Raw genomic sequence first — 288,358 nt, 5'->3', positions numbered from 1 at the left:
GTCATCAAGGGATCACCAATTTAGTATTGGAGGGTAGCGTGGAGGGTAAAAATCGTAGAGGGAGACCAAGAGATGAATACACTAAGCAGATTCAGAAGGATGTAGGTTGCAGTAGGTACTGGGAGATGAAGAGGCTTGCACAGGATAGAGTAGCATGGAGAGCTGCATCAAACCAGTCTCGGGACCGAAGACCACAACAACAAAATGTTTCAATGATGATTTTACACAAATGCTTATAGATCACTGTATCGTTGTCTTCGGCCAGTTAGTAGTACGAGTTTAAGTTACGGGGATGGAATACAAGTTGTACGTGTTGTGTTAGGATAGTGATTGATGTTGATTTATATTGTGGAGTGAAATGACTGAAAATGTGTGTGTTCAACACCAGGAAGTTCAGTAGTATTCATATTATTGTTTCACAAAATAAGCCAAACATCCTTTAGACCAGTATAATATGTTAATTTTAGAACCTACAACTTACAACAAAGAAGAGGAATAGAAGGCGAGTGTTATGAAAATTGTTTGTTCCAATTCTGCCGTTGCTTCCACTCTCTGCAGTGTGTCACTATCTCAGCGTGCCAAGTGCTGTGAAAATGTGACCAGCCGCCAAAATTATTGACTTACTTCAAAATTAATACATCAACTTTGGGCTATAAGACGGTGGTGACGGTCAGAAGGTAGACCACCAAAACGTTTGATATTAGCGTAAATTATCTGTTTTCAGGGTTAACAGAGTGTTGGCATACAACATGACAAGTACTCCCTACTGGTGGGACAGTGTATGTGAGAAGGAGATGGGACATGCATATAAAAATAATCATAGTCTTTTGGGTACAGACCACACTCTGCTGGCCACAGACCGTACTAAAACCTTCATGTATCAGGACTATCCTCGTCAGATGCAGATCTCTAGTTCACAGATGTGGTATTCGTAGCAGTACATAGAATCCACTACCGATCTTGTACCGTGAAACAACTTCGCTGTTGGCACTAATGCCTAGCCAGAGATTTTGCAACCCAGAAGCAAATGGTAGTGTGTCGCGCGACAAATATTTACGAACGGGATTACATAAGCGAATCAGCGGAGTGTACTGCACTGGTACACCTCAACATGTATTTTGTTCCACGAGCTTCCGTGCTCTGTTAGTGCATGAAACTTATTATTAATTTTTTTTGTTTTTGCAATCCTTACACACCTGCCGCAATTTACCCAGTTTATTGTGCTTAGTAACTGCCGTACACTCTAAATAATGGAAAGCTCAGACGTAAAGTAATTTTCACACGTAATGAAGAGCCACAAATGGGGAAAGCATAGCAGGCGCGGCGTTTCGTGGTGGCACAGCCAGCGCTGCGTAACTCGCTGTTAGCGGCCTTTCTGCTCTGTAGTACTGTACACTGTGGCGGTGGCACGCTTTCCGTGTGTAACCAGGAGTTAACGCGGGCGCCTGCCCCTGTCGCAGCGACTCGCCCGCACAGCAATACCTGCAGCCCGCCACCGCGAATGATGAGCGGATGCTGAGACAACCAAGTGTGGTAGCGCAGCGGCCGACCAGTTGTATGCACTACACATTTTCACGAGACTTTTTATTATGTATTAATGTAGATGTAGGTTTCTTTCGCAACTGCAAATAACTGTGTTCTTTTTGAAGTAGCTTGTCAGAATACGTGAAGCCTATGAACATACACCTGAGTATCTGGTCACCAGCTGCAAATGCGACTGAGAGCATCCCATCGCTTCTCGGAAAAGAGTTCGCGCTTATTGCCCTCGGGAGCTCCCAACAGTATAAAAAGCTTTTCTACTGGCGACGATATATATACATTTGATTGTTCTTGGCTGTAGGATGCATATGCAATGATTACTGTGATCGTGTTGAGTTACCATCAGAGTTATTTCGACGAGCACAGGAGACGCTAGCGGCCAGAACTTGAGAGGGGAGATCTGCAGGAGTCTGGACCACACCAGAACGGGCGTAGCAACAGTGAAGGCGAACTCGATGAAGCTGGCCTTAACACGTAAATACGACAACACATGTAGCTGCGACGACCACGATATGTTACTTCTCCTCGCGTGTCCGAACTACTCCAGTAAACGAGGCCTCGGCGAACAGTGGGAGGCTAGAAAGGAAACACTGGATGTAGCTGTAAGGGAACACAATTATACTTGACAACAACGTTTAATAATATTAAATTTTTTCGCTGGCCTCTCTGGCCGAGCGGTTCTAGGCCCTTCAGTCCGGAACCACGCTGCTGCTGCTGTGTCGCAGGTTCGAATCCTGCCTCGGGCATGGATGTGCACGATGTCCTCAGGTTAGTTACGTTTAAGTGGTTCTAACAAGGGAACCTCCCCATCGCACCCCCCTCAGATTTAGTTATAATTTGGCACAGTGGATAGGCCTTGAAAAGCTGAACACAGATCAATCGAGAAAACAGGAAGAAGGTGTGTGGAACTATGAAAAAATAAGCAAAATATACAAACTGGGTCGTCCATGAGTAAGATAGGCAATATGATGGGAAGTGTGAGACGAGGAGCGCCGTGGTCCCGTGGTTAGCGTGAACAGCTGCGGAACGAGAGGTCTTTAGTTCAAATCTTCCCTCGACCGAAAATTTTAACTTTTTATTTACAGTTTATGTGACAAACTCTTTTTTTTTCATAACTTTTTTGGAGTGATTATTACATCCACAAGAAAACCTAAATCGGGCAAGGTAGAAGAATCTTTTTACCCATTCGCCAAGTGTACTAGTTAGGTGGGTCGACAACATATTCCTGTCATGTGACGCACATGCTGTCACCAGTGTCGTATAGAATATACGAGACGTGTTTTCCTGTGGAGGAATCGGTTGACCTATGACCTTGCGACCAAACGTTTCGGTTCCCATTGGAGAGGCACGTCCGTTCGTCAACTAATCGCACGGTTTTGCGGTGCGGTCGCAAAACACAGGCACTAAACTTATTACAGTGAACAGAGACGTCAATGAACGAACGGACAGATCATAACTTTGCAAAAATAAAGAAAGTAAAATTTTCAGTCGAGGGCAGATTTGAACTAAAGACTTCTCGGTCCGCAGCTGTTCACGATAACCACGGGACCACGGCGCTCCTCGCCTCACATTCCCCTTATATTGCATATCTTACACATGAACGACCCAGTTTGTATATTTTGCTTATTTTTTCATAGTTCCACACAACTTCTTCCTGTTTTCTCGATTGATCTGTGTTCAGTTTTTCAAGGCTTATCCACTGTGCCAACTTACAACTAAATCTGAGGGGGGTGCGATGGGGATGTTCCCTTGTAAGTCTGGAGGACTGATGACCTCACATGTTAAGTCTCACAGTGCTTAGAGCCATTTGAACCATTTTTTAACATTAAATTTTTTCCATAAATGTTTTCAGTATGTTGTGATCGATCGGTAAATTTCGATACATATATGTGAATGGAAAGCAGATATCTCTGTATCTTAGGGAAGTAAAGAGTTTATGAAAATACATTACCTAATATGGAAAGAGGTTGAAAAATCAACCAATCAGTTGCAAACCGAAGGTTTACTTAGCCCTTGACCTAGGTTTCGATATTTATAAAAATATCTTCCTGAGAAGGAGTGGCCGCTCAACTTCAGCTAATGTGATTTACCACCATGTGATGTAACAAGGCCCACTCCTTCAGAAGAAGACATTTCCACAAATACCGAAACCAAGGTCAAGGTCTAACTAAACCTTTGGTTTGCAACTGGGTGGCTGATTTCTTCAATCTCTTCAAATTTATATAGTTGCTGATTTGCAGCCATGTTTAAGATTTTGTAATATAGAGAAATTTGTAATAATTACCTTTGTACAATGTGCTTTCTAGCACTACTCCATGGGTTTACAAAGTAACTACTTCAATTATAAGTCATAACAGCGAGTGTCGTGAGTCGTGTTTGGACGAGCAGTGTGGTGAGGAGGAGAGGGGGGGGGGGGCAGCGAGACTTGGAGCTGAGCAGCTGTGATGTCTGTGGCTGCTGACGTAGGAACGTATTTTGTGGTAAAAAGTGCGTTTTAACAACTACAAAGTGGTGTGTCGTTAATGTGCACGCTGTTAAGTCGTCTCTCAAATTTGTACAGCACCGATGCAAGAATTCCCACGCTAGTAACACTGCGAAGTTTTGGAGCTAAGGCCGCTGAAGGAACAATGGTTGTAAATGGCGTTATGTTGGTCGAGGATTAATTAATTTACCAGAGACGTGAAGAAGCAGTGCAACCGTGGTTTGTCCACTCATTAGCCGAACGACGCACGCAACAACGAATGTCCCAACACGATAAGGCAGGAGGCTATAATTAATTTTCTTAAAGACTAGAACTGTAAGGCAGCTTAGTGCAACTCTCTATTACATGAGGATTGGTGCGTTATTTGTAAATACTTGTTAAAGACAGTGTTAATCCAAACCAGTGCATGCTGCCAATTCCAAGACAGCTTCAGAACTATTGAAACTGCTTTTTCTAAATCATTGTGTTTCATCATCTAAAAGGCTGGAAAAAAGTGAATAAACACTGCTGAAATAATTTTGATTATGCTCAGAGAAAGAATGTAAGTTTTAATTGAATGAATTGGTCGTTTCACACACACACACACACACACACACACACACAGGCGCCCGAGGGAGGACTCGAACCTCCGTCGGGAGGGGCCACGCAATCTGTGATGTCGCTTTGTGAGTCAATTCTTTTTTATTTAAATATTTTGCTGTATTACCTTCAAAGTTTTACTGAATGCTAGATTCTCGTGAAAGAAAATTCGTTCCCAAAACATAAAACGTAAAATTACAGATGGCTGCTTCACAGCATGCGAATCAATCAGTATGCTGGCTCCCATACTTATAAAAGGAATTAACATCAACTGGAATTACAATCGTGCAACCTTTCAGAATTCTGTTCAAAATTTAAGCAAAGTGAGTTTGCTCCATCAGAGCTTAGCCACCGTAAGGGAAACAAGAGGATACTTAGTAACAGTTTTTGTTACAGGAGCATAACACAAGGTGTTATCCTGAGCTGGAATCTTCGACTACGGATTGCCGGATACAATAACGATATCAAAACGGTATCTAAGGCAGGCAGTGAAGATAGTGCTAGTTGGTGTAGTTGAGGATCGAACCCCTTATCCTTCAGTCGCTTTGGAATAAGCATTCGACCTCTCTTATTATACTCTAATTGCAGTAGGGCACACAGGGGTCACTCCAAACGCAGCAAAGTTGATATCGTATTTGCTAGCTGGAACTAACGGTAAGGGACAAAAAAATAGGGTGCAGCGACAGGGGGCGCAGAATGTGGCTTGTCACAAAAAACAGTAGCTCTAAATTGACCTGCTTGAGTAAACGATATTAACAGAACATACATAAAATGTAAGACCTCTGAGTCGACAAACAACAGTCATTGTAAAAGTGTTCAGATAAGGATTTGGTGTGATTTTTACGCAACTTGTCGGTGGTTGAAAGGCGCTGATTGAACTGGTAGTAAAAGACTGTAAGGGTTCGGTTGCGTATCTTAATTTTGGGCTGGGAAACTCTCATCTTCAGACACGAGAAAGTAAAGAGAGTATTGGCTATTTTTCTAGTTGCCTTAACGCAGAATGTTTTCATTCTTTAGTTGAAGACACCATCTGATCCTCAAACAGCGTCCTCTGAGACCATTCACCAACTTCTAACAAACTGTAAACATAATATCCATCGTTTTATTCCTGTCCTCCCCATTCTTCATTTTTCGCACCCATGTAGAATTTTTTTCTGGTCTCAAGGGATGCGATTGTGAATTGTAGTAGTTTTTTGTAGAGAATTCATTTTATCTTGTGTAACTGTTGATACAGCAAAAGAAGTCTATATCTTCAACATTTTCTTGTTCAACATTTTCCAATTCAAAATATCCAACTACCTGCTTACAACCTATTTTTACTTTTCATTTTAGTTTAAGTGGAAGCAACTTTATAGTAGTGAGGTGTAGTCGGCGAAAGCTAGTTGGCATATCTTCCTCTTCCAACTGAACTGACTCGCTTCCACTGCCCGCTCACTTACGGCGACCACTGCTACGTTGATCCCCTTGCATCGAAGTAATGCTCCTCTTCCATCTTCTTCTACATACAAACTAAATACCATCTTTCGCTAAAGATTGGCCTCTTGTCCGCCAGTACCAAGTACCCACATATGTTTCGTAAGAAGCGACTGGATTACATTTTTATCCGTGTAGTTGATACCACGTTATTTAAGAGCATAAAACGTGGACGGCGATTAGCTATCGAATGTATCTGACGTACTCAGGATTGTAGTAAGGGACCGTATGCAGATAATCAAATATAGATTCATAAAAATTTTAAAAACTTTCTATAAAACTTTTTAAAATTTTCCAAAATTTTACAAAGTGATGACCTGTTTCGCTATCTCAACTACCGTCTTCAGATCTTATAACAGTCAAACAAAAAGAAAATTGACTTAAGTAACAAAGTTATTCAAAAATTGCTAGTGTTCTATTTTTAAAAAGTTACGGGGAATTAACATGACAGATATATTACTGTAAATATACTAGCAATGTAAGACACCGTTGCATTGTCAGTAACAGTAAAAAAATGAAGTTTTACGGGCTCTTTGTTGTTTGAAATGCTGCGACAGATACTGTGGCGCGTTAATGGAACTAATCTGTCTTCTTAAATAATTATTTTCCGCTCTTATTTGTTTGCCAGTACATAATGCATTTTCCCCTACGTTCGTTTTAGGCCGCACCATACAGATTTTACCTGCAGATTTAAAATAAGGAACTTATGGAAGATGCAATGGTGTTGTACACTGCTTGCGCATTTACAATACAGTGATAGCTGATTCCGCGTAAGTATTTTAAAGTAAGCCAAAAGAAATTTTTACATAATTTTGTTACTTACGGAAATATTGTTCTGGTTTGTCTGCTCTCATATCAGAGCTAAGCTGCCGGAACTCATCACCACTTTGTCAAACGTTTTTAAGTTTAAACGAGACTGAGACAATAATCAGACAGGGACAAGTCCGCAGGTTCCCACGGCCAGTGTCGCTGTTACGATGGCGCGGCCCACTACCCAAAATTATTTTATCCAAAATATACAAGAAATCTCTGAAAATCTTAAGAAGTTTTATAGAAAGTTTTTAAAATTTTTGTAATTTTACATTTGATTGTTTATCCAGTTTACTATTCGCCAATGATCAAATAATATTAGCTGCAGATAATTATGATATACAGTACATGATAAAGAAAATCGTGCGCACATAGAATGAAGCCGACATGAATAATTTTTTCTCTAACAAAATATCGCTTCACATGAAATTATCGTAGATGTACATACTACGGACGCGCGTCAAACATGAAAATGTGATGATAATAATAATCTCGCATCAGGGTTCCACTAAACAAGAAGTAAGACAATACAAGCTAAACAATCTGTCTATAAGCTGAATTCCATCCTTTGATCAGATAAAATTAATAAAAAGACAAAAAGTTATGTGAATAAATAGGGACTATTTTTATATGGAGTGGAATCCTGGCAAATCACAAAAGATGGTAGAAGAACACTTGAAGCCGTGCAAATGGATTCTTTGGGAAGTCGTAGAGTTTTGGGGCGAGAATAGAGTCCACATAAAGGAACCAGGAGACTAATTAAAAACCCTGTGTCATCACTGAAGAGGTGGAAAAACGGCTGAGAACATCCATATATGAGAGAGAGAGAGAGAGAGAGAGAGAGAGAGAGAGAGAGAGAGAGAGAGAGAGAGAGAGAGAGAGAGACGCTGTATGTAATGTAACCAAGAGACTTGGAAGATTTTTACAAAGATCAAGACGCTTGGATAGAAGCTATCGGGACGCCTTCTCCAAATCTACGAATGCTACGTATGTGTCCTTATTTTAATAACCCATCCCGCAATCAAAAATTATTTATGGAGTGCCTCTGCCTACCCTTCGACCAAACTAATCCTTTCCTAATCTACTTTCAACTTTCACATCCGTTCTTCAAAACAGTGCGCTTATGTGTGTTATCGATTCGATGATTTTGATGTAGCAGCATGTTAGAACTGTAACGTACGTAGAGGTATCTAATAAACAACACGGCGGTTTCTGCTGCTTAATGCATCAGTTAGTAGTACTGATTGGTAGTTTCGCCTGTTGTGCGGCCAGATGCGAAATGTCGCTCTACCAGCGGACAGTGAGGTTATCTTCTTTTCACCGCCGACAGAAACTTTGTGAGGGGGGCATGTGTAGCAGTTTCATTATAGTTATGCCTATGAAAGAACTCAGTAAGTTTTTTCCTTCTATTGCAAATTTATCAAAGGTCATGGTTCCGGTATTAATATTGTAATTTATGCTTAAGGTTAGAAGATGATACGTTTTTGTACACAAACATGACGGTGTTGCTATTATAAGACCGAATATGAAACCGCAAGGCAAAAAGGGTCCAAATTATAATCACTACAGAATTTCAGTTCAATTTTGTGCTCTATACGTCCGGTAAGCAGATACTGCGTGGCAGAAAACGAAAAAGAAAAACTTAGATTAAACAAGACTTGGCAAGATCTTTAAAGGCATTAACAGAAAAACGAATGCAAAATCGTTTCTGTGCTTAGAGCTCTTCTACAAGGCTCATTCGTCTTGACTTGCCTTTCGCAGAGGGAGTTTATCGAAAAACAGGAAGAAGTCAATTCTGTCTGCTGATATAGAAGACGAACTTGTTGAATATTTAATTGTAATGGAATCTAAATTCAATGGTACGATGTACGACGTTTAGCTTTCCAGTTATGCGAGAAAAATGGAATCTCACACCCATTCTCTGGTGAAGTTGCATGACGGGCCTGGTTCGACCATTTCATGAACCACCACAAAGGTCCTCTGTCAGTCCTAAAACCACCTGCTACTTCACTTCCTCGTGCTAACGGTTTCTCATTCTGGTGGCTGAGATTGATAAACGTGTTACACCCGATCGTATATTCATTGTGGATGATAGAGCCACCGTGCAAAACGAGGTTCTTCGAGTGATTGATCTTAGAAGCAAACGACATGTTGGTGCTTAAAGTGCTGCTTAGAGAGTGTGTCCAATTTCTGTTTTGTGTCGCATTAGTGTCGGAGGGACATTTATGCCAGCACTGACGATCTTCCCGAGGAAGAACACGGCAAAGATTTTCATGAAAGGGGCTCCACCTTGTGGCACTGGAAGATGCTATCCGTCTGGCTGGATTCAAGGAAATATACTTACAGATTAGTTCACACATTATTAAGAGTACCAAGAAGATCCTATCCTCCTAATTCTTGATGGACGCTGGCCAGGCATTTGAAAACGATCGGCTGATAATTCGATCGTTTCCAAATGTGTTTCGGAGAAGCACGTGAATTTCATGAGCGATCTGGCGATGGGGCCCCATCGTGCACGAGAACTGTTGAGTTGATGTCTCTCTTCCCTACTTTAGCGAGGGTACGACATGCTTGCGAAGTATTTTGGAATAACGCTGCCACGTCACACTGCAGATCCTTGAGCGCCATCCTGTTCAAAAAAGAATGGGCCAATGATGAACGTAGCCGTGAAGAGACACCATACTGTGACACGTTCACCATACAGGGGAATTTCATGCACGGTGACTGGAGGTGAAGATACCCGCATTTGGCAGTTGTGTGTGTTCACCTCTCCCGTCTGACCACAGGATGGTTCAGGGGCAGTCCTCGTCAACTTCAATCCTTTGCAAGAAACTGAAGAGCGAAGAACAGGTTGTGCGTCCTGTGGTGCAAGCTGCTGCACGATATGAATCTTGTACAGACACCATTTGAGAATGATTCGATGCACCTTCCGTACGGCGTAGCACGGGATGTCCAACTGTAATGACACAGCACGCGCACTGCCTGACAATCGGGAATCGCGCGCAGCGTTGTCTGCCATAGCAACAGCGATTTCATCAACCAGCTGTGGTGCAACCGGTCGTCGGCCTCTTCCCGGAGCGACGCCCAGTTCTCCAGTTGATTCGAACTACTACTTCACGCTACACACAGCAGGTGGAGAAAGAGGACCCTTCCGTAATCCTTTTAGCTGGCTATATTCTAGAAGCTGCGGCATTACTGTTGTTAACAGAGCTTCACCAATAATGCCCTGCCCTTTTTGTCCAAGCTCATGTCGACACGTCAACAAGTGCACTGCGACTTGTCAGGTGTGTGGGACTATGAATCACGATGGCTGGTGACGGCGCCTGGTGGTCACAGTTGGAACTGGACGGTGGCGCTGTGACGCATGGAAATCATGCATCCCGTACTCTAAACATTAATGCTACCAAGTTTGGTACTCTTATGGTAATTAGTTCAAGAGTTATAGCGTGTTAAATAGGGAAAGTTTAATTATAAAAAAACTGGTACTAACAATCAGTGGGAAACCCACCATTTTCAGCGAAAATATAGCGAGCTCGTAGCAGATATCAGCTGTCTTTTGGACCCAAGTGAGCCGGGGCTCCAAAGCCGATAATTACCTTCTCGCCTGCTCGCGTGTTTTGTGCCCGTAATCAATAGCCGCAGGGGGTAGCCTGTGTCAGTGGACCTACGTTAGATCTGACGCGGCCGGCCGCAGTTCGCATCATCAGCTGCGCTTCGTCTGCCGCAGTGGCGGAGCGACGTTCGCCGCCACGCGGCGCTGTCGATCGCCGGTGATGGAAACCTCTGGCTGGCTGCGTGGCCGGCCGACAAACGTGACAGCAATACGAGTGGCCGCGCTTTACAACAGGATGCGCCTCCGCTGGAAGGCCCGCCGCCGTAACTCTGCAGCGCCGGTGAGTGGCGCCGCGAGATTAGCCCCGTATCTGTTCTCCACAACCGCACACCGCGCGCAGTTCGTCCTGCTGTTTACCAGTGCCAATATGTAGATGTCGCCGACTTCCCCTATCGCCGAGAGAAGAGAATACGTCGGGATTTATTATGGGCTTCAACAGCACCCGACAGGATTTAGTGGATAGCGAGAAATCGCGACTGGAGTCCCACAGGGTTCAATCTTGTGTCCATTCTTACTCAATCTATGGGGGTCGTTCAATAAGCAATGCCCTACATTTTTTTTTTTAAATCCATTAATCCACATTGACAAACGTCCTTGTTGGTGCTTCACATTTGATGTTTGTCCTGTTCCCCAAGGAGAAGAAATAAAAACTTTGAGGTTCACCGATGAGATTGTAATTCTGTCAGAGACAGCAAAGGATCTGGAAGAGCAGCTGAACGGAATGGACAGTGTCTTGAAAGGAGGATTTAAGATGAACATCAACAAAAGCGAAACGAGGATAATGGAACGTAGTCGAATTAAATCAGGTGATGCTGCGGGAATTAGATTAGCAAATGAGACGCTTGAAGCAGTAAATGAGTTTTGCTATTTGGGGAGCAAAATAACTGATGATGGTCGAAGTAGAGAGGATATAAAATGTAGACTGGCAATGGCAAGGGAGGCGTTTCTGAAGAAGAGAAATTTGTTAACATCGAGTATAGATTTGAGTGTCAGGAAGTCGTTTCTCAAAGCATTTGTATGGAGTGTAGCCATGTATGGAAGTGAAACAAGGACGATAAATAGTTTGGACAAGAGGAGAATAGAAGCTTTCGAAATGTGGTGCTACAGAGGAATGCTGAAGGTTAGATGGGTAGATCACATAACTAATGAAGAGGTATTGAATAGAATTGGGGAGAAGAGGAGCTTGTGGCACAACTTGACTAGAAGAAGGGATCGGTTGGAAGAGCATATTCTGAGGCATCAAGTAATCACCAATTTAGTATTGGAGGGCAGCGAGGAGGGTAAAAATCGTAGGAGGAGACCAAGAGATGAATACACTAAACAGATTCAGAAGTATGCAGGTTGCAGTAGGTACTGGGAGATGATGAAGCTTGCACAGGGTAGAGTAGCATGGAGAGCTGCATCAAACTCGTCTGTGAAGATAACAACAGCTGATCGCCAGTGGAGTTCTGAACCGTTCTGGCAGGTGGCAGAGCCGTAGTACAGCGTCAAAAAGGCGGCGACATACGACTCACGTTACAAGCAGCGTCGCTGGTACTGAATTGTTTTGTGCAGTAAAAGAAATCATGGTGAACACTCATAAACGTTTGTGTGCAGCGTGTGGGGATGCTGCAGTTGATAGTACAGTTGGGCGATGGGTAAAGAAAGTCACAGCCTCAGGAAATGCAGGAACAGAGGTCCAAGATCAGCCACACGACCCGTCACAGCCACTGCTCCAGACATGCTGAATCGTGCTGATGCCATTATTCGCGACCACCGGGTATCATAACTTGACAATTGGCTCTATAGCTGTCGGTCAGCATTGGAAGTGCGTCTGCAATGATCGAGACTCTCTCATGTTCAAAGAGGCGCTCACGATGGGTTCCACGAACGCTCCCAGCGGAGCACAACATTCAAAAAAGGCCATTTCATCTGAATCGTTGGAGCGTTTTGAGATCGACGGAGAGGTCTTTCTGTCACGGATCCTTACGGGGGACGAAATCTGGGTGCACCACTTTGCGCCGGAAACGAAAAGGCAGTCCATGGAGTGGCATCCTCATTCGCTACAAAAGAAGAAATTCGAGACAACCCGTCCGCCGGAAAAGTCATGGTGACAGTCTTCTGGAATTGTGATGGCGTCACTCTCGTGGATGTGATGCCAAGAGGGTCAACCATCAATTCAGAGGCATACGGGAAGACTCTGAATAACTTCAAGAACCGTTTCCGACGTATTCGATCTGAGAATAATCCAGCAGAAATCGTGCTCCAAGACGATAATGCACGTGCAAACGCAAGTCTGAAAACTCAGCAACACGTCTCGAAGTTGGACTTCGCTGCCTCATGTACCCTACATTCCAGACCTGGCACCCATCTCTTTGGATCGCTTAAAGATCCTCTACGGGGAACACACTTCGAAGATGACGGGAGTGTCAGTCGTGCAATGAAATCGTGGCTACGCCTACAGGACAAGAGCTTTTACCAGCAGGGAACACACGCTCTTCCGCAACGTTGGCGTACAGCCACAGAACATGGAGGAGACTATGCAGAAAAGTAGGACATGGAGGAGACGTATTGATGTATATTGTGAAGAAATTCTGACTCGTAACAATAAATATGCCCTGAGGAAAAAAAGTGGGGCATTACTTATAGAGCGACCCTCGTACATCTACACTTCACGAACTATCTTACAGCCTGTGGCACAGCGCTAGCGTTGTTCTCCATTTGCGGATGATGCTCGTGAGAAAGAACTGTCGCTACATGACCGTATGAACTCTAAAATGACAGATTTCATGGTCTGGGACATTTTGCGAAACATGTTGGAGGAAGTAATATGCTCCACTCACCTCTTTGCGATGAACAATCTCTGCCTTGTAGCAGCTGGCGTCTGTCTGTCATCACTGTAATGACCTGCTGCTCGCTGATCAGTCCCTCAACGAAGTACGCCGTTCTTCTTTGGATCTTGTCGCCAGAATAGCGATCAGCAGCCAAGAATCGGTCGAATGAGTGTTTTGTGGGCTACATCTTTCGTGGAAGACTCACATTTCTTTGCAGCTAATTTCAGCCTGGTTTTGTTAGAACTATCTTTAGTCGTCATTGCACTACATATCCCTAAGGGTGGTTCCTCCGATCTGGCTGTTGTCACTATCTTCACTGGTATGTGAAATGAAGCACTGGTCGTCTTAGCACGTTTGCGTCCAATACACGCTCCTTAGGATTTCGCAGCACAGTCGGTGGAAACGGATCCCTACGCATCAACTTGAAATTCATGTCACATACTAAGGTCTACAGTCCCTTGATGGTGTTAATCATCGATCCCGGGATCTCCTGCTTACATGGCAGACGCTCTACCCATCTGAGCCGCCGAGGACACAGATGAATAGCGCGATTGCAGGAACTTACCCTTGCACGCTTCCCGTGAGACCCACATTTCCAACTGTCCACAGTCTACATACGTAATGTTCCTAATAGATATTTGCCCATCCACTCATTGCTAAGGTGACGATTCCCGTAAGAGTTGGGCAACGTGTGCGCATTTGCACAGACGACGGCCAATGGCCGGGTAGCCTTTAACTATATATGAAGATAGTAACTGTTCCCAAAGAACAGTCTTTAATCAGTGCTACCAAAACATGGAAATAGCATGGGGTGCGATAGGGACTGTGTGGTGGATGTGCGAGAGCTTGCCGGCGAAACGTCAGCAGCACAGTCGAAACAACCTTGCCAACAAATGTGTGGGCAAGGCAATGATGCCGTCCGCCAACATACTGGGCGTTTGGAGTTGATGGCGCTTCAATTTCTGTAAAGTGTCGCTGTGTCGTGTTCTAGAAAGTCGGAGAACAGCGGGTCCTTGCAGTCATAACGAAATTGTCAAGATGACTTTCGCGGAGCTGGTGTGCGTGTTTTTTCGACTATGCTGCACAAGTTTCGATGGTAACAGTCCCACATCTTCCCATGCGATTTCCACATTTTGGAAGTTTGAAGAAAGACATTCGTCGTCGTCTATTTGCTTCTTTGTGCCATGAGGTGCACGCCTGGATACAATCACATTTTTCCATGCAAGCACTGACCGACTTGTCTCCCAGGCGGATAACTGTATTAACGATTATGGAGATTACTTTTGAAATAATGAACAGTTTATTTACTTTCTCTCATTTGCATAGTTTTTATTTGACTGCCCATTATATTTGGGCTAATTCGATCTGGAGGTTACAAATTAGTCTTGTGTGGTATTCCGTTTGCAGGTATCTATTGTAACAGGAACAAGGAAACAGGGAGCATAAGTCACGGGCCTACTGCAGCAGACAGCGGCTGACTGTATCTGCTGTTATGTCCATGTACTGTGTAGCAGGTGTGAGGGTACAAAAATCGACAGAATTCGACGGTTTTCTCATAAGTTTAGAGATGCAGAAATTTCTGAACCGTTGTTTACAAATGAGCAAGCAGTTCTAATATAGCTTTAATAATAATCAAACGGGCCAAAGGTAGTCCAAAAAGCTGTTATTTATACGTTAATGGTATCCTATGGCTCAAATGGCTCTGAGCACTATGATACTTAACTTCTAAGGTTGTCAGTCCCCTAGAACTTAGAACTACTTCAACCTAACTAACCTAAGAACATCAAACACATCCATGCCCGAGGCAGGATTCTAACCTGCGACCGTAGCGGTGGTATTCTATATATGTGTGTCCACAGTGTCCGTAGTTGCTTTATGATTCCTGAGGGTATTTTTGTTCTGTCGTTACAATTACAAAAATGCGTGATTTTTTCACCAGACGCGTTTCGTTTTGTTGAGGTAAAGCACCATCAGTGGTCTGTAATTAAGTTATTTAAATTTTTATATGCTTTTAGATCGATTCTTACGAACTGTTTTCCGATCTAAAAGCAAATAAAAACGTAAATAATTTAATTACAGACCACTGATGATACTTTACCTCAATAAAGCGAAACGCGTAAGATAAAAAAAAAAAAAAAAAAAAAAAAAAAAAATCAGACATTTTTGTAGTTGCGACGACAGAACAAAAATACCCTCAAGGTATCCTGTATATTTTGTGTTATTTACTTTTTATTTCTGTTATTTGTTTGAGCCTTGAGGCACTCGCTAAGCAGCGTGCCGCGATTGGAATTGAACAGCAGACGCGTCACGTGATAGCTGGTGGTGCTTGCAGCTACCAACGCCGTACGCGACCCAATAGGGGCCACAGAACACTACGTTCCTATGTAAATGATAGGTCAAGGAGGATAACAATACTAATGAAGAACGAAGAATAGATGTCATGTAAAACTTTTAGTAAGTAGAGACTTAGTTACCACTGAAAAAACCAGATTTTTATACTCATGTGCAAGCAATACAACATCGTCGATATTCGGAAACAGAAGAACCATTTTAATCAGCAAGTGTCGGAAGATGAGAAAGCGCTACATCACCGTTAATGTGTACTTTACTTTACTTTACTTTACTTTACTTTACTATTGCGTGTGTTGAAAAGCGAAGCTACGGAAAAAGGAAGAACGCAGTAGTTCAGTATTGCAGCACTGAGATATGTTACACAGTTGTTGGTTTTGAAAATTTGCAAAAGGAGAAGAGAGAAATTGAAAAGCATTACTCACGATTTACTTTAGTCTTTTTTGTCCATAATCGCTTTTCTCAGATAAAGAGAGAGAGAGAGAGAGAGAGAGAGAGAGAGAGAGAGAGAGAGAGAGAGAGAGAGAGAGAGAATCACTCTGCTTTACTTTTTTCCATCTGCTACTGCATCAAGAATTTCATGGAGCCTATGACCAAGAACGGCGACTGTTTTGTGAATGGGCACGTCAACAAATGCAAACGACGCAGAGGTTCTTTGCCGATGAGTTCACATTCATAAACCCTGGTAGCGTTAACGGCCATTGGATGCGTTACTGGAGTGTAGACAATCCCCACTGGTTACAGCAAGTTGACCGTTAACGTTGTTGGACGGATAACTTATGGAGCGGCATCATGAGGAACAAAGTTATCAGTCCTTATTTTATCGACATGTTGAATGGACGCAAATATCGAACCTTTTTGGAACAGGATCTAACGGTACTGATGCAGAATATCTCCCCAGACGTTCGACAACATACGTGGTTTCAGCATGACGGTTGCCCAGCGCATTACCCAACGCACGCGATGTGTTAGACCTTGTTTACACTGGGCGATGGAAGGGCAGAGGTGGCCCTATTGATTGGGGCATTAAATCATCGGATTTCCTCCTGTGGAGATATTTAGAAGACAAGTTGTACCAGGAAGTGCCAAAAGGCCGTGAAGACATGCGCGACCGCATCAGAAACACCTGTGCGGACATCCCCGCACATATGATTTCTTTCTGCGTACGGCCATTTAAAAAGCGGATCAGTAAGTGTATTGAAACTGACGGTACTACGTTTGAGCACTTACTCTCTTTGGAAAAGCAGAGTAACATTCGCTCGACGCAGGCTTCAGTGGTGCGTGGAGTAGCACCCTGTTCGATATGTCGAAGGAATACAACGTTGCAAATCGTGTTTACAGTTGGAAGTTACGAAATGCTGACCTATCCTACCCTCGAAGCATGGAGGTGGGGTCCCACGTGCCACTGTGTATTCAATGGCCATTGAGCAGCACGTCGTAAATTACGACTGTGTACGTATTTCTATTCCTCCGAATACAGCGCAATGTGTGGGGAAAAGAAGAAAATACTTAGGACAAAACTTATGCAAATTTTGTCATAGAAATATAATCTGCAGCAAAAAACTGGGGTTTCCATTGAAGATTTCGAAGCTGCCCCTCGCCGCCCACGCACAAGGTGGTGTTAGGGTTCGAGTGTTGTACCACTGGATGAGTACCTCCGAGACAGAGAAACTGGAATTATAACTTTTTTTGGTCCGATGTGTAGTTTGCGAGATATTTTAATGTCTTCAGTTAAAATGAACGGGGGGGGGGGGGGGGGAGGAGGGAGGGAGGGAGGGAGGGAGGGAGGGAGGGAGGGAGGGAGAGAGAGAGAGAAATAAAGGGCCGAGTCGGGGTAAGGCGGCGTGCACAGCAGGTGTTACACGAGTGACATATCGTCAGACCGAATATCACACTAGACTAATATGCGGTCGCTCGATAGAAGTAGCACACAAAACTACACCCTAAAAAACATTTTTTGGTCTGTTTCTAAGCCCCTGGTCGCAGAAACGTCTGTAACGCAATGCTGTAATACACAATACAGGCATTTCGTTACGAAACACTCACTGCGTTTATGCCTGGTCGGTATATGAAAACAATTTGTTTGTAACAAGTAAGAAAGCGGCGTTTCCTGTTGATACAGAGCAGCTGTAAACGCGTGGTGAGGACTGTTTGTCTCAGTTGACTCAGTCTAGAAGAGTGCAAAAAATCCAAGTGACATCTGCCGGTGGACGTAGAGCCGGTAAAAGTGAATCATCTTCCAGTTATCATCATCTGTATCACTAAACTCGTAGCAAGGTGCACAGGAAACCTGGCTCAGTTGCGGGTTGTCTGTCTAACGGCGTCCAGAGGCAACAAAAATTTGATTTTCAGTGTTTCATACAGTAAACCACCGAATTAAAAACAACTTATGGTATGTGTTCACTACTCATCAACAGGCGTAATTTTAAGTTAAAGGTTTAACACAATGAGTGAACAGAGCTCAAATTACCCAGACTGTATTTGAGAAAGAGAACACTTAGAGGCTTCCAACCACGATTAGAGCCCAACTGCAAACATTTTCCAAACTTTTTCTTGGTTGCTTGCCAAACGTCGAGTATTTAACACACAAACTCATTCGTAAATTTGAACCTGTTTTACACATAGCCGTGTGTGTGTGTGTGTGTGTGTGTGGGGGGGGGGGGGGGGGGGCACTGGCCAACCCGAACCGACGCTCATTCCAGGGGACTGAAGTGTGACGGTCATGTTAGAGACTCAACTTCACTCTTAGTAAAATAATTAAGAACTTATACCGAACTTCTCAACACATCAACCTCTGACAAAATGGCTGCATAATGATCAATGCTACGCAGAGCCCACAAATTACCACTTCAACATACAGGACTACAACAACAAATAGTAACCATAAACTCTACTTCAATAAACAAAAGATATGATCATTCATTAATAAAATGTCGTAACAGATGAAAAAATAATCGGAAAAACAACATCAAACTGTATCATAAATGACAGCACCCTCGCAGTCAAACATGTATAATGTCTGACAGATTAGCAAGACTATTAAAGAACACAGACGTAAAAATCACCTTCGGCACTAACAACAACATAAGTAGGAAGCTTATTCAGAAGGTGAAACTACCAGATACAAATTATGGCGAATCTGGTATTTATAAATTTACCTGCAACGAATACAAAAAGTGTCATACACCAAACAGGCAGAAACTTCATAACTGTGTAAAGAACATAGACTGCTACAGACTGGAGAAATGTAACAAACCAGCAGTAGCAACACACAATCATACCGACCACCCATTGAAAATCTAATGCAGTTGGAAATTTTGCACAAAATCGAAGAAGTGAAAGAATGGACATCATGTAAGAAATGGGAATTTTCAGCCATAATACAAAAAGTGGTGGTAATATCGTTAACGAGATAACGGAATTAAAAAACTCAAAATTTTTCAATGACCTTAAGCAAGTACTAACGTAATAGATTTAAGATGTGCCACTGTCAAGCAGACGACTACCAGACTTACAGCATCTCGAATATCGCTAAAGAGACGACTGTCAGGCCACCATACTGCATCTAAGTCTAGCTTAGAGCCCTGGACTTCGATCGGTAGAGTCTTCATATTTTCTGTTTTTCTGTAATCGAATTTTTATGTTTTTCACAAATTGCAAAATTTTCTAAATTTTCACGGTAACTAAGGCCATTGAGGCATGGTCTGCTCCGAATGTACTTCTGAACAAAAACGATTCTGGTAGCCGAAGTCGGAGGGATTCGTTAATTCTGCCTTTTTGTTCTTGTGGTTATATTTTCATAGAAACTTACATCCCCTAAGATATATTTCTTTACAATCCACAAACCAATTTTTATAGACTTAAAATGTTTTCATAATGATTTTCATAAAACATTTCATCCAGTATTTCAGCTCCTTAAGGGCTGAATTTCCAGAAACACTGAAACACATATATTTTTAATTTCTAGCCAAGAAGTCAAATACGAATCTTCGGAGATGTAGTTTTAAAGAAGTTGTAGTAATACTTTAATAATCTTTTATTTTAAAAAACCTTCACCCTCTATTTTCCCCCACAGGGGTTAGACTCCCAAAAATGCATAAACATTTTTTTTTTAAATTTAGGACCGAAAAAACAAATACCAATTTTCATAGTTCTAGCTTCAAACAATGCCTTAATACCGACATACTTGAAAAAAAATTCATGCCTTATTCTACCCCCTTACGAATGGCATTCCGAAAAGTTGGTTCTTAAACAATGTGTACAATGTAAGGTCATTCCCCCCTCCCTCCCTCTCTCTCTCTCTCTCTCTCTCTCTCTCTCTCTCTCTCTCTCTCTCTCTCTCTCTCTCCAAATGTCACGTTTCTACGCTTAGCAGTTTGGGCTGGGCAATGGTGATTCAGTCAGGACATTTCCTTTGTTGTGTAGAGATACACTATCTAGAACTATGGAGAACGGTTCATGCGATGAAAATGCATCAAATAACAGTGTAACAGTACAACGCTGAACAACAGCTCTGCCAGTGCACCAACGATGCAGACGAAGTTTTGGAAGGTCAAAATCGTGGCTGGACAACCGATATGTAAGATTAGATTAGATTTACTTTCATTCCAATTGATCCGTAGTGAGGAAGTCCTCCAGGATGTGGAACATGTCAGAAAAACAACAATACATGACAAATATTTACAACTAAAACGAATAAGCTAATGTAACATTCCACAGGTCCCAAGTGGAATGATCGTCATTTTTTAATGAGGTGTACCACACGCTTATCAGAATGTAACAACTGATGCGAAATTATCTCCATCCTGCCCAGGCTGTGGTATCACTCTAAACAACGATGAACAGCTCCACACCAGTAGAAGACAACACTGGACTTAATTTCTGACCACCCACTGCACTCCGTCTCTAACACCCCGGCACACATTGGATTGGTGCGCAATCAAAACTAAATCTGTCTTCACCGCCAAGGTTGTTTGGAACACCATAGTGATTCGTTTCTACGCACTGGAGGTGGCCTTCCTCTGGACATCTGGAGTGAGTTCTCCAGCCAGTCACAGGACGTCCTGGAGTTCAGCGAGGGCGCCGATGCAAGGCGCAGCTGCGTATTTTTCGCTCTGCAACTGCCAGACGCAAAAAATCCTGCATCTAAATAGGGACTCAAAGTGGTTACATGACGCCACTGCTGTGAGCAGTGCGTTCTTTTCCTTCGGAGCAGACGTATCACTGTAGTATTTAACAGTCAGTTACTTTCGCCACTTTGGAATCTTCGAGTTATATCACAGTAGACATTTGATACTGAAGCTCTGCCACAATGTACTTCATTTGCGACTACAGGGTGGATCGGAACCTGTAGTCGTTAATAAAGGAAACTGTGATCCAGATGGTGTTTGTTCATTTATTACAGTGAAAACTATTATCCTCACATCATGTCATGATTCACACATCAGCATGGGAAGAAAGCAACATTTGACTGCACCGCTGAAGAGTGTTTTACACAACCGTAGTAAACACTGGCACAAACATGACGATAGAATGTTTTTTTTAAGCCTGTGACTCTTTTCTGTGACAGTACTAGCATCCGTAACACCTTAAAAAACGTTGTCGTAACTACTCAAGTGGGAACGCAGTTGGTGTCACGAGAGTCTTAAAAAGCAATCTTCAAACCAAAAGAGTATCGCGGACTGCACCGTGGATCTTCGACACACTGTTATCGTATGATATCGGCTATTACTCTCTTCTGTAACAGACCTGATGCAGGAGACACTGTCATTCTGTCTCTTGTGGTACTATGGCGTTCTTCGCACCACCTTTACCTCACCTCTCGCTGTTCTTTAGTTTCCGCATTACCGAATTAGTTACTTCGAAAACGATATCTTTAGACGTGCGTGATGTCATCGACTACCGATATGATTATAATGGGCCACAGACAACGCTACGGAAGTAACTGAGTGATCTACAATAGCCCCGTAACGCAACATGCGTAGCGTGGTTTACTAACTAGGACAGCACAGAATATGTAATGCGTAGAGTTGTAGCCGTTCGTTGTAACACGGGGCGCGGCGCGTCTCTGTAACGGGAAAATCGCATCGCCACCAGCTTGCAAACTCCAGAGTGGGAAACATGCAACCCACAGCTGTGACATTAAAAAAAATATTCTACTACAGCGTCCAGCTCACACAACCTTGTTAAAGTATGACCATTGCAATGTAGGGTTCCAAATTAACCCCTTCTCCTTTCAATTACCGTCGTGCGCTTGATTAAGGTTCAGGCAGTAGGACGCCTGCCTACACACTCTCTCTCTCTCTCTCTCTCTCTCTCTCTCTCTCTCTCTCTCTCTCTCTACTTGACACCCAAGACTCTCGCACACCTTTCCTCTCTCGCTGCGGACCGCATTCCACGCATGTAACGCACAACTAAATTAAATGTTCTAGGAATACACCTCTTCAGGGCATGATAACGTGTGTTCTCCATATTGTATCTTTATACAGTGTTAGACAACCTGCAGTTTGCACGAAATTTAGAAAGCAAATTAAATTTCACAGAGAACATATTGGAATTTTGACAATAATATTGTAATTCCGCCGAAGCCTTGGAAGACTTACTGAACAGACTGGATCGCGGTTGCAACACATTTTACCAGATAAATACAAATACAATACCGTAGAATTAAGGCAGGTAGGGAAGTAGATTGGAAGACAATACACTAAAACTTTCGCTATTTGCTCTGAAAAATACCTGACAACAGAAGCAAAGCCAACGTCAAATCAGGACCGTCAACAGCAATAAAGGCTTTTCCTTTCAGATTTAATACAAAATTTGAGTTCCAGTCGGGCTTTTCAGAAAGCATTTACAGCGCAACCTTGTATGGAAGTGAAACGTGTGCGGTAAATACTTCAGACAAGAAGAGACTGGAGAAATCTTTAGAAATTTTACGCTAGAGAAGAATACCGAATATTAGGTGGGTAATTCGCGAAACTAACGACGAGGTACTACATTGAATCGGGGGGAAAAATAAAACTGAGGTACAACCTGAATAAAAGAAGTGACAGTTCGTCGTCTTAAACTTTCCATCTCATCATCACAAAGACACGCTTTCACCTCTCAGTTTAAAGCGAAATATGTATTTTATGTATTTAGTATTTTAAGTGCTGCATTGGCAGTATCACACAAACAACGGGTTTTCAGGCTTAGTGGTTTTTTTCCGCACCAGTTTAAACTGTACTGTTAGAACTGCAGAAAATAATCGGTTTCTGAAATAAACGATTTTCGGTCTTTTACTTCTCTTATTTCCTGTAATAAAACTAGAAATCGAACGCAGACTGAAAAATTCTGACTATCTCAGTTTCAAGACACACACAACCGAAACTGAAGAGGCAAATAAAAGAAAACTTGGTACGTCCACCGGTCGCTGCTTTTCTCGGGAAGTGATACGTGTTTGAAGAACGTATTGTCCTACTGATTATAATTTTTTGAAACTATGCTGAAAAATCATGTTGTGATCTGGGAACATACCACTGTTTTGGAATTAGGAATAATCAGTGCTAAAGGGTGAGAACTCAGGTTGAAGAACTCTTTTTTTTTTCTTGTTAATTTCTTCATTTTCAAGGGCTACAAGCAGGGCACACGCAGCGATCAGCTACTTTCTTCTTCTATTGTGCACTATGAGCGAATTTCTGTTAAGCTTTCAATTCATTCCTCTTTTATTATTTCGTACAAATAGCAAATGAATTTCTAATCTTTTAAAGCAAATGAAACACTGTATCTCTTTGCTACGTCACTTCTGAGAAATATGTCCAGACTAGGCTTGGTTCCATTCTGCAATAAGCGGATGTCCGGCGATGACTGCGAGAAGCTGCCGCCTAGACCAGGTGCGGGGGGGGGGGGAGGGGGGGGGGAGGGGGGGGCGGGCGGCAGTCCTGAACACTGCACCCGCACGCGCGCGCGCGAGAAGCTGCCGCCAAACATGCGAATTGTGCATGTTGAAGACTCCATCACGCCCGAACGTTGCATCATCGGTAAACAACACAAAGGATGGAAATGTAGGATGCATTTCACACTGTGCTCTGGGTGGATAACGAACTGGTTCCAGGTTGTGGACACGCTGTAGGTGAAATGGACGTTCTTACATTCGTCTGATTCGTCCCCATGTGACGTGCAATTGCACGAGTGCTGATTGATGGATCCCTCTCCACATGCTGCAAGGCAGCTTCCTCAAATTGCAGCGTTCTTACCGTGCGACGGCGTCCCTGTCCAGGTAATCTGCTAAACGACCCGGTCTCACACAGATGTTGGTACACAGCAGCAAAGGTCGTATGATGTGGGATGCGACGATTAGGATATTGTTGAAAAACCCACTGTGCAGCTTGTCCGTTGTGGTGCGCTATGCAGTACGCACCAGCCATATCAGTGTACTCACTCCAGGTGTATCGCTCCATTAGTAAACAGAGACAATGCACTACTACACTGGTGGACAGCAGTTGCCTACAACTGAAGAGCGTAATACGCCCTCCAACAACTGAAGATTGTAATACGGCCTCTATCAACTGAAGAGCGTAATACAGCCTCCAACTGTTTAAATAATCCTCGTAGGAAAAAATGACAGTAGGAAAAAATATTTGTTTTGAGGTCCCCTACAACCTCCCAGAGTTTGTCGGTTTAAATACTTTTCACCCTGTAGAATGTACAGTGTAGCTTCTTACAACGGCAGTTACAACCTTGGTGACTTACGTTGTGCAGACGTTAGGCCGTGCGTTAAGATATGTATTTCCCTTCCTTACGTTCCGTCTCCTAGTGCTGGAGGCATCATCAAAAGCTATAAACACTTTATTACTTACTTTTGGGACTCAAGCGAGCTGAGCATTCCGGACAAGGATTACGTGTGAACAGTTCGGCTCTGTTGATAGGTGAAGCGGAAACGCCAACACACGTCGCAGAGCACGGCCTAATAATCATCCAAAGTATCCAGCCTGTTTTGTTAATATGGTAAAATTTTAGGGAAGTTCATGATTCTAGAATGAAATTTTCAGTCTACAGCGGAGTGTGCGCTGATATGAAACTTCCTGGCAGATTAAAACAGTGTGCCGCACCGAGACTCGAACTCGGGACCTTTGCCTTTCGCAGGCAAGTGCTCTAACATCTGAGCTACCCGTGCACGACTCACGCCCCGTCCTCACAGCTTTACTTCTGCCAGTACCTCTTCTCCTACCTTCCAAACTTCACAGAAGCTCTCCTGCTTCACTCTTCCAGGAGTGCTAGTTCTGCAAGGTTCGCAGGAGAGCTTCTGTGAAGTTTGGAAGGTAGGAGACGAGGTACTGGCGGAATTAAAGCTGTGAGTACCGGGCGTGAGTCGTGCACGGGTAGTTCAGTTGGTAGAGCACTTGCCTGCGAAAGGCAAAGGTCTCGAGTTCGAGTCTCGGTCCGGCACACAGTTTTAATCTGCCAGGAAGTTTCATGTTGTCCGACAGCTCACAGTCCATGTAAAACCCACGCGTACGTGCCATATGGCGGCACGGCACAAATGCAGGACAGTGCCAAATTTGAAAAAGAGCAAAGTTGGCGGCTGAAGTTCAGTTTTTGGAAACCAATACTGCTTGAGAGTAACACTGCCAAAGGGTTGAGAGAGATTCGGGTGCAGGAGCCGTCGAGATAACGGTAGCTAATTAAAAAGAAATAAACCGCTGGGACTCTGTCAGGCAGTGGGCGCCGTTTCTCCGGGACCTGTGGATTCAGCGCCCTCGGCAGACGGCTGCTCCAGGGAGGGGCGTACAGTCGAGACACAGGGCAGTGGCGGCAGGCAGGCTGGCCCGGGAAGTGGCGTCGATCCTCGCACTCACCTGGAACACACACAACACACCACCTGTCAGTCGCGATCAGATGGCAGCGAGGAATGATGACGTGGAGGACACAGAGGGAAACCCAAGACAGCATGACATAGATGTCGCTAAAACGAGAGAAAATGCACAAAACTAAAAATCACAATCTCTTACTGTTCTCCGGCAATATAAAGTTGTCAACTTTTTCAATATAAGGATGTGCTGTTTAAATGCTAATTGCACAGTGAAATGTTAACTCCGAGAGAGTGCCTGATTCATCGCTTAGGAGAAGTTTGGTTGGCTGATTGATTGATTTGGGGGATGGACCAAACAGTGAGGTCATCGATCCCATCCGACTAGGGAAGGAAGGCGGCCGTGCCCTTTCAAAGGAACCATTTCGGAATTTTCCTACAGCGATTTTGGGACATCACGGAAAACCTAATCAGGATGGTGGGACCCAGGTTCGAACCGTCGTCCTCCCGAATCCGAGCCCAGTGTGCCAACTACTGCACCACCTTTATCGGTTTACGAGAAGTGAAAAATACAGGATGAAGAGCGCTCTCTGCTAACATATTAAAACCTTCGTCTTAACAACTGTCACATCATAGATTTCACAAAAGTTTGAATGTCTTACGCCTTAGTCTCACCGTCTGCTGAATTATCCTCTTCTCCCATGTGCGAAGGTTAAATACATTCCATTAAAACGTGCAAAACTGAAATGTGTACACGTTCGTAGCCCCCCGCCCCCCTCCCATCAAAGCAATAGTTGGATTTGCCAGTCTCGGCTTTCTGTCTGTCATTCTCTCCGACAAGTGATGATATATCTCAACAGCGACGATGCAGCGTGTAGGGAGACGGTGCACTTAGCCACACGAACTACACTTCATGTTTCATTGTAAGCCGCATCGATTGCTGTTACCTCAGCTCCCTGAATTCCCGTGCGTTCCCCTCGCCCACGGTAGTGGGGTTGGGTTGTTTGGGGAAGGAGACCAGACAGGGAGGTCATCGGTCTCTTCGGATTAGGGAAGGACGGGGAAGGAAGTTGGCTGTGCCCTTTGAAAGGAACCATCCCGGCATTTGCCTGGAGCGATTTAGGGAAATCACGGAAAACCTAAATCAGGATGGCAGGGCGCGGGATTGAACCGTCGTCCTCCCGAATGCGAGTCCAGTGTCTAACCACTGGGCCATGGCAGTGACTCGTGTAAGCTCTGCCCGTGGAGAAAGAAATCATGAATGTTCTGAACAGCTTTGTTCAAAGAGTTCACGTGTAGGTTTAGGTGTATACAGGTAGGTATTTGACTGATTCGGAGAAGGGGACCAAACAGCGAGGTAATAGGTCCCGTTTGGTTAGGGAAGGATGGGGAAGTAAGTCCGCAGTGCCCCTTCAAAGGAACCATCCCGGCATTCGCCTGGCGTGATTTAGGGAAGTCATACGAGTACGTCCCATGAAGTGCAATAAACACACGATTTCACGTAATTCCGTATCAAATAGAGTAAATTCGTTCGTTAAATGAATCTTGATGCAGACAGAAGCCACATGGCCGTTTGAGTATCAGCACACTTATTATTGGATTTTGACAGGGTATGTCCACGATTTTATTGATGCATCTGAATGTCTGTGGAGCAATGACAGGCTATTCTTGCTCAAGAAGAAACGGTAATGATGTTGCACACTGGGTCACGGAGCGGAAGCGACGCTCTGACTCATCCCAGAAAAATGCTCCATTGGGCTGAAGTCGGGACTCCAGGCAGGTCAGTCCATTTCAGGAACGTTTCTGTCCACAAACCTTTGCCGCAGAGATTCTGCTTTATGATAGGGTGTGCCGCCATGCCGTTATAAATAATCATTGTCTCCCAAGTGTTTCTCCAATGTACGCAGTATACAATGGCCTGATGTCCTCATATCCTTCGCGGTTTACGATTTCTCTTAAGAGCAATAAGGAGACCATACCCTAACCACGAGTTCTACCCGCATATTGTAACCCTACCTCCCCTGTACTTAGCCGCCCGTACCGCACATGACGGTAAGTAATGTCCTACAGGCATTCGGCAAACCCAAACCCATCTATTGGATTGGCTCAGGGTATAGCGTAACCCATGTCTCCACATCACTCGTTTCCAGTCGTCCACTGACCAACGGCTTCGCTACTCACACCACCTCATGTGTCGCTTAGCACTGGGTACGGAAAAGTTTGGTTTATGAGGAGCCTCTTACCCACTGTACCTCATTCTTTCTACCTCCCTACGGACAGTCGTTTTGTTAGCTGCATTACTGGCAGCACTTTGGAGCTCACGAATAACTCATTCCGCTGATTTGCTCCTATTTTTGCAATCACCCTGCACAACGCTTCACGGTCCATACCCGTCAGTACGTGATGTACGCCTGGTCTCGGCTCACCTGTGACTGTTGCTTCGCGCTTCCACTGACAGCGGTCCTGGTCAAGCTTCAGAAGGATTTCAAGTCCCTCATGGATCTGTTACTCAAGTGACGTCCAATGATCAGACCACTTGGAAGTCGATGAGCCCTCATGACCGCCCAAGTCTGCTCTTCCTGCTCCTCTACTGACAACACAGCACTCCCTGCCCTCTTTTACACTGGCGCGTCCGCCTCTCGTGGCGTGTAGTAGCGGTCACTTCCGCATTACGTTCGTGTGTCCCGATACTTTTGATCGGATAATGCATTTACTGGTCGTCACGAAACTCTCACACTTGATGTTTCCTCGCTGGTCACACAGAGAGTGGACTCGGCTTCGGGAGGTCAGCAAAATTTACAGTTTTTAGCTTGGCTGTCTCTCACAAGGGAACCTCCCCATCGCACCCCCCTCAGATTTAGTTATAAATTGACACAGTGGATAGGCCTTGAAAAACTGAACACAGATCAATCTAGAAAACAGGAACAAGTTGTGTGGAACTATGAAAAAATAAGCAAAGTATACAATCTGAGTAGTCCATGTGCAAGATAAGCAACATAAAGGACAATGTTAGCCGATGAGCGCCGTGCTCTCGTGGTTAGAGTGAGCAACTGCGGAACGAAAGGTCCTTGGTTCGAGTCCTCCCTAGAGTGAAAATTTTACTTTCTTTATTTTCGCAAAGTTACGATCTGTCCGTTCATTCATTGACCTCTCTGTTCACTGTAATAAGTTTAGTGTCTGTGTTTTGCGACCGCACCGCAAAACCGTGCGATTAGTAGACGAAAGGACGTGCCTCTCCAATAGGAACCGAAAACATTTGATCGCAAGGTCATAGGTCAACCGATTCCTCCACAGGAAAACGCGTCTGATATATTCTTTACGACACTGGTGACGGCATGTGCGTCACATGACAGGAATATGTTGTCGACCCACCTAACTTGCACACTTGGCGAATGGGTAAAAAGATTATTCTACCTTGCCCGATTTAGGTTTTCTTGTGGATGTGATAATCACTCCAAAAAAAGTGATGAAAACATTTGTCACATAAACTGCATCAAATGAATGCAACAGTTTCAGAGTCGCACAGTTTTCCCTGTGCTCTGTCAAAACATATGTTTTTTACGTTTTCAAATGTTTCCGTGCGTAGACCGTCAAATTCTGTATATGTCCAAGCAAATCTGAACATGTCCTGGAATTTTGGAGAGCGAAGTTGATTATGTGTGAGTGCCTGAACTTTGATAATTATCTGAAAATAAAAAATTAAAATTTTCACCCAAGAGAAGATTTGAATCAAGGACCTGTCGTTCCACAGCTGCTCACGCTAACCACGGGACCACGGCGCTCGTAAGCTAACGTTCTCCTTGATGTTGCCTACCTTGCGCATGGACTACTCAGTTTGTATATTTTGCTTATTTTTTTCATAGTTCCACACAACTTCTTCCTGTTTTCTCGATAGATCTGTGTTCAGTTTTTCAAGTCCTATCCCTGTGCCAACCTATAACTAAACCTGAGGGGGGTGCGATGGGGAGGTTCCCTTGTCAGTAACCATATATTAGTTTCAGCATAGGAAGTACACAGAATGAGTGAAATTCCCTTAAATTTAATTCTCATAAAGACATCCTTAGAGGCGTCGAAGTCTACATGAATGTACCAAATAGTTACTTGCAACCAGTTGGCTTTCTAATTTCTATGCTCATCCAGATGTAGCTATTCCGTGATATCTTTAAATTATTGCGAACGAATTCCGTGACGACTCCTTTCAAAAGGAGGGGTTGGTTTCCCTCCCCCCCCCCCCCCCCCCCCCCTGCAGTCGTGCGTGAGTCTTGCCTATGATAACCTCATCGTCGATGGGACCTGAAAGACATAGCCTGTCTGTCTTTTCCCTCCTTCCCTGTTGCTGCTATCACTATTTGTGTTAATCTGTTCTGGCCCACTTACTTGACTATTTCGCAGCACATCCACAGCAGGAGAAGAAGCGTTGCGTTAGGCACTTGACGTGAGCTACCTACTTACCGGTGTAATACAATTTTTGAGTCACGCGGACGAACTAGGGCTGAATTACTGCAGTGAAACTTATCATACAGCCAGTAGCGGCCAGTGGAAGCATAGTAAATGTGTGGAAGGCGCACTAGTGCTTAAGAAGGACCCATTTATTACACGCCCAAGGCAGACAAAGCCGGTTTATAGGTTATGGGACAACGAGACAACAAAAAATTGCCGATGTGTGAACAGAACTCGCGCACTGAGGGCTGCATATAAGCTTTACTCCGCCTACAGACAGTTCACGCACTCCGGGAATCGAAGATGGAGACGATTTTTGTTTGTTATCGACACTGACCTGTCCCAGGAATTCCAAGATTTTGTCGTGCGGTCTGGGCGTCTTATCACGGTCCGCGCTGCTGTCCCGTCGGAGGTTCGAGTCCTCTTCGGGCATGGGTGTGTGCGCTGTCCTCAGCGTAAGTTGGTTTAAGTTAGATTAAGTAGTGTGTAAGTCTCATGACATGACCTCAGCAGTTTAGTCCCATAAAAGCTTACCACATAATTGCTCCCTCCCGTTAATCAAAAACGACACGTACATTCCTCGTCATAAGTGGTCATGCATTATCGTGTTGAAATATGGCATGTGGAGGTGCCTTCCTGAGGAGCAGTGCCTTGGACCCTTACACTTCCCTCATGTAGCTTTTCCAATTGCCCTGAATCAGTATGAAGCCAGATCGCAGTTTATACCCAATCGTGCCACAAACCATCACACTTTGCATTTGCCTGTGATGCTCCCGAACGGCGCACTTTGCTCGACTGCGTTGATGACTACAGCGTCTAACAAGTGCGCGGCCACCCTGTAGGACAAGTTGAAGCGGACCTCATATCAAAACACTACAAGTTGTGACCCAGCACGCCGAGGACTGCGTTAACGTCCCCGTTGCAGTTCGAGGCGCCGTCGGTTTCAGTTCAGTGGAAGCCGACACAATAGCGTGCATGCCACCACGCCAGCTCTGGGAAGAGGGCGTCGAATCATTGACGCAGACAGGTCCAGGCCCGTAGCACTGATCCGATGTCGAGCCAACGCTGTGGACGGGACTGTTCTGTCGATCGTGACCTTGTAGACATAATGGCGGTCATTCTGCACGGTAGTCGCTCAGTGTGGTCCATTACACACTGGTCGCCGTGTGCAACCTTCGTCTGTCCACTTGTTCCACACGTGTAGCCACTGCCGTTGCAGTGTATCCTATAGGAGGGTGGCAGTGTGACTGTACGAAGAACCCGTTCCCTGGAGTCCAGTCATTTAGCCCCGTTCGAACTCTTACACATACTGACGTCGACGAGGCACGCCGGCGCTCGCTTGCACGTTTCCACTTTGTCTGAGTAGGCGTGACGTCACCACCACCCGACCGGTCACGCAATGAACGCTTATGCGCACGCTATCTCTGTACAATAATAATCACTTATTACGATTCTGGTGCTCTACACAGCCTCCGGTGCTGGAGTGATTGAAACTCTTACTTCTGCATGTTAGGATTTTCACAGACGTTTCTGTATTTATGCTGATATAACTCGTAACGAACGTGACACAGAAAATAGCCGACTCGAAGCAGATTACGCAACTGTCAGCCATACCCAAGCTGCGGATCTTCAATAATCCCAAGACTACACCAGTAATGTGGCTCTGGCTCAAAATGGTTCAAATGGCTCTGAGCACTATGGGACTTAACATCTGAGGTTATCAGTCCCCTAGAACTTACAACTACTTAAACCTATCTAACGTAAGGACATCACACATCCATGCCCGAGGCAGGATTCGAAACTGCGACCGTAGCAGTCGCCCGGTTCCAGGCTGAAGCGCCTACAACCGCTCGGCCACACCGGCCGGCTACTGTGGCTCTTGCGAATGTGCAACCGAGAGTGGACACGCAGGTAAGTCGTTTCACAGATAGTGAATAAACGTACGTAGACACTCAGAGATGGTTTTGAAAAAGAGACTGTCAATGTTACGAAGAGGCTGAAACTCTAACTCATGAATCAGATGAGTCGCTACCGACAGGGCACCTGTACAATGACGCCAAAGACGTGAGGGAAAAAAATAGTCGTCCAAACGCTAGGATTTTTTAATATATCTAATTTATAGGTAGCTACTTTATTACTAAATACTGACTTTTGAAAAAAATATTGGCTGTTTTAGTGCTTAATGCGACTGTAACAAAGCTTGATACAGACATTGGTCATGTGAGAAGAGATTTCCGTGGTAACGGAAAAATTCGTAACGAGGTATTGTAATGCACCGCATTGTACACGAATTGGATAAAAGTTATAAACAAAGGTCTGAAAATGATTTTCCCTTATTTAATGTAATTTCAGTTAGTAAATTTCAACGTACAGAAAGAAATATTAGACACAATGGAAATTTATACCAGCAGTTGGAATTTTATTTTGCGTGAATAGTTATTCTGACAAACTGCCTGTTGTCTTCTGTCTTAGGTTCTTCGGCCGACATTTGTTTGATGATTTTGCTGAAGTCTCATCACGACGAGTGGCTGGCACTGTCAAAGCTTCACCCTCCACTGCTGGTGGTGGACTGGACTGGAGCTCGCGGCCGCAGGTTGTATACTCCTGGCGCGTCAACGTCCGAGGGCTTTTCCGTGCCTATTACCGCTCAAGTTCTCCCCTTTGTACCTGCGAACGGTCGTTCGCTGCAGCACGCCAATCCAGAACCCTTCCGCTTTGCGGCTTTCTTCTTTATTGTCGAAGCTGTTCTCTTGTTTTTGCATTTATGTAGCTGCTCTGAACAAGCGGACGCGGTGGCTCTTCTCTATAGCAAGAACTTCGATGTCGGCGAATTTCACAGTGTGGTCCGACTGCAGTGACTCTCATGTTCGGTAATCGTAAGACTCCTGCACAGTCTCCATGCCAACATAAAATTTACCGTGGGGGTAGAAAATGACCGACATCTCTCCTTTGCAGATGTGCTGGTCGCGACCCAGGGCGTATGGAGAACTGACACACACACGGAGAGATACGTACATGAACTGTCAAATCACCACGTGGCCGCAAGAGAGGCATGGTTAACACGCTCGTAACGCGACCAAGTCGAATATGTGAGCTGCAGCACCTCAGACGCGAAATGCAACACCGGGAAAGCGTTCTGAGGAGCAATGGGTACTTCACCATTTAGATAAGAAGTGTGACAGTATCAAACACTCGGGGAAGTGACACATCGGGATAAGAAATGTCGGATGCGGCGTTTCTGCCATACATTCCCAGAGTGACGGACAGACTCGGCCATATATTGCACAAACACAGCGTAAGGACTATTTACAAAGTGACAAAAAAGGTAAAAAAAAAAGTGTCAGATTGACAATGGAGAAAAGGGACTCACTTGCAATGTCGGGAATATGCCGCTTACCATGTACATGAGGAAATGTCTATGTTGGAATGACTCCAGGACCACTGCACGGCCGGCCGCTGTGACCGAGCGGTTCTAGGCGCTTCAGTCTGGAACCGCGCGACCGCTACGGTCGCAGGTTCGAATCCTGCCTCGGGCATGGATGTGTGTGATGTCCTTAGGTTAGTTAGGTTTAAGTTGTTCTAAGTTCTAGGGGACTGATGACCTCAGATGGTAAGTCCCATAATGCTTAGAGCCATTTGAACCATTTGAACCACTCCACGTTGGGGGAGGTACAGAAATCGGCTTTGGCAGAGCACGCGCTGTGTGAGGCCGACCACACAGTGAAATTTGCTGATACCGAACTTCTTGCTGTAGAGAATAATCACAGCGTCCGCTTGCTCAGGGAAGCCAAACAAAAACACAAACATTTGAATAACTTCAATAAGGAAGAAGAAAGCCATAACGTGAACGGAGCCTGGATTCCCGTGCTGCAGCGAACGATCGTTGCCGGTAGCAAGTGATGAACCGCACCACAGATGACCACGGAAAAGCCCTTGGACGATTGAAGGCCAGGTTCACACAGTCTGAGGCCGCGAGCTCGGCTCCAGTCAATCACCAGGAACGGAGGGTGAATCTTTGACAGTGCAAGCCATTCGTGCTGGGGAAAAATCATCTAATGAAGGTCAACCAGAGACGAAAGCCCACATGCAATGTGTCAACAAGTGGCTACGAAAGCCACAACAACTGTGTTATGTTATCTTCTTCTTATATTGTTGCCGTTTGAAGTATTGGTATCATTTGAAAGAGGTGAAAGCAATATGAGTCCACCTCCGAAGCTGACAAGGAGCGGTCCCCAGCGGTGTGATCGACTTCTTGACGCTATCTTTACGGCGATGTAGGTTGACGTCCCAGCTATCACACACTTCAGTCATTCACCCTGGTCGGTCCTCGTTTGCGAGCGATAGACGAAACAAAATTCGGGCATGAAAATAACGTTAAAAAGTAGCGTTATACAGTCTGGTTGCGTGGTGTAAAGAATAAGATTATAGCAGCACGTGCAGGAGGCTGTTGGTTCGAATCCCGTGAAGCGCACGAAATTTTATCGAAATGACGTCGACCATTACTTTCATTCAATTAATTGGTTTAAATGTAATCTTTTGCTTATATTCTCTTGTCATATTCTTCTAACCACCGTATGAAATTCTTCACTTGTGTCATTTTTTCTTTATATCATTCTTTTTCCAATCGGAAATATGAATTTAATTACATTTATCTGTCATAATACTCAATTATTTGAAAATCAGTTAGAAAGCAAAAGACGAAATAATCTATATTTTTTTATACAATGGTGTGAAAAATGTTTTTTGCACAGTAATCGTTATACAAACATTTAAAACATAACTCAAATACCCATGCACTACGGACAAAATATCGCAGATGAAAATTTAATGAAAGACGTGTTTATAAGTAAAACGAGATTCAAGTAAAATGAAAAATGGACAGAATGAATGCAATAATGTGGACAAAAAAAAAAAAACAGGGAGAAAATAGAAAGGAAATGACATCGTAATTAATACATAGAATTAATCAGAAACACATGAACAAATATTTCAAATGGAGAAGTAGTGATAGGAAGAAAAATGAGAGGAAATGAAGAAGTTGATATTAGGATTAAAGTTATGTGATAAAAGAATAGATTAAAAATTACATTTAAATCAGTTAATTGAATAAAAATCATGATGAAAGTAATTTCGATAAAGATTTGAAAATAAAAAAATCACTGCAACTGACTAGATTCGAAACCACACCTGGATGTGAATCTATTACCCTATTAATTACACCAAGCAACCAGACTACAAAACGCATCATTTTTAACCTACTGAGTATCACACAAAATTCCAAACTTTTTTTCCATCAATTGCTCGCAAGCGAGGGCCCACGACGTATTTCTGCAGCATGTGGTACCTGCGATCTTAACCTACATCATCGTAAACATAGTTTCAAAAAGTCAATCGCACCACTGGATACCCCTCCTTGCGAGTGTTCAGCTTAGATGGCTCCCGTGCTGAGGACCGAGGTACGATTCCCGGTAGTACCAAGGACTTTCCCTTGTTAGGAAGAAGGACGAGGTGCGCCCAGCCTCGTGGTGATAACAGAGGAGCTGCTTGACCTGGCGGTAGCGAGTGCACAGTCTGGGAAGTCTACAGAACGGCCGAGAGAGCTGTGTGCTGATCACACGCCCTCCATACAGCATCGGCACGACGGCGCAAGGCAGGGGACGACACGGTGGCTGATCGACATCCCTTGGTGCCTTCACGACCTGGACGAAGAGCTCGTTAAGAGGAAAATGAGGATTAAATGGAGTCGCGAGGAATCGCCGACTGTACCCAGTTTCATTCGCATTACAATGTGTATGCATTGCGGCTACTGAAGAAAATAGTGAACTACCTCCAACTTGCAAAAAACATTAGTAAATAAATAATTTTTCATTTTATCATTCTTGTGCAAGGTGCCTTTTCGACTGCTATGCAATCATTTCGGCAGTTGGAAGTTGTAATGTTGATTCACACTGTATTGTCTGAAAAAAAGTCCATATGTATTCTGTTTTGTATGTCATATGCTTTAAATGGACCTCATTAAACAGATTTAAGTGACTGTAGGATTTCCGCTGGCAGAGGCCGACCTCGGGGAAGATCAGTTTGGATTCCGCAGAAATGTTGGAACACGTGAGGCGATACTGACCCTACGACTTATCTTAGAAAATTGATTAAGGAAAGGCAAACCTACGTTTCTAGCATTTTTAGACTTAGAGAAAGCTTTTGACAATGTTGACTGGAATACTCTCTTTCAAATTCTGAAGGTAGAAGGGGTAAAGCCGAGCGCTTCTAGGCGCTGCAGTCTGGAACCGCGCGACCGCTACGGTCGCAGGTTCGGGCATGGATGTGTGTGATGTCCTTAGGTTAGTTAGGTTTAAGTAGTTCTAAGTTCTAGGGGACTGATGACCTCCGCAGTTAAGTCCCATAGTGCTCAGAGCCATTTGAACCATTTTGAAGGGGTAAAATACAGAGAGCGAAAGGCTATTTACAATTTGTACAGAAACCAGATGGCAGTTATAAGAGTCGAGGGGCATGAAAGGGAAGCAGTGGTTGAGGAGGGAGTGAGACAGGGTTGTAGCCTCTCCCCGATGCTATTCAATCTGTATATTGAGCAAGCAGTAAAGAAAACAAAAGAAAAGTTCGGAGTAGGTATTAAAATCCACGAAGAAGAAATAAAAACTATGAGGTTCGCCGATGACATTGTAATTCTGTCAGAGACAGCAAAGGACTTGGAAGAGCAGTTAAACGGAATGGACAGTGTCTTGAATGGAGGATACAAGATGAACATCAACAAAAGGAAAACGAGGATCATGGAATGTAGTCGAATTAAGTCGGGTGATGCTGAGGGAATTAGATTAGGAAATGAGGCACTTAAAGTAGGAAAGGAGATTAGCTATTTGTGAAGCAAAATAACTGATGATGGTCGAAGTAGAGAGGATATAAAATGCAGACTGGCAATGGCAAGGAAAGCGTTTCTGAAGAAGAAAAATTTGTTAATATCGAGTATAGATTTAAGTGTCAGGAAGTCGTTTCTGAAAGTATTTGGATGGAGTGTAGCCATGTATGGAAGTTAAACATGGACGATAACCAGTTTGGACAAGAAGAGAATAGAAGCTTTAGAAATGTGGTGCTACAGAAGAATGCTGAAGATTAGATAGGTAGATCACATAACTAATGAGGAGGTATTGAATAGAATTGGGGAGAAGAGAAATTTATGGCTCAACTTGACTAGAAGAAGGGATCGGTTTGTAGGGCATATTCTGAGGCATCAAGGGATCACCAATTTAGTACTGGAGGGCAGCGTGGAGGGTAAAAATCGTAGAGGGAGACCAAGGGATGAGTGAACTAAACAGATTCAGGAGGATGTAGGTTGCAGTAGGTATTGGGAGATGAAGCAGCTTGCACAGGCTCGAGTAGCATGGACAGCTGCATCAAACCAGTCTCTGGACCGAAGACCACAACAACAACAACAACAACAACAACAACAACAACAGGATTTCCGCTGGAAATGCCAGTTTCACGACCAAAATAGATGCTATTTTTTCATGGGATGATACATCATCAAAAGAACAGAAGAAGCAATTTGGCAGTTAGTAGTTCACATAGGATCTAAACGGGTTCTGTTCTGTAACTGCAAGCGATACAAGGAAAATGACAAGAAAACGTAGTATGGACTGACAAGCCACGCTATATCTCTACATGCTTTTGATGCTTTGACAGGCGGTCGCAAACCTTGAGAAGTCACGGCAGGCATTGGTGAAGTCTCGACAAGCCTTCACAGGCATACTGGCAAGCCTCGAAACCCTTGACAGGCATACTGGCAAGACTCGAAAGCCTTGACAGGCATATTGGCAAGACTCGAAAGCCTTGACAGGCATATTGGCAAGTCTCAAAAACCCTTGACCGTCATATTGGCAAGTCTCAAAAACCTTTCACAGTCGCTTCCAAGCCTCGATAGTTACCGTCAAGGCTTGACAGGCATTAACAAGCCTTGAGAGGCACTGGAAAGTCTTTAAAGGCATTGGCAAGCCACGACAGGACAGGACAAAACTTGACAGGCCTTGACAGAACAAGCCTTACCAAGCTTTGAAAGGATAAGCCTTGACGGGCACTGGCAGTGCTTGAAAGGCATCGGCAAGCCATGATAAGCCTTGGCAGGCATTGGCAAGCCTCAATAAGCACTGAAAAGCCTTAGCAAGCCTCGACAAACTTTGAGTAGCCTGCATAAGTTTTTCTATACATCCATATGATTTTGCCTGCTACTGGATGGCTTACCTCATGCTAATCAAGGAACCCCCTGTAGCTGTACGGACTGATGGTGTTGAATGACATCAGACTCACATACGGCACGCCTCACACACGTCTCCTCCACGGAGAGGCGGAGGAGGCCGACATGAGGAGAAGCGCCGGGCTAATATTAAAGTGTCCAGCGCGTCGCTCACCGCTGTATTAATATCGGCCGCTGCGGCCACACTGACGGAGGCGATGGCCTTTTAATTCGACCCGCTCGCGAGAAGCGCCTAACGCATGGCCGCCATAAATCCGGGTCCCGCGACTTCGCCAACTTTCTGCAGCGCCACAAGACGGTTCTTTGATTTCTCCTCCTTTTTCCTCCCTTTTCTCCTCTCTTTTAATCCCTCTGTTCCGTTCCGGCCCGGCAATAAAAACTGTTCCAACGCGTTTGAATAATGTGCCGCTATATTTTCGCTTATTACGAGCGGAAGGAGGTGCGGCAAAAAGAGTAATACCCAACTACGACTCTCTCTCTCTCTCTCTCTCTCTCTCTCTCTCTCTCTCTCTCTCTTTTTATTTTGGTTAGGTTGGTGGTCCTGCAAATACAACCAGGACTCGCCACGTTGCAACGCACAATCTGGCCTGGAAGGGGATAAATTTCCCGCGCCATTCGGAATTAACGCTAAAAGGTGTACCAACAGTTTGTGATTCCGAAATCGGATTAAGTCGGCATTCACGTAACTGTCGACCTTAAATTGATTATGGTAATTGATTCACGCTGTTACACTCTCATTTACGCTCGTAATTAACAGATTTCCACAACAGAGGACACAGAAAGTGCGTTTAAAACCGGTTCCCGTCTCTGATAATTAGTCGTCAGCTTTGTTTTGTTAAAATTTTCTTTTAATTTTGTTGCGAGTGGAAGCAGCATTACATGATTGCAATTATTCTTTCGCGCCCACATTTATTCATAACTTCTATCGCAGATTCAACCTCTCAGTACTTAAGCAGAAAGCATCATTTTCCGTTTTTACCAGACAGCAATTCTCTTTCAATAACTTGGAAATGAAGCCCCAATGCTTCTTGACAGAGCGTAGGGGAACGATGGAGGAGACCGCACCGCCATACTAGACTGGGTCCTAATGGAGGTGGCTTTCTGTTGCCTTCCTCCGACCGTAATGGGATGAATAATTGAAATCCCTGTGCTAGCAGGACAGAGCGGATGCGATTATGTTTATCGAAAGGGGCCAGAATAAGTTACTGTCAGTTGCACTCAACATATCAACTTTATTTCTCAAAACACATAATCACACAAGCAAGAATCAAAACTCTCAAGGTTTTAAATGAAGACCTCCTTTGATTTAATTTAGATCGGCTGAAGGCCACATCGAAAATACAAGGCACAAGGCCTAAGTAAGGAATTGAGGTACAGGAGTTCTTCTGGAGGTTTCACTTCTTAACAAATTTTTTTTAATGATCAATATAAATAAGCTGAAAGCTTTAGCTTAAATTTTTCCAATATAACTCGGCTGGAGGCCACATATTAATCAAAAACAGTGTTACGGCTTAAGTCCGAGACAAACATTTTCGATGTTAAATATAAATACATTGAAAACTCGGCTGAAGGCCGCATATCAACAAAACAATTTAATGGCTTAAGACCTAGGAAGAAGAGCTTTCAATCCGAAAAGCTGAAGGCCTTATCTTAAAATATTTCGTGTAAAACTCGGCTGAAGGTCTCATACCAAAGAATAACAATCTTATGACTTAAGGGCAAGACAAGGATTTTGAATTTTTAATTTAAGAGAGATTAAAACTCGGCTGAAAGCCACACACCATGCAGAAAACAATTTTACGGATTAAGGCCTCAAGGGAAGAGCTTATAAATTTCAACTAAAATAGGCTAAAGGCTTTATCCTAAAATGCTTCACATAAAACTCGGCTGAAGACCACATACGAAACCCAAACAATCTCTCGGCTTAAAGCCCAGACAAAGAAGTTTCCAATTTTTAATTTAAGCTGGAAAACTCGGCAGAAGTAACACACAAACTAGAAAATATATCTTATGGCTTAAGGCCTAGACAAAATTTTTCAACTTTTGATTTGAAAAGGGTGAAAACTCGTCCGAAGGCCACATACCAACTTGAAACAAATTTACTGCTCAAGGCCTAGGCACACGGAATTTTCAATTTTAATTTTGAAAGGCTGATACTCGGATGAAGGCCACGAACCAAACAAGAAACAATTTTTTTTTACGGCTTAAGGCCTAAGAAGAAAAGCGTAGGAATTTTAATAAGCTAAAACTCGGCTGAAGGCCACACAGAGTACTTAAGACTAAAAAGGAAATCACTGTGTAAAACAAAAGGAGCGGCGCTCAGAAGGTTCCAAGGATCGGCCTGGGAAGGTAACACTAACGCACGTTTAGGTGAGACAGGCAGCCAGACCGACAACCTCTTAATCGGACAAGCGCTGCTGCTGCTGCCACTCACGGGCAGTTAAGGCAGGGAGTTAGTGACGCCAGTAAATGGAATAAGAAAAGAGGCAGCAGTACCGTAAAAGAAGATGACACATAATACACGGGATGAACACGAGCCGCGCACGGCTCAATAATGGCGACGAATACGTCACAACAACACCCAGTCATCTCGGGGAAGGCGAAAATCCCTGACCCCGCCGGGAATCGAACCCGGGACCCCGTATTCGGGAAGCGAGAACGCTACCGCGAGAGCACGAGCTGCAGACTTCAATAACAGCAAAACATTGTTAATGAGGCAAAGTAATTCCGTTACAAGAAGCCTCCCAGGAACCTTGGTGATGTGGCTACTATAAACTGTTTCATGTGTACTCTGTTAGTCTGAAAAATTGGGACTGGATTAACAAAATCTGATGAAAATTAAAAATGGTGGTTTCAGTGTTGCAGGTTTTCGACATAATCTCCTGCCCCCATCCTTACGTCCCTTCGAACTTGAGTACAACGCACAGGACGGGTATATAACCATGTGAAACAGTCGGGCGAGAAGTTCTTACTTCGGATGTTGTTCAACTGGCTTGGATGTCGGTTATGTCGTCAAAGCGTCGACCCTTTGTGTGACTTTCTCATAGCGCCGTTTTGTTGTAGCTTCGTGCTGGTAACAGCAAGTGCCGTCGAGCATGATTTTTTCCTATAAGAGAACTGTCCGCGTTTGAATCCAGTAGATGTAGGCGACCAAGCGTCGCAGTTTTTGCTCGATAGTCACGCTGTGCCGAACAAACTTCCTTCACTGTTTTCTCTTCTTCACAACATTCTGGGTAATGTCTTCAACACTTGACTTAGAGGCATTGCTCCACTGCGATTTGCGAGAAAATAACGTTGCCACACTACATGCGTGTGCCCACTACTTAGCACACCTTGTTCTCAACTGACTGGTCGAATACACATCTGTTGTTTACAGTCGTTAGTTCCAGCTGCCACTGTAGCGTAGCGCTGACATCGCTTATGTGCGAGGAATAATACCAGTGTCGGAACTTTTTGGAAGGACGGTGTACAGAACAAACTCTGCTCACATGAACACAATGCAGTTAACAGTAATGTATATCGAAAGATAAGATACATACGAGAATGTCGTTTCATGACTCCCCTGTTACAGCTTCAGCAGATGAAAATGTCTGTGGAACCGGGTAACCTCACAGTATCGATAAACCTAAAGCACGTTAGTCTGCTGGTCCGAGCCATGCGTGCGTTACTTTTTTCCTTCCGTGAGACTGGTCATAGAATGTGACGTTAAGTTCCGTTGGCGGAAACGTAGGTAAGAAGTATTTATGTGAATAAGCACCACTTGTACTTGTTAGGCCACGCTACAGTGGAGAGATCAGAGAGAGAGAGAGAGAGAGAGAGAGAGAGAAGGTAAATTGTGAGCATTGAGCACACTGGACAGACGACGCTCCGAGCTGTGGAGATAGTAACAAAAATCTTCTCTATCGGTGCCGTATGTCGCGAATGGTCTTCGTCCGGCTTCTCGTTTAATAGCAGGATGTAAACAGTGCATTTTCTCGCTAGCCGAACGCGCGGTCGTTAAAGTCTCGTTCCAGTCGCTTCATGGTAGACATGAGAGGGCGTATTGCGGAACTAGTAAAGGTTCCGTGAGTTATGCATCTTTTATATACAGGGTGGACCATTTGATAGTGACCGGGCCAAATAACTCACGAAATAAGCCGACTTAGTCCGAAAAAACTACAAAGAACGAAACCCGTCTAGCTTCAAGGGGGAAACAAGATGGCGCTATGGTTGGCCCGCTAGATGGCGCTCTCATATGTCAAACGGATATCAACTGCGTTTTTTTAAATAGGAACCACCATTTTTTTATTACATATTCGTGTAGTACGTAAAGAAATACGAATGTTTTAGTTGGACCACTTTTTTCGCTTTGTGATAGACGGCGCTGTAATAGTCACAAACGTATAAGTACGTGGTATCACGTAACATTCCGCCAGTGAGGACGGTATTTGCTTCGTGATAGATTACCCGTGTTAAAATGGACCGTTTACCAATTGCGGAAAAGGTAGATATCGTGTTCATGTATGGCTATTGTGATCAAAATGCCCAACGGGCGTGTGCTATGTATGTTGCTCGGTATCCTGGACGACATCATCCAAGTGTCCGGACCGTTCGCCGGATAGTTACGTTATTTAAGGAAACAGGAAGTGTTCAGCCACATGTGAAACGTCAACCACGACTGCAACAAATGATGATGCCCAAGTAGGTGTTTTAGCTGCCGTCGCGGCTAATCCGCACATCAGTAGCAGACAAATTGCGTGAGAATCGGGAATCTCAAAAACGTCGATGTTGGGAAGGCTACATCAACATCGATTGCACCCGTACCATATTTCTATGCACCAGGAATTACATAGCGACGACTTTGAACGTTGTGTACAGTTCTGCCACTGGGCACAAGAGAAATTACAGGACGATGATAGATTTTTTGCACGCATTCTATTTAGCGACGAAGCGTCATTCACCAACAGCGATAGCGTAAACCGGCATAATATGCACTATTGGGCAACGGAAAATCCACTATGGCTGCGACAAGTGGAACATATGCGACCTTGACGGGTTAACGTATGGTGCGGCATCATGGGAGGAAGGATAATTGGCCCCCAATCTAAATGGTGCAATGTATGCTGATTTCCTACGTAATGTTCTACCGATGTTACTAAAAGATGTTTCACTACATGAGAGGATGGCGATGTACTTCCAACATGATGGATGTCCGGCACATAGCTCGCGTGCGGTTGAAGCGGTATTGAATAGCATATTTCATGACAGGTGGATTGGTCGTCGAAGCACCATACCATGGCCCGCACGTTCACCAGATCTGACGTCCCCGGATTTCTTTCTGTGGGGAAAGTTGAAGGATATTAGCTATCGTGATCCACCGACAACGCCTGACAACATACATCAGCTCATTGTCAATCCATGTGCGAACATTACGGAAGGCGAACTACTCGCTGTTGACAGGAATGTTGTTACACGTATTGCCAAATGCATTGAAGTTGACGGACATCATTTTGAGCATTTATTGCATTAATGTGGTACTTACGGGTAATCACGCTGAAACAAACAAAATGGTTCAAATGGCTCTGAGCACTATGGGACTCAACTATTGAGGTCATTAGTCCCCTAGAACTTAGAACTAGTTAAACCTAACTAACCTAAAGACATCACAAACATCCATGCCCGAGGCAGGATTCGAACCTGCGACCGTAGCGGTCTTGCGGTTCCAGACTGCAGCGCCTTTAACCGCACGGCCACTTCGGCCGGCGCACGCTGAAACAGCATGCGTTCTCAGAAATGATAAGTTCAAAAAATGGTTCAAATGGCTCTGAGCACTATGGGACTTAACATCTATGGTCATCAGTCCCCTAGAACTTAGAACTACTTAAACCTAACTAACCTAAGGACAGCACACAACACCCAGCCATCACGAGGCAGAGAAAATCCCTGACCCCGCCGGGAATCGAACCCGGGAACCCGGGCGTGGGAAGCGAGAACGCTACCGCCCGACCACGAGATGCGGGCTGATAAGTTCACAAAGGTACGTGTATCATATTGGAACAACCGAAATAAGATGTTCAAACATACCTACGTTCTGTATTTTTATTTAAAAAACCTACCTGTTACCAACTGTTCGTCTAAAATTGTGAACCATATGTTTGTGACTATTGCAGTGCCATCTATCACAAAGCGAAAAAAAAGATGGTTCAACTAAAACATTCATATTTCTTTACGTACTACACGAATATGTAATAAAAAATGGGGGTTCCTATTTTTAAAAAACGCAGTTGATATCCGTTTGACATATGGCAGCGCCATCTATCGGGCCAACCATAGTGCCATCTGGTTTCCCCCTTCAAGGTAGACGAGTTTCGTTCTTTGTAGTTTTTTCGTTTGACGCTTATTTCGTGAGATATTTGGCCCGGTCACGATCAATGGACCACCCTGTATATACAGGGTACACACTATTAAAATTCCAGTTTCAAAACGCTGCAGAAAGAGCACCACTGCTCAGAATGATGTCGAATTTGAACAGTATGTTATTGACGCAGGGCGACACGTCGTTCAACAAAAAAAAAATTTAACGAAAATTTGACCAATAGATGACGCTGTAAGTGTTAGAATACGCACACCAATAGACGCGCAGCACACTGCTGTCCCACAGTTTGAGTCCGAGACGCCCAACGTAAGTGTCACCCTGAACCATCGCTTTCTGCTGGAGAGCTCTTTTACAAGAACGATAACTGTGCACAAGTAGCCCTGCAGAAGTTTTGGACACTCAAGGGAGATATGAAAATGGGCATTGGTCCTATGTCTGCTAAGGGTCTGGAGAAAATTATTACGAAATTCGAAAAGACAGGTTCTTTTGAAGTTCGATGTGGCAGAGGGAGGAAAGCAGTCGATCCGACGTCTGCCCAAGATGTGGCCACGGCGTTGCAGGAAGGATCGAGTGGTGGTGTGCAAACATGCAGTGCATAGCAATTGCCCGAACGTTGGACGTGACGGTGCGTAAAATGCAACGAAACATGCTGCATTACTATCCATACAAAATCACCCACGTTGAGGACTTGCTTCCGGCTGACCTGCTAGCAAGACAAAAGTTCGCTCTGGAATTTCTTCTTCTTGTGGAACTGGACAATGAATGGCCACGGAACGTTCTGTGGACAGACGAAGCTCATTTCCAAGGACATGGCAATACGCAGAACTGCAGAATATGGGGAACAGAAAATCCGCACGCAGATACCAATTCATTCTGCAAAAGTGACTGTGTGGTGTCGGTTGGAGGCACGTTTTATCGTAGGCCTGCAATTTTTCGAGGAGATGAGTGAAGGGGGTCGTGTTACCTGTACCGTTACTGGCAAGCGCTTTGAGGGTCTTTCGAGCACCAACGTCATTCCAACTCTTCAACATCGTGAATGTGTGGGTAAAGTTTACACAAAAAGGCGATCGTACGCACATAACACAACCAGTGAAGTGGCTGTTGCAGAGGCATTTCGGCAATGATGGAATTAATTGCCAGCCGTCATTTCCTTACAGCCTGGCAGTCCATCTCACTTAATCTTCATCCGCGTGACTTCTGGCTGTGGGGTTATCTGGAAGGTACGTTCAGTACTCCAATTACGAACGTATCTGAATTGATGACACGAACTGCCCAACGCATTCCGAACGTGACCCCCGAGGCACTCCGGTCTGTCGTGAATCATGGACGTTTCTCGGTGAAAGATCCGTACCCAAAGACTGGAAAGCTGCACAGGTCACACCAATATTCAAGAAAGGTAGTAGGAGTAATCCACTATATTACAGGCCCATATCGTTAACGTCGACATGCAGCAGGATTTTAGAACATATATTGTGCTCGAACATTATGAATTACCTCGAAGGAAACGTCTATTGACACACAGTCAACATGGATGGGTTTAGAAAACATCGTTCCTGTGAAACACAACTAGCTCTTTATTCACATGAAGTGTTGAGTGCTATTCACAAGGGATTTCAGATCGATTCCGTATTCCTGGATTTCCGGAAGGCTTTTGACACTGTGCACACAAGCGACTCGTAGTGAAATTGCGTGCATATGGAATATCGTCTCAGCTATGTGACTGGATTTGTCATTTCCTGTCAGAGAGGTCACACTTCGTATAAATTGACGGTAAGTCATCGAGTAAAACAGAAGTGATTTCTGGCGTTCCCCAAGGTATTACCGAGCGAGGTGGCGCAGTGGTTAGCACACTGGACTCGCATTCGGGAGGACGACGGTTCAATCCCGTCTCCAGCCATCCTGATTTAGGTTTTCCGTGATTTCCCTAAATCGTTTCAGGCAAATGCCGGGATGGTTCCTTTGAAAGGGCACTGCCGATTTCCTTCCCAATCCTTCCCTAACCCGAGCTTGCGCTCCGTCTCTAATGACCTCGTTGTCGACGGGACGTTAAACACTAACCACCACCACCACCACCACCACCACCACCACCACCACCACGGTATTGTTATAGGCCCTTTTCTGTTCCTTATCTATATAAACGATTTGGGAGACAATCTGAGCAGCCGACTTCGGTTGTTTGCAGATGACGCTGTAGTTTATCGACTAATAAAGTTATAAGAAGATCAAAACAAACTGCAAAACAAAAGATATCTGAATGGTACGAAAATTGGCATATGACCCTAATAACAAAAGTATGAGGTCACATGAGTGCTAAAAGGAACTCGTTAAACTTCGGTTACACGATAAATCAGTCTAATCTAAAAGCTGTAAATTCAACTAAATACCTAGGTATTACAATTACGAACTACTTAAATTGGAAGGAACACACAGAAAATGTTGTGGGTAAGGCTAATCAACGACTGCGTTATATTGGCAGGACACTTGGAAAATGTGACAGACCTACTAAGGAGACTGCCTACACTACGCTTGTCCGTCCTCTCTTACAATACTGCAGCGCGGTGTGGGATCCTTACCAGGTAGGGTTGACGGAGTACATCGAAAAACTTCAAAGAAGGGCAGCATGTTTTGTATTATCGCGAAATATGGGAGAGAGTGTAGAAATGATACAGGATTTCGGCTGGCGTTTTTCGTTGCGACGGAATCTTCTCACGAAATTCCAATCATCAACTTTCTCCTCCGAATGCGAAAATATTTTGTTGCCACCGACCTACATAGGGGGAAACGATCACCACGATAAAATAAGAGGAATCAGAGCTCGTACGGACAGATATAGGTGTTCATTCTTTCTCAGCGCTATAAGATATTGGAATAATAGAGAATTGTCAGGGTTGTTAGATGAACCCTCTGCCAGGCACTTAAATGTGATTTTTATTAAGTTCTTGGACTCAGGACAACTATAAACGAATTTTCCGCCCCAGATGTAATATGACCATGCCATGATGGATGGGCGTATGTAACTAACAGTGCTCTGCCGGACTTGTGCAGTCACGCCCACTGAACAGTATGGGCGGTGTAATGTGGAATTCAAACCATAGCTTTCGTATTGTGATTCATCTGCCACTTTTAGCCGACCCCATTTACGTTAAAACGCTTGCAGTGGCATCCAGTTTTCTTTACATTTTTTCCATGCTCTCCCCCCTGCGTCAATAATATGCTTTTCAAATATAAATTCACTCTGAACAGTGGTTCTCTTACACAGCGTTTTGAAATGGAACTACAGTTCTGGACACCCCATAAATCGCAATTCTTGGTATTAACTATTGACTGCAACTACAGCCACAGTTTTGTTTGGTTTATGGATATGGAAATGCGGAAATGCAATTAGATTGCGCTCGCGAGCTTTGTACTTGAACCACGACTGGTTTAACGGCTGACTGGTAATGCAAAGCTTGTTCAGTCGTAAAGGGACATTCTAGCTACTCATGAACTGTCTAACATCTCTCTCCCTCTCTCTCTCCTCTCTCTCTCTCTGCCTCCATGTGTTTTCCCAGTTGAAATGTTTTTATTTTTTTTTATTTTCCGACACGATGACAATTACCGGTTTCGACAGACTCGAATGGCCATCCTAAGATGTAAGAATAAAAATAAGCACAAAATTAAAACTCTGTATTTTAGCATGTTAACTGATTCTTCCGTCGCTACTAGCTAGAATGATAGAACAATAAATGAAAAGCGGTGACTGATTATGTTATGCAGTATTAATGCATTCAGGTTAACTGGTTTTCGGCTTACAGGACCATCATCAGCCTTTAACTTGCTAACATTGCAAAAGAAGTTACGATGTTGGTAAACAACACTGGAGAAGATGTTACTCTTCTAGACTGAGTCACAAACACACAGTAAATGTCATCTCTGGCAGTGCGGTGATATTAACAGTGTGTCTCTGCCTCAGTCTAGAAGAGTAACATCTTCTCCAATGTTGTTTGCCAACATCGTAACTTCTTTGGAATTGATAGCGAGGTAAATTTTTGTATGTCCATTCTTCTGATTGGAGGTTTGAAGGACTTCGGCCGTTCACTTATGTAATAAAATGGAACACCTACAGCCGTCCTTCCGATGTCATTAATTATATGGCTATCAATTTTGGTGCTTCAGTGCACCCATCTTCAGGACTTAACTGACACTGAGGGCGTTAACTCCAGGCGTATACAAGACTCATCAGTGGTCAACATCTATGACCTGGTTTTCGCAGACCACCTGTAACAGCAATGTTATGTCTCCAACCAACTACCTATTCACTCCGTCAGTTGGTAGTTGAGTCAGTTGATAGGTGTTGGCCACTGTTGACCATCCTCAGCGTCAGCTAAGACCTGAAGATGGTGCAGTGAAGCACCGGAACATGTAGCCATACAATAAATGACATCGTAAGGACGGCTGTAGGTGTTCCATTTTGTCACTTAATTAATGTCTGGCGATGGCCTCGTAAGCCGGTGACAGATTAACTTGAATATATCCAGCAGAACATAGCGGACACACTGCTACTCATTATTATTTCTGCATGTTACATGTAAAACAGATTTAATATTGTAAAAGAGAGAGATAATTATATTATCATCACCAATTTCGGCACAGGAAGGCCATGCGTTATAACTAACGTAAAAGTGTTGTGATATGCTTTATACAGCAGAATCTAAAAGTAAAATTAAATCGATAGTGACTATACACAGAAACCAGATGGCAGTTATAGGAGTCGAGGGACATTAAAGGGAAGCAGTGGTTGGGAATGGAGTGAGACAGAGTTTTAGCCTCTCCCCGTTGTTATTCAGTCTGTATATTGAGCAAGTAGTAAAGGAAACAAAAGAAAAATTTAGAGTAGGAATTAAAATCCATAGAGAAGAAATAAAAACTTTGAGGTTCGCCGATGACATTGTAATTCTGTCAGAGACAGAAAAGGACTTGGAAGAGCAGTTGAACGGAATGGACAGTGTCTTGAAAGGAGGATATAAAATGAACACCAACAAAAGCAAAACGAGAATAATGGAATGTAGTCGAATTAAATCGGGTGATGCTGCCGGAATTAGGTTAGGAAATGAGACACTTAAAGTAGTAAATGAGTATTGCTATTTGGGGAGCAAAATAACTGATGATGGTCGAAGTAGAGAGGATATAAAATGTCGACTGGCAATGGCAAGGAAAGTATTTCTGAAGAAGAGAAATTTGTTAACATCGAGTATAGATTTAAGTGTCAGGAAGTCGTTTCTGAAAGTATTTGTATGGAGTGTAGCCATGTATGGAAGTGAAACATGGACGATAAATAGTTTGGACAAGAAGAGAATAGAAGCTTTCGAAATGTGGTGCTACAGAAGAATGCTGAGGACTAGATGGGTAGATCACATAACTAATGAAGAGGTATTGAACAGAATCGGAGAGAAGAGAAATTTGTGGCAACAACTTGACTAGAAGAAGGGATCGGTTTGTAGGGCATATTCTGAGGCGTCAAGGGATCACCAATTTAGTGGTGGTGGTGGTTAGAGTTTAACGTCCCGTCGACAACGAGGTCATTAGAGACGGAGCTCATGCTCGGGATAGGGAAGGATTGGGAAGGAAATCGGCCGTGCCCTTTCAAAGGAACCATCCCGGCATTTGCCTGAAGCGATTTAGGGAAATCACGGAAAACCTAAATCAGGATGGCTGGAGACGGGATTGAACCGTCGTCCTCCCGAATGCGAGTCCAGTGTGGTAACCACTGCGCCACCTCGCTCGGTACCAATTTAGTATTGGAGGGCAGCGTGGAGGGTAAAAATCGCAGAGGGAGACCAAGAGATGAATACACTAAGCAGATTAAGAAGGATGTAGGTTGCAGTAGGTACTGGGAGATGAAGAGGCTTGCACAGGATAGAGTAGCATGGAGAGTTGCATCAAACCAGTCTCTGGACTGAAGACCACATCAACAACAACAATGACTATACACGTACTTCAAAGTATACGGGGATGGCTACGATTTTTGTGACAAAAGGCCTAAATGGCACACAGATTCTGCGTGAAATTCTGACGATACACGGACAAAGTGGTGTGTCGCGTCGAGAGACGTGGGTCATACCGACCGCGAAACACGGCCAACGACATCGATCAAAGACGACAACTGCAGTTGACGTTTGTGCAGTTACAACACCCGCTCCATTCATCGCAGCCTGCTGCCTTCACGGTTACCATCCAAACAAATGTTTTTGCTGTCCAGACTTTTAAGATATTCGGTCGGACCTTGAAAAAATTTCAGTGGTTCTAAGATTGGCAGCTTCCTGCAAAAGTTCAGAAATGTGAAATTGTGCACTTTACAAAACGAACAGGTAGTATCCTACGACTAAAATTATCAACGAGTGAGAACTGAATTGATCAACTGATGCAAATAACTGTGTGTGGCGTTTTGTAGCGATATGAAATGGAAAGATCACAAATAACGCAGGTGGGACAATTTGATTCATTGGTAGAATACTAGGGAATAGCAACCATTCTGCAAAAGACTGCTTACAAATCACTCATGCGACGCGTGCTGGAATTATATGAATGTGTGGCGTCTGTTCTTTCGGTTGTGTCCGAAAGAAGAGTCGCCGCTCATTCAAATAACTGATTCGCCTGGCTGGGCAATGGATCCATCTTATTTACTGTGGATGCACTGACCTCCTGCGGGAATCTCAGAGTAGGGACCACGGAGGAAACGGACAGGGACTCGGGACAGGTGGGAGTGTCAATAGGCAGTGAGGCGTGCCGAGGTAGTCCGTGCAGTTGCGATAACGCTGTGTCTCGAATGGCGCAGTCTTTACCGCACCTGCCTAGTAAGGAGGAGGTCCAGGGTTCGAATCCCGGTCTAGTACACATTTTCGCTCGTCCCCGCTAATTCTGCGTCACGTCCCGATGCAGCTGACAGCAATGATCCCCTCCATTTCCTCTCCCTTCTTCCCCTCTCTGCGTTCAGTTTGTATATAACATGCTGGAATGTTGCTCATGTGTATAGAAACCATATCTAATAGGACCAACAGGAGATACTGAAAGTATCCAGTGAAAGGCAGCACAAATGGTCACAAGCTTTTTTGACCAAGGAGAATGGCCGGCCGGTGTGGCCGTGCGGTTCTAGGCGCTTCAGTCTGGAACCGCGTGACCGCTACGGTCGCAGGTTCGAATCCTGCCTCGGGCATGGATGTGTGTGATGTCCTTAGGTTAGGTAGGTTTAAGTACTTCCGAGTTCTAGGGGACTGATGACCTCAGATGTTGAGTCCCATAGTGCTCAGAGCCATTTGAACCATTTTGAACCAAGGAGAATGCTGAAAAAACTGAACTGGCGGACTCTTTGACGGTAGACGAAAACTGTCCAAAGAGAGCCTAGGATTAGTGAGGAGGAGATTCAGTTAACTAAAGTGCACTTAAACAGTCACTGTGGATACGTGAGTGGAGCGGGAAAGTGCTCTCTCTGCGAGGAAGCACTCTCTGCCATGCACTTCACAGTAGTTCGCAGAGAGGACGTGGCTACCGCCTTCTGCATCTCGTGAAGCAGGTGCCCCTTCTCACACGATAAACACGTCCTCTTATTAACAGAGAGCAGTGGCAGTAATATATACGACCCGTGTCGGCCAAGCGCACGTGGCGACGTAATGGTTTTGCGCTCCGTTTGCTAATCCTGCCCGCGCGAGACTGAAATACGCGTCATGGAGAAGGAGGGGGGAGTGAGGAGAGGAACAGGTAGGTAGGGGGGTGGGAGCAGGGGAGGGGAGCGGGTGGGGGAGGAAGGATGCACGGCGGGAGGCGAGCCACGGGATTTGCGGCCACGGGCGAGTAAAATTTAATAACTCCATTCCGCAGGAGGTACGGCCTGGCCTCGCGGCCTGTGGTAACGGCTGGCTACAGGCTAGTGACTAGTGGGCACTGGCTAGTGCGGCCAATTTGCAACTCAACCAGCAGCGGCCTAGACTTGGCCCATCATTCGTGGTCAGGAGCAGATGCTCTAAGCATCTCCCCTGTACCTCTGCGAGGCCCACAAATAGCGATGGGGAAACGGTGGGGAATTCTGGGGAGGATCTGTGCAATCACGTCCACCTCCTAGGACATTAGCTATGAGGCCATTTTACAGCGCCGAGATCGTACCTCCGAAGTATGTCAGATGCAAAAGTAATTTCCTTGGATGACCATATTCCGCGTAAGCTGCCTACGTTAGATGGTTTACAGCCAGGACAAAGAAATGGCGTCCATATTGGAACGAACAAAGAATGGCCACCTTGAGGCACTGCGCCGTTTTCTGCCGTCGATTTACAGTCTAAGAACGCCGTAAAGAAAGTGAAAGGCAGTTTCGGAACAGGCCTGAAAGCTCGAGCAGAAGAATGATAATGAGAAGTTCGCAGCCATAACCTTCTGGCAAGGGGTGAGAGAGACTCACAGTACCTGTTGACAGAAACGGACGACACACTGTTTCAGCATGGAATATCCCGTAAGTATAAAGGCAGCAAAGATGAAGCTGATGTCTAGTAGTAGAAAGGAAAATAGCGGCTTGATCAGTATGGAGAGAGGTAACGACGCAGCACTGTGTGCGGCAGCGATGTTTGTTGATGGTTATGAATTACTAACAAGGGAACCTCCCCACCTAACTTGTACACTTGGCGAATGGGTAAAAAGATTCTTCTACCTTGCCCGATTTAGGTTTTCTTGTGGACGTGATAATCAATTCCAAAAAAAGTGATCGCATCGGACAGACAGATAATAATTGTCTGAAAATAAAAAAATTATACTTTTCACTCGAGGGAAGACTTGAACCAAGGACCTCTCGTTCGGCAGCTGCTCACGCTAACCATGGGACCACGGCACTCCTGAGATCACATTAGCCTTGATGTTGCCTATCTTGTGCATGGACTATTCAGTTTGTATATTTTGCTTATTTTTTTCATAGTTCCACACAACTTCTTCCTGTTTTCTCGATTGATCTGTGTTTAGTTTTTCAAGGCCTGTCCACTGTGCCAACTTATAACCAAATCTGACGGGGGTGCGATGGGGAGATTCCCTTGTAAGATAATATTTTCTGCTGTCAGTGACTTCGCACACTAAAGTAGTCGTTCGTACGCTGGAAAGCTGCGAGCTGTCGCCTCTATACTCTTACCTGAGTGCACACCATGACTCTTTACCTACCAACCTGTGAACTGTTTTTCTGTACACTTATAGCTGTAACATTTTTTCAGTGATCTTCCACAACTACAACAACTATCTGCCATATGAATTTTTGAAATTTTATGAATTACCTAGGACATAGATTTCGAAATTTCCCATACAGGCAACTTGCTGCCACGTTAACACGTTTCTGTGACTACACCAGAGGAGATATTAATCCGAGTGCTTTGTTGCTACACAATTTAATTCTCTATTTAAGAAAGGTGAAAGAAACGGCTGCGAAAATTACGGAACGATAAGCCTACTGAACTCTACCTTTAAAGAATGTAAAAAAGCGACTTAAGATGATTTTCGTTTCTTGGTTATCAGTCTTCTGAATGGTTTGACGCGGCCCGCCACCAATTCCTCTCATGTGTCATCCTCTTCATCTCAGAGTTGCAATCTGAGTACCTCTAGTAATATTGGAGGAAGAACAAACAGGATTTAGAAAATATCGTTCGTGCACGGATGACATGTTAACTTTAAAACAACTGCTAAAAACGAGAATTCAACTTGGAAACTCTCACTCCATTTGTCTACTTCCAAAAAGTCTGCGATGAAGCAAACGGACATGAACTGTGGACAATTACGATCTCCGAGGCTATCCACGCGATTTATTTCAAATACAAAAAAAGAGGATGTAGCGAACAGCGGATATTTTAATCAAAACCAGAAGGACTAAGAATATTAAATTAACAACTACTCAAGGACTGAGACAAGGATGCTGCATTTCAGCCACATTACTGAACATTATTCAGTACACGAGGTGTGTGAGAAAAGTAATGAGACCGACAAGACAGCCAGCGATGTGGCAATGTTGTGTGTCCATCCCTTCCAGATGTTCAGTCCACGTTTCAGCTCCGTACAGCCGTTGCGTCATTTTTGAGAGCGCCATCAGTGAAGCTGCGTTTCTGCAGTGTGTTACGAAAATGGAACGGCGGAATTTCGAACAACGTTATGCCGTCAAGTTTTGTGTTAAGCTTGGGGAATCCGTGCGTGTGACCCCTGAAAAGTTGAAAAAAGGCCTATGGGCAACATCCCTTATCAACAGCACAAAGGCGACTGATGACCTCAGAAGTTAAGTCGCATAGTGCTCAGAACCATTTGAACCAACAGCACAAGTTTGTCGCAGGCACAAATCAGTTTTCGAAAACCGCGAACACGTTGTAGATGAACCTGCCTCAGGGAGATTTTCAGCTTCAAAAACCGACGAGAACGTCGCACGTGTGCGCGCTTGTGCGAGATCACACTGACGTTTAAGAATAAGGATGAAAGGGGACTTGTTAAACTCAAACACCTTCCTCGCACATCAAATTTTAGCCGAAGTTTTGTACATGCGGATGCTTTCTGCCAAAATGGTGCCGAAAAAGTCACAATTCAGCATACAGACAATCGAAGAAACGTGTGCGTTGATAATCTTGAGAGGACTGCCAATAAACACGAGCGGTTTAGTTGTGTGATCACGGGTGTGCATCCTGGATTATTGAGTAAGAGCCCGAGAACAAGTGAGGAGTGGCACACCAAGACATCTCCTTGGCCGAATTGAGCCAATCAGAGGTCAAAACAATGCTGATTTGTTTTTTCGACAGTAGAGGTATTTGTTCCTCAATTTGGCTCAAATGGCTCTGAGCACTATGGGACTTAACATCTGTGGTCATCAGTCCCCTAGAACTTAGAACTACTTAAACCCAACTAACCTAAGGACATCACACACATCCATGCCCGAGGCAGGATTCGAACCTTCGACCGTGGCAGTCGCGCGGTTCCGGACTGCGCGCCTAGATATATGTTCCTCCAGGACAAACTGTCAACAAAGTGTTTGACAAAGATGTCTTTGGAACATGCTGCACCATGACTACGCCCCATGTTACACGGCCACTTCCATCAAGAAATTTTTGATCTCAAAAGGCATTCCTGTTCTTCCAGATCCCCCTGTTGGTCTTTTCCCGAAATTGACATCATTTTGGGACTCTGGAGAACATTCAAAAGAATTTGACTGACACTTTAAGTGCCCTACCGGCTGGATCCTTTCAGCGATGCCATCGAGACTGGGAACAACGACACCGCCAGTGCGTAGCTGCCGGAGGGAACCATATCACTCTTTGAAAAAAAATAAAAACTTTGGTAGATAAAATTAGGCTCATTACTTTTCTCAAACACATCGTATACTTCGACCATATCATTAATGAAAGGAAAGCAGAGATAAACCGGAGCTAAAAGAAATTCATGAAACACCAAGAAATGTTTTACTGCTTACAGATGATCCTACAGTTACAGACGAAAGGGAATATTGCCAAGGAATACTGAGCAAATTGCCAAGGAGCAAGAAATTTCGATACCTGAAACAAGAGTAATGACATTTCAGGGAAAATACCCAGTCGCTTCGAAGATAAATATGAACAGAAAAACCATAGAACAAATCTCTCATTCTGCTATCCAGGAGCAAATATCAAATTTAAGACATCAGAATCAAAGCATGTCAAGTAATGGCAACACCAGTTTTTATGCATCGGAGTGTGATTTGGGTGCCTACGGAGAAGAAGATGAGTGAGATTCGAATAGCCCGACCGGCTAGCCGCGCGGTCTAACGCACTGCTTCCCGGGCGGGAAGGCTTGCCGGGTCCCCGGCACGAATCCGCCCGGCGGATCAGTTTCGAGGTCCGATGTGCCGGCCAGCATGTGGGTGGTTTTTAAGGCGGTTTTCCATCTGCCTCCGCGAATGCGGGCTGGTTCCCCCTTATTCCGCCCCAGTTACACTATGTCGGCGATTGTAAGACAAACACTATCTCCACGTACGCATACACCAAAACTGCTCTACCACGCAAACAATTGGGGTTACACTCGTGTGGTATGAGACGTTCCCGGAGGGAGAGTGAAGGGGGGGGGGGGGAGGAGGAGGGAGGGGGCGGAGGGGTCCACTGGGGTCGAACCACTCAATAACCCTGGGTTCTGTGTGGGGCGACGGTGGGGTGAGTGGACGGCTGTAGCCTGTTGTGGGGTTGTGAACCACTGAGGGCAACGGCGGGGACGAAGCCTCTCCGTCGTTTCTAGGTCCCTGGTTCAATACGCAACACAATACACAAGATTCAAGTAGGGTAAATGATATTTTTAAGAAAGGTTCAAAGATGTTCGAGATTAGATAGAATACGAAACGAAGACATAAGAACATAAACGTAATGTTTATAATATTGGGAAAAAAGTGAGCGATTACAGAAGATAATCGAAAGTACACATTAACAGAGTAAATGACGATAGATTACGGAAACAGATAAGGCTTCATAATCCATAAGGGAGAAGATATCCTGGAAGACCTAGGAAAAAATGGGAACAACTCGGAACGTGTAGTCGGAATAGGCATTTTGCGTGAACCATGTAGTGCAGAAGAAGTGCAAAAAATATGTGCTATGCAATGTTTTCAGTTTCAAGCGGAAATTATTATTTGCAGCTGTTTGATATTATTGTTTTAATTTCTTCAAAACGGTTCAAATGGCTCTGAGCACTACGGGACTTAACATCTGAGGTTATCAGTCCTCTAGAACTTAGAACTACTTAAACCTAACTAACCTAAGGACATCGCACACATCCATGCCCGAGGCAGGATTCGCACTTGCGACCATAGCGGTCGCGCGGTTCCGGACTGTAGCGCCTAGAACCGCTCTGCCATTCCGGCCGGCTTAATTTCTTCTGATGTCATATTGAATGAGGGGATAAATGTAGCAAGAGGGTGACGTATGAATCTGGGAACTTGTTGATACGAAAAAATAGTCAATGAGGGAGTGACTCCCGTCACATAATCCGTGGAGCGTCTCGCGCACATGGCATGAAATGTGGATTTCAAAGCACCCAGTTTAGCTTTTCTAGAAGCAAAATCTTTTCTTCTAGCCTTAACACAAGTAAAAATGGAGTTATTCTCAGTTTATCTGTTTTTAGGAAAGAACTAATGTTGGCATATTATTAAATTAAATTCGGAGTTGAGCACTGTTCAAGGAAAGGATTACTGTGTTCTGTGCGAGAAGCTGTGAAACTGAATGGGTGCAATACGCTTCAACAAGTCAGAGGGAAACGATCGCGTGTCCTAGAAGCGAGGGAGATTTGCTCTGCGTCAGTATCGATGAATTTTAATTAAGCTTCAGAACCGAGAGGACCTACGTTTCATTGTTCTAGCAATTTTATAAAAATGTTCTATTCTGCTGTTGAAGACAACATGAGTTTAAAAAGTTCAAATGCGTGTGAAATCTTATGGGATTTAACTGCTAAGGTCATCAGTCCCCAAGCTTACACACTACTTAACCTAAATTATCCTAACGACAAACACACACACCCATGCGCGAGGGAATACTCGAACCTCCGCCGGGACCAGACGCACAGTCCATGACTGCAGCGCCCTAGACCGCTCGGCTAATCCCGCGCGGCACAACATGAGTGCTGAGACGTTTTGTTGAAGTCGCAGAATTTTGGGGAACATTGTGGCTGTCTTGTGGAGGGCTACAAACATTCACATAGCATGCTACGTCATTGTTGTTCAGAAACTTCATATTACTGAGTAATGGTCAGCTCGTGGTGACACATACAGTGGAGCTTTCCAGGTTAAGGGCAGCCCTTGTTTCTGAGGTGCTTACTGGGATAAGGTGGTAGATTCCAGGAAAAAATATAAAACCCCCACCGCTGCAGGTGAAAGATGTCAAGTAATTCTCATAGCTAAGAAAGCAAGATTACCCAGGACGGTCGAAACAAGGAAGATAGGAGGAGTAGATCGACACCTAGGAAGAAAGCTCTCTGGAGTAAAAGATCTCTGCTGGTACCTGCTACTGGAGTGGAAATAACGGAAAGTTACCTGAAAAGGCACCGCAATTGAAACTTCGACCATTGGAAATATGCAGAAAAAAAACCTGGAAATATTTGTAATGGCGTGCTATGAAATAGCTGCAGGGATCAAGTATGAAATCAGAAAGTACTAAAAATAGGCGAAAAGGACATTTTACGGAAGATTATGAGAAATGAACAAATTAGTGGGTATATTATACAGCTTAAAACGGTAGTTCATTTGCCGCTGGAAGGTGCAGTTGAGGGGAAAAATAGCACAGGAAGAATGACACTAGAAAATGAGAAACAGGTAGTCGAAGAGATGGAAAGATTAGCACAGAATACGTAAAGGGAAGCATAAGACCAGTTGAAGGACTGATGAGCTGCAAAAATTAGACATTTCATTTATTTTTTTGCGTTCACATCCAACGAAAAAAATCTATCTGATCGTTGTAATTTTTTTTATGTTGATTACCGTGTAACACTACGCTACTGCGCACGATACTTATTAAAGCCTGTACTATGGTAAGTTAACGGGCTTCACCTTATAAGAAAGGATTTTGGTATATATGTTGACCGCGTGTACCTGAATGGAGGCAAAATCAGACTTTCACCCACTCAGTAACAACACTGATACGTCAAGCAAGTCTGAAGTGCAACTACACGTGAGGACGGACAAGAAACGACACATCAGATGCTACCAAATTGTTAATAATACGGTCGCCAGCCTAATTAGGCATTAACTGAGTTTCTTCCCAGTACAAGTTGAAGTACGTTCATACAAAACAACACGTAATAGCACTGCATACTATGGTAAATTTTAGAACCAGAAAATTTACTGAACTAATGATTTCACTTTCTGTACTAATATGGACAAGCCATAAATACACAACAATACACTATAATGTTTACTACAAAGTTCGTACTGTCTATTGATCTGATTAAAATCGGGCATAGGTTACCCTAGAAATAGCGCTTTCGAAACACACATACAATATCAATTTTGAAAAAGGTAAAACACTAATAAATTTTGGTTTTATATTGACTTTAACTTTGCTGGTCAAATCAGTTCAGTACACTTCAGAATTTAAATGAATAGAAAAGAAAAAGGGGGGAAGGGGGGGGGGGACCCTGAAACTGTTATGATCACTGGCCGGCCAAAGTGGCTGTGCGGTGAAAGGCGCTGCAGTCTGGAACCGCAAGACCGCTACGGTCGCAGGTTCGAATCCTGCCTCGGGCATGGATGTTTGTGATGTCCTTAGGTTAGTTAGGTTTAACTAGTTCTAAGTTCTAGGGGACTAATGACCTCAGCAGTTGAGTCCCATAGTGCTTAGAGCCATTTGAACCATTTTTTTGTTATGATCACTGTATTGAAACTATTAACTATTGAAAGTATTAAGCACTCAAGATTTCCAATATATGAATTACTACTCTTTTTATCATATTTCCTGCTCATTTAACTACCATTATTTTTGTCTCAAATTAATTAAACTTCATTACAAAACCAATTTCAACATTATCTTCCAACTTTGTCAGACCTATATTATTTGTCTATTATTTCATTAACAACAAAGTTCTTTAAACATCATTCTAACATAGCTAGATCTGCAGGTAATTATTATTAACATAAATTTTAATTCTTCATCTCGGGACACTCAGATTGCACAACATGTGGAAAGGACCCTGTCTAGGTTAGTGATGAGGATAATTAAATGATAGGACAGTTCTGGTAAAAGTTAAGTTGTTACTGAACAGTCAGGAACAAAAATAACACTGGTCCACACGAATACAGTACTAAAAGTTTCAACCTGTTCGTGTCGATGCGGCGGTTGGCGGGCGGCGAGATGGCGAGGCGCAAAGCACACTTACAATCACAGCTATGGCTCTTGATGTATCGGCACTTTGCTTCTTCATAGCGTCGCAATACTTTTCCATTTAGTGCCTATGTAATATAGCCATGCTGTATAGTCGTGGGAAACGGCACATCCGAGGCTCAATGAAATCAAGTTTTCCAGGAGAGCCTCCTCGATCCAGAGCGTGTTTCTCAGACCGATGCCCAACTCCGACTACGACTGCTGAGCCCGTTATGCCGTGCCGCGCCCGTGTGCATTTTCCCGCGCTCGCCTGCCATCCACCTTTTACCGCTCCCCTACAGACAGCGTATTCACCAAAGGTTTTGCATTCTACATATCTTAATACATTGCCTACGTATGGACCAGGCGCACAATTACAACTTTAACATCTTACTACAGTTTCAACATTTCTTACATTTCCATTTTGTTATAATATTGCTTGCAATTTGACATAAACATTAATATTCACATCGAAAATTGTTTACAGTTTCTTTAACATAATGACATGAAAAGAAAAAAGAAATGAAATCAGAACATCGCTTACACTAATTTATCGAAAATCAGAAGAAAAAATTATTATATGTACAGTTGTTGTTACAACCGTTTCTGACATGATGTACACATCATCATCTGAGTTATGGTATTATACCGTTACGTTTCTTTCTTTAGATGAAGTAAGATCAAGTATGCTATGGCATCTAAATTTCAATAACATAGTTGTCGTTATGGCTATCAGCTGCCTTGCTTCTCGCAAGGAGTATCTCTTGCCAAGATTTTACGTCTTGTTAATATTACCGAAATGTCGAAATTGGTTGTTATCTTCATGATATTAAGAGCATCAGCAGCAATTTAATTAAAAGAGTGATCCGGTCGATTCAATAAATGCTGAGAGGGAGTAGCTCTTTTGAAGAGATTTTAAAATTACAGGTTCCTTAAGGCGAAATACTGTTTTCATTTAATTACCCAACTTGTAATAGAGAAGAAGAAAAAGAACTTGCAAGAACGCTGTCATAATTACGCTGTGGCTGTGATCAGTAAAAAAGTAATTACGACGGAGTGTAAAGTGGCGAGCATTCGATTAGCCTAAGTAAATTTCTTACAGCTGCGATTGGAATCTTTTTAATTTCGCGTTCACGTCGAAATGAATTTCTATTCTTATTCCAGTAGCTGTAGACAAATGTTGCAGTATGAACGATATTTCGCGATACATCTGATCTCGGTAAATGGCAGCGCTGATTCTCCCCCTCGTACAACGTTGTGCCACAGATTCCGGAGCCCCCAGAGAGAGCTACTTTAGTGGGTGGAAAGTTTCAGTAAAGCCATTCGGGGGTTGCAAACCAGGGCGTACTAATGAAACGTACTTGTAGCGTGCCGCGGGCACAAAAACTAGTTAAGAAAGTTTCGCGCTGCAGGCAGCGCGAGAGATTACGAAGGAATTTTGTCAATCTTAATACCGTTGTTGCGGCAATGTCAGAACGGATGATCAGAGAGACCAGAGTATCGCGCAACAGAGGAAGAAGAGGAGGAAGAATTTTGAAGTTTTAATTTATCCCCAGGGGGCTCCTCTTGAGGAGGAAACAGGGTGGAGAAAGGGGATAGGGGTGGTGCGGTGTGGGTGGAGGAAATATCGAGTTGGAATGGGGGATTGGGGGGGAGGTAGGAGTCGGTCGGCTGGGGAAATGAGCCGGATCTAGTGATCTGCAAGGCAAGAGCTGCGGGTGGAGGGGGGGGGGGGGAAGAGGGAGGGGGGAGGGAGTAAGTGGCGGAAGTCAATGAGAGGTCCCGGCGTAGGGCGCGCGGAGTAGCGGCGAAGCGAAGCGAGCAGCGGGGGCTGCGTGCCGGGTTGCCGACGCGGCAGGCGCTCGCTTCCTCAAGCTCTGACAAGTACGTGCTTTATTTTACTATAGTGTCCAAATACTTAAACTAATGGACAATGCTGTTAGTCATCTTTAGACGACAAAGGTTGCTTTGTCTCAATTAGACCAGTGATCGTCAAACGTTTTAGATTCAGAGCCAATACAGATATTGTAGGAAGACACGACACATGGGACGGAATAGGTAAAGGCGGAAGTGAGTGGGGTGGACGGAGTAAAGTGGTCCCTCAACGAGAAATTAAATTTTCACCAAAGCGTGGTTACTGATAGAAGCTTACCAATAACGATACTTTTAATATACAAATTATAAATTGTAGCGCAAAATATTTTTAAATGAAAAAGAAAATAATGCATAGGAACTGCAGCAGTTTTCTGAAGGCTTACAAAGTACCAACTTCCCGTACGTAAGCGGGTAAAGGGGCTAGTGCCATAGCAACAGCATCCAATGTTGTTTTTCTGAGCCGGCCGGAGTGGGCGAGCGGTTCTAGGCGCTACAGTCTGAAATCGCGCGACCGCTACGGTCGCAGGTTGGAATTCTGCCGTGGGCATTAATGTGTGTGATGTCCTTAGGTTAGTTAGGTTTAAGTAGTTCTAAGTTCTAGGGGACTGATGACCACGGAAGTTAAGTCCCATAGTGCTCAGAGCCGTTTGAACCATTTTGCTTTTATGATTTCCGGGCACATTTTCTACGCATTTTAATTCCCTAGTGTCTGAAACAATACCAAGGAGAGGCAGCAGTCCGTTTACAAACGGGCTTTTGTATTACGCCAAATTTAAGAGGACAGAGACGGTTTTAAATACTCTGACTTTGTTACTCCAAATTTGTCAGAAAGAGATGGAATGGCGGATGATAGTTCTGTATATAAAAGTGTTTCAAAGTGCTGTGTTACTTGCGTTTTTTTGGAAGTAACTAACTGTTACTGTCGTGAACACATTGGTCATTTTTCCCGACCGGACGCCGTGTAGGCGTTAGTGATCCACAGAAGAAACTATCAAACTGAAAGAAATAACAAGCAACTATATTTCTAAGCCAAAACACGTTACTCACATATTGATATAGTAAAAAATTATTACTCTCCATACATGTAACATAACAGGAATTATGACTTACCTTGTATCAGACGACTCAATTCAAGGATGTTTTTACAAAAAAAAAACTCAAACAAAAAAATTAGTTTCACCGTCAAGAATGTTGATGTACAAAGTGACAATTATTGAACTGTATGAAAAAAACGTAAATTAGCTACAAACTGCATTGGCGATGATTCTGCATGACCCGCTGAAGTGTCGGAACATCGATGCTGTCGACGACCTCCTGATTGGCTGTTTTCAGCTTAGCAAAGGTTTTGGGGTTATTGATGTACAGCTTGTCTTTAATATAGCCCAGTAAAAGGCGTCGTTGTCTTCAGACCCGGAGGATATGGCGACCAGTCGAGGCCGATGCGAGTGGCCTCTGGGTACCCCAGAGTCAGAATGGGTTCGCCAAAGGGCTTCTTCAGGACATCAAACACTCTCTTGCCTCGATGCGGTCGAGCTCCGTGTTTCATGCACCACACCGTGTCGAAATCAGGGTCACATTGAATAATGGGGATGAAATCATGCCGGCCGGTGTGGCCGAGCGGTTCTAGGCGATTCAGTCTGGAACCGTGCGACCGCTACGATCGCAGGTTCGAATCCTGCCTCGGGCATGGATGTGTGTGATGTCCTTAGGTTAGTTAGGTTTAAGTAGTTCTAAGTTCTGGGGGACTGATGACCTCCGATGTTAAGTCCCATAGTGCTCAGAGCCATTTGAACCATTTGATGAAATAATGTTCCAAAACCTTCACGTACCGTTCGATAGTTACAGTGCCATCAAGGAATATCGCACCGATTATTCCGTGGTTGGAGATTGTACACCACACAGTCACTCGTTGATGGCGAAGAGACTTCCCGATCGCGAAATGTGGATTCTCAGTCGCCCAAATGCGCCAATTTTGCTCATTGACGAAGCCATCCAAATGAAAGTGGGCTTCGTCGCTAAAACAAATCATTTTCACGTCAAAGGCCTGTTCGTCAATTTTGTGGACAACAATGTTGGCGCAACACAACCTCCGTTCCATGGCCCTGGGGCTTAGTGGCTGATGGGTTTGAATTTTGTATAGGAAGTGATGCAGGTCTTCAGTGAGACTTTGTCGCATGTCTCCCGGTTGATTTCCACCTGTTGTGCAGCTCATCTGGTCGACTTACTGGGGCTGGTATGAAACACTGCGCGTGTGTTTCAGGCTTTCTCACACTTACTGGACGATCGACATTGCCAACACTGTCATCTCGAACACTACTGCCCGTTCTCTCAGACTTGCGAATCAAATTCTTGATTGTTAGCTCACTTGTACAGGTTATCTTCACTTGAAATCGGCTGCAAACTTGCTTTTAGCTGCAGCTTGGCTGTTATTGCTCACATAGTAGACCTTCACAAGCGCTGTTCGCTCAGGCACGCTGCACTGTGACATTTTCACGTGCAAATGGCCGACGACAACAAGGTGCATGAGCATGTCCACACTAGTTCCCATCATGCCCCGCCCCCAACCGTGTAGTTTGGAAGTAAACTCCCCAGAAGTTGTGACGATTTCATTTCATACAGTTCAATAATTTTCACCCTGTGTGTTGGAAATAGTGTCATCACTTCTCGACAGACTGCACCACTGTTCAGGGCAAAAACTGTGGAGCGGTCACTTTTCCCGTTCTGTCTGCTTCACCACACGTTCTCCTACAGATCTTATTATTAAGTGGTAACCTACGTAAATTAGTACTTTCCAATAATTAGTATCAGTAACTGCAATACGAGACACCAGACACGATTATAAATGTTAACTAATTTTTTGTCATTTTTCTTCTACTCATTGCGTTGTATTACAACAGCCCTTATTTGATTTCATACCATTTGCTGTAAACATGTATTACATTTGATGATGGCCGTCTCTGTAACGCGCATTCACGAATCCAAGTCACTTCCGTCTGAAGAACTGATCGGTGCGGGGCGGTGCGTATTGTGTGCTGTCAGCACTTGAGGACAAACAATACCAAATTACCCTCTCACTCCTATTAACCTCGCAATGGCCCCGCTACTTACCACTTGGTGTCCTAAGAGCCAAACTGTGGTTAGCTCTCGGCCGACTTCACAACGTCAATTGAAATTACGCTTAAAATATTACTGTCTAATTACTTTTGTTTGTTACGGAGCAGAAAAAAATACTCTTAAGAAGATCTTAAGGTCAGTTCACGCTTTTGGGTTATGCAGTTGGTTGCTGGAAGCGTATTATGAGTATAAAATACGACAGAGATCCGGGAGCCGCAGCAACACTTGATTCGGAACGCATGCCGCCCTCGGGCTGTAGTTTCACCACCTCTCAACTAGACAATAAGCGATGAAAAGATGCCTACAGATCTTCACTTAATTGTTCAACTACCCTTCCAAGCCAAATTCTGTAGAGTTATCTGAAATGAAGGTGTGTAGCCTACACTCGACTTGTTTCTCTCTGTTTTCGAGTCCCACGTAGTGTTCGCGACAAAGTGACAATGGTTGAATGGTTGTCGTCTCATGGACGGAGACCAGGTGACGCAGTCTGTTGGTGTTTATCCATCCGTGCGTGTAGCAAGAAGACGCTGTTGTTTCTGATCGAAAGGCTGAGCCTACCCTTCGGGGCCTCACAACGGTACTGCTTTCCCTGTACAAGGTAACCTGCTGCGAACCTGTTTCGCCATTTTCTAGCAACTGTCTAGTTGTGGTGTTCAATAATTGGGTTTCTGCAAGTTATTCGCGGCTTTCCTGGACGATATTTCAACTGCGTGACTCAGAGTGTTCTTCAGGTGCTGTCTGATATTGATCCCAGTGTGGAACGAGTCGGGTATTTATGCCTACGTTGTGCTAGGCGCTCCCTCTGCGGTCCGCGGCGACCAATAACACCGACTGTAGCGTTCTCTTCAAGTCGGTGGCGCATGTCACGTACTTTCTCACTGACCAATCCTAAGCTCGCTAGATGTTCTCTCTCTTTCCTGTTGCGATGCTGACTAGGGTACGTTGTTCCGGTATTTCCTAGAGTTACACATCACGTCAATTCCAGAGCGGCTAACAGAATTGAACATCGAGCGACCTTACGACTGGTCAGTGAAAGAGTACGTGACATGCGCCGCCAGCTTAAAGAAAACGCTACAGCCGGTGCTGTTGGTCGGCGCACACCACGGACAGAGCGCCCGACTCGGCGCGGACCGCAAAGGGAGAGCCTAGCACAACAAAGGCATAAATATCGCTCTCTCTCCACCCTGGAATCAGTATCGGACAGCAGCTGAAGAAGACTGCGGGTCACGGAGGTGAAATATCGTCCAGGAAAGAAGCGAATAACCGGGCAGAAAACCGATTATTCAACATGACAACGCCTCGCCGGGAAAGCCTGAAGAATAGGTGTCTAGTTCTTCTACGCTATGCTGTTTACACTTCATAATTACTGTTGTTATCAAGTGGGTGTTTCAACATGTGGCATGCTAAGAAACAAAGCAAGGCAGAGAAGGAACGCTGAAGTTGTACAAGAGTGTGGCTGTGGCAGCAGGTTTATACGGGACAGGAGCCTGTGTCCTCACTGACATGTAGGCTGCAGTAGGATCCGCGATTTCTATCATCAACTGTGGCGCTGACTAAGAAGAACAAGAAAAGAAATAAAGAAATGGATGGACAATGGTTATACAGGACGTCTCACGACCTCACCGACAAACGTCGAGCAATAATAGACCGCACAAAGACAATCATTTTTAGTAAATGAAAAGCTCCAGTTTGCGTTTGTTCTACAATATTACTTTGATTGATAACCGGTTTTCGGCTTACTAGGCCATCTTCAGACATTTACTGAGTATTATCACCAAAGAAGTTAAATGTTAGCAAACAACATTGGAAAAGAAGTAACACATCTAGACTGAAGTAGAAACGTACAGTAAGTAACATCTTTGCAATGAAAAAGTAAAAACTGAACAGTACATAAATAAGAATGGAGTAGACAGGAAAACCTTTAGCACAAATAGGAATAGCATGCCTACATAACAGTTTGTATAAATAAAAAAAAAACTAATAAAATAAAATTAGTACTCGACAAGGCTGCATCAGGAGATATGAAACATGGAGAGTGATACACAACCAATTAAAGAGACAGTTATCAATGTAACTACAGAATACATAAGGAACTTAAGCAATATTAATAAGATAAACAGAAACAAATAAATGCAGGAAAATGGAGGTGTTTGAGGGAACATACAGTTTGAGAGTGTGGTGGTACTGCATTTTAACATTAACATTAACTCAAAGCAGTGGTTATGTAACAGCTTTCATTAAACAGATGAGCAAAGTAAAATATGAACAGTATTTGATGAGACAACTACAAGGGGTGTTAAACACGGACAGTAAAACAAGTACCAGATAAAAGAAAGCCTTAACTATTGAAACTACAGTCTATGTGGAATACAAAGTCAACTTCAACAAAACAACTTAATGAATACAGGAAAATGGGAATATGTAGGAAGAGGGAGTGTGGGAAATGGGAATATGTAGGAAGAGGGAGTGTGGGAAGTAATGAACAACAAAGATGATTATATGAAGTTTAGGAGAGGGGAAGTGTTGAGCTGTGTCAGGTCATTTAGGATGAGATGTGGACTGTGAGCAAGATGTTTGTTAATTTTGCAGGGCTTCGAGCAGGTTGAGTTTATGGCCTTTGTTTTCTAATTGAAGTACGTGGGGCACTGGCTGGTAGTTGTGACCCTCACTCAGTACATGCTCAGCAAATGCAGAGTCTGAATTCTGCAACCTCCAGCTGCGTTCATGTTCAGCCATCCTAGTTGGTATGTCTCTGTCTGACTGACCAATGTAAAATTTATCGCAATCAGAACAGATGATTTTGTATACCCCGCTGTTGGCTAATAACTGGATCTTGTCTTTGCTATTGAAAACACACTGGGCTATCGTGTTCCTGGCATAGTAGGAAAGCCTATACTTGCAGGATTTCAATGCTTTGGCTACAATCTGTGATACCTGACCTAGAAATGGTAGTGTACACCATTTCTTGCAGACAGTGGATGGGGAAGCAGGTGGGGCATAGAGGAGGGGTATAATTTTCCGTTTTTGTTTCCTGTGCAAGATGTGGTCAATAAGAACTGGATTGTAGCCATTGGCTGTGGCAATAAATTTTATTGTATCTAACTCTGCTTTAAAATCATCTCTGGACATGGGGATGGATATGAGACGGTGTACCATTGAGTGGAAAGCTGCATGTTTGTGTGCTATGGGGTGTTGTGAGCAAGAAGGTATTACTGTGTCTGTAGTTGTTGTTTCTCTGTAAATTTTGAAACAATGTGTATGTGTAATGATGTCAATGGTGAGATCTAAGAAGTTTATGGATTTGTTGCCAATCTCCATAGTGAACTGGATATTTTTATGTTGACTGTTTAGGTTTTTCAAAAATGTGTTGAGTTATCTTGTAGTACCAGTCCACATACACAGGGCATCATCTACGTATCTAAACCAGTATTTGATGTTTGCACTCAAAGGTTCTGTTTTCAGAAGATTTTGTTCGAAATAGTCCATAAATATTTCAGCCAACAGTGGACTAAGAGGGGAACCCATAGCTAAGCCAACTAATTGTTTATAAAGAGTCCCTTGGAACTGGAGATAGTTCTGTGCGAGGCATCTGTGTGTGGCCAGTCTCACGTCATTCAGTTCCACGGGATTGACAGTGCATCAGCTCTGTCAGGAAGAGACGTTGTTAAGGGACGTATGCGTTTCGGTCCGCTGTTTACGAGTTATCAACATAGTCATGATGCGCACCGCCATCTAGTGACGTGCAGTGTAGCTCTCAGTGATGTTCTTGTTCTGACGAGTCCTGTCGTTCAGCTTGTGTTGTTGCAATACTGCGCACATAGTACATAATTGATGCATTAATACTTCACCTCCTTACTATTATCTACTGCATGCGCCACACGTTTTCGGTTGTAAATGTTACAAGTATTTTCATAGCTATTAAAGATCCACATCACAAATTTTTACGACTTTCTGTATGGTGCTAGGAGTATTTATCGGACTAGGGGAAATTATTTTAAACTTCGCAGTTCGATTTAAAAACGTGTTATGTTAAAAATTCTTTCTTATTTAAAATGACATCTGCTCCAAGTTTTGTGCGGCCTGGCGGGGGTTGTTTCTGTTCCCTGGAAGACCTCATAGCGGCTCTCTGGCTCCGGGAAGGAAATAAATAACACGTCCTCCGTCTCGCCGGTTGGGCTCTGAGTGCTGGCGAAGAGGTTCTGCCGTGTCGGCTACGCTGGCAGGAAACTGTGGCCCGGTGAGAGGCGAGCGGGCGCCGTCTGTATCTTATGACGGCTGTCTCCACGTCACCACGACCACAACAACAACAACAACAGCCAGTTACTGGCCGCTGCCGGGGCCCTGTGACGTCAGCAGCCGGAACAGAGTAACGGCCGGCGCCACGTCAGCCAATAAGAGTCGACGACGAAAGGGAGGTGCTCTGACTGAGAATGGCGGAAGGCGAGGGTGCACCATTTCTTCTGTAGTGTTCAGTCTGTACATGGAAGAAGCATCGACAATAAACAAAAAGTGTGTTCTGGTGAGGGCATGAAACTGACGGGGAAGTTCGACAATAGTATTCGTTCATCACACTGCAGTGCGCTGTGAAAGTGAACAAGAACTATAACACCTGTTCGATGGAATGAACAGTCTTACGAGAACAAAATATCTAATACGACAAGTAGTGAAACCTCGGCTATTAATCCAAAGGAAGTTTTAATCACGAACGCGTAGTTTCTAATAGTATTAATGGTAAACTGTTCCTCAATAATGCCCTAATAAGCAACAGGGATCATGGTACAATTCATTGTTCACCAAAAAGGAATGCGGTCATAACAAACTTCAATTTTTCGCAGAAGGCAACATTTGAGATGAGGTTACCTGCCAGAAGAAATAAGGAAGCGAGTTGAAAATATCAATTTTTTGCTAAATAAATGCGAAAAGACGTGCCACAAAATAATCAGTCCACTGCCACCTACTCAAGACCCAATTAAATACTCTCTTAGTAGCGTCGGCCCCTACAGTTTGTCGAGGGTGTGTTCGTCGTAGTGCACCGGCCGGTGTGGCCGTGCGGTTCTAGGCGCTACAGTCTGGATCCGAGCGACCGCTACGGTCGCAGGTTCGAATCCTGCCCCAGACATGGGTGTGTGTGATGTCCTTAGGTTAGTCAGGTTTAAGTAGTTCTAAGTTATAGGGGACTGATGACCTCCGAAGTTAAGTCGCATAGTGCTCAGAGCCATTTTTCCGCCCCGTTGAGCTCTACGTAATAGGAAGTCTTTGATCCAGTCACAAATTTGGTCCGACAATCGATAACCATAAATACTGACTGAGTTGAGTCGTGGGACGGCGATAACCAGATATACAAACGGTGGTAGTACCATGTACTCACGGTATAAAGCGACAGTTCGTTGGCGGAGCTGTCATTTGCATTCACGTGATTCATGTCAAAAGCTTTCAGAAGCCATTATGGCCCCACGAAGGTAATTAACAGACTATGAACGCGGAATGGTAGTTGGACCAAGACACCTGGGACACTCCGTTTCACATATCATTAGGGAATTCACTACTTCGAAATCCACAGTGTCAAGAGCGAGCCGAGAGTACCATATTTGCCCGCATCTCGTGGTCGTGCGGTAGCGTTCTCGCTTCCCACGCCCGGGTTCCCGGGTTCGATTCCCGGCGGGGTCAGGGATTTTCTCTGCCTCGTGATGGCTGGGTGTTGGGTGATGTCCTTAGGTTAGTTAGGTTTAAGTAGTTCTAAGTTCTAGGGGACTTATGACCACAGCAGTTGAGTCCCATAGTGCTCAGAGCCATTTTTTTCAAGTACCATATTTCAAGCATTACCTCGCACCATGCAGTGGCCGACTGACTTCACTTAACGACCGACAGCAGCAGCCTTCGAGTGGAGCTTTTTTTGAGTCGCCAGTCTTCTGACTCTCCCGTGCCAACCTCTTCATCTCAGAGCAGCACTTGCAACTTAAGTACTCAATTATTTGCTGGACGTTTTCCAGCCTCTGTCTTCCCCTACAGTTTTTACCCTCTATAGCTTCCTCTAGCAGCACGGAAGTTGTGCCCTGATGTCTTAACAAATGTCCTATCGTCCATCCCGTCCTTCTTGTGAGTGTTATTCATATTTTCCTCTCCGATTCTGGACAGAAGCTCCTCATTCGTTACATTTTCAATCCACTTAATTTTCAACATTCTTCTCTAGCACCACATCTCATATGCTTCGATTCTCTTCTGTTCCGGTTTTCCCACAGTCCAAGCCTCACTACCATACAACGCTGTGCTCCAAACGTCCATTCTTAGAAAATTCTCCCTCAAATTAAAGTCTACCTTTGATACTAGAATGAAATTTTCACTCTACAGCGGAGTGTGCGCTGATATGAAACTTCCTCGCAGATTAAAACTGTGTGCCGGACCGAGCCTCGAACTCGGGACTTTTGCCTTTCGCGGGCAAGTGCTCTACCGACTGAGCTACCAAGCACGACTCACGCCCCGTCCTCACAGCTTTAAATCTGCCAGTACCTCGTCTCCTACCTTCCAAACTTTACAGAAGCTCTCCTGCGAACCTTGCAGAACTAGCACTTCTGAAAGAAAGGATATTGCGGAGACATGGCTTAGCCACAGCCTGGAGGATGTTTGTAGAATGAAATTTTCACTCTACAGCGGAGTGTGCGCTGATGTGAAACTTCCATATCAACTTAACTTCAATATCCTTTCTTTCAGGAGTGCTAGTTCTGCAAGGTTCGCAGGAGTGCTTCTGTAAAGTTTGGAAGGTAGGAGACGAGGTACTGGCGGAATTGAAGCTGTGAGGACGGGACGTGAGTCGTGCTTGGTAGCTCAGTCGGTTGAGCACTTGCCCGCGAAAGGCAAAGGTCTCGAGTTCGAGTCTCGGTCCGGCACACAGTTTTAATCTGCCAGGAAGTTTCATACCTTTGATACTACTACACTTCTCTTGGCCATGAATGCCCTTTTCTGCCATTGCAGATTCTTCTGCCTTTAGGGACAGTTTCCATCCCAGAGGCGAGAGAGTGCACTGAGCCCCCGTCCGCCCCTGCGCTCTCTCTGACAAGGCTGTTGACAAAATGAGCGTGACTTCTTATGCCGGGAGTGTTCGGCCACGAATGTTGATTATTATTCAAAATTTAAGAGGTTGCGGGTCTGAACCTGAGATCTAGAATGTTTAAATTAGTGCTAAAAGATTAGCAACACAGACATTAATGTGGGACGTACGGCGAACGTATCCGTCAAGACAGCGCGTTGAAATTTGGCTTTAATCGGCTATGGCAGCAGACAATCGATCGTTTATTAACAGGCGGGCGTCACCCGCAGCGCCTCCTCTGGGCTTGTGACCATATCTGCTGCACTCCAGCCGACTGGAAAACCGTGGCCTGGTCACATGAGTCATGACCTCGATCGGTAAGATTTATTTATTGCTCAAGCAAAGACCTGCTGCCTGTTATTATATAGCAGGTCGTACTGTAAGTGGGCTGTTTAGGTTTTTGTGTTGGTAACGTCACGCGGCGCTCTGTATGAAAATCACTGGCTGTGCTGTGTGCAGTCTGTGGCTAGTTTGCATTGTTGGAATTTGCTATTGTAGTGTTGGGAAGTTGGCTGTTAACAGCGCGAAGCGTTGCGCAGTTGGAGGTGAGCCGCCAGCAGTGGTGGATGTGGGGAGAGAGATGGCGGAGTTTTGAGAGCGGATGATCTGGACGTGTGTCCATCAGAGACAGTAAATTTGTAAGACTGGATGTCTTGAACTGATATAAATATTATGACTTCTTAACACTATTAAGGTAAATACATTATTTGTTCTCTATCAAAATCTCTCATTTGCTAACTATGCCTATCAGTAGTTAGTGCCTTCAGTAGTTAGAATCTTTTATTTAGCTGGCAGTATTGGCGCTCGCTGTATTGCAGTAGTTCGAGTCACGAAGATTTTTGTGAGGTAAGTGATTCGTGAAAGGTATAGGTTATTGTTAGTCAGGGCCATTCTTTTGTAAAAAAAAATGGTTCAAATGGCTCTGAGCACTATGGGACTCAACTGCTGAGGTCATTAGTCCCCTAGAACTTAGAACTAATTAAACCTAGCTAACCTAAGGACATCACAAACATCCATGCCCGAGGCAGAATTCGAACCTGCGACCGTAGCGGTCTTGCGGTTACAGACTGCAGCGCCTTTAACCGCACGGCCACTTCGGCCGGCCATTCTTTTGTAGGAATTATTGAAAGTCAGATTGCGTTGCGCTAAAAAATATTGTGTGTCAGTTTAGCGATGATCAGAATAAGTAAAGAGAGAAATGTCTGAGTACGTTCAGTTTTGCTCAGCTGTTTGAAAATCAAATAACGTAAGTAATTCATAAATTTTTCTATGGGGACGTTTCAGTATATTGTCCGATTTTACATATCATATCACGCAAATTCAGTTTTATTAGTAGTACGTTTTGTTGTTGAAGTAGAGTAGAAATTGGTAAGAGCTAATGGCACTATTCAAGTGTAGCACAGACGACACGAAGCCAGAGACACAAGTTGCCAGCAAGGCACTGTGCGAGCTGGTGGTGGCTCCAGAATGGTGGGCGCTGTGTTTACACGGAACAGACTGAGTCCTCTGGTCCAAATGAACCGACCGTCGACTGGAAATGGTTATGTTCGGCTACTTTGAGACCATTTGCAGCCATTCGTGGACCTCATGTTCCCAGACAGCGATGGAATTTTCATGGATAACAATGCGCCGCCATGTCAGTGGGCCACTATTGTGCCTGGTTGATTTGAAGAACATTCTGGACAATTCCAGCAAATGACCTGGCCACCCAGACCGCCCGACTTGAATGTCATCGAACATTTATGAGTCACAAAATCTGGCACGGGGAACACTTTCGCACTTATGAACGACTATAGAGGCAGCATGGCTGAATATTTCCGCAAGGGACTTGCAACTACTTGTTCAGCCCATGCAACAAGTCGAAGAACATGGCATCACAAGGGACGCTTTTGCCTATGGCTGTCTGAATTTCATGCGACCTGAGTTTCCGGGTATATCAATTTTCCTGGTCGCGACCTAATTCAAGGAACCATCACAGCGTGAGACTGGGATGATATATGCTATCCGCGAAAAAACAAACGTGTAAAGACGTGCTGGGAATCGGACCCCTGAACGTCCCAGTACACGATTGAAGTTATATGAACGCGTGCTGTCTGCTTTTTCGAACATGTCTGAAAGAACAGACAATACGCGGAAGTCGTAACTGTGATACATATTATGAAAAATGAAGTTGGAGGGAAGAGAAAGTAAAGGAAACGGAAAGATCGAATGATATATGCTGCAACAGGAATTTATGCACAATCAGCGCCGAATAGCGTAAATGTTTCTCACACCAGGATTCGAAACCAGGATCTCCTGGGTTAACCACTGCGCCATTAGAACACAGTGTTAATCGGAAACGCACGGACTGTCTCAGCATGCTCTCCAGCTGACCCGAACTCCTACATGGCACAATCTATCCGCAGTCCCCATGCATGCCAACCATCGTCGCCAATTTTAGATTCGCGTTGGAGGTCGAACGCAAATGAGTATTCGCACCGAAGGTTGTGGTTTCATTGTCCATCAATACGTCAATTACTCTGAACAGCCAAAGAAACTGGTACACCTGCCTAATACCGTGTAGGGCCCTTGCAAGCACGCAGGAGTGCCGCAACGCGACGTGACGTGGACTCGACTAATATGTCTGAAGTAGCGCTAAAGGTAACTGTCACCATGATTTTTGCAGGGCTGTCCATAAATCCGTAAGAGTACGAGGGGGTGGAGATCTCTTCTGAACAGCTCCTTGCAAGGCATACCAGACACGCTTAATAATGTTCATATGTGGGAAGTTTGGTGGCCATCGGAAGTGTTTAAACACAGAAGACTGTTCCTCGAGCCACTCTGTAGCAATTCTGGACGTGTGGGCTGTCGCATTGTCCTGCTGGAATTGCTCAAATCCATCGGAATGCACACTGGACATGAATGGATGCCGGTGATCAGACAGGACGCTTATGTACGAGCCACCTGTCAGGAGTCGTATCTAGACGTACCAGGAGTCCCATAGCACTCCAACTGCACACGCCCCACACCATTACACAGCCTGCAAAAGCTTGAACAGTCCCCTGCTAACATGCAGGGTCCATGGATTCATGAGGTTGTCTCCATACCTGTACACGTCCATCCGCTCGAAACGAGACTCGTCCGACCAGGCAACATGTTTCCAGTCGTCAACAGTCAAGTGTCGGTGCTGATGGGTCCAGGCGAGGCGTAAAGCTTTGTGTCGAGCTGTCATCAACGGCACAGGAGAGTGGCTTCGGTTCCGAAAGCCCATACCGACGATGTTTCGTTGAATGGTTCGCACACTAACACTTGTTCATGGTTCAGCAATGAAATCTGCAGCAATTTACGGAAGGGTTGCACTTCTGTCACGTTGAACGATTCTCTTCAGTCGTCGGTCCCGTTCTTGCAGGATTTTTTTCTAGCCGCAGCGATGTAGGAGATTTGATGTTTTCCCGCATTCCTGATATTCACGGTACACTTGTGAAATGGTCGTAAGGGAAAATCCCCATTTCATCGCTATCTCGGAGATCCTGTGTCCCATCGCTCGTGTGCCGACTATAACACCACGGTCAAACTCTCACACATCTTGATAATCTGCGAACGTAGTAGACACTTGTTGTCTTATACAGCGTGAGTCACTAACTAGTGCCACGTTGAATAGCTCCGAAAGTATGATAGGAGCTGGAAAGTTTGTGGGACAAAAGTTGCATGGGACAACGGGGCCATAATATGACGTTGGTTTCTTTGTTGGTGGGTTGGGTCGCGTCAGAGATATGGTCAACTTAGTTTTTTTTTAATGGGATGCTATAGTTTGGTACTTATTTTCTGATAGCGACTATCGAGACGAATCCAGTGATGTGTAACAGTAAGGTTCTTCATTAGTGTTGCATTGCGAAGCTGTAAAATGACATTTACATGTCAATGGTACGTTAGATGGATACGCCGTATTCGGCGAATATGTAGTATTTGTGCGATATACGAGAGAGAATTGTCAGAGCATGTGCTTCGATAAGAGCCGAAGTGATAAGGAATACCACTCCATCCATGATAAGATGATCAGCTCTGCATTGATACCAATAGTCATCACTTCGAACACCTCCTGTTAAAGGACGTTCATGCCACCTTTGTGACCTTCAAAGACCTTACTGTACACATCACCAACGTTGTTCCATGCAACTTTCGTGCCACAACTTTTTCAGCTCGTATCCTACTTTCTGGGCTATTATTGGTGGCAATAGTCAGTGACTTACCCCGTATAGTCGTTGCCGACCGCAGCGCCGTATTCTGCCCGTTTTTTAATATGCATGGCTACATCAGTTTCTTTGGCGCTTCAGCTTATAATGTAGTGTCCCTTTTGAAATACTAAGGACAGTACATATGAGATGACTAAAAAAAAAAAAAAAAAAAAGAGAGACTGTGAATAATATTAAATGGACAGGAAAGTCAAATTTATTATGAAAATTTATCAAATTAATTTCAAGGAAATATCATATTGATCGTTATGAGCCGGCCGGGGTGTCGAGCGGTTCTAGGCGCTACAGTCTGGAACCGCACGACCACTACGGTCGCAGGTTCGAATCCTGCCTCGCACATGGATGTGTGTGATGTCCTTAGGATAGTTAGGTTTAAGTAGTTCTAAGTTCTAGGGGACTGATGACGTCAGAAGTTAAGTCCCATAGTGTCTTTGTTCTTATATACAAAATGAAAAAAAACAATGATTTTTTCTTCTGCTGTTAGTCTGCTGTCTGTAAGGTACGATCGCTATTGTATTGGAGAGATTACGTATAGCGTTAGGATTTGTTCTGTTTGTTGTCTTGCTTAGCGATTAAATTAGAGTGTATCCTGTGCCTGGTGAATATATATAAGTGAGTGCGTTGTGTCGTTTAAAAACCCATACAAGCCCCTCTTCATAAAGTGTCAGTTGAAAGAAGTTATTTAGCATTTTTCATTTGCTGCGAGGCGAGCAGCGGTGATCTCTGACTGGTAACAATTGGCCGCCGTTACGCGGCATATTTGAAATCCTATTTCGTGCAGATTAAATCAATAGCCAGCGTAGTAAAAATCATTCCAAGTCATTAAGTTATTTAAAGTGGAAAAGTTCAATAATGTTATTTTTGCAGAAACTAAAGATTTTCAGAGATGGAATTCTTTCTAGGTCAGTGGACTTGGCCAAAATTCCATTACGCTAAGTGCATTTGAAATAATTTGTAGTGAGCCTGGCGCTCAAGCAAATCATAACTTGAATTTAAAATCTTCTGGGTTGTTAGGCCGTGTCATGTTTCTTCTAAAATGTTCGACGTTTCGACGCCTCTGCTGGGCTCTTCCGCAGGATCTTTTGGTGTCCACTACCGCTAGAACACTGCACTGGGTTGTTAGGCCGCGTCACGTTTCTTCTGAAACGTTGGACGTTTTGACCCCTCTGCTGGGATTTTCCTCAGGATCTTTTGGTGTCCACTAGTGCTAAAACACTGCTGTGTGGACACCAAAAGATCCTGAGGATGATCCGAGCAGAGGGGTCGAAACATCGAACATTTTAGAAGAAACATGACGCGGCCTAACAACCCAAGAGATTTTAACTTCAGAGACAACGGCCACAAAAGCCTGCAGATTTACATAAATTATAACTTAACATTTAATTTGGCCAGCTACAAATAAGTTTTCTTATTAAGACATCTACTGTTTCTTTTACGTAACAGTCGATACTAATAAATGAATATATGAAATAATAAATTACAGTAGACAGACGTAATAACATTAATGCGTGATGTATACTCTTTCGGACATGATGGTCCGCCCGTTTGCGATGAACACTGCGTGCGAGTGGCGCAGTGGTAAACGTAGCTGCCTCGTAAACAGGAGAGCCTGGGTCCGAGCGGTCTAGGGCGTGCTGCCGCGGTTCGCGCGGCTCCCCCCGTCAGAGGTTCGAGTCCTCCCTCTGGCATGGGTGAGTCTCTGTTGTCCTTAGCTTAAGTTAGTTTAAGTTAAAGTAGTGTGTATGGCTAGGGACCGATGACCTCAGCCGTTTGATCCGATAGAACTTACCACAAATTTCCAATTTTTTTTCTGGGTTCGATTTTCGTTCTGGCACACATTTTCACTCGTCGCCGCTGATTCCGCACGAAGTGCTGATGGAGACGATATATTTAGTTCGTTTCCTTCCCTTTCGTTCGTTCCTCCTCCACCGCCAATTTACGTAACGCGGCGCGCTACCTCGCTCAGTACTTCGCAAGCGCCACAACACGGACTCGCTGCCGCTACAAGCCGCTGCACGGCAGGTGGCGACCACTGTGCGCGGCGCTCGCTGCTCATTTGTTTCCCCCCCTGGGATCCTGGCCGGCCGCGGACTCGCCCACGCCGCCTGAGGTGCCGCCGGTCCGCGCGCTGTCCTCCCCCCTCCTTCCCTCCGCGCTGGTTCTCCTCGGCCCTGGCCTCGAGCTCCTTCGTCGGCCGCTCCCCTTCTGCCGCCGTCCGCAGCCCCCCTATTGATTTCCATACCGGACAGCGACCTGCGCCTCGGCCCGTGCGATTGTCTCCACGCCCTGGAGGCCCACACTCTGTACCCCGGCGGCTTCCAAAAGTTCTCTCAAACAGGGCCAGCACCTCAGGTAGGACACGCAGCAATGAAGAAAGCAGCCGCGTGCGCGTGTGGCACTGGTAACGTTTTAAAGGTCTTCCCACTGACATGGAACTCGCTTACACAAGGTCATCTTCGTGCCTCACAGTCGGGAAAGAGCTTACCGCTAATGACAGAGACCTTGTAATGTCTCTTGCAGCGGTCTCTCCGCGATATTTTCAGAAATTTTATAAATTATGTAACTCAGTACATATCTCGAAATATCTCTTCTTATCTTACCGATTCCTAAACTTTAATGGCCGGCCGAAGTGGCCGTGCGGTTAAAGGCGCTGCAGTCTGGAACCGCAAGACCGCTACGGTCGCAGGTTCGAATCCTGCCTCGGGCATGGATGTTTGTGATGTCCTTAGGTTAGTTAGGTTTCACTAGTTCTAAGTTCTAGGGGACTAATGACCTCAGCAGTTGAGTCCCATAGTGCTCAGAGCCATTTGAACCTAAACTTTAATATACGATGATTATCAATGCAAAGTAGTTTCAAGCCCTATTGTTCCTTGGAGCGTCCATTTACTCCATGGAATAGCTTCTCTGCTATCTGTTTTCTCTTATGAAAAGAATGATGGAGATCTTGCCGATTAGCCGTGAAAGAACGAAGATGTATATGTATGTATTGTTGAGCTAGTCGCCATCTTGATGAGATTCTGCATGAGAAGGAATTTAATACATGAACTACGCTAAAGTAAGTGTGTTCGCGTATTATTTAACTGAATATTATTGACAGTGTCTGCTTACTACGCTGTGTTACACGGGATCAGTGGGGAACGTCTGATTTACACTGGACGAACCTGCCGTTTTGTACGCTCAAGATATCCAGTTTATTACTTTCAATAAATGGGCTAACACGGTCTTACCAGCAGATCTCCGGTCTTCCCCATGCGATCGCCGAAAGTTAATAATTATTACAAATGTTTTCAGGAGATCGACGGACAATTTTCGTAGCACCGAGACTTCGAAATTGCTTCGCTGCCTTATGGAATTTAAGTTAAGCTCAATTTAATCAGGATAGAACAGTATTGAACTGTGTGAATGTGATAAGTCTGCTTTGTGAATGAAAATTCCCTTAATATACGCATGTTTTTTACTATCCTGATCAGTGAAGCTAAATCAGGTCGGTGTGAGAGAGGTTTTTAAATTTAAGATCCCACAAAAATATTAAAACCTCCTCCTCTATCCCACTGAATATTTACACCGTGCAAACGCGAGTTTACCCCCTCTTTGCCTGAAAGCAAGCGGCAATCACTAGAACAAGTCGTAAGCATTTTTACAAGTGCAAGTTGCAAGCAACAATTTCAGCCACGCAAATAATGCCTTCCGTATGCAAGGAGAGAGAATGCTCCCACCGAGCGAGGTGACGCAGTAGTTAGCTCACTGGACACGCATTCGGGAGGACGACGGTTCAAACTCGCGTCCGGCCATCCCGATGTAGGTTTTCCATGGATTTCTCTAAATCGCTTCAGGTAAATGCCGGGATGGTTCCTGTAAAAGCTCACTGCCGACTTCCTTCCCTAGTCCGATGAGCTCCATGTTTGGTCCCCTCCACCGAATCAACCAACTAACCAACCAACCAACAATACTTCCTTTTTCCTCTATTTTATGTCTCTAAGACGATACAATTACTTAAACTACCGCAACGCCAACAAATTAATACAGGCACACTAAACACAGGGATTCATCGGAGCATAGGAGCACACAGATCAGTCTACTGCTTCAGTTACTTTTCATTCCAACTCTACTGGCCGTTTTGGTAGGCATACCAGCATCAGTGGCTCTATGCCGATGGTTTTAGAATACTGAATCAACTTTTCATGGGCTGGCATATCGCCTAGTTGCCAGACAGTGAAATTTCAACGAAGGTCTGCAATGCAGAGAGCTTCCTACAGGAAACATCGCCAAAACAGCTGACTGCAAAATCTCCTCGGCCAGCACTGCATCTGTCATCATAAGGTAAGGTGGCGAAACTTTAATCCACTTGTGTACTGAAATCTATAGGACAGAAATCTTGTTACGATAACGAGCTTACCATCAACGCTGAAATATGCAGGAGAGTGAATCATACTTCAGACAACATTGCCTCATGACATGGTGACCAGGTAAAACTGGTCTTCTTAGCGGTACATTCAGACTTATGGACACAGCCGCCATTCAAGCGCCGTTCACAAATGCAACAACACGTAAGCACCCTCGTGTGTGGCTCTTTCCCAACACGTGAGCTCGCCTGAATCATACGTAGGCAGGAGTAAGCATACCATCTTCCACGTCCAAGGGCTCTGCTTTCGTAGCAGCAACTTCCGCCGCCTCCAGAATTATTACTCGAGAAATACGAAACCGAAGAAAGACGCGAAAGGGTTCGTAAGGCAGTATCGTTCTACTCGTGATGTGGCTGTAACTCTGGTTGAATAAACGAAGACAGCAAGCAGTTGACACCTTGGGAAATACAGTGCTTTGTCGATGACCGATTTAAATACATCTCTCTCTCTCTCTCTCTATCTCTCTCTCTCTCTCTCTCTCTCTCTCTCTCACTCTCATCTACTGCTGGTTAACATACAGTACTTCATTATTTTTTATTTTTGACTTATTTACATATTTATAACACAATCATAACCGGTTTCGGCTTTAGAAGGCCATCTTCAGACCCAATAGGCGGTATTTGACAACCCTTGAACACTTGTTCATCAAATGCCGCCTGTGCATCTGAAGATTGCCTTTGAAGGCCTAAACCGGTTACGATTCTATCACAAAAATGCGATTGAATGAGAAATAAAAAAAAATATAGTAACTAAAAATACGCTAATAATTGTATCCGCCAAAGGAACTCGTCTTTCCCACAGTTCAATACCTTTCCACTCCACGCTTGGACCATCCTTGTCATCGTGTCCAACAGGTGGTCGAGACTTTGCTGCATAATTCCGTCCCACGCTTCAACGTCACCTTTCCCGACGTCGTCAAGTGTGTGTGTGTGTGGGGCTCATGTGTAAGGAAACCACGCCTCCTAGCGGGAGCTATTGAGGATGTCGGTGCGATGTGCGGTCGTGCATTAGCGTCTTTGAGAAATGAAGCCAGCACAGCAACCAGAAACGCTGACTGTAGGTGTGGTATCACGTATCTATAGCACCCTACCGACGTCTTTAAGTTGGCAACTGTGGTGCAAGTTTCCTTCACATAATGATACCGGTCCTGCGAGATCCGGCGGACCCAATGGTGGACGCCGGCTGAGGCACGCCTCCTGCGGCGACCTCTGCCACCGTCATACAGGACCGCCGGAGGCAGCCAGGCAACCCGGTTGGACTTGGGGACTCTTCGCTTAGAGATGCTACGTACACGCCGCCTAGTCTTGGATTAGACACCATGCTTAGTGGAGAGAGCCTCATCCTAGTTGACATTCTGATAGCTCGACTGTGTTTCTTGGTGCATTGTCTGTAATGAGTCTTCATACAGATACGGAAATACAAGATAAATTCACTGTTATGGAATACCTCTTAATATCGTGTCGGAGCCGGCCTGTGTGGCCGAGCGGTTCTGGGCGCTACAGTCTGGAACAGCGCAACCGCTACGGTCGCAGGTTCGAATCCTGCCTCGGGCATGGATGTGTGTGATGTCCTTAGGTTAAGTTAGGTTTAAGTAGTTCTAAGTTCTAGAAGTTAAGTCCCATAGTGCTCAGAGCCATTTGAACCAATATCGTGTCGGACCTTGTTTACCACGGGAAACGAAGCAACTCGACAGGGCATGAACTCAACAAGTCGTTCGAAGCCCCAGCAGAAATATTGATCCATGCTGCCTCAACAGCCGTCCATAATTGTAAAGCCGTTGACGGTGCAAGAATTTGTGCACCAACCCATCTTTCATTATGTCCCATAAATGTTCGATGCGACTCATGTCGGACGATCTGGGTGGCCAAATCCTTCGCTCGAATTGTTCGGAATGTTCTTCAAATCAATCGCGAACAATTGTGGTCCGGTGAGCCGTGGTAAAATTTGCTGTTTTGAAGAGCGCGCCGCAGCGCGTAGTGTGAAGCAGTCGCCCTCCGTTTCTGGCGGTGGCGCCGCTGTAACAATCGCAGCTTTGGAGTCTCCCTCTGGTGGAAAAGGGGAAAGGTTGTCTGATCACGTGCATTTAAGGGGCGCTATGAGCTCGCCGTGGAGTCAGTTGGTCAGCCGGGTCAGTGTGGAGGAGTCAGTGTCTGTCTGTCGTCCGGAGTGCTAGTATGTGTTAGGCCGCCAGTCTGCTCGACTTTGCTCAGGCAATGGGCATTGGCGGTTGAATCGATCGGTTGGTCGGTCGCGCTCTGAGACACAAGATGACTTGTCCGTCTTGAGCGTCGGCGCATGTAAGGTCGCCACGTGAGTCCAGTGGGCCGCGGCGTATAGCGAGGGGTAGTGGCTTCGCGGTCGACACGAGAGCAACAGGAGTCAACCCACGACATCGGTCTGGCCGGTGCGAGCTGCGACGCCGTGAGACGGGAGATCGGCGCGCCTTCCTGCGTCCGTTGAAGCGGCTGGCAGCGGACGGTTCGCGAGAGCGTTTTGCGGGTGCAGCGCCAGGTCTTCGCCAGACATCGCAGTTTATTAGAAGTTAAGTGATTCGTGATATGTTGTTTCATTTACTTGTTAAATTCTACTTGTTTTCTTGGTCGGTCTCTCGTCCCCAGCTTGCTCGTCTGTCTCCCGTCCGCATTTGTTACGCAGTTAGTGTCTGCCTATCTATGTGTTGGTCTGCCGTACGTTAATAGCTGCCTCTGTCATGTTTGACGGATTCGGTGTTAACGGATTTATTCCTTGGCTCAAATGGTTCAAATGGCTCTGAGCACTATGCGACTTAACTTCTGAGGTCATCAGTCGCCTAGAACTTAGAACTACTTAAACCTAACTAACCAAAGGACTTCACACACATCCATGCCCGAGGCAGGATTCGAACCTGCGACCGTAGCGGTCGCTCGGCTCCAGACTGTAGCGCCTAGAACCGCACGGCCAGGATTTATTCCTTGAAGTGTAACGACCGAAATATGTTTTTAGCTTGCCTATCATCTCGCGAGGCGGTATATGTGTAACGTTTGTATATTTTATGTAAGTCTGTATTTCATGGGTTTTTATTTAAATGGTCATTTTAGTATATAAAGTTCCACCGTAAGAGGTCTTTTTTTTTAAAAAAAATCAAGTTGGACATTCGGTGGCAAGTTAATTTTTTAATGTTAGTGTTTTGTACCATTTTCATCCCTCCTACGGGGTGCATAGTTTGTGTTCTTGTGTGAGTTGTTAAAATTTTTAGTTTAAAGTAATCTGGTGTGTTGCAGATTTGCACCAGTCTAGTCTTTCAGAGGTTGTTGTGAGCGGTCGTGACTATGGCCGTGTCAAAAGGGAGCGGCAAGGTTCTCAGCCCGAAAGCTCATACTGTCAATATTTGTTCTTTCTGCCTCTGAATAAATTGTAACTTGATCTTGAGAGGGTGTTTTCTGATTACAATTTTAGATCTGTTTAAAAAAAAGTTTTTAGGAATAAAATTTCCATTTGTTGAAAGAAATTTAATTTGTTTTCATCAGTTACCCACTGGCAACTACTTCCACGCTCACATAGTGTGAGGAAATGTGTTAATGTTCTTGATGAATCGCTAGTAAATAAAGTAAATTCTTAAGAAAAGGTTTTGAAAGTAAATTCATGGTTCACCCGGTAAAGTGGCGCATTGTCATCCATAAAATTTGTTTGGCAACATCAATCCATGAATGGCCGCAAATGGTCTCCAAGTAGGCGAACACAACAGTTTCAAGCCAATGATGAGTCTAGGTGGACCAGAGGACCCAGTCCATTCCATGTAAGCACAGCTGGCACCATTGTGGAGCCACCACCAGCTTTGCACAGTGGCTTGTTGATAACTTGGGTCCATGGCTTCGTGAGGCCTACGCCACGCTCGAACCCTGCCTTCAGCTCTTACCAAGTAACGTCGAACCTAGTCTGACGAGGCCACTGTTTTCCTGTCGTCTAGGGTCCAACCGATACGGTCAGGAGCCCAGGAGACGCGCTGCAGGCGATGCCGTGCTGTTAGAAAAGGCACTCGCGTCGGTCGTCTGCTGCCGTGGTCCATTAACCCCAGATTTCGTCGCGCAGTCTCGATAGATAAGTCCTGTCGTACGTCCCACACGGATTTCTACGGTTATTTCACGCAGTGATGCTTGTCTGTCAGCAGTGACACCTCTGCAGAAATGCTGCTGCTCTCGGTCGTTAAGAGAAGGCCGTGGACCACAACGATGTCCGTGGTGAGAAGTAATTCCTGAAATCTGGTATTCTCAGCACACTTTTGACACTGTGGATTTCGCCCGAATACTGAATTGTCAAACGATTTCCGAAGTGGACTGTCCCATGCGTCTTGCTCCAACTGCCAGTCGGAGTTCAAAGTCTGTCAGTTTCCGTCGTGCGGCCATAATCACATCGCAAACGTACTCACAAGAAACGCCTGAGCACAAACGACGCCTCCGCCAATGCACTGCGCTTTCATAGCTTGCTTACGCCTACTACTGCAATCTGTCTAACTGCATATCGCTATGAATTTAGTCATCTCAGTGTACTATCACGTGTAGAAAAAAAAGCCTCACTTTGCTTTCTAAACTTCTACTTATTACTGAAATGAAATGAGTGCGTTAACGTTGCTACGCTCCCTGTGTGCCTTATTTGATACCGCGGTACGCCGCCTAAAGCAGTAAATCAGCCATTTCTATGAGAGATGGATGTTCCTTCAAATGGGTGTATCGAAAGGCCTGTATGGTTCTTTTTTGGTGTCGCGCCGGTAAAATATGTCTGGGCCGGGAGATTTAGGGCCAGCCGGGGGGAGGAACTGCAGTGCAGCCGGCGTCTGCATCCGCTGAAGCTGAATTACGGCGGTTCCTGAAATTAACGCGCACGTCTCCCGTGTCGGAGCGCGGAGGTAATTTACAGCCGCGAATGCTTCGACTCCAGCAGAAATTATCTGTTACCGAAAAATAAGGGTAAAGGAAGGTGCCAGCGCAGCGAAAGGTGGATGACACTGCTAGACTTGATCCTTCCGATCACAACAACCACCTTTCTCCTGAGGGGCTTTGTGCAAAAAGATGGAGAAAAATGCCCACCACCACTTTTGGATGAGGCCTTAGTTCTAGTCCGATTGTTCATTATAGGGCAATACGAGGATAGATTTACGATGGTGGGTCATGTGGTCAGCAAATCGGCAGTCCCTCCAGCGAGTAGCGGCAGTGGGAGAACCCTGGTGGCGCCGCTGCTTCCTTTCCCCCAGCAGTTTCCCATCCGCCCTCGCGAGACTGGCTGTACTTCCGTAACTCTCCAGGAGAGGTCACCAGTGGTGCGATCGATTTCTGTCTGTATCGTGATATAGGTGAAGATCCCACGTATCACACAATGCACCCATTCACAATGGTGGGCCGTCGTTTGTGAGTAACGTACGAAAAAAGAAACCGGATTTTGTGTGCTACTCAGCAGCCTTTTACACTCGAAAGCTGGTACACCTGCCTATTATCGAAGACGCAGAGGTGCGGCGACACGACGTGGCATCGACTCGACTAATGCCTCTAGTAGTGTGCAGGGAACTGACGTAATGAACCCTGCAGGGCTGTCCATAAATCCGTAAGCGTACGAGGGGATGGAGAATTGTTCTGAACAGCACATTGCAAGGCATCCCAGATATGCTCAATAACGTTCATGTCTGGCAAGTTTGGTGGCCAGCGGAAGTGTTTAAACTCAGAGGAGTGTTCCTGCAGCCACGCTATAGCAATTACCGACGTGTGGGGTGTGGCATTGTCCTGCAGGAACTGCCCACGTTCGTCGGACTGCACACTCGACATGAATGGATGCAGGTCATCAGACAGGATGCATACGTATGTGTCACCTGTCAGAGTCGTATCTACACGTATCAGCGGTCACATACCACACCAACTGCACACGCCCCACACCGTTACAGAGCCTCCACCAGCTTGAACAGTCCCCTGCTGACATGCAGGGTGCACGGATTCATGAGCTTGTGTCCATACCTTCACACGTCCATCTGCTCGATACATACTGAAACGAGACTCGTCCAACCAGGAAACATGTTTCCAGTCATCAACAGTTCAATGTCGGTATTCACGGATCCAGGCGAGACGTAAAGCTTTGTGTCGGGAGGTCATCAAAGGTACACGAGTGAGCCTTGGGCTCCCACAGACAATATTGATGACGTTTCGTTACATGCTTGTTCATGGCCCAGCACTGAAATCTGCAGCAATTTGCGGAACGGTCGCACTTCAGTCACGATGAACGATTCTCTTCAGTTGCCGTTTCTCCCGTTCTTGCAAGATCTTTTTTCCGGCCGCAGCGATGTCGGAGATTTGACGTTCTACCGGATTCCTGATATTCACGGTACATTCACGGTACTTGTGAAATGGTCGAACGGGAAAAGCCCCCATTCATCGCTACCCCGGAGATGCTGTGTCCCATAGTTCGTGTGCCGACTATAACATCACGTTCAAACTCACTTACATCTTGATAACCTGCAATTGTAGCAACAGTAACAGACCTAACAACTGCGCCAGACACTTGTCGACTTATATGGGCGTTGCCGACCGCAGTGCGTTATTCTGCCCGTTTACATATCTCTGTACTTGAATACGCATGCCTATACCAGTTCCTTTGGCGCTTCAATGTAAAAGGTCCATTTTATACTGTGATGGTTCAAATGGCTCTGAGCACTATGGGACTTAACATCTGAGGTCAGCAGTCCCCTAGAACTTAGAACTACTTAAACCTAACTAATCTAAGGACATCACACACATCCAAGCCCGAGGCAGGATTCGAACCTGCGACAGTGGTGGTCGCGCGGTTCCAGACTGAAGCGCCTACAACCGCTGGGCCACGACGGCCGGCATAGTGTGGTTGTGTTAGGGGTAGTATGATAGCTCCGCATGCAGGAGGATGTGGGTGCGAATCTTGTCAGGTGCTCAAGTTTTTTTATATTTATAATGACTTTGACCCCCCCCCCCCCCCCCCAATGAACCATGGACCTCTCCGTTGGTGGGGAGGCTTGCGTGCCTCAGCGATACAGATAGCGGTACCGGAGGTGCAACCACAGCGGAGGGGTATCTGTTGAGAAGCCAGACAAACGTGTGGTTCCTGAAGAGAAGCAGCAGTCTTTTCAGTAGTTGCAAGGGCAACAGTCTGGATGATTGACTGATCTGGTCTTGTAACAATAACCAAAATAGCCTTGCTGTGCTGGTACTACGAACGGCTGAAAGCAAGGGGAAACTACGGCCGTAATTTTTCCCGAGGGCATGCAGCTTTACTGTATGATTAAATGATGATGGCGTCCTCTTGGGTAAAATATTCCGGAGGTAAAATAGTCCCCCATTCGGATCTCCGGGCGGGGACTACTCAAGAGGATGGCGTTATCAGGAGAAAGAAAACTGGCGTTCTACGGATCGGAGCGTGGAATGTCAGATCCCTTAATCGGGCAGGTAGGTTAGAAAATTTAAAAAGGGAAATGGATAGGTTAAAGTTAGATATAGTGGGAATTAGTGAAGTTCGGTGGCAGGAGGAACAAGACTTCTGGTCAGGTGACTACAGGGTTATAAACACAAAATCAAATAGGGGTAATGCAGGAGTAGGTTTAATAATGAATAGGAAAATAGGAATGCGGGTAAGCTACTACAAACAGCATAGTGAACGCATTATTGTGGCCAAGATAGATACGAAACCCACACCTACTACAGTAGTACAAGTTTATATGCCAACTAGCTCTGCAGATGACGAAGAAATTGAAGAAATGAATGATAAAATAAAAGAAATTATCCAGATAGTGAAGGGTGATGAAAATTTAATAGTCATGGGTGACTGGAATTCGGTAGCAGGAAAAGGGAGAGAAGGAAACGTAGTAGGTGAATATGGATTGGGGCTAAGAAATGAAAGAAGAAGCCGCCTGGTAGAATTTTGCACAGAGCACAACTTAATCATAGCTAACACTTGGTTTAAGAATCATGAAAGAAGGTTGTATACATGGAAGAACCCTGGAGATACTAAAAGGTATCAGATAGATTATATAATGGTAAGACAGAGATTTAGGAACCAGGTTTTAAATTGTAAGACATTTCCAGGGGCAGATGTGGACTCTGACCACAATCTATTGGTTATGACCTGTAGATTAAAACTGAAGAAACTGCAAAAAGGTGGGAATTTAAGGAGATGGGACCTGGATAAACTGAAAGAACCAGAGATTGTACAGAGTTTCAGGGAGAGCATAAGGGAACAATTGACAGGAATGGGGAAAGAAATACAGTAGAAGAAGAATTGGTAGCTCTGAGGGATGAAGTAGTGAAGGCAGCAGAGGATCAAGTACGTAAAAAGACGAGGGCTAGTAGAAATCCTTGCGTAACAGAATAAATATTGAATTTAACTGATGAAAGGAGAAGTGCAAAATGGCTAAGCAGGGATGGCTAGAGGACAAATGTAAGGATGTAGAGGCTTATCTCACTAGGGGTAAGACAGATACTGCCTACAGGAAAATTAAAGAGACCTTTGGAGATAAGAGAACCACTTGCATGAACATCAAGAGCTCAGATGGAAACCCATTTCTAAGGAAAGAAGGGAAAGCAGAAAGGTGGAAGGAGTATATAGAGGGTCTATACAAGGGCGATGTACTTGAGGACAATATTATGGAAATGGAAGAGGATGTAGATGAAGATGAAATGGGAGATACGATACTGCGTGAAGAGTTTGACGGAGCACTGAAAGACCTGAGTCGAAACAAGGCCCCCGGAGTAGACAACATTCCATTGGAACAACTGACGGCCTTGGGAGAGCCAGTCCTGACAAAACTCTACCATCTGGTGAGCAAGATGTATGAAACAGGCGAAATAGCCTCAGACTTCAAGAAGAATATAATAATTCCAATCCCAAAGAAAGCAGGTGTTGACAGATGTGAAAATTACCGAACAATCAGTTTAATAAGCCACATCTGCAAAATACTAACACGAATTCTTTACAGACGAATGAAAAAACTAGTAGAAGCCGACCTCGGGGAAGATCAGTTTGGATTCCGTAGAAATACTGGAACACGTGAGGCAATACTGACCTTACGACTTATCTTAGAAGAAAGATTAAGGAAAGACAAACCTACGTTTCTAGAATTTGTAGACTTAGAGAAAGTTTTGGACAATGTTGACTGGAATACTCTCTTTCAAATTCTAAAGGTGGCAGGAGTAAAATACAGGGAGCGAAAGGCTATTTACAATTTGTACAGAAACCAGATGGCAGTTATAAGAGTCGAGGGGCATGAAAGGGAAGCAGTGGTTGGGAAGGGAGTAAGACAGGGTTGTAGCCACTCCCCGATGCTATTCAATCTGTATATTGAGCAAGCAGTAAAGGAAACAAAAGAAAAATTCGGAGTAGGTATTAAAATCCATGGAGAAGAAATAAAAACTTTGAGGTTCGCCGATGACATTGTAATTCTGTCAGAGACAGCAAAGGACTTGGAAGAGCAGCTGAAATGAATAGACAGTGTCTTGAAAGGAGGATATAAGATGAACATCAACAAAAGCAAAACGAGGATAATGGAATGTAGTCGAATTAAGTCGGGTGATGCTGAGGGAATTAGATTAGGAAATGAGACACTTAAAGTAGTAAAGGAGTTTTGCTATTTGGGGAGCAAAATAACTGATGGTGGTCGAAGTAGAGAGGATATAAAATGTAGACTGGCAATGGCAAGGAAAGCGTTTCTGAAGAAGAGAAATTTGTTAACATCGAGTATAGATTTAAGTGTCTGGAAGTCATTTCTGAAAGTATTTGTATGGAGTGTAGCCATGTATGGAAGTGAAACATGGACGATAAATAGTTTGGACAAGAAGAGAATAGAAGCTTTCGAAATGTGGTGCTACAGAAGAATGCTGAAGATTAGATGGGTAGATCACATAACTAATGAGGAGGTATTGAATAGGATTGGGGATAAGAGAAGTTTGTGATCGTTTCTCAGTTTTGGTTACTGGTAATAACTTGATACCACTGCCTATGACTTTAATTTGTACACCACAGCAATGATGATGATTACTATGTGATTGAAAATCGATTTTGCTATCAATATTACGGCCAACGCTGACCTTCCTTTTAATTTAACATATATGGTCGTTGAGCACACAGCACTCCATGGAGTCGCTAGTAAATAGAGATGAAGACGCTTGCACATGATAGAGTAGCTCGGACTGCTGCACGAAGCCAGTCTTAGGGACTGATGAGCACAACTGATGTGTACGACTTCGTACACAGTGGTAAGGAGAGGTGGGCTACAGAGTGGTACAGCAGCTGTCGTCGCAGGGAAGCTGGACAGGAGCAGAAATGATGAGTGAACAAGCAATCACAGTAAACAAAAGCGTTACTTAGCTGGTAGGTTTCTCCGAGTGTCATTAGAAGCAAGGAGTCATTATAAATAATGCAAAGAGGCCAGTTGCCACTGTCATCAAGGATGAGGCTCTCTGAAAGAGAGAAAGAACGATCGCGTTGGAGTCCTGCCTAGGAGGCGTCACGTAGCAAAGAGGCTGGGAGTGCGGGTGGGCTGTGTGGCTGCTGCCGCCTGTCACACACTGCAGCGGCAGAGGGCGCTCGTGCTACGGAGCCACTGAAGGTGTGGCGCAGCGGGCGCGCACCACTGGGTCCGCCACAACCCCAGGGTCCACTATCAGCGCTTGATGGATACTTGCAATTCTCTTGCCTACTTCACGACGCCCGGAGTGGGATATCGATACAAGATACCACAACAACAACAACAACAATAACAACAGCAACCAGATCAGGCGGAGGCAGAAGAAGAAACAAGAACAAGAATCTAAGAGAACAAATTAAAGGTAATTACTAAGCCATGCTCGTCTCCTGGTTCCTCGCAAACGTCTCAGTTGTCCTGTCCATTGCTTCTCATGAACTCGCCTCTGTGTTCGAGGTCGCTAACACACGCCTGTGCATTGGCGCTCCACTCAGAGGTAAGCCGGTTCGAATCCTGATGCTGGATGATATTTTCACTGCCAGTGTTTGGTCGCCAAGGGGAGGAGAGGTGGTGTTGTAAAGTTTCTGATGACCAGATTGTGCTCCAATGTCCGGGATTAAGTACCAAATCTCTCTGCACTGTCTCATGCAATGTGGGCGGGGTCGGCATTCGACACTGCTGATGGTGATCCGCTCGTTGGGCGGGAGCACTGGGCTCGGCAGCCCAGTTGCTGCTATTCCAAAGAAGTAGGCTATGTGTCGGCACCAGGTTACACACACACACGCATAGTCACACTGTAAGACGTTGTGATCTCCTGACCTTCATTGCTTGCATATTCCAGGTTGGTGTACACACACATTCAAGACACGATGGTTGCAGGGGCTTTTAGTTCGAGACAAGCAAACCGGGGCTGGGGGGCCGGTCCCTTCAGAAGGCGAGACAAACTATCCACGTCGGCCGGCGATTGCCCGTAGAGCAGACAATGTTTGCCTGAGTGAAAGGAAGAATGACCCCGTGTTCGGCTTAAAAGCGAATTCCGCTACACTGTGTGGGAGCCCCCAGCCTATGCATTCTTTACAAACATAGCACGCAATTTCAAAGGTTTTCACATGGGGACAGCAAACGCCAAACGCCGATGCTACAGATTTCTGGATTGGTCGCCTTAAACGAAACGCCATTCTCCCGTTTTAGAAGAGCAATGCTGATTGGTAGACGATATTTTTGACGCCTTGAGCTGAAGGAGTAATGGAAGACACCGAAAAATATACCCCTTCACGTCTGGCATGGAGAGGCGCCGTTCCGTTGTCGCTCTTGAAGCGAGGAACAAGTCTCTCCTCAGTACTTCACTGGGAGAGCACCTCTGTCGAGAGCCAATTGAAGTGCGACTCTCTATATTGAGTACTTGCGATGAAGTGTTGTTCACTGTGTTGGCCGACACACTTATTGTGCGGTGTGAATGGACAGAGTTATAGTTAAACGCCTGCCAGCGAATTTTTGAGTGGCATCGCGGTGGACTGGTTATCTGACCGGTGTACCACACCAATAGTTAGACTAGGGGCGAATAGGAATCCTTGACTTCATCAAGGCGTAGGGAGAGTTTGATTGGCGAACGTCAATCCAGATAGAACGAGAGTTATCTTATTTGTCAGCAGCGAGCGACGCAAACAGCAGTCATCGCAGCTTACGGTATTGTGCGCTACAGCTCTTGCGAGCCCCGTATTTCCTCAACAACAGTACATTTCACTGCATTTCACACGCGACAGCCTCGACCGTACATAGCAACATTCTAAAGGATAATTATGCAAGTTGAGTAGGCACGCCTCTCAGCCATTCTGCCAAGTCAATAACAATCTTAAACTTTGTATAGAAATTTCATTAGCGAATCCTATCCTTGAGAGGTAACGTCACATTCCGAAAAGAACCAGGATATAACTTGTTCAATTCATAACTAAAAGTGCCATTGTGATTTCTCAGAATTTTTTCAAAATAAATAATAATTTTCATTAGTTTCATGTTTTTCTTACACTAACTAGCACTACTCCAGTACTCAAGTATCCCACTAGTTACGTAAGAAATGTTGTGAATTTTTGTGTCATTTCTTTACAGCAGATGACTCCAGAAGATATTTATTGCTGAAAGTTTTTCAGGCATTTCTCTTTAGAACGTTAGAAGCGTATGTCTGACTTCTATAGTAGCGTGGGGGTGGAAATTGCATCTTGCAGGAGCAACAGGGTAAAGGGTACACCTCAGATTAATCCGTTGCGCAGAACGACAGAATAGCACCCACGTCACACACACACACACACACACACACACACACACACACACACACACTGCCATTGCAGTCATGTACACTTTTCCAATACACTTCCATGCACAGCCCTCACAGAAAAAACCGTTCGCCGGCCGGTGTGGCCGAGCGGATGTAGGCACTTCAGTCTGCAACCGCGAGACCGCTACAGTCGCAGGTTCGAATCCTGCCTCGGGCATGGATGTGTGTGATGTCGTTAGGTTAGCTAGGTTTAAGTAGTTCTACGTTCTAGGGGACTGATGCCTCAGATGTTAAGTCCTATAGTGCTCAGAGCCATTTGAAGCATTTGAAAAACCGTTCGGTGTGTGCCAGCTATTCAAGCGATGCGACCTTACTTCTTGCTTTGAAGGAGAAGTTAAACCTGTATTCCACACACTGAAATATTCCTGACGCTAGCTTACAGCAGTGTTAATGATGTAAAGAGTTCATTAGGTTACGCGGTGTCTGAAAAGAGCAAATATGGCTTGAGCGGCGTCGCAAATACAGTAATGTTTTAAAAGTAATTATCCATCAACTTCACGGTTGACTGCGGTATGTACATATATCTTTCATTACAGTGCACTCGCTGAACGTCAATAATTCCATAAATAATTTCCAGTATGTTTTCCTTGGTTATTATCTGACTGTCGGAGCGAGTAATTGCCATCAAAATACTGCTAATTGGAAATCCCTTTGCCTCGTTCTCAGTTGAGCCGGACTCGGCTGCAAAGAAGGAAGTTATACACGAGCCCGTGTTACCCTCTAACGTAGCAAATGGGACATCATCATCATCATCATCATCATTTGGTTATGGGCCTTCATAGCCCTCCATGCTTTTCTTTTCTCTCCTTTCCTCTTCATTCTTCGGTACCCTGCCATCAACTGACGTCATTCACGTATGCTGTTCCCTCTCTTCCCCAGAATAAATTCTACAGATACCTCCACTAGAAGACCATCTCGTCTCGAGTTATGTCCTACCAAAACTCCTTTCTGTTATTCACTGTCAGAAAACATCGTCCGATCTTCTCCAATTTTCTCAGAACTCGTCGTTCCTGACTTTTATCAGACCAGCTGATTTCCATTTTGCGCTATATCCACATTCCACAACAACCCTCAGTTCTCCTCACGTCCTACTTTCTGAATATCCATGCAAATCGCAAAAATAATATATTTAGGTAATCTGTGCCACCGTTTGGCAAGAAATACCGCTCCCAACTACCCACTTACGGTCTGATGAATTTGCACGACCAACTCGTGACTTCCATTGCACTAGAACATGGTAGCAGCTACACGAGAATTGTGTGTCGGTCTTGACACGAACACTGTGTCTTCTCTGCAAACACTGTCTCCTACCTGCAGGCTAGTTTCAGTGATCAACTACCCTCACAGCGCCCTTTTTTTAGCCCTCTATTCCTTACATCTCACGACAGACCGCCGGCCTCAATTCAGTAGGTTCAAATGGTTCAAATGGCTCTGAGCACTATGGGACTCAACTTCTGAGGTCATTAGTCCCCTAGAACTTAGAACTAGTGAAACCTAACTAACCTAAGGATATCACAAACATCCATGCCCGAGGCAGGATTCGAACCTGCGACCGTAGCGGACTTGCGGTTCCAGACTGCAGCGCCTTTAACCGCACGGCCACTTCGGCCGGCTCAATCCAGTAGGTGACTGCTTTGAAAAATTCCTCTTTGATCGCAACAACGCAGCCGATGAGTCTCTATAAATTTTATAACAGCGCAACGATTCAGCTCTGGCCACCTCTGCCATTCGAATTTTTGTTCCTGTGAATGTTATTGATAAATACTGCCAGAAACATTAGTTTTTGACAAAACCTTAAAGTCAAAGCAGTTGAATAAATGGCGGTGAAGAGTTACTGCAGAAGCCAGTTTAGAGGTAACGAAGTGTCTGCATTAATGCATATGGACAAATCTCATATTTTTGACGCCCCCGAGAGTTTTATGACACCAACCTGATTGTCGCCCGCTGTACGGCCCGACACCCAAATCTGATTGGCTGAGGTGGCACTTCTTTTTACAGCAGCAGCCGTTCTGGGGTCATCCGCGGCGCCCTTATAGCATAACGGAACGTCGAAGACGTTTCTACCTCCCGTTTTGCTGCCCTACATGGCAAACCATCCGGGGCTTACATTTCAGCAAGATAATGCCGGCCCACACATTTCGATAGTTTCTACTGCCCGTGTTCGTGCTTGCAAATCTCTACTTTGGCCAGAAAATTTGCCGGGTCTCTTAGCAATTGAGAACGTTTGGAGTAATACTGGCGGGGCCCTGCAGCCAGCCCGGGAATTTGACGATCTAACGGGCCAGTTGGACAGAATTTGGCACGATGTCCTTCATGAGGACATCCAAGGACGTTGTCAATGAATGCAAAGCCGAATAACTGCTTGTACAAGGGCCAGAGTAGGCCAACGCTTCATTGAATTCCTCAGTAGGTGTCGCTCCTCCTCTTGAATAAATCATGCAGTATTTCTCAAGCTGTAATCATAGGTTTGTCTGTAGGTGTCCATCACATCTACCGATTTGCCTCCCATTAAGATAATTTCTTCGTGGTTCATCGTTTTATTTATTGTCGTACAATTACACTACTTGTCATTAAAATTACTACACCACGAAGATGACGTGCTAGAGACGCGAAATTTAACCGACAGGAAGAAGATGCTGTGATATGCAAATGATTAGCTTTTCAGAGCATTCACACGAGCACTCACACAAGGTTGGCGCCGGTGGCGACACCTACAACGTGCTGACATCGGGAAACTTTCCAACCGATTTCTCGTACACAAACAGCAGTTGGCCGGCGGTGCCTGGTGAAAGGTTGTTGTGATGCCTCGTGTAAGGAGGAGAAATGCGTACCATCACGTTTCCGACTTTGATAAAGGTCAGATTGTAGCCTATCGCCATTGCGATTTATCGCATCACGACATTGTTGCAGGCATTGGTCGAGATCCAATGACTGTTAGCAGAATATGGGATCGGTGGGTTCAGGAGGGCAATACGGAACGCCGTGCTGGATCACAACGGCCTCGTATCACTAGCAGTCGAGATGACAGGCATCCTATCCGCATGGCTGTAACGGATCGTGCAGCCACGTCTCGATCCCTGAGTCAACAGATGGGGACGTTGCAAGACAACAACCATCTGCACGAACAGTTCGACGACGTTTGCAGCAGCACGGTCTATCAGCTCGGAGACCATTTCTGCGGTTACTCTTGACGCTGCATCACAAACAGGAGCGCCTGCGATGGTGTACGTAACGACGAACCTGGGTGCACGAAGGGCAAAACGTCATTTTTTCGGATGAATCCGGGTTCTGTTTACAGCATCATGATGGTCGCATACGTGTTTGGCGACATCGCGGTGAACACACATTGGAAGCGTGTATTCGTCATCGCCATACTGGCCTATCAACCGGCGTGATGGCATGGGGTGCTATTGGTTGCACGTCGCTGTCACTTCTTGTTCGCACTGACGGCACTTTGAACAGTGGACGCTACATTTCAGGTGTGTTACGACGCGTGGCTCTACCCTTCATTCGATCACTGCGAAACCCTACATTTCAGCAGGATAATGCACGACCGCATGTTGCAGGTCCCGTACGGACCTTTCTGGATACAAAAAATGTTCGACCGTTGCCCTGGCCAGCACATTCTCCAGATCTCTCACCAATTGAAAACGTCTGGTCAATGGTGGCGGAGCAACTGGCTCGTCACAATACGCCAGTCACTACTCTTGATGAACTGTGGTATCGTGTTGAAGCTGTATGGGCAGCTGTACCTGTACACGCCATCCAAGCTCTGTTTGACTCAATGCCCAGGCGTATGAAGGCCGTTATTACGGCCAGAGGCGGTTGTTCTGGGTACTCATTTGTAAGGATCTATGCACCCAAATTGCGTGAAAATGTCGTGACATGTCAGTTCTAGTATAATATATTTGACCAATGAATACCCGTTTATCATCTGCATTTCTTCTTGGTGTTGCAATTTTAATGGCCAGTAGTGTATTATGCGATAATTTCTTTAGGCTGTGCTGAATATTAGGTCTATTGGCTCAAGTCTTCCGTGGTATGTATGTCAGTCTTTAGCTATGCATGTATCATAACGTAAAACGAATGTCTAATTATCGACCCTTTGTATAAAGAAACAGCTTTAATTTGAATTTAATTTGAACTGTCACAAGAAATTTCCAGACAGACGAAAAAGTAAACCCACTAAAGAGAGGACATATTGTGCTGAAATATGTATACACTCTGTGTATGCTAGCACGGTAGGTGATAAGAGCTAGAACATCCAAAACATAAATGCTGAAAGATGAGCGGACAGTAAGCTTTGGAAAAGGAATGAGGGCTCAATGATTGTGGTAATGAACTTGTCTTAGAAACTTCTCTGACATGCTGGTTAGGGGCTGTAATCAGGTCCTACTATCTCTGCTTTAGCAGAAACCCACGAGTTGGCTTCTATTTCAATAATATTCATTATAAAATGAAGGTAATAGGTGATGAATTACAGGAATCATGTTCAAATAAAAACAGTATGTAGATGTAAAAGCTAGGTACATAGTTGGTGTATCTTGATTATTTCTGTACTGTGGGTTGTGCTCTGCGTCTTTCACTTGAAAGACACCGTCCATCCTCTTGTACAACCTTGAGACCGTTTATGTTACTACAACCGGCCACTGTGGCCGAGCGGTTCCAGGCGCTTCAGTCTGGAACCGCGCAAACCGCTACGGTCGCAGGTTCGAATCCTGCCTCGGGCATGGATGTGTGTGATGTCCTTAGGTTAGGTTTAAGTATTTCTAAGTTCTAGGGGACTGATGACCTCAGATATTGAGTCCCATAGTGCTCAGAGCCACTTGAACCATTTATGCTACTGACAAGGGGAGGCCGCCAAGCCGGCCAAAGTGGCCGTGCGGTTAAAGGCGCTGCAGTCTGGAACCGCAAGACCTCTACGGTCGCAGGTTCGAATCCTGCCTCGGGCATGGATGTTTGTGTTGTCCTTAGGTTAGTTAGGTTTAACTAGTTCTAAGTTCTAGGGGACTAATGACCTCAGCAGTTGAGTCCCATAGTGCTCAGAGCCATTTGAACCATTTTTTGAGGCCGCCAATTGTGAAATTCAGATTAGATTCATACTGCGCATAATAAAAGCTCATGGGCAGAGGCGTAATGTGGCAAAGCACCAAGATGCACTTCTCAACCGTTGTCGAGAAAATCGACAGTTAAAAGAAACCGATGCGGTGAAATTCTACGATTAATAATATTGTACAGCGTCGTGGCGCAGCGGTAAGCACTCGGGTTCGTAATGCGAAGGTCGTCCGATCGAATCTCGCGCCATGCAACATTTTTTTATTATTAGCTTTTTGTAATTCAAATATATATATATATATATATATATATATATATATATATATAAACTATTAATGAATTGCTTATGCATGTTGGTGAAGGCGGATCGCTCTCCAGTTGTACCGCCTCCATTTTTTCGTTTGTTTAACAGGGTGTACCAAAGCTCTCACGTCCGCACTGATTTTCGACGATGTTATAAGTTGCGCTAGGGACCGCATCTACCTTCTTTCGAAGTTAGCAGGCAACCTCGCTGTTATGCGGCGGCTCGTTTCGGCCCATTCAACATCTGTCCTTCAAGTGTAACGAGCGAGTAACGGAGTTTATATTTCATACCTGCCACAGCAAAATTGTGTTCGTGGGGTTTCTATTCTAATTCGAACGTTTGACTTACGCTATACGTATTCGTTTCGGAATATCGTTTCTACGTCTTCCGTTAACTATACATGGTTAACATTCTGAAGACAATTAATAACATTTGTGAAATACAACTTTGTTTGCGGAAAACATAATGATGTTCGAAGTCGCCAGTTTTTCCACGACAAACGACTTTCAACAAGTTATTATATGCATAATTGTTGCAACTGATTGCCGGGAATTATATATATATATATATATATATATATATATATGTGTGTGTGTGTATACACACATTTGAATTACAAAAAACAAATACTAAAAAAAGAAATAAAGGTTGCATGGCGCGAGATTCGATCCGGCGACCTTCGCATTACGAAGCCGAGAGCTTACCGCTGCGCCACGACGCTGTAGAAAATTAATAATCGTAGAGAGTATTTCACCGCAACGGTTTCTTTTAACTGTCGATTTTCTCGACAACGGCTGAGAAGTGCATCTTGGTGCTTTGCCACATTACACCTCTGGCCATGAGCTTTTATTATGCGCAGTATGAATCGATTCTGAATTTCACAATTGGCGGCCTCCCCTTGTGAGATCATTTCACTATTACGAGTGTGTGTGTGTGTGTGTGTGTGTGTGTGTGTGTGTGTGCGTGCGTGCTGTATGCAACTCAGTTGACTGGAATGCTTTCTCCTGCTGTTTACAGTGTTTTGACTTCACTGCCATTTCAGAATAGCGGGATGCATAAGCACCATTTTATGGCAGAAAGGAGACTGAAACACACGAGCAAACATTAAATGCGTCCACCTGAAGATCAGGGAGCACACACTCTGAAACGCGTCGTGCTAAAAAGCGAGAAGCATGCAACTAATGGCGATCGTTTCCTGCTAGTAACAAACATAGCTGAGACCGTGACGTCAGATTCAGGCCTGCGCCTACGCTGTTTGTGACGCTTTGTCGTGCTGTGCGAAACACGTTTTTTCCCTTTACTTCTGATTGTTCCTTCGTTTCTACGCGAATCGCTTTGCAGAATCCAGCTATAGCTGTCCATGACGAGTGGATCGCATTGCGCCGACTCCTGAGAAATACGGCGGCGCAAGGCTAGTGAGATATCACCTGTTGTACGAGTTACTGTCACGTCTTCTTTTGAAGCATTTGTATAACGATTGGAATTCACGATATCCAGTGGTTTATTTGGATGAAAGCGTATGGGGGCCTGAAGATGCAAAATGAACTGCCGAAACTCGTTGCTTTCAGAATAAAATAAGATATTTTAAAATATACGGCTGTTGGTGACGTTTATTAACTTTGAGAAATATTTACAAGCCTATGTCCCTTGGCCGTGATGGTGACGGACCAACAGAGAGTTGTAGGAAATGTTGTCATTGACGAACTGAAAATTCGTGGAACGGGAATCTGATGTTGCACGTTCTTTTGTGCAGGAGGCTTTTGTGGGAGATTGTGTACATGTTGAGGGGTCAACAAATGTAAACTGTGAGTCGGCGTGAAATGTCCACACCAACACTCACTACGATGACGTGGAGGTAGCTGTGGCTGGTATTACCTGAGAATTTGTTTTTGTTACCTCTGTGCCTGTTCTACAATAATGTAACCCGCGTGTCGGAGCGTCGGAGTAGTTTTCATTTATTTTGACAGCGGTAGTACATCAAAGGGGTGCAGTAGGGTGAGAAAATGTGATACAGGGCTGTAGCTTATTCCCTGTGGCACTCATTACATCCAGCGAGCTTAAAGGGAATAAAAACGGGATTTAGGAAAGGAATTCAAAAAATGACTCTAAGCACTATGCGACTTAACTTCTGAGGTCATCGGTCGCCTAGAACTTAGAACTAATTAAACCTAACTAACCTAAGGACATCACACACATCCATGCCCGAGGCAGGATTCGAATCTGCGACCGTAGCGGTCGCTCGGTTTCAGACTGTAGCGCCTAGGAAAGGAATTCAACTTCTCCGTGGAGAAAAAATAATTTCATCGTCTGCTGATAATTCTGTCACGTATAACAAACAATTTGCAACATCGGTTGAACGGAAGGTATATGCCTCGAAAAGATGAACATCAAGAAATATCAAACGATGGTAATGGAATGTAGTCAAATTTAATCAGGCGATGCTTGGGGAGCTAGTTTTAGGGAAATGATACACTGAAAACAGTAGGTTCATGTTACTAGTTGGGTAACAAATTAACTGACGACGTGAGACGTAGAGACTAAAAAATACAAGGATGCAACAGTTAGAAGAGCATCCTGCCTCAGGCATGGATGTGTGTGATGTCCTTAGGTTAGTTAGGTTTAAGTAGTTCTAAGTTCTAGGGGACTGATCACTTCAGATGTGAAGTCCCATTGTGCTCAGAGCCATTTGAACGATTTTGAGCATTTCTGAGAAAGAGAAATCTGTTAACATTAAAATTAAATTTAAGTTTAGGAAGTATTTCTTGGAATCAGTCCATTGGAGTGTAGACTTATATGGAAGCCAAGACTAGAGTGAACGTCCAACTCGACGCAAGGATAGTTTTAACAAGAAACAGAGGCTTTTCCATGTATTTTTACGAAGAAATTTTAAAGATAAGGTGGGTACATGGAATAACTAATGAAGAGGTAGTAGAATCGAGAACAAAGGAGCTTTATGGCAAGACCGAAAGAAGATTAATGCTTTTAGGACACATCCTGAGGTTTCAAGGAATAGTGAGTTAATTTGGTACAGGAGGGCAGTGTGAAAGTAAAAATTGTAGATTAACCAAAGATGTAGGCTACGGAAGTGAAACACAGATGAAGGGGCTCGCACGTGATAGATAAGTGACGGAAGGTACACAAAACCAGTCTTCAAAGGGACGGCTACAACAGAAAGAGAACGGTTTTTAGGTTATTCGTACACGTTTCATTTCAGTTGCTTAACTTTCACCGCCCAACTCTACATGAGGTTAAAAACAAAAAAAAAAAAAAAAAAAAAAAAAAAAAAGACGCACAAAATCAGATATACCAGAATATTAACAAGTATCTACTGGCAAACAGGGTTATGGTTAAATTATTAAACTATAGTGGGTGGATCGGGACGGTGAGGTGATTGATTACACACGTTGATGGAAGTCCACAGATTACTGGAGCAGTTATTAGTAAGGTGTTGATTCACTGCGGGAGATACACTAGCTGTAGTGTTGTCTCGCTGTGATCAGTGGCTGAGGATGGACATCAGCCCTGGAGTGTGGAGAGGGTGCTGACGTCAGCACGCGGTTTTCAAGGTCTCCGCTAGCCTCTCCAGCGAGCTGGCGGCAGCAGTGTGGAGTCACTCTGGAGAACAAAGTAGTGCAGCCGGCAGGTGGCAGGTACGCAGCTACGGTGGTCTCGACAGGGGCTTAAAAATGTTATTATGGAGCCAAAGCGTATATGGTACACAAATAGAATAGCTGATTCAAAGGACAAAATTAAAACCATATGGTCAGTTGTGAAGGAAGTGTCTGGTCAGCAGCACAAGGTCGACGGCATAAAGTCAGTTCGTAGTAAAAATATCTCTGTTACTGACAAGTCAGATATATGAGCAGTATTTAACAACCACTTTCTGAGCATTGCTGGTGAGTTAAATAAAAACTTAGTTTTACAGGGAATCATATAACTCTCCTGGAAAATGTCTTTCCGACACTGATGTCTGAAATACTCCTCTGTGACACAGATAAGGGGGAAATTGAGTCAATAATTAAATCACTGAACACTAAGGATTCTCATGGTTATGGTGGACTACCTAGCAGAATATTAAAGTACTGTGCTGCTCATGTCAGCTCTGTACTTAGCCATATTTTTAAGTTTTTCTTTAAGAACGGTCACTTTCCTGAACGATTACAGTACTCAGTAGTAAAGCCGCTTTATAAAAAGGGATAATGCAGACAATTTTAGACCTCCTTGTATGCCATCAGTGTTTTCTAAAGTCATTGAAAAGGCTGTGTACGTAAGGGTAATTGATCATTTTATATCGCACTATTTGCTATCGAAGTACAGTTCGGCTTTAGATGTGGTTTAACAACTGAAAATACTATATTCTCTTTTCCTTGTGAGGTATTGGATGGATTAAACAAACGGTTTCGAACGATAGGCACATTGTTTGATTTAAATAAGGCGTTTGATTGCGTGATCACAAAATATTGCTCCAAAAGTTGGACCATTATGGAACATGGGGGGTAACTCGCAATTGGTTCACCTCTTACTTTAACAAAAGACGCCAAAAGGTCATTTCTCACAATGTTGAGAATGGCTGTGATGTGGGGTCTGAGTGCGGCACAGGTAAATGGGGTGTGCCCCAGGGATCAGTGTTGGGGCCACCCCTGTTCCTTATTTATATAAATGATATGCCCTCTAGTTATACAGGTAATTCTAAAATATATCTGTTTGCTGATGACTCTAGCTTGGTAGTAAAGGATGTTGTGTGCAAACTGGCTCTGTTTTAAATGGTAGCCCGCATCTCGTGGTCGTGCGGTAGCGTTCTCGTTTCCCACGCCCGGGTTCCCGGGTTCGATTCCCGGCGGGGTCAGTGATTTTCTCTGCCTCGTGATGGCTGGGTGTTGTGTGATGTCCTTAGGTTAGTTAGGTTTAAGTAGTTCTAAGTTCTAGGGGACTGATGACCACAGCAGTTGAGTCCCATAGTGCTCAGAGCCATTTTAAATGGTGCAGTTCATGACATAAGTATATGGCCTGTAGAAAATACACTAAAGCTAAATCACAGTAACACTCAGTTTTTACAGATTCTAATACACAATTCAACAAAACCCGACCTTCTAATTTCACCGAATGGGCATATGATTAGTGAAATTGAACAGTTCAAATTTCCAGGTGTTCAGATAGATAGTAAACTGTCGTGGAAAGCCCACGGACAGGATCTTGTTCAGAGACTTAATGCTGCCATTTTTACTATTCGAACGGTATCTGAAGTAGGTGATCGTTTGACACGAAAAGTAGTTTGCTATTTTTATTTTCATTCTTTTATGACATATGGTATTATTTTTTGGGTAACTGTCCCCATCTTCAAAGGATATTTTTGGCTCAGAAACAAGCAATATGGGAAATAAATGGTGTAAGTTGGCGAACCTCCTGTCGACCCCTGTTCACTAGTCTGGGTATTCTGACAGTGGCCTCTCAGTGTATATATAACATATATATTCTTCACTGTCGTTTTTGTTAACAATATCAGCTTATTCTCAAGAATTAGCAGCTTTCTCTCAGTTAATATTGGCACAAATCCAACTGGCATTTGGATCGCACTTCCTTAACCCTTGTGCAGAAAGGTGTGCAGTATACCGCTCCATCCATTTTCAATAAGCTACCACAAGAACTCTAAAATCTTAGCCGTAACGCACGCACTTTCAAACCTAAACTGAAGACTTTCCTCATGGGTCACTCCTTCTATTCTGTAGAGGAGTTCCTTGAAAAATTAAGGTGAGTCCTATGTTATATTGTTAATTGCGTTTACTTAAACTTATGGCTTGTCTTTTTTTGGGTTCATAAACATTTTATTTTACCTGTTATTACTTTTGTGTTGTAATTTCATGTACTGACAAGTTCCATGACCTTGGAGATTTGCTCCTCAGTTTGGTCCTACGGAGCTAGATGCGTGAAATAAAATAAAAAGTCAAGACACGTCGGCTGGCGCGGGTGCGTGACACAGTACAGGAAGCACCAAAGCCCACTGAAAAGCCAAAATGAGCGTTATCTGTGGCAGGCAGACCTACCACAGTTTTGCCAAGCCACCGCTCCTCATCGCATTGACCTAAAAAGCGACCCGGTCTTTCGCCTCAACAAGTGGTGATCTGCTTCTGCATTTCTGCTGTGTCAGTGGTGCTGCAGCTCCGAGAGCGATTGACAAAGTCAGCTATGCAGCAACTTGCCCCACTGTAGTGTCCGCGCAGTAATTCTTGCTCCGTGTGAGTCCACTTGTAGCTTCTTGCAAAAGTATGAGTTGCTGGCTCTGTCTGCTTCACCCCTCGTAAGGCTTTTTGCGTCAGCCTCTTGTAATGTTTTCTACTAAGACTGCCACTAGTTTTAAACTACCAAAAATAATCAAGATGAAACTGTAGAAGAAAATAAAATGTGTAAGAAAGAAACGAGCCCAAGAGAATTACTTCAAGGAATTTGGTTTATTGATACGCCCCAGGACAAACGGAACAGAGCGTACAATGGACACACGAAAACAAAGGCTACCCCCTGAGATGTTTCTAGCCAGCTGACGCGTCCTCAGCGCCTACAGTTTCTTGAACTCGCCGGGCGACACGGCCAGGTAGCAGAAGAGCCCGCGGCCGGGCAGCTCCTGCGCCGCCAGGTAGGCGCTGCCGTCCGGGGTTCGGTGCGACAGCAGCGGCCGGATGGGCCCGGCGCGGGGGAGCCCCGCCAGGGCTGCCAACTCGTTGCACAGCGCCTCGGCCAGGGGCGCCACACGCTCCGGGGGTGGCGGCGGGTGCAGGAAGGGCCCGTGCAGCACGCCGTGCCGGACCTGCCACGGCGGCCAACTACTAGCTGCTACCGTGTCCAGCAACTATCTGACCCCGTAAACAATTCTACCATAAGTAAGCCCTCAAATGTTGGCTTCCACTACCATCTACCGTGAGAACTCTTCACTGTAAAGAAACTGGATGTCATGCTAAAATGGTGTGCTGGACTGAGACTTGAGACCGGAACCTCGTGTTTCACGGGCAATGCTGCTACCGAAACAGCTATCCTGGTGTCATTCGTGTCCAGCTCTCACAACTTTACTTCCAGTTCCTCTCTCCAACCCTCCAAATTTCTCCTTGCCCTCCTCATATATATTTGCTCCTATTCAGTCCCTAATATCCTGAACAATGCCGATGTCCTCGGGCCCCACCAACTCACTCTGCAGTGATCAAGAGAGTTAATCTCTATACCACAGGAAAGAAGTTCTAGCAGCTAACTTACACCTACGCTGACATCCAGATACACAGAGGATTCAGTAAGCACAACGACTAAACTTCCGCATTCCTTCTACACATTTCTTCAAAATCCCCTTCAACCATAGAATTCCTTAGTACCAAATTCGCCAGAATACAGTGTGAAAAAAAAAAAAACCGCATTTGGGTGTCAGCAAGTGATCCCTCATCCAGAACCAAGACAGTAGTTTATCTAGCAAAATCAGTGTGGGATCATTTGGAAACATGTGTATGGAAACGAGAAGTTGGCAACACAGGCACATCACGCAGCGCATCGGAATGTACCCTGCATTACCGTACCAGCCACCATAGCTCAGCGAGTAGGCTACTGGGACATCAAACCTACATCCTACATGGAGATATGGTTCGAATCCTTTCCAGGTGCCTTTTTCACTTCTGAGATGTCCGTTCCATAGTTCTTGTTCAAGAGCAGGGCATCATTTTGTCACATGACAATAGCTTATCACATGACAATGCAATCCATTAACCTGTATGCATGTGTCTGCCAACCGCACAGAGAACAGCAGTAACTGGTCCTGTCAAGTGTTTGTAGGGTGGCTGCAGAACACAAACGATGAATACATCAGTATGCTTTTGGTGCTCGCTTCACTTGATAACCATGCTGCTGTTCCTGCTTGTCCGTATGATGCACAATACCCTCAAAGGCGCCATCCCGATAACATTGCTTTTCATTGCCTGGAGCAACACCTTCAGGAAACCGTAATCTCTGTCCACAAGTAATGGACAGAGGTTCTGCAAGGTCTAGACATATTCCACAAACAGAAGAGGTGATTCTCGAAACCGTTCACTAATCACCTCCCATGATATTGCAAGGCAATTCTAGATACGTCAATGATTGGTTACAGAACTGTTGCACGATGAACTGCATCGATATTATTACACGTTAACTCAACACCAGCGATCGCATTCTACGAGTACAGTTCTGTGAACGGCTTTTGCACCAAGTGGAAGACAACGAACATTTTATAAATAAATCTAACTGCCTGACGCATTAGAAACCGTTCCACGTGGTGTTTGGCGGTAGCTGTGGTTTCAGCATGACGGCGCACCGCCACACTTTGGAATGAACGTGCGTAACTACTTAAATGAAGCGTTTCCACGGAAACAGATTGGTCGTGGAGGTCCAATGTTCTGGCCTCCATGTTACCTTTACCATATTCAACAAAATTTTTTGTGGGGAAACTTTAAGGAAAAAGTTGATGGGACTCCATCCGTGGATGTACACGACATAGCAGGTCGCGCTCATGCCGCTTCGGCAGTGGCGAATACACGTGTGCTGCGCAGGGTCCAGCAAACTGTGGTGCAGCGAGTGGCGAGGTTTCTGTAAACGCAAGGCGATTGCTTTGAGTATCCCTAAAGTGAAAAGTGCTCGTACGTGAAATAACAGCTCTGTGGAAAGAAAGCCTGGACGTCAAACGTACAGAAAGGACTTACTGTGTGCAGCACATTGTGCAATCTAGTCTATCCCACGTATTGCGTTTTATGTACCTCATTGGATACATGCGATGTTACTGTATGCACTACTATTTTCGATTTGCTTAGCTTGTGTCGTAGACGAATCGAAGTGGTCGTTTACATAGGTAAGAAGTTCATGTTATGTCTTAATGCTTAAATAAAGGTAGAAGGAAATACAGAGGATACCGCACTGTGAACGTGTGAGATGAATACAATTTAATACTTTAACTGACTATAAGTAAATAAATAAATTTGGTACAAATGCGACTCGAACAGCGACAAGTGAGCATATCAATTTCGCACGGCGTTGCCTCGTCTCGCTGAACTAACGGGACATCTGTGGCACAGTGCTCAGTCAATGCCACCTGTTTTCGATTAGGCTGCACGCAGTTGAAACGTTGCCAGGACCTCGTTTTTTAAATCGCAATATATACAAACTGCCTGCGAGACATCCCCCGACCAAGAAAATTCCGTGGCTTGAGACCAGCATTTTGCTATGATGCCTCACCGTGATGTCTTCTGTGCTACTGTGTAGACGAGTTTTAGCGTCAGTCAGATTCTGTACAGAGTCTGCATGTTAAATATTGCAGACTTGGTACATTTCTTTGTTTAACAGAGTTTGCATGTTAAATATTGCAGACATGGTACATTTTTTTGTTTAATTACACTATCAGTGCATTTCTACCTTACCCAGTGCTCACCCCTTAAGCTATGAAACAGCTCTTTGTTTTCAAAGTGATAACGTGTCGTACTTATATCTACAAATATTTTCACTGAGTTATAAGGGTACTGAACTCCCTCATCAGTGTACAGGATCCCAATGGTTTTACAGTGCAATCGTATCACTGACCTAAGGTACTGCAAAATGCTTGCAACATCTGTTCTGTCCTGCAGATTCTTCGACAACGTTCCCGAACACGTGCACTAATATAATCAGGCCTATCCGGAGTAGTGCAAGAAACAATGCGCCACAGTGGGCTTCGACACCAGCTGTCCAGTCCACATCGACTTGGCGACACTGTCCTCAGGGCTGTCCAGAGCAATGTACATGATACTACCACGTCTGGCTGGTTGAAGCCTTCTTACTACACGCCTAAGGTCTCAGGTAATCGAGTGTCTCAGTAACCACAACTTGGTCCAGCACATTGTTTAGCAAACCGTGACCATTTTGTGAATCTCACTTTGGACTCACGGCTTTCCAGATTAGTGTACAAGTCGGCAGTGTTTGGGCAGACACAACCGCCTTCCCACGTGATGTCAGGTACAGGCCAAACTGGCCACACCTCTTTTCCGCACCCGCTAGAGCCTCCTGCCTATTACTGGCTGTCCAGATGGCGCCGGCTTACCATGAGCCTGAGGTACTGCAGGGTCTCCGCGGCGACGGCGCGGTCGGGCACGTGGTGCAGCGTCCTCGCCCACTCGGCCACCCTCACCCTGGCCTCGGGGCTGTCCAGGGAGGGCGCCTCGTGCGCCAGGGCCCGCATCGCCGCCTGGAACTCCGCGTCGTCGCCCACAGAGCTGGTGGAGGGGCACGCGCACACGTCGGGTGGACTGCCTGGCCGCTTCATCCTGGCTGTCGCAGCAGACCACACCGGTCCCCAGCTCTTAGCGTCCCTCTCCAGTCTTTAGTAATAATACATATCGTTTATTTATGTACTAAGTTCCCTGGAACTATGAGACCCAGAATTGTTTGGTCAAGTAACGAGTCTATATGCACATTACTGGACGCTAATTAGAAACTTTATAAACAAAATACCTAATTAATAGAACCCTAAAAATGTTGAAAACGTGTACAATGGTTGAAAGGTCTCTGTTGGATTCCTTCATGTTAATTTCTTAAATCTGTTGTCATTTATGGCATACATTCCACTTCTGAATTTACTGTAGTGTTTCTGACTCCATCTGGGAGGAGACCGAGCAGTGGAACGTGTTACTTTTACACATAAACAAGAATGATCTGTCACACTGCTACACTTTATAACACAGTTTATATTTAATTCATGTCACAAAGTCTCACATGGAAACGACTTGCACTTTTTTTATGTAGTGTATATGATAAGATACTGTTATCCCCCTTCCCTTCTGTGTGAAAGGATGAAAGAGCAAATGTATTTCTAGTTGCATGCTCGATGGTAGCAGACAAGCCTGTCTGCCAGAGGACAGTAGGACCAACGTCGGAACAGGTAGCTACGCTTTCTAAAAGCAAAGAAATTTCTATTCTTGGTATGGTCCTGTCCGTCCCTTGTCATGTTGGTATAGGAAGCTGCCTCTATGGTCACTTCCGATTGTATCTGTGAAGCACCCTCGGTAGCAGCCCACGGCAGTCTGTCTGCGGCGAGCGTCTGAAGTGGTAAGATCTCCGGCTAAGCGCGTGTCTGCTAAGTCTGTAGGACAATGGGTTTCTTAAGTTCAGCCTAACTGAAAATTTAATCACCTTTACTTCTGATTTAGATCTAAAATATCTTATGTTATCTTAAATTGCAACGCAGTGTAATTCAAGTGTGAAGTTCAGAATATCTTTCAGTAGTTGCCTTGTCACTACGTTGTGAGTAAAGTGGAACCACGTGTTGATGATCCGTAACTCTAACTAAGATCACCAATCTTAAATGCGAATGTGTGTGAGCATAGCGTCTCGTCTTGACAATATTTTTCAATATAGCAACTTTTCTTTATGTTCAACCCACGTGGGGTGTACTTTGTGAGACCAGTACCACGTGCTTATACAATTGCTTGACCCATCAGGTTAATAGTAAGACGATAGTAACCAGTTCGAGGTTTTTCTTTTGTAAATTGCGTTTCGATGTAATTTATTTCAATTATCAAAATTATTCTGGAGTTACACTCTTTGTGTAAACCAAGTTGACCACGTGAAGCATGTGGTGTAAGCATCAAAGTAGCCCTCAGCTATTCTTTTCGGGAAGATTTCACAGAGAGTTAGTAAGAATTTAGTATACCAGAGTGTGGTAATCTCATGATGGACAGAATGGCGCTACGAACGTAACTTCTTTGTGTGAAAATTGAATCAGTCGGTTGTGGTTAATTTCCTGTTGCATATATTTCAACGTTCTTCGTGTGTTATTTTACGAATGCAGTGTTGTATGCAGTCTCCCAATTTTGGCTCCATATTTGCTGTGTTCCGTAAGATTAAAATCTCACATTTTCACAATCCTAAATAAGGCACCAGTTTAGTTATGAATCAAGTTTAATATGCTGAAATTTTAACGGAACAATGATCAATGTTAAAATAAATGTCCAAATATAAACTGATTTATTTCTTTTTATTTAAATTCTCTTTTTATATATATATCACCGGTTGTCGTAAGATGACTATTAAAAGATTGTAATTAATGTTAGTCTGGTTGGGTAAGCTACACTGGATATCTGGTGAAACAGTTGCTCAGTAATGCAAGGTTAACTTCCCCAGATAGCTCACAGCTTTTAACCCGCTTTTATTGTCTTGAATATCAGCACCGCTTTCAGAACAACTTAATGCATCAACATTACATGGTGACAATGACGAATAAGGTGAGGGTAGCACAGTATGAATATAACTGAGGGAAAGTGTAAAATGTAAAGTAATTCAGAAGAAGAATTGAACAAAGTGGAAGAAAAAATAAGGGTATAAGTGAAAGGAATTCAGGCAGTATGTAAGAAACCAAGTACGGAGCAAGGAGGAACCACCGAATACAAAACAAGTGTTACACCGAGCGTGTTATGCTCCAGTGCACACGCATGGATCGGAAACGTGGAAAGCAGATGAGAAGACTCAACGCCTCTGAAAAACAAAGAGGCAAGATGGGCCTAACAAAACTATATGCCTGTATCTGTCTGTTGTACAATTCTGCATTGTGTTTCATGCTCATGTACCTTCGTGGAGACCGAAAATATTCTTTGTTGAACGAAAACGGCTTCCAAAAAAACAATCGTATCAAGCCCAGGCCAGCTCGGTCCGTTCACCCAAGAGATCCAGAAAGCAGGAGATACAGGCGCCAGGGTTGATGCTGTGTTCCCTGATTTCCGGAAGTCGTTCGATACGGTTCCACGTTGCCGTCCAATGAACACACTGTGTGGTACTGAACGTCAGGGCGACTGTGTGACTGGATCGAAGAGGTTATAGCAAACAGAACACAGTACGTCATTGTCGACGGAGGGAAGTGTTCATGATGGACTGATGGATGGATGTGTTGGTATGAGCGTGCGACAGTAATGTCTTCAGCGCAGAGGTAAAATACACCAAGCAGGGGTATGAAACAGCACCTAAATAAAGGTAACAGAATTTGGAAAACTATGTGCGTACCCGCAGAGAAGCACGGAACGAAGTACTGTGTCGGTATTGAAACATTAAGTACGGAGGATGAAAGTGGTGTAAGGAGCTAAAAGAATATAGGAGACGGATGTGGCCGGGTGACTGCAAGTATAAAAAAGAAAGAGCCAGCCACTCTGCAACACACTAAAACTTCAAGCCTAAAAGCTGAGGCCAGAGTCCAGACAGATCACGAAACTTTAAAACGTTAGTCGCACTCGTCATCAGCTAAAACAGAGAGGAAATCCCCACCGATGTTTGCTTCCGCCCCTGCATGACGATATAAGCTGCACTCCTTTAAAATATGCCGGACAGATATGTGCACGCCACAAGCATCACGAAACGGGGGATCCTCTCGCCGTAGTAAAAGTCTACGTGTGAGAGGTCAGTGCCCATCCCGCCTCAGGAACTGGCAGGAGGAACGCCGCGGCCGGGTAGCTGACCTCGCCAGCCGCAGCTTACACTGGCCCCCACCGCCAGCCTGTCCTCACCCCACAACTGCCTGCACCACCTGTGTACTGCGGAAACGACGGCCTGCAACGGAACAGGACACTGTGCCACGTCCTGTCCTCTGCAGCCCTCCTTGACAGCCTGATCGGCCCGTTTACTTCCCCGTATTCCTACATCACCCGGCACCCAGCACAATGACACCAGCTCACCCCGCCGTTGGAGCAAGTACAGCTGAAACTTCCTGGCAGATTAAAACTGTGTGCCGGACCGAGACTCGAACTCGGGACCTTTGCCTGTCGCGGGCAAGTGCTCTACCAACTGAGCTACCCAAGCACGACTCACGCCCCGTCCTCACAGCTTTACTTCTGCCAGTATCTCGTCTCCTACCTTCCAAACTTCACAGAAGCTCTCCTGCGAACCTTGCAGAAGTAGCACTCCTGGAAGAAAGAATACTGCGGACATACTGGCAGTCCAGTCGGCTCTCAGCCGTGGCAGCGTGCGGACGGCCCCGCGCGCCGGCCAGTGCTCCGCTGCAGGCGTTGTTTACTTCCGCGTCGTAGCTTTCAGGCTTGCGTCCGTCCACCGTGAACAACATGTCGAGCGCTTACCGCCGTGCGACCCTTAAAGTTTCCTTCCCAGCTGAACATGCGCGACCTCGTGCACATGAAGTTGAAACGTTCATACGTGAAGAAGTTCGTTTAGATCCTAACCACGTTATCGGAATCCATTTTTCGATCACGAGTAGTGTCGTTCATATTAAAATGACAAACACCGAGGTGTGTGAAGATGTTATTCGCCGCCATGCCAATGGACTTAAGTCCAAATACTCTGATGGTCACGTCGGAGCTGTAACACTTGAACTCGCAGAGTACGGTCAACGCACGATTAGGGTGTTTGAACTACCTTTTGAAGTGCCGAAGGACGAAGTTGTCTCTGCGTTACAACCATACGGTAACGTCATCGGTTACGTAGAGGAAAAATGGTAAACCTTCACGACCTACCATGTCCTTAATGGTGTGCGTCAGGTCAAAATTGAACTGAAAAAAACATATTCCATCATACCTGACCATTGGCGGGGTGCGAGCCATTGTCATGTACGACGGCCAACCCCGAACATGTGCGGGTTGTGGACAAGAAGGCCACGTCAGATCCGCCTGCATGCGACGCCGCCTGATCCAGACGCCGGTCGGCGAGGAAGCGTCCCCAGCGGTGATGACTCAGATCCCTGTCACATACGCCAAGGTTGCCCAGGAAGGTAGCACGTCTACACAGAGTCTTCCTGCTCCGTTGACGTCGTCTGATCAGGTAGATGCAACCGCTCCTGAGATTCCTTCTGAGGTGCCCCAGACGCCAGATCCTAACCTGCCGAATCATCGCAGCACTGTGACTGAAAATGCTACTGAGATGGACGTTGATCCGGGAGTGGTACCTACTTCTGCTTTCCTTCAGACTGGTCCGGAGTCAGACGAAAGCCACCCGCAATCGGACTCTGAACGACTTGTTCGAAAACAAGGGTCGACACGAAAGAGAAAGAAACGTAGCCGTACACCCCCTGATGAATCCATTCTACGGATGGATACCGGGGATGCAGACCCGAAGATGGACGACAAACCGATCTTTGATGACCGAAAGGCTGATGCGAAAGACCCGCCACAGGCGACCACTGGCAACGAACACCCCTCCTTACTGACGCCGCCGCCCCCACAGGCCGACGTTGAAGAGAGCCTATCCGATGAGACGAAAACTACGTCTCCTCTCCACGTGGATGACGTGCACAGCCGATGCCCTACCGCAGCATCAGTCTCCTGGGCGGACGACGTGGAGATCGAAGGGACTGGGGCGGATGCTGCTGATGATGGGGCACCCCCATCGGTTGCGCCCGCGCCCGCAAACTCTCCACAATAGCAGCCTCTTCAGCGGACCGGCAAGATCGACGACCTCTCGCTCCTGAAGAAGAAGCCCCGCCTGCGCCAGTGGGACTCCAACACCAGCATTATCGTGTCGCAACGATTAACCTCGCGACCATTCGTGCGCCCCACAAACTAGCGCTGCTCCGCGATATGATTTATGATGCGGACATAGATATTGCGCTTTTTCAGGAAGTGCGTGTCGCCGATTTTTCACCACCACATGGCTTCACAGTGCATCTTTCTCCCGCTTCGGACACCGGTAGTGGTGTTGCCATCATCTTACGCGAAGGTCTTCCTGCCGAAGATGTCCTATACCTCCCCAGCGGCAGAGGTATGGCCCTTACTCTCTTTGGTGTACGCATCATCAATATTTATGCGCCGTCGGGCTCCAGCTACCGTCGTGAACGCAATGCCTTCTTCGCGAATGAAGTCACACCCCTTTTTATGGGACCATACGATGACTGGATCATGGGTGGAGACTTCAACTGCACCCAGCGACCTCAGGATCAATTGCCGCGTCACTCACCATGCGCAGCTCTGGAAACAGTCGTCACGCGGCTACAATTTGTCGATACGTGGAGACATGTTCACGGTGATCTTTTGGGTTTTACGTACCACACTGCGCACTCCTCTAGCCGACTGGATCGCATCTACATCTCGCGATCCCTAATTCAACACACTCGACAGGCTGAAGTCTGGCCTGTTGCTTTCTCAGACCATGAGGCTTACTTCTGTGATGTTGTTCTCACAAGACAGGCAGTATGGCACGGACGTGGTTTATGGAAACTGAACACGGCACTCCTTAATTCACCTGACTGTCGACTTCTAATAGAAGACACTTGGATCACATGTAATAGACGCCGACCCACGTATCCGTCTACCATATCCTGGTGGATCCAGTGTGCAAAACCTGCTCTTCGAAAAACTTTAATCCGGTATGGCAAAGATGTTGTCGCCTGGAGGAAGAGCACTATGGACTTTTACTACAGGATCCTACGAGAATGCTCCACGATGCCAGCCTCCCCTGAGCGCCATATAAGGATGAACCAAGCTAAGGCCCAAATCTCGAATCTCATGCGACGGCATTTGGAAGGGGCGATAGTACGATCTCGTACTGCTGATCGCATGCCTCATGAACATCCGTCGATGTACCATATCATCCAAGAACGACAAAATCGACGCCGAAAATTGATTCACGTCCTAACGGATCAAGGAGGGCGTCGCTACGTAACCCAATCTGCCATAGGGAATGTGCTTCACGCCCACTACCGGCAGCTCTACGCCGCAGTTCCACATTCCCCAGAGTTGATCGAGGAAGTCTCACAGCTCAACTTCGGTGGTATCCCAGGAGATGCGGCGATTGACTTGATGTCGGAGGTGACTGATGAGGAAGTCCGCGATGCGATCCGGGCAGGAACCATCAATCGCTCCCCGGGCCCCGACGGTCTTCCCCTCGAATTTTATCGCACCTTCCGTGATTTGTTAGAGTCCACCTTCACCTCCATCTGTCGGGAACTGATGTCTCCGGAAGTACCTGTGCCGGACGCTTTCATGGAAGGAATTATTATTCCTGTACATAAACCGCACGGTGGCAACAATATCAGTGATTATCGGCCCCTCACCCTCCTTAACAGTGATATGAAAATCTTCACTCGCCTTTTGGCAGCACGACTTAAAAACGTTGCCCGCTATGTTGTGTCGCCAGACCAAGCATCTTTGGGAGGCGACAACAATATTCGCACGGCTTTATGCCGCTACAGGGATATGATCGCCGTTACCCAGGCACAACGCCTCTCTGGGGCACTTGCGTCTTTGGACTTCAGTCAAGCTTTTGATAGGGTTGACCATTCGTTCCTTACGGCCGTTCTCCACCATATGGGTTTCCCGGTCGCCGTTATCACGGTAGTGATGCGCCTTCTGCGGGGTGCCTCATCCAGGATTCTGTACAATGGCAGACTCACTCCACCGATAATAATAGGTCGATCCGTACGTCAAGGTTGCCCTCTATCAGCAATTTTGTACGCCTTTTCCTTGGAATCCTTGCTATGTGGACTAAGACAACGTTTGGTAGGGTTGTCCATAGATCGCTACCGATTCTGTTGCACGGCCTATGCTGACGATGTCGTCATCTGTTTACGTAATGCCGACGAAGTTCGAGCTGTTTTGACGTGGATAGCGACTTATGGTGAGGCGTCGGGTAGCTCTTTAAACGTACGTAAGTCACAAGTTATGTTCATTGGCACGGGACTTCCCGTGGAGTGCGTTGCACCTCTCACCACCGTTGATACCATTCGTTGTTTGGGAATAGATTTTTCATCTGATCTCCGGCGTTCAGCCACCATCAACTGCCGACGCCTCCTTTTAATGATCAGAGCAGGTCTTATGGACCATCGCCTTCGATCCCTAGATATTATCCAACGAGCTCGATATGTCAATACATATATCGCATCCCGAGTTCCCCATGTAGCGCAAGTTCTACCTTTCCCGCTTACTGTGGCACGTCGCATGTTGGCAGCGATGGCATCTTTCGTCAGCTCTGGGATGTTGTTCAAAATTAGCTATGCGACCCTTACTCTTCCCCGTGAACGAGGTGGGATAGGTCTGTTTCACGTGCCGGATAGAGCTCGCGCCCTATTTGTCAGCTCTCAGATGACGGTATGGACACGTTGCCCAACGAGCCTCACTGGTCTCCTCCTGTCGGCATACTCGCCGGTCTCACTGCCAGCCCCAGTGATCATCTCGGATGTTCCGGCCCAGTTCCATTATACACGGTACTTCTTTCTGGAACTCAGTTATCTACGCCTCACCTTACCAAGACAGCTTTTGCTCAAGACAAAGGCAGTATACAATGTCCTCCAATTAGGTCGTCCACCTAACCCGATTGAACAAAAGTTCCCCCAGGTTGACTGGCGTCATGTATGGCGCGCGGTGTTCGCCTGTTACCTTGACACGAATGTTCAATCTGTCTGGTACATAACTGTCAATGGTAAGCAAATCAACCAATTTCGCCTTCATCGTATCCACCTCGCCCAATCACCTCTATGCTCCACGTGTGGAGTGCCAGACAATGCTGAACATCGGTTTGTTTGCGGACCGGCGGCGGAGGTTTGGCACTTGGTTCGACGTATTGTGGCTTTTCTAACGCGGGACATTCCGGATCGGATTACTCCCCTTTCATTATTATTTCCGGAACGTGACTATTTTCCTCGGACAAAGACCAATGCTGTGAATTGGATTCGCGGACATGCCATTCACTACTTATTTGGACAAACTGTAGACTCTGCACTCGATTTTTGGACATACCTCAATGACCGTCATTATGTCGTTGTCCGTCACCCAAAATACAGACAATTTTTCTCGAACTTCCTTGGGAGTGCTTTCCACGAGCCGCCTCGCAGCTGGAATGTGTTAAGCCAAGAGAGAAGAAGGCTTCCTGTTTGAACCAATGAACATTTCTGAACAATTGAACGGAACACATCAATTTCGAGAAGACGTGACTCAACATATTACCAGCGGGGCGCAGAAGGCCTCTGATCAATTACACACAAAAAAAAAAAAAATAAATAACTAAATAAAAAATAAAAATAAAAATAAAAAATAAATAAATAAATATAAAACAAAAAAAAAATTAAAATAAAATTCAGAAAAAGGAAGATTATGTTTTGTTTTTCTGGATAGCCCTAACCTTGATTTCCCATATTTCCCCTGGTATATAGGCAGCTCTCTGGGGTAGGTTTAGTCAGGAGCCAACGCCTGAAGTGGCCCAGATTTTTTTTTTGTTATAGGATGAAAAGTGGCGGTGGCACTTGTTTTTTTAGTTCCATTTAAAGTAAAAAAAAAAAAAAAAAAAAATGTTGGTAGAGCACTTGCGCGCGAAAGGCAAAGGTCCCGAGTTCGAGTCTCGGTCCGGCACACAGTTTTAATCTGCCAGGAAGTTTCATATCAGCGCAGACTCCGCTGCAGAGTGACAATCTCTTTCAACCGTCCTCGCTGTTCTACATCGGTGTCTTTTACCTCGAACTCGGTTACTTTCGACTTGCCTTACCAACGACTCAACTGGCGACGGCAAAGACGGTATATCGAGTCCTGCAACGTTGACGACCCGATAACGTCGTGGAGAGGAAGCGCCCGAACGTCAACTGGCGAGTACTTTGGAGTACAATTCACCACGTAACAGTGGACACTGACGTCTCAGCGACATGGTATATCACTATCAACAGTAAGCCGGTGACCAGATCAAGGCTACATGCGATCCATATGGTAGACTCACCCACGTGCACGAGCTGTGGCGTTCAAGACAACGATGAACACCGTCTTAGCTGTGGCGAGTCTGCGGCAGTGTGGCACTTAGTGAGGCAAATGTCAGAATACTTCTTTCGAGTAATGCCGAATCATATCGACCGTAAGACTATCTTATTCCCGGATGAGACGTATTACCCACGCACGAAAACTAATGCCATGACGTGGCTTCGTGGACATGCAGTGCATTATTTGTTTCAAGACGGCACTAAGGACACTTTAGACTTTTGGAACTATCTACAGGAACGACATTGCAAGATCCTCCGTAACCCAAAGTATCGACAATATTTTTCCAATTATTTGTTGAGTGCGTTCCACGACCCTCCGCGTAGCTGGAACATCACGGGTAAGAGAAGCTAAAATTACAAGACGATAATAGAACACTACACGGTGCAAAGTGGGATCTACCTTGGTCATTACGAGAAGTCATACCTGGATGATACAGCAGATGGAGAGTTTCGTCGCGAACCCTCGCACTCTATGGCTTATAGCAGTATTTGCCCCACATTTCCTCTTTTTGTCCCCGGCGCGGAAAGATCTTCGCAGTTTATGTTTCCCATCCGGTGCAAAATGTAGCACCGGTTAATGGTGGTAGGGATTCCACCCTTCGGTTTTGTTTCATGGCTCCCTTAACCCCACACTTTGCTCTCTTTCTTTCTGCCTTTTGCTACAACTGTAAGCATGTTTTCAATTACGTACGTCCCCAACTCGACGCAACGAGTGTACTTACTAGTTTTCAGTTACTTACTGTTAAAAAAAATCCAAAACAAAATTACAAGAAAATAAATAAAATTAAAAATAAATAAATAAAATTAAAAAAAAACATTCACTGTAATACAGCAACAACATCCTTTGTACCACATATCACATCCCCAGGATGGGAGGGAGGAGACACCGTGGCCAGGCGTCGGGTCGCGACCCCTGCCCACCTTGCCTCCGCCACCCCACTACCCGACCCATCTCCCATGGAAAAAAAGAAGGAAAAACAAAAAGATAAAAAATAAAAAAAGTACAGTTGGTGATACATCAGCTGGGCCAACTTCTCACCTGGGTACAGGTTCTATGGGATTCGCGCAATGGATCGCCAAATAGAGGTGGACGTGGCCGGTGTTATTGTTTTACATTGAGGCTGGAGCAGGTTTCCACCTCGGCTTCTCCAAGGACCCAGACTGATTTCAGACTTAACTAATTTTAAGAAAAATAGTACGCCGGATTTTACATTCCAATCTCTGTTTTTTTAACGTTTTAGATATGCATCACTGTTTCACAGTAGTTTACACTGACTGCTCCAAACGGGGGAATTCCCTTGGCTGCTCTGTAGCGTTCCCTGACCATGTGAGCCGGCCGAAGTGGCCGTGCGGTTAAAGGCGCTGCAGTCTGGAACCGCAAGACCGCTACGGTCGCAGGTTCGAATCCTGCCTCGGGCATGGATGTTTGTGATGTCCTTAGGTTAGTTAGGTTTAACTAGTTCTAGGGGACTAATAACCTCAGCAGTTGAGTCCCATAGTGCTCAGAGCCATTTGAACCTGACCATGTGACAAGCATTCGCCTTCCTGACGAGTACACCGTTTTCCAAGCGGAGCTCCACGCGATAGTGGCGGCACTGGAGCACATGCGCCTTCTACTCCACAACCGGTTTCTCATCTGCTCCGATTCCCTCAGTGCCTTACAATCGTTACAGAAATCTTCAAACGTACCTTCTATGGTTTCACAATCCACAAGCGAATGAAGCGAATGTTACAGGTCCATTACTTTTCACTAAAAAAAACTAAGCTCCTCCCGCACAGGCCACGAAGGCCCAGAGGAACCGACCGGCCGGCGTGTCATCCTCAGCCCACAGGCGTCATTGGATGCGGATATGGAGGGGCATGTGATCAGCACACCGCTCTCCCGGCCGTATGTCAGTTTCCGAGACTGGAGCCGCTACTTCTCAGTCTAGTACCTCCTCAGTTTGCCTCACAAGGGCTGAGTGCACCCCGCTTGCCAACAGCGCTCGGCAGACCGGATGGTCACCCATCCAAGTGCTAGCCCAGCCTGACGACGCTTAACTTCGGTGATCTGACGGGAACCGGTGTTACCACTGCGGCAAGGCAGTTGGCCCCATTACTTTTCACACTATATATAAATGGCCTAGTAGGTGACGTAGATAGTTCCATGAGACTTTCAGTGGACGATGCTGTTGAATACAGAGAAATCGCAACGCTAGAAAATTGTAGCGAAATGCAGGAAGACCTGCAGAGGATACAGGCTTAGCAAGTGACCCTCAACATAAGCAAATGTAACGTATTGCGAATACATAGACAGAAAGATCCTTTATTGTATGGTTACACGACTGCAGCACAAACACTGGAAGGAGCCGCTTACATAAAACATCTAGGAGAAAATATCTAGGAGTATTCTTACGGAGCGATCTGAAGTGGAACGACCACATAAAATCAATCGCTGGTAATGCAAATGCCGGAAAGAGATTCAGTGGAACAATCTACAGCAAATAGTAATAAGTGGGTACGTTGAGCGCAGTCGCAGGTTATTTAGTGATGCTTATGTAATGATTTAATGATGTTATTTATTTTCTTATAATTTCTATAATTTTCTTATAATTTACTGATGATCTTTATTTACCTATAATTTACTGATGTTCTTTATTTCCTTATAATTTCTATAATTTTCTATAATTTAATAAAGTGTAACCAACAGTTACTAAAATTTTTATAAACGGAAGCAAGCAAAAATTTACATCAAAAATTCTGTGCTGCGAATCACATGTAAAATTTTTTTACGATACATTACTACATACATAAGTGTATCTTTCGGAATTTTGTCATTAAAATTTCCACACAGCTTCAGATAGGTACGAAAAACAATTCAGTTTACTTTCAACAACCAAGCTTCAACTACTTTTGAAAACAATTCTGTAGCACAAATAATTCAATGCAGTTCTGTAACGCAGATAATTTAATGATAATTCAATGCAATTCTGGGAATGAATGTAAGTGAATGAACAGACTGCCAAACTAACTAACAGGTTAATGAAGAAACTAACAGGCGAACTAACTAACTAACCAACTAATCAAAGAAAACAAACAAAACAAACAAACGATTGGACATGACAAATGATGTTTAACGAAAGCCATTTATAAGAAAAAACATCATTTGACCTTCGTGTGACCTTCGTTAAACATCATTTGTCATGTCCATTCGTTTTTTTTTGTTTTTTTTGTTTTTTTCGTTTTCTTTGGTTAGTTGGTTGGCCTGTTAGTTTGTTCATTAACCTGTTAGTTAGTTTGTCAGTCTGTTCATTCACTTACAGTCATTCCCAGAATTACATTGAATTATCATTAAATTATCTTCGCTATAGAATTGTTTACCACACTATCGCAGAAGTCGCGACTACAGTGTTTCGTATTAATTTGTATTTAATTAGCCGATTCTGCTCGTTCTTTCTTTCCCATCTTAATATCATCAAGAAAAAGTTCTCCAGTTCCAGTTACAGACCCCCTCCTCCCCTCCCCGCTGAATCCCACAGCCCGCTCTACTTCGACTACAGCCGCCGACGCTTTCAGAGAGAGCACATTAAAGAAATCAGGCTGGATAAACGCGCTCTTGTTTTGTTAGCGATTAAAGAAAATACTGCCCATAATTATTTTAATGAAAAGGCTCCCGCGTTATTAACGGCGCGCTTCCATTAAGATGATTAGAAGCATTACAACTGCTAAAATGAGGACCCTCGTGCAACATCAAAAAAACTGTCTGTGTGCATTCTTCGCTAAAGAATGACGAGCTCGACAAAGTCCACAATGTAACTGGTGGAAGCGGTTGTGAGAGTGTCATTTCCTACAGACAGTATTTTGCGCCATCGGCCATAGATAACACGACTGGATGACGACTACGGACATGTGCAGGGGCGACACACCTCCATGTAACACGTGTATAAAATCCCTTCTTCACAAAATGACATAACAGCATTTTCGAGAGATTTTTGCTGTGTAAGTGAAGAGCTGAGTGACTCCCTGTCCAGCACATACTAACTATATATATATATATATATATATATATATATATATATATAAAATACAGAGGAGAAAGAGACGACAAAGTAACGGTCCACTGCTACGATAACATGCGGGATCAAACTCTAGTGTTCTGTTACAGAACCTATTGTAGTACGGTGATCATGAACTTGTGTTTTCTTGTGAGTAATTTGCAGTTTTTCATTTAAACAGTTTTTGATGTTGCTGAGCAATATTCATACAATAATTTTCAAATGAACACACCGCCATTTTACTGTGTTGTTGTTTATTTAATTACTTCCTAGGTTTCGGCCTTTTATGCCATTTTCAAGTGATTGAGTGTATTTCATTAATATATATTGCAGGAGATGCGAGCTTGATGTCCTTCAGTGTATGTTAATGACAAACCCGATCACTTGAAAATAACATGAAAATCCGAAACCTAGGTCGTAATTAATTAAACAACAATACTGTCAAATGGCGGCGCGTTCATTTAAAAAAAAGGTTTTAACTCCTTCACTCTTGTTTTCATTACCATCTCCTTCATATTTAAAGTATGTTAACCACTAAAATTTAATGAATACAAGTAGTTTATGAACGAAGAGACTGAACAATATTACATCTGTTACCATTATACGAACCAGTAGGTCCTGTATCAAGTATGCTTAGACACACGAAATGCATATTCACCAGTAATAACTTTTATATGATATTTCTTATGCAGTGACTTAAGTCCTCCAGTCTAGCTAACAAGTTTTCGACAAAAGAAGTGTTTTTTGTCGAAGCTACTGAACTGTGTGCTACTACAAGTCAAACTGTCTTACTTCCTTCCAAAATAGCGTAAGTGTGTCGAAAGGTCGACTTCCACGTGACGAAAAATAAAAAAGTTATTATAGATTGAAAAGAGAGACGAAGAAAGAATATAGTCACCTGAAACGAAATTTTTAAGTAACATTAAACTACTTACCCTCAGAGACCAAATATAATACATTATTATACGAGAACTAATTTGCATTTCATAAATGGAAAATAGAGCGAGGATATAAAAATGGAAACAACATAAGGAATAGACACTTTCGATGAAAACGGAAAGGTTGTAACCCTACTCCATAAAGCGAAGAGGAAGAAGATGATTGTTCGCTTTTGATGCTGTAATTATTTATCAACGTCGACATTTCTACTCCAGCTGATTTTGCTCTCGTTTTCAAGAGATGAATATAATTGTACGTACTGATTAGCGATGGATACATTCGTGCAGATATACTGACTTCACCAAAATTGCCTCAGAGGGAAAAATCGGCTGACTGTTTTATATATTAGTATTATCTACTCATTTCGAGTTAATAAAGGAACAATGACCTTACAAAATAATTTCAAAATTAATATTCACGTATGAAAAAGTTAAAAAAAAATATTTTATACGCACCCAACTAACCTATGAACTGCAGACTGGCAGAGGGTGCAGGAAGATGAAGCTCTATGTCGCCTGCAGGAAGAGTTTTGCGAACTCTCGCAGCGGAAACGCACAACAAAAGATTTAAAACCTGCAATGCCTAAGATGCAAATTACAGAAATTTGTAACAGTTCTTGTGCGTAACTACAGCTGTGTATTTAGTGGTGCTCTTCAAAGAAACTATTTAACATTTAATTCCTAGAATTTCTCTGCCCTTTACGTCTCAGATGTTATTTGAAACAAGCTACGCTAAAATAACAATAACATTAAATGTGCAGCGATGACAAAATACCGTGGCAGTGTATTGAACTGATCGTCGGTAAAAGAAAAATAAACATCTCTGTCATTTACTTCTCAGATGTTATTTGAAACAGGGGACTGCTACGTTACAATAACAATAACAATAAACGTTCAGCGATGACAAAATAGCGTGGCAGTGTATTAAAATGATCGTCGGTAAAAGAAAAATAAACATTTTAGGGAATTCATGTATTGTCTTGGTTCTACAAACAGTGACGGTGGAAGACTTCTGTTTCATTAACAGCAGTTCGTCAGTTACTATATTTCGTTGTACTACTCTTAAATTCATACGCATTTGAAACCCTAGCTAGAATTCAATATCTTTTTCACTGGAGTTGGAGCCTTTGTGAAGCAGACACAAAATCCATAAGGTTCGCTACAAACTGGAGCGATTGCTTAACCTGGTCATAACGAAGGGACAAATAAAAACTGGAAACCAGAAGTGGTTTTCACACCGAAATACGTGTAGATCAATATAAACGGATGGGCACAACTGACTTACTGTTAGGAACAGATTGTATGAAAAGAAATGTAGGCCAGACACAAAGTCACTGCAAATTCAATTCATGGTGAAAAACACCCGTTCACACAGCCAGTCATACTGAAGCAAACACGTACTACATTCTGTAACACCTCCGTTGTGGGCCACTGTTAGCTCATACTGCTTTTATAAATTCAATGGACATGTTCTGAGGCATCAAGGGATCACAAATTTAGCATTGGAGGGCAGCGTGGAGGGTAAAAATCGTAGAGGGAGGCCAAGAGATGAATACACTAAGCAGATTCAGAAGGATGTAGGTTGCAGTAGGTACTGGGAGATGAAGAAACTTGCACAGGATAGGGTAGCATGGAGAGCTGCATCAAACCAGTCTCAGGACAGAAGACCACATCAACAACAACAACAACAACAACAACAACAACAACAACAAGTTCAATGGCGTAAAGTGTGCGATTCTCCATTCTGCAAAATTATTACATACAATACGATATGAATCATTTTACTTCCACATGGTCCAGTCAGATATGACCACCGTCTATATCTGACGTCAACGTGCATAACCATTCAGTGGAGGGCAAATAAAGCGCGCACGGGGGATGCGGAAAACATCGCACTCGTTGTCATAATGCGCAGAAACTGAGCGGATTATCTGACGACCAAAAGGATATGGCCATTGACTTTCGTGCCAAGGGTTAAAGCATTTCCGAAACGGCTAAGTTTGTCAACTGCTCGTATGGCGCCGTTGTTAAAGTATACTGACGTTGTTTAAGTATACTGACACAACTGTGGTGCACCATCGGCCACAGATGACACGAGTGGATGACGGCTACGGAGATGTCCGGGAGCGAAAGCACGCGCAACTGTCGAGCAACTGACCGGCCATTTGAACCAAGGGGATACCAGCAGTGTCTTCTAAACGACCTTCCAGCGAAGGTTGCTGCGTACGGGCCAGCGCATCGGGCACCTGATTCATGCATCCGAGTCGATTGCTCTTGGTCGGCTACAAAGACTGGAATTTACACGCCAATATCGCCACTGAGTGGCGGCAGGTGGCCTTTCCAGATGAACCACGCATTATGGTCCACTGGACAGACGGCCTTTATCTGAAAGTAAACACGCTGCAACAGTCGTCGGTAGGGTCCAGACCGGAGGCATTTCCAGCGCGATCTCAGCATTCTGAAATGCACTATGAATCAACAGGAGTATTTATCCATCGTTGGCGATCATATCAACCCCCATATGCTGTTTGTTTTTCGCCGGAATGACGGCTTCTACTAGCGGGACAATTACTGAGTACATGGTGGTTCCAAGTGCTACAGGGTGAGTTTACCGTACTCCCTTTGCCGCCAACAATCTGTGGGATCACCGCGATCGGGATGTTCTCACCACGGGTCCTCAACCGAGAAACCTAGCGCAGATCGTCATGGCACTGGAGTTGGAGTGGTTGCACATCCTGTTGGTACCTTCCAGAACCTCTCTGACTCTCTTCCTGAACGTCTGGCGGGGATCCATGCTGTAAAAGATGATTGTTCAGGCTTTCGACAGGTGGCGACATTAATGTGACAGGACAGTGGTAAAGTATCACAGGCCGTTTGAACATCTTCATGTCAATAGTTTATTTTCTGTTGTCAAACCAAACGACAGCCTATTTTTCCCACACTGGCGTGGGGCTCATTATGCGATCGGCAATTTTCTAGGCTTTCATCTACATCTACATTTATATTCCGCAAGCCACCCAACGGTGTGTGGCGGAGGGCACTTTACGTGCCACTGTCATTACCTCCCTTTCCTGTTCCCGTCACGTATGGTTCGCGGGAAGAACGACTGTCTGAAAGCCTCCGTGCGCGATCTCTCTAATTTTACATTCGTGATCTCCTCGGGAGGTATAAGTAGGGGGAAGCAATATATTCGATACCTCATCCAGAAACGCACCCACTCGGAACCTGGCGAGCAAGCTACACCGCGATGCAGAGCGCCTCTCTTGCACAGTCTGCCACTTGAGTTTGCTAAACATCTTCGTAACGCTATCACGCTTACCAAATAACCCTGTGACGAAACGCGCCGCTCTTCTTTGGATCTTCTCTATCTCCTCCGTCAACCCGATCTGGTATGGATCCCACACTGATGAGCAATACTCAAGAATAGGTCGAACGAGTGTTTTGTAAGCCACCTCCTTTGCTGATGGACTACATTTTCTAAGGACTCTCCCAATGAATCTCAACCTGGTACCCGCCTTACCAACAATTAATTTTATATGATCATTCCACTTCAGATCGTTCCGTACGCATACTCCCAGATATTTTACAGAAGTAACTGCTACCAGTGTTTGTTCCGCTATCATATAATCATACAATAAAGGATCCTTCTTTCTATGTATTCGCAATACATTACATTTGTCTATGTTAAGGGTCAGTTGCCACTCGCTGCATCAAGTGCCTATCTGCTGCAGATCTTCCTGCATTTCGCTACAATTTTCTAATGCTGCAACTTCTCTGTATACTACAGCATCATCCGCGAAAAGCAGCATGGAACATCCGGCACTATCTACTAGGTCATTTATATATATTGTGAAAAGCAATGGTCCCATAACACTCCCCTGTGGCACGCCAGAGGTTACTTTAACGTCTGTAGACGTCTCTCCATTGATAACAACATGCTGTGTTCTGTTTGCTAAAAACTCTTCAATCCAGCCACATAGCTGGTCTGATATTCCGTAGGCTCTTACTTTGTTTATTAGGCGACAGTGCGGAACCGTATCGAACGCCTTCCGGAAGTCAAGGAAAATAGCATATACCTGGGAGCCTGTATCTAATATTTTCTGGGTCTTATGAACAAATAAAGCGAGTTTGGTCTCACACTATCGCTGTTTCCGGAATCCATGTTGATTTCTACAGAGTAGATTCTGGGTTTCCAAAAACGACATGATACTCGAGCAAAAAACATGTTCTAAAATTCTACAACAGATCGACGTCAGGGATATAGGTCTATAGTTTTGCGCACCTGCTCGACGACCCTTCTTGAAGAGTGGGACTACCTGTGCTCTTTTCCAATGATTTGGAACCTTCCGTTCCTCTAGAGACTTGCGGTACACGGCTGTTAGAAGGGGGGGCAAGTTCTTTCGCGTACTCTGTGTAGAATCGAATTGGTATCCCGTCAGGTCCAGTGGACTTTCCTCTGTTGAGTGATTCCAGTTGCTTTTCTATTCCTTGGACACTTATTTCAATGTCACCCATTTTTTTCGTTTGTGCGAGGATTTAGAGAAGGAACTGCAGTGCGGTCTTCCTCTGTGAAACAGCTTTGGAAAAAGGTGTTTAGTATTTCAGCTCTGTGTGTCTGAGGAAGGAGTATAATGAATCTTATTCCCATAAAAGATAATTTCTACATTTCTACGTTCTTCGATGGGTGCAAGAAAGGAACTTCTGAGGTCGTACGGATGAAGGCGGAGATAGTCCCAATTGTAATGAAACGACATAAACTCAGACTTTGGCTGGAATACAAAAGTATTTAAAAAATAATTTTTGCCTTTCTCTTACAAAATGTTAAATACACTTTCGTTGTACACATACAATCCGCATATTAAACTGCAGCCTGTACTTTATCATCGTTCTTAGGTTCAAGTCCTGACACTTGCTCAGATAGATGGAAGAAAACGATTGCGATGTAGTTTAGGGAGACATCCCACGGTCTTCGTGCTTTTGCTGAACAGCGGAGAGTATTATAGAGTGCCAGTAAACCCTTGAGTCTTTAAAAAAATCTTAATCTCTCGCATAAAAACAGCTTCAAACGGTGACTACTTTACAAATGGGTTAAATGCGTGAAATATGTAGCATTAAGCACGTAAGCGGGAGGCCAACGGCCTTGTCGCAGTGGTAACACCGGTTCTCGTCAGATCGCCGAAGTTAAGCGCTGTCGGGCTTGGCTAGCACTTGCATGGGTGACCGTCCGGCTCTAACGAATGCTGTTTGCAACCTGGATGCACTCGGCCCTTCTGAGGGTAGTGACTTCCGTCACAAAAACTGACAACAGCCGGGAGACCGCTGTGCTGACCACATGCCCCTCAACAGCCCCTACCGGCTGACACGACGGTTGGTCCGTACTGTTGAGCCTTCCGAGGCTTGGTCGGACGAAGTTTGAGATGAGTTTGATGTAAGCGAGAGGGAGTTCCATAAAGGTTTGAAATCATGTGTAATGTTTGTCAGAAGTCAGTAACTGTCCTCATTGTCAAGTAGTGGAAGAATACAATCTGGGTAATTTCGTGTGATGAGTTACACTGCGTCAAGACCAAACTCCCTTTATAGACTCTGAGGAGAGGTTCCTTACACCAAAACAAGAAAAAAATGTCCAGTAAGCAAAGACTCCAAAATTCTTCTCGTCTACTGCAAGTTCTTTGCTTTCCGTATTTGGGGAGGAGGTAGTATGGACGAGAACAAGAAAAGAATGTCCAGTAAGGAAGGACTCCATAATTTATACCTTAAGAGGTATGAGCACTTCTTCAATAGAAGAGATGTGTTTACACTAACGGAGAGATAGTGTTCATACCTCTTAAGGTATAAATTATGGAGTCCTTCCTTACTGGACATTTTTTTCTTGTTCTGGTCCATACTACCTCCTCCCCAAATACGGAAAGCAAAGAACTTGCAGTAGACGAGAACGTTTTGCAGTATAGCAAGTGTCCGCATCTCTTAAAAAAAAATGGTTCAAATGGCTCTGAGCACTATGGGACTCAACTGCTGTGGTCATAAGTCCCCTAGAACTTAGAACTACTTAAACCTAACTAACCTAAGGACAGCACGCAACACCCAGCCATCACGAGGCAGAGAAAATCCCTGACCCCGCCGGGAATCGAACCCGGGAACCCGGGCGCATCTCTTAAAATACGCAGTTTACAGGTCGTGTTTACCATAAATTTTTCCTTTTTTTATATGAGGAACTTATCCTCAAAGTTTGTAAAGGGAATTTAGCTGCACCTCGCAGAACTCAAGTACGTGTCTTAATGTCTTAAAGATTTAACATAAGTGGGAGATCACGACAGTACTTTAATTTCTTTCATTTGGTCAATAATTATATTAAATACTGAAAATCAGGTTTTCGTTGCCCCTGAAAGCCGTCTATAGGCACCTCGCACGGCAGACCGTGTTTTTCGATTAGTGATAGATGTTGGGCTTCAACCGCTGTTCCTACAGAATACAAGTAGAGAGGGAAACTTTCCTAATCTTATCAGACACGTTTCTACGCACGAGTGCAACTGTATCTCAATAAACGCAAGTGGAGGAATACACATCCGCATAGTAGATGAAGATATTTGCCGTTGTGGTATGCCGGTTTGTCGCGGTTTGTGAGCCCACAGGTTCACTGTTTGAAAATTACTATTTTGTTGAGTGGCAACTCAGTTTAAAGAAACACTGTCAAACACATTACGTACATATGTTGTACATAAGCAAACGAAATCACGTATCTTTAAGACAACATGGCTAATGTGTTATCGACGTAAGATTCGTAAGAAAAATTTCTGTAGCAAGCGGCGACGGCTGGTACACTTTTGCTCCTTAAGCGAGCTCACCGACAACTATTCCCTCCGTGCGCAGCAGTCCAATAGGAAAGAGAACGCTACCTTCTGGTATAGAATAACTTTTATAATTATCTGATTAAACTAGGTTTGCTAAAATGAAGACAATACGTTCAGCAATAAACGTAACTTTTAACCTAGAATGCAAAACTGTCACAATATTTATCTGGTTAATGTCATTCATATGCATTGTGTGGCGAGACGTTGTTTTTGGCATTAAAATACTCCTACGAAGGATGTTCATGATGAAATTTTCAGTGTGCTTACATTTACTTGCGCACTACGGAAAGCACAGTACTTTGTTTGCAGTTTATTGCCTTCGGAGAACTAGCTAGTTTTCCAATCTCGGTCGTCTGCAATAGCATTTTCACTCAGATATGTGTAGTAACCAAATTCATGCAACACGGCCTATGCGGACCACCACGTAGCGGATCTACTGTCTTCCAATAAATGTTGTTATTGCTTGTCGTCTACACGAAGCTCCGAATCCGACATTTATAGGATACGGTAACAAGTATCCATAGCGACTTCGTCTATTTAGGGTATAGTTTTCTGAATTGTTCTATAAATATTATCGAAAATGAAGCTGTTGTCGCCATTCTATGTCACGCAACAACGAAATATTTAGATATGTTCGGTTGTAAGTAGGCTGTTTTTATGTTGGTAACGCCACGTAGCGCTCTATATGAAAATCACTGACTGTTATGTGTGCAGTCTCTGGCTGGTTTGCATTATTGGAATATTTGCCATTGTAGTGTTGGGCAGTTGGCTGTCAGCAGCGCGTAGCGTTGCGCAGTTGGAGGTGAGCCGCCAGTGGTGGTGGATGTGGGGAGTGAGATGGCGGAGTTTTGAGATCGGACGATCTGGAAGTGTGTCCATCAGAAAGAGTAAATTTGTAATACTGTATATCATGAACTGATATATATATATAATGACTTTTGAACGCTATTAAGGTAAATACATTGTTTGTTCTCTATCAAAATCTTTCATTTCCTAACTATGCCTATCAGTAGGTAGTGCCTTCAGTAGTTAGAATCTTTTATCTAGCTGGCAGTAGTGGCGCTCGCTGTATTGCAGTAGTTCGAGTAAAGAAGAATTTTGTGAGGTAAGTGATTCATGAAAGATATAGATTATTGTTAGTCTGGGCCATTCTTTTGTAGGGGTTTTTCAAAGTCAGATTGCGTTGTGCTAAAAATATTGTGTGTCAGTTTAGTGCTGATCAGAATAAGTAAAGAGAGAAATGTCTGAGTACGTTCAGTTCTGCTCAGCCGTTTGAGAATCAAATAACGTAAGAGGTTTACCAGCACAGTAATTCACTGATTTTTCTAAGGGGACGTTTCATGTATGTCACGCAACAACGAAATATTTAGTTATGTTCGGTGAAGAGTCAAAGATATTTCAGATATATCGAGTTCGTACCTGGCTGGCTCTGAGCACTATGGGACTTAACATCTGAGGTCAGCAGTCCCCTAGAACTTAGAACTACTTAAACCTAACTAACCTAAGGACATCACGCACATCCATGATCGAGGCAGGATTCGAGCCTGCGACCGCTGGAGCAGCGCGGTTCCGGACTGAAGCGCCTAGAACCGCTCGGCCACAAGGGCCGGCCGAGTTCGTACCTGCAATCGATATACACCGAGGTGATAAAAATCGCGCGACACCTAATATCGTATCGGACCTGCTTTTTCCAGGAGTAGTGCAGCAGCTCGACGTGGCGTGCACTCAGCAAGTCATTCATTGGAAGTCTCCTGCAGAAACACTGGGCCACGCTGCCTCCATAGCCGTCCGTATCAGCGAAAGTGTTGGCAGTGCAGGATTTTGTGCACGAACTGACCTCTCTATTATGTCTCACAGTTGTTCGGTGCGATTCACATCAGGCGATTTCGGTGGCCAACTCATTCGCTCGAATTGTCCGGAATGTTCTTCAAACCAATCGCAACCAGTCGCAGCCCGGTGACATGGCGCACTGTCATCCATAAAAATTCCGTTGTTGTTTAGGAACATGAAGTTCATGAATGGCTGCAAATGGACTCCAAATAGCCGAAGACAAGTATTTGCCTTCAATGATCTGTCCAGTTGGACCAGAGGACTCCGTCCATTCCATGTAAACATAGCCCACACCATTATGGAGCCATCGCCAGCTTGCACAGTGCCTTGTTGGTATCTTGGCTCCATGGCTCCGTGCGATCTGTGCCATACTCGAACCTTAGTATTATCAGCTGTTACCAACTGAAATCGGGACTCATCTGATCAAGTCACGGTTTTTCAGTCGTCTAGGGTCCAACCGATACGGTCAAGAGATCAGGAGAGGCGCCGCAGGCGATGTCGTGCTGTTGGCAAACGCATTCGCGTCGGTCGCCTGCTGCCACAGCCAAATTTTGCCGTACTGTCCCAATGGACACGTTCGTCGTACGTCCCACATTGATTTCTCTGGTTATTTCACGCAGTACTGCTTGTCTGTTAGCACTGACAAGTCTATGCAAACGGTCGTTAAGTGAAGGCCGTCGACCACACTGTTGTGAGTGTTGAGAGGTAATGCCTGAAATTTGGTATTTTCTGCACACTTCTGAGTGTGCGTATCTCGAAATATTGAATTTGCTAACGATTTCCGAAGTGGAATGTACCATGCGTCTAGCTCCAACTACCATCCCGCGATCGAAATCTGCCAATTCCCGCCGTGCGGGCACAGTGACGCCGTAATCCTTTCCACTCTAATCTAGTGGGCACAAATGACGTTTCCGCCAATGTACTGTCCTTTTATACCTTTTGTGGGAGATACTACTGCGATCTGTATATGTGCATGTCTCTATCCCGTGACTTTTATCCGTTAGTGTACTGTGAATCAAAGCCAGCACGTAATTCGAATTACAGCACAAGCACTTTTTTGATCGTCTCTCTGGGGTAGCTCCACCAGCGTTTGTTGATTGTGTGTGTGTGTGTGTGTGTGTGTGTGTGTGTGTGTGTGTGTGTGTGTATGTGTTTTATTCACACATCCCTGTGGGGATGTAAAACAGCTAAAGTAACTCGCAGTTAGATAGTCCACGAGATTACAACGAGTTATATTCAAATAACAACCCGTTTAATTGCTGGATTTCAAGCATGCAGTCTCACGCCAGAGCTGTGAAAATTGATGTAACCGATATTTTGTTTAATAATACGAACAAAATCGCTTCTACTGTTTGAGTGTAACGACACGGTGAAAATACTGACGCACGCTCGTTTTAGAATTCAAAAATAAGTGTATTGTGTTCTACTGAAAATTAACATTAATGAGTAGTTGCGGAAACTGGGATAAAGTCATTAAAATTGGTGAGTTCTGCGTTCTAACTAAACATGTCATTTATTGAAATATATTTTTAATCATCTAGGCGCAGAGAGTGTCTGCAGAGTGCACAAAAACCACCATTGCAGTGGGAAGTATTACGTTCAGTTTGAAGAGGGCATGTGAAGGTGATTGACGCTGAGTTCAAACAGCTAATGATTCACAAGCAGTACATTTTTTATTCTTTTCTTGTGCAGTATGTAACATTACAACAGCGCTGCTGAGGCGCATACAAACACTTGAAATTGTGTCGTATGACGCCTAAATGTGTTAAAGTCTTCCGTGTAAATGTTATGTATGTGTTGTCCATTGCTTCTAAATGTATTAAGAACGTAGGCATCAGGTTATGCTGCTGCCAGAATAGAGACTTTGTATTTATACCAGACTCTAACACACAAACAGTATGAGGTCCATAAAATAATGAACGTAGCTTATAAAATGACACTAATAATAAAAAGAATACTGAGCTATTACTGTAAGAGTGACACTGGTAATGTCTAATGTTCTGCTTGTTGATTGCCGTGAAGTTTGTTCGATTTGATCTAGTAGTTTGTGTACTTATTATCATTTAAAGATTTTGAGTGCGTCAAAAAATGAATTCGACTAAAGAAATCTTTCCCGGACTTCTGATTTTTTAAGACTTTGGATCGTCGTAGACATCTAAACAGTGTGAAGATCTGTTCAGAAATGCATTTGTTAAGGAGCCTCCATGTGAGACAACAATTTATAATTGGTTCAGAGAACTCGAAAGTGATCGGTTTCCTCCTAGTGATGAATTTCGTGAAGGATGGCGATAACTGCTGTTACTGATGAAACTATTGCTGCTGTTCGAACAGTGGTTGAAGAACATCGACGGACATCTTATGGAATTATTCGGGCGACACAGAAACGATCAAAATACAAAGAATTTTACATCATTAAAATCTTGAAGAAGGCTGAAGGCAACAACCGTAAAGTATTTTTCGAGCAGAAAAAGGTGAAAAGGCAGCAAAATCACTTGCAATAGTAAAACATTTATTGGGAGCCCACTGACCTACGTTTCAACATCTTTAAAAACGTGTTCTTAAGACATATCAACAGTTAGGGCAATTGTTAGACGTGAGAAAAGACTGTTGTCAATGAATTCCAATTCCACACAAACTGAATTCCGATCAAAAATAACAACAAGCAGATTGATGCAGAAAAAGTGTGGAAAAATTCGAAGGTGCTACTTCAAATTTGGCTTCGAATATCGTTACTGGTGATGAGTCTTGGGTTTATTGTTACTATCCTGAATATGGACGTCAATTGGCCGCCTGGGTCTTTCGAACAGAAGCAAAGCCCACAAAAGACCTACGATTTAACAGTGCTGGCAACAAAACAGTTGCTAATTTTTTTTCTAAAACGGGCCACATTGTTCCTATGTTCCTACAGGACTGGAAGAGACGTACCGTTACTGCTAACTGGTACACAAATGTCTTTTTATGACAAATTTTTGAAAGGGTTGGTAAAAAAAATGAATTTTCATTATGATAATGCATCATCGCATACAGCAAAAATAATGGATGAGTATCTGGATGCCCTAATGTTCAGCACCATGGACCATCCACCATATAGCCCTGACCCACCTAGCATGTTATGATTTGTTTTTGTTTGCGAAAATTAAAGATACAATGTATGTAGTCAGTTTTCGTCACCAGCGGGATCTGTTTTCTGAAGTGCCTCACGTCTCACTGTTTTCAGGGCTGGTTACGACGAATGAAAAAATGTAATGATGTTAAAGGAGAATATTTTGAAAAATAAGTACGAGGTGTTGCAGAAATGATTGTCAGTATTCAGGGATATGACGGGAATGATCATCCGAAACAAAAAACTCGAGTAAGTATGGGCTCTAAAACCGCATACGTTAAGAGCTATGAGCAATTTCTGATCTTTGGTACTGTGAAACAGATCTCTTGCTGCAACCTCAATGCTTTCCATATTTTAGAAAGTGGTAGTATGGATCAAAACAAGCAAACATATTCTCTAAAACGCATACCTTAAGACCTATGAGTACTTGTTCATCTCTGCTAATAAACAAGTGCTCGTAACTTTTAAGGTATGCATTTTACAGCACATGTTTACTGGACATTTTTTTCTTGATTTGTTCCATACTATCACTTCCTAAATTATGGGAAGCAAAGAGGTCGCAGTAGAGGAGGTCTGTTGCACAGTATCGAAGATCAAGAATTGCTCATAGCTCTGAAGGTGTGCGTTTTAGATCCCATCTTTGTTTGACTTTTTTGTTTCGGATGATCATTCCTGTCATATACCTGAATATGGACCATTACTTCTGAAACACCCCGTATTTTGAAAAATAATGTTCGTTTAATTTTTTAAAAATAACTATTGTTTGATTTTCTAATAATTTTCAGCGCCCCCTTAGTCGAATCAAATCCACTCAAAAACAGTCACATTATACCATCACATCATATTTTTTGTTGAGATGATAGTATTGTCTATTGTAATGGTACTTGAATTACGTAACCATTAAGGCACCTCACCTCAACCTCTCGATACCGGCAATATTTTACTGTGTTTCTGTAAAATAGTTAACATATTTCTGCGACAACATTCAGATTTGATTTCATTAATGTAGACGTACTTCGATACATCGATATGTATATATTGCAATGATATTATTCTTATGTGTATTCTTTCTTTTCAAAAATGGCTCTGAGCACTATGGGACTCAACTGCTGAGGTCATTAGTCCCCTAGAACTTAGAACTAGTTAAACCTAACTAACCTAAGGACATCACAAACATCCATGCCCGAGGCAGGATTCGAACCTGCGACCGTAGCGGTCTTGCGGTTCCAGACTGCAGCGCCTTTAACCGCACGGCCACTTCGGCCGGCTATTCTTTCTTTTGCCACTATGATCTTTGACGTACTTGTAACTCTGATTTTTGGGTGCGTAAGCGGTTATTAGAGAGTCAAGTCTTGGCCGTCATGTTCAAAAGACGCAAATTGTAGTCAGTTTATGAAATGTGAACTTTAACAGTGAGGAAGATATTTTCAAGTATGTTTTATATTGTGAAGTGATGTTGCAACAAAAGTAATAAAAAAGAAGTGCTGATTACTTTTTTACATCACCATGGTGCTAACTTGCAAAAGTTTAATCTTCAAGAATGGTTTATGAAACTCACTTTTGAATACCGCAGAATAACACCTAGGCCTCTTTGCATCCGAGCTTGGAATCATCACTACCTAGATTTTCGACGATTGAGCCATGAGTTCACAGCGAGACCAGCGTGGGAAACACGAAAAGATGAGTGCCTAGTTTGTCCATTATTTCAAGAAATGACTTTATTAACTGTGCTCTAATGACACCTGCCACATAATATAACTTTGTTGTTGCCCGAAAATGCAATATTTAGCGGCGTGAGCAACACTAAAATCATAATTAATTTTTGAGCTTTGTTGTGGTAGGGTTGTTATGTTCAGTGCATTGGCTTCATTCTCATGGAGGTGCAGATGATCTGTAGGATCGAAACTAGCTGTCGGTAAATAGGTTTTGGGTGAGTAACAGCTTATTCAGGTGATAACGCCGTTGATTAAAACTTTTGTGAAAGATTATCCCGTGTCTCTACATACACACACAGGTCGCGAGAGCGAGAAAGGTGTGAGGGGAGTGTGAGGGGAGGGGAAGCGAGGGGGGGGGGGGAGGGGTGAGCTGGCACAGATCGAATGTAGAGGGAGAGGTGGGCAGCGAAAAAATGTGACTCGCGTTAATCAGTGAGAATTACGCCCCACATCCGGCGTTCTGGCAGAGAGCGGGCACAGAAAAAACCAAAACGCTAGCGTGGCGGGGCGTGGGAGAGCCGTAACGGCGACGTGTGTGTGTGTGTGTGTGTGTGTGTGTGTGTGTGTGTGCGTGTGCTATCTTTGCCTGACGATCTACTTGTCTCTGCTGGGCGAGGTCATGGCCGGCGTTTGGTGGAGGACGGGGTCAAAGGAACCATTCCGTCTCTCTCTCTCTCTCTCTCTCTCTCTCTCTCTCTCTCTCTCTCTCATATCACACACACACACACACACACTCACACACAAACAGTTGGTAGAGGCCCACCAGCGCAGCGGACACAATCAGGGGAAATTGACTCAGTTCCAAAGTCGTCGTGATACGACACGGCAGAGCCCAGCCCACTCACCCTTTCGCGCCGGATTGGCTGGAGAAAGCTTTGAGGAATTCTTCCGCGGACGAGACCAGTTCGCTCCCCGAATGTATTCCCAGCGGCTCTGCTCGTCTCGCCCGTCCCTCGCGTGTGAGCGCCGGAAGTTGTCGAGTACCCTCTGTCTTCCGGAAAAATCGTATTGGCGAGAAACACCGTCAGCTGCGAAGTGGATCACTCAGCTGTGCCACTGTATACGAGGTGTGATCAACAATTAACGGGAATTTCTTAATTTCGCAGGCTTTATACATCTCATTTTCATTTTTTTTATCTTGTTGTTACATGTGTTCCTGACGTCTGTCTGCATTTTCAGCTGCTTAAATTTTTTTTTGTTAACCGTGCTCGGAGAATTTTAACTTTCGAAACAGATGGATCAAAGAATGGCACGCGGGATTAGCCGAGCCGTCTGAGGCGCTGCAGTCATGAACTGTGCGGCTGGTCCCGGCGGAGGTTCGAGTCCTCCTTCGGGCATGGGTGTGTGTGTGTGTTTGTCCTTAGGATAATTTAGGTTCAGTAGTGTGTAAGCTTAGGGACTGATGACCTTAGCAGTTAAGTCCCATAAGATTTCACACACATTTGAACATTTTGATCAAAGAATTTGCATTTAATCTTGCCTGAAAATGGAATAAAGGACAGCACCGCGTTCGAAATGTTGACTGTGGCTTTTGGTGAATCTACTATGACTAAGACAAGAGTTTACGAGTGGTGTAAACGTTTCAGAGAGGGTCGAGAAGACGTTGAAGGTGACGACCGCCCTGGACGCAACAGCGCATGAATTACTGACGACAGTGTGGAGGAAGTAAAGAAAATGGTTCCGGAAAATCACAGAATCACCATCAAACAGGTTGCTGATGATGTCGGCTTATCCTTTGGCTCATGCTAAGCAATTTTTTTGGATATTGTACGCATGAAATCTGTAGCAGCAAAGTTTGTTCCGAAATTGTCGAAGTTTGACGAAAACCGACGTCGCGTTGATATCGTTCAGGAAATGCTGATTGAAATCGACAGCGATCCGGAGATTCTAAGGAAGGTTATAGCAGGTGGCGAAACTTGGATATATGCGTGTGATGTCGAAACAGAGGATCAATCGTCCCAATGGAAACTGCCTAAAGAGCCAAGACTGAAAAAATTCGACACGTTAGATGGCATGTGAAGGTTCTTCTCACTGGTTTGGTTACAGTGCAGTAGTGCATCATGAGGTCCTGCCTTATGGTCGTACGGTCAATAAGGAATATTACATGACGACTAGAATTGTGGCAAAAATACTCGTAGAAATTGCATCACAATAATATCACCGCTCATACCTCATTGCTTTTTCATGATTTTTTGGCAGAAAACGAAATCGTCTTGTTGCCTCAGTCACCGTATTCGCGGGACATGGCTCCTGCGACTTCTTTCTGTCACCGAGACTGCCACCATTGATGAGATAAAAACAGAATCGCTGAAGGAGCTGAAGGCCATATCGAAAATTGAATTCTAGAAGTGCTGCCACGATTGGAAGAAGCGCTGGGACGGGTGTATTCTATCTGTGGGGGACTACTTTGAAAGGAACAAAGTTAATGTTGTTGATGATGAATAAATAAATATTTTGTAAGAAAAGCTTAAGTTCCCGCTACTTTATGGTTACACCTCGTATAATATACTACTGGCCACTAAAACTGCTACGCGTCAGAGATGACTTCATACAGACGCGAAATTTAACCGACAGGAAGAAGATGCTGTGATATGCAAATGATTAGCTTTTCAGAGCATTCACTCAAGGCTGGCGTCGGTGGCGACACCTACAACGTGCTGACGTGAGATAAGTTTCCAACCGATTTCTCATACACAAGCAGCAGTTGACCGGCGTTGCCTGGTAAAACGTTGTTGTGATGCCTCGTGTAAGGAGGAAAAATGCGTACCATCACGTTTCCGACTTTGATAAAGGTCGGATTGTAGCGTATCGCGATTGCGGTTTGTCGTATCGCGACATTGCTGCTCGCGTTGGTCGAGATCCAACGTCTGTTAGAACATGGAATCGGTGGGTTCAGGAGGGTAATACGGAACGCCGTGCTGGATCCCGACGGCCTCGGTATCACTAGCAGTCGAGATGACAGGCATCTTATCCGCACGGCTGTAACGGATCGTGCAGCCACGTCTCGATGCCTGTGTCAACAGATGGGGACATTTGCAACACAATAACCATCTGCACGAACAGTTCGACGACGTTTGCAGCAGCATGGACTATCAGCTCTGAGACCATGGCTGCGGTTACCCTTGACGCTGCATCACAGACAGGAGCTCCTGCGATGGTGTACTTAACGACGAATCTAGGTGCACGAATGGCAAAACGTCATATTTTCGGATGAATCCAGGTTCTGTTTACAGCATCATGGTGGTCGCATCCGTGTTTGGCGACATCGCGGTGAACGCACATCGAAAGCGTGTATTCGTCATCGCCATACTGGCGTATCACCCGGCGTGATGGTATGGGGTGCCATTGGTTACAGGTCTCGGTCACCTCCTGTTCGCATTGACTGATCTTTGAACAGTGGACGTTACAATTCAGATGTGTTACGACCAGTGGTTCTACCCTTCATTCGATCCCTGCGAAACGATACATTTCAGCAGGATAATGTATGATCGTGTGTTGCAGGTCCTGTACGGGCCTTTCTGGATACAGAAAATGTTCGACTGCTGCCCTGGCCAGCACATTCTCCAAATCTCTCACCAACTGAAAACGTCTGGTCGATGGTGACCGAGCAACTGGCTCGTCACAATACGCCAGTCACTACTCCTGATGAACTGTGGTATCGTGTTGAAGCTGCATGGGCAGCTGTACCTGTACGCGCCATACAATCTCTGTTTGACCCAATGCCCAGGCGTATCAAGGCCGTTGTTACGGCCAGATGTGGTGGTTCTGGGTACTGATTTCTCAGGATCTATGCACCCAAATTTCCTGAAAATGTAATCACATGTCAATTCTAGTATAATATATTTGTCCAATGAATATCCGTTTATCATCTGCATTTCTTCTTGGTGTAGCAATTTTAATGGCCAGTAGTGTACATCGTGTTGAGATAGTGATCATACTGTACCATGATTTAAACATGCAACATCAAATACCATTCTAATTTTGCAACTCGCATTGTCCGATGTGGACAGGTTTGCAGGCTGAACGTTGTCTGTTATATTTATCAACTTCCAGTATCACATATTTTACGCACTTTACGCTGATTCGCGAGGAGTTTCTCCCACTACTCGATATCTATTGTACATATATTCAGTCGTTGTTCATTTCTGATGGTTTACTTCAACTACGCTCTGTTGAACAATAAGGCTCGGTTAATAGGAATTGCATGCGGCAATGCCGAAGCGGCGTGGTCTGTGCTTCAATGGGGGACAAAAGACTCTGTTCTGGTTCTACTCTGTTTTGTGGTATATATATATATGACGTAATGGACGCTGTAACGCCGTGCTTGGCGTGCCATATTGACGTCTGCTCTGGGCCATTACGAATGACACTGTGAGACGTGGAGTTTCGATTAATATTGACCAGAATTCGTTTTCTCCGTGCTGTGCATTTCATTCGTACCCGAGCTATATAAATCAGTTCTTTGTTCATCTAACGATTCTTTCGACTAATATTTTCTTTTGTTTCCTGACTGCTCTGTGATCGAAGTCTCTGCCAAGCAGCGACATAGATGGCACGTGGTTCACCTAACTTTAACTGCGTTCGGCGTGTAAAGTGACTCTGTCTTTGGGATGCAATAATTAGCAACTGATATAACATCTTTCTACGTTTATTAACGCACCTTACCGTCATTAACTTTTAAGATGTTGTGTTGTCATGGGCTTCAAATTGTGCAATAATGGTGAGCCTACTGTGATCGGATACCTTCCGCAAAAGTATTTACTGAGCCAGACTTGTTTTCCGTGTCCTGTGCGCATTTAGTCAGCATACGATTGCTTGCTGTACGGTTCATACGATTCTTCCGGGTTCCAGAAGGTGAGTTTTCAAAAAATGGTTCAAATGGCTCTGAGCACTATGGGACTTAACTTCTGAGGTCATCAGTCCCCTAGAACTTAGAACTACATAAACCTAACTAACCTAAGGACCTCACACACATCCATGCCCCAGGCAGGTTTCGAACCTGCGACCGTAGTGGTCGCGCGGTTCCAGACTGAAGCGCCTAGAACCGCTCGGCCACATCGGCCGGCTTGTATACCACAGCCCGTGGTAAATGTCGCTTATTGCTTGACCTCAGAATGCATTACCCTTGTCGCATTTGTTTGTCAGGAAACCTAAAAGAGCAATAATCGAAACCAGTTATTGCAAGTACCTACTCAGTACAGCGAGAAGAAAAAAAAAACTAGGCCTTTACATAATAAATTACGTGAACCGTATATGACAATTACTTTCGGTAATGCGAAGACAATTTTGACTATTATTCATTTGCACTGTTTTTCTTGCAAAATCAGAATATTGGTACGTGTGTCCTACCCCATGCACTGTAGGGTAAATTTCGTGCAGATGTAGGTGTACGTCCATTTGCAGTTTATGCAGTTAACACGGTTCTAGGCGCTACAGTCTGGAGCCGAGCGACCGCTACGGTCGCAGGTTCGAATCCTGCCTCGGGCATGGATGTGTGTGATGTCCTTAGGTTAGTTAGGTTTGATTAGTTCTAAGTTCTAGAGGACTGATGACCTCAGAAGTTACGTCGCATAGTGCCCAGAGCCAGCCAGCAGTTAACAAAGACGGAATCATTTTTTTTCATGTGGTCACTCGATTTAAATCGAAAGTAGATTCAAATTTCAAGCACTAGACAAAAATTTGTAATGGTTTGGCTACTTCAGTTTTTCTTCATTGTTTATGAAACGAATATCGGTCGTATGTGTGTGTGAATTCCTAAGGAACCAAAGTGCCGATGTCATCGGTCCCTAGACTTACACACTACTTAAAATAACTTATGCTAAGAACAACACACACACACACACACACACACACACACACACACACACACACACACACACATACACACATATGCCCGAAGGAGGACTCGAACTTCCGGCGGGAGGGTCCGCGCAATCCGTGACATGACGCTTCTAACCGCGCGGCCACTCCGCGCTGCGAATATCCGTCGTAGTTACCACTGGAAAACATCTTTATCCACACTTCTATTTCTCTCTCCAATTAGCATTTTTGAACGAACATGTGTAAATTTAAGCATCTGCATGATAATTAGAAGTTCCGTTCTCCTCTGTTCTGGATTGTTTCACCCATGTTTCACATTAGGCGTAGAACCATTGTAATGTTGAAAATCACACCCAGGAGAATACAGAATTAGATAATGGATAACTGACTTACGAGCAGATGCGCCATTCCGCCTCTGCTACAGCGAGCAATCAGTAAGAAACAAGCATGCAAACTTACCCGGGGAATAAACCGGCTTCAAAGCCCACAGTCGTTCTGCTAACAGACCACTCACCTAGAAGAAAGAATGAAACTACTGTCAACATCCCAGCATCACAAAATTTTAGGCAGATGATAAGTCATTTTAATCAGACTGATGAGGGTACTTGGTGAGAACCTGTGGTTTTCAGAGGGGAGAATTTAAAAAAAAAAAAAAAAAAAAGACTTTCCTTACGTTTCACAAACATTTAGTACAAACATGCATATTTGGGATACAAAGCTATTTAGGGCTACTCTGCTGGTACGACGTTGTTAGAGCATTATGTTGCATTTCCAATGTCTAAACAAGTCTCAGAAAGATTTACAACAACAACAAATAAAATTAGCGTTAAATCAGAGCAAATTATAATATTACGTAACACTGATTGAGAAGAGTGCCGGCGGGAAGAAAGCGAACGCAGTTCGGTCTTTCAGTAACATCTGAGAATGGAAAGAGTATCCGACACGCGATGGTTGTGGCAAAGCGTGTAGTGAGTACATTCTACGCTCTGCTACGCGCTTCTTCACAGTGATTTGCAGAGTATGAATTCCACCGTGCGTCCAAAAATTTCACACTGATTTTATCCCTGGCGTATGAACGAACAACAGATGTGCATTCGACCTGTCAGTTCCGAGCATGTACTGTCGAGTAGTAGACGTGGTGCCGCAGCGTGTCAACATAGCTGTGTCCCAATCCACAATGGAGCAACGAACTGAACGTCTCCAAGTTTAGTGCTCTCCAGATTGCTTTTAAGAAGCGAAAGATGCGTACGGAGTCTGTCGCCCACACACTAACCTCAGAACAAGAAACAACGATGTGTGGACGCTTGCCACGACTTGATTGAAATGCAAAACGCAGACATTTCGTTTCTGGAAAAGTCACTGGTGATGGCACTTCGTGTTATCAGCACGAACCTACCACCAAACGACAACGTGCAGATTGGGCGTCTATGTATGCATATACAGTGAAGAGCCAAATAAACTGGTACACCTGCCTAATATCGTGTAGGACCGCCGCGGGCACGCAGAGGTGCACCAACACAACGTGGCATGGGCTCGACTGATGTCTGAAGTAGTGCTGGAGGAAACTGAAACCACGAATCCTGACTCTCCAAGGATCCTTAATAGTAGGAGAGGGTGGAGACCCCTTCTGAACAGCACATTGCAAGGCATCCCAAATATGCTCAATTATGTTCATATCTGGGGAGTTCGCTGGCCGGCGGAAGTGTTCAAACTCAGAAGAGTGTTCCTGGAGCAAACTCTGTAGCAATTCTGGAGGTATGGGGTGTCTCACTGTCCTACTGAAATTGCCCAAGTCCGTCGGAATGCACAATGGACATGAATGGATGCAGGTGATCAGACAGGATGCTTATGTACGTGTCACCTGTCTAGAGTCGTATCTACACGTATCAGGGACCCCATATCACTCCAACTGCACACGCCCTACACCATTACAGAGCCTCCACCAACTTGAACAGTGCCCTGTTGAGATGCAGGGTCTATGGATTCGTGAGGATGTCTCCATACCCTTACACGTCTATGCGCTGGATACAATTAGAAACGATACTCGTCCGACCAGGCAACATGTTTCCAATCATCAACAGTTCAATGTTGGTGGTAATCGGCCCATACGACGCGTAAAGCTTTGTGTCGCGCAGTCATCAAGGTCTCCGAAAGCTCATATCGACGATATTTCGTCGAATGGTTCGGACGCTAACACTTGTTGATGGTCCAGCATTGAAATCTGCAGCAATTTGCGGAATGGTTGCCCTTCTGTCACGCTGAACGATTCTCTTCAGTCGTCGTTGGTCCAGTTCTTGCACGATCTTTTTCCGGCCGCAGCGATGTCGGAGATTTGATGTTTCACCGGATTCCTGATATTCACGGTACACTCGTGAAATCGTCGTACGGGAAAATCCTCACTTCATCGCTACCTTGGAGATGCTGTGTCGCATAGTTCGCGCGCCGACTGTAACACCACGTTCAAACTCACTTGTATCTTGATAACGTGCCATTGTATTCTGCCTGTATTTGAATACGCATGCCTATAACAGTTTCGTTGGCGCTTCAGTGCAGGCGGGGAAAATCAACTGCTAAATACTCGTTGAACTTCATGGTCAAAACAGGAATGTTACAACATGATGCAGTCGTTTACATCATGGTATGACATTCCTGCCATTATATCTGCTAAGCTTGAAATGATCTGTGACCGGAAAGAGTAGCAGAGTAACACTGTGCAAGATAAAAGACAGCTGAACGTTTTCACCATGAATTTCAACGAATGAGTCCGCCACGATCAAAGAAAGAAAGAATGTGACGCACGAGTTAAACAACATTCCAGAGAAGGACTATTCTGACAGTTGTACGTAACTGTACGAACGTTCTCCGCATTGTTCTCAGGTGGGGGGGACACCTGAATCATTGACACCACCATCTTAAGATTTCTCGATTTTTTTTTCTGTTCTAGTCTCGAAACGTTTTGGACTGAGAGGATATGCCGTTGTTAAATGGGATGCTTCTTTCGAAAGCAAAAGGTTTGTAGTCCTACGTATAAGATAAAATGTACCAGAAGTTTCTGTATTCATTCATATATAAGTCGATGAAAAGGTTTCCGTTCTAAGCCCAAAATCGGTGTGCCAATGAGGCCGAATCTCCGTGATCGTTAAGGCACTCATCCCACCGACGCAGCAAGTTGAAGATAACAGTCTGGTAAAATCGGTCCTCCCTTGTCCGACAAGATTCGTCGACCGTTCAAAGCCTTTTGTAAGGGACAGAAGGCGTGGTAATTGCATCGGCATAGATCGGACTATAGGGCGGGTGCTCAAATGTTTCCCACTTGAGTTGGCCTAACTTCTACGTTACGACGTTTGCGATATGGGGACATGTGTTGTGGTGAACTTGGCGCACCGTTCCACAACGGGGGTTTCCTACGGACAAGGTGCGCCATACACGTTTTTCATTCTCCGATGGATGTCCACCGGTGTTCAGGCTTCGGAAACTAAGAAAAGACTAACAGCACGTTGGTCCTGTTTGAACGCATTTGATAATGACGTCGCCATACTTCACGTTTCCACATTTACCGTACGATGGCGGAAAGACACGGATGTGACACTAAACCCTTACTTACTTGTCGGTCGTTACACAGGATGCTCTGAAATTTCCCTTACAAACTCGTAATACTTGTAGACGAGACTGAGTAGATAATATTTCGAATTGGAACCCATGTCCACAAAAGTACCGTTTCAGCGCTAAACCATTTGAAAATGTGTTGGTAACGCCACTTTTACAAGTAATTTATTAGCCGTTATCCAGCACATTAATTGTTTCATAATTCTACTCATTAATAAGCACAGAATCAAGAAGGAAACCTAATCAGTTGTAATTAACAAATTTCAGCTATCTGTCGTCCTTTTTAGATTTTATTCGCGGATCTAGATTTCAGCTATAAACTAGCTATTCTCAATGCACTATCACTCTCGATCAATGCATATAATGCCCGTTAGTCGGGCTTCATCCACAGTGAAGCCCGACCAACAGGCATTACATGCATTGATTGAGAGTGATAGTGCATTGAGAATAGCTAGTTTATAGCTGAAATCTAGATCCGCCAATAAAAAAATTAAAAAGGACGACTGATAGCTGAAACTTATTATTTGCAATGTAGCTGCGTGCTACAGCCTTCTGAATGGAAGATAACCTGAACCTAATCAGTTTTAACAAACACTTTTGTTTACAGTTAAACGGTTTCTGTCCTTTCCAAAGCAGGGTTAGCGTTCTGATCCACTGCAAGTAAGATTCGAAGTGGCGACCACCAAGTTCGGTGCACCCATTGTACCTACGAATAACGATATGGTAACACGTTCTACCAAACCTGGTGTCTCTGATATCCGTACTGCAGCGACCATAATTCTTTTGTCTCTGCAGGAGTCTCATAAACCAATCTCTTCATTCGACGCCAGAGGAAAAAGTCCAGTCGAGTCAAATCCGGTGATCGTGGAAGCCATGCGGTTAGACCACCTCGATCTGTGCTCATGTGTGTCCGAATCGTTGGTCCTGATGTTCCAGACATAACGAAACAATGAGTGATAATTTTTAACATTTTTATGCAGCGACAGCAACTGATATTGTTTATATAAGAATATACAGCCTACAGTTGCAGATTAACTTTTCGTTTACCAAACAATGAGAGGACGTGACGTCATGCTGATACCACGTGTCTTGATGGACGTTTAGTGGCACAGCACCAACAGCACACCCTAACCTCACTGTAGGAAGGTGAAGTAGATGCGACCCATGAGTTTGGGAGGGAGCACGCACTGTCCAATCACATGACCATCCAGAATACCTTACTCAGCCACGTTGCTCTAACACTCACAGATATGTGAATCAGGCTCGTACCAGGCCAGAAAGGTAGGACAGACGCCAATCCAACGTAAGCACCCCCTCATGACTGCCCTGTTGCATACCTAGCTAGCAAACACGCTTTCAAACCGCTGTAGCACGGAAACGGTACGTTTCATGACATGGGTTTCAGTTCAGAAATATAGCGTCGATTCAGTGCCCCCTGCAAGTGCTGCAAGTTTCTAAGGAAAATTTTAGAGCAACCTTTACCCCCCCCCCCTTCCCTCCCGCTATGCTGCATACACGCTGCCGCAACGCCTTCAAAAGAACTTTTTGAGCGCCCACTTACAGAAGGTGTATACTGTGAAATCGGATAGTCTTTTTGAAACGTCCCTGTATGAAAGAAAGAATCTGCGAAGTGGCTGGCAGTGGCTACTGTAGAACGTACTTGGGAAAATAAGACTGCACATCAACTAAGTGGAGCTGACTTCTTTGTTGATGAAGAGTAATAAAGGAAGATTAGTCTTTTCTACGTCCCCTGGACGGCAGGATCATTATAGAGACAACTGGAAGCGGGCGGCCGGGAGTGGTAAGAAGCGGTCGTATCGTCGGAGAAGAAGAAAGCGTCGCTGACGATTTCGCAGACGGGACTTCCACGTCCCGTCCTTACGGGAGAATCTCGCCAAACGAGCGCACTCGGGGAAACACGGCTAATTTGCCCCCCTCCGGGAAGCGGCGCGTAATTTGATTGTTCGGGACGCGAGAAGAGAAAAGCAGTGCCCGGCAGAATGGAGGTCTGTCGCCGTCCCGTCGAGGGCCATTAAGTAATTGCCCTCGTCGTCGACGTCGTCGTCGTCACAGGCTGAAGTGGGACAGGCCGGGCCTACAGGCTCCGCGGTGGACCGCGAAATACGCGAGCCGCGAGGGAATAAATTCCCCGGGAAGGGCGCTTAAAATTTTTACGAGTAAATTAATCGCTGTTACGTCAGATGTGCCCCACTGCCACGGACTGACGGCCGTTAAAATAGCGATTCGTATGCTGCCGCCGGGAGGCCGCTAAAACCCTGATGGCCGTGGGCGGGGGCAGGGGGTGCTTCCGACGTTTTGGGTAAGATATCGGAGCCGCAATGGCGCCGCTGCCGTTGAAATGTATCGGTTAGCGCTAACTGATTCTACTGGAGAAGCGGTCGATTTTTTTTTATTATTTATTTTTCTACCGTGTCTAACATACCTCCTTCCCTTGCATGTAACTATTTCAACAGTTTGATTCAGTACTTTTTCTTCCGGTCGATTATCTTTTGCTTTAGACCCATTTAAAATATCGTAATTATTACTGTTTGCAGCCCTTTTTGCATCTGCGATGTGATATACAAATTAGTATATATTTTGCTGAGCGGGATCCTAATCTACCTCTCAAAATGTTATAGCACATAATATTTTTGAGCTCTTATAATTTATTTTCCTTATTTCAGTGATTACTGTTCTTTTGTATAGAGTTCTAATTTTTTTGTGCAGGAGTGCTAGGAGATTTACAAATGGAAGGTGTGACAAAGAACCGATGGGCAAAAGAAAAACAAGGTTTTCGAATACCAACGTGAATTAAGTTGAACTTTACTGTGAATTAATTTCCGTATTCTACTAGCATCATGTCCATATCTACATATGAAATAGAGTTGAGTTCTAAAGTTCGGACTATAAGTAATTTCTTATTTGCTTTAATTCTGTCGTTGTTCACCAGTACTGCATTATATTCTGCTGTGGACCTAGGAAATGTGATGTGATTGAGAAAAGCTGATTTTAACAGTGAATTAAGCACCTCAAAATTAGGTAAATCCACCAATTTGCAAACCAGATACGGAAAAAAGTTGAAATTTGTCGACTAGTGTCGTTAACCGTGTCGCATACTTCATGGGACAAGGAATATTACGAGACTCATATTTATACTTCGGTCTTCTGTGGCTGGTGTTCTTGGAAACATAGAGAATTTTCTCAATTAGCGAGATTCAGAAGACACAAGACGTATGTTTAAGGTAACTTCATTGTGATTTTTTATTCCAAAACGATGATTATACGAATATTACGAGTATGATATCTTTTATAGCTCTTCGTATATATAAACAATGACACATCAAGTTCATACTAAGTAGCCATATGTAATGTCAGATATCAGTTAGTGGTTGAACTAATTACAGAAAAAACTTTGTTACTTTTACTGATGAACTAGAACTCAACGCCTCTGGTATTGTCCCCGTCTTCGGGGAGGGAGACAAAAGAACACGCAGAGTGTAATGTGAGTCTTTGCCCTGCTTATCGTAGGTCATGAAATCTATTAACTATTATGTATCGATACAAATTTTACTACGTCGGAGGCGTAAAATAAAACTGACACGCCACATTGCTCCCAACGTATACAGAAATTAACCATATCGATACGTAGTATTAAACACATTTCATTACATACGGTAAGTAGGGCAAAGATTCACATTACACTCTGCGTCTTCTTTTGTCTCCCTCTTTTCGGAGACAGAGACAACACTGGGGAAGTGCACTTCCAGTTCGTCAGGAACGGCAGCGAGAAGCTTTCTGTAATTAGCTCCGGAATTAACTAATATCCGGCATTACGTAGGTGAACTTAGTATGAGGTTAATGTGGCGGACTTATCTATAATATATACGAAGATCCGTAAAAGGAGTTCCTACTCGGGGTATCGGTGTAATGCTAAGTTCGGAATAAGTAACCGCGAAGGAGGTAACTTGAACATATGTCTCGTATCTTTTGTCGTTTATTAAACGAAGAACATTATTTATGTTACCAGGTCCCCATCCACTGAAGATGGAAGTATAAATAACATTCTTGTAACATTGCTTGTCTCATAAAGTGGGAGACACAGTTAGTAATTACGGAATGTTATATGGCATCAAAGCAAAAGACTAAAGATCAAAAGAAAAAATATTAAATGAAATAATTCATTAAAATTGTTAATTGCAACAAAAGGGGGGATATTACGCGTAAGTAGTAGAAGAAAGCATCAATCGCAAAAGTGAGTGCTGTGGCTGACTTGTTGTTCTTTTTTTTTTTTTTTTTTACCGGCACAAAGTTGCGGCGGAATGGTGCGATAGAGGATGCAAAGAAAACTAGCAGCGAAGAAAGATGGGTAAGTACAAATTTATACGTCTGAGAGTGCAGTAGTGTTTCTTTTTCCAGCTCTTGACTCCAGGTTTTTTCTGCTACGTAGATTCCATCGCTCGTATGTAGTACTGAGAGGTCTCTGAAGTAGAAATTTATAGCTGCCATAACGTCCGTATTGAATTCAAAATGCTATGGATATAAACTAGGTGAAAGTTGAAGGTGAAAAACTGGGTGGATCTTTCTCACAGTTAAGCCCTCCACTAAGTATGGGGGGTGGGGGAGGGGGGGGGGGTCGTGTGGTATCGGACATACAAGGTTTTTTGAAATAATAAATTTTCTAAAGGTTATATTGAAACATTCTTCACATTAAACAATACTATAGCACCGTAACTAATAGAACTATGAAATTAGATAGCATAAGAATATATGTTCGTTGATTTTTAATATATTATCCACGCTTTGCAATTTATCCGTTTACAATCTCGAAGTGTTGTATAAAATATGAAACTCTGATGTATAAGAAGACAAATTTTTGCTGCAAGAAGTTATTATTGGTAGGTAAATGCTAATAACGTTGAACGTGTTACTGGCTTCCGTAATTATCATTTAAAGAAGTCTGACTTTTTCTACGGCTTCCTTCACGTTACTTTAATTTCATTTATATCCTGGGTTTCCCATTTCTGTCCGTTAAATAATAAAACAAAAATTTCGTTCGTATGATATCAATTTTGTAAGCTACAACCCTACATTGTTTTGTCAGTTGCAATGCAACAACTGCAGTGTAACATTCCTATTGTCATTATTGGGCTAAAGATGAGATTACATTAGATTAGAAGGTGTACTTTTCGTTTCAATTGGTCCATAGTGAAGAGATCCACTGAAATGTAGAACATGTCAGGAAGAAAAGAATACACAGTAAATATTTACAAAATGAGAACAGATAATCTAATGTACCTTCAACAGATCCCAAACGAGCATGTGGAATCTACCGAAAAGAAAAAGATAAGCATATTTATGTTTAAAAGGATATAAAACTTGCCACCAAATATTAAATGTTCAATGGATTTAGGTGAATATGATAAATTTAGGCTATTGTAGCCACGTATGATCAAATAAGAAAAAAAAAAGAAATTAAATTAACGGCACTTCTTTACGATGATTGCATTACTGCACTAAAGTTGTACTAAAGTCAGATTGTTCGCAATATTCACATTATGTGGTATTGTTAATAAATACACTCATCGATCAGTTCTGCTAAGAAATTCATCAATGGGGTAGGAAGAATTGACTATCAATAAATTGTTACACTCTTCTGAAACGGAACTTTGTTATTAGTTAAACTTGCTCGCATGCTACTGGAAATGTGTATTGCTGAATAGTGGACACTTTTCTGAACCATTTGTTAATGACTTTCCAGTCTTTGTGAAAGTTACTCCTATTTCCATGAAATGAGCTGTTGGTTTGAAAAAAAAAAAAAAATATATAGGTTTCAGAAATTACTGCAAACAATCACCGTTTTTTCTTCAATATTTATTTACTCATTAAATACGGCGATTGGTTGCAGTAATTCCTGAAACCTTTAACAAGACAGTACAGTAGCAATGTTCCAAATCCAGAATGGATAAAAGTTTTAAAAAAGATATATTCTTAATGAGACATTGTCATAGTCTAGAAGACAGTGAACATCATTTGCAGCTAGAGAGAGAATAAATATAGGACATTACTTGCCAATAATACACAACATTCCAACGTTAAGTTCGTGTACAGAGAAGCTCGCTAGGAACAGCCAACTTGTTGCCACATCGAAGCGCACAGTTGGTTTTGATTCAGGTTCTCCTGAGCGGTCTTGTTGCCCCATGGTTGACACCACATTGGCGCGATGGGTGCTATCGCCAGAGCTGAAGTTCAGAAACTGCTTCTAACCGATACATTCCACTGTCCGATACCACTGTGGATCTTCAGCTGTGCCTCACCACTACTGCTTCTGCCGAACAGGGAACGCTACAGTCAGATGACAAAAGTCATCGGATACCGATACGCACACATACAGATGTCGGTAGTGACGCGCACACGAGGTACAAAAGAGCAGTGCTTTGGTGGAGCTGTCATTTGCACTCATGTGATTCATGTGAAAATGTTTCCCATGTAATTATGACCCCACGACGGTGATTAACTAACGTCGAACGAAAAGTAGTAGTGAGAGCTAGACGCATGAGACATTCCATCTAGGAAATATGTAGGGAATTCTGTATTTCGGGATCCACAGTGTCAAGTGTGTGCCGAGAATACAAAATTTCAGGCATTAACTCTCAACAGTGGGAACGCAGTGGCCACAACCAAGAGCAACGGCGTTTGCGTACAGTATGAGTGCTAACAGACAACTAGGACTACATGAAATAACCGCAGAAATCAATGTGGGACGCAGAACGAACGTATCCGTTACGACAGTGGGGTGAAATTTGGCTTTAATGGGCTGTGGCAGCAGACTACCGACGCGAATGCTTTTGCTAACAACACGACATAGCATGCAGCGCCCCTCGTGGGCTCGTGACCATATTGGTTGGACCCTAGACGACTTGAAAACAGTGTCCTGGTCAGATGAGTACCGATTTCAGTTGGTAACAGCTCAGGGTAGAGCTTGAGTGTGTCCCAGACCCCACGAAGCAATGGATCCAAGTTGTGTACAAGGCACTGTGAAAGCCGGCTGTGGCTCCATAATGGTGTAGGCTGTTTCTATATGGAACTGACTGGGTTCTCTGATCCAACTGAACCGATTGTTGTTGTTGTGGTCTTCAGTCCTGAGACTGGTTTGATGCAGCTCTCCATGCTAATGAGGTATCGAATATATTGCTTCCAATACTCATACCTCCCGAGGAGATCACGAATGTAAAATTACAGAGATTCGAGCGCGCACGGAGGCTTTCCGGCAGTCGTTCTTCCCGCGAACCATACGCGACTGGAACAGGAAAGGGAGGTAATAACAGTGGCACGTAAAGTGCCCTCCGCCACACACCGTTGGGTGGCTTGCGGGGTATAAATGTAGATGTAGATGTAGATGTAGATCCTGTGCAAGCTTCATCATCTCCCAGTACCTACTGCAACCTACATCCTTCTGAATCTGCTTAGTGTATTCATCTCTTGGTCTCCCTCTACGATTTTTATCCTCCACGCTGCCCTCCAGTACCAAATTGATAATCCCTTGATGCCTCAGAACATGTCCTACCAACCGATCCCTTCTTCTAGTCAAGTTGTGTCACAAACTCCTCTTCTCCCCAATCCTATTCAATACCTCCTCATTAGTTAGGTGATCTACCTATCTAATCTTCAGCATTCTTTTGTAGCACCACATTTCGAAAGCTTCTATTCTCTTCTTCTCTAAACTATTTATCGTCCATGTTTCACTTCCATGCATGGCTACACTCCATACAAATACTTTCAGAAACGACTTCCTGACACTTAAATCTATACTCGATGTTAACAAATTTCTCTTCTTCAGAAACGCTTTCCTTGCCATTGCCAGTCTACATTTTATATCCTCTCTACTTCGACCATCATCAGTTATTTTGCTCCGCAAATAGCAAAACTCCTTTACTACTTTAAGTGTCTCATTTCCTAATCTAATTCCCTCAGCATCACCCGACTTAATTCGACTACATTTCATTATCCTCGTTTTGCTTTTGTTGATGTTCATCTTATACCCTCCGTTCAAGACACTGTCCATTCCTTTCAACTGCTCTTCAAAGTCCTTTGCTGTCTCTGACAGAATTACAATGTCATTGCTGAACCTCAAAGTTTTTATTTCTTCTCCATAGATTTTAATACCTACGCAGAACTTTTCTTTTGTTTCCTTTATTGCTTGCTCAATATACAGATTCAATAACATCGGGGAGAGGCTACAACCCTGTCTCACTCCCAACCTAACCACTGCTTCCTTTCATGTCCCTCGACTCTTATAACTGCCATCTGGTTTCTGTACAAATTGTAAATAGCCTTTTGCTCCCTGTATTTCACTCCTGCCACCTTTAGAATTTGAAAGAGAGTATTCCAGTCAACATTGTCAAAAGCTTTCTCTAAGTCTACAAATGCTAGAAACGTAGGTTTGCCTTCCTTAATCTTTCTTCTAAGATAAGTCGTAGGGTTAGTATTGCCTCACGTGTTCCAACATTTCTACGGAATCCAAACTGAACCGATTACTATCAGTAAACTCTTCCGGGCTAAGTTGCCGTGGTCGATCTGTAGAACTTCTTCTCCCTGACGTTTCGTTCTCAACTACGGAGAACATCTTCCGAGGTGAGTCGACTCACCTCGGAAGATGTTCTCCGTAGTTGAGAACGAAACGTCAGGGAGAAGAAGTTCTACAGATCGACCACGGCAACTTATCCCGGAAGAGTTTACTGATAAAGACGCCGGCCGTGAAAGCCTACATGGAATGATTGAACCGATTACTGATAGGAAATAGCTATTTTCAGCTGTTTGGGGACTATTTCCAGCCATTACTGCACGTGATGTCCCCAAACAATATGGCATATCACCAAACCAACAGTGGTGACGGTTGGTTTGAAGAGCATTCTGGACAATGCGAGCCAATGATTTGGCCACCCAGATCGCCCGACACGAACCCCATGGAACATTTGCGGGGCATAACCGAGAGGTCAGTTCGTGCACGAAATTCTGCACCGGCAACGCCTTCGAAATTATGGACAGCTATAGAAACAGCATGGTTCATTCTTTCCATGGCTCTTGTTGAATGCATCTTTTGTCGAGCTGCTGCAGTAAGCCGGGCAAACCGACGTCCGACTCCATATTAGGAGAAATGTCATAACTTTTGTCAGCTCAGTGTGTAACGGTTGATCCAGCATTCCATTCCATTGTGAAGAATGTGCCCAGAATGGCAGCCACAGAGGGGAGAGGGCCGCCCCTTACTAGTTTAATGGAAGGGGTGGAGGAACTAAGCACGATTTCTAACATAAAAATCAGTACTACTGAGAAATTGTGATTATAAAGTAGCAAACATGTTAATGCTGCCACTTTATATTAGGTACCTTTTCGTGAGATTTGTTCATAGTATGGCGCTCGCTGTTGGACGGGAAACGTTCAAATACGTGCGAAAACTCTGAACAGCCATATTTTTAGCAGTTCTGTACAGTGCCTTGTAACACGGCGAGGAACCTTCGGAAATTGAAAGTACGTCGTTACGGGAGCTTTTATAATGCAGAGCCATTTGGCATTTTCAGTTGATAGATTTAACGGAAAACGGCTCCGTGTGCACTTCCTGTTTGTCACAGTCCGTTATGCATTCATGCTTTATTCGCACCCACACTGACTTGATAGGCTGTCTGCCTGTAGCGGGCTAGGATACGACTTTGCTTTGGGGAAATTTTTTTCTTGTGTAGTGGTTGAATTCCTGTCATGGATACGCTCTGTTATGCAGACGGTACATGACCCTAACATGGGTACTTCCAAATAAGATACCAATGGAAAAAAACAGGCATGGACAACAGAAGAAGGAAATGAAATTGAGCATCTTCGTTTGGAATGGTATGTGATGTTATTTCCGTGTCTACAAAATCAGGTCACATTTGGAAGGAACTTGGCAGTATGACCACGCTTATCAGTAAGACATTGCACCCACTGCGCCCCAGATGCATGCACTGATTTGTTTGGGAAGGGTGCCATAAAGCCGTCGTGTCCACTGGTGAGGAAAGTTGCACCACAACTGTTTTACCTGGTCCTTGAAATCCCCAGTACCTCAGCATCACGTGCACAGATCAGAGAGACTTGTGCCACATGTGGGAGAGCACTGTCCTGTTGAAAAATGGCACCGCCATACTGTCGCATGAGAGATGATACATCTGTAAGCAGCGTATCAGTGGCGTACCGATCACCGAGCGAGGTTTTTATTTATTTTTATTTTTATTTAAACGTCAAGTTCCGTAGGACCAAATTGAGGAGAAAATCTCCAAGGTCACGGAACGTGTCAGTACATGAACTTACAACATAAAAGTAATAAGAAATAAAAATAAATCTTCATGAACCTGAAAAAAAGTCAGTGCGTAAGTTTAAGCAAACGCTATCAGCAATACAATAAGAATCAGCTTAATTTTTCAAGGAACTCCTCGACAGAATAGAAGGAGTGACCCATGAGGAAACTCTTCAGTTTCGATTTGAAAGCGCGTGGATTACTGTTAAGATGCGGTGCGGTGGTGGTGCGGTGGTCAGCACACTGGACTCGCATTTGGGAGGACGACGGTTCAAACCCGCGTCCGGCCATCCTGATTTAGGTTTTCCGTGATTTCCCTAAATCGCTGCATCAAAATGCCGAGATGGTTTCTGTGAAAGGCACAGTCGATTTCCTTCCCAATCTTTGACACCATTCGAGCTTGTGTCCCGTCTCCAATGACTTAGATGTCGACCTGATGTTAAACCCAATGTCCCTTCCCTTCTGCCTTCTGTACCTTTGAGCCCTCGCGGTTTCCTCAATCACTGCGAGCCGCGACGTGAAGTCATTCCCAATGGCTCCCCGCGCCATCATGTCAGAACGAACATCGCCGTGCCTCTCCAGAACATTGGAAGTATGGCACTTCTGCACAGGTCGCTGTCATGCTCGCTGGCGATGGTCGTCAGGTGTGCAGAACTGCAAATCATCGCTGAACACAAAGTCACACCATCGCCCCAAACGAAGCCGTTTGTGTTGTGGGGCTAACTGTAGCCTATGCAAGGGACGGTAATCCGCTAGTGCGGATGTTGCCAGTTTCTGATCACTGGTACGTACGACGCAGAGTGTTGCAGGGAATCCATTACTTGTTCTCGGGTGGCAGCCTCAGACGTGAAGAGGTTACGACGTGCTGGCGCACACAACACGGCGATCCTCCCTTTGACGACGAGAATACCTACCTTCACGTTTCCACCCAAACCAACATCGGCCGCCTGCCACACCCAAGTGCCCCACATGACGCCCAGTTCCAACCATGTCAGGTGCTGACAACGCTTCCTCACACGAGTACTCGGCATCACCGAGTCCTTCAGTCATCACTTAACATCTGACGCTGTTCATTCATTCCCCTTGTATATCCTACCACTCCTGGTACCAACTCTAAAGACGAACTAAACTAACACGCTATGATAGCCATTCTGCGTGTCTCAGGGAAGTAATTACGACTCTTTTTACATAACTACCGGTGCTGTATAGCTGTATGAAGTGACATTGGCACCCAATGACTTCTTGTACGTGCTCGTCTTTTTCTGTCAGCTACAGTGTTTCAGCATCAGTGGTCTTGAATTGTCAAATGTGTCCGAGAAACGAGTTTGTATACGATTTTGTGTTTCATAGGGAAGCAGTGGTTGAGAAGGTAGTAAGACAGAGTTGTAGCCTATCCCCGATATTATTCAATCTGTACACTGAGCAAGCAATAAAGGAAACAAAAGATAAATTTGGTGTAGGAATTAAAATATAAGGAGAAGAGACTTGCGGCTGACATGATAATTTTGCCAGAGGCAGCAAAGGACTTGGAAGACCAGTTGAATGGAATGGACAGTGCCTCGAAACGAGACTATATGATGAACATAAACAAAAGCAAAACGAGGATAATGAAATGTAGTAGAATTAAATCAGGTGATACTGAAGGATTAGATTAGGAAATGAGACACTTAAAGTAGTAGATGAGCTTTGCTATTCTGACAGAAAAATAACTGATGATGGTCGAAGTAGAGAGGAATTAAAATGTAGACTGGCGATGGCAAGGAAAGTGTTTCTGAGGAAGAGAAATTTGTTAACATCGAGTACAGATTTAAGTGTCAGGAAGTCGTTTATGAAAGTATTGGTATGGAGTCTAGCCATGAATGGAAGTGAGACATGGACGATAAACAGTTTGTACAAGATGAGAAGAGAAGCTTTTGAAATACTGTGCTACATGAAAATCCTGAAGATTAGATGGGTACATCAAGTAACTAATGAGGAGGCACTGAATAGAATTGAGGAGAAGAGGAATTTTGTGGCACAAGTTGACTAGAAGAAGGGATCGGTTAGTAGGACACGTTCTGAGGCACCAAGGGATCACCAATTCAGTACTGGAGGGAAGCATCGAGGATAGAAATCGTAGAGGGAGACCAAGAGATGAATTCACTAAGCAGGATTACTCTGAGACGAAGAGTCTCGCATAGGATGGAGTAGTATGGAGAGCTGCATCAAAACAACAACAAGAACAAGAACAAAACACAACATACACAACTACCTGCTACGTCGACGTTCGAGGAGCCATCTCTAAAAATAAAAAAAAATACCTGTAATTTCTCCAATTGGATATTGCCACTACAAAGAAGTCTTGACAGGTGGTCGAAGAGGGAGCACTAATCGATACAGAAACATGCACACATGTGCTTGAAGCATAGACCAGCAGGAAGTATTGCCCGCAAGGCTGAACGAATGTACAGAGAAAGGTTTTGCGACAGACATCATCCCAACTGTATAACTTTTACTGTCGTGGATAGGAGTGAGGAGCAGCTGGGTCTCTGACATCACAAAGACAAAGTTCAGAAGAGAGCATAGCAAGCGCAGAAGAATTTGCGTAGGGCGTGTCGGATCGCGTGCCGTAAGCTTCATCAGCAAGCGTCTGTCAACTTACCTAACCAGTGCACGTTTCAAGAAATACACCGTGGAGGAGCTGTTACACACTTACGTCAGAAGTAAGGAGTGCAAGCAGTGCGACCAAACGAGTTTCGTCCCTGAACTGAATTCCGAAACTTAGGGTACAGCTGCTCGAGGAGAGGGGAGAATTTGTAATCGATTAACGGAGCAGACCAGAGACGCCGGCGCCAGGTGTGGAAGGCTGTGGCGTGGGAGGGAGGGAGGGAAGTGCTAGAGCTGAAGGCGTGGTGTGCCCGTCTTTTGTTCTCATCTGGTTAGCAGACTTCACGCCCTCGTGACGTAATGGGAAATGTGGCGGGGTGCGGGGAGTGGGGTCGAAGTTCGCCTGTCGGGAGGATGCGGCGAGACAACAGCAGGCCAGAGAGGGGTGAATGACTCGTAGGGGTCGACAAGGACACACGCTACTACTCAAGTAACCGTCTGCTGCTACCTCGCCCCATCACCTGTCAAAGGAGAAAGGTGTGTGTTTATTTATCGTCCGCAGGTGGCTGTTGAAATACACACGTCTTTTACACAGTTGCCGTTCAGACTGCTGTATTTTCTTCAGCCTTTGTCCACTGAGTTTATTCCATCCCTGCGAAGGGATTCCTGTGCAAAGGACGTACAGCATTTTAACTTAATTTCATCGGCATCTGGTTTACACATTCATGCAGCCAACACCACATAACATTAGCACCACACCAAAGCATGAGAAGATTTATATGTGCAGAGTGAAACGACGAATGAAAATCTTTACCTTGGCCAGGATAAGAACGGGGTTCCCTGCTCACTGGGCAGATGCGCTAACCACTACGCCACACTGGCTTTGCAAAACTGCATGGACTGCCCTAGCACGCCTTCACAGTCCAGATTCCCATTCACGCCTCAGCACACTTTGTGCTGCCCCAAAACTCCAAGAGCATTGCAGTGGCTCTTCCAACTATTTTGGAATACCACCTCAGCATCAAACGAAATGGGGGATCCTGCCTGAAACCCAGTCACACGTGTTGTACTCGAATGAAACTATATGGTTCCAGAAATATTTTTCAAGACTCAGACATCTATGATTTGTACACTGCCAGAAAGAAAAATTAGTGACCCGCCAGGATAGCCGAGAGCGCTAACGCGCTGCTTCCTGGACTCGGGTAGGTGTGCCGGCCCCGGATCGAATCCGCCCGGCGGATTAACGACGAGGTCCCGTGTGCTGGCCAGCTTGGATGTGGTTTTTAGGCGGTTTTCCACATCCCACTAGGTGAATACCGGGCTGGTCCCGACGTCCCGGCTCAGTTACACGACTCGCCGACATCTCAACACGTTCGCACTCTTCCATGAATTACACTAGACGCAAACAGCTGGGGTTCACTAACTCCGTCCTGGGGAGTACGGGGTGGCGGCAGGAAGGGCATGCGGCCACCCCTTAAACATTAACATGCCAAATACGTTCCTAATATGCCGACCCTGCGTCAGTGCGGGACATGGCACCAGTGAAAGACAGAAAGATAAATTAGTACACGCTTTTTAGGAGTTTCCAATTCTCTCAAGGTTTTGTTTTCCAAAAGTGCATATGGAGTAGACGAAATGATTACGTTTACAGATCAACAGCACCAGCAGATCTTAGGTACACAGTATCGACCCATACTGGAACACCCTTATCAGTACGTGGTGTAGCTTCCACTGGCGGCAATGAAGGCTCTGACTTCGGTACCCACTCGATCGTACAGATGGCGAATACTGTCTTGGGATACGTTATGCCACGCCTACACGACCTGTTCACGTAGATCCGTTAACAGATGTTTGTTGAAGAGTCGCACCAGTCACTTGTCGTCCAATCATATCCCACATATGCTCCACTGAAGAGAAGTCTGCTAGTTGTGCCGGCCAGGGAAGTTGCAGCACGTCATGCAGAGCAGTTCGAGTTTCAAAGGCAGTGTGTTGGCGAGCGTTGTCCTGTTGGGACAACGCATCATCTTCCTGTTGAAATATCCTCCAGAAATATCAAAGGTGAACGAGAGTGGTAGCTTATCGTACTCCGGACTATAAAGTTTAGGGTGTGACCGGGGTGTCTCGGACGAATGCATTCTGCGAGACAGCGCTCACAAGTTCTACGTTGTTCGAGCAAACGACCATCACTTGCTTGCAGGCAGAACCTGCTTTCACCGCTGAAGACCACGGGGCGCCACTCCTCCTTCCATGTGATCCTCTGACGGCTACAGTCGAGCTGTACACGTCGGTGCTGTGGCGTGGGTGGAAGATGGGCTGGAGGCGTGGGTGCCCATAGTCCCACTGCTGATAACCGGTTCGGAACAGTTCTTGTTTACACGTCTGGGATTACCAGCCCTCTCACCTGTGCTGCCACTGCTGCCCTTACAATATGACGATCCTGGCGGGCCGCTGTGCTGCGTGGACGTCCAGAACCTCGTCTACAGTTGGAGAACGTTCACGTGACCACTGATGCCAACATCACTGCGCAGCTGACGCAGCGTGTCCAGCTTGTGTGGCGCTTCTCCGAAAGGTACATCCCGTCACCCGGAAGGCCACAATTTGACCACTTTCAGAGTCATCCAGTTGGCAGTAGGAAGCACGAGTCCATCTCCGTGGCATAGTTGCCTGCTTGCTTCACACGTCTGCACCACACTGACCCTTCTGGTTGTGAGCATTCCCAATTAAATAGTAGACACAGGCGGCGCTGTAGCAGATATGACACTACGCTGTCTGTTGACGGACGATGTTGAAACCATTACCAGTACATCTACTAACCTCTGGGTGGCAGATGTCGTCATCGGATCACAATCGACGTGGTATTTCCTCGTGTTCTAATTTTTTTCTGCCACTTTCTGTAGACTATTTTTTTTTTCTTGCAAGGGGTGAGGTGTATCCTTCCCACCGCCGTTATTCAACACAGTAAAAACATATATTTATCAGAGAACAACAAATAACCTCAGTTTAGTAATGCCTTTAGCAGAGAGTACGTATATATTGCCCTACCCCATGTTCATTACATTGAAGTTAGCATCTAGCTGTGTGAAAAGAGAGCATTGAAATTAAATTAAACAATGAAATACAGGAACACAACACACCCCACCCAAAAAAACACCGACGTCCTCCACACACACACACACACACACACACACACACACACACACACACACACAAAACGCTGGTACACACGCCGGGCTGTCAGACGCAGTTGAACGTCCACTTGCAATAGTTCCGTGTCGCAATGGAGCAGAAACACGCGCCGACGCTAATTTGCGTAATGTTTGCAAATGTAACCGCACACGCTACGCCGGTACTTAAATTTAAATACAGGCTCTTACCCTGTGCCGCACGGCACGCCCCACACACACTACATCCGTCTGAACTGAAGTCACTGCCCTCTAAAGCGACGCACGTCACTCGCAGCTCATACTCACAAACAGAACCGAGACCGGACAACACAGAATCCTTCTGTGGAAACCGGCGCCCTGTAGCTCTTCGGCGGGTGTGTCGGTCTGCTGTCGAAAGAACTACGACAGCTGGGTGACACGTTTAAATAACAGACGTAGCACATCATCTCCTCTACTCGTGAAGACGATAATCAATGCTGCATTTATTTAAATTAACTGTGCGTTGCAAATAATTGGGGGGGGGGGGGGGGAGATGCCTCTAACGTCTCTCGATGCGGTAAAAATGGCGCCAATTTTGACTGTTAAGCACAAGTATAGCCAGAGTTCACACAGCCTGTTGCCAAGAACACAGCACGCCTCCGGTGCCTTCAGCTCTGCGTCTTCCCAACTGTGGCAGATGCTCGGGCTTGGACTTGACTAGGGAAGAGTCGGGGTGTTCCCCTCTGGCCAGCCCCGCTTCTGTTGGTAGCCGGAGCGAGGTCAAGGGGGAGCTACTCACCGAAAGAATATGAATGGCGGAAAGACGGAGCTGTCTACGTCGTTCTGTTAAGCTCTCAGCCCTTCGGTCGGTCCATCTCAATCGATGCCACAGCATCAATGTGTGACCAGGAGGTGAGAACCTCTCATCATTATTTTACGTTGGTACATACTCCATTACTTACACTCTGGGTAAAGTGCTCCATGGAGTGGCTATGTGAAATAGAGCAGTCTGGTGTAACTATGTTCTCTCTCTCTCTCTCTCTCTCTCTCTCTCTCTCTCTCTCTCTCTGTGTGTGTGTGTGTGTGTGTGTGTGTGTGTGTGTGTGTGTGTCGTCAGGCGTGCGGATATGTCGATTGTGAACAGAGGAACGGTGGATTAGAAAGAAATGGGGTAGGGCGGGAGAAGGGGAAATGGTAAAAGAATTTGCTAGTACACAAGATTTCGTTTTTAATTGTCACCCTGTATATTTGTATTTATACACCGCCTCACTGGTTTGCAACCGACATATTTATGGAATCGAAGTGGGAATGCTATACTACTTAGCTTCCAAGGCAACCAGATCTCAATCCTCTGGACTTTCCTGCCTGCGGCCCATCTCAGAAGCGAAGTATACAGCACTCATGGTGATACGGTTGTAGAATTGGAGCAGCGAATTGTACAGTGTTGACAAAATTCACGAGATGAGCCAGTGCTGTTTTAAAGAACTCTGAAGCCACTGCAGTCACTTAATAAGTAATGTCCTAAGTGATATACGTAGCCGGCCGCTGTGCCCGAAAGGTTCTTGACGCTTCAGGCCGGAACCGCACTGCTGCTACGGTTGCAGGTTCGAATCCTGTCTCGGGCATCATTGTGTGTGATATACTTAGGTTAGTTAGATTTAAGTAGCCCTAAGTCTAAGGGACAGATGACCATACATGTTAAGTCTAACAGTGCTTAGAACCATTTGAGCCATTCGATATACGTAATGCATCAGTGTTATAGGGATTTTTTTTCAGACAGATTAAAATATGCACTGCAATTAACGTCAACTGCTGACGCTCGAGATTGTTTATGTTTATTTGAAAGTACTAAGAAAAACCGCTATTCTTCACGGCGGAATTTTCTCAAAATTGACAAATGAGATTAGTATTCTGCATTCCGTAACTCCAGTTGTATCAAAGTAAAAAACCTATAAACCTGGAGGTAGGTATCGTGAGAAGAAAGACTTAAAAATAATGATCTTGCTACATATTCCATCACTTACACTCTGGGTAAAGTGCTCCATGGGGTGGCTATGTGAAATAGAGCATTCGGGTGTAACTATGTTTCCTCTGTAATGTGTGTGTGTGTGTGTGAGAGAGAGAGAGAGAGAGAGAGAGAGAGAGAGAGTGACTGAGCGTGTGTGTGTGTGTGGGGGGGGGGGGGGCGGGGGGGGGGGGGTGATTCGTACGAATATGTCGAGTGCGAAGAGAGGACCGGTGGATTAGAAAGAAATGGGGTAGGGTTGGGGGGAGGGGAAATGGTAAAAAATTTGCTAGTACGCAAGCATTTAGTTTTTAATCGAAAATCTCGGTATCGAGCTGTGCGCACTATCAAACTGGACGGAAAGTCGTGTTTTCAAAAGCAATAGTGAGTCGTCTTACCTGTTCAATATGCACAAGAGCTTTTATCGTTTCATTTCTTCCTAGAAATTTACGATGAAAAATAACAGTTTGGCTTCACCACACATACAGCAAATTTTTTTTTTAAAATTGTGTGCTTTCCTTCACACAGGATATTGCTTTTTTTAATGGACTGTCACCTTTCCCTTCTCATTAAGTTCACAAACAGGCACCATTTCTCATCACCCCTTGTGCGTACGACAAGCCAAATTGTAACGGTCGAACAAAGACGGATATATGACTATTCGCTGATTTTTGTTGTATCGCTTTACACGTATGGTACTCATGTTCCCAGTTTTGCACCTTATACAATTAATGAAATTGGTGCACAACGGCTGTGTGATCGCATTCGACAGTTTCCGCCAATTCCCGCGGTGTTTGACACGGGCCACTGTGAAGGCGGTTCCCCTTAAATAAGAGGTGGTCTTGCAGAATGTGATTCGTCACACGAGTCGAATTTTCCGTCTCGGAAACGAGGAAGATATTTCCGCACCTGCATCTTCCCTTTGGGACGCAGCATTAGTTCTACTGGTGGCTTCTGCAGGACAAAATACTAGACTAGTCTCGAAGAATAAATTGTGACATAAGTGCTCTTTTTCTCTGCTTGGCACTGAAACGTCCCCTTAGAAAAATTAATGAATTACTGTGCTGATAAACCTCTTACATTATTTGATTTTTCAAACAGCTGAGCAGAACTGAACGTACTCAGACATTTCGCTCTTAACATATTATGATCAACACTAAACTGACTCACAATATTTTTAGTGCAACGCAATCTGACTTTCAAAAATCCGTACAAAAGAATGGCCCTGAATAACAATAAACTATACCTTTCATCAGTCACTTACCTCACAAAAATCTTCGTTACTCGAACTACTGCAATACAGCGAGCACCAATACTGCCAGCTAAATAAAAGATTCTAACTACTGAAGCACTAACTACTGATAGGCATAGTTAGCAAATGAAAGATTTTGATAGAGAACAAACAATGTATTTATGTTAATAGTGTTCAAAGTCATTATATATATATATAGCAGTTCATGACATCCAGTCTTACAAATTTACTGTCTCTGATGGACACACGTCCAAATCACCCGCTCTCAAAACTCCGCCACCTCCCTCCACACATCCACCACTGCTGGCGGCTCACCTCCAACTGCGCAACGCTACGCGCTGTTAACAGCCAACTGCCCAACGCTACAATAGCAACTATTGCAACAATGCCGACCAGCCTCAGACTGCACACAGCACAGTCAGCGATTTTCATACAGAGCGCTACGTGGCGTTACCAACATAAAAACCTAAACAGCCTACTTACAGCACTCTATAGTAATTAACCTTGAGAATGGACTAAACGAGCTCTTATTTACATTCTTCTTCGCAACCATCAAACTCAAAATGAAGAAAAGCAATTCAATAACGAAAAAAGCAAGACTTCACTACCAATAGAGATGTCCAGTTGAGAAGTGAGGTGTACGATTGTAATGGCACAGGTTTGCGCGACCTTGTTGCCTCGCCCAACGACTCATCGTACTTTTGTTCACTGCCAGGTTTCCGTAGATATTCTGCAACGTCTACGGTGCTCTGCTTTTTCGCCAGATGAAATTCAAGTGACAGCTCTCTGCTTAGAACGCATCTCCATTACAGATGCCATTTTGAAGGCTACTTGTAGCTCCGCAACCCATCGGAATTACATGAAGCTGTAGGGTCACAAGTGGGAATATTGCACGCTGTTCCCAGCTAATTGCACATTTTTTCAGTTGCAAATAGCAAAGAGGAAAACGTGTTGCATTAGTTTCTGAACGTCCTTCGTGTAAGGCATTTGCGTGGTGATGGAGAGTGACGCCTAGTACAACCTCGGCCGCCGCTCTGTCGCTGCCCCGGGCTAGGCTAGCTGCTACAGGGGCGAACTCTGGGGAAATCTGCATGCCGTGCTCCACCACAGCGGACGAACGGACCTCTCTTTGTAGCCGGTAGCCCACCACTCGGCGTGTATCGGTGGCGGAATGCCGCACCTGCGCTCGGAATCCAATACAACGCCGCGTGTTAGGGCAGGGCGGTACGCATTAGCCCTTACACAGGACTACCAAGTGGGTGCGCGGCCCTTCCAGGCTGGAGGAGCGGCAGAATAGTGCCGGCAAAGTGGCTGGCACGGTGGCTAGGCGCCCGCCCACACAGCTGCCTGTACTCTGCACAGTAGCTCTCCCCTCCAGGTTAGGTGGCCGCACTGTTCCTCTGTAAGGCTAATGGGCACTCCGCTGTTCTGCTCGAAACAAAGGTGGGGCTCACTACGTGCAGAGACACACACTGCCCTTCAGGAGGACGGCATGCCATCGCCACGAGATCACACCCATCCTACCCCATAATTCCACGAACAAAGCGCATTCTACATAGCGACTCCTTTTCAGTGTTCCGTACTTCAAACCGTAAAAGCGGAACCTCTGTTGTCTGTCTGTTCGACTGTTAACATCTATCTATTCTCAGGAACGGATAAAGGTATCAAGTGGAATCGTATTTCAGATGCTGACGCGTACAGTTCCTTGGCGGTGTAGGAAATTGAAGCCTCTGTACAAATGCATTCAAAAGCTACGGCCATTCATGTCACGTATTCTGATTCTCGGTAACACACTTCACCAACACCTGTAAGACAGCTTTTTCGTGATTTCCCTAAATCGCTTCAGGCCAAAGCCGGCATGGTTTTTTTTTGAAAGCGCACGATCGACTTCTTTCGACATCCTGCACTAACTGAATGGGACGAGTGACCTTTCTGTTCGGTACCCTTCCCGGAATCAAGCAATCAACTAGCAGCCGGCCGCTGTGGCCGAGCAGTTCTAGGCGCTTCAGTCCGGAACCGCGCGACTGCTACGATCGCAGGTTCGAATCCTGTCTCGGGCATGGATGTGTGTGATGTCCTTAGGTTAGTTAGGTCTAAGTAGTTCTAAGTTCTAGGGGACTGATGACCTTAGCAGTTAAGTCCCATAGTGCTCAGAGCCATTTGAACCATTTTTACAAATAAAAACTGGCAACGATAAATAAACCCATAGCAACCGTAATACCAATACTCAAAAAAATGTGCTTCGAAATTATGCACCAATATAAAGAAAGCTGCTGGAATTCAAGCAAAATACGTGATAACAAACAGAATATAACCCTACCACTACTTTTGTAATTTAGTGTGCTTTTGCCTAAATAACAGAAAACCCTGTCTCTGTGTTACCACGTATAACCTTCTTACTAAATTTAGTTTAGTTTTCAAATCAAGTACACTATGGGAGGGTAGTCCTGTTAATAGGAAAAGCTAATCAATAAAGGTACCCTTTTAACAGGATTTGACCGTGTGTTGCGTCTAATAGATAAGTAAATCAGACTATTCAATTCTTCTCCTAAGATCTTACCCAACGGTTAGAAAGAAACGCAGTATGAACAGTATTATACTGAAGCTAGTACAACTCAGTTCCAAGTTCATTTTTTGGTTTACAATATGTACTAACGCTCGCCAGCCTACCCAGGCAATGAAGTAGTGAAGTACTGGAAAAGCAGCAGTATGAATTTTGCCTATTTCCTTGCTAATGTTTAATTTGGTTCTCCAAATAAATATTAATTGGCTCAAATGGCTCTGAGCACTATGCGACTTAACTTCTCAGGTCATCAGACGCCTAGAACTTAGAACTAATTAAACCTAACTAACCTAAGGGCATCACACACATCCATGCCCGAGGCAGGATTCGAACCTGCGACCGTAGCGGTCGATCGGCTCCAGACTGTAGCGACTAGAACCGCACGGCCACTCCAGCCGGCCAAATAAATATTACTCCACTTAAACAATGTTGGACTACACCACTATACATTACGTTTTAAAAGAGAAAAATCCAGTAGATAACTTTAAGGAAGCTAAAAAAAAAAATTGTCCAGGAGGGACCTTCGGAAAAGCAGTTTCCATAACAACTTAAATAGTAAAATACTTAGATACTAAACGACAGACTTTTTATACTGAACATTTCACTTCAAAAGCACATCATTCTTACTATAATTACTTTCAAAGGCTATTACTCTTTGAACTAACTGTGTTCATTTAATAGATTCTAGAAACTTTGCTTCATTCTGAATTTTACGTAAGCAAACTTATAATGTGAGGCTTTGCAATAGTTAAGAAAACTTTCTCATTATTTCCATAGAAGCTATTTAAATGGTGCCTCTTTATATTAACCTGGCACTTCATAATTCTGTAAAACAGGATACTCGGACTAATCAAACACCAAGAAGGAACCCTATGTAGGTGTTTGATTAGGATGAAATAAGAGGGTGAACCAGTTCCTTTATAGTTGAAGAATGGTTATTCTCTAAAAAAAAAGTTTAAATTAATGGTTCGCGCTGTACAAAAGTAAAATACCAAAAAAATCTGATCTGTTGGCTGTAGGCTTGGGTGAGGCGGACAATTGTCACGGCTACACTACCCACAGTACGGCCTGCAAGTCTCTTGCTGCATGGGCTCAATTTCTCTTGTTGGCGTCGTTCAGTTTTACTGACAGTAGCCCAACAACTCGCAGCTATGTCGTAAACAGTTTGCAGTCTTCATCTGAGGCATTTTTGTGCGAATTTCCAGGCACAGCTTGTCCTGCTCCACCATGGTGTCGCGTCAATCACTGCTGCCTACAGACTGTGTGACTTACTCCCCGCAAGCTGTGTGAGGTGGCCGAGCGGTTCTAGGCGCTTCAGCCCGGAACCGCGCGACTGCTACGGCCGGAAGTTCGAATCCTGCCTCTGCCTCGGGCATGGATGTGTGTGATGTCCTTGGGTTAGTTAGGTTTAAACAGTTCTAACTCTAGGGGACTGATGACCTCAGATGTTAAGTCCCGTAGTGCTTAGAGCCATTTCAACCATTTTATATAGGCGTTGCCGACCGCAGCGCCGTATTCTGCCTGTTTACATATCTCTGTATTTGAACACGCTTGCCTACACCAGCTTCTTTGGCACTTCATTGTAGATTTGACTCCATTCTGTAATCACTGTACCCTCTCAGCACGTGAAGATACGTTCCATTCGCTCTTCCGCTTTTGGGCTGTTCACATTTTTTTGTCAGTCAGTTTACGTTTCTACGCTACTAAACGTCCCAGAGTCCATAATGAAGCACCTTCTGTGTCTGTCCGAGTTTAACTGAACGCACGTGACGAATGGAAGGATTTCGCACGTCGCGTGTTGTGCTGTCAGGTGGGAAAGTGGGACCCACCGTCACTCTCCATTGGCAGAGCCGCGCCTGTTGTCGCTGACACGCGGACATCATGGCCGTTATTTATCTTAAAGCGGCGGACACGGCTGCGAGTAATCCCGACATATTTGCTGCGAGTCAGCGACAGCTGCGCTCCACGCGGTGTTATCCTAAACTGACGGACGGCCTGCCAATGGTACAGCGCGGGTACGCTCCCAAAGTAACGCCGGCCGTTTGTCAAAACTGCCAGCTCGTCGTTGCTTCCACATCGACGAAATAAACAGAGGACTCTCTTAGCCTTGTATGGGTAACATCACGTTACCGCTGATCAGAATCAAACTTAGAAGGGAACATTCGAAAGTGTCAATAAACGATCCTGATAAAAGTTGGCAGGTGTGTGCAGATGGGACAAAATAATGCAATACGTATTTTTAAGAACTTACAGCTTGCTGTAGTACGTTGGATCAGCAACTTTTGTTAATCAGGAGAGCGACAAACCATTCGAAAGTTGAAAATTTTACTTTTTATTCACTCGATGACTAGTTTCGAGTCGAGCCGCATTTTCAAATCATCGTAACATAGTTGAAAATGGCATTTCCGAATATTTTAAAATGAACAACGAACAGTTACAGCGCATACAGATGTAAATTTTCAACTGAGGAATGGTGTTTAGTTCTATGTATTTTTTTGTTTGTGCCCAATTTCAATTTTAAGAAAACGTAATAATTTGCCATATTAGGTTGGAGGGAATGTCTTCGAAACGACGATATATAAAAACTGTCTTTCATATAAAACTTGATGTGTAATTAACATTCTTGAAAATTCTGTAATCAAATTTTGTAATAATTTGAAATTTTGCGAAATGTCATACCACCATTAATTAATCTTGAAAATCTCTTAGTGAAACTGTTTTGTGTGAACGGCAGGAGTTACAGTGCTGCATTGAGAGATTATGGCCGACTGAAAAGTCTGAGCCGAGGCTCCAAGTCATTAAATGGTTGAAAGAAGATGACAATGAAACATGAAAACACGAGTGAGATGATTGTGGCACCTGGAAACGGAAAGCTTCTGTCCCGGTGAAAATTACTGAAGAGGTTGCTGCTGCCGTAACAGACCGTGCAGCAAGTGTCCTGGTTAGCGGTGGTGCTCGTGCAGTGACACAACAACTGTACATCCCATAGTCGGCAGTACGGAAGGTTTTGCAGTTCGTTCTACAGTGGTGCCCGTAAAAGATCCAGACGGCGCAACACCTCAAACCTCATGATTCACAGAAACGTTCTGAATTTGCTCTTCAGTTTCTGGAATTTGATGACGTTTGGTTGGACAGTATTCCATGCGGTGACGAGGCACATTTTACATTATTGAGTGCAGTGAATACACAAAACTGCCGAGTGTGCGGTATTGTTAAATTACCTATTGTGCACGAAGAGCCATTGCACTCTGCGTATGTGACTGTGTGGTGTGCATTCACGAGCATCATTGTTATTGGTCCGTTCTCCTTTGAAGAGAACAAACCAGAGGGCAAGTTATCGAGACCTCCTTGTACAGCATGTGATTCTACCTTTGGAAGAACTCTGTGGAAACCACCGTTGCCGTGCAAGGTGCGGAAACACCTCACGTCGTTCGTCCGCAACATTCAGCGAAGGTGTTGTCTCCAGAACGTTTTCAGATGCATGGCCTGCAAGATCACACGATCTGAAACCATGTGACTCTGGCGATAACTAAAACAACGCGTTTACGAGGAACACGTTCGGTCTCTACTACAATGAGATGATGAAAGTCATGGGATAAGGATGTACACATATACAGATGGCGGTAGTAACGCCCCACAAAGTACGAAAGGGCAGTACATGGGCGAAGCTCTAATTTGTGCTGAGGTGATTCATGCCACGCGATAGTGGCGGCACAACGTGAATTAACAGGCTCTGAACTTGGAGCTAGATGTATGGGACATTCCGCTTCAGAAACGTTAGAGAATTGAGTATTCCGAGATCCACAGTGCCTGGAGTGTGCCAATAATACCAAATTTCAGGCATTACCTCTCATTACGGACAACACAGTGGCTGACGGCCTTCATTTAATGACCGAGAACAGCGGCGTTTGTGTGGAGTTGTCAGTACTAACAGACATGCAACACTGGGTCAACCCACCTGTTACTACAATCCGGCGAAGTTTGGCGTTAATGGGCTGTGGCAGCAGACCAGAGCCACTGCTAACAACACGACGACGCCTGCAGCACCTCTCCTGCGCTTATGACCGCGCCAGTTGGACCGAAGAAGAATGGAAAATCGTGGCCTGGTCAAACGAGTCCCTATTACTACTGATATGAGCTGGCGGTAGGGTTCGAATGTGGTGCGAACCCCGTGAAACCGTGGACCCGAGGCGTCAACCAGGCACTGTGCCACCAGGTGGTGGCTCCATAAAGGTGTGGGCTGTGTTTACACGGAGTGGACTGGGTTCTGCTTATTTTCGGCTACTCGGAGACCATTTGAAGCCATTCATGTTCCCAAACAACGATGGAGTATTCATGGATGACATTGCATCATGTCACCAGGCCAGAATTGTTCACGTTTGGTTTGAAGATCATTCTGGACAATTCGAGCGACGATTTGGCCAACCACTTCGCCAGACACGAATCGCATACAACATTTATGGGACCTAATCGGGAGGTCGGTTCGTGCACAAAATCGTACAGTGGTATCACTTTTGCAGTTATGGACTGCTATAGAGGCAACATGGCTAAATATTTCTGCAGAGGACTTTCAAAAACTTGTTCACGCCACATCGAATTGCTACAGCCGTCCGTGGTGGCCGAGCGGTTCTAGGCGCTTCAGTCCGGAACCGCGAGGCTGGGTCGGTCGCAGGTTCGAATCCTGCCTCGGGCACGGATGTGTGTGATGTCCTTAGGTTAGTTAGGGGACTGATGACCTCAGATGTTAAGTCCCACAGTGCTCAGAGCCATTTGAATCATTTTTTTTAATTGCTACACTGTGCTGGGCAACTGGCGGGCTGACACGATACTGAGAGATATCCCATGACAGTTTCCACCTCGGTGCACAGGATCAAGTTGCTCAGGTTCCACCGGAATTGCTGGGAGCAACAGTTGATCAAGTCCTTTTACAGATGCTGCATCTCGTCCAAGTCTCCAGCGCTCATACTGAGCAAATTGTGTAACTGACAGTTAATAATAAAATCAGCATTATATGCCTGTCTCACTTGTTACACCTTCTCTGCCCACAGCCCGTTCCCAATCCATCACACAAGGAGATATTTCTACACGTCTTTCTTGCAGTCACAGCGCCAGATTTGCACCTGGTGGCCAAACTTGGAACTATTTTTTTTTCCAGCGTAAATCGGTCCCACATTAACCCTTTAATATATTTACGGAGTTTCGCTGCCATTCGATAATTACAGCCCACACTGGAGCTCTGTGAGCAACTGCGGTGTGTCAGCTTCTCCAGTCGCTACGCCTGTACAGAACGGTACATGCCGCTATCAGGTTTCGCCACGGCGCCGCCCTGGCAGACCGAAGCGCGCAAACGACCGGCCACCGCCCCCTCTCAAATGCTGCGAATACTTGCCGTGCCGGCCTGTTCGCAGCCTGGAGGGTTCCGCAGCCGGCGCAGCTGGAGTTTCGGGGGTAATTAGTTCTGCAGCCGCCGCTGGATCAGCAGGGGCAAAGAGGGCGTCTCGGCAGATTAATGGAGGTACGCGACGGGGGGGGGGGGGGGGGTGGAGAAAACGCGCCCCCGCCTCCAACCCTTGTGTCAGGCGATATCAGGCCGACAGCGCCGCAGGCAAGAAGTGGTGCTTCCCTGCCGCTACGGACACAGTTCCTCCGTGGCCACCTAGCGGCTGCCGTTATTACGACCAGCTTCTTGTTCCGTCAACGACTGAACCATGTCGTGACCACGACAAGTACCAGCAGTTTCATGTCTAATGAGATCTGCATTGCTACGCAAGACACAGCATGCGTACGTAGTATGTTCCAAAACGCCGCGCATAAAAACTGGATATTCACGTGCTCATACTTCGGGTTCTATTGGTGCTAAAAAGGCAGGGGCAAGTGTTTTGGATAGCCCCTGTGCTAGGGACCATCTGCATACCCAACAGAAGGATCGACTTAGTGTCACTATACTACAGTACAGGGTTAAAGTAAGAATATTACACGCTCCCTCCTGCTTAGGCAATAGAGCAAATAGGTTGGTTCTTTTTGTGTTTGATGTGTTCTATCGTCCAATGAAGCGTCAATTCATGGGCTGTTGACTGGAAAACTCTACAAGATTTTTTTTCATTATATTTTCTCCACGACCAGCAGATCAAAACCCAGACGAGGATTCCAAGACAGCTAGGCACAGAAAATAGCTGAAATGTTTACGATATATTCCTAAGATTCCTATCACGATCAACTTCGAAAATTCTCTTGATATCTTTGTCTGTTTCCAAGATAGAGAGGTTAAAGCTACCTTACTTCTACATGTAAAATGCTGTATGAGGCGAAATCTAAATCACCACAATAAATTGCTCAAATTTTAGTGGTACATTCTATAGGATTTTATCTACAGGAGCCATCTTCTCGTTTTCAAAAGTCTTTTTCCATTATTGCGAAACACGCCTAAAATTTGTTTTTCCGGCAGCAAAACCCCGCCGCGGATTCGGAGACGGTTATCCATAGCTAATGGCTACAGTTTCTTCGATGTATTTTTAAGATCCTGGTCTCGAACAACACTGAAAATTTTCTTCACATCTTAAGCCGTTTCCTAGATGCAGAGGTTTATAGTTTCCTTGCATGTGCAGGTAAAATACGCACGTAAAATCCCACGTGAGGTGAAAACGTAGTTTATAAAGTGACGTAGCACCGACAAATATGCTGTAAAGAGTCTCCGTTACCATCTGAGAACCCCATGTTATTGTACTGAAACACATACAAAATTTTCTTGCACATAAAATTCTGCCTAAGGTGTAAAATTAGTTTTGCGTTATTTCAGTTTCTCATAAGAGAACTATCTAAATTTTATTTACCAATACATTTCTTTCCATACGAGTTAGATGCCCTGGTGTAGCAGGGAAAAAGAACACCGGAAAAATAATCCAATCGGAACACAAAGATGCAAATGTGATTCCTATTTATTTAAAAGACTCTGGCTGAAAGGTCTTCATTCCACATTCGTCAGTACCTATGAAAAATTTCCCAAAAATTTTCGCGTGAGGACATATTCGTTCTTTTTATGCTGAGAGACAAGAAGACAGTGGCAGTGGCAAACAGTCAGAAAATTAACAGGTAGCTTGAGAGGTTTGAAGTTTAGCGTTTCGGCGGCATGCTGCTATCATCGGCTTTGATTTAAAACGCGACTTAGACTGAAAAATGTGTTCTTCGTCATTAACAGCGTCACAATTGTCTACTAATTTCGTGCAATAAGGATAAATATGTGCAAAAAGGATAAATATTGCGTTGTGTGAGGCCGAAATGATCAATTCCTACATGTACACAGATACTCCGCAAGCCACCATACGGTGCATGGCGGAGGGTACCCTGTACCCCTACTAGTTTTTCTTTCCCGTTCCGCTCGCAAATAGAGCGAGGGAAGAACGACTGTCTCTTCATGCCTCCGTTTGAGCCGCAATTTCGTATCTCGTCTTCGCGGACCTTACGTAAGTCGTACCTTGGCAACAACATGATCGTTCTGCACTGTCGCAAATTCCGGCTCCCTGAATTTCCTCAACAGTGCCTCGCGAAAACAGAGTCATCTTCCCCCCCCCCCCCCCGCCCCCCCCAAGATTCCTATTTGATCTCACGAAAAAGCTTCGTAATACTCTCGTTTTGATCAAACCTGTATTGACTTACATTCTTCTACGTTCAGAGCTAACTTTCATTCATCACACCAAGTAGATATCCTGCCTCAATGACACCGCTTTCCCGTACACTACAGTGTCATCAGCAAACAGTTCCAGACTGCTGATCACGCTGTCCGTCTGATCATTCATGAATACAGACAACGAGAGTGGTCCTATCACACTTCCCTGGGGCACTCCTGACGATACCCTGGTCTCTGACCAACACTCGCCGTCGAGGACAACGTACTGGGGTCTGATGAGTAAGCAGTGTTCGTGGCACCCACACATCTGGGAACCTATCCCGTATGATCTCACGTTTGTTAGCAGTCTGCAGGGGGACACTGCGTCAAACGCTTCCCCTAAATATTGGGCTGCGGAACCTTTCTGTTGCGCTGCATCTGTAGTTCGCAGGATGCCGTGCGAGAGAAGAGAAAGCCGAGTTTCGTACGAACGATGGTTTATAAATGTGGCGTTTTCTCTCTCAGGGAGATTTATTATATTCTAAATAAAAGCACACTCATGCTCATAAATTAATGATAATGCTGATACATGGTGAAACAAGGCTCTGGTGGGCGGTTTGCCAGTTTAAATCACCGCGCGGTATGACCATGCGGTGCATTTGACCTGCGGTCGTCGCACGGTGGCGCTGGCAGCAGTCTGTTGTTGCATGTCAGAGTAACGGTGCAGCGAGTAAGTGTGCAGACGTTTTCAGAAGTGCTAATGGTGACTGTGTGTTGAAAATGGGTCAAAAAACACATATTGATGAGGTTATGAGGGGTAGAATACTAGGGCGACTGGAGGCTGGTCAAACACAGCAGGTCGTAGCACGGACCCTCCGTGTGCCGCAGAGTGTGATCTCAAGATTGTTCCAACGATTCCAGCAGACAGGAAACGTGTCCAGGCGCTGCAGTACGGGGAGTCCACAGTGTACAACACCACAAGAAGACCGAAATCTCACCATCAGTGCCCGCAGACGGCCACGGAGTTCTGCAGGTAGCCTTGCTTGGGACCTTACCACAGTCACTGGAACAGTTGTGTCCAGACATACAGTCTACATACGACAGAACAGACTTGGTTTTTTCGCCTGGAGACCTGCAAGGTGCATTCCACTGGCCCCTGGTCACAGGAGAGCTCGTAAAGCCTGCTGTCAAGAACACAGTACATGGTCATTGGAACAATGGCTCCAGGTTATGTTCACGGACGAGTCCAGGTATAGTCTGAACAGTGATTCTCGCCGGGTTTTCATCTGACGTGAACCAGGACCACATACCAACTCCCTAATGTTCTTGGAATGGATCTGTATAGAGGTATTTGATAATGTGGGGTGGGATTATGATTGGTGCATGTACACCCCTGCATGCCTTTGACAGAGGAACTGTAGCAGGTCAGGTGTATAGGGACGTCATTCTGCACCAGTATGTCCGCTTTTTCAGGGGTGCAGTGCGTCCCACCTTACTCCTGATGGGTGACAACGCACGGCCCCACCGAGCTGCCATCGTGGAGGAGTACCTTGAAACAGAAGATATCAGGCGAATGGAGCGGCCTGCCTGTTCTCCAGACCTAAACCCCATCGAGCACATCTGGGATGCTCTCGGTCAACGTATCGCTGCACGTCTTCAAAGCCCTAGGACACTTCTGGAGCTTCGACAAGCACTGCTGCAAGAATGGGGGGCTATACTCCAGCAGCTGCTCGACCACCTGATCCAGAGTATGCCAACCCGTTGTGCGGCCTGTGTACGTGTTCATGGTGATCATATCCCATATTGATGTCGGGGTACATGCGCAGGAAACAGTGGCGTTTCGTAGAACATGTGTTATCACCAATACCGTAGACTTACAGATCTGTGTCGTGTGTATTCGCTATGTGCCTATCCTATTAGCGCCAGTTTTGTGTAGTGCCACGTTGTGTGGCACCACATTCTGCAATTATCCTTAATTTATGAGCATGAATGTATATTCAGGAATTCTGGGAGGACACTAGCCTGTGACTTTGCAGATGTGTTCCATTACCCTTCTTACACTTATCAAATACCTGTCCTTTTTTTTCTATTCGCTTGGATGATACATTCGCGATAGATACAATTAGAATAACAGTACACTCTGCAAAAGCGAACTGAAGCTGCGACCGGACGTCTGAGGCTTGTCTGCGCCAGTATTGGCTATTACTGTGTCTTCCACACGGGAGCCTGTGACACGGACAAACGACGGTATGTCTGTACCATCATCCCGTGCGAATCATTTTTTAAACGAGAAGCTTTCCTTCTGCTGTCTTCCATTGCCACACCAGAGTGCTCGAGGAGTGACTGGATAGAACCGTAATACCCACTTACTGACCATGTACTTGTAATGCACACGTACAAAAACACAAGCATAATTAATATATTGCCGCCTGATAATGGCAGTATACCGCTGAATCACGTCGCTTCCAAACTATACGGTGGTATAGAAACGTGACTAGAGAAGAGGTTTGTGTGCGCCGTATTAAGAACAGTCTGTATGTCCGCAGCCTGTGGGAACCTGCCGGTAAAGACGTTCACTAATATGTCAAGGCGAGTGTAGCGTCAGGCAGCAGCCGACAGACATTACAGCACCACAAAGCTTATTGTGTAACGCGTTGCCCGGTTGCTTATCTCGATCTCGTATGAAGCCCGTGACGTAACCAGTAAGTATTTTTACACGTCTTTCAATGTATTGAAACGGTGCAATAAGTGTGATCTAAATTGTTTCGGGCGTTTCACAGTTGCATGTCATTGGTCCCTGTCTACTCAGTCCACCTGTGGGGAACCTAGCCGTGCCTAAGTACCAAACTATTTTTATTTTTATGTAGTTGGAATTGCTCAAAGAAATGGCTCTGAGCACTATGGGACTTAACATCTGAGGTCATCAGTCCCCTAGAACTGAGAACTACTTAAACCTAACTAACCTAAGGACATCACACACATCCATGCCCGAGGCAGGGTTCGAACCTGCGACCGTAACAATCGCGCGGTTCCGGACTGAAGCGCCTAGAAACGCTTGGCCACCGCGGCCGGTTACTTGGAATTGCTCCAAGCATCACTTATCAGCCCTTTTCAATTGCAGCTACCACCTTTCTTTCGCCTTTCGCTTGTGCCTTTTTCCCACAGGTACGCACGGTGAGCATGGTTAATGGGATTTGGCGATGTTAGATGAAGGGGTGGCCGGATGCCCTTCCTGCCGCCACCCCGTACCCCCCGGGACGGAATTAGTGTTCCCCAACTATCTGTGACTAGTGTAATCCGTGGAATAATGCGAAACTGTTCGTATGTCTACGAGCCATGTAACTGAGGCGGGACGTGGGGACCAGCCCGGTATTCACCTATGGGATGTGGAAAACCGACTAAAAACCACATCCAGGCTGGCCGGCACACCGACCGTCGTCGTTAATCCGCCGGGCGCATTCGATCCGGGACCGGCGCGCTCTCGGCTATCCTGGCGGGTCTAATGCAGCTGCCACCATGATGGATCAAATATCGTTGGGACTTTTACCAATAGCTCTACCGACCACGAAAACAGACAGTTCGACATTAATATCGATCTAACATCATTAATTTTACTAGCCATTCTTTTCAAAGAAGCTGTAACGCACCCGAAAAGGGGCTACCCAAGTCCAACCCTAAAGGTATTTTAATGGCTTCTTTTCCAGATAGTGGGTCTTACCCATAACACTTGGTGACAGTAGTCACACTCTCTGGAAGACTACTGAGAAGAAATGGTCAGAGAGAATTTCAATTCCCGATTCACTGAAGTAAGGCATGGCGCACACAGGAAGTGCAAAATTCCTAACGATTCAGATCAAAATCATATACATAGCGTAACATCATTATTTCATTTGTTTACAAGTATTTTCGCTTTACACAATACTGACCATAAAGATACCTATAGTCATAATAGTACAGAGTTATATATATATAAAAAATCTTTTCAGTTGGAGTAAAATGACAGAGTAAACTTAGATTTTCGGATGAACAATGTAGTAACAAAATTGCATTACGTAAAACTCTATTCTTACAATTTTTTAATGTGGAGTATGTTATTCAAGATAATTTGATTCTACATATACAGACACTAGTTCGTAATTTAAAAGTTGGGATTGCCTTGTTGCCGATCATCGGTTGACAGGCAGCGCTATGGTTGTCGGTTCCCACATACAAACGTCCCTCCCGACCTCGGGCAGGCAAAGCATTCGCGGTCATGCGTTGTGCAGAACACCCGGCAACGGGGCAATACCGCGACCTACTGGAGCGCGTGGCACCTAGTTTCCGAAGTTTAGAAGTTGTGCGTTGTCGACCTACATAACATTAGTAATTTTGGCTCCTACTAGCATCATCTATCCAGGGTTAAAATTTCGTGAAGTTTCGGCGCATTCTGTAATGTGGTACTCTTCATAAGAGTACTTCAGCCACAGTCTTACAGTACAGTACCAAGTTTAAATCTGTCTGCTAGCTTCTTTCCAGTATTCCGCTGTCAATTTGTACTCATTTACTTCGAATTGGTAGAGTAAGGGGGTAACACTTGCAAGTAGGGGAAGACCCCTTGCAACCTGTTTCCTTCACAGTATGTAACAATAACGACTCTGTACTATTGTACATATAAGTAAATCTGTTCATCTTATTTTACCATAAACCTGTGTCGTTGATGTTCTGGTTTCATTTCTTTTTGTTTAATGCCATTATGTTAAGAAAACTGTAAATAAGTTTCAATGTGAACATTAATGTTTATGTCAAATGTCAAGTAATATTGTAATAGAATTGAAATGTAACAAATGTTGAAACTGTTGCAAGATGTTTAAAATTGCTACTGTGCGTCTGGTCCATACGTAGGCAATGTGTTAGGATATGAAGAATGCAAAACCTCGGATGAATACCCGGTCTGTCAGGGAGCGGTAAAAGGTGGATGGCAGGCGAGCGCGGGAAAATGCACGCGGGCACTGCACGGCACAACGGGCTCAGCAGTAGTAGTTGGAGTTTGGCACTGGTTTGAGCAACACGTTCTGAAGCGAGGAGGCACTCCTGGAAGACATAGCTTCACTGAGCCTCGGGTATGCCGTTCCAACGCCCACACAGTATGGCAAAATTCCATAGGCGCTAAATGGAAAAGTATTGCGACGCTAAGAAGAATTAAAGTGCCGATACGTCAAGAGCCATAGCTGTGGTTGTATGTGTGCTCTGTGCCTCGCCGTCTTGCCGCCCGCCAACCGCTGCACCGATACTAGCAGGTTGAAACTTTTAGTACTGTATTCGTATGGATCAGAGAGTGAACTGTGTTTGTTTGGTGCAATAATAACCTAAATTTTACCAGAATTTTTCCATTATTTAATTATCCTCACAACTAACATAGACAGGGTCCTTTCCAAATGTTATGCAATCCGAATATCGCGAAATGAAAATTTAAAATTGTGTTAATAATAATTATTTGCAGAACTAGCTATATTAGAATGGTGTATAAAGAAATGTTTTGTTAATGAACCAGTAAATGTATAGCGAAGGTCTAACGAAGTCGAAAGATAACTTTAGTATTGATATAGTCATGAAGTTAAACATTTAGAGACATATTTGAAGGCATTTAAATGAGCAGTAAACAAGATGAAAAGAATAGTAACTTATATACTGGAAATCTTGAATGAATAATAAATTCAGTAATCAATTTTTAAATACAGTGATCATAACACTTTCAGCCCCCCCCCCTCATTCATTTGAATTCTGAAGTGTTCTAAATTGGTTTGTCAAGCAAAAGTTAAAGTCAATATAAAAGTCAAAATTTATCAGTGTTTTGTCTTTATCAAAACTGACATTTTGTGTGTGGCATCAAAGTACAATTTCTAGGGTAACCTATGCCCGATTTTAATCAGATTAACAGACAGTATAAAGTTTTGTAGTAAACATTATAGTGTAGTGTTATGTATTCATGGTTTTCCATATCAGTACAGATCGTGAAACTATCAGTTCAATAGATTTTCTGGTTCTAAAATTCTACTATATTGTTGTTGTTTCGCATGAATATATACCAACACGTACAGGGAAGAAGCTCAGTTAATGCCTAATTAGGCTGGCGACCGTATTATTATCACATTGGTAGCATCTTCTGGGTTGCTTATGGTCCATCCTGACGTGTAATTGCATTTCGAACTTACTTGACGGATCATTGTTATTGCAGAGTGGATGTAAGTTTGATTTGCCACCATTCAGGTACACGCGGTCGATATCTATGCGAAAATCCTTTCTCATAAGGTGAATCCCGCTCACTTACTATAGCACAGGCTTTAACGTGTACTGTGTCACGGAGGTTACAAGTACTTCTTGCGCTTGCTTCTACTTAACGTACGCCAGTACTACACGATTCAGGTGGGAGACACCAATTTGACCTTCATCACAATGTACAGAAGCTAGTATTTTTATTCGATGTAAATGTGCAGGGTAACATCCGTGTCCCAGCCTGTCATACGAATGATGGACGTTACGTGACGTTCACTTAGCTTCACTTAGTCGAACCACGGTCGAGGAGAGATGGGCGGTTGTATGGCTAACGGAATACTTTCAGACCAGCAACGAGCGATTGCAAATTAAAATTTCAAGTGATTCGAGGGTTTCAAGAGCCTCGCGTGTTGGTAACAGTTTATTAAGTGCTTATGTATCACAACAAACGAAGTGCCTGTCACATCAAAGTTGATGGCACTACCTTAAAGAAAAGATTAAAATATTGTATGTGATGTTTCCACTGTGGAGATTTCCACTGTTCAGAGTTCGTGACTGGTTGGCGAAGATGGAGCATTACGAGAACTTGCAGAGATGTATTTAATTTGTGGCGCAGCCCGGCGTAGTGCCTGAGAGAGCAAGCAGAAGTACGGTGACAAGTTTCAGAACTATCGTCTTCCTAACTGGAAGAAATTTATTGCCGTGGACAGAAAGTTACAGTAAACTGGGTCGATCAAACTACAGAGCGCTGGCCAAGATTCTCCGCAAATAATTGTTCCCACAGCAGACATTCCGGAGACTGGTTTGGACCGTGCGGGAGAAGATTCATCAATAACCACGCGTCGACTTTCCCGAGAAATTCACAGCTCGAAAACTACAGTGAGGAGCTAGGACACATCGCCTTATCGTACACAACGTATGCGTGCACTGGCTACTAAATCACCGGGAAGTCAGAGTTATGTCTGTGGACTGTGCAGTACAGTACTGCAGAACTCAAAGTCTAACTGAATTCATTCTTGAAACATTACGTTTTTCAGCTGTGATGATTTTTGGAGCTGCCGCAGCTCTGGAGTGATGAAAATACGTCCTTGATCACCAGCAACGTTTGGTTATCAACCAATAGGGCTGAATTATATAATGTCTGATAGGAGAACACTTATTGTCTCTTTGTCCTTTTCCCCAGAAAGTTGTACGAATATCCAGTTCTCAGGTATCCGGAAGAATTTGCCGGAAATGTACGTCGTTTTGATGAATGTCAACGCATTATCTTATGGCGAATTTCCGTAACAGTGTTTTGGTCGTTTTTGTGAGAACGTGTATAGTGTGCTGTTCGTATCTGAGTGTGTCACACGCTGTCAGTTGTACCGCTGGCGTATTCGTTTATTTTCCAGTCTTTGGGTACGGGTCTTTGGTCTAGCGAACGGTTGTATATTATTGTTAAGATGGAGCTATTGTATCAGCATACTCTGAAAGGAACCTAACTGGTATACAGTGTGGACCAAAAGACTCGCTTTTGTTAAGTGATTGAAGTTGATTCATTGCTCCAAGGACATCTACTTCTACGTTAGTCATTCTGGCAGCTGTTTTTGATTCGAATTCTGGAATAATTACTTTGTCTTCTTTGGTTAAGGAATTTCGGAAGACTGTGGTTAGTAACTCTGCTTTGGCAGCTCTGTCATCAACAGTATTTCTATTGCTACCGCGCAGAAAAGACATTGACTGTGTCTTGCCGGTAGTATACTTCACATACGACCAGAGTCTCTTTGGATTTTTGGCCAGGTATCGAGACAATGTTTCCTTGTGCAAACTGTTTCTGACCGTGCCGTGTATGGCTTCTACTGGGTGTTCGTAAATCCCCGTTAGAAACTTCTACAGCTTGTAGAGGGGAGAGAGGAGTTAATACTTGTAACTGGAACCAATGTCCGGAAAAGTGCTGTTTCCGTACTACAATCATTTGAAAAGTTGTTGGTAATGTGACAGCTTTTACAAGTAATTTGCTAGGCCTGACCCAGTATATCACATGATTTACTGCTCCAGTCATTAATAACCGAAGGAACAAAAAGGAAACGTGGTGCAGTTCGGCTTCTTCCACATCGGGTGAGCGGCGTCTCCTTGGAGCACCACGTTCACACCTGCTGACGGGGAAGTTACGTCTTTCTAGAAGCCGTTGCGTAATTGTGGCAAGAAGGGCATGCAAATGAGTCGGACATAGTGGAGAACGATCCTGATAAAGGTGATGAGCACCTCTTCCATTGCCGTGAGCTTCGCCATTCAGAAGGATCATGTCGGTGTATTCTGCACACGTGTAGCCAACCGTGTTGCTCTAACTCTCTCTCTCTCTCTCTCTCTCTCTCTCTCTCTCTCTCTCTCTCTCTCACACACACACACACACACACACACACACACACACACACACACACACACACACGAATGACAATCGAGCTGGGTCAGAGAGGTAGGACAGACGCCGAACGAACATCAGCCGATCCGACGCAAGCACACCCCCACCACGATTACCCTGTTCCACATCTACCTACCAAACGACTATAGCATGGAAACTGTGCGTTTCCGTTCATGAGTTCCAATTAAAATTATTGTCTACTCAACTCCCTTCTACAAGTCCTAGAAGTATGTAACGGGAATTTCCGAACACCCTGTATATCTGTGTAGTATTAATGACGTTCCTTTCCGGCCGCGGTGGTCTCGCGGTTCTAGGCAAGCAGTCAGGAACCGCGCTGCTGCTGCGGTCGCAGGTTAGAATCCTGCCTCGGGCATGGATGTGTGTGATGTCCTTACGTTAGTTAGGTTTAAGTAGTTCTAAGTTCTAGGGGACTGATGACCACAGCCGTTGAGTCCCATAGTGCTCAGAGCCATTTGAACCATTTGACGTTCCTTTATACAACCTTTTGTTAAATTTCTTTCAGTTCCATTCAGGAACGGAAAGCGGAGAGAACGACAGCCACAAAAAGTGATGTCTTGCCAGTAAGTATGATGATGTTTGGTCTGTGGGGTGCTCAACTTCGCGGTCACCAGCGCCTGTACACCTTCCCAATTTTTACACAGTCCAATTTTTTCACAATCCTTTCAAGCCACTGTCACGAATGGTGGGGACGAAATGATGAGGTCAACACAAACACCCAGTGCCCGAGCAGAGAAAATCCCCAAACCGGCCGGGAATCAAACCCGGGACCCCGTGATCGAGAGGCAGTAACTCTAGCCACTAGACGAAGAGAATAAATATGAACCCCACACTACGGCGTTACGTACTACGAGACTAGCTTCTCGGGCTATTACTCGTGGGGAATGCAAAACTGCCCGCTGCCATTCACTAAGCTGGGGACTCTGCCTATGACGCTTTCCGAGGCGGAAGTGTGCAGCCCTTCTAAACACAGTCAGGGACAGAAGCGATGCTGGCGGAGTGGAGCGTTCTGATTGGCGCTGACTGCGAACGGGGGATCAGCACGCGTCTGCAGACAAAGAAGGGCTGCCCGGTAATTAGGTGGGGAGGCGCCGAGGCGTCACAAACAGCGGCCCTTCAGCGCCCGCCTGCCTGCTGATCCCCTCCCCCCCCCCCCTCCTCCCTCCCCGCAATTAAACGCCGCCCTCCCTAATGAAGGCGCGTCCACTGCGTGGCGCTATACTCGGCCGTGCTCGTCCACCACTCGCAGCGTGTAGTACTGCAAGAAACTAAACGAAACAAGTGTCGTGCACAATGGCATGTGCTCCAGTGAATACGGGAACCTCGTACACGTACTGGCGCTGTCTACCAGCAACAAGAGCCGCAACGTAACTGCTGAGCGAAGTCGTTCCGCCGGCCGGAGTGGCCGAGCGGTTCTAGGCGCTACAGTCTGGAACCGCGCGATGTGTGTGGTGTCCTTAGGTTAGTTAGGTTTAAGTAGTTCTAAGTTCTAGGGGACTGATGACCACAGCAGTTAAGTCCCGTAGTGCTCAGAGCCATTTGAACCATTTTTGAAGTCTTTCCAATGAACATCCGGCAGATGATGTGCAAATGAGGAAGTAAGAACTGTGGAACATATTCTTGGTGGTCCACGGGAAAGGGTAGGGCATTCGTTTTCAGGAGGCCACCCTGCTAAGATGTAGGCGTGCTCACGCCACCTACCGCATCTAATCGGATCCACGTAATGTGCCATTAAGTGGAGTACGGAAAGGTAAAGGCAGCAGAGAGGCAACTCTGACCTTGCACTTGATTAGAAGCAAGACTAAAGAAAAATCAGAACACGTTCATAACATTCGTCGACCTGGAAAAAGCGTTCGACACTGTAAAATGGTGCAAGATGTTCGAAGTTCTGAGAAAATTTGAGGTAAGCTATAGAAGAGACGGGTCATGTACGGTATGTACAACAGCCAAGACGGAATCACAAGATTGGACGATCCAACAACGAAGTGCTCGTATTAAAAAGGGTATAAGACAAGGATATAGCCTTTCGCCCCAACTGTTCAATCTGTTCATCAAAGGCCGGCCGCGGTGGCCGTGCGGTTCTAGGCACTTCAGTACGGAACCGCGTGACTGCTACGGTCGCAGGTTCGAATCCTGCCTCGGGCATGGATGTGTGTGATTTCCTTAGGTTAGTTAGGTTTAAGTAGCTCTAAGTTCTAGGGGACTGATGACCTCAGATGTTGAGTCCCATAGTGCTCAGAGCCATTTGAACCATTTTGTTCATCAAAGAAACGATGATGGAAATAAAAGAAAGGTTCAGGAGTGGATTTAAAATTCAAGGTGAAAGGATATCGTTGATAAGATTCGCTGATGGCATTACTATCCTGTGTGAAAGTGAAGGAGAATTATATGATATGCTGAATGGGATGAACAGTGTAATGAGTACAGAACATGCATTGAGAGTAAATCGAAGAAAGACGAAAGCAATGAGAAGTAGCAGAAATGAGAACAGAGTGAAACTCAACTTGAAGAGTGACGGGAACGACGTTGATGAATCTAAGGAATTTTGCTGCGTAGGCAGCTAAACAACCAATGACGGACGGAGCAAGGAGACCATCAAAAGCAGGCTAGCACTGGCAAAAATGGCATTCCTGGCCAAGAGAAGTCTACTAGTACCAAAAATAGGCCTTAATCTGAGGAACAAATTTCTGAGACTGTACGTGTGGAGCACAGCAGTATATGGTAGTGGAACATGGACTGTGGGATAACTGAAACGGAAAAGAATCGAAGCATTCGAGTTGTGGTGCTACAGGACCATATTGAAAATTAGGTGGACTGATAAAGTAAGGAATGAGGAAGTTCTGCGCAGAATCGGAGATGAAAGGTGCAAAATGGTTCAAATGGCTCTGAGCACTATGGTACTCAACTTCTGAGGTCATCAGTCCCCTAGAACTTAGAACTACTTAGACCTAACTAACCCAAGACATCACACACATCCATGCCCGAGGCCGGATTCAAACCTGCGACCGTAGCGGTCGCGCGGTTCCAGACTGTAGCGCCTAGAACCGCTCGGTCACAACAGCCGGCGCATAGCCAGTAGTGGAACCCATTTGTCTGATGTTCTTTTCAAATAGCGAACTTGTGTTTTGCTTTTCAGTAATGGAAACGTGTGTGGACCAGTTATCTATAAGTTATAATGGTGTGAATACAAGCTGAACCTCATAATAACCACATGAAAATGTTTAAAATCTTGAACACGGTAGCAGTCAGCAACTGTAGAATTATGTATGCGGTGGGAATAATACAATCAACCAGTTGGACGGCAAAAGTTTATTTAGACCTTTACCTTGGTGTCGGCAGATATGAACCTGTCTTCGTCAGAAGAAGTACTAACACCAAAAATAGGCGGGCCGTGGTGGCCGAGCGGTTCTAGGCGCTTTAGTCCGGAACCACGCGGCTGCTGCGGTCGCAGGTTCGAATCCTGCCTCGGGCATGGATGTGTGTAATGTCCTTAGATTAGTTAGCTTTAAGTAAGCTTTATCGAAGTCTACAAATGCTACAAACGTCGGTTTGCCTTTCCTTACCTGCCTTATAAAATAAGTGTAGGCTTACTATTGCCTCGCGTGTTCCTACACTTCTCCGGAATCCAAAGTGATATACCAGTTTTTCCATTGTTCTGTAAATAATCTGTGTTAGTATTTTGCAACAATAATTTATGAAGCTAATAATTCGGGAAATTTACCATAGAAAATCATGTTTTTGTTGTTTATAGAAGACATTAGACAAGCAATATCAAATGTTACCGTGCGCCTAGGACCAGATTAGCCCTTTAGCGATGTAGATTACGCTTCCTTTCCGCACACTCAGTGTTGCTTTCAGTGCGGGATTGAGCAGTCAGCGATGACATAAATGTATTCCTCGCAGTATCAAAAGTTTGAGGTTTCGGGAAAGTGGAAGCCGGATTGTCGGTATTCGTGCCACCAGGGCACTGTCGGCAGCAGAACGGAACATTCTACGTAGACAAGTCTACAGCTTTTGTACTTCTTCATCGCCAAGTGTCACTGTGGTCCAAGTTGTATAGACACTGTTGCGGACGACGTGAAGATCATGCTGTGCTTTAGTCACTTTACGTGGTCGAGTGATTTCTTTTAGCCTCTGGTAGCCTGTGGCAACCGAAACGTCTCGGTTTGGGAAACCCATTTCGCCAAGTTCAGTCATTCTGCCCCGTTTGAACTGGCAGACATTCTGATATTTATGCTCTCCGAAGAACGCGAGACACACGTCTACACCTCTACTCCGCGAGCCGTTGCCCGTTATGTGATGGAGGGTACATTTCCACCCTTTCTTTCGTTCACGTACGCTCGCGGGAAGAAGGGGTGACCGGCCCCAGGTTTTGCAGACAGGATTCCTCTCGATTACCGTTGTTGCACGTTGTGGCACGGATGTAGGAGGGAGCAGTGTGTGTGTGTGTGTGTGTGTGTGTGTGTGTGTGTGTGTGTGTGTGTGTGTGTAAATTTGTTTTGTGACGTGGTCTCTCTGAATTTCGTGACAGACACACCTCGGCAGTGCCCGTCGTCTCTCCTTTAACGTCGACCATTGCATTTTGCGGAGGACCTCCCTGATACTCCCACGCTGACTGCGCAAACCCTAGATGCGTCGCGCAGCTCTTCTCTGAATAACTTCTGTCGCTTCACTCAGAGGGTATCAGATCGAGGAACAAGGCTCAATAACTGGCCAGACGAGGGTTTCGTAAGGACACCTCTTTCTGGCGTCAGTTATATTTCCTCAGGATTCTCCCAGTAAATATGAGACTGAGATCTGTCCTTTTCCAGACTACGCTGCGTGCTCTTTCCGCTCTGAATCGTCCCTGGGTACTCGGAGGGTGTGACTTATTCCAGTGGCTGATTGCCGCTCGCGTAGTGAATCGGACCTTTTCGTGTATTTATGGGCATCGCCTTACATTTGGAAGTTGCTTGTCACAATGACAGGTTTCGGAAATATTTTGAGATTACATGCTACAAATGTTTGGTGAGATTCTTCACCTCGCGCCGTTTGGGGTAACATTATCTGCAGCGTTTTCAGATCTATAACTTTCATTGACTTACATTCGATATTAACGTTCGATGTTTGGTGAAGTGGTCAGTTTTCGAGCCACGTGGAACAGAGTCGGGTTTCCATTATTCCATCCGAATAGCTGCGCTGTTGAATATAAAATCTGTGGCTACGTGCTTCATACACGTAGCCTGAGACTTTACCTGGATCATTTTTAATGCCAAGCCTTGCGGCTATACCATAGCATTTATATGGATCATTTTACTATTGACTAAGCCTTATTAGTTCGTTTCTCTTTTCACACATGTAACACCTAGGTTTATTTTATATTTCTATTGCTGTAATTTTTGGTGCCTCATTTTGCTGTACATATGACTCCCATCTAGCGATGGTAATACATCCTATTTTTGGTTCAAATGGTTCTGAGCACTATGGGACTTAACATCTGAGGTCATCAGTCCCCTAGAACTTAGAACTACTTAAACTTAACTAACCTAAGGACATCTCACACACACCCATGCCCGAGGCAGGATTCGAATCTGCGACCGTATCGGTCGCGCGGGTCCAGTCTGCAGCACCTAGAACCGCTTAGCCACCACGGCCGGCAAAAGTACAGAATCTGTCATTACTCGTCCACTTGACCGCAAGTGGTGTGCCAATGATACATCTAGGCATCTTATACAGGGTGGACGGGGACAATATCGTACCGATCCCACTAACCAAAAAGTTTGCGTGCTGTCTTTCACTGAACCTGAGCCAGTGCGGCTCGGTTCACCTGTTGTGGGGAAACCGCTTTCTTCCGGTGTCAGGAGGAGGCAAACACAAAAGGGAGGGTTCTATTGATCGTCGGTGGTTCAAACGTACTCCTTAGGGAAATGGCAGCAAGGGACATGAAAGGGCACAAGGTGTACTCAGTGTGCAAGCTTGAGGGTCTCATTAAGCATGTTGAAGAGGCTGTTCCAGGAGCCACTGAGGGAACAGGTTGCAACCAACTGCAGATTGTGGCGCTCGCTGGAACAAATAATGCCTTGTCTGGGATCCGAAGTCAATCTTGGGTCATTCCAGTGACTGGCAGAGAATGTTGAGAAGACCAGCTTCAACGAAGCTCACAGTTTGCACCATTGTCCTCAGAATTGATTGTGACCCTTTGATTCTCAGTCGAGTGAAGGCTTGAACTAGAGACTTCGACGATTCTGTTACAAGCTAGGCCGTGACTTCCTGGACTTCCGCCATGGGGTTGACAACCGCAGGGTCCTCCTAAATGGGTCACGTGCGTGCTACACGTCAGCGGCTGCTACTCAGGTAGCTGATGTGTGACGGGCACACATAAGGGCTTTTTAGGTTAGGCGACTTTCCATCCAATCCAGATAACGATAGTTGTAGAAAACTCAGAAGTGTCAGTGCAAGATCGGAAGACATGCCTCCCACAGGTGAAAGTATTAAATTCCTAATAGTAAACTGTCGAAGCATTCGCAATGAAGTGCCAGAGTTTGAAGCACTCATAAAAAGCAGTGGTGTTCACATAATGCCAGGTACAGAGAGCTGGCTGAAACTTGAAATTGATAGTAGTGAGATTTTTGGGTAAAATTTGTCTATCGATAGGATAGGCAAATGGGAAATGGAGGTGGTGTGGTGGTGGTGGTGGTGGTGGTGGTGGTAAGATCCTATGGGACCAAACTCCTGAGGTCATCGGTCCCTAGACTTACACACTACTTGGTCTAACTTCAACTATCTTAAGCTAAGGACAACACACACACACCCATGCCCGAGGGAGGACTCGAACCTTCGTCGAGGGAGGTGGGGAGCCGCGTGAACCGTGACAAGGCGCCCCAGACCGCGTGGCTACTCCGCGCGGTGGAGGCTATGTATTTGTCGCAGTAGACAAGAAATTCATATCTACTGAGATTGAAATCGAAGCTGCATGCGACATCCTTTGGGCAAGACTGGGTATCAGGGGTGGGCATAAAATGATAACTGGATCCTTCTGTGGCCCACCAGACTCATCTCCTGAAGTAACCGAAAACTTTACAGAAAACCTCAGTTAACTTGTAAGTTTATTCCCCAATCATACTGTAATCATGAGGACAGACTTTAATAATCCAACAGTTAACTGAGAAAATTACAGTTGTGTCAACAGTGGTCGTGACAAGGCATCCTGTGAAACTTCACTAAATGCCTTCTCTGAGAACTACCCAGACTAGATAGTTACGATCCCCACTCATAATGGACATATATCCGATGTAATGGCAACAGATAGACCTGACATTGCCGGCCGAAGTGGCCGTGCGGTTAAAGGCGCTGCAGTCTGGAACCGTAAGACCGCTACGGTCGCAGGTTCGAATCCTGCCTCGGGCATGGATGATTGTGATGTCCTTAGGCTAGTTAGGTTTAACTAGTTCTAAGTTCTAGGGGACTAATGACCTCAGCAGTTGAGTCCCATAGTGCTCAGAGCCATTTTTGAACCTGAGATTGTGGCAACAATGATTAAAAAAATACGAAGGACAACTAAAACAAGCAGAAAGATACATATGTTCAGTAAACTACATGAAAAATCAGTAGTGTCATATCTCAACGAAGAACATGAAACTTTCAGCACATGGCAGGAGAATGCAGAGGAACTCTGGTTCAAGTTTAAAAGAACAGTTGACCTTGCACTAGGTAGATACGTACCCAATTTATGATGGGAGAGAACCTCCGTGGTATGCAGTCACTGTAAACTAAAGAAACATCTATTATGTAATAGATGTAAAACGAAACGTAGGGTTGTACAGAGAGATGCGGTGAATGCTACGAGTTTGGCTGTCAACTGAGTATTGAGTGACTACCGTAGCAGAATACTGTCAAGTGATCTCTCACAGAACGCGAAGAAATTCTGGTCGTATGCAAAGGCTGTTAATGGCACCAAGGTTAGTGTTCAGTCACTAGCGAATTAGACAGGTATTGAAACTGAGGGTAACAAAGCGAAAGGTGAAATGCTTAACTGGTGGTGGTGGTGGTTAGTGTTTAACGTCCCGTCGACAACGAGGTCATTAGAGACGGAGCGCAAGCTCGGGTTAGGGAAGGATTGGGAAGGAAATCGGCCGTGCCCTTTCAAAGGAACCATCCCGGCATTTGCCTGAAACGATTTAGGGAAATCACGGAAAACCTAAATCAGGATGGCCGGAGACGGGATTGAACCGTCGTCCTCCCGAATGCGAGTCCAGTGTGCTAGCCACTGCGCCACCTCGCTCGGTAATGGTTAACTCTGTTTTCAAATCTTCCTTTACAAAGTAAGAACCAGGAGAATTCCCCCCTCCGAATTTAATGCCAGAACCACTGAAGAGTTGAATGAAATAAGTATTACTGTCATTGGTGTTGAGAAACAGCTGAAATCGTTAAAATTGAACAAAGCTCCAGGACCCAGTGGAATCCCTGTCAGAGATTCTATACAGAATTTGCGGCTGAGTTAGCCCCCCCCCCCCTCTTGTAACTATAATCTACCGTAGATCTCTCTAACAATAAGTTTTGCTCAGTTCTTGGAAAAAAAGCACAAGTCACACCCGTCTACAAGAAGGGTAGTAGAAGTGATCCACAAAACTACCGTCCAATATACTCGACATCAAACTGTTGTACAATCTTAGAACATATTCTGAGCTCAAACATAATGAGGTATCTTGAACACAATGACCTCCTCAATGTCAACCAGTATGGATTTCGGAAAAATCTATCATGTGAAACCCAACTCACACATTTTACACATGACATACTCAATTTGGATCAAGGCCATCAGGTAGATGCTGTATTCCTTGATTTCAGAAAAACATTTGATCAGTGCCACACCTACGCTTATTGACAAAAGTACGATCATACTGGATATCAAGTTAAATTTGTGATTGAATTGAGGAATTTTTGGTAGGAAGGGCGCGACATGCTATCCTGTATGGAGTATCATCGTGAGATGTAGATATAGTTTCGGGTGTACCCTAGGTGGGTGTGTTGGGTTCCTTGCTGGCAATATTAATAGTAAAATCAGGTTTTTGCCGATGATGCAGTTACAGATAATGAAGCTGCATAAATAGTCAGTCAGATCTTGGTAAGATTTCAAGATGGTTCAGGTTTTGGAAAATTGCTCTAAATGTTAAGAAATGTAAAATTCTGAAGTTCACAAAACGAAGAAACATTGCATGCTATGACTATAATATCAATGAGTCAATATTGGAATCGGCCAACTCATACGAATACCTAGGTGTAACACATTGCAGGGATATGAAATGGAATGATCACATACGTTGTGACTTGGGTACAGCTGGTGGCAGACTTCGGTTTATTGGCAGAATACTGGCGAAGTGCAATCAGTCTACAGAGGAGATTGCTCACAGCTCACGCGTGCGACCGTTTCTAGAATGTTACTCAAGTGTGTGGAACCGATTCCAGACAGGACCAACAGGGGACACTGAACGTAATCAGAAAAGGGCCGCACGAATGGCGAAAAGTTTGTTTGATCCCTGGGAGAGTCTCGCAGAGATGCTGAAGCAACTCATCTGGAAGTCTCTTAAAGACAACACGTAAACTACACCGAGAAAGTCTGTTAACAAAGTTTCAAGAAACAGCTTTAAATGATTACGCTAGGGTTAAACTACAGCCCCTACGTATCGCTCGTACAGGGATCATGAGGAGAAGATTAGAATAAACACTGCACGCACAGATGCGTTCAATCATTCTTCCCGTACTCCATAAGTGAATGGTCCGCCCCCGGTAGCTGAGTGATCAGCGCGACAGAATGTCAAACCTAAGGGCCCGGGTTCAATTCCCGGCTGGGTAGGAGATTTTCTCCGCTCAGGGACTGGGTGTTGTGTTGTCCTAATCATCATCATTTCATCCCAATCGAATCGCAAGTCGCCTAGGTGGCCTCATATCGAAAGACTTGCACCTGGCGATCGGTCTACCCGACGGGAGGCCCTAGCCACACGACATTTACGTAAGCGAATGGAACACGAAGAAACCCAATAACTGGTACAGCGGGACGAACCTTTGAATGGTTAAAATGGCTCTGAGCACTATGGGACTTAACATCTGAGGTAATTAGTCCCTAACTAACCTAAGTAGATCACACACATCCATGCCCGAGGCAGGATTCGAACCTGCGACCGTAGCGGTCGCGCGGTTCCAGACTGAAGCGCCTAGAACCGCTCGGCCAATCCGACCGGCGGTCATTTCCTGAGAAGTATGTGGGAAGAAGTATGTTGTCCGGATATTCCCGAACGCACTCCGTCGGAATATCTCTCCGTGGCACACAACGCCTCTCTCTCTCTCTCTCTCTCTCTCTCTCTTTCTCTCTTCCTCTGTTAACTCAATCTGCAGTGGATCCCAGACTGATTAGCACTTCTCATGAATCACGCGAACAAGTGATCAGTAACTTATTTCGTGGATAAATTACATCTCCTTGACATTTTTCTTATGAATATAGGTTTGCTTCCTGGTTTTTCTGCTATTCGTTGTATATTGTCATTGTACGTAGGTAAAAAAAAAAATTAACTAAATTGAAATCCATTGGATACTGGTGGGTACCAGCGACCGTTGAATACTCGAAAGTAGAGAAGGACAGCAGTCAGTTACAGAACCTGTAATTTATTCCAAAATATAGATTTCAACTATAACAGTCGTCATCGGCATATTACTAGTTATAGCTAAAATACAACGGAGATCAAAAAAACTTGTATACGTGTCTAATATCGTGTAGGGTCCCCGAGGGCACACAGAAAAGTGCCACAGCACGACATGGCATGGACTCGACTGATGTCTGAAGAAGTGCTGGATGTAATCGATGCCATGAATCTTGTAGTGCTGTCCATAAATCCGTAAGAGTACAAGGGGGCGGAGATCTCTTCTGAACAGCAGGTTGCAAGCCATCCCAGGTATGCTCAATAATGTTGATATCTAGGGAGTTTGGTGGCCAGTGCAAGTGTTTGAACTCAGAAGAGTGTTCCTGGAGACACTGTAGCAATTCTGGACATGTGTGTGTGTGTGGGGGGGGGGGGGGGGGGGGGGAAGGGGGGGGTCGCATTGTCTTGCTGAAATTGCCCAAGTTTGTTGCAATGCATAATGGTCATGACTGGATGCAGGCGATCAGACAGGATGCTTATGTACGTGTCACCTGTCAGAAACGTATCGAAACGTATCAGGGGTTACATATCACTCCAACTGCACACGCCCCACACCATCACAGAGCTTCTATGAGCTTGAACAGTCCCCTGCTGACATGTAGGGTCGATGGATTCGTGAGGTTGTCTCCATGACTCGTACACGTGCATCCGCTTGATACAATTTGAAACGAGACTCGTCCGACCGGGCAACGTGCTTCTGGTCATCAACAGTCCCATGTCGGTGTTGACGGGCCCAGGCGAGGTATAAAGCTCTGTGTCGTGTTGTCATCAAGGGTACACGACTGGGCCTTCGGCTCCGAAAGCCCATATCGATGATCTTTCGTTGAATGGTTCGCAGTGTGACACTTGTTGATGACCCAGCATTTAAATCTGCAGCAGTTTGCGGAAGGGTTGCACTTCTGTCACGTTGAATGATTCTCTTTAGTCGTCGTTGATCGAGTTCTTGCAGGATCTTTTTCCTGCCGCAGCGATCTCAGAGATTTAATGTTTCACCAGCTTCAGTATATTCACGGTACACTCGTGAAATGGTCGTATGGGAATATCCTACTTCATCGCTACCTCGGCGATGCTGTGTCCCATCGCTCGTGCGCCCACTATAGCATCACGTTCAAACGCGCTTAAATCTTGATAACCTGTCAATGTAGCAGCAGTATCCAATCAAACAAGTGCGCCAGACACTTGTTGTCTTATATAGGCGTTGCCGATCGCAGCGCAGTGGCGCTTCAGTGTATATTAACAACTTACAGCTCAATAGACTATGTCTTTCTAGTTTCCAAACTGTAAAACTGTCTTCCATGAGGTCTTCAGTGGTATAGTAACTTTTTGTACTAACAAGTTATGAAGTAATCTTTTCGAAGAGCCGAGGTATATGTTTGATATGTTCCTATCTTGTAGTATATTATATATTTTTACCCCATGTACAGTGGTGTCTAAGCATAGAGCTTTAAGTGACGTGAGGGAAGTTTGTAGTTCTCTTGTGTCGAGTACCATAGCTGAGTAGTACTTTTCACGTTTGTAGTGGCTACTGTATACAAAAGAAAAAAAATTAAAATGTACAATGAAGGAATGGGTAGAATATTTAACTGCTTAAATAATGGCAACATGCCTCATTTTTATGGCCAATACACATGTTTCTAGTTCTTTTGCTTTTGTTCTTTCGCTTTTTGTAAAATTTCTCCATTAAATTATCTCATACTGAATAACCGACTGGAAATAACTACGATAGACGGTCTTTTAGTGTCTATATGAGCGGTGCCAGATAAAAGACGCATTGCAAAGGATATTTAATTCATTTGCCATGGAGTCTACATGTGTCTTGCAGTTTAGACTTTTGTCAAGGTTTTTGCCCAAGAATGACACATGGCTCTCTTCTGTCACCGACTGACTCTTACGAGCTACTTTTACGGGCACATAGCTGATGATTTAGGGACAAATTGCATTATATGAGTCTTTGCAACACTCAGTTTTAGCCCATTTTTATGGGCCAAGGATTCAGGCTTCCCTAGAATATATTGTACGCTACCTGGAAATTTTTCAATAGAGTCGTTTTCTTACAGGACTGATATGTCATCTTCGAACAAGACTGAATGAGAATCGATACTTAATGGTAAATCATTGTAATACAACAAGAACAGGTATGGACCCAGTTTTGAACCCTGTGTGACCCCTTGGGAAATTGTTCTCCATTCGGAGCAAATAGTTAACCGAATTTTATGTTAAAATAAATCTTCGTTTCCTTTCTAGCAGATAAGAAACGAACATCTGTAATGCAGCTCCCGTAGCTCGTAAGTTGTTAGGGTAGTAATGAGTGCTTCACTGAATCGAAGGCTTTTGTTACATCACAGAATATTCCTGGAAACTTTTTACCCTGGTCCAATAAGGTGCTTTTCTTCTCTGTAAATTCTCTGATGGCGTTTTTTGTGCTTTGTCCTCTTTGAAAAGCAAGCTGATTTTTAGAAACCATATCACTTTGGGTAAGAAAATTTTCAAGTTGTTTAGCCACAAGTTTTTTCAGTTATTTTAGAAAAGATTCGAAGGAGAGATGATAGTTTCCTACATTTTCTGGTGATCCCTTTCAGAATAACGGCTTTATCTCAGCATATTTTGCTTGGGAAACAAGGTAGTTCAAATGACTGGTTTATGACGACTGTCAATGGGTGTGAAATAATATGACACACTACTGTGATTGCCGTGGAAGTTATTCCAACCCATAGAGCCCAAATTTTATTGTTTGGTGATAATATAGTGTCTTCCACATCTTTCTGAGACTACTGAATTTTTTAAAACAAGAATCCTAGATTATCAGACGGGTACGACGTACTAGCGACACTGTAATCTCAAGTGTCGGCACTTTCTCCGTCGGCACGCGAATAATGCCGGTGTCCCCTCTTTCGCTGGCTTTGCTACTGTCAGCTCCGCTACATCAAGCACTTACAGATAACGCATTCACGGCAAGCGCTGTCGCAGTTCCTGGAATTCTTTCCCGCTCTCGGATTCGGCTCTGTTCCGTCTGTAGGAATGCGGACTGACGAAGCAGCCCTGACGCGCTTTATTAAATTTTTTCCACCGTTCGATGCCATTCCCCGGTGCTCCTCCGCTATTTGGTCGGCGTCCTGGGAATATCGGATTTGGTAGTGAGACTCCAATTAACATAAACCCGACGTAAAACAAGTTTAATTTGTCGGATCTGATTCTACTGGACGCTAATTTGCACGCCCGTTCCATTCTGCTACGCAGGCTGCAACCTCTTACGAGGTGAATTAGTTTCCGCGTGTTCCTGGTGACGCTCAGGAATTGAGGCGCAAGTAGAATTCCGTTCAGCCTACACTCACGATAACAAGCGAGTTCCCTACACCGCCAGATGTGATGCTGGGAAATTTGTGCAATTTCATATGGCTGGCAGATCTGATATCAAGAGCCCGTATGAGAAAGACGTACTTCGTGGGAACTTTGCCCAAAAAATTCCCGGAGGTCAGGTTCCAAAAAGAGTCACAGAAACGTAGCAACTCCTCCTGTCTCGCGTAGATAACACCTCCCTAGAATTCTGAATCATGTGGAAGCGTACCGATAATAGCTGTTCTCGCCTATCATCCGAAGGTGGGCTAAATTATAAGGTTGAATTATGTATCCTCCGCCACACGCCCTGCGGTAGCTTGCTACGTGAAGATGTAGAAAACGTCTGCACTATTGACGAAGAAGTCAGTTTAGCTGTAAAGTAGCTCTTTCTTCGCCTCAAGGGGTTACATCCGAAAGACAAAATGGCCGAAGTGTATTCATTTGGTTCAACAATCTTATGTTAGAATTATGAGTTCACAATGTAAATAAAACTTCTTAAGCTGCATCATTGTCTGACGTAACAACCCTGTATAATACACTGAAACGCCTAAGAAACTGATACAGGTAAGCGAATTCAAATACAGAGATACGTAAACAGGCAGAATATGGCGATGCGGTCGGCAACGCCTAAGTAAGACAAGAAGTGTCTGGCGCCGTTATTAGATAGGTTACTGCCGCTACAATGGCAGGTTATCAAGACTTAAGTGAGTTTGAACGTGGTGTTACAGTTGGTGCACGAGCGATGGGACACAGTATCTCCGAGGTAGCGATGGGGCCTAGCATTTAAAGGAAATATAAATGAACGAGGTAAAACTGTCCATTAGAAAGTCATCTTTAGTAATTACTGGAAATAGACATCTTGATCAGTCAATAAAATTCTTCTGGGTTTGAGGCAGCATTGTGAAGTAGGCCTGAGGAATGCGTCTTGCAATAATCGCCGAAACGTCAGAATTTTACAGCTGACATTGCGTCCTCAAACCCAGAAGAATTTTATTGACTGTGACAACGGCCGCGGAAGCCTACGTTTACACAGACACCTTGATGTATTATTCGTAATTTTACTGTGCACAGTAATTGCTCTGAAACGACAGTTATGAGGAATAGCTCAAACTAGAATTGAAAATTTGATTCGCCTCTTGGCAAATTCTCCCGTCGGTAGAACGTGCTGTTTAATTAACTGTAAAAATTTCGTAGTTGCGTCCCATTTTAAGCAATGTACTGCTCTTTCTATATCTCAGTCAGCAGAATATCTCGCTTTTCAGGATCTCGAGTGGAGATCCCGATTTGAGCCGGTCGTTCCGCTTCGGAGCTTAGCGGAAATCCAACTGGACCTGTCGGCTAGGAACTGCCGCTGGCCTCTCGGAGAGAGATAAGCTCAGCCGCGACCGTTAAATCCCCGCCTGTGGAAGGAGATTCAGCCGGACGACTGGGGACCGACAGATAAAGAGGTCGTCATCATATTATGACGTTTGCGGTTTATCGCGCATCGTTAAGGCAAAGCTTCCTAATATACTGCAATTTGTAGCCGTCTAGTGGTGGTGTTTAGGCGAATTCTAATTTGTTGCTGCCAGCATTCCTTCGTGCTGAGACGTGCAGGTTAATATTAGATTCATTTTATTTTATTTATTGTAGTTATACGCTAGGATCCGCTGATAAATACGTGACACAGCTGCTCAGCTATGGAAGAGCTACTATGTAATTCAAAGCATATTAATAAAAAAAAGTAATAAAGCCAATTCAAATGAAAAAGTACAAGCATTCAACACAGTACAGAAAAATGCTCTAGAATGCGAGGAACTTCTGTGCAGAATGATCAAGAGTGCCAATAGGAAGATGAACTCATCTTTGAATATCTAAGATTCTTCATTAACTGTTTTTTTTTCAGTTCTGGTCGAAGCCTGATGAAAACGAAACCTGTAGAACAGTGCATAATTAGTTACAGAAATGTAGTCCCAGAGCAAATAGATTTTCCATCTAGTATTTTCTGAATAATGTAGCTGTTTCTAGAATGAAATTTTCACTCTACAGTGGAGTGTGCGCTGATATGAAACTTCCTGGCAGATTAAAACTGTGTGCCGGACCGAGACTCGAACTACTCCTTTCTTCCAGGAGTGCTAGTTGTGCAAGGTTCGCAGGAGAGCTTCTGTGAAGTTTGGAAGGCAGGAGACGAGGTACTGGCGGAACTGAAGCTGTGAGGACGGGGCGTGAGTCGTGCTTGGGTAGCTCAGTTGGTAGAGCACTTGCCTGCGAAACGCAAAGGTCCAGAGTTCGAGTCTCGGTCCGGCACACAGTTTTAATCTGCCAAGAAGTTTCAATGTAGCAATTGATTTTCAATGAGACCACAAATCTCAAGAGGAAGAGGTGCCTCAAAATGATATTATAGCGTGTAATAGAGTGAAAGAATACAACGTAAACAAGCTTCCCCATTTCAGCTTCACACAGTACGGATTACCCTAATATAGGGGACGATCAAGAATTTTCCGTTGGAGGGTGTTGCTTCGGCGTATAAGAAACGTAGGACGAATCCAAAGCTGGTATATAAGCACCGGAAAGCAGTTAAGGGATTAGTGTGGTATTTGTGTCTTTCTGACGTGCGTGCGGCAAATGTGGAATCGTGAACTATGGCGACATTGTTACCAGATGCGTCCAGACAGGAGCGACGTGCTGTTTTTTTTTCTTATTTTTGTCTGCCAAAGGACAAGATATACCAGCAGACAAGTATCGGAGAATGAAGAAAGTGTACACGGTAGCATGTCTGTCGAAAAGCACCGTTGTGGAATGGTGCGCCAAATTCTATGTCGATCCTGATTCAACACGAGATGCCGGTCGACCTGCAAGGCCAGCCTCATTTGTTCGTATGCATTAGGTTGGTGAATGACTTCGCAGTATCTCTGTTTTGCATGTCGGTATTCCGGTTGATATGGGTTTATTTAGCGACTGTCTTTTTTACGAGGGTGAGTCAAATGAAAACCTTAAATATTGTTTTAAATATTATTTATTGTGCAGAAGTGGTACAAAGCTGTATCACTTTTCAACATAATCTCCCCCAAGATCAATGCAAGTCCTCAAGCTCTTACAAAGTGCATAAATTCCTTTAGAAAAAAATTCTTTTGGTAGTCCTCGCAACCACTCATGCACCACATGGCGTACCTCTTCATCAGAACGGAACTTCTTCCTCCCATGACGTCTTCGAGTGGTCCAAACATATGGAAATCAGTTAGTGATGAGGAATGGCGCCATTCCTTGCTCGCTCTCTTCGTTTCCAGTTGGTGGAAGTGAAGCCAGGTTTTGTCCCCAGTAACGATTCTTGCAAGGAAGCCATCACCTTCTCGTTCAAAGCGTCGAAGTAGTTCTTCACAAGCATCGACACGTCGTCCTCTCATTTCAGGAGTCAGCTGCCGTGGCACCCATCTTGCAGACACTTTGTGAAACTGGAGCACATCATGCACAATGTGGTGTGCTGACCCACGACTAATATGTAAACATGCTGCAGTGCCATTCAGTGTCACGGGCGGTTTTCCTTCACTATGGCTTCAACTGCTGCAAAGTTCTGTGGAGTCACAACTCGTTGTGCCTGACCTGGACGAGGAGCATCTTCCACTGAAGTCACACCATTTGCGAACTTCCTACTCCATTCGTAGACTTGCTGCTGTGACAAACATGCATCACCGTACTGATACTTCATTCGTCGATGAATTTCAAAAGGTTTCACACCTTCACTACGCAAAAACCGCTGATCTTCCCTGGCGCAAGTCGCAAGTGGGGCGGCCATCTTTATGCTGATACTGCGACTGTATGTGCACTATGACCCCACCTACAGGCCATTCTGCACGCTGTTTGTAGCAAGCTTACTAACTTACAGGATAACGGCGTGAAATTTCGATTTGTTATTACAAATGTAAGGTTTTCATTTGACTCACCCTCGTGTCTGTAGTTCACTGTTGCTATCTGACTTTACCAGTTGTCATTTTGTCATCTGGAGATAGTGAGTGGAGCTGTGGACGCTGGAAAATGGAGTGCCAAGTGGAGAAATCCGACATGTTATTTTCTGTGAGTTCAGTAGAGAAGTGACAGCAGCGGGGGCAATCAGAAACATTTGCGCCGTGTATGGGGATAATGCCATTAGACAGGACACGGCAAGAAAATTGTTTTCTCGTTTTGAGGAGGACCGTTTTAACGTCGTGTTCAGCAGGACCTTCGGGGTTTGATGACTACTGTTTAAACACATTAATCCACGATTATCCACTTCAGTGTATTCTAGAATAGGCAAATGTCATTAATTGTGTTCATTTAACAACCGTCCAATGTTTGCATGCAATGGGGAAGGTTAAAAAAATGTAAGCCAAAGTCACGTAACTCAGCAGGCGGCCATATGTGCTTCTCCGCTTGGTCGTCATCAACTGGCTCGTGAGTAACACAGACTGTTCCTATCGCGTACCGTTACTGATGACGAAAATGGTGCTTTTGTGGTAACACGAGGAAAAGAAAGGAATGGTTGCGCCAAAACAAAGCAGCAACTCCTCCTACAAAGACTTGCACCCATCTACAAAAGAAAATGTTATCCATGTGGTGGAACGGCGACGGCATTGTGTACTACGAATTGCTTCTTCCAGGTGTAACCATGACTGCTGACAATTGTTTTCAACAACGGAGACGTCTCGCAGACACAAAGCAAGAAGATCGACCAGGAAGACTGTTGTGAAGAGAAATGCTACTCCACGATAACGCCCGCCCCAATTCTGTTAGACTGACAAATAACACAATACAGGAGTCAGGTTGTGGAGTCATTCCGCACCCACATTAGTCATCTGATCTTGCGCCGTCAGATTTTCACCTTTTCCATTCTCTGGACGACTTCCTCGCTCGAAAACCACGTGATTTCTCCAGTTGCGGAATCGAAAAGTTATTCGAACGCTGGCAGACCGTTGTAAACAGCGAAGGAGAATATGTCGCTAATTAAAGTCGTATGTCTGCTGTGTTTATTAAATTTGTGAAAAAATGCTAGGATCTTCTGCACCAACCCAATAATACCAAGCAGATTAGCTTAGAAGCTGGCCGGAGTGGCCGTGCGGTTCTAGGCGCTACAGTCTGGAACCGAGCCACCGCTACGGTCGCAGGTTCGAATCCTGCCTCGGGCATGGACGCGTGTGATGTCCTTAGGTTAGTTAGGTTTAATTAGTTCTGAGTTCTAGGCGACTGATGACCTCAGAAGTTAAGTCGCGTAGTGCTCAGAGCCATTTGAACCATTAGCTTAGAAGTTCCGCTGGTTGACAGTAACAGAATAACGTGTCCTCATTTGTTTACTGCATTCTATACGTCGTTTGTAATATCAAAGGAGTTACAGTAGAAGAGATATTTCATGACGGGGAACATGAACATGTGGTTGTAGCTTTGTAGGTATCCATTTCAGAGCCCATCTTTAACAGACACTTTTTCCCTTCTTTTGCTCCATACAACCACTTCCGAAAACATGGAATACTTTTTTCCAAAAGCTGTGTATGTAAACTGTAAACTAATTTCCATGAAAACTGGGTTAACGAAGGATGGGAAGTGGTGTTAACCAACGACGTACAAAAGCAGTGTTTTTCTTGCATCCTCTTCAGCACACTGGTAGAAAGCAGCACGGCCGTGTCCGGAAACATACTTCAGGTCTGCAGCATTTTCGAAGTTCCCGCAAGGTTTGCTCAGCGCGCGTCGTGAGGTGGCCCCTGGCGAGGTGAACGGCCGCTCGTGCTGACGGATTGCCTCCCTCTACTCGCCAGGCGGCGGTCCGATTGGCGCAGTATGTTGCGTGTCTGGTACGTGCATTATGCACCGGCGGCGGGAGACTAATGGATCTGCCCGGCTGACGTGTGGGCCCAGCCCGGCGGACGTCCCACACGGCTTCATCCCGGGTCCGGCGCTGCCCTGTTTACACGCGCGCTGATGGACGGCCCCACAAACAACCTTCTTTCCAGTCTCGCTGCGCAGTATCTCTATCCAGCTGACCGATACAGCGCTGTCACAAGGTGCCATTAATTATAATCCCACCTGAAAACAAACTACCAGTATCCGTTCTTTTTTTTGTAAATATAATGTTCGTGGAAGGTAAATACGGCCATATTAAACTTCGAACTACAAAGTCAGAAATTATAACATCTAATGCAAAGTGTGTGCTACATTGTCCTCTCTACATTTGCACAGGGAAGCGTTCCCGAATAGGCACCCCTATAGGTGCCACAGAAGATAAGCGTGTTAAGAAACTGACCAAGTGAGAATAGGACTCGAGCACTGAGGGTTTAATACGTGTACACATACACACACACACACGCACACACTGAAGAGCCAAAGAGTCTGCTACCCCTGCCTAATATCGTGCAGGGCCACCGCGAGCGCGCAGAAGTGCCGCAACACCACGTGACATGGGCTCGACTGATGTCTGAACTAGTGCTGGAGGGAACTGACACCATGAATCCTGCAAGACTATCCATAAACCCGTAAGAGTATGAGGGGGTGGAGATCTCTTCTGAACAGCACGTTGCAAGGCATCCCAGATATGCTCACTAATATTCATGTCTGGAGAGTTTGGTGGCCAGCGGAAGTGTTTAAACTCAGAGGAATGTTCCTGGAGTCACTCTGCAGCGATTCGGGACGTGTTAGATGCCGCATTGTCCTGCTGGAATTGGCCAAGTCCGTCGGAATGCACAATGGACATGAATGGAGGCAGGTGCTCAGAAAGGATTCTTTCGCCTGTCAGAGTCGTACCTACACGTATCAGGGGTCCCATGTAAGTCCATCTGCACACGCCCCACACCATTACAGAGCCTCCACCAGCTTTAACAGTTCCTTGCTGACATGCAGGATACAAGAATTCATGACGTTGTCTCCATACCTTTACACGTCCATCTGCTCGATATAGTTTGAAACGAGACTCGTCCGAGCAGGCAACATGATTCTAGTCATTAACAGTCAATGCTGGTGTTGACGGGCCCAGGCGAGGTGTAAATCTTCCTGTCGTGCAGTCATCTAGGATACACGACTGGCTATTCGGATCCGAAAGCCCGTATCGACGATGTCTCGTTGAATGATTCGCACGCTGACATTCGTTGGTGGCCCAGAATTGATATCTGCAGCAATTTGCGGAAGGGTTGCATCTCTGTCTCGTTGAACGATTGTCTTCAGTCGTCGTTGGTCCCGTTCTTGCAGGATCTTTTTCCGGCCTGTGATATTCGCTATTTTTGGCTTAATTAAAAACAGCAAATTCAGCCAGAAGGCAAATACTTGTTTATTAAGAATGATTAATATATAATAAGGCGTCGCATGGCGACGGTGGAATTTTCTAGATAATGTAATTCGTCGTCTTTGGGCGGCAATATAAACAGAAAAGTACGGATGGATATGCGATCCTTCACTATTTTGTTCGCTGGAGAACAAATGAAGCCTTGAGCGCTAAGAAGACTTGTACTGTTTTTCTGAAGTAAGACGGACGCAGATCTGTGGCAGTCTGATCTAATTTTTTACTAAATGTATAAAAACGTGTTATGTCTAAGTTTTGAGTGAAGTGTAGGAAGAAGAACTGTTGTAACTTACCGTGACGAAGCACGAGCGACTCAAGAGGACAATGGCTATATAAAAGAGCGCTCAATGGACATGATATGGACATAAAAATCTACCGTCATTGTTGTATTAAGCTTAAGGTACGATATATGTTTTAGTTTATAATAAATATTTGTTCTGGGAATACTGAATCATTTAGCAGTGCTCATTCCTATTATCTCCTCAGTATTATTTTCATTTTAATTATGCATTTTGCTAATATTACAGACTCCAAGATCAGCAGTCCAATGTGCGTGTTACATTGATAAAAAGAAAACTGTTTTATCGTCTTCTTGCATCAGCTTTAATATTGAATTTCTCTTTTGTGTGATGTTACAGTTGTTTTTGCGCCCTTAAGAACTTTCTGGTCCCTTAGGAAATTGTTTTGTCATAACAATAACTTCACAACCGGGTATGATCGTATCTACGATCATGAAGTAATTAGAAAGACGATAACGCAACTTCTTAATCAATAGCACGCTAGTTGTGACTGCCTCAAGCCACGCGAAACCGCAAGTAAAAACTATTCACATCTCATAATGCAATATTTTATGACAATGGTCAATCCATGATTCTTACGCCAATTGTGATTGATAAAACAGTTAGTTAAATCTCAATTTCCAACTTTCCATTGAATAGCAACATCACTTCTATTTTGTAACATCACACTTGGCGCCCGAACAGGGACTTGACCAAAAATTAGTTCAGATTCTTGGAAAATTTTCTATGTGCTTGTGTTAATAAATGTTCTCTCGTTTCATGTACACATCATCTCTCTCTGTGAGTAAGACAGAAAATACGCTGGTCGATAACGCAGTTTAATTACCGAGAGAAAAGAAAAGAAAAGAGACGTGAATTTGCTGAGACAACATAGCGGTAACCAAGCCATCAAAAAGTAAGTCAGAATTTTGCATACGCAGTGTAGTGCTTCAGTAGCAACGTTGCTTTTCCAAGTCGATCCACATCCTTTCTATCTCCTTCCCGCTATAGAAAATCTGCTTTATTTTATCTTTCAAAGTAAAATTCTTCGTAGTCTGATAATAGAAATTATTTCTCCCCATTGTTAGTATACCTGTATTACATTTTCAACATGGTGGATAGTGTGTGCAATTTGCAGTGAAGAGCATCTTCATTCATTTGTCTGAAACGTTTAGATTCCATCTTGTCTTCTCGCCAGATAGAATTTCATTTGTTGCTCACGCGAGAGCGGTGCTCTTAGCGGACTCACCACGTCACTGACAAACGACGAAAGCCTTGCGTAGCACCTGATTTACTGACGAAAATGGCAGATAGTAAACAGAGACAGGTGACAACAGGAGACGGGAGTGAAGACGTTAATAGTATTCCATACCCTTTACGATCGCGAACGGTAGGTTCCCGTGTGGAAACCGAACTAACCATGTCTGTAACAGGGGATAGTGACCCTAAAGTCCAAATTCTTCCCGCTGCATCTACAAATGACCTCGGTGCGTTAATGGAAATGCTGAAACAACAGTTTGACGCAGTAAATGAGACTATAAAAACACAAAATGAGACTGTTAACGCCCGATTAGATGCTTTAAGCGAATCAGTAAAAACACAAAATGAGACTATAAAAACACAAAATGAGACTGTTAACGCCCGATTAGATGCTGTAAGCGAATCATTAAAAACACAGCTAGGCACAATCAAAACAGATCTGCATAAAGAAATTACGGCTGAATTAAATACCCATTTGGGTGAGGTGCAAACTAAGATCAGTGATCAAATTCAGAAAATGCAGAAACAGGTGAAAAGTGAAATAGCTGAAGTATCTGGAACAGTAAACACAAAAATTCAGGCAGCTACCAAAGAAATAAACTCAGTTAGAAATGCAGTATCTGACATTGAAGGTGTAGTGGAGGATCTGTCGAGGCAGATAGACTCAATCAATATCGAAGAACAGGTTAAGAGCACCGTGAAAGCACACGCCTTGTCGGAACACTACAGTGAATGGATAAAGGGTAAAGATATTTTTATCGAAAAGAAGGTCAGGGAGGAGCTTAGGGAGACTGTCAAGGATGTAACTTATGAAATCTTAGCTGCTCCTGGTAAGTCGGGAGACACAGTAGTTTCTGAATTGGGACAGATTCGGAGGACACTTACACGGGATCTTCCCGAGTGGAAGCAGCAAGTAGTGGACGAAGTCAGAATGCTGAGAAACTGTGTAGAAAATCCGCACACGCATACGCAAACTATAGGGAACAACTCTTTAGACGGTGACGAATGTCAGTCAACTCCTTATTGTTCACCGCCTGATTACATGCAAAACAACAGTCCTGTTGAGTCCCGAGTAGGGAAAATAAATGATCCGCCCACAATCGTGAGTTTAATGCAAGAGGAAAGTGTGATTAAGCATCGCACTTTTCCTGTTTTTCATCCGCAGAAGCGAGAAATACACCCCATCGTGTTCCTAAAGAATTTTTCCGGCATATTTCCCAGGAGCTGGACAGACAGACAGCGTATTCAGTTCGTCACTGGCTTTATTTCTGGTGATGCAGCATTATGGGGAACGGAAATGGTAGACACGTGTAGGAATTATGAAGAGTTTGAGAAAATGTTCTTGGCAAAATTTTGGAGTAATGGGGTACAGCAAAGATTAAGGAAGGAGGTGTATGGTGCGGAAATTTTCAATGAGAAGCATGGAAGTCTCCGGCGATACTTTGAGAAGTATCTAGCAAAAATTAAATTCTGGGATTCTCCGATTTCTTCCAAGGACGTAATTATGATTCTCAAAAGCAAACTCCCTGTGTCTATTAGAGAGAAATTAGTAAATGTGTCCGAAGAAGACACGGATGTATTCCTTTCTGTGCTGGATTCCTTAGATTTAATTAGCGAGGATGTGCGCTCCAAGGTTGGCAGCGGCAAATTGTTCCCTGGCAGCCAGCAGAATGCATCGCACGCGGACAACAATGCGCCCAAGGAGAGAGCGAGCTACTGCGACCGCTGTTACCAACCTGCCAGCGGTTATCAAAACGCAAACGGCAATAACTTTAAACGGAAGCAGAAAACCAATTACAGTAATCAGCAGAGATACCACCCAATTTACAACCACCAGGTACAACATCAGTACGGAAACCCACCCATTAATTCTGCGCCTGAGCAGTATGGAAATTCTCCACAAACTAGTGGTAATTTTTCAAATGGGCCAGTGTACAATCAAAGTAATAGGTCGAAATATAGCAAGTGGCATGGGCAAGGCGGAGGCCACCCAGCACAACATAAGAACAACTATTCACAGGATAGAGGACCGCGGAACAATTTTCAAATGGCACCAAATGCGAACTTTCCTTCACAAGGAAATGATTCTGCCGGCAACCAAAAGATCGGGCGACAGCAGCCGTCTCAAGTATTTTATTCACAAGTGAATGCACCCAGTGGATTTTACCCCTCTACACCGGCATTTGTACCACATAACCAGCACCAATATGAAACGGAACAAACACTTAAGGCCATGAATGACAAACAGGTTAAACATCCTGTGGAAAATTAGAGGCAGCACCTTTCAGCCTCCAAGAGGTCGCTGCGGATTTTGAGTGGGGGCACTAACGAATACTCTGATTCTGAGTATGTTAATGCGATACGGTACGACCATGAGACCGACTTACGAGATGACCTTGCACCTGACCTAGAAGCTCAAGACATTAATGACATTTATGATAAACAGGTCCAGGCTTCGATTAAGATTTCTATTGCCAACATTCCTTTCACAGCCGTTGTTGATACAGGAGCAAACATCAATGTCATGTCACCATGTCTCTTCAGACAGGTGTCTTCTGTTTCAAAAGTTTTATCATTGCCGATTCAGGGCTGCTCCATATCGGGAGCGATTGGTCCATTGAAACAGAGAGTTAGTTTACAGACACAGCCTCAACTGCAGATAGAATCTGTTTCGGTTTCCTGCCTCTTGCGTACTGGAAATTTCCTTGTGTGAACTGTTAATAAGTATTAATGATAAGTATTAAGTGCTATGTATGGAAAAATTGTTTATAGTGATGGACATTGAACTGATATTTCTTCAACAAGCTGAAGCAGGAAATTGAGGTTGCACCAAGAATTTCAATTTAATTTTAAGTTAGTATTAAGAAAAAAAAAGTGCTTGCGAGGCGATTGCCCGGAGCTATATAAATATGTAAAGGTGAGAAATGGAGAAGGATGCGTAAATAAGCACTTCTCTCAAGGTACAAGAAGATAGATTTATTTTTAGTAATGTAAGTACTTGAAGTTCTGTTGTAAAAGCCCAAATTACCTGCTTAAAAAAAAAAAAAGGTACATGTTCAAACAGTCCAGACAGTGGACAGGAGTAGAAGAAATAGCTTAAAGTTCAGTTAAAGCGTGCTGTTAAATGGAAAAACAAGTGGTAACCCACATGTGTTCACGCAAGGAGACAATAAGCTGTAGTAAACTAAGTTAGGTGAAATACAGTACAAATAGAGGCAAACCATGAAGCATCAATAATGTAGCGTAAGTACTCCACGAGGCCACTAATTGCTATGAAAGTAAACTATTTCCCTGTGATCTGAGCCCAATGTAAAGAGTATATGAGGAATGTTAGCTGACGAATTGATTTCAGTAGAATCGAGGTACTAAATAACCACACAGCAAGCCACCTGTATCATAAATAAGTCCAAGTAAAGATCTTCAGAAGATCTGTAGTGTAATCTAGCGACCATTCAATACCCTAATTGAAGGCTAATCTAAAGAACAAGCAATGCAGTGATATTTAAACTTAATACTGACTATAACCAGAGTAAGACGTAGAAGTAGCAAAGCATGCTGTAATGAAAGAGGTTGAAATTTTTATATGTGCCTATGTTTATTATGATAATTTTATTTACATGCAGATTTTATTGCAAAAATGTCTCCGAAGACACTCCTCTTATGAAATCAATTTTCCTTGTGCCCGTTCCTTTTGATCCTGGTTCATTAACCCAGACCAAGGGTCGACTTGTAAAAGGCACGTGTGCTTCGAAGCAAAGCAGTGCTTATGAGAAATGAGACACGTAGCGTGATGAACTTCGCTAGCTTTGGTAATGTTTGTTATGGACCGGTTGCGTAAACCCAGTGAACTGTCGGTAATTCCATTCATGCGAAAAATAGTAGACACGCGTTACCCTATTTTTTTTTAACAGAGAACGATTGCTGAGTACATGAAGCGAAGAGGGAGACCTATTGTTATCCAGTCTGCCCTCAAATATAAAAAAAATTTGGCAAGCACAAAGGAAAGCACAAAAAGAAAAAAAAAAGATTCAGCGTTAAATGTGTACTCGTTAAGTAGTAGATATGCTGCGTGGCAGTAGAAAATGATCTTGGGTGCACTAAAGAATAAATGCAACGAGTGTTGCGAAACCTGTAGTTTTCATGATGAGGAGATGAGCACTTAAAAGAAAGTTTGAAAGAATATTTTTAGGTTCACTAGTGAAAGCAAATCTTGAGATATAAAGAGTCCATTCATAAAGCAGTTGTTCACTGGACTTAACAAAAGGAGTGACCATTAATTGTAAATATTAGCTCGTAAGTGATATTTTGTAAATAGTAGAATATAAGTCTTTCTATACCAGTGGAGGAAAGTGCAAAATTGATTGTTCTGTAAATGAACTCTATCGGCGAAGGAACTAAGCACGAATGCTGTGTGAAGATGCACACTAAAGTGCGACGTGCATAATAAAAGTAACTGTTCACTGTATATTAGTGGTAGTGTTGTACTGCAAGTGTAAAAAGAAGTCAAGGCTACGACAACAGGTGCAACGCAAAGTTCAGTGTTGTTCTAAGTGCAGCGACAGCTAAAACATTCGTCGTCACTTACCTGTGAGCCTCATGGGAGGCAGTTGACAGAAGTATGGAGGCAACTTCAGTGTCCGGCTCCTCCGATGGGAAACGCGCGCGAGGTGTTTGTATCGACGCACTCGTGTGATACGAAGTTCACAAAAAGAAGGAGCAATCTACGACCAGCAGCTCTGTTACAGCCTTAGCGCGAACGGATGAGTATTGGAGCTCACGCAACACTGTGCAGCCGCTGTGAGTGGCTGACGTGTGGGTGACGAAACAATCCAAACTTTAAACTGCTAACCGCCATGACTTCAATCGTACATACTGGAGGAAAGACATTTGTACACTTGTGTGACTACATCTTCATATGTAAATTAAGCGATTTTCTTGAGTTGAAGTTAAGATGAGTGAGAAGTAGATTGTTAGATTACTCAGACCTTAACGCCATTAATACCGGCACTCCTGAACACTGCTAAAATGAATTATAATCCTGTCTCTTGATGGACAAAGAAAATGAATGTGCACTATAGGAAGACCCTAAACTCCAGACCAGTCCCGATCCTTAACAAATGTATCCAGTAGCTTGTAAGTTATACTAATAATTTTCCACTTCTTCTGTTTCATATGGTAAATAAAAACCCGGGAAGCCACTTGAATTCCTGGCACCACAGCGGAAAGGACAGATGTACTGCATGATGAACGCCGTAGACAGCTAACACAGAAAGTGAAAGCATCACGAAGTGTAGTGCTACGTTATTAAACTGTAATTGAACCACAATGAGTCAACAGATGCTCGAACATTGTCCACTCTAGTTTAGTGAAAATAAGCACTCACTGTACTTATGTATTAGTTGTTAAGCTCAAGAGAAAGTAATTCCTGAATTCTATCCCCTGAAGTGCGAAATGAACGTTCACTTATTGTTATAAGCAAATATGGACCAAACTTAAATATGCACATAAATGTTAATCTTGGTATTATGGAATGAAGTGACTGATGAACAAAGAATGAAAAACTTTATTTTGAAAAATGATAAATATCTGATATATGTTTATAAATGTGATTTCAATTTATGTACTTTGTACGCCAGTAACGTTATGTAAATGTCACACCAAAAATCACGAATATCTCATGAGGACATGAGGATCGAGGTAATCCTTCGGCATTCCCTCTCTCCTCATGGGAGGCAATGTGATATTTGACAATGGTCAATCCATGATTCTTACGCCAATTGTGATTGATAAAACAGTTAGTTAAATCTCAATTTCCAACTTTCCATTGAATAGCAACATCACTTCTATTTTGTAACATCACAGGCCGCAGCGATGTCGGAGATTTGATGCTTAACCGAATTCCTGACATTCACGGTACACTCGTGAAATAGTCGTACGCGAAAATCCCCACTTCATCGCTACCGCAAATATGCTGTGTCCCATCGCTCTATCCCCGACTATAACAGCACGTTCTAACTCACTTAAATCTTCATAAACTGCCATTCTAGCAGCAGAACCCAATGTAACAACTGCGCGAGACACTTGTTTTCTTGTAAAGGCCTTGCCGACCGCAAGCCGTATTCTGCCTGTTTACAAATCTCTGTATTTGAGTGGGCATGCCTGTATCAGTTTCTTTGGTGCTTCATTGCATGTAATCTATTCTGGGAATGCAGAACCTCAGCGATACAAACTGGCAAGAGGTTGGTCCTCAGGAATTCCAAGACCGTACCAAAATCTCTGCAGTAGTTCCACAGACTGGACTGGACATGCAAAAAGCAAGCGAGCATTGGAACAGGAAGAATTTGTGTGGAACTATGAAAAAAATAAGCAAAATATACAAACTGAGTAGTACATGGTAAGATAGGTAACATCAAGGACACTGAACTCAGCAGCGCCGTGGTCCCGTGGTTAGCGTGAGCAGCTGCGGAACGAGAGGTCCTCGGTTCAAGTCCTGCCTCGAGTGAAAAGTTTAATTTTTTATTTTCAGGCAATTATTATTTGACAAACTCTTATGTTTTCATCACTTTTTTGGGAGTGACTTTCACATCCACAAGAAAACCTAAATCGGGCAAAGTAGAAGCTGCTCACGCTAACCACGGGACCACGGCGCTGCTGAGTTCAGTGTCCTTGATGTTACCTATCTTACCATGGACTACTCAGTTTGTATATTTTGCTTATTTTTTTCATAGTTCCACACAACTTCACCGAGCGAGGTGGCGCAGTGGTTAGCACACTGGACTCGCATTCGGGAGGACGACGGTTCAATCCCGTCTCCGGCCATCATGATTTAGGTTTTCCGTGATTTCCCTAAATCGCTTCAGACAAATGCCGGGATGATTCCTTTGAAATGGCACGGCCGATTTCCTTCCCCATCCTTCCCTCACCCGAGCTTGCGCTCCGTCTCTAATGACCTCGTTGTCGACGGGACGTTAAACACTAATCTCGTCCTCCACACAACTTCTTCCTGTTCTCTCGATTGATCTGTGTTCAGTTTTTCAAGGCCTATCCACTGTGCCAGCTTATAACTAAATCTGAGGGGGGGGGGGGGTGCGATGGGGAGGTTCCCTTGTTAGAGAACACTACAAGTTAACTGTAACTTCCGTTTACTGGGTTAACTCGTTCTATACTCCTGTCCACTCCTGCAGGAGCTGTCGGGTGTTTGAGGAGTGGTGTGGTGGGTGTTTTCAACACGTGGCGAAACCAAGGTGAAACCACGTCCAGACGTCGTGTGATTGGGTGGCCACTCCTCATTACAAATGTCGGACGTCTTAGGCTGGGCAGACTGGCAAAACGGGACAGGCGGCGAACTGTGGCGGAACTCACATCAGACCTTATTGCTGGGCAGAGTACAAGTGTGTCTGAACACACAGCGCACCGACCACTCCTAAAGATGGACCTTCGCAGGTGACGACCCATGCATGTCCCAATGTTGACAGTACGACTTCGGCAACTACGACTGAAATAGGAACGTGACCATCTAACAATACCACCACTTGCGAAGTAGGTTAGAAATCAGATCAATAATGTTGTTCACGCAGCATATGTTCGCTTTATCGGGCAACAACAAAGTTATTGACTGTGGATGGTGTCGTCAGAATTGAAATAATGAGATCACTGTAAAAAAAGTCATTAATTTGGCACTTATCTTGAATGGATTCCCACGTAGATTTCGTCGTAGTCGTTATGGCTCATCTTGTTGATTCTAGGGTGATTCTACTTTGACTGCTAGAAGGTCCAGATTTCTATTTTAGCAATATTTGAAGATCTAACAAATGCGTTTTTCAGGAAAGTCTTGATGATCGAACAATCCCAGGTCAGAACAATGGAATGGTAGAAGTAATTTTTGACTTGGTGTTAGCGATCCACATTTTTATTAAACTTCTTGTAAATTCACATATACTTCTTCTCAATTGTCACATCATCAAGAAAACAATTTTGTATCAATCTTCATGCATTTACTTTCCACTTTAACCGAACACAAGACTTGACTGTTCTTTTACAAATCGAAACAACAACTTAACTTCTGCCAAAGTGAAACAGAGACTGCTCTGTGCGCACTCAAGTAAGTCAAAGATTATGACAGTCTCACAGAAATGAATACACACAAGAACCATATCACTGTAATATATCGATACATCGGAGTACCCATACATTAATAAAACCAAATGTGAATATTGTCACAAAAATATGTCTGTTACTTCGCAGAAAAGTAGTACGATATTACTGGTATCGAGAACTGGGGTTGGAGTGCCGTAATGGTCACGTAAATAAAGAACCATTACAACCATGAGCACTGAACGTTGGCGCAATGGCAGAGCGTTCTTCATCATACCGATGGGAGGGCGCGAATCTGTAGTCTTCCAGGGGATCAGATCATTCACACCTGTACTGTGGGACGAAAACAAGCTGGCAGCAACTCCATTCTGCTCTGGGGAACATTCGCGTGGGCATCCATGTGTCCAGTGAAGCTTGTGCGAGACACCATGACGGACAAGGACTCTCTCACACTGGCTGCAGACCATGGAACCCCTTCATGACGACCATGCTTCCCGTCGGCAGTGGCATTTTTGGACAAGACGATCCGCCATGTCACGAGGTCATGAGTGTAGTCGAGTGGTTCGAGGAACGAAGTGGCGAGTTTCGGCTGACGTGGTGGCTGCCCCACTCGCCTGATATGAACCAGATGGGACACATCTGCGACGTGACTGGACGTGGCTTCAGAGCTCACTGACCCCCCGCCCCCCCTTCCCCCCCTCTGCGGAATTTACGGGCATTAGGTGACTTGTCAGTCCGATGTGGTGCCAACTCCCTTCAGCAACCTACCAAGCCTCATTGCTTCCATGCCACTGTTATCTGTGTCAAAGGTAGACATACCGGCTATTAGGCAGCTGGTTATAATGTTCTGGCTGTATCTATATACACTCCTGGAAATGGAAAAAAGAACACATTGACACCGGTGTGTCAGACCCACCATACTTGCTCCGGACACTGCGAGAGGGCTGTACAAGCAATGATCACACGCACGGCACAGCGGACACACCAGGAACCGCGGTGTTGGCCGTCGAATGGCGCTAGCTGCGCAGCATTTGTGCACCGCCGCCGTCAGTGTCAGCCAGTTTGCCGTGGCATACGGAGCTCCATCGCAGTCTTTAACACTGGTAGCATGCCGCGACAGCGTGGACGTGAACCGTATGTGCAGTTGACGGACTTTGAGCGAGGGCGTATAGTGGGCATGCGGGAGGCCGGGTGGACGTACCGCCGAATTGCTCAACACGTGGGGCGTGAGGTCTCCACAGTACATCGATGTTGTCGCCAGTGGTCGGCGGAAGGTGCACGTGCCCGTCGACCTGGGACCAGACCGCAGCGACGCACGGATGCACGCCAAGACCGTAGGATCCTATACAGTGCCGTAGGAGACCGCACCGCCACTTCCCAGCATATTAGGGACACTGTTGCTCCTGGGGTATCGGCGAGGACCATTCGCAACCGTCTCCATGAAGCTGGGCTACGGTCCCGCACACCGTTAGGCCGTCTTCCGCTCACGCCCCAACATCGTGCAGCCCGCCTCCAGTGGTGTCGCGACAGGCGTGAATGGAGGGACGAATGGAGACGTCTCGTCTTCAGCGATGAGAGTCGCTTCTGCCTTGGTGCCAATGATGGTCGTATGCGTGTTTGGCGCCGTGCAGGTGAGCGCCACAATCAGGACTGCATACGACCGAGGCACACAGGGCCAACACCCGGCATCATGGTGTGGGGAGCGATCTCCTACACTGGCCGTACACCACTGGTGATCGTCGAGGGGACACTGAATAGTGCACGGTACATCCAAACCGTCATCGAACCCATCGTTCTACCATTCCTAGACCGGCAAGGGAACTTGCTGTTCCAACAGGACAATGCACGTCCGCATGTATCCCGTGCCACTCAACGTGCTCTAGAAGGTGTAAGTCAACTACCCTGGCCAGCAAGATCTCCGGATCTGTCCCCCATTGAGCATGTTTGGGACTGGATGAAGCGTCGTCTCACGCGGTCTGCACGTCCAGCACGAACGCTGGTCCAACTGAGGCGCCAGGTGGAAATGGCATGGCAAGCCGTTCCACAGGACTACATCCAGCATCTCTACGATCGTCTCCATGGGAGAATAGCAGCCTGCATTGCTGCGAAAGGTGGATATACACTGTACTAGTGCCGACATTGTGCATGCTCTGTTGCCTGTGTCTATGTGCCTGTGGTTCTGTCAGTGTGATCATGTGATGTATCTGACCCCAGGAATGTGTCAATAAAGTTTCCCCTTCCTGGGACAATGAATTCACGGTGTTCTTATTTCAATTTCCAGGAGTGTATATAATTCTCGCACATACGCCACTGATTGACGTGCAGTGTGAGATGTTGAAACCAGACTTCTTCAACGTTTGGTAAGTTGTTCAATGCAGATGTAACGATAGACATGGACAGTTATTGTGTTTCCCTGTTCATTTGCAAAAAAATATAGTCCTATAATCCCATGTGATGAAACACCACACCATACTGTTACTTTACTGGCGTGTAAAGGGCGTTCATGGACGTCAGTAGGATTTGTGTTCGCCCATTAACGGTAGTTCTGTTTATTCACATAACCTGTGAGATGAAAATGTGCCTCATCTGACATCCACAACTTGTTTAGAAATTCATCAAATGGTTCTGAGCACTATGGGACTTAACTTCTGAGGTCATCAGTCACCTAGAGCTTAGAACTAATTAAACCTAACTAACCTAAGGGCATCACACACATCCATGCCCGAGGCAGGATTCGAACCTGCGACCGTAGGGATCGCTCGTTTCCAGACTGTAGCGCCTAGAACCGCACGGCCACACCGACCGGCTATAATTTCATCGTCATTGTTTATTTTTTTTATCATTTGTTGACAGAATCCTAATCGAATCCGGTAATCGTTGTCCTTCAGTTTTTGCACCATCTGCAGTTTGTACGGATGAAATTTTAAATCAAGATGAAGAAATCTGCGGACGCTCTCCTGGGACATTCCATCCACTGTTACTTGTTTACGAATTGAACGCCGTGGGCTCCGTAAGACAGGCTCGCGTACAACATCAATGTTCGCTGGAGAACGCACAATTCTTGCTGGTCTTGTTGGTTTCTTCTTGAGGGCAGATCCAGTCTCCTCAAAGTTATTAAACCAACATCTTATCGCGTGTTTCGACGGAACGGCATCACGATGTCCTAAATTATAAAAACGTCGGAACTCCCTCTGCACCGCTACCAAACTATCACTGTTTTTATAAAACATTTTTATGACTAACGCAAGCTGTTGTCCGTTGCACTTATCCATGATTACTGAAATGGCGGACTGTTTACCCGCTAACTGTCACAAACCCGCAGTGCTGCCACCTGCCCATGGCTGCCACTACTCATTTCAAACACTCCCCTTATCATACCACACTTTATTTGTGACGGAAGGCTGCACCGATGATCTGGCAAAGTAGACTCTTCTCATCCAATTCCTGTGGTGTTCCTTCAATTGGATCCATATTGCCCTGCCAGACTGACCTACATAGAATCTGCCACCTGCTTAAAGAAGACCATAGTCATAAGGTGAAATATGAAGTACTACATCACATGCGTAAGGGAAGGAAGATGAACTACCGTGAAATAATGGAAATTAATAAATAAGTGACTAGACGCAGTTCTCTTACTTGCCACTTCGAACTGAAGATATTACTAATAATGCTGTCCAGGACGTGTTGTAAATCACACCTATTACTCACATGCCCCGTTTTCCTTTATTTCAGTTACTATAGTTTCTCTTGTTGTGTAAAAAAATTACTTTGTATAATCACAGCTGCAAAAATTTACTTTGTATAATCACAGCTGCTTCACTTTCCTACTTAATCTTACTAGTGTATCTTACTTGTTCGTTACTTAGGACCTACATATTAAAGACAGGATTATTTTCTGCAGCTACACCTTTGTAGCATGTCACGAAAGTTTATTGTTCAGTTTATTTCCATCTATAAAGGACTGTTGCAGTTCTTGTATAGTTCGTTAGTTAATGTGTTACATATTTAATTTAATTTAAATAATCTTCCATCACCCCCCCCCCCCACCCCCCACCCCCAAAAACCATGGACCTTGCCGTTGGTGGGGAGGCTTGCGTGCCTCAGCGATACAGATAGCCGTACCGTATGTGCAACCACAACGGAGGGGTATCTGTTGAGAGGCCAGACAAATATGTGATTCCTGAAGAGGGGCAGCAGCCTTTTCAGTAGTTGCAGGGGCAACAGTCTGGGTGATTGACTGATCTGGCCTTCTAACATTAACGAAAACAGCCTTGCTGTGCTGGTACTGCGAACGGCTGAAAGCAAGGGGAAACTACAGCCGTAATTTTTCCCGAGGGCATGCAGCTTTACTGTATGGTTAAATGATGACGGCGTCCTCTTGGGTAAAATATTCCGGAGGTAAACTAGTCCCTCATTCAGATCTCCGGGCGGGGACTATTCAAGAGGACGTCATTATCAGGTCAAAATTGAAAAACTAGCCGACCTCGGGGAAGATCAGTCTGGATTCCGTAAAAATATTGGAACACATGAGGCAATACTGACCCTACCACTTATCTTAGAAGCTAGATTAAGGAAAGGCAAGCCTACGTTTCTAGCATTTGTAGACTTAGAGAAAGCTTTTGACAATGTTGACTGGAATACTCTCTTTCAAATTCTGAAGGTGGCAGGGATAAAATACAGGGAGCGAAAGGATATTTACAATTTGTACAGAAAGCAGATGGCAGTTATAAGAGTCAAGGGACATGAAAGGGAAGCAGTGGTTGGGAAGGGAGTGAGACAGGGTTGTAGCCTCTCCCCGATGCTATTCAATCTGTATATTGAGGAGCAGTAAAGGAAACAAAAGAAAAATTCGGAGTAGGTATTAAAATCCATGGAGAAGAAATAAAAACTTTGAGGTTCGCCGATGACATTATAATTCTGTTAGAGACAGCAAAGGACTTGGAAGAGCAGTTGAACGGAAGTGTCTTGAATGTAGTAATGGAGTTTTGCTATTTGGGGAGCAAAATAACTGATGATGGCCGAAGTAGAGAGGATATAAAATGTAGACTGGCAATGACAAGGAAAGCGTTTGTGAAGAAGAGAAATTTGTTGACATCGAGTATAGATTTAAATGTCAGGAAGTCGTTTCTGAAAGTATTTGTATGGAGTGTAGCCATGTATGGAAGTGAAACATGGTCGATAAACAGTTTGGACAAGAAGAGAATAGAAGCTTTCGAAATGTGGTGTTACGGAAGAATGCTGAAGATTAGATGGGTAGATCACGTAACTAATGAGGAGGTATTGAATAGGATTGGGGAGAAGAGAAGTTTGTGGCACAACTTGACTAGAAGAAGGGATCGGTTGGTAGGACATATTCTGAGGCATCAAGGGATCACCAATTTAGTATTGGAGGGCAGCGTGGAGGGTAAAAATCGTAGAGGGAGACCAAGAGATGAATATACTAAGCAGATTCAGAAGGATGTAGGTTGCGTTAGGTACTGGGAGACGAAGGAGCTTGCACAGGATAGAGTAGCATGGAGAGCTGCATCAAGCCAGTCTCAGGACTGAAGACCACAACAACAACAACAACAACAATCTTACGTAGCAGTAACACTGAGACAATCACTCTTGTTTTATTGCTAAATCTAATATTAAAAGTTTTCTTCTCTGGAGGTGGAGATGCTCTGTAAATGCAGAGGTTTAAAGTCTTTGATCAGACAAAGTTTCACTGCGCCACATACTTGTCTTTGTACCTGATGATGGCGTAATAGCAGAAAATCGGCTTGTTAAATGAATAATAAATTTTGTAGAATATCACACCAGCGTTGTGTGTGTTTTCGTTTGTAATGTATAAAATCGTCTATCAAGAACCGGCGGAGCAGTGAATAAACCCTGTAGTAGTTGTCTCTTAACACAGCACAGACGTTACAATGTTAATTAGTCAGTGACTGAGAGTGTTGCTCTCCCTGTCTAAGTGACGTTACTTGGACGGAAAATCTTGGGGCAGTTTACAAGGCGGGAGGGTTCAACGCCTCCTCGACACTCGACAGTGATGTCATTACACACGCATGGCTCTGTCAGCGCTTCGATAAGAGTTCTGGAGCGATGAGACTCGCAGACCGTGTCGCTGAGGTTAATCAGCTGGGACGGAAAAATTTCCCCCCCTTCGCGGCCCCATTGTTTATGCAGACAGCTCCGTGCCGCGCCACCCTTTTGTCCTCTGGGGATTTCCCCTCCCCTTTAATCGAGTACAGCGCCCCACTTCTGGAACGACGCCCCACTCTGCCGTCTCTGTCTCGTCGCCTCGCTTCGTGTCGTGTCGTGTCGTTTGTCCCCGGCGGACGCCCGTGAACTGCCGGCAGCCCATCACCAGTACGTCGCGCCGCTGTATAGACCGCCGCTGGTCTGGTCTGACAGCGCCGCCCGTCTGCGAGCAAAGTTTGTCCGCCGATCACCCGTCCCGCCCCTTTCTCCTCAGACCCGAAGCGCTCGCCTTTCTGTCGCCGGTAATGCGGGCGTGTAGACGGAGATGACGCGTCCTAGACACCGCCGCCAGCGCGATCGATGGCCACAACACTGTACACCAGCAGCGTCTTGCTCCTTGTGCGTGTTTTATGGAGAGCCGCCCAGAACAGGCGGAGCAAATGTTCGGAAACGACAAGTTTATTCCTATGATGTTACTTATAATCCGTCTTGATTGCAAAATTTTTTATTCATATGACGAGTTTCGGTTCATTCAGAACCATCTTCAGATCTGTAACGATAATGAAACCAATTTACTATTTCACGGTTGCAAATCTTTTTCATCCACCAGAATCCTGAAATTTATTCCTACTATTGCATATTTTGTGCCGCAGCTTCAATTTTAACGCGTTATTTGTTCGGAAACCTATTCAGGTGTATATAAGATCAAATGTAATGACTGCTGTAAACAATATATAGGGCAGACTGGTAGGAACTACTCTCAAAACAAAACAGCTTTTGGGGTGCATATGGCTGCCACAAAGCACTCAGTCACGAACACTGAATACAATTTAGACATCCTGCATAGAGCTCGTAAGGGACGGTTTCTTAACATTTTGGAACAAATTGAAATATACACCCACAAAAATAAAGATCCGGATTCAATCCTCAACGAGCAAAGCGAATTCAATCATAACGCCTATTTTAGCATTTATGACGACTTACTAAGATGACAACTGTTGCGTGTGGAGGTCCAGGCCGAGGGACGAGAGATGGTGCGTGATGGGGAAGCCGGAAGACGCGTGCAGCGCCTGGCGTCGTTGACGGGGCCCTCCTGCACGGCCCTCTTGCCTGCGGCGATGGACGTCAGACGACTGAGCGGATCGCGGCACAACACCGAAGTGGCGGGAACCACGGAAGCAGACCGTAGAGGAATACAAGTCCACACCAGCGCCATAGATATATAAATCGCCCTATGTTTTTTAGATCGTATGAAAATGATAATTTTACTGTTTTTCAATTTTGATAAGTACAGATTTTAACCTTGACAAATACATATTTTAACAAAGTACTTTTGGAGATAAAAGTTAATCAAAAATCTACTGAATACAGTATGTGCAAATGGAATGTAACAAATGTACCAGACGCCACCTGTCGGTAATAGTGTTATAATTAATATAAATGACGTGCATTCTGATAACCAATTTTATGTGACGCAGCATGGGAAAGTTGCTGGATTTGGACGGGTTACTTCTGTAACTGAAATATCAGGTACGTTCTGGTACATTTGATGTTGATTAGATAGGATGAAAAAGATTTGCTTCCGTGAAATAGTAAATTAGTTTCATTATCGTTACAGATCTGAAGATGGTTCTGAATGAACAGGAACCGGTCATACGAATAAAAAATTTTGCTATCAAGACGGATTATAAGTAACATTATACAATCACTGATTGCTTCTATCCCATCAGACATTATGTCAGTTTTTGCAAAATTTATTCCTGCCCGAAAATTCATTCGGGTACGCCGTAGCTTTGACTGTACACGGTTTCCCACACTCCTTGCGTCAGTCGTCTAGAGGTGTGATCATGTTGAACAGTGGCACTCAATCCAATTTTCATACAATTTTTTCGTTTTATACACTTTAAGACAAAAGAAAAACCGACTCACCACGAAGGAATGATCCGAATGGAACGAAAATCAGTAAATGTGATGTAAAGGCACAGATAAAGAAATTGTTGTAATTTCGGGAAAAAATGGATCATTCATTCAAGAGAAAGTACTTCACAAATTGAACGAGTAACTAACAGGTTGGTGCACCTCTCTCCCTTATGCAACCAGTTATTTGGCTCGCCATTGATTGGAAGAGTTGTTGCGTTGTAAGACAATGAAAGACCTAGAGCCGTCGTAATGATGTCATTTAATGTCTAGCTACCAGTTTCGGCGCTTCAGATGTTCATATGTGTGTGAAATCTTATGGGACTTAACTGCTAAGGTCATCTGCCCCTAAGGACAAACACCATCTGGGCTTACATGTCAGCAAGATAATGTCCGCCCATCCACGGCCGAGGGAGGACTCGAACCTCCGCCGGGACCAACCCCACAGTCCATGACTGTAGCGCCTCAGGCCACTCGGCTAATCCCGCGCGGCTCGGCGCTTCAGTGCACAACTTTCAGGTATTAGCTGATCCTGAAGAGGCTATCACGATATATATGTACGATCCATCAGTGGCCAACAACTGGTTTACAAAGACTACCTGTAACTGTGACGTCGTCTCCCCAATCATCAACTGTCAACTTGCAGAGACGACACCATGGTTACAGGTGTTGGTACTGATGCATCGTACATATGGATCGTGATAAATCCTTCAGCATTGACTAAGACATGAAGATGGTGCACTGAAGTGCCGAAAGTAGTAGCTAACATTAAATGACATCATAAGGACGGCTGTAGGTGTTTCATTTTCTTACAATAGTGAATGGCCATAGTCCCCCAGACCTCCAAGAACAGGGATGGAGACACGAGAGTTGTTGGATGCCCTCCTGAGGGATATCGTGTCAAATTCTGTCAAACTGGTGTGTTAGATCGTCAAAATCCCGAGCTGATTGGAGGGTCTTGTCCATAATGCTCCAAACTTTCTCAACTGGGGAGAGATCTGGCGACCTCGCTGGCCAAAGTAGGGTTCGGCCAGCACAAAGGCAAGCAGCAGGAACTCTCGCCGTGTGCTGGCAGGCATTATCTTGATGAAATGTAAGACCAGTACGATTTGCCACGAAGGGCAACAAAACTGAGTGTAGAATATCGTCGTCGTATCGCTAAGCTGTAAGGCCGCCACGGATGACAGCCAAAGGGGCCCTGATGTGAAATGAAGTGGCACTCCAGACAATCAGTACTGCTAGTCTGGCCGTATGGCGGGAAGCTGTCAGTTTGGTATCCCACCAGTGTCCAGGGCGTGTCCACACACGTCTTTAGCCTACAATCTCATTGACTGGAGTATTCAATTGACGGCCTGGTTCGAACTGAAACCTAATGACCAAGAGATGTCTGGATATAAACAGACAGTGGTGGGAAACCAACATAACTGTTGCCCGCCATACAATCCGACAACCAGGAGCGATGATCTGGAGTCCCATTTCGTTTCATGGCAGGACCTCTTTGGTTGTCTATATGAAGATGGTATCTGTTCTTTCGGACATCTCCGAAAGAACAAAATGGTTCAAATGGCTCTGAGCACTATGGAACTTAACTGCTGTGGTCATCAGTCGCCTAGAACTTAGGACTACTTAAACCTAACCTAAGGACATCACACACATCCATGCCCGAGGCAGGAGTCGAGCCTGCGGCCGTAGCGGTCGCGCGGTTCCAGACTGTAGCACCTAGAACCGCTCGGACACTCCGGCCGGCCGAAAGAACTGATACCATCTTCATATAGTTAAGGCTAACCGGCCATTGACCTTCTTCTTCTGTGCGGATGCACACGCATTGCCCGAACTCTTATGGGACTTGGTAAGATTGTCTGCCGCGAGTAAGGAGTGTAATGGTCAGGGGCACTACGAATGTGGTGTGTGGACATTAAGCTGGGAATGTGGGTCTCACGGGGAGCGTGAAAGGGATAAATTCCAACAGTCGCCCTATCCTCTGTGCCCTCAGTGGCTCAGATGGATAGAGCGTCTGTCATGTAAGCAGGAGATCCCGGGTTCGAGTCCTGGTCGGGGCACACATTTTCAACTGTCCCTGTTGACGTATATCAACGCCTGTCGACAGCTTAGGGTATTGATTTAATTATGATTCCATTCTTTGGTTGTCATGCGCCGCACTTTTACAACAGAGCGTTGCGTCGATGATATTCTACGCTGTGTTTTGTTGACCTTCATGGCAAGCCATCTGGGCTTGCACGTCAGCTAGATACTGTCCGCCCACACATGGCGAGAGTTTCTACTGCTTGCCTTCGTGTTTACGAAACGCTACCTCTGCCAACAACGTGGCCGGAATTCTCCAGAATTGTCGGGCCATATGGCGGGCGATAGTCGAGTTGGTATCCAGACGCTGTCTGTGGAGTGCCCAGGCACGTCTTTCCTGGTCACTGGGGCTCATTTCGAAGCGGCTCTGATCACTGAAGACAATTCCACTCCAGTCAGTGACATTGCAGAGGAATATAAATAATGAATTCACGAGCGCAGGTTGTGGACACACGGTTGACCGACATAAGGAAGTGTGCGTCTGCCCGCGGTTCGTGCTCGGATGGCTGAAGCAGTCACAGCGACCGCTCGCATAAAATCGGGAAATCCGGATTCGACTCTCGTTTTGGAACCAATTTTCATTGGGCGCAGCCTATATTAATGTCTGCTAGTAGTCGTCTGGATCCTTTTGAACAGATGTTGTACTACTTCCTTCGACGTACATCTCACGAAATGACCTTTTCAGGAAAAGACATATACAGAGACATGACAACAATCGATCTCTGAATCTCGGTAACGGATGATGATATCGAAAAAGATTTTGGAGTGTCCCAAGAATATCAACTTAAGAGCGAATGGTAAAAATTTCGACGTTTTGTCGCGAGTAAAATTTATGGGAGTGACTATCCCCACAACTGGTACTTTTGGTACCCAAAACGTATGGTTTTTCGGAGTTTTCTCATGGGGTACCCAAAACTGTTTTTTTTCTCTTTTTTGTTGGTAGGGAGAGAGGTGGTTTGTCAGGTGCTTTTATAAGCTATCACAGCGCACCATACACCACACCTAATAGGAAAGAACAAACCAATTTGGTCAACTTGTGTGGACAGGAGAAGTGTGTATTATTTAAATTTTGATCTTGTTCTGTGGGATATCTACAGTACGCCTGTTCTTCCAATAGGTATGCAACTGGTTGCTAGACCAAGGCTATCCAAAATACGTGACCCCTCATCTGTAAGATCAATAGAACCTCAGATACGAACATCTGAAATACTGTGGCAGCCCACTTCATACATCGTAGCGCCTACTGCATCGGCATCCCACTTCACGTCCAACCAACATGGGATGCCTGCATCATAGGGCGTATATTCACCACAAATATTTACCTGCGGTCACAACACAACACAACACCAGGTCTCCCTCAACGGCTGCCAGCGACTGCTACCCGTTTGCAGAGCCTGCAGAACACCCTACCAGAGGTCGCAGATAGCCCAGGAACTACTATGATAAGCCAGGCACGTGATCGCGAACAGTTCCGGCAGAGACATTTTCCAAACGGGCTCTATAGGGCGGCGCACTGCTGGCACCGCTTGGAAGGATATGGAGCTGCCACCCCGGCAGCCACGGCCAGACGCCTCATCTAGCTGGCCGATCTCTTGCCGATGGACTTGGTATAGTCGACGAACGTCTTGACACTGCAGGATTGTTTTATTGTGATCTCTCCCCGTGAAGCGTCGGGTCTTTTCTATTATTATTTGTTATGTTATATTTGTGACGATCCACAGTTGGGACCGAGTCTGTTATTCTTTTCGAGATTGTACTATTGTTTTGTTTTGGTGAGTCCAATAAATTGTTTTTGGACTTTTGTTTTACGCAGTTTTATTCTGCTAGCGCAGATACTTAATGAAAAATCGCACTTTCCGAGCGCGGCTTTTTGGAACATTTTGGTACGGTGCACTGCCCTGGACGGACCGATTTACATCTACATCTACATACACACTTCGCAATCCACCATACGATGCGTGGCGGAGGGTACCTCGTACCACAACCAGCATCTTCTCTCCCTGTTCCACTCCCAAACAGATGAGGGAGAAATGACTGCCTGTATGTCTTCGTACGAGCCCTAATCTCTCTTATCTTATCTTTGTGGTCTTTCCGCGAAATGTAGGTTGGCGGCAGTAAAATTGTACTGCAGTCAGCCTCAAATGCTGGTTCTCCAAATTTCCTCAGTAGCGATTCACAAAAAGAAGCCTCCTTTCCTCTAGACTCCCACCCAAGTTCCTGAATCATTTCTGTAACACTAGCCTGATGATCAAACCTACCAGTAACAAATCTAGCAGCCCGCCTCTGAATTGCTTCTATGTCTTCCCTCAATGCGACCTGATAGGGATCCCAAACGCTCGAGCAGTACTCAAGAATAAGTCGTATTAGTGTTTTATAAGCGGTCTCCTTTACAGATGAACCACATCTTCCCAAAACTCTCCAGAATGAGATTTTCACTCTGCAGTTCGAGTCTCGGTCGGCCACACAGTTTTAATCTGCCAGGAAGTTACCAAAATTCTACCAATGAACCGAAGACGTCTATCCGCCTTCCCCACAACTGCTATTACATGCATGTCCCAGTTCATATCGCTCTGCAATGTTACGCCCAAATATTTAATCGACGTGACTGTGTCAAGCGCTACACTACTAATGGAGTATTCAAACATTACGTGATTCTTTTTCCTATTCATATGAATTAATTTACATTTACCTATATTTAGAGTTAGCTGCCATTCTTTACACCAATCACAAATCCTGTCCAAGTCATCTTATATCCTCTTACAGTCACTCAACGACGACACCTTCCCGTACACCACAGCATCATCAGCAAACAGCCGCACATTGCTATCCACCCTATCAAAAAGATCATTTACGTAGATAGAAAACAACAGCGGACCTACCACACTTCCCTGGGGCACTACAGATGATACTCTCACCTCCGATGAACACTCACCATCGAGGACAACGTACTGCGTTCTATTACTTAAGAAGTCTTCGAGCCACTCACATTTTTGAGAACAAATCCCATGCGTGGTTCATGGTGTGGGTTCCTGTTGTCATGTCCTAGTTCATGAACCACAGGCAACGTATGAGTGGCCAAGTAAGTGGTCCCGACAGTCGGGATACCAGTTACTTTGGAATAAGGCTGGGCATCTCGGACATATTCTGAGTCGTGGTCACCTTTGTGCTCATACGGCAAAGACTACCAAATCCACCGGTTAGTCCCTCAGCCGTTAGGGGTAAAACCCAATGGGACTCGGGGCAAGTAAGGCTAGCAACCTGCTTCCCTGGTACTTTAAATATGATGCTGGCAACAATCAGAGCAAAATGCCTCGGACCTTTGGAGGTGACGGAGTCCCACATCTAACTGACAAACCAGGGACTCCAAAGATACGACTTGCCAAACAAATGGTAATGAGATGGGGAGCTATTAATATCAATGGGGGCTACTCTGGGAAGAAGGTAGAGCTGGCAGAGGCTGCAAGGCTGCAAGTAAGATGGGGCTGGACGTTTTAGCTGTTAGTGACATTCGGGTAAGGGGTGAGAAATAAGAGGAAGTGGGAGAATACAAGGTCTACCTGTCAGGAGTCAAAGCAGGAATAGCACAATGGGGTGTAGGGCTTTACATCAGGAAAGAAATGGAACCCAGCGTAGTTGCAATAAGGTATGTAAACGAACGACTGATGTGGATAGATTTGACAGTGTCTAGCAAGAAAATTAGGATTGTGTCAGTATATTCGCATTGTGAAGGGACAGATCAAGATAGTATGGATAGTTTTTATGAGGCACTCAGTGATATAGTTGTTAGAGTAAAGGACAAGGACAGTGTTCTGCTGATGGGTGATTTTAACGCCAGGATTGGAAATCGAACAGAAGGGTATGAAAAGGTTATGGGTAAATTTGGAGAGGACATGGAGGCCAACAGGAACGGGAAACAGCTCTTGGATTTCTGTGCCAGTATGGGCTTAGTAATCACAAACTCCTTTTTTAAACATAAGAACATTCACCGGTATACTTGGGAAGGCAGGGGAACCAGATCTGTCATTGACTATATAATAACAGATCAGGAATTCAGGAAGGTTGCGAGGGACACACGTGTATTCAGGGGATTCTTTGATGACACTGATCATTATTTAATCTGCAGTGAAATTGGGATTGTGAGACCAAAAGTGCAGGAGGTCAGGTCCATTTGTAGGAGGATAAGAGTGGAGAAACTTCAGGATAAGGAAATCAGGCACAAGTACATAACAGCGATCTCAGAAAGGTACCAGTTAGTTGAATGTAGTCAATTACAGTCATTGGAAAAGGAATGGACAAGGTACAGGGACACAGTACTAGAAGTGGCTAAAGAATGTCTTGGAACAGTAGTGTGTAAAAGTAGGATGAAGCAAACAGCTTGGTGGAATGATACAGTCAAGGCAGCCTGTAAAAGGAAAAAGAAGGCGTATCAAAAATGGCTACAAACCAGAACCCAGGCAGACAGAGAAAGTTATGTTGAAGAAAGAAACAAAGCCAAACAGATAATTGCAGCATCCAAGAAGAAATCGTGGGAAGACTTTGGAAACAGGTTGGAGACTATGGGTCAAGCTGCTGGAAAACCATTCTGGAGTGTAATTAGCAGTCTTCGAAAGGGAGGTAAGAAGGAAATGACAAGTATTTTGGACAGGTCAGGAAAACTGCTGGTGAATCCTGTGGATGCCTTGGGCAGATGGAGGGAATATTTTGAAGAGTTGCTCAATGTAGGTGAAAATGCGATCAGTAATGTTTCAGATTTCGGGGTAGAATGGGATAGGAATGATGGTGGAAATAGGATCACATTTGAGGAAGTGGAAAAAATGGTCAATAGATTGTAGTGCAATAAAGCGGCTGGGGTGGATGAAATTAAGTCGGAACTCATCAAATACAGTGGAATGTCAGGTCTTAAATGGCTACACAGGATAATTGAAATGGCCTGGGAGTCGGGACGGGTTCCATCAGACTGGACAAAAGCAGTAATCACACCAATCTTTAAACATGGAAACAGAAAAGATTGTAACAACTACAGAGGTATCTCTTTAATCAGCGTTGTGGGTAAAATCTTCTCAGGTATTTTTGAAAGGAAAGTGCGGGTATTAGTTGAGGACCAATTGGATGAAAATCAGTGTGGGTTTAGGCCTCTTAGAGGTTGTCAGGACCAGATCTTTAGCTTACGGCAAATAATGGAGAAGTGTTATGAGTGGAACAGGGAATTGTATCTATGCTTTATAGATCTAGAAAAGGCATATGACCGGGTTCCTAGGAGGAAGTTATTGTCTGTTCTACGAGATTATGGAATAGGAGGCAAACTTTTGCAAGCAATTAAAGGTCCTTACATAGATAGTCAGGCAGCAGTTAGAGTTGACGGTAAATTGAGTTCATGGTTCAGAGTAGTTTCAGGGGTAAGACAAGGCTGCAACCTGTCTCCACTGTTGTTCATATTATTTATGGATCATATGTTGAAAACAATGAGATTAAGATATGTGAACACAAAATAAGCAGTCTTGCATATGCGGATGACTTAGTTGTGATGGCAGATTCGATTGAAAGTTTGCAAAGTAATATTTCAGAGCTAGATGAGAAATGTAAGGACTATGGTATGAAGATTAGCATCTCCAAAACGAAAGTAATGTCAGTGGGGAAGAAATATAAACGGATTGAGTGCCAAATAGGAGGAACAAAGATAGAACAGGTGGACGGTTTCAAGTACTTGGGATGCATATTCTCACAGGATGGCAACATAGTGAAAGAACTGGAAGCGAGGTGTAGCAAAGCTAATCCAGTGAGCGCCCAGCTACGATCTACTCTCTTCTGCAAGAAGGAAGTCAGTACCAAGACTAAGTTATCTGTGCACCGTTCAATCTTTCGACCAACTTTATTGTATGGGAGCGAAAGCTGGGTGGATTCAGGTTACCTTATCAACAAGGTTGAGGTTACGGATATGAAAGTAGCTAGGATGATTGCAGGTACTAGTAGATGGGAACAATGGCAGGAGGGTGTCCACAATGAGGAAATCAAAGAAAAACTGGGAATGAACTGTATAGATGTAGCAGTCAGGGCGAACAGGCTTAGATGGTGGGGTCATGTTACACGCATGGGAGAAGCAAGGTTACCCAAGAGACTCATGGATTCAGCAGTAGAGGGTAGGAGGAGTCGGGGCAGACCGAGGAGAAGGTACCTGGATTCGGTTAAGAATGATTTTGAAGTAATACGTTTAACATCAGAAGAGGCACCAATGTTAGTACTGAATAGGGGATCATGGAGGAACTGTATAAGGGGGGCTATGCTCCAGACTGAACGCTGAAAGGCATAATCAGTCTTAAATGATGATGATGATGACGATGATGATGATGATCCCATATGCTCGTACCTTAGTTAGGAGTTTGCAGTGGGGCACCGAGTCAAACGCTTTCCGGAAGTCAAGGAATATGGCATCCGTCTGCTACCCTTCATCCATGGTTCGCAAGATATCATGTGAAAAAAGGGCGAGCTGCGTTTCGCAAGAGCGATGCTTTCTGAAGCCGTGCTGATGCATGGACAGAAACTTCTCTGTCTCAAGGAAATTCATTATATTCGAACTGAGAATACGTTCGAGAATCCTGCAACAAACCGATGTTAAGGATATTGGTCTGTAATTTTGATGATCCGTCCTTCTACCCTTCTTATATACAGGCGTCACGTGCGCTTCTTTCCAGTCGCTCGGGACTTTACGTTGGGTAAGGGATTCGCGGTAAATGCAAGCTAAGTAAGGAGCCAATGCAGTGGAGTACTCTCTGTAAAACCGAATTGGAATCCCATCAGGACCTGGCGATTTATTTATTTTCAACCTATTCAGGTGTTTCACAACCCCAGGGACGTCTATCACTATGTCCTCCATACGGGAATCTGTACGAGACTCAAACGGCGGTATATTTGTACGATCCTCCTGCGTGAAAGATTTCTCAAATGCTAAATTTTAAAATTTCAGCTTTCGTTTTGCTATCTTCCGCTGTCAGGCCAGACTGATCAGCGAGTGGCTGGATGGAAGCCTTCGACCCGCTTACCGATTTTACGTAAGACCAGAATTTCCTTGGGTTTTCAGCAAGATCTTTTGCTAAGGTATGACGGTGGTAGTGGTTGTATGCTTCGCGCATCGCTCTTTTTACAGCAGCACGAATCTCTAATAACTTTTGCCTGTCCTCATTCTCCCAATCCTCCTCCTACCGCGAGTGCAACTGTCTTTGCCTCCTGAGCATTCTCCGAATTGCGCTGTTAAACCACGGTGGGTCTTTTCCGTCCGTAACCCACTTTTTAGATATAAAGTGCTACAGCCTTCCAGTTCAAGCAAGAAAAAGCATGTAACAGTGTAACAAGTGAATGGGCTAATGACTTAATGGCAGGAGCCCATGGATTATTTCAGTTGATTATGTTATGAGCATTTACCCGTATGTTCAAACAGTATACGCGGCCGAAGTTTAGCGAGAATTGCGGTTCACGTGTCACAGTCGTAGCGCTGTTTTCCGTGGCCCCGTGAGGAAGCGCGGAGAGGCAGGAGATACGGGCAGCAGGTGCGTATTACTGCCGACAGGCTGGCCCAGTGCGAAGTCTGCGGCCGTCGGCAGAGGCTACTGCCGTATAAACGGGCCCTGGAGGGACGCCGAGGTGTGCGGCAGAGGAACGCGGCTACTCACGCGCGTCGTTACAGCTTCATGAACGACGCCGCTGACCGTGGCTCGCGGCTGTGGAGGAGCCGATAAAGTTTTACTGTGCCGCGGCTCAAGAGGGGGGGGGGGGGGGGGGCAGTCGGCGGTCCTAACTGGCGCTCTGTGGGAACCATTGGCAGCGGTAAGAAACTGCGGTTTCTTCCTGTAATGACACGCACACGTCCTGTATCACCAACCTTCCGTAGCTCAATTTCATCACCAGCACCATTATCATCCTCAATGTTGAAATCATCACTGTTATCACGTCATCATCATCATCCGCCACCCACATCACTGCCATCACCGAGCGAGGTGGTGCAGTGGTTAGCACAATGGACTCGCAATCGGGAGGACGACGGTTCAAACCCGCATCTAGCCATCCTGATTTATGTTTGCCATGATTTCCTTAAGGGTGGTAGGACGTCAAACGGGCCTACTTGGAGCAGGAGAGGCACCACAGGACATTTTAATTTCCACTGTCTGTACTTTTACAAATAAATTCATAAAACTTAAACAGCATGGCCAGGAAGGAAGGATTCAGGATTCATACTCATAGCAGTGGAAGCTCAAAAAGTAACAAAACACTTTTTTTTTACATGTGAAATTTCATCATTTTTTCACTTACTACTGGCTGCATTTGTTGCTATAGGTACACGTTTCTTCCTAAGTAAGAAAGATTCTTCGATGACCTTTGCACAGCATACAAATCATAGTTACAGGTGTATGAAACTCTAGAAGTTATTTAATTTATGAAAAAAAATGAATGAACTGTTACATTTTAAACTTCAAGTTTAGAAAAAATTCAAGTTTTATAGTTAATTATCCCAATTTTTCCAGTTTTTTAATAGATTTGGAAAATTCTAGACTTTCATACACCTGTAACTACTGTTTGTATGCTACGAAAAATTCATTGAAGAATCTCTCTCACTTAGGAAGGAAAGTGTACCTATAGCAACAAATGCAGCCAGTAATAAGTGAAAAAAATGATGAAATTTCACATGTAAAAAAAGGTATTTTGAAACGTTTTTGAACTTCCACTGCGATGAGTGTGAGTCCTCAATCCTTCTTGGTCATGGTGGCAAAGTTTTATGAATTTATTTGTAAAAGTATAGACAGTAGAAATTAAAATGTCCTGTGGTGACTCTCCTGCTCAAAGTCGGCCCGTTTGACGTCCTACCCCCTTTAAATCTCTTCAGGCAAATGCCGGGATGGTACCCTCGAAACGGCATGGCCGACTTCCTTCCCCATCATTCGCTAATCCGATGGGACCGATGACTTCGCTGTTTGGTCCCCTGCCGCAAATCAACCAACCACTGTCATCATCATCATCATCATCATCATTTTCATCATCATCATCATCATAAAACACTTGCATCCATTCCTTGATATGGGCCCCTATAAACATTTCCAACCATAACTATTGTCAGCTATTCGCTTTGTAACACTCCTGCCCTCTTATCTGTAACTTTCTTCTAACTGCAGGTAGTTTTACTGTCACTACAAAATTCCTGTCCTGCAGCTAATCTACCTTTACACCCTTACTCTGCAAACTACTGTGAAGTGCATGACGGAGGGTACTTCCCACCATACCAGTTCAAATCAAAATGGTTCAAATTGCTCTGAGCACTATGGGACTTAACATCTGAGGTCATCAGTCCCCTAGAACTTAGAACTACTTAAAGCTAACTAACCTAAGGACATCACACACATTCATGCCCGAGGCAGGATTCGAACCTGCGACCGTAGCAGTTGCGCGGTTCCAGACTGAAGGGCCTAGAACCGCTAGACCACTATACCAGTAATTAGGGCAACTTCCCATTCAATTCACGAATTGGTCACGACTATTTAAACACATCCGTGCGTGCTCTGACTGATCTCTTGTGCTCGCGATCCCTGTGGAAGCGATACATTTGGCGTTGTACAATATTGCTAGGGTTATCATTTGGAGGCATTAATAAAACATTCTCGGGGTTCAAGCCGCGTCAAGTGGCTTACTGCACACGAGCTTTCGGCAGAGACCTCCTCCGCCATTGTCAAGTGGATGGCTGTCGTCTGGTTGTCGTTGCCGTGCTTATATAGCCGCGCCGTCGCTCGTGACGTCACTGGTGCTCGCTTCCGCTCCATATATGGTAATATTTTGGCCACACGTTCGCCGGGAGCGCTTTAACAGCCTCAACACCGGATCCCACGCTGCACTCAGCTGCAATCCACCGTCTCTATTGAAAGTGTTGTCAGAAATTATAATCTGTATGGCCTCGCTTATCACGCTATCCCAGAAGCCATTAGTCCGTTTAATAATAGAAATCGACTGAAATTCGGTGTCCGTTTTCCAGAGCATTTTCTGCTATAGCTGACTTTTTTGGGGACAGCGCAGACGGCCACACCTTTCGTGTTCTATGCGGCGCTGCTCAGTAGTGCGAACAGTCTGGCCGACATAGAACTGCCCACATCCACGCGGTATCTTGTAAATTCCTGGCGTTCTGAGGCCTACATCGTCTTTCACAGATTTCATTAGTTGCCGGATCTTTGCCGGAGGCCTGAAGATTGTGTCTGTTTTATGCCTCTTCAGGAGCCGACTAATTTTCCCTGTTGTCGAACCACAAAACGGTAAGAATGCAACCTGCTTGGTATCTTCTTCAGTGGTCTTCTTCCTGTGACGCTTGGATGGCACTGCTTGTGAGATCTGTTTCTTGTTGTAACCGTTTTGCTTAAAAACTTTGAGTAAGTGGCTCAATTCTCTCGGCAAGTTTCCACCGTCTGAGACGGTTTCAGCTCGATGTACTAAGGTCCTCAGAACTGACTGTTTCTGTGCAGGGTGATGGAAGCTGGTGGCGTGCAGATACCTATCCGTGTTGGTGGGCTTGCGGTAAACGCCATGACCTAGAGACCAATTCGGTTTACGGCGGACAAGCACGTCCAAGAACGGCAGGGAACCCTCCGTCTCTACTTCGATTGTGAAGTTGATGTGGTCGTGGACGCTGTTGAGATGCTCCAGGAACTCTTGTAACTCTTCTGATGACATTAGTACATCGAGCTGAAACCGTCTCAGACGCTGAAAACGCTCAGACGCTGGGCCACTTAGGCGTAGTTTTTAAGGAAAACGGTTACAACAACAAACAGATCTCACAAGCAGTGTCATTCAAGCCTCAAAGGAAGAAGACCTCTGAAGAGGGCAGCAAGCAGGTTGCATTCTTACCGTTTTGTGGTTCGACAACAGGGAAGATTAGGCGGCTCCTGAAGAGGCATAAAACAGACACAATCTTCAGGCCTCCGGCAACTAATGAAACCTGTGAAAGACGATGTGGACCTCAGAACGCCAGGAATTTACAAGACAGCGTGTGGATGTGGGCAGTTCTATGCGGGCCAGACTGTTCGCACTACTGAGCAGCGCCGCATAGAACACGAAAGCTGTTACCGTCTGCGCTATCCTGAAAAGTCAGCTGTAGCAGAAAATGCTCTGGGAAACGCACACCGAATTGCGTTCGATGAGACGTCTATTATTAAAAGGACTAAAGGCTTCTGGGATAGTGTGATAAACGAGGCCATACAGATTAGAATTTCTGACAACACTTTCAGTAGAGACAGTGAATTGCAGCTGAGTGCAGCGTGGGATCCGGTGTTGAGGCAGTTGAAGCGGGCCCGGCGGTCGCGCGGTCAAAACATCACCATATATGGAGCGGGACCGAGCACCAGTGACGTCACGAGCGACGGCGCGGCTATATAAGCACGGCAGTGACAACCACACGACAGCCATCCACTTGACAATGGCAGAGGAGATCTCTGCCGAAAGCTCGTGTGCAGTAAGCCACTTGACGCGGCTTCAACCCCGAGAATGTTTCATTAACGGATATCGCCGCGAAAGCATGCATTCGTACATCTGGAAGGAGTTCTTCAAAAGTTGTAGGTAGGTTTTCTTGGGACAGTTTGCGTCTATCTCCGTGCGTGTTTCAATTCGGGGCCAACCAAATTAGCGATCATTCGTGCTGCTCTTCTCTATATACATTCAATTGTTGGCCTTTGGAACATCCTACACACTTGAGAAATGTTCCGGGACTCGCCGCACAAGCGATTTCTTGCTGATTGCCTATGTAGATTGACTGCATTTCCCCAGTATTTTATGAATCAACTGCAGTTTTCCACCTGCTAACATACGACAGAACCTATACGATCGTTTTAGTCCATATCTCAACAAAGTGTTACACCCAGGTATTTGTATGTGTTGACCGATTCCTACTGTGACTCACTGATGCTGCAGTCATAGCGTTCTACGAGTTTCGTTCTTTGAAACACAAAATTTTAAATTTTTGAACATTTACAGCTATCTACTAATCTCTGTATCCCTTTTAGATATTTTCAAGTACACACTGCATATTTGTGAATCTTTTTCAGATAGTACATCATTGTGGATCACTGCATCATCTACAAAAACTGGGATTACTATTAAAATTTTCCGCAAGGTCATTAATATACCGCATGAACACCAACGGACGCAACACACTTCCCTGGGGCACACCAGAAGTCACGTCTACATCCGACGATGACTCTCCATCCTGTGTCCTCCCTACCAAAAAAAAGAAATCCTCATCCCGTCACGAATTACGCTTGATACTGCATTCGGTCGTACTTTTCATAATAAGCGCAGCTGTGGTATTGAGTTTCAGGGAGAGCATAAGGGAACAAATGACAAGAATGGGGGAAAGAAATACAGTAGAAGAAGAATGGTTAGCTTTGAGGAATGAAGTAGTGAAGTCAGCAGATGATCAAGTAGGTAAAAAGACGAGGGCTAGCAGAAATCCTTGGGTGACAGAAGAAATACTGAATTTAATTGATGAAAGGAGAAAATATAAAAATGCAGTAAATGAAGCAGGCAAAAAGGAATACAAACGTATCAAAAATGAGATCGATAGGAAGTGCAAAATGGCTAAGCAGGCGGGGCTAGAGGACAAACGTAAGGATGTAGGCTTACCTCACTAGGGGTAAGATAGATACGGTCTACAGAAAAATTAAGGAGACCTTTGGAGAAAAGAGAGCCACTTGTATGAATATCAAGAGCTCAAATGCAAACCCAGTTCTAAGCAAAGAAGGGAAAGCAGAAAGGTGGAAGGAGTATATTGAGGGACTATACAAGGGCGATATACTTGAGGGCAATGTTATAGAAAGGGAAGGGGATGTAGATGAAGATGAAATGGGAGATATGATACTGCGTAAAGAGTTTGATAGAGCACTGAAAGGCCTAAGTGGAAACAACCCCCCGGGAGTAGACAACATTCCATTAGATCTACTCTCAGCCTTGGGAGAGCCAGTCCTGACAAAACTCTACCGTCTGATGAGCAAAATGTATGAGACAGACGAAATACCCTCAGACTTCAAGAAGAATATCATAATTCCAATCCCAAAGAAAGCAGGTGTTGACAGATGTGAAAATTACCAAACTATCAGTTTAATAAGTCACGGCTGCAAAATACTAACGCGAATTCTTTACAGACGAATGGAAAAACTAGTAGAAGCCGACCTCGGGGAAGATCAGTTTGGATTCCGTAGAAATATCGGAACACGTGAGGCAATACTGAACCTACGATTATCTTAGAAGCTAGATTAATAAAAGGCAAACCTACGTTTCTCGCATTTGTAGACTTGGAGAAAGCTTTTGACAATTTTTACTGGAATACTCTGTTTCAAATTCTGAAGGTGGCAAGGGTAAAATACAGGTAGCGAAAGGCTATTTACAATTAGTACAGAAACCAGATGGCAGTTATAAGAGTCGAGGGACATGAAAGGGAAGCAGTGGTTGGGAAGGGAGTGAGACAGTGTTGTAGCCTCTCCCCGATATTATTCAATCTGTATATTGAGCAAGCAGTAAGGGAAACAAAAGAAAAATTAGGAGTAGGAATTAAAATCCATGGAGAAGAAATAAAAACTTTGAGGTTTGCCGATGACATTTAATTCTGTCAGAGACAGCAAAGGACTTGGAAGAACAGTTGAACGGAATGGACAGTGTCTTGAAGGAAGGATATAAGATGAACAGCAACCAAAGCAAAACTAGGATAATGGAATTTAGTCGAATTAAGTCGGGTGATGCTGAGGGAATTAGATCAGGAATTGAGTTGTGCTATTTGGGGAGCAAAATTACTGATGATGGTCGAAGTAGAGAGGATATAAAATGTAGACTGGCAGTGGCAAGGAAAGAGTTTCTGACGAAGAGAAATTTGTTAACATCGAGTATTGATTTAAGTGTCAGGAAGACGTTTCTGAAAGTATTTGTATGGAGTGTAGCCATGTATGGAAGTGAAACATGGACGATAAACGGTTTGGACAAGAAGAGAATAGAAGCTTTCGAAATGTGGTGCTACAGTAGAATGCTGAAGATTAGATGGGTAGATCATATAACTAATGAGGAGGTATTGAATAGGATTGGGGAGAAGAGAAGTTTGTGGCATAACTTGACTAGAAGAAGGGATCGGTTGGTGGGACATGTTCTGAGGCATCAAGGGATCACAAATTTAGCATTGGAGGGCAGCGTGGAGGGTAAAAATCGTAGAGGGGGACGAAGAGATGAATACACCAAGCAGATTCAGAAGCGTGTAGGCTGCAGTACGTGTTGGGAGATGAAGAAGGTTGCACAGGATAGAGTAGCATGGAGAGCTGCATCAAACCAGTCTCAGGACTGAAGACCACAACAACAACACGTCTGTTTATTGAACTACGTCCAATAACATTAATTTTTGACAGAAAGTTCAATGAGAATAAAGTGTGCTTTACGATAATTGAGTAGTTTCCCTGAGCGACATTCGATAAGATATCGCACTTTTAGTCAGTGTGCTCTCAGAACTCTTTCCATGATCGAGGTAGCAATACTTGCTGAACCTAAACTGGGGACCAACAACTACTCTCGATTTTCGCTAGCGACCTCCGTATCAGCCTAAGAGTGGCCCGCAGCAACGGCAACTAATTTTGCTGGTTTAGTGATGTTCTGCAATATTCTGTCTGCGCATCGTTACCATGTTCACAACAATAATTAAATAAAAGAAATAAACAAGACGATTCGCAAATGCTATCTACCGTGACGGTGATGTGATAAAAGTTGCAGTATTGCGCCTGATATTCTGTACCAATTTTTCAACAAGGCAGCACTTGGATAAGAATTTCGTTGACCTGTCAGTTATATGTTCACCTGGATCGCTGTCCTGTCCAACTCAGTTTCATCCGGTCACATTACAGTGCTGAAGGAATATCGAACAATACAGTCACAGTGGTTGTAAAAATAAGCGAAAGGTATTTCACGCCAATACTTCAAGTCAGTGCACCAAAGTATCGATATTTTCAGGAGAAGCTACAAGAACTCTTCACAGTCACAGAATTTCATATATGACGGCAAATAACGCTACTACAAGATGAGGATAGGATTCGTTTAAACCAAAGTGGGACGAAACGAACAATTCTCCGCTGGTTAACTTTGAGTACAACGTACAACAAGAGAAATGTTGTAAGTTAGCTGTAGTTGCCGAGAACATCAATCTATTTGCCCTTCTTCAGCAAGAAAGTAAACAGACGTGCCAGAAACTCAATGAAACCAAAGATAAAACTGACTGCGTTCTGTCAAATAATTAAAAATTATTGTAGTAAGAAGTTTTAGATTACTTCCGTCTATGTACTACTGAACTAATGCAATATTCGTTTTGACAGAACCGTTTCGCATTAAAATATTCAGTTACTTCAGAGGATTCAAATACACCCTTCTCACTTAAATACACCACTTTAAACTTGGAAATTATACCAATGTAGTTAAAAGCTGTAAACGCCTCTGTTACTGGCATATCCCGACAGAGTAAAAACATTTTACAGCGCTTAACAGTCATAAAGCACATTGCAGTTTCAAGTGATCTTAAATCGTTACAGCTCCGTGACATAACAATACAACCCGCCCAGCTACACTGAAGAGCGAAAGAAACAGGTTCTCCTTCCTAATACCGTGTAGGGCCCCCGCGACCACGCAGAAGTGCCGCAGCACGACGCGGCACGGTCTCGACTAAAGTCTGAAGTAGCGCTGGAGGAAACTGACATCATGAATCCTGAATGGCTGTCCATAAACCCGGAAGAGTACGAGGGGGTGGAGATCTCTTCTGAACAGCACGTTGTAAGGCATCCCAAACATGCTCAATAATATTCACGACTGGGGAGTTTGGTGGCCAACGGAAGAGACTGTTCCTGGAGCCACTCTGTCGCAATTCTGGACGTGCGGGGTGTCGCATTGTTCTGCTGGCATCGCTCAAGTCCGTCGGAATGCAGAATGGATAGGAATGGATTCAGGTGAACAGACAGGATGCGTCACAGGTCAAAGTCGTATCTAGACATATCAGGAGCCCCATATCACTGCAACTATACACGCCCCACACCATTACAGAGCCTCCACCACCTTGAACAGTCTCCCGCTGACAAGCAGGGTCCATGGATTCAAGAGGTTGTCTCCATACTCGTACACGTCCATCCGCTCGATACAATATGAAACGAGATTCACCGGACCAGGCAACGTGTTTCCAGTCATGAATAGTCCAATGGCAGTGTTGATGGGACCAGGCGAGGCGTAAAGCTTTGTGTCATGGAGTCATCAAAAATGGTTCAAATGCCTCTGAGCACTATGGGACTCAACTGCTGAGGTCATAAGTCCCCTAGAACTTAGAACTACTTAAACCTAACTAACGTAAGGACAACACACACATCCATGCCCGAGGCAGGATTCGAACCTGCGACCGTAGCGGTCGCGCGGTTCCAGACTGTAGCGCCAGAACCGCTCGGCCACTAGCGGCCGGCCATGGAGTCATCAACGGTACATAAGGGGGCCTTCGTCTCCGAAAGCCCATATCGATGATGTTTCGTTGAATGGTTCGCACACTGACGCTTTTTGATGGCCCAGCATTGAAAACTGCAGTAATTTGCGGAAGGGTTTGCACTTCTGTCACGTTGAACGATTCTCTTTAGAATCATCATTGGTCCCGTTCTTCTACGATCTTTTCCCGCCCGCAGCGATGTCGGAGATTTGATGTTCTACGGGATTCCTGATATCCACGGTACACTTGTGAAATGGTCGTACGGGAAAATCCCCAGTTCATCGCTACGTCGGAAATGCTGTGTCCCATCGCCCGTGCGCCGACTATAACACCACGTTCAAACTCACTTAAATCTCGATAACATGCCATTGCAGCAGCGGTATTCGATCTAACAACTCACCAGACGCCTTTTGTCTTATACAGGTGTTGACGACCGCAGAGCCGTATTGTGCCTGTTTACATATCTCTGTGTTTGAACAAGATTGCCTACACTAGTTCCTTTGGGGCTTCAGTGTAGTTCTTCATAACCGTCGTAATTAAGTCTCTCACCCTAGTCGCTTCCCTGACACATCTCTTCGTCTGTTCCAGTAATCACCAAATCGCCGACATGAAACCTTCCATTTCTCGCCGAAGGAGACCTCAGTGACTTCAAACATGGAGTAGTTACTGGAGCCACTTGAATAACAAATCCATCAGCGACATTTCAGTCTTCCTAAAACTGCCCAAGTGGACTGTTGGTGATGTGATAGTGAAGTAGAAACGCGAACGAACAACCCCAAGTAAACCACGACCAGGAAAACCTGATGTACTGACGCACAGACACAGTCTAGCATTGAGGAGGGCGGCTCTGAGAAATCGCATGAAATCAGCCGAATGAAACGCTAGTCCAGCCAGACCAGTGACTGTGTTTAGGAAGTCAGAGAGAACGGACTACGATGTTGGAGCAGCTCCTCATCAGACATGCATTTCTGAGGTGAGTGTGAAGCGACGTCTGTGGTGGGGCACGGAGCACGCCACTGGACAATGGACGACTGTAAACGACTATTTAGGAACGACGAATAACGCTGTACCCTGTGGCAGTGCGACAGGAGGGTTGGAGTTTGCCGAATGACTGCAGAACGTGACCTGCCATCGTGTGTAGTGGCAACAGCGATGCTAGGAGCAGGAGACGTTGCGGTATGCTGGTGTTTTCCGTGATGAGGCTGTGGTCCCCTTATTGCGCCTAGGAAAACGCCAAATGGGGAAGGATATGACTACACTTTACAGCACTGTATAGCGCGTACAGCAGAGATATTATTTGGAGACGATGACTGATTGAACAGCATGACAGTGCACCCGGTCGTAAAGCAACATCTGTGAAGCAGTGGCGTGTAAGACCTTAACTTTTCCCGGCGAATTGAATGTTCAAATAACTTACGGGTTTGCTGCCGGGCGACGTCGCCGACCACCGCCGATATTTCGACAGGAGCACACCCTGCCATTCTCAAGGCACAAATGCAAGGAAGAAAAAATGTGCAAGCAAATTTAATACCTCGGTTCACATAGGAGAAACGAGGAAGACACTACACCCAGAACGTCAACACAACAAAAGATAACCAACATCAGAAATATCGATAGTTACTATTAATTAACAGCCGGCCGAAGTGGCCGTGCGGTTAAAGGCGCTGCAGTCTGGAACCGCAAGACCGCTACGGTCGCAGGTTCGAATCCTGCCTCGGGCATGGATGTTTGTGATGTCCTTAGGTTAGTTAGGTTTAACTAGTTCTAAGTTCTAGGGGACTAATGACCTCAGCAGTTGAGTCCCATAGTGCTCAGAGCCATTTGAACCATTTATTAATTAACAGGTGAGGTAGCACTAATTCTGCCCCTCTGTTTTTTGATGAGAGACAGAGCCGGATTCCAAGCAGCATTTAGACAAAATCCACCATCTCTGTTAATAAGGTTGCTTGACAGTCTGATTTCAACAGCTTCCTTAATGACACTATCCCAATAGCTGGACGTGCAGGCCAGAATCTCCGTGTTGTTGTATTCCATAGGATGACCGGTGTCAAGGCAATGTTCTGCAATAGCCGATTTGCTCGGCTGGTGTAAGCGTGTGTAACGCTTATGTTCAATACACCGGTCTTCCACAGTCCTGATTGTCTGACCAATATATGACATGCCACAACTGCAAGGAATACGATAGACCCCAGCCTTACGCAAACCAAGATCATTCTTTACGGAGGCCAACAGGGCCTTAATCTTGGAAGGTGGTCGAAAAACACATTTCACATCATATTTCCGTAAAATACGGCCAACCATGTTGGAAATGCTTTGCGTAAGGCAAAAAGGCCGTAGACTTCGGCGCCACTTCGTTGCTATCGTCACTCACCCGTTGCACAGAAGGCTGATGGCGCAAAGCACGTTTGATCTGCCTCTCACTATAACCATTCTGACGAAATGTGACTTCGAGATGTGCTAGCTCAGCTGCCAAACTTGCAGGGTCTGAGATAACGTGGGCCCTGTGAACCAAGGTGCGAAGTACTCCTTCACGCTGAGCTGGATGGTGACAACTATCAGCTCGCAGATACAAGTCAGTGTGGGTTGGCTTCCTATAAACAGAATGTCCCAACGTACCATCAGTCTTCCTTTTGACCAACACATCGAGGAAGGGAAGGCATCCATTCTTTTCCACCTCCATAGTGAACTGAATATTTGGGTGGATTGAATTCAGGTGTTCCAAAAACCGGTTTAAATTCTCACTACCATGAGGCCACACAACAAAAGTATCGTCTACATATCTGAAAAAAAAAACACGCAGGTTTCAAGGTCGCTGACTCCAATGCACGTTCCTCAAAGTCCTCCATAAACAAATTGGCCACAATAGGTGACAACGGGATTCCCACTGCAACTCCATCAGTCTGTTCGTAGTACTGACCATTGAATAAAAAGTAAGTGGAAGTCAGCACTTGTCGAAACAAATTTGTTAACTCGACACCAAACTTAACCTTAATTAGCTGCAACGAATCAGAGAGAGGAACGCGAGTGAAAAGAGAAACCACATTACGTCGACTGCAGGGATTGCGTTTGAATGACTCTGATATTTTAATCAGTTTTGATGTGTGTTCTGGGTGTGGTGTCTTCCTTGTTCCTCCTCTGTGAACCGAGGTATTAAATTTGCTTGCACATTTTTTCTTCCTTGCATTTGTGCCTTGAGAATGGCAGGGTGTGCTCCTGTCGAAATATCGGCGGTGTTTTCGTCGACGTCACCCGGAAGCAAATCCGTAAGTTATTTGAACACTGGCGTGTAGACAATAACATTCTAGAAATGGTCTGACCTTCCAAAGTTCCGTACATGAACCGAGTGGAGCGCGTTGGCGAATGGTGACTTCGTTCCAGACCCCAGCTTGCATCACCAGCAACACCTTCTCTGGTTTCTGCCCTTGAGGAAGACCAGCCTGCCGTCCCCCCGCCCCTCCCCTTTTCCCAGACATCTCGCTGAAAGTGTGCCCTGCAGAGTTCAAGGAGTCGTAAAGACGAAGGGATCCACTAGTGTTTCTCTGCATACTTTTGATCGGCCAGTGTTAGGTTACTTCCCACCACGTATATTTTGCTGAAAAACCGTGAAGATGAAATCAGGAGCACGAGAGGCACCCGCAAACTTAGCATCAGTCGTTGTTCGTGCGGACAATTCGCGACTGGGAGAGGCAAAGCGAGGAGCAACAATGGTACACAAGCGGCCCTCTGCCGCACCGCCACACACCGCAGGGTGGACCGGACCTAAAAATAACTGCACTAAATAAACGATTAATTCATTCGTCACTTGCTCATACTTGCTGCAGTAACCGATACAGCAACGAATTCGTTGATTGGCTGGACTGCGAAATTCTCTCTGTCAGGTGTGAAAACTTTTAACTCGTGTTTCGCGAGAAACGAAGTCACGCGTCTAAAAGCCGTCGCCGCTGAGATGGCCCCTGCCCGTGCTGTAAAAGTGAGTTGCATTGCGTCCTGCTTTATCGAGTGTGCCGGCGAGATAGCCGTTTATGCGGGACCAAAAACTCGTATAGGGTTCCGTAATGCGATCAAGTCTTCGCGTTCAGTCGAGCGGCGAACTCTGCCGGCGAAGAAAAAAAAGGGAAGAGAACCGCACGATATACGGCACTGTGAAGTCCGGAGGCTAGTAATACCGTAGTATCCTGCGCGAAAGAGTTGATGGCCGGTTTCTGCCTGATACTCGTCAGAAAGAAAACACCCACCCATACTAAAGTAGATGTAAAAGTACAGTGCCTGGCAAAAAAAGCGTCTCATTCAAAAGGGGAGGAGGAAATGAAGTGAAAATTGACAGACAGAGAGGCTATCTAATGTTATTTCAGTGATTATAAAACCGAGTCAAATCTACAAAGACTTCGGCAGCACGAATGCAGTTATCAGTGTGATACTGAATCCTCCCTCGCATTGATTGTAGGCAAGGGTGTCATTAAGCCATCGTATCCTTAATGTTAAAACACAGTCCTGTGTTACTCAATGCTCTTTATAGGCTCAAAACGACGCCTTTCACGAGGGCAGGGCATCGTCATGTTATCCAGAACAAAGAAAATGGACATAGCAAGTAACGGATCGTGCTCCTACCATGAGCTACTCTATTCAAAAGCGTAAACGAAAAGCATAAATATGTAAGACGTGAAAGGTAGCGAAAGTAAGTGAAAGGTGTTGTCACTCCTGCCAGAAAGCATTCGTCAAATACCCGGGAAACGAACGTGAAGGACATCGTACGATACGGTATAAGTGCCATCAAGAATAAACCTAGACAAGAATGTTCTAAAAATGTGAGCGGTCGTTTATCTCGTGCGATGCTCATCATCGGCAATAGCAACATACAGAGTGCGTTCCGTAAGTAATGCGACCAATTTATTTTTGACGCAACGGTACGCCACAGCGTGTTGTAGCCGGCTTGGCTAAGTGGAGGGGGCTGTCAGCTTCGAAATGCTCTTTGTCTCATTCGGCTGCGAACTGCCGGAGAGTCAGGACGTTTTGAGTTTATGTAACATGGCACAATGGATCATTCTGTAGAACAACGGTACGCTATCAAATTTTGCGTTAAACTGGTTAAGTCCGCCACCGAAACGTTTCCATTACTCCAGCATGCCTTTGGGAATGATTGCTTGTCCAAATCACAAGTTTTCCTATGGCACAAGTCGTTCATCGAGAGGCCGAGAGGAGATCACCGACGAACCTCGCAGTCGACGGCCGTCAATCGCACGAGTCGACGAAATTGTTTGAACTCTGACAGACGGCTGAGCCTTCAATTGATAGCACAAACTTTTAACATGCCAAAAACAACCGGTTTCCGCATTGTGACCGAAGATTTGAACATGAGAAAGGTGTGTGCCAAACTCGTCCCAAAAGTGTTGACCGACGAACACAAGCACATGCGAGTGCTTCGGTGCCGAGAAATGTTGGAAATGTGTGAAAATGATCCTCATTTTTTAAACCCAGTTATCACTGGTGATGAGTCGTGGATTTTTGAGTACGACCCCGGCAGAGTTCACAGTGGCACACCCCACCGTCGCCCCGTCCAAAGAAGGCACCCATGAGCAAGTCCAGGATCAAATCCATGTTCATTGTCTTCTTTGACGTCAGAGGCATTGTCCACCACGAATTCGACCCTACCGGGACTACAGTAAACTCAGCTTTCTGCTTGGAAGTGCTCAAAACACTGAAAAGCAGGGGCTCGCGCTGCCGAAGCGACATCGAGGACACGTGGGAAGTTCACCACGACAACGTGCTGAGTCACAGCGCCTTCATTGTCAACGCCTTCTTGGACAGGACCAAGACCCCCCCATTGGTTCCCCAGCCTCCCTACAGTACTGACCTGGCTGCCGCTGACTTTTTTATTTTCTATGTTAAAAGGAGTCATGAAAGGAAAACATTGGGACACGACTGGAAACATCCAGGCGCATGTTACATCAGCTCTAAAGGACATTCTGGAAAAGGCATTCCAGGATGCCTTCCAGGCATGGAAACACCGCCTCCAGAAGTGTATCGACGCAAGAGGGTACTATTTTGAAAATTTTTGATTATTTGTACGAATATATTCAATAAATGATTTTTATGAATTTGGTTGCATTACTTATGGAGCGCATCTTGTAAAGTAGGACATCGCTGATAAACAATAAACATGGCCCCGGAACAATTTCACTGTTGTGTCCTCTTCTGAGACAAACTGGCCCACAGCTATTACTGATTGTTGATATCCACGATACTGACTTTGAGACGGAGTTCTGTCGGGCATATATGTGGTGAGCAGTAAGTGAATCCAGACTAGCTGACCAGTTGCAATAAATGGTGGTTCTTTTGCGCCTTTGTCCATGCTTTCGATGGATGTAAACCCGTCTTCTTCAGAAATATATGTAACTTTCACCTATTGTGACAACCCGTCGGCTGTTTTGGACTCATTTACTGATCTCTAACGTTGCTGAAGCGCAGCCATGTTCAAAATGTAGGTGTGGGAGGGATTTCGATGGCCACGGGAGTTCGTCAACATCACGCAGGCAATTCATAGAGGCACGTGCCGTGTGTGGGCGAGCATTGTCCTGTTGAACAACGGCGTCAACAAACTGTCGCGTGAGAGGTAATACGTGAGGACGCAGGGTGTCCGAGGCGCACTGTGAAGAGTTCCCTCAGTGCCTGTCGGAGCTACACCCCACGGCTACGCCCCACGGCTCTCCGCATCGTAATACCAGGAGCAACACCGCTGTGGCTCTCCGAAACACTGGAAGAATGGGATCCGGCCGCCATACTGGCAGACGATGGTCATCCAGGGTGGTACAGAGCCGCGACACACTGCGGTTCACGCTTCCCGCTCATGGCACCGCTCCCAGTGCGGTGTAACGGCAGACTAAGCATCGGCCGCTGCTAAAAATTAGTTGCGGCTTCCAACGTTTGGTTGAGCGGAGGCGGACGTGACGCTGTTGCGCAGGTAACACCAATGGCGAGACGGGTTTCTCCATCACTCCGCCAGCGGTTGGGCTGAGTAAAGCGCCTCTGTTGCCACACCCTGAATAATGTCCGCCTCCGTAGCGTAGCGGTAGCGTTACCGCCTAACACGCAGGGGGACCGGGTTCGATACCCGGCAGGGGACTGGCTGTTCTGTGTACTTCATCATCATTTTCATCATGATTGTCTTGCAAGTCGCCGAACTTGCAATACGGTGGCCGAACTTCCACCAATGGGGCCAACAATGCCATACGATCATTTCGGTCTTGCCGCAGTGGATACACCGGTTCCCGTGTGATCACGGAAGTTAAGCGTTGTCAGGCGTGGTCGGCACTTGGATGGGTGACCATTCAGGCCGCCATGCGCTGTTGCCATTTTTCGGGGTGCACTCAGCCTCGTGATGCCAATTGAGGAGCTACTCGACCGAATAGTAGCGGCTTCGGTCAAGAATACCATCATAACGACGAGGAGAGCGATGTGCTGACCCCACGCCCCTCCTATCCGCATCCTCCACTGAGGATGACACGGCGGTCGGATGGTCCCGGTAGGCCACTCGTGGCCTGAAGACGGTGTGTTTATAACATGAATAAACAGAATTGTGCTGTGTGTAATATTATTGCATTTCAGCTACTTTGCATGTGAGATATTTGTCATTAAAGAAAAGAGATGAATTTTTTTTTTTTTTTTTTTTTTTTTTTTTAAATGTGCGCCTATACCAAGACACGCGTCCAGCGTTCTAATACTCTAAATAAACACTATGACCCGCTGGGCGCAGATATTTAAAATCATTGCCGCAGCGCTTGATAGCAAGAAGCTGCGAAACAGAAAAAAGAACAATCTATCTTTTGTTAAGAAGTGTCCTGGAGACTTCATTATATATGTCGCCGACATGTTAAGACGTATTACACAGCACTGCTACAAGTTGTATTTTTATTTTGTGTAAAAACTATGTGAAACGACGAACAAACATTACGGTAACTCGGGTGTGGATACAGTGTAGTTACGCACATCCAAGGACATTTAATTTGAAGAAGGAACGAACTGACAGAGCAGCGATTATTGGACTGCGCCATTTACAAAAGAAATATCAGATGTAAGTCTTGCATTTATTGTGTTTTTTCAATGTGTAGAAGTTTAAAGCCAATTTGTTCAAAATATATTAATATTTTACGATGCAGTAATTTTTTTCTTATTCTTTTCTTTCACTAACCAAAAATGAAGTTCAAATTGTATATGAGCTTTGTTACAGATTCGCTCTATATCGCGGTGTCTCGATTGTATTTGGGAGGCCACTAATGTGTTCAACTTCCGATCTGTTAAATCTTTCTCTTACGAAATTCCACTAATTTGCTTTCATTTCCATTTTTATATTCAAATACGTCCCTTAGGTATTTTCATCGAAGATTCTGATTGCGTGAAGGCAATCCGGGTCAAAAGCTCAATTATTCGCGTAATCAATCCGTACGTCTCCTGAACACAATCGAGAACCGACGCATCACTGATCAATTAATAATCTCTCTCTATTTTCAAGTCGTACTGAAAAACAGCCACACAGGATAGCCGTAAGTAGGCAATCTAGCGTTAGGTTGCATATTGTCGGTAAATATTACCAACCAACAGTTACAGCATCAGTATTATTAATAGCCGGCCGGTGTGGCCGTGCGGTTCTATGCGCTTCAGTCTGGAACCGAGCGACCGCTACGGTCGCAGGTTCGAATCCTGCCTCGGGCATGGATGTGTGTGATGTCCTTAGGTTAGTTAGGTTTAAGTAGTTCTAAGTCCTAGGGCACTGATGACCTCAGATGTTAAGTCCCATAGTGCTCAGAGCCATTTGAACCATTTTTGAACATGAAGGTAAAATTAGAGAGAGATGAGAGCCCACCCGGTGGATTACCGATAATCGTTCTTCCCGGGAAGCATTAGCAACTGGAACAGAGCGGTACACAAAGTGCTCTCTGCCACACACCGTAAGGCAGCTTGCGGAATGCAGGTGCAGATGAGGATAGCGGGCATCAGACAATAACAACCTTACGACGTGCTGGGCAACAACACGAGCACTGCCTGTTGCCTATTGCTCCTGAAGTAAACACTACTTACGTATTAGGCCTTTGGTGCGTTCCAACCGCCGATAACTGCCTACAAGGCAGTCGAAGGAGCGGTGTAGAGTCGTGGAACACGTAATCGGCAGCTCGCAGCCAGTGCATGAATCCTTGTTTATTCAAGGAGCTCCTCATCAGGCCTCCCTACCCCAGAAAGTCTGGGTCTTCTCCCACCAAAGACAACCGCGCTATCCTTTCGGCTACGAAGACGGTCTCGTTCGTCCTGTTCCGTGCAAAACACGACGTAACTCGAGAACGAATAAAGCTACGGTAAAATGAAAGGCATAATTGATTTTACCGCAGTATTACGTATCTGTTCCATGTCACACTGCCCCCTTTTCATGTGCATGTGAACACGAGAAGCTGCATTCAAGGTGGCGGTTTCTATAGTGGTCTCCGTGTTCGTTACACATGGCCTAAGAAGTTTCCCCTCCGCTCCCACCTCACACTACTCAACTCCAAATTTCTGTTCACCTGCCTGTTCCAGTTTTACAAGGAGACGGCACGACCGTGGGGTCGGGGATTTGTCCGCAATTTTGTGTGGCGAAAGAGGACGCACTACTCGGAAAATCCCGAGAAAAATCGATCCAAAGAGTCTTAGGTGCCTTATGAGTATAAAATGTTAATACACTGCCGAGCCGCCGTCTGGCCTAGGTGTTTAGGGCTCGGATTCTTACACCAGAAGTCTCGTGTTCGATTCCTCCTTTTGCACTTTTTTTTCTGTTTCATTTTCTTTGGTTATTCCACCAATTATTCAGAAAGTTTCCCAAACCTACATTATCGTCAACAAATTAGTTACATTATTGAATAAAAATTATTTTCTTTTTGTCCAACAACACAATTCATGGCGGTGGGTTTTCCATTTTTCACTGTAAAGTATATGAGGAGAAACATTGGGTTTTTAATCAGAGTAACAAAGTCGATTGGAAAACATTCAATTTTTATACATATAATAATTATAAACAAGAACTGCAGTGGTAATTATCGTAAAAACAAACAAAGCAATAATTTTTGCGACATCTTGCGCAACATATAAAAGCGGATTTTTTACAATCACAGGGCGTTTGCAATAAATCTGTACAAAAACATGCCCCATTAACATTTACGAAAATGTTTCGAGTCTCTGACAATTTTTAGGCAAACCAGGCATATTGAATCATGTCTCGGAATATTGGTGACGATAATTGATGGTGAATTATGGAATGAATTTTTATACAATCTTCCCAGGAATTAATTTTACGATTCTCCTGTAGCAATGCGCTGCAATTTTGCAAGCAACAGAAGAAAAAACAAAAGTGCCGGAGGAGAAATCGAACCCCAGACCTTTGGTGTAAAGGTCCGAGCGCTAACCATGTAGGCCAGGTGGCGGATCGGCAGTGGACTAACAAGTTATACTCATAAGGAACCTAAGAAACTTTGGATCGATTTTTCTCGGGATTTTCCGAGTAGTGCATCCTAATATTTTAACGACGTGACATGTTAGGCGTCCTCTTTCACCACACAAAATTGAGGACAAATCCCCGACCCCACGGTCGTGCCGTCTCCTTGGCTGGTTACACTCATATGGGCCAAGCCTTAGATGCAGATCTTTGAAGCTGGGGCAGCACAAAGCTGAGGAGAAACACCTCGTACCAGTATCGGCCTCGTATGAAGATGCAACTGCGTGTGCAGCGCGCAGTACGTTTCGGACGCACAGACATCCTCGGTAACAAGCTCGGCGCTGTCGCCAGACCGTAAAGTATGGCGCCAATCAGCCGGCGGCGTTTATGGCTCCAGTCAGCCATATTGCTGAGTGACACTTTACGGCCCCAGACGGAGGTCCCTCCGCAATAAAGAAAAATCTGGAGCCAGCGTTGACGGGCGACTCTCAACTGGCGGCCTATACTGTGCTATACGACGCGGCATTAGCAGCGAAGAGCAGTTGCTGGGCGCTGACCGCTGCCAATAACAGCTCCCCACCCTCTCTCTCGCTCCTCTCTTTCTGCTCTTCCCAGACCATATTTTACGACTGTGGGAGACGACGTTTTACGGCGATGGTCGTATCGGCGGATATCATCGCTTGATGACGCACTGTCTAGTTACGAAAACATTGTGCAAAATATATGTTTGATTATGTTCCGGCAAGCAAACTAGAGAGTTATCGTGCGACCATGTTCTCAGGTCACTGTACGATAAGGTGAACCAAAGTCCAGTTTGTTTGTAAATTAGTTATACAAAAGTAACGTTTACTCTGAAAAAAGTAAGTAAGTTACAGAAATGTCTGATACAGCACTGAATACAGTGTATCTTCAAGTTTTATTCCCACCTAACACTGTCAGTTTCCGCTGTTACCGCTAGGTGGCATGCGCAAACAGTCATCATGGAGTCATTTAATGGTGCAGATTGTGCGCAATGTCGTTTACGGTTTCATGAATGCAAATTAACTAGTACAGTTCAGAGATGGTTCAGGACGAAATATGGTGATCCACAACCTCAAAGACAAACTGTTACTAATTGATAAATCGCTTCACCGAAACTGACTGAGAATGACATAACGTGCTGGGTGAGTGTCGGCATACAGTCTCTGATGCAGCAGTTCAGCATGTTTGGCAGTCTCTCATACATAGCCCGGGTAAATCAACGAGACGTGCGAGATTAAAATTTAATGTGCCTAGTGTGCTCGCATAAGCCGTCGCGAGCACATTGGTCGGAAAAGATGAAGCGCAAAGATCGATTAGTAGGCGCTCGATCAAGGGCGCCTGTCTCGAGAGAGGCCAGAGACACACCCACAAGCCACGCGCTGCCAACGCCCTCTCGAGAGCAAGTGTTTAGGCCGGCCCGCCGCTGACTGGGGGGCCTCACTCACTCATTCACTCACTCATCCAGTTTAGTGTCTGTCAGTTTACTCACAGATTGGGTTTAGTTCATCACAGGCTATGACAGTACATAGCGACCGGATTAGTGACTGTAGTGGGACTATTACTGATGGATTTGCACCACCAACATGGACTCTATTCAACTTAAGTAAAATGTCCAGTTCCTCTAAACAAAGCACCACATTAATCTACATCTGCACTTGTGATGTAGCATGAGGGTACCGGCCAAACATAGCAACATCCTCTACCTTGCTTCCTTGTGGTACAAGACTCTACACGTAGTGTTACGGTTTGGAAGCTGTTATGGAAATGCATGTCATTCAAGCTCTGCGAACTAGAATTGTTGTAAGATTTCAAAAAAAGTGACAAAGAAAAAAGAGCTGAGTTTTGTGTAGTTTCTTAATAAAGCTGTCTTCTGTCCTGCAGTAAAGTGAGTTGGAGTAATCTTCGGGTATGAGGTGAGCAGAAACCACATCACGTAATTGAACATGAACGGGACTAGCCTAAGGTAAATACACTCCTGGAAATTGAAATAAGAACACCGTGAATTCATTGTCCCAGGAAGGGGAAACTTAATTGACACATTCCTGGGGGTCAGATACATCATATGATCACACTGACAGAACCACAGGCACATAGACACAGGCAACAGAGCATGCACAATGTCGGCACTAGTACAGTGTATATCCACCTTTCGCAGCAATGCAGGCTGCTATTCTCCCATGGAGACGATCGTAGAGATGCTGGATGTAGTCCTGTGGAACGGCTTGCCATGCCATTTCCACCTGGGGCCTCAGTTGGACCAGCGTTCGTGCTGGACGTGCAGACCGCGTGAGACGACGCTTCATCCAGTCCCAAACATGCTCAATGGGGGACAGATCCGGAGATCTTGCTGGCCAGGGTAGTTGACTTACACCTTCTAGAGCACGTTGGGTGGCACGGGATACATGCGGACGTGCATTGTCCTGTTGGAACAGCAAGTTCCCTTGCCGGTCTAGAAATGGTAGAACGATGGGTTCGATGACGGTTTGGATGTACCGTGCACTATTCAGTGTCCCCTCGACGATCACCAGTGGTGTACGACCAGTGTAGGAGATCGCTCCCCACACCATGATGCCGGGTGTTGGCCCTGTGTGCCTCGGTCGTATGCAGTCCTGATTGTGGCGCTCACCTGCACGGCGCCAAACACGCATACGACCATCATTGGCACCAAGCCAGAAGCGACTCTCATCGCTGAAGACGACACGTCTCCATTCGTCCCTCCATTCACGCCTGTCGCGACACCACTGGAGGCGGGCTGCACGATGTTGCGGCGTGAGCGGAAGACGGCCTAACGGTGTGCGGGACCGTAGCCCAGCTTCATGGAGACGGTTGCGAATGGTCCTCGCCGATACCCCAGGAGCAACAGTGTCCCTAATTTGCTGGGAAGTGGCGGTGCGGTCCCCTACGGTACTGCGTAGGATCCTACGGTCTTGGCGTGCATCCGTGCGTCGCTGCGGTCCGGTCCCAGGTCGACGGGCACGTGCACCTTCCGCCGACCACTGGCGACAACATCGATGTACTGTGGAGACCTCACGCCCCACGTGTTGAGCAATTCGGCGGTACGTCCACCCGGCCTCCCGCATGCCCACTATACGCCCTCGCTCAAAGTCCGTCAACTGCACATGCGGTTCACGTCCACGCTGTCGCGGCATGCTACCAGTGTTAAAGACTGCGATGGAGCTCCGTATGCCACGGCAAACTGGCTGACACTGACGGCGGCGGTGCACAAATGCTGCGCAGCTAGCGCCATTCGACGGCCAACACCGCGGTTCCTGGTGTGTCCGCTGTGCCGTGCGTGTGATCATTGCTTGTACAGCCCTCTCGCAGTGTCCGGAGCAAGTATGGTGGGTCTGACACACCGGTGTCAATGTGTTCTTTTTTCCATTTCCAGGAGTGTATTTTTCGCACTGTAAGCTTTAACAAGATTTACGGTCCTGTATTTTTGACCGAGTCAACTGTAACCGTCATATCGTACCTGGGCATGCGGGAACAGTATCTCACGCCTCAGTTCCAACAGCACATGGGCACAAATCATATTTTCCAGTAAGATGGCGCGCCACCACGTCATCATGAAGTTGTAGCGTATCTCCGGAGGGATGTGCCGGCTTGGACTGGATGTGATGGAGCCATATGCTCGGTGCCACAATCTCCTAATTTAACTCCTATTGGCTTCTGCTTGTGGGGTTGCATTAAAGACAGAGCCTTTGTTCCTCTGCTTCCGAGGAACATCGACGAGCTGCAATAACGGATAATATTAGCATCTATAACTATACATCAGGAATTTGTTCGTAGGATTTGGCAGGAAACTGGTTACAGATGGGAATCTGTCGTGTTACAAAAAGTAGCCACATTGAACATTTGTAAATAAATCTTCAGTACATATTGTATTCAGTACTGTATCAAACATTCCTGGAAGTTATTTACCTTTGTCACAATTAAAGGTTACTAGTGTATAACTAATGTATAAACACCGTGTATTCATCAGCGAACCTGCCCCTTCTCTTAAGCTGAGCAGTCGATGTCAAAGTAATCGCATCCTCGGTACATTCCCTCCGATTGAACCGCAAGGATTGGATTGGATTGGATTGGATTGGATTGGATTGGATTGGATTGGATTGGGGGAAGAGACCAAACAGCGAGGTCATCAAAAATGGTTCAAATGGTTCTGAGCACTATGGGACTCAACTTCTGAGGTCGTTAGTCCCCTAGAACTTAGAACTAGTTAAACCTAACTAACCTAAGGACATCACACACATCCATGCCCGAGGCAGGATTCGAACCTGCGACCGTAGCGGTCTTGCGGTTCCAGACTGCAGCGCCTAGAACCGCACGGCCACATCGGCCGGCGCGAGGTGATCGGTCTCATCGGATTAGGGAAGGACGGGGAAGGAAGTCGGCCGTGCCCTTTCAAAGGAACCATCCCGGCATTTGCCTGCAGTGATTTAGGGAAATCACGGAAAACCTAAATCAGGATGGCTGGACGCGGGATTGAACCGTCGTCCTTCCGAATGCGAGCCCAGTGTGCTAACCACTGCGCCACCTCGCTCGGTAAACCGCGAGGCACCGACTGGTAAGCACGGCGGTACAGCGATACCACACGTAACGTGGTTATTCGGGAGAGAAGTTAATAATACAGGCGTGAAGCGCAGAGGCTACGCTAAGCTAATTAAAGCAAACACGCACATGCATATACCACAAACCAACTGACAGTGCATAGCGGAGGGTACTCAACATTTGCAGTTCTCTGGCTTATTGAATTCGCGTACTGAGTGAGTGAAAACGGTAGATGTTTCAGGTTGCCTATCAAACGGCTTTTGCAGACAAGAAAAAAAACTGATGTGCAATATGTCATATGATTACTGGCCGAGTTGAAAAATCTAAAATGACGTCTTAATCTACTCATTAAGAGGAATAATGTAATGCGAAACGTTTAGGAGACTTTGACGAGTGTTACATTTAGAAACTGTGTGTTTGTCTTGATGCAGAGTAAATGACGCGTGCGCAAATCACAGGGTGTGTCAGACCTTTTGATTCGAATTGATAGAGGCGATAGTCAGTCCACAACCGATTATATTGAGATAGAGAAAAAGCGGTCGGAAATGCATTTTTATTGTGTTACGGCCATAACATAAACAGCGTACATCGCATCACACAACAACAATGTAGCTCCTAGAATTCATTCAAACTGACGACTGCCAGTCTCAAAGCACGCACGGCAATGACGCATGGAGCTCCGCCTCTGTCACTGCTGTCTGTTGTACTAGGGGGCAGGCAGCTTGGACTCTATCAAGCAGGTGTTCAAACTTTTCTACGGAGGTTTCGTGCACCAACGTCTTGACATAAAATCTGAGGAAAATGTCCAGAGGCGTGAGATCGGGCGACCGTGCTGGCCTTCCGACAGGACCTCCCGTTGCAATCCAACGAAGAGGGTACACGTGTTGTTCAGGTGCTCGCGGACGTTAACATCGATGTGCGCTGGTACGCCGTCGTGCTGAAACCGCGTCCTTTCGCGGACAACAGGGGGTTCAGCCTCCGAGAACCGCGGCGGCACATCTCACGGGGACACCGGGTAACGTGGACCACGTAATCGAGGAAGCGGCAAGTAAGGTACTATCAGGTGATATTGAACAATCCCTCTCTATACGTTGACAGAAAATCGTTGCTGGCGGCAACCGGAGTGGGTGGCGTGCTATTGTCTCCACACCAAACATGGCTGCTGCGGCTGTTGAAAACAACATCACCGGTGAATGAGGCCTCATCGTTGAACAATACAAACTTTACTGAGTTCGGCACTACAGCATTGCACTTGAGAATCCTGTAAAAGAAGTGAAAACAGGGCTCAAAATGCGTTGGCCCCAGTGTTTATACACGTCATAGTAACTGTTCAAAGCGATGACGCTTCAAACAATTACTATCAGGTAAGTTATTAATATCCTGTGTATGCTGTGTACGACCATAACGCAATAAATATGCAGTTCCGATGTTTGGTCCTCCATCTCAATATAATCGGTTGTAGACTCACAATCACCTCTTTCAATTCGACCCTAAATGTCTGGGACAGCCTGTATATTCATCCATTGTTTCATAATGAGAGCACGTGGCGACTTCTGACAAACTTTAAGCTTAATTTTAAAACTTTCCTAAAATTCCTCTCTCTTACACGCTTAATGTCAAATATTTAACACAGTGTAACTGGGGTCCTCTTTTGATGCTAGTCAATTGTCAGGATGAGCATTACTGCAAAGGGCATTCGATTCTAAGCATTATGTGAGGGTGAAAAACACTAAATAAATTACTTTTTCTCTCTTAACAACGTGTGGGCAGGGTGGGTTCTTCCTTGGCTCGGGTATGAGGTAGAATGAAACAGCGTTTTTACATAAGATAACTTTTATTGAAAGTTTTGTACAATGGTTTCCGTAGTGGATTGTTCTGGCTGGGAAAGCGGCAGCTGTGTCGTTTGCGAAGCCTCTGCTGCGTGAGCGGCGGCGTCTGATTACGCGTGGCAGTGTGTATCTCGTGTCGCCGTCTCGCCCAGCTGACTGGAGACGCGCATCGTGCTGTGGCCCTTTTAATTATTGAGAGCGAAGTCGTGCATCGGATGGTGATACCTTGGATGCGGCATCCCAGTGTTTCTCTTCTCTATGCGGCCGCGTGTGTCAGTTTTGTGCGTCAGCCAGCGGAGCGGCGCGGCGGGGGAAGGCCAGCGTCCCGGACTCGAACAACGGACTCCCGCTTGCCAGTCTTCGGCTGTCAGATCTTCATCACCAGCTCACAGGTGACTGCTGATGTGAAGCCGTCTCCTTCCCGTCCTCACGAGTCACCCGGATACCTAAAAATCAGTCTTCAAATACCTTCAAACTTCTGTCTTCTGGCGCCGAGGCTGCTGCTTGCTACTCCCTTACAGCGGCGGACTTGGTGCTTCTGTGTACGATGTAGTCTCTTCCTGCATGACGGTCTTCAGCACCGAAACTGAACTGAAAACTACTCTTGTCGGGCCCACTGCGTCTCGCATATTTATTCACTTCAGTTCCCTGGAGGTGAACGACTTTACGGTCATTTCCTCTTCTGTCACGTTGAAACGCTTCTCGAAGAATCTTCTTAACGTCAGTCATTGGCTCTTGGAATGTAGGCGAGGGCCTTTGATCACATGTGACAACTGAGAAACACGTGAGCCGGTCGGGCGATGCCCTGACGGCTGAATCGACAGCAGCGTCCGCTTATGTGGAGAGGGCGATGGCTTCTCCTGAACGTGCCGACTTGAAGCGCGGGCCGTTTCCACTACTGCTCTGCCCGTTGTTTGCCAGTGTGTAATTATTCTAAACTAAGTTTTTCATTTATTTTCTAATTTCTACTTCACTTCACATTAATTTCACTAATTTATTTACCCGTCTTAAGTACGACTCAACAACAGTAAGCCATTTCTGAAGTAATCAGATGTTTGAACTTACCGTGTACTAGTAAAAGGGAGTCTGATTATTTAAAGACTTCTGAGTTTACTGGTTCATGGTTAATTTGCGTGGTGTAGATTGTAATGTTATGCAATATGGGCTAAGTCCTACCACTGCATAGCCGACGGTGTAGTGGTCACGAGCTAAGGCATGGGTGTTCACGTGAAGATTATTTTCTCACCTCTGATTGGTTGGTCGCAGCATGGCCTTCTATGGCAATGTTGCTTTTTCTTGCCTCTCATTGGCCAGAAATAGGAGAAAGCAGCGTGACAGTGATTCGTCAAATATACATCTGTCGTCACGTGGATGAAGGCATTTTGGGATAGAGCCACGAAAGAAGCTATAGAAATAAAAATACGTGAAAATACCATCAATTAGGACTGCGGTTTGCAGCTCAGCACAGCCTGGGACCCGGCCGTTGCGAGGGTGAAGTGGGCGCGACGGATGCGGGACGAAAACATTGCCACAGATGGCGAGCAAGATGACACCAGTGACGTCACAGGCAGCAGTGCGGCTACACAGCGACGAGGCCACGGCGGTACGGCAGTCATTCAGCACTTGACAAAGGCAGACAAGGGCTCGGTCGAAAGCTCATGGAATTTTAACCTCATGACACACCTGGAAGCCTGAGAAAGTTGTATTGATTCATATCGCCATGAGATCACGCTCTCATATATCGTACTCTTACGTTCTTAAAATCCATAACCAGGTCACATCTTCTCGGTGCACTGCCGCCATCGACTTAATGTTTTGTCTTAAAGAATATGTACGTCACACACGTCTATCCGTGCCACGGAGGATATCATGTGTAAAGCGTGTGACATGTTTCGCAGGATCTTTATTTTCGGAACAAATGGAGCTTTCCAAGGAGAAATTTATTTTGTTTAAAGTATCTCATAATGTTTGAACCCAAAATACATCTTCCGTCCGATTTTGTTCCTGGTGATCGCAGTAGCTACTGTGGTATGTTGAATCAGCAAGTGTGAGCAGCAGCTGTGGATTCCACCACTCGGTTGTGAGCACACAGTGACAAGCAGTGGATGTGAAAGCGTAATGCGTCAACGAAATAGTATGGCAAATCGCATTGGAACAACGAACTGAAAAATATCTGAATGAAGTACTGAAGCCATTGTCCAGAATGTTTGGAGGAAGGGAAAAGTATGTGCAAAGTTTCTACATCCTTTTGTTACATTCGCAGCATCAGATTTGCCCCTGGTGGCCAAAACTGGAACTAGTTCTTCTTTTCAGCTTAAATCAGTCCCGCATCAACTCGTTAGCACATATACCAAGTTTTGCTGCCATACGATAGTTACGGCCCACACTAGACTTCTGTGAGTAGCTGCGATTTGATTATGACCGCCAAGCACCTATGCCCATTTCCATTTCTCCCTCCATTTAACATTTAAAAAAATTAAAAAATGTATGAATTTAAGAGTTAGTCTAACTGAAAGCTTTCTCATCGTCTATTGTGGATTATCTCACTCATATTTCAAATTAAGAATCAGTCCATTTTAACGGGTTAACACAATCACATTCAGAAGAATATAATATTAGATAATGTATAGCAAATTTCAGAACAGATGCGCCATTCGACCCCAGCTACGAAACATGAGTGCAAACTCACCTGGGAAGATAACAGGTTCAACACACGTAGCTGTTCTGCTAATAGGCCACCCACCTAAAAGAAGGAAAGAAACTAGTGTCAACATCTCAAAATAATAGCATTTTAGATAGATGATCGAGTTTATTTTAATGCGATTAAATGTGAGTTATTCGCCAAAGCTTCTGTTTTTCGAAGGAGAAAATTAAAAAAATCTTTCCTGGCTTTTCACAAACATTTCGTGCAAACGACTATGTCTGGGGAACCAAGCTATTTTAATGCTACTAAATTGGTAAAGCGTTGGTAGTGGATTATGTTTTAGTATCAAGTGATAATATTCCAGGTCTAAGTAAATCTGAGAATGATCTTCAGCCAACAAAAAGGAAATCTGTGATAAATTATACAACTCGGATGCTGTGGCGTGGCGGCGGTAAGAAAGCAAACGCAATCCGGTCGTTGAGTTGCAGCTGAGGATGGAGAGAGTACTCGATACGTGTTGGGTGTGTACGCTCTACCATGCACTTCACAGCGGTTTGCAGAGTATGGACTACACTGTACATCCAAAAAGTTCAGATACTGATTTTATTATTGCTGTATACGTGAACAACAGGTGTGCATTCGATCCTTCACTTGTGAACAGGTGGTGCCGCGCGGGATTAGCCGAGCGGCCTAAGGCGCTGCAGTCATGGACTGTGCGGCTGGTCCTGGCGGAGGTTCGAGTCCTCCCTCGGGCGTGTGTGTGTGTGTGTGTGTGTGTTTTTTTTTTTGTCCTTAGGATAATTTAGGTTAAGTAGTGTGTAAGCTTAGGGACTGATGACCGTAGCAGTTAAGTCCCGTAAGATTTCACACACATTTTGAACAGGTGGTGATAAGTACTGGACGTGCGGCCGTAGCATGTTTCCATTGTGGTACAATTCAGAATGGAGCAACGAACTGAACATCTCGAAATCAAGCGTTCCAGACATTCTACAGAATGTTTCGAAGAATAGAGAAGTGTGTGTAAAGTCTGTGGTGCACACATTGACTCCCGAACAAAAACGACGCATGAACACCAGCCACGAGTTGACTGAAATGAAAAACGCCGACAATTCTTTTCTGGAAAAAGTCATCACGGGAGAGAAGACTTGATATTATTGATACGAAACTACCATAACACGAAAAAGTGCAGAGTAGGTCTCCGATGGTTGGAGAAGGTACGCATATGGTTCAAAAGGCTCTGAGCACTATGGGACCTAGCTTCTGAGGTCATCAGTCCCCTAGAACTTAGAACTACTTAAACCAAAGGACATCACACACATCCATGCCCCAGGCAGGATTCGAACCTGCGACCGTAGCGGTCGCGCGGTTCCAGACTGTAGAGCCTAGAACGGCTCGGCCACCCCGGCCGGTGGTACGCATGTGACCTGCGAGTTGAACAACATGCATGAGAAGGGTTGTTGTGACAGTTCCACATGGCTGTATGGACGTGCCTTGTGATGTATGTAAGTGAGGACGAGGGGGGGAGATTATGCAGAACACCTGAAACATTGCAACTACTATCTTCTATCTTTTTATTATGGGGGACGTATGAAAAAATACACAGGCACATATAACCTCATGTAACTTTTACTGTTCCAGAGTAAATTGAACCACATTTTTAACGTGTTGTCATTATGCTATTGTCTATAATCAGGATTTTTTAAAAATTTTGTCAGATAATTTGATCAGGACGTTGCCGGATACTTTGTCAACATATACTACCACATGAGGAACATTTTCAAAGGTTACTTTATTTATTTTCAAAATATAGTAGGTTATTCTTAGAAGTTAGATAAACAGTTCCGTGCACCAGTTTAACATTAATCTTAGAACACTCGCAACAATTTTTTTAAATTTGTGTGCATGTTATATGACAATTTTTATTTCACAAAACTTTAAATACATTCTGCATTAATGCACTTTGGAAAATTTTGTACCACGTGAAACTGTTTTGAAGTATATACCAACTGTTTATCAAATTTCACCATTTAATGTTCAAATGTGTGTGAAATCTTATGGGACTTAACTGCTAAGGTCATCAGTCCCTAAGCTTACCCACTACTTAACCTAAATTACCCTAAAGACAAACACAAATACCCATGCCCGAGGGAGGACTCGAACCTCCATCGGGACCAGCCGCACAGTCCATGACTGCAGCGCCTCAGACAGCTCGGCTAATCCCACGCGGCTTAGCATTTAATCTACAATAGTTGAGAAAAAATATTTCTCATGCTCTGAAGAAGATTGATGAAGTGCAGTGAAAAGATTTTAATTGCATTTATGCATGACACAAGCACCTTAATGTCGGTCATAACCATGCATTTGGTCCTTTTCTTCATGTAGCTCTTTTATTCTAATCTGATGGTTCTGGGCCCTTTGGCAATATCCATCACTGACGTTTCAGAATTAGGAATACGCACATCATCACTCTTCTTCAATAGGTTTTCAGTGCAGCAAACTACATCAACAGCTAGTCTTACAGGTCCCTGACTCTTCCAAAGTTACCATCAAGGAGCACCAGACAAGCATAATATGAGGAAATTTTAACAATAATAGATGAGCAAACTGTTGTCTTTGGACGTGTCTTCCTAAATAAGGGATATTAAAGTTTTCGATGACGCTGAGCAACAGGCAAAGAATAATTTTTCAATGAACACACCGCCATTTCACAGTATTGTTGTTTATTTAATTACGACCCAGGCCTTTGAAGCCATTTGCAAGTGTCCTTAACAAATACTGCAGGACATCAAGCTCAAAATAAGCTATAAATTAAGAAAAATATTCGCTCCCTACGAAATGCCAGATGTGGAGGGAGAATATTTTTCTTAATTTATGGCTAATTTTCAGCTTGATGTCCTGCAGTATTTGTTAATGACACAAACTCAGTCTTTTGAAAATGAGATTTGAAAGGCCGAAACGTGGGTCGTAATTAAATAAACGACAATACAGTCGAATGGCGGTGCGTTCATTTAAAAATTAAAGCTTTCGTTCGGGTTTTGTGTTCCATAGCGTCTGCATTGCATTAATAAATCGTAATTTATCGCATAGGAAGTGGACTCACAGTCTTCTATACTCCACATACGTCTTCTTTGGTGGCAGGGAATGATAAAATATCTAAAAGGACAGAGTCGTGTACAAGAGGTAGTGTGGCACCGTGCATTCGTTGAAACAGAATGGCTTTGTTGATCTCTTTGACAAGTGATTTAGTCAAGCAGAGCACGTCCCTGCTCAAGGGATCCGCGTTACACTAAAAACAAGAGCAGAGCTAATTCATCCACCAAATCCGCACGAAAACAGACGGCGTCTCCTATGTGGGCACTGCGGGAGTCTCCCACACGAGTTCGTATCTGGCGGTGGAGACTTGTAGCCATCGCTGCGAGGGGTGGACCTCTGGCGCAGCAGTGTTCACAAGAGTCTGGCACTGCCCTGCGGTCGCGCGCACACACACACACACACACACACACACACACACACACACACACACACGGCACGTCCCCTGTCTGCTATCTGTGCGACCGACCTTTCCACGCAGTTTCGCGCGCTCAGGGTAAACAGCATGGGATCAGCAAGTAGCTGGCTGGCTTCAGAGGTTGTGGGTGTGAGTGTATTTAGGTGGAGAAAGAGGACGGACGGGGGTGGGGATGGCGGGTGGGGGGGAGGGGGTAGGTAGCAGAGTTTGTCTGTGTAGGAGTGGGGCAGCGCGGACGGACACCGGCGACAGCATTTGTCTGCATTTGCGTCGCCGCCGCCGCCGCCGCCCGTGGGGCAACTTCGGCCGAGAGTTTGGATAACTGCGCGATGGAGCGAGGCGGACGCCGAGTCCTGCAGAGAGCTCTGTCACCTCGTGTAGAGGACAGGTAGCGGCGCGGGAACGAGAACCAGGGACTGGGGAAAAGAGAAGAAGACGCAGGGTCATAAAAACCTCTCTCTCTCTCTCTCTCTCTCTCTCTCTCTCTCTCTCTGCCCGCATCTCGTGGTCGTGCGGTAGCGTTCTCGCTTCCCACGCCCGGGTTCCCGGGTTCGATTCCCGGCGGGGTCAGGGATTTTCTCTGCCTCGTGATGGCTGGGTGTTGTGTGATGTCCTTAGGTTAGTTAGGTTTAAGTAGTTCTAAGTTCTAGGGGACTGATGACCATAGATGTTAAGTCCCATAGTGCTCAGAGCCATTTGAACCATTTTTTTCTCTCTCTCTCTCTGCCTGCCTATCTGTGTGTGTGGGGGCGGGGGGATTTGTACAAACTGAGGATATGAGGATATGTAGAGAGTTTTAAATAATGTAATCTTCTCTATAACTTACAAAACAGTACGTGAAAGGAATATTTATTTACACGAGGTGATTAAAAAAAGTATTACATATTTTGCGAGGTGATAGTATTCTAGCATTTGTAGACTTAGAGAAAGCTTTTGACAATGTTGACTGGAATACTCTCTTTCAAATTCTGAAGGCGGCAGGGGTAAAATACAGGGAGTGAAAGGCTATTTACAATTTGTACAGAAACCAGATGGCAGTTGTAAGAGTCGAGGGGCACGAAAGGGAAGCAGTGGTTGGGAAGGGAGTGAGACAGGGTTGTAGCCTCTCCCCGATGTTGTTCAATCTGTATACTGAGCAAGCAGTAAAGGAAACAAAAGAAAAATTCGTAGTAGGTATTAATTCATTGTAATTCTGTCAGAGACAGCAAAGGACTTGGAAGAGCAGTTGAACGGAATGGACAGTGTCTTGAAAGGAGGATATAAGATGAACATCAACAAAAGCAAAACGACGATAATGGAATGTAGTCGAATTAATTCGGGTGATAGTGAGGGAATTAGATTAGGATATGAGACACCTAAAGTAGTAAAGGAGTTTTGCTATTTGGGGAGCAAAATAACTGATGATGGTCGAAGTAGGGAGGATATAAAATGTTGACTGGCAATGGCAAGGAGAGCATTTCTGAAGAAGAGAAATTTGTTAACATCGAGTATGGATTTAAGTGTCAGGAAGTCGTTTCTGAAGGTATATGTATGGAGTGTAACCATGTATGGAAGTGAAACATGGACGATAACTAGTTTGGACAAGAAGAGAATAGAAGCTTTCGAAATGTGGTGCTACAGAAGAATGCTGAAGATTAGATGCGTAGATCACATAACTAATGAGGAGTTACGGAATAGGATTGGGGAGGAGTTTGTGGCACAACTTGACTAGAAGAAGGGATCACCAGTTTAGTATTGGAGGGCTGCGTGCAGGATAAAAATCGTAGAGGGAGACCAAGATATGAATACACTAAGCAGATTGAGAGGGATGTAGGCTGCAGTACGTACTGGGAGATGAAGAAGCTTGCACAGGATAGAGTAGCGTGGAGAAATGCATCAAACCAGTCTCAGAACTGAAGACCACAACAACAGTATGGACCAAAACAAGAACATAAATTTCAGAAACCAAGGCTCAAAAATGCATACCTTAAGAGCTACGAACACCTGTTCGTCTTTGCTGCTGTAAAACACATCTCTTCTGTTGCAAGTTGGGATCGCGGTTATCGCTGAATCAACCGGTTTTTGGTAGTATCAATTTTTTTTCCAACGCGAGTTTAACCTGCGTTTTAAAACCACTCAAAATAGCCGGTTCCCGAAATAAACTATTTTCGGTTTCTTATTCTTATTATTTCCCCTAAAATAGACGAAGAAATAGGGAAACGATTGAAAAAGTCTGATTCTCTGTTTCAAGACACATGGAATCAAAATATCAAATTAAATAGGCAAATAAAAGAAAACTTAGTCCACCCACCCCGTTCACTGCATTTTTCGAAAAGTGGAAAGTGGTTGATACTACAAAATATCCCAAGGAGTATTGTTTATAATTTTCTAAAACTCCTCTGCAAAATCATGCTATAATCGAGGATCATATCACTGTTTGCGCATTAGGAATAGTCAGCGCCAAAGAGTGAAGAGAGAGATTAATTTGTCCGTTTTCAGAAGCTACAGACGTATAAAGGCACGTCATGTACGCAGAGGCAACAACAGATCGGCTAGTTCCTATTTCTTTGTAAAGTATGAATGAAATGGCAAATTTTGAATGTTCTAGTTATATGATGTCACAAGGCTGTTGTGGTTCCTTCGGTTATTTTTAGCTTTCGAAGCAAATGGAGCAATCTACTTCACTCATGCTGCACTTCGTAAAATAATCCCGGACTAGGAATGGTGCTGTTCTGTACCACAACTAATGCTCGACGACGTCAGCGGGAAACTGCCACACAGACCACATGGACGAGTCTCTTACACTGCGGTGTGTACTCTGCCACCGTTCAGCAGTCCACGCCACGTGAAATGCTGTACCGATTCTTAATTGATGTCTCTTTTTTTTTCTATAGTACTGCAATATTTCGAAGGAATAGAAACTTTTCGAATAAAAGCTATTCATTCTTTAAAAATGATTTATTTAAAAACCAAAACTTTTAGCACTGCTGCTGTGGGTAAGTGATATTTCTGTTTTCACCTAGTTATTAGTAAAAATTAAAAAAGACCTCTTATAAACGAGAACGAATAAATACCGAAAGACGGCGGTTGTTCAGAACTAAAATACCGGTATCGGTTATAACCGTCGGTATTTCCAGTCCCTAGTTCCGGGCTCCTAGCTATTACGCAGAAGCTACAGAATGCAGTACACACATGACTAATCTTTTGACAAAACATTATTCTGTTAGTTATTTTCAGCACACAGGGCACGGACTCGTCGTTTGCTCCCATTCGCCAGATCATAACATGAGATCATGTCCCGAATGGAAAAAAAAGCTTCCATTACGCTAGTAAATTCAGAGGCGAAACTACAATGTAACAACATTTCGCAAACTAATCAAAATACAACCACTGTATGCACTGCATCCAGAAATGTGGACATAGTCTGCAGTAACGACTACAACAGATGTTTACTGCATGGACAATAGCAGATGAATCTGTCCTCATTTGTTTACTGCATTCTGTAGGTCGTTCATACCAGCAAAGAACTTGCACTGGATGAGATGTATTTCACAGTTTTCCTTTCTTTTTTGAGTCATCAGTCTTGTGACCGGTTTGATGCAGCCTGCCACAAATTCTTCTCCTCTGCCAATCTTTTTATCCGAGAGTAGCAATTGCAATCTACCTTCCCAATTACTTCTTGGATGTATTCCAACTTCTGGCTCTCTCTACATTTCTTACCATCTTGTAACATAGATGTTAATCCCAGATGTCGTAATAAGATATCCCATCATCCTCTTTCTTCTTCTCCTCAGTGTTTTGCACATACTCCTTTCCTTTCTGATTATGCGCAGAAACTCCTCATTCCTTACCTTTCAGTCTACCTCATTTTCAACATTCGTCTGTAGCACCACATCTCAAATGTTTCGATTCTCTTCTGTTCCAGTTTTCCCACAGTCCATGCTCCAGTACCAGACAATTCCGTGCTGGAAACGTACATTCTCAGAAATTTGTTCCTCAAATTAAGGCCTATGTGTGATACTAGTATACTTCTCTTGGCCAGGAATGCTCTTTTTGCCAGTGCTACTCTGTTTCTGGTGTCGTCCTTGCTCCGTCCATCGTCGGTTGTTTTGATACCTAGGTAACAGAACAGAATTCCTTAACTTCATCTACTTCGTGACCATCAGTCCTGATGTTAAGTTTCTCGCTTATTCTGTACTCATTAGACCTTTCATTCAATTCCACACTCTTCTTCACTTTCACTGAGAACGGCAATATCATTAGCCTATGTTATCAGTAATATCTTTTCATCTTAAATTGTAATCCCACTCTTGTAGCTTTGTATTATTTCCTTCATTAATTATCTTATGTATACATTGGACAGTAGGGGTAAAAGATTACATCCCTGTCTTACACCCTCTTTAATCAGAGAACTTTGCTCTTGGGCTTCTATTATTATTTTTCGCCCTTGGTTCTTATACATATTGTAATATTACACATCTTTCCCTATAGCTTACCCCTATTTTCTCAGGATTTGGAACATCTTGCACCGTATGACATTGTCTAACGTTCTTTCCAGGTCGGCGAACCCTATGAACGGGTCTTGATTTCTCTTCAGTCTTTTTTCCATTATCAACCGCGACGTCAGAAATGCCTTTACCTTTCCTAAAGCCAAATCAATCATCATCTAATAGATCCTCAATTTTCTTTTCCATTCTCCTGTGTAGTATTCTTGTCAGCAGCTTGGGTGCATGAGGTGTTAAGCAGATTGTGAGGTAATTCTCGCACTTGCCGGCTCTTGCTGTCTTTGGAATTGCGTAGATGATGTTTTCACGGAAGCGAGGATGAACAAGTGGTCACACGTCTTAAGGTATCTGTCCCAAAACTCATGTTCACTAGACATTTTTGTCTTTATTTGACACATACTACCACCTATAAAGATATAGAATAATTATGTTTAACACTTGTGTAGGTTCATGTCTTTATCTTTCACAATTTCAGAAAAGAGCTTTTTTTTGCTATCATTTAGCTTTTGTTTACACTAACAGCGCCCACCAGTTGAGCCAGGGCAAGGCAAAAATGAACTAAGCAGAGTCATCCGCGGTGCTGGCTTCAGCACGACTTTCTTGGATAAACTGGTTGCTGCAAAGAACCACAACACAAAAAGGGTGCACCCGGTTGTAAGTTAATATTTTCAGTTTCAGTCAAAGGAGGTGGTTTGTTCGCTAAGGAACAAAAGCAAATCGATTTTGCAATTGGATACATGATGTAGATGACCATTCCAAGAAGTACCACCGTACAGGAGATGAAATACTTTGAAAATGAGGATGCACGTAATACTGTCTGGAGAGACATCTACAAGCTCAGCCGAAGTAGTGTATGGTGCGCATCAAGAGAGTGTGGTGAGACCGCTGCTGTTCGTGTTAATTACTCAGCTGTTACAATTAACTGCGATGTGTTACTTTTAACAAATTGTGCAACTCTCTACGGGCAAATTCTTTCGACATAAACTGCAGTATTATCTCGCTGCAATTTTAAGGGGACTTCTTAAATGCACCTAAGCTCAAACAATTTTCGTATGATGTTTCCGTGTTCCTACAACTAAAAAGCACCATTTCAGTGCCGACATTCAGTCCTGAGGCTGGTTTGATGCAGCTCTCCATGCTACTCAATCCTGTGCAAGCTTCTTCATCTCCCAATACTTACTGCAACCTACATCCTTCTGAATCTGCTTAGCGTGTTCATCTCTTGGTCTCCCTCTACGATTTTTACCCTCCACGCTGCCCTCCAATGCTAAATTTGTGATCCCTTGATGCCTCAGAATATGCCCTACCAACCGGTCCCTTCTTCTAGTCAAGTTGTGCCACAAACTCCTCTTCTCCCCAATTCTATTCAATACCTCCTCATTAGTTATCTGATCTACCCATCTAATCCTCAGCATTCTTCTGTAGCACCACATTTCGAAAGCTTCTATTCTCTTCTTGTCCAAACTATTTATCGTCCATGTTTCGCTTCCATACATGGCTACACTCCATACAAATACTTTCAGAAACGACTTCCTGGCACTTAAATCAATACTCGATGGTAACAAATGTCTCTTCTTCAGAAACGCTTTCCTTGTCATTGCCAGTCTACATTTTATATCCTCCATCATCAGTTATTTTGCTTCCCAAATAGCAAAACTTCACTTATTTGATCATTTGTCAGAAGATTGTCAAGATATGTGAATACGACACAGTAAACGGGAACTGCTAATATTTACAGCATTAATACACTGTCGGAATGAAACACAGTGATGCACTTTTAATAAACTTGTCATACACAAAATACCTAATCATGAGTGTTGTGATGAAGTCCTGTCAAAACTGAAGAGACACTTTTACTTATGCTTGTCTAACAGTCCCTTTTGCGATATTCATCTATAGAGTTGCCTGCCAAAAAATCTTCCAAACTCTGTGTAAACTGCGCTTTAGCTGAAAACAATGTGCCAGAAATTCGTTGAAAATGTGTATTCCTCAGTAATGGACCCCTTTTTGGACCAAGATAAGTGATTTTTATGTCTTTATGTAGATTGCATTGATACTATATAGTGAGCTATTTGTTGGAATCTATTTCCAACGAATTTCAGTAACAAATAAATATACTGAGAAGCTGTGGTTAGAATATCCAGTTCCTTGAATAGGATTGTACATGATGTTCTTCAATTTAAACGACAAGTGAGTGTTATTACAAGTCTTTGAATTCTAAAAACTTTTGCGCAGTGTGTCGAGTTACCCCAAAATATGATCCCATCTGATATAACAGAATGAAAGCAAGGAAAGTACGCAGGGTTTTTATATTTATATCTCCTACATGTGATATCGTTCGCATTGTAAATACAGATTTGCTTAGGCGCTTCAGCAGTTCTGTGGTACGCTACTCCCGGCTGAATTTATCGTCACGTCGTAACGCCAGGGAATTAACGCTGCTGGCCGAAGTGGCCGTGCGGTTAAAGGCGCTGCAGTCTGGAACCGCAAGACCGCAGGTTCGAATCCTGCCTCGGGCATGGATGTTTGTGATGTCCTTAGGTTAGTTAGGTTTAACTAGTTCTAAGTTCTAGGGGACTTATGACCTCAGCAGTTGAGTCCCATAGTGCTCAGAGCCATTTGAACCATTTTTTTGAATTAACACTATCAGTGCCTTGTGAATCCCACCATACGTTAGACACATACTGGGAGGGAACCTTTTACGGGTTCTAAACTGCACATTTGTGTGTCTCGCCATTGCGACTCGCAGAGTGTAGATGTAGATCCATAACTATCTCGATGACAGAGTAGAGTTGACTGATTTCTGAGGGAGATAGTTTTGCCACAGCCAAACTGTTTAATGAGCTGTATCGTTAATCATATCGTAAACAGTGAGCAGTACTAGTCCCAGCAGAATGAAGGGAGGATCTCGGCGTAGTGCCCGACCGGAATAGTTTTCCCTGGCAGCCGCGCTGTGTGGGCCAATTAAAACGTCGTTAACCGCTGAGTCTCCACAGAGAGTGAGAGAGGGAGGGGGGGTGGGGGGAGGGGAGATATTAGCGACTGCGTCGCATTCTTCTTGTTTGCGGCGCCGCTGGGCGTGTCTGGAGTAATTGCTGCACGCACACCGCAAACCAGGGGTGAACATTACGGCTGTGTTTTGTTCCTACGGGGAGTAGTAGGTGGAGGAGAAGGCGGGGGTGTTGGTACTGTGGTGTAATTTATTCTCTCGCCGTTTTTCATCAGTTATCTGTAATTACGTTGGTTGCAGGGGGAGGGAGGGTTCTCTTAGCTGTCACAAAAAAAAAAAAAAAAAATGTTGTACAGTTGAGGAGCAAGGAGTTGTTCAGAGGCTCTACCTAGGATGGTGACAGGTGTAGACGAGAGTAGCGTACCTTGCAACACTTTTCAGACTTCCCCTATAGCCTACGCGGTAACAGAAATTTAATATACACCTACGGGGAAAAAAATAGCAATGTCAATAATAACTAACGTAGAATGATGAAATTTCGCGAATATATTTCTCTAGGTAACAGATTTAAGTCGTTAACATTCCAAAACCACAGGTTAATGTAAGCGCGAGATAATCCACGGCAAATGTGAAATACTGGTGCATTAATAACAGGAGTGATCGCCAGAACGTTGGATGAAAGCATGCAAACGTGCATGTATTGTGTTGTACATGTGCCGGATGTCACTTTGTGGAGTGGAGTTTGTAACGGGACATCCTCCTCTACCATTACTTTTCCTCAACACTGGTTGTCGAATTCTGGACGGGTCAATGTAGTCGCGGTTACTTTTCTGAGGGCTTTCATTTAATTTTGTGCACGGTGTGTTGTATTTCAAGCTACTTGTAGAATTTACAATGGTGAGGTGCATTGTAAAATATTTTAGTTTCGATGTTATAATTGATGAGTACAAGTTCTGAATGTACGGTTAAAATCATTTTTATAGAAACATTTGAAATTACGAATTATTGGTACACTTAAAATTTTTACTATTAATTTGAAATCCTGTACTGTTTACATTATTTATTTTGGGATTCTTTTAAGAAATAATATTGTAACAGGAACTACTAGAAATTCATTTGTTAAGAAAAACTGTAAGCCCTTTGAAATGTTGTTATTTTCCGCAGAGTGTGAGAGTCCAAAGCATGTCTCTGATGTGATCGGACGTATTTTTGTGCGAACAATGTAATTTCGGCTTTGTGAATGCGAAAAATCAAAATACTGTATGACATACTAAAATCTGAGAAACAAAAATTCTGCAACAAAAAATGGTTCAAATGGCTCTGAGCACTATGAGACTTAACTTCTAAGGTCATCAGTCCCCTAGAACTTAGAACTACTTAAACCTAAGGACATCACAAACATCCATGCCCGAGGCAGGATTCGAGCCTGCGACCGTAGCGGTCGCGCGGTTCCAAACTATAGCGCCTAGAACCGCTCGGCCACCCCGGCCGGCAATTCTGCAACAACAATCATCAAATTTATTCAGTTCAGTCCAACCGTGAGGTCCTTGTAACACCAGAGCTCCATAGCTCTACTGACATAAATTTTTCTTTTTTGTCTGTTCTACCTTTTGTCATTAAGATATTATCAATATTGTTTGATTGCATTAATAGCACAAGAGTGTTCGCTTTTTCCTTTGTAAGAACTTTGATGTCATGGTTTGATTCTATGCAATGTAGTGTATCTATCATTTAAATTTTTTGTCTCATTTGGAGGGAACAAAACTTAATGTGTAGAATTGTAATTTTGTTTGAATATTTTTTTTGTAGCAATATGAATATATGCAAATGTTCTGTTTTATTTAATATGTTTGGTTGCTGTTATGTAAACTGCTGACCTTCACTTAGGGTTCTTAGTTATTTTGTATGTAAAAGGTGGTGTTGTTCCCCTCGCGAACGGAACTGAGTAGCGCGCGCCAATTGTGGTTGGCATAGGTGGAAGAGGTGGATTGAGAGCCAGTCGGAAACGAGCTACCAAACTGTCAACTGCTCATGTAAAAGTTGTGTCTTGTGCTGGTGCCGAGAGAGGCTTTTCCGTGCCGCTTTCCAGTGCCTCGGATGGACGGATAAAGAGCTGGAACTATTCTGGAATTGGTACCAAGAAATGACAGGGTGCAACATTTCCGCCTGCAAATCCACCCACCGACATGCACTCGTCACCACGTTGCGCAATCACTGAAAAAAGGAACCAATGAATAGTAAATATGTAAAGTGAAGGATCACCTCACTGGATGTTTTAGTGTGGGCAAATATAAGGTAACTTATACTCGAACTCTTATACCTACCTTGATTTTTTATCGCTAGTCACACAACCACTTAGGGTCCTTCCCATGTCAAAAATGCTTACCGAGTGTCCATATTGTGAAAATAGGAAAGCCCAGTGTTTACTAATTAATGCCACTTGAACATAGTAAGAAGAAACTAAGTTAAATTTACTGTAGCAGAACTGAGTAATGTAATAAATGATGCTTGCTGAAAATAATTTTTCTACTAAAACTGTTTATTAATATTTTGTTGCCAACTTCTGAAGTGAATGTTCTCAAAACTGTAGCTTACAGAGTTTTGCAAATTAAATGATCACAGTGCAGTCTGTTGAAAATCACGCAGAGCTGAGCTATTGTCTTGTAAGCACGTCAAGTTGTGTTCTATTAAAGTAATAGTTGAGAACTATTACTGTTAAAAGTTACATGTTCATGCTTGATAAGGGCTTGTTTCTCTAGTGTATTGAAAGTGTGTTTAGTTTGTTCTGCTACAGTGGTGAAGATTAAGGGGCCCCCTCCATTGAAAGTAGGTCCAATACACAAAGTTACTTAATTATAGAAAGTTTCAATTACTCTTGCTATTCAAGTGAAATTCTGTACAATATTGGGTTCCTCTTCTGTATTAAAAGTGCATATTAATCGTGTAACAGGATCAACAGTTTGTCTATTGTGCGCACGGTAGATAATGCTTAATAGAAAGACTACTATCTATGAAAACAGTAACTTCTTTCTTCAAGAGACAGTGAGAAGTAATTTGTTAGTGAACTCCATTTAATTTTCATTCTAAGTAGAAAGGTGTTAGTAGTGAGAAACTTAATCTATCCACAGTAACTAATTTTGCTGTGAACCAGATCCATATTTCATGTCGGATAGGAATTTGTTTGAAAAGTAATACTAAACCTATGTCCAATTTATCGTTCTACAGTAACGTTATTGAGATCATTCAGTTTGACTAAGTCCTCAATGTAATAATATGTTTTGTTATCGGTTAATTTATGCAAATAGTTTGTTCTGATCTGTTAGCTCCAACCTTAATCTGAACATACTGTATTCAGGTGCCAGAGTTCATTGCACTCGCATGTGGCAAAGTATAGGTTGTGTTTGTCCGTTGAAGTTACTCATACCTATTTTCTTGAACAAGAATGTCAATCATTCTCTTGCCTAATTAGGCTGGCGACCGTTTTCTTTATTCTTTGAACAGTATAGATAGGTAAAATATTGTTTGTTACTGTTTAAATATTTACGTAACTCTGACTTTCAATTCCGATAAGCCACCTCCGTTAGGCACAACACGGTCAACATAACGAAATTCCTTTCAGAGGGTAACACTACTCTGTTGCTTTATAACATAATTGCTTTATCAAGATAGTTTTATTTCTCGACCTGGCTTCAACTTTAAGGTTATGGTATAGCAGTAGCAGACGGTAGTGTTACAACCTAAAATGAGAGATTTTCTGCTTCAAGAATCAAACCCCTAGACAAGAAGAACTGGAGCCAACTCAACGTGACAAGCTGAGTAAACTAGAAAGTTTATTGTAATCTTCGCTCCTCTGAAATCTTCATAAAAGACTTTGCTTATTGCTTAATGCGGACAATAGATGGAAGCTGGAAGGATGGGGGGAAGTTACAAGTTCCACCCCTGTTGCGCTTCATCGGGCAGTACAGGGAAGGTTGATGCTGTTTGTGAATGATGCTGGAGTTGTTCTCCAATGATGTCCCACATGTGCTGGACTGGAGACTGATCTTGTGAAACAGCAGGCCAAGGCAGTATGTCGACAGTCTGTAGAGCATGTTGGGTTACAACAGCGGTACGTAGGCGACCGTTAACCTATTGTAATCACCGCATTGAATGCTGTTCATGAATGGTAGTACAACAGGTCGATTCACCAGATGGACGTACAGATTACCAGTCAGGGTGCGTGGGATTAGCACGAGAGTGCTCCTGCTGTCAAACGAGATCGCACCGCAGACCGTGACTCCAGGTGTCTGTCCAGGGTGTCTAGCACACAAGACTGGTTGGTTGCAGGTCCTCAACTGTACTCCTCCTAACCAAAACACGGCCTCACTGGCGCCGAGGCAGAACCAGCTTTCATCAGGAAACACAACAGACCTACAGCCTGCCTTGGAATGAGCTCTCATTTGACACCACTGAAGTGGCAAATGGTGTTGGTTTGAGGTCGGTGAGTGCACGCTGCAGAACGTTTGGCTTGGAGATGTTCTTGAAGCAACCGATCTGAAACAGTTCTTTGTGTCACGGTGGTGCCAACTGGTGTTCGAACTGCTGGTGCAGGACACGACGGTCTTCCCCCTCGGTAGCCGTCCAGAAGCCGGTCTTCCAGCGGCCGTACATTCTCGTGACCGCCGCTGTCAGCAGTCATGTCAGATCTTTCTGCAGTATAGTAGAAGGTACATCCAGCTTCTCGTAGCCTTATCACACACCTCGTTCAAAATCAGGGAGTGGTTGGCTCTAAGCACTATGGGAAACCATCTATGGTCATCAGTCCCCTAGACCTTAGAACTACTTAAACCTAACTAAACTAAGGACATCACACAACACCCAGTCATCACGAGGCAGAGAAAATCCCTGACCCCGACGGGAATCGAACCCGGGAACCCGGGCGCGGGAAGCGAGAACGACCGCGAGCTGCGGACTGGGAGTGGTTGATAATGGCGTCTTTGTCACCTTAAAGGTATTCTTGGCTGACATTAATTCACAACGACCAATCTCAAAGGTAACTAACGTGATGACCTGATTTGCATCCTCATTGTGACGTTAGTAACGCCGCTGTTACGGGACGCGCGTGAAATTTGACCATACATCATTTCTCGTATGTATAAACACGCGTAGCAACTTTATGTCGCACAACTCCCTCTTGGTGTTGCTAGTGTGGTGCAAGGTCTAGGGGAGAATGTCCCACCTCGGAATACTATTCAGACTTTCGCTTGTAGCCAGCCGCGCAATACAAATTTAATGTATTTTCTCATTCAATTTTGAAATACTAGCGTTCACGTTTTGTGTGTAACGATCTTTTTCTGAAAATACAGAAATAACTCCGGGAAAGTAACTCTTTTACAGATGTGCAAAATTGTGCCAAGGTACAAAATGGTCTTGTAACTAGGAACCAATATTCTATTCGAATTTAAATGTGCTGCGGTCGAGAACATCTCGTCCATAATTTATCTAACAGTCAATGTCTTACATTACTATTCTACTACACACCAGCGATCAGTCAGTGAAATCAAATTAAGAGGTATTATCAAAAACCAGTTACATGCTAAAAACATTTTGAAATATAACCTATTAGCAACTAACACAAATTTCCACTTTCAGATAAGGGAAAATCATTAAGACAGTAAAGAAACTCACTTGACTAACAAATCTCACTTTTTCCATGGTAGAAGACCTTCTTTCGTTTCAAGATATAATATGATGGATCACCTACATACATGTTGTGTAAGGAGCTTTAAAAAATGATATAATTTTACTCACTATAAAATTATTTAACTAAAGAATTAACCGTATTTTCCGAATAACTTTCATCCATTATGCGGTACTTGAATACGTGGAACTCGTAATTGTTTACAAACACTGCAGAGACACAACCTCATGTCGCACAACAGTAAAAACGGTATAAAATTTCGGAAACTGTTTAATGCGGTTTGTAGTGCGCATGTCTTCATGTGATGCTAAAATCTGTCAGTTGACTGAAACATAAACCAGGGAAAGCATTATGTGCTCCTAGGTACACTATCATTCGTGTACTCTCACGTGTAGCCCAGACGAAAGTGGAAAGGGAAATTAGGCGAACCGCTGGAGATATATATGCCGTACTTCACTGAGGTTTCCGGGGGTGGGGATTCAGTACGCCAGGTCAGGGGTCGGATGTAAAAGTCTAGACGCGGCATTTATCGAGCACGAGCTGTTGAAGCAATCGTCTCGCTACATACAACAGATTTCCACCCAGCGTAAGTACAAAATATGACGTACAAAACAGAGTAGATGAAGAGCGACAGTTCGTCTCATTACGCCTCTGTAAAGTGAATGAAGAGGAGTATCTCACAACACAACTGAAACACTGATGCAGATCTTAAAAACTCCTTAATTACTCTCACGTAGCCCCCTTAATATTACTAGCCATTGTTGCACCTGCGATTCTGTAAAGTATCGAACGCCGATGTATAAAGCAGCGTCTAACTTCTCATTTTTGTAGAAATATGTTTTTTTTATCATCAGTCTTCTGACTGGTCTGAATGTGTCCAGCCACGAATACCTCCCCTGCGCCAACCTCATCATCTCGCAGGAAAACTTCACCATGTTCGCCATGTACTTTCAGAAGAAAAACGCACACTTGCAAGATATCAGACCCAGCAATCGATCCCGCTCGAAACTTTGGGCCATAATTCTGATACAGTTACGAAGTTTTTCGCGACGGAGTTCTTGCATAAAAATTTCTCGGTTCACTTGCCCTGTCAAATTCGGATAAAATTTCAAGGTTCCGACGGCACCCTCCGTCACCATCGTCAGCGACTAAAACTGAATGTCGTGAGGTGGAAGGCTCTCTCGTTTCCACAGCCAGAACGGTACCCGATTGGCTGGACCATGTCCTGCTCGTACGTGCAGAGCTGGCCCGCTGTACGTCCACAGACTTTGGTGGCGCTCTCTTTCTAGCGTTGCTTGCAGCGCCATCAGTCGCACCAGGCGGCTGAGTGCGAGAAGTATTTCTCCGCGTTTTCTCCCTCTCAAGCGCACTCTCTTCCATACACTGCTAAGTGGTTAACCGGTAACTCTACTGAAGTTGTTTCCACAAAGTCTAATTTTAACAGCTTCTCTGATCACAGAGCTCCAGTAGTTCGAGGGGTAAGCCAGTACTCTCGTTTGATCAAACAAAATCTCGTGTTTATACGGGGTGACTTTTACCACCGTGTACAAACTCTAGGGACGGATCGATGAGAGGATACGGAACAAAAAAAGGTCTGATGAACTTACGTATGCATGGTTTCCATGCTAGAGACTATTTAGTCAGTCATACATTGTTACAAAGAATGCGGTCTAATACGCCCCGTACCATGCACCCACAGTTACAGTGTGTGTTGGAAATGGTTTCCATGTGGGTCAAAGCATGCATGTACGCTCCGAACTATGTTCTGTCTCACACGTTCACATTGGCCAGCCTGCATCCGAACAGTGTCAAAGGCAACATGAATACGCTGCTCCAGCGTCTCCACATCTGGAATGGGTTCTGCATAGACGATACTTCTGAGATTGCCCCATAACCGGAAATCACACAGGTTGAGATGCGGTGAAGGACCAGGCCAAGCAGCTGGACCCCCTCGTCCGATCCATTCTGCAGGGATGACACGATTGTGATGCGTCTGGACGTTAAGGGCGAAATGGGCTGGAGCGCCATTATGTAGCAGCCATATAACCCTTCGAATGGCGCTTCTTGCAGCAGAGGAGGCAAAGTCACCCGCTAGAAAGCCGATAGTTCCGGCCTGTTAGGGGAAGTGGAAGGAAGACTGGTCCCAAACTACGGTCGCCAATTATCCCGGCTCACACATTTCGGCTGCATCGATGGTGATGATTCGCTGTCACCGTACCATGGGGGGTTCTGCATACTGCCCACAGATGAGTGTTGTGAAAGTTGTCACCAATAGGAATTTTCTGTGACTTGTCGAAAGCATTTGATTGTGTGAACCTTGACATTATCTTACAGAAATTACAATTCTATGGTATAAATGGAATAGCATACGAGAGGTTTAAGTCATACCTACAGAACAGGAAGCAAAAAGTTTCCTTATATGGGTAAAGTGATTTAAATAAGTTTGCCACTTCATCTAACCGGGGTGAAATTACATTAGGTGTTCCACAGGGTTCAATCATGGGTCCCTTTCTGTTCTTGATATATGTGAACGACCTCCCTTCCTATCTGAAACAGGAAGCTGCTGACACTGTTTGCTGATGATACAAGCATCATTATTAATCTAGTAAAAGAAAGTCAAATTGAAAATGACACAAATAAGGTCTTTGGAAAAGTCATTAATTCGTTTTTTTTTTTTGGAAATGGGCTTGCTTTAAACTTTAAAAAAAAAACACAGTACATCTAATTTTCTGCTGCAAAAAGTACAATTCCTTCAATAAATATAACACATCAACAGAAGTCAGTAGACAGCGTAGAGCATACTAAGTTTTTGGGTGTACACATAGATGAGAATCTTAATTGGAAAATTCATAGCTTGGATGTCCTAAAGCGACTAGTTTCAGCAACTTTTGCGATCAGAATAATTGCCAATTTTGAGGATATTGAAATTAGTAAGCTAACATACTTTGCATACTTTCAATCTCTGGTATCATGAGGAGTAATATTTTGGGGTAATTCAACATTTAGACAAAAAGTATTCACTGCTCAAAAGAAAGTGGTTAGAATAATGTGTGGGGTTCATAGTCGCACATCTTGTAGGCATCTTTTTAAAAGATTGGGAATTCTTACAACAGCCTCACAATACATCTACTCACTAATGAATTTTGTTCTTAACAACATGGACCAGTTTATAAACAACAGTGACATTCATGATTATAATACCAGAAAAAAGCAAGAGTTACACTATCCTTTGCTCAACCTATCTTTGGCACAGAAAGGGGTAAAATATGATGCTATAAAAATTGTCGACAAATTACGATGAAAAAAGGTGTCTGACAGACAGCAGTAATAGCTTCAAAAATAAACTGAAATCATATCTCCTTGACATCTCCTTCTATATCATAGATGAATCCTTGAGTAGGAATAAATAAATCTATAAATATAGTATATGCATTTTGTGCCGTTTAAGGGGATGGGGGAAATAATATTAATAGTAATCTCTAACTCTGTATTGTAATATATATATATATATATATATATATATATATATATATATATATATATATATATATATAAGTTTCATATGTGCATTTCTTGTGCACTTGACACGTTCCACATCATAATGGCTATCGTACCGTGCGATTGATCAATGGAACACACAAACAGCTACCTAACTAACTAACTGGGCCAGCATCTCGTGGTCGTACGGTAGCGTTCACGCTTCCCACGCCCGGGTTCCCGGGTTCGATTCCCGGCGGGGTCAGGGATTTTCTCTGCCTCGTGATGGCTGGGTGTTGTGTTATGTCCTTAGGTTAGTTAGGTTTAAATAGTTCTAAGTTCTAGGGGACTGATGACCATAGATGTTAAGTCCCATAGTGCTCAGAGCCATTTGAACCATTTGAACTAACTGAAGGTATCACTCCCCGTGAAGGAGGCCTCGTTTGTGAACATGATGAATGACACAAATCCCGGAATCGTAGTTACCCGCTGATGAAACCAGTGACAAAACTGCTCCCGCTAGTAAGCCCTGCACACGCTGTAAACGATAAGGATACTAACAATTGTCACGGAGAATGTTCCACACGGTCGTCTGGCTTATCCTGTACTGGCGGGTCAGCTGTCTGTGGAAGTCCAGTGTTCATCACATTTCCCTCCAGGTCTGGTGTCCGAACATTTCGGGTACGACCTTCATGATTTACTGCTTCCTGAAACGACCCTCTCTCAGACAACCAGCGAAACACTGTTGCAAACATTGAATTCTGTGGTTGCTGTCAGCGGGGATAGGTCTCCTGATACAACCTTGCTGCCAGCCGCCCGCTGCCATTCGCCTTTCCGTAAGTAAACTTCATGTCGGCAAGCTCTCGATTCGAATACGGAACCATTGTGTACAACGCTGTATCACATCCACAACATGGTTCAGCATGTATTAGAACGCAGTCTCTACAACGACGTATGACTGAATAAATGACCTCTGGAGTGGAAGCCATGCATTTCCTGACTTAAGTTCATTAGACCTTCTTTGTTCCGTATCCTCTCATCAATCCAACCCTACAGTTTGTACACGGTGGAAAAAATCATCCTATATAACAGACTGTACTCCTCCACAGCTGATGTATCCAAGTGCCTGTATGTTATGTGTGTTCATGTTCGACGCAATGATCGGTAACTGTCCGTATAGACTGGCCCAGGCAACTCTTGCCACACTCGCGACAAATGTTACAAATTCCCGGCACTCACAGGCCCATATTATCTACAACGGGTCCAACATTTCTCTAAATTTTCTAGTTGCCCGAAAGACTGGTTTGATTCCTTGCCTGTTCATGACCCTACATATCTTGCGAGTTGTTGGACCGCAGAATGGAAGCCGCACTGTATGTTGGCCCTATTGGCTTGTTTGAATGGCGTCGCGTCTTTGTTTCCTCAACAGCGCTGATTTAATTGTCACAGACAGAATGCCCGTCCCTTCCGAACACCGTCTTCAGATGCTTAATCTCGGAACCGAGGTGGCCCATCTCCAAAATAGTTATGGCTCTGAGTAGTAAGGTGTGCTCACCATAGCTCTCTTCCGAGCAGGATGGTGAAGGCTGTGTGCGTTGGGATACAGATCTGTAGGCGTCGGTTTTCTATACACAGAATGGTCGCGTCGTCCATTTGATTTCCGTCCGACCAACACGTCTATGAAAGGTAACTTCGCATCCTCCTCCACCTCCACTGTAAATTTTGGGATGTGTGCCTCTCAAATGATCAACGAACTGCTGTAGCACCACTCACTGCCATGCGGCCAGACTAAAAATGCATGGTCAACATATCTGAAGAAGCAAAACGGCCAGGAAGAGGCACTGTTCAACCCTCGCTCTTCAAAATCTTCGATGAAAAAGGTAGCTGTAGCTGGTGACAGTGCCGAACTCATGACTGTTCCGTGAGTCATTTCATAATAAGAGGGTGGTTTGAAAAGTTCTCGGAATCACCACAAGAGGTCAGCGGTAGCGCAACGAGTTGTTCACGTGACATTCATTGGACTGTTGCCTGCAAACACGTGCCACGTCAGTGCTCTTGGAAGACGGCTGTGGCGGTGACGTGGGTCTGTTGTTGTTGTTCTCGCGTGTAATGATTTGCGAAGATGGAAAAAAAAATCGAGATTCGAACAGTGATTAAGTACTTCGTAAAGAAAGGTATGAAAGCAAGGGACATTCATGCGGGTTTCCAGAATACACTGGGGGACTCTGCTCCTTCATATTCAACTGTTGCCAAGTGGACAAATGAATTTAAATTTGGTTGGGAGAGCTTAGATGATGATCCGCGCAGTGGTCGGCAAAGATGTGTCACTACTCCAGAAATCATTGCAAAAGTGCACAAAATGGTCATGGAGGAGCGCCGACTGAGAGTGCGTCAAATTTCTCACGCTTGCCACATGTCATCTGAAAGGGTATATCACATTTTAACTGAAAAATAAGAAATGAAAAAATTATCTGCAAGATGGGTGCCGCGACTCTTGAAGCTGGATCAGAAACTCACGAGAATGGACATATTGAAACAATGTTTGGCCCGTTTCAGGAGAAACGAACAAGATTTTTTGCGCCAGTTTGTGACCACAGTTGAACAGTTGAGTACACTACTTATACCCTAGAGACAAAACAACAGTCAAAGCAATGGAAACGTGCTTATTCTCCGCCACCAAAGAAAGCAAAGACAATTCCTTCGGCGGGAAATGTCATGGCATCAGTATTCCGAGATGAGAAGGGGATTCTGTTTGTACATTATCTCCCTACTGGGCAAACAATTACTGGAAAATGCCATGCTAACCTCGAAAAAGGCCGGGTTTAGCAAGGAAGAAAGTCATCTTCCGTCAAGACAATGCGCTCACGCACACACGTGCCGTCACCAGGGCAAAATTACACGAACTAAGGTATGAACTGTTCCACACCTACCTTATTCACCTGATATGGCTGTGTCAGACATCCATCTCTTCCCAAAACTGAAAATTTTTCTTTGTGAACGAAGATTCACTTCAAGCGAAGAATTGATAGCCGGAGTTGACAACTAGTTTGCAGGCCTGGAGGAAACTCATTTTCGAGATGGGATCAAGGCACTGGAACATCGCTGGACCACTTCCATTATTCTGCAAGGAGATTAAATTGAATAATCAAAAAAGTTTCAGTGATGTATGTACTTTTTTCTATTCCGTTCCGAGAACTTTTCAAACCACCCTCGTAGTTTCCACCGTACAAGAAGTACGTGGTGGCCTAGTGTGCCGAAATAATTTCAAAATTTCCGGGGAGAACTGAGTGGACAACAGTTTTACTGTGTCCTCCACTGGTACCTCCGTAAATAGAGAGACCACATCAAGGCTAACTGTGACTTCATTCGAGCCTGTCTCCATCTGTTTTATGATATGAACAAACATTTGTGAGTTTTTAATATGATATACACAGCGACAGAACTACAGGTGCCAATAGTTTAGCCAGGTCCTTGGTCAACCTGTTTGTTGTACAGCCGATAGCACTAATAATTGGTCTTAATGGGATGCCGTCTTTGTGTATTTTAGGCGGACCATACAGCCTGAATGGCCTCGATGTTATAAGTAGCTCCCATGTCTTCCTGCAAAGCACCGATGTGGGATCCCGTTTGAGAATTCGGTATGTACTATTATCCAATAAGAGACCCACTTTCTTATAATGATCTAGAGCACTGAGGATAACGGTAGCATTCCCCTTGTCAGCTGTAACTGTTCATTCTTGTACAACGATTTCAGTCCTTGTTTTTCCGCTCTGCTAATACTGGTCTTAGGGGGTTTGGCTATCGCTAAAATCCGGCCTTCCTCAGGAAGTTACCTAACCGGCTGTTCTTCTCCACTGATAACCTCGGCCACTGGTAGCTTTTGTGGAGCTGGAGCAAAGTTCAACCCTTTACTGAGAACCGAGATGATGGCTTCGTCAAGTTCCTCGTCGCAAAAGTCGACGACAGAGCGGTGAACGTAGCCGGGTCCAGCGGTCCCTTGTTCACGGTTAAGGCGCACAAAGTTATCGGTCTGTTTCGCAGCTGACGTGTAAAAACCATCCCGCTGATGTGCAGCCAAGGTCATGTCAACCCATTCCCAGTTACAGGGTGTCAGTCAGAAACAGATGGTAACTATATAAGCTTGAAATCGTATCAGAATTTGATGCGGGTAGTGAACCGAGTTATTTCCATGCACAATCCAGATAGTAGGCAGTTACGATCTTCTGAAAGTATAGCTCTTAAATTTAGCGAGCACCGGTTGGTTGTCGCTTCGCTTTCGCAGTGGCGTCGCCAAATGCTCGAGCGCCTAGTAGACCATCACAACCCCTCCAACGCGCTGGATGTTGGAGCCGTGGGAAAAGGTGGGAGGCGGGGGGGGGGGGGGGGGGGGGGGAGATGGAGACATTTGCTGAACGTCTTTTGAAATACTATCCGAGAACAGATGTTGTTCTATGCCAAAAATATTATGTACACGATTTCATGAGATCTCAACTTCAGATAGGCAACGGCCTTGCCACAGTGGATACACCGGTTCCCGTGAGATCATCGAAGTTAAGCGCTGTTGGGCGTGGTCGGCACTTGGATGGGTGACCATCCAGCCGCCATGCGCTGTTGCCATTTTTCGGCTTGCACTCAGCCTCGTGATGCCAATTGAGGAGCTACTCGACCGAATAGTAGCGGTTTCGGTCAAGAATACCATCATAACGACCGGAATAGCCGTGTGCTGACCCCACGCCCCTCCTATCCGCATCTTCCTCTGAGGATGACACGGCGGTCGGATGGTCCCGGTAGGCCACTCGTGGCCTGACGTCGGAGTGGAACCTTAGATACATATACGTTTAATACTATTTTAATAATATTCTCTGCATCTATATATACGGCTCAAAATCAAAATAAACAACCTAAGCGACTGAAGAATTATCATGAAATGAGGTTAACGATTTTTCATTTACAATTTAATCATACCAGCCACGTCGAAGAACAGCGCATCTCCTCCTCCACAACAACGATGTTTATAACTAAATACGACTACGCTACGTGTTTACAGACAGACTAACACGTTTCATTCACTTACACTGCATTTGTGAACCACAACAGAAAAATGTTCAAGGCAGAGAGAGGTTCGACCACTGAGATTAAAGCGCTCGGACTGGAAAGACTGTAAGACAGGGACGCAGTCTTTCGCCCATGCTGTTCAATCTGTCCGTCGAAGAAGCAATGACGTAAATAAGAAGAAAGGTTCAAGAGTGGGATTCAAATTCAAGCACCAGCTACAGATTAGAAACCGCACACTGTGGCAATGAACAAATCATGTTACCAATGCTAAAACAGTATTTCACTAACCTCTTACTGACTTTACAGTACATCGCTCTATTATGCGGTTGCAGTGAAGCAGAGCGTGTGACAAATACTCGGTGAACGCGAAAGTCTGAATGCAGTACTCTGAGGCGGTCATAACTGCGTGCTGTGAGAATTACGCACCAAATTTTCGCTCGGGGTCCAGTGCTGCCGCTGGTATCTTGCAACTGTGCTTTTTTTCTCCTTACAATATGATGCCAAGTTGGAGATGTTTCCTCGTTACAGCAGCACTTGCAACGTACATCCTCAATTATTTGTTCTATGTATTTCATTCTCTATTTCCCGAACTGTTTTTACCTTCTACAGATCCCTCAGGTACCGTGGAAGTTATTCCTTGATGTCGTAATACACATCCCATCATCCTGCCCCTCTTCTTGTCAGTGTTTTCCATATGTTCCTTTCTTCGCCGCTTCTGCACAGAACCCCCCTCAATTATTTATCCTATCAGTCCACTTGATTTTCAACATTCTTCTGTTGCACCGCAAATCCCAAACGGTATGATCGTCTTCTGTTCCTTTAATCCCATCGTCCATGATTCATTCTGCCTCAAACGCACATTCTGAGAAACGTCTTCCTCAAAACAAGATCTGCATTTGATACCAATTGACTTCTCTTCGCCAGGAATGCCCTCTTCTCCTGTACTCGTCTGCTTTTTGTGTCCCACTTGCTTCTTCCAACATGGGCCATTTTGCTTCCAAGGTACCAGATGGGTCAAATGGTTCAAATGGCTCTGAGCACTATGGGACTTAACATCTTAGGTCATGAGTCCCCTAGAACTTAGAACTACTTAAACCTAACTAACCTAAGGACATCACACACATCCATGCCAGAGGCAGGATTCGAACCTGCGACCGTAGCAGTCCCACGGTTCCGGACTGCAGCGC

The 288,358-nt window shown here is 44.7% G+C and overlaps 2 pseudogenes; one reads left to right on the top strand and one right to left on the bottom strand.

Moving 5' to 3' along the window:
- Positions 1-120,854: 120,854 nt before the first annotated feature.
- Positions 120,855-120,972, bottom strand: LOC124551615 (annotated as a pseudogene).
- Positions 120,973-286,616: 165,644 nt separating this feature from the next.
- LOC124551583 lies at positions 286,617-286,733 on the top strand (annotated as a pseudogene).
- Positions 286,734-288,358: the final 1,625 nt, after the last annotated feature.

The sequence above is a fragment of the Schistocerca americana genome, chromosome 9, assembly GCF_021461395.2.
Source record: "Schistocerca americana isolate TAMUIC-IGC-003095 chromosome 9, iqSchAmer2.1, whole genome shotgun sequence".
Classification (NCBI taxonomy): domain Eukaryota; kingdom Metazoa; phylum Arthropoda; class Insecta; order Orthoptera; family Acrididae; genus Schistocerca; species Schistocerca americana.
Note: the sequence above shows the minus strand (reverse complement) of the source record. Positions and strands in the feature narration are given on the sequence as shown.